The sequence below is a fragment of the Staurois parvus genome, unplaced genomic scaffold, assembly GCF_062004578.1.
Source record: "Staurois parvus isolate SC_StPar_1 unplaced genomic scaffold, SC_StPar_1.0 ptg000882l, whole genome shotgun sequence".
Taxonomy (NCBI): domain Eukaryota; kingdom Metazoa; phylum Chordata; class Amphibia; order Anura; family Ranidae; genus Staurois; species Staurois parvus.
The window spans coordinates 2,414,814-2,703,171 of record NW_028318678.1 but is presented as its reverse complement, the minus strand read 5'-3'; the positions used below and the strand labels follow the sequence as shown (position 1 = coordinate 2,703,171).

Sequence of the window (288,358 nt, the reverse complement as noted above, 5' to 3'; positions counted from 1 at the left end):
GTGGAGGAGTCAGGTAATTGTTTGGGGACAGAAGAGGAACAATAAGTGGTGGGATGCTTTTTTTTTTATCTTAATGCGGGGAACCTTCCGTCCGGCCATTGTATATAAACGGCCGGACGGTGGCAGTGCAGGGTCGGGTGGCCATTTATAAACGGGCGTCCCACCCCCTGCTTGTGCGCGCTCCCTGGGAGCGCGCAGCACCACGATCCGGTGCCTGCTGTGTCCTCCGGACACAGTGGAACACCGATCATTGTACAGGATCTCTGTGCGAGGACCCGATCATGTGATCACTGATTGGCCAATCAGTGATCACGTGAAGAGTAGTAAACAAGATGTCACTTCTGACATCATTGCTTACTTCGTGTAAAATCTGTGAATGATCACAGAGGTCACATGGTACAAGGCTATTCACAACAGCCCTGTACCATGTAACAAGCTGGGACCAATCACAGCTCACACAGTATTTCTCAATGGCTGCAAGAATGCAGCCAGAGAGAAGGAGAAATTACTGCTTTTACAGCCTTTATAGGTGTAAAAGCAATCAGTGTAAAAAAAAAAAAAAAATTTCATAACCCCCCACAAGTAGTACACTGTCACCATGGTGACACTACTGCTAGGGTGACAGTATGTAAAAAAAACATAAATAGTAATATAAAAAAATAAAATAAAAATAAAAAAAAATTTTAAAAATTATAATTTTTGGTTATAAACTAATTTGGGTTATTTTTTTTTTTTTTACTAAAAAGATAACTGAATAAATTTTGGTCAAGATTTATGAAGAAAGATTATTTGTTTAAAAAATTTTATAAGAAAAACACTTTTTTTCAAAAGTTTTGGACATTTTCATTTATATAGCAAAAAAAAAAAAATCCCAGTGGTGAATAAATACCACCAAAATAAAGTTTTATCTGTCTCAAAAAAATGCTAAAAAAACATATGGTGTTGCATGACCGCGCAATTGTCATTCAAAGTGTGATAGCGCTGAAAGCTGAAAATTGTCCTGGACAGGAAGGGGGTAAAAGCGTCCGGACCAGGGACGGACTGACCATTTGGAAACTAGGGCACTGCCCAGGGTCAGTAGGGGGCCCCATGAGATGCCCCTGGTACCTTTTTCATAGGCGTTTTTGAGTTTGGGCAAGGACACAGGGTCCCCATGATCCCCTATTGCCCGGGGGCCCCATGAGTTGTCAGTCCATGAGATGCCCCTGGTACCTTTTTCATAGGCTTTTTTGAGTTTGGGCAAGGAAACAGGGGCCCCATGCTCCCCTATTGCCCGGGGGCCCCATGAGTTGTCAGTCCATGAGATGCCCCTGGTACCTTTTTCATAGGCTTTTTTGAGTTTGGGCAAGGACACAGGGGCCCCATGCTCCCCTATTGCCCGGGGGCCCCATGACTTGTCAGTCCGCCCCTGGTCCGGACTTGAAGTGGTTAAAAACAATTTAGACTTTAGAACCACTTTAACTGCCCAGTTGGTGTCTAAAGCTCCCAGAGCCAAGAGGATGCTACAGTCATCCTTCATTTCAGGCCAATTTTATGTCCTAAAAACCACTAATAAAATTTCACACGGGTTTGATGGCCGTTCCATTAACACTATGATTGATAAAATTCAGTGTCCCTTTCATACCCCATTTACCCGTAAAAGTAAAGTTGAGGATAAGGTCAGTCAAGCTTCTCCTACACGCGGTAACAAGCTGTCCTTTAATGTTCGGGACAAAGGACTTCGGATAATGAGAATCGGTACAAAATGCTTCTGGAAATAATACCGCGCTCCTGTTGCTTCTCTCTTCTAGTTATTAAGCTTGTAATTGGATGCGAAGCTCCTGGTTTGAAGGCCATGTAAAGATGAAGAGGGGGCCACGACTGCCTCAGCATTCAAGATGTGTGTTATATAAAGACCTCACTGACTCCATGTAATCAACTAGATGCTGAATTATTGTTTTCAATGAATTCTCTCCAAAAATAATTATTGAGATCCTCTGGAAAAATAAGTAATAAAATAAAATGTGTTAAGCAGTTATGGACGCGGCTTACTTGTAAAATCTTTCCTTTTTTTTGCAAGCAGTCCTCCTTTCTGCTTTATTTTGAAGCCCTGAAACTGCCATTATCTTTTTTTTATTATTATTAATATTTTTTATTAGATTTTATTTCAATACATACAAAACAACAATATGCAATTTAGCAAAATATGCACAATCCAACTAAACGTCATTAACCCTCGTTCCAACCCCCCTTATCCCTCCCAATATTTACCCCTGTCCAGTTAGATCTTTCCATTTCTATCTTAACCTGTCTACTAATCACAATCAAAGCCCTATATTCGCTCTTCATATTGTAACTTTCCAATTGTTCAGTTTCAGTTTTTCAACTGTACAACCGGGGGCCCCCATTATTTCAAGATATTTTTCAGACGTTTTATAAACGTATCACCTGCTCCATTCTTTTCTATGTTTTTCCATTTTATCTTCATCTATATGGTATAACTCATCCATCTTATTTATATACTCAATCCTCTCCATCCAATCTCTCATTGTTGGGGGGACCCGTGCCTTCCAAAATTTGGGGATTAAACCTTTTGCAGCACTGATTAGATGGTATAACAGACTGTTTTTATATTGTTTTACTGATACCTCTGTTCTATAAAATAGGCATACCCAAGGATCTTTTTGAATAGTTTTTCCCAAAATCTCCTGTATATATTGGATTACCTCTTGCCAATACCTCTGAACAGGGGCGTACTGACAACTCATGGGGCCCCTGGGCAATAGGGGATTATGGGGCCCCTGTGTCCTTGCCCAAACTCAAAAAAGCCTATGAAAAAGGTACCAGGGGCATCTCATGGGGCCCCCTACTAACCTCGGGCCCTCGGGCAGTGCCCGAGTTTCCAAATGGTCAGTCCGCCCCTGCCCCTGAATTTTTGAGCACTCCCACCAAATATGAGTCATAGTACCTCTTTCCCCACAACCCCTCCAACATAGTGGTGACCAGTGACGTCCCTAGGCAGGTGCGGGGGGTGCGCTCCGCACTGGGTGACACCTACCGCACAGGGTGACACCGAACCTGCTCCACAAAAGGTAAGTTGTAAAGCAAGCTGACGATCCCCACAAGATGGATCGGATCTGCAGATTGGGGAGCATAATGGATCAGAGTCTGATCCATTATGCTCCCCAATCCACAGATCCAAGCCATCCTGCGGGGATCGTCAGCATGCAACCTATACAGGGTAACAATGGACCCGCTCCACAAAAAGGTAAGTTGTAAAGCAAGCCGACAATCCCCGCAGGATGGATCGGATCTGCGGATTGAACATAATGGATCGGAGTCCGATCCATTATGCTCCCCAATCTGCAGATCCGGGAGATTGGGGAGCATAATGGATCAGACTCTGATCCATTATGCTCAATCTGCAGATCCTATCCATCCTGTGGGGATCGTAAGCATGCAAACTATACAGGGTGACACCGGACCCGCTCCACGAAAAGGTAAGTTGTAAAGCAAGCCGACAATCCCCGCAGGATGGATCAGATCTGCGGATTGAGCATATTGGATCGGAGTCCGATCTATTATGCTCCCCAATCCGCAGATCCGATCCATTCTGCGGGGATCGTCGGAGGGGGTGTCACCAAGTGACACCAACCCTCGGGACACCCCAGGTGAGCCACACTCGGTGTACAATACCATCTAGTTAAACATTTATAGTTCAATTCTACTGTGTTCATATTTACCACACCATTCATCAACTTAAACATTTTATACTTCTGTTGCTCATTCATTTTTGTATCCAATTCTCTTTCCCATCTCTCTAAGAATAACGGAGGTTCCAACCTCATCCATTCAATGAGAATCTTATATATTCTGGACGTTACATGTTTGTGACCTGTCCCATGACTCAACATTTTTTCAAATGGAAGCATATCCTCCGGCATCCTTAGTGGTTGGGGGAGTGTTGAGACAAAGTGTCCTAATTGATAATATCTGAATTCATCTAGTGTATAAAAGAAATCTTTTTTACTCCTTAATTCCTGAAATTTACATAGCTTCCCCTTATCTACTATATCACTTATTCGTGCATTTCTATTTCTAAACCATTTCCCAGAAATATTATCATTCCCTGGTGGAAACAAGGCCGTGTCCACCAGGGCTTTCAACAGTGAATTATACTCCCAACCAGGGGCGTACTGACAACTCCCTGGGGCCCCTGGGCAATAGGGGATCATGGGGCCCCTGTGTCCTTGCCCAAACTCAAAAAAGCCTATGAAAAAGGTACCAGGGGAATCTCATAGGGCCCCCTACTGACCCCAGGCCCTCGGGCAGCGCCCAAGTTTCCAAATGGTCAGTCCGCCCCTGCTCCCAACCCATTTACTTCTGCAACCCATCCCATATTCTCAACACCTCTCTAGTAAGTACACTAGTATTTTCATCTAATTCTCGAAACTTTCGTGGAATCCAAATAATCCTTTCTAACTGCACATTGCTTAATATACCTTCCATTTTAACCCAGCTTTTTGCATCTGAGTTATATGTCCAATCTACCAACCATGATAATAACACCGACATATAATACTTCCTCATATTTGGCAAATTTATTCCTCCTTTCTCTTTGTTGTTGCATAGAGTCTCATAACTAATTGATTTCTTATTAGCCCAAATAAACCTCAATATCATTTTTCTTATTAATCTAAAAAAACATCCTGGTAAATATATTGGGAGCATTTGAAACTTTTACAGGATTTTTGGAACTCTCACCATCTTAACCAGATTCCCGCCATGGTCCCCCCAAAAGGTGACTCTCTATGCAAGGCCAAGGGCCAATTATCTACGAAAGAGACAGGAGGTTACGTACAGAATATGGAACCAGTGATCCAGGTGCGGATGGTGTTGGGGAGTTGCTATGGATAACAGCAAGATGTTTTTCATTAATATTGTTCTGTGCCTGCTATACGTATAATGTGATGTGTGAGGTGGGACCGGACGGTCAGAAGATTAAGGTGTGGGTGGTCTCAGAGGTTAAGTGAAAGTACTAACATCATATACTCTCCTAAAGTTACCCGGGACTGTGTACGGGGCTTCCATAGATTCGATAATATCACTTGTGAGCAGTAAACGGACAAATAATAATTAGCTCAATTAATATGAGGAGTAGATCCGCCAAGGGAGGAGGGGTAAAGACCCCGCAGCTGAACCCGAACATGAGTACAATTAACCACCTTCCGCCCGCCCTATAGTACAATGACGGGCGCAAGGTGGTTCTCTCGTTCTGATAGGACGTCATATAACGTCCTACCATTCTCACTGCGCATGCGCGGCTCAGGGAGCGCGCAGCGCGGTGATCGCCAGTCCGCTGTGTCCCCCGGACACAGTGGATCACGAAAAGAGCCGAAGATGTCGGCTCGGTCATGTGATCAGCTGTGTCCAATCACAGCTGATCAGATGTAAACACGGAAATACCAGTTATCGGCATTTCTCTCCTCTCGACCTGTCACGCTGACAGCTTGAGAGGAGAGGAGAGGAGAGCCGGTAGTCGGCTTTCCGCGGAGGGGACATGTACACTGATCATCAGGGCACTGATGATCAGTGTGCCCTGATGATTAGTGTGGCCCCAGAAGTGCCACCTGTCAGTGCTCATCAGTGCCAGTGCCCATCAGTGCCACGTGCCAGTGCCCATCAGTGCCACATCAATGCCACATATCAGTGCATACCAGTTCACATCAATGCCACATATCAGTGCCCATCTGAGCTGCCTTTCAATGTCACCCATCAGTGCCATTCAGTGCCACCTATCAATGCCAATCACTGCCACCTATCAGTGCTGCCAATCAGTGCCACCTATCAGTGCCAGTCAGTGCCGCCTATTAGTGCCAGTCAGTGCCGCCTATCAGTGCCAGTCAGTGCCGCCTAACAGTGCCAGTCCGTGCTGCCTAACAGTGCCAGTCAGTGCCGCCTATCAGTGCCAGTCAGTGCTGCCTATCAGTGCCGCCTATCAGTGCCATATATCAGTGTCATGTATCAGTGTCATGTATCAGTGCTGCCTTTCAATGCCCATCAGTGCAACCTACCAGTGCCTCCCCATCAGTGCCCATCAGTGCCACCTATCAGTGCCCATCAGTGCAGCCTATCAGTGTCCATCAGTGCAGCCTCATTAGCGCACATCAGTGAAGGAGAAAAATCACTTATTTACAAAATTGTATAACAAAACTAAGAAAAAACATTTTTTTTCAAAATTTTCAGTGGTTTTTGGTTTGTTTAAGAAAAAACAAAAATCCCCGAGGTGATTAAATACCACCAAAAGAAAGCTCTATCTGTCTCAAAAAAATGATAAAAATTTCATATGGGTTGCATGACCGCGCAATTGTCATTCAAAGTGTGACAGCGCTGAAAGCTGGAAATTGGCCTGGGCAGGAAGGGGGTATAAGTGCCCTGTAGGCTAGTGGTTAAGAAATACATGCCAATACAGGAAAAAAGTCCAGAGAAACAAGGCTCTGAGAAACAACAGGAAGGAAGGAGATTGTATGAGGCGGAGCATAACTAGACTGTCATTCAGGATGCAGGATGGAAACTCGACTAATGAATCCATAAATACTGACAATTTAATAGAGCAAAATATGGTGGATCAACAGGGAGCTATATCTCAAATTCCCACAAAAACTGAGATGGTGGAAATGTTCGCAAAACTGGAACTTTGCATGAAAAATTAAATGGCGGTGATTCACAACGATCTGGAACAAATGTTAGCAAGAGTGGAAGAACTAGAAGGGAAAATGGAAACTCAGGCCCAGCAGATTAGCAAATTGGAACTGCAGGTAAAAGAGATGAAAAGGGAACAGAAGAAACTATTATATAAATTAGAGGATCAAAAGAATAGAGAGAGTTCTCATTCAGCCGGTGGCAGCGGACCTGACAGCAGCTCATTCACCAGCTTCTCCCGCTTCAGGAAAACCCTGAAACCAACCAGAAAAATAGAAGATGAAATTGCCGCACTCATTGATAATGGCTCTGGTATGTGCAAAGCCAGCTTTGCTGGAAATGATGCTCCCCACGCTGTCTTCTCCTTAATCTTTGGTCGCCCAAAACATCAGGGTGTCATGGTTGGCATGGGACAGAAGGACATGGCATTGTAATCAACTGGAACAATATGGAGAAGATCTGGCACCACACCTTCTACAACGAGCTACGTGTTGCCCTTGAAGAACACCCAGTCCTGCTCATAGAGAGTCTGGCCATGACCTGATAGACTACTTCATGAAGATCCTCACCGAGAGAGGCTACAGCTTCACCACCACAGCCGAAACAGAAATCGTGCGTGACATCAAGGAGAAGTTGTGCTACGTGGCCCTGGACTTCCCTGGGGAAGATCTATGAGCTTCCCGACGGTCAGGTCATCACCATCAGAAACGGGAGGTTCAGGTGTCCAGAGGCCCTCTTCCAGCCATCCTTCCTGAGTATGGAATCATGCGGCATTCACGAAACCACATTCAACTCAATCATGAAGTGCGACGTAGGTATCCGTAAGGACCTGTATGCCAACACTGTGCTGTCTGGAGGTAGCACCATGTACCCTGGCATTGCTGACAGAATGCAGAAGGAAATCACTGCCCTGGCCCCTGGCACAATGAAAATCAAGATCATTGCACCACCCGAGCGCAAGTACTCCGTCTGGATCAGTGGCTCCATCTTGACCTCCCTCTCCACCTTCCAACAGATGTGGATCAGCAAGCAGGAATACGATGAATCTGGCCCATCCATCGTCCACCACAAATGCTTTTAAATGGACTGCTAGCAGATGCATTGCATTTGCTGCATGAGTTGTTCAAAGTGTTAAAAAAAAATATTTGCTTCGGCGAATGTGTACGCCTCATGCTAGCCTTGTGAAACTGGAATAGAGCCAACTTCCAAATGAACTTGCCCTTGGAATGTGAGACACTCTGAAGTTGCCTGTCGATGGGGATTTTTCTTTTTGTAATGCAAGACTTGGAACTGTCTCTCCCACTATTCCTGTGGTGTCAGTGCTAGCATATACCCTGTACACACCTCGGATATAAACTCCGCTTTGCATTCCGTCTTGGGTGTCTCCTTTAAGCTAAACGTCTAAGAATGCATTTCTGTGAAAGGCTGCCAATCTGCGACAGTATTGTGAATGACACTTCTCTGGGGGGTCCTGGGGAGGTCGAGGTGGGAGATGTGTACGGGGTATCTGAGGTTTAGGCTTCCAGATAACCAATTTTAGCTCTTAATCTTCCAGAATTTCATGTCTGAGGCTGGTAGGAGTTCATGAAGGAATCATCATTTCTGTTTTTTTGCCACTTTTTTCTAGTATGGTTGGAAAAATCGGCATCCAGGCCTTAGATCCAGGTTTTTGTTTTCTCTTAGCCCAGTTTGTATTCCGAGCATTGAACATGGGTCTGAAGAAGTTACAACTTATTGCAGTTACACCTGTAAATTTATGCATCCGAGTTAATTTATGTAAATATTTTTGTATGTTGCCTTAATGTTCTCACATGACAAGTAGAAGAACCAAAGTTTGTAAGTCATCCTGAAGTTGAAAAAATTGTAACTCCCAGAAAACACTTCATTGTGTAAGGAAAATAAAGTGCTGCAGTAAATAGAGAAATAAAAAATAGAATAGAGAGAGAAGAGATAATCTGAGGATACGGGGCCTACCCGAAGTCCCAGGGGAAGAGGACTTGAGAGAAAAAATAAAGAGTGTGTTCAATCCATTGACTGGAAAATCAGATACAGATCTGCTGAAAATAGAGAGAGTACATAGAATTAGTCATCCAATAGGAATTACATCAGAATTCCCAAGAGATGTGATTGTCCGTTTTCATTATCATGAGGACAGAGGGAAAATATGGAAAAAATTGCCAGAGAGACCTGAAATAAAATTTGGGGATGCAAAGGTGCAAGTCTCTGCGGATGTAGCCACCGAGACTCTGTCCAGAAAAAGAACATTGAAACCGCTATTGGATCAGATGAGGGAGAAAAAAGTTTGGTAAAATTGGAGGTTCCCAGTATGCCTGATTGGGTGGAAAGATGGGAAATCGTCCAGGCTAAGATTCCCAGAAGATTTAAGAAACTTTTGTGAAAAACTAGAACTGCAGGGTATGGAAATTGTGGGATGGTCAGAAGGGTCTAATGAGAGACCGGAATTAAGAAATGAAAATTGGCAGCAAGTAAATAATAGGAGAAGATAATGAGAAAGGGGACTAGGGAAGGGGGGGGGGGGGAGGAAAGGGACGAGGAGGGGGAAATCAAATTCATAAGGGCTTATATGTGAAAAATGGGGACTTGCTCCCTTGTACCCACTAAATAAATATGCCCCCCCTTTTTTTTCTTTTTTTTTCTCATCCCTCCCTTTCCTCCTGGTGCCAGCCCTCTCCGCTGTCTCCTTATAGGGTTTCCATCAGGGGACCAGAGTAAAAGATTTTAGACAGGACTGGACGTCTGGAGGCCTAGTAGGATAAGATATTAAAATCCCCTATGTCGGGAAAAGGGGATCAGGCTGCATGTTCAGAGTCATACACTAAATTAGGAATCGTTAGTGGGGTAAACCTGTGTCAGATTCCAGGACAGTGTATAGGCCAGGGAGTTTTTAGGGGTAAGATGGGAGGGGGAGGGGGGTGGTAGCGGAGGTGGTACAGGAGGGATGGGAGGAGATGGGATTGGGTAGCTGTCCAGGACATGAATATTCTTTGCAGGTCTACAGGTAAATGGAGGAGAGGTGGAGAAGAGAAGTAGAAAAAGATATGAGCTTGATTAATATTATGACCTATAATGTGAAAGGTTTAAACTCTTCAACTAAAAAACTGCCATTATCTGACCTCTGTAGGTATCTCAAATCTACCTGTTAGGGTTCCTTGAACTCTAATTTTCTTATGTACTGTATGTTTTCTAAACTACTGCCTTAGTAACTACTGCCTACCAGTGTATGAAACATGATACTACCAGAGAAGCAAAAGGAAGAGATTACAGATATGACTTTGACTTATTCTTGCTCTGCCCCCTTGCTTTCAAGATATTTAGATAAATAGATAGGCAGAGGATAGATAGATTTCATAGTGATCACTAGACATGTGCGATTTGATGTCAATGACCTTCAAGCAATGTCTTCGACAGACTGCCCCTGCTGGAGACAGCCCCTAGGGACTCCCTTACAGGACTGGACCCAGGACCCCCTATCTCTCTCCTCCAGGCCTCAGACCATTTATGGACTCTCTAGCCACCTACTGGTCACACCTCTCCAGGGATTGGCTGGGTCACCATAAATATTCAAGCTACCCCTCTGTCTTATCAGCAGCCTGTGAAACATTGAGCAGACCAGAGTAATCAACCTCTGCTAGACCACTAAATTTGCCTAGCACACTAACTAGGAGGGTGAGACAGATAGGTAGATAGATAGGTAGATAGATAGATAGATAGATAGATAGATAGATAGATAGATACTTAGAGATAGATAGATAGATAGATAGATAGATAGATAGATAGATAGATAGATACAGGGGCGGACTGACAACTCATGGGGCCCCGGGCAATAGGGGATCATGGGGCCCCTGTGTCCTTGCCCAAACTCAAAAAAGCCTATGAAAAATGTACCAGGGGCATCTCATGGGGCCCCCTACTGACCCCGGGCCCTCGGGCAGTGCCTGAGTTTTCAAATGGTCAGTCTGCCCCTGGATAGATAGATAGATAGATAGATAGATAGATCGATAGATAGATATGGATAGATAGATAGATAGATAGATAGATAGATAGATAGATAGAGATATATAGATAGATAGATAGATAGATAGATAGATAGATAGATAGATAGATAGATAGATAGATAGATAGATAGATAGATAGATAGATAGGCTTTATAGTGATCGCCCCCAAATCACACACATGTATACCTTTATTTACATACAGTATGAGACAATGACATATTTCATGCTCTGGGAGTAAGCGGCTACTCCAGGCATGTTTCATGACGAGGCAGGTTGAGACACAGAGAATAAGGGCTCATTCACACCAGAAACTGCAAGTCTACTGCACGTTTTTCATGCACTTTTGCATGCATTTGTGCAAATGTTTATGCTTACATGCAGTTGACACACTATTTTCTATCCGCATTTGTCCTGTGAGGTCACTTTCTTTCTTTGACCTTTTACATGCTCTGCAATACGTTGTGGCGAATTTACGCAAAATTACATGCAATTGCGCACATTTTTGTGGGTTTGCAGTGTGAAAAATGGGACATGTTGTACTTTGTGCACTGCACTGTAAATGGTGTGAAATATGCCCATAGGATAACCTGGATTTTGGACTGTTTATGCCACAGGTGTCAAACTGGTGGCCCTCCAGCTGTTGCCAAACTACAAGTTCCATGAGGCATTGCAAGATGGACAGCTACAAGCATGACTTCCAAAGGTGGAGGCATGATAGGACATTTAGTTTGGCAACAGCTGGAGGGCCACTAGTTTGACACCTGTGGTCTATGCAGTTATTACATAGTTAGTCTGGCTGAAAAAAGACAAACGTCCATCCAATTCAACCATAGAAAAAAAAAATGTTAGTATCCAGTTATATTCTGTGTATCTAAGAAAGAATCCAGGACTTTTTTAAAGAAATCCACTGAGCTGACCAGAACCAACTCTTGAGGGGGTCTATTCCACATTCTCACAGCTCTCATTGTGAAGTAACTTTTCTGTATCTGGAGATTAAATCTCTTTTCCTCCAACGTAAAGAGTGCCAACTTGTCCTCTGTGCTGACCTCAGGGTGAATGACTCCACACCGAGCAGGGGCGGACTGACAACTCATGGGGCCCCCGGGCAATAGGGGATCATGGGCCCCTGTGTCCTTGCCCAAACTCAAAAAAGCCTATGAAAAAGGTACCAGGGGCATCTCATGGGGCCCCCTACTGACCCCGGGCCCTCGGGCAGTGCCCGAGTTTCCAAATGGTCAGTCCGCCCCTGATACCGAGTTCACTATATGAACTATATGAAATGTACTAAGGTCAAAAATGCGTCCAACTGCATCTGGTGTGAATGGGCCCTATTAGTTAGCCTGGACAATGTTGTCACACTCTCCATAACCAGGGCTCAGCAAATCCGGAGACTGATTGCAGAGAAAAATAAATGACTTTGCAGACTGACTACATCCTGTAAGCGATTGAAAAAAAATATTTTCGATTCAACAAGCAGAGTTCCCCTTTACAAATCAGTATGGACAAGCTGCTTCTTTGACACTGATCTCCATTTTCTCTGATTTGCTCTTATCCGTGTGAAATATGGCACAGTCACCTTACCTCAAATCTCAAGCAGTTGTAATTATCTTAATGAATAATTACTTTCGATTTTATTTAAAAAATGATTTTTCGAGTAAAGAAGAGGAAATTGATCATCACAGCACCTTGAGCAGCAATGACTTTAGCATTTCACCATGGCAACCCTTCGGAAGATTGCACTGCTTCTTGAGAATGGAAAGTGAATGAAAATATAAATTATGGCAAGCTGTGAAAAAATATCTATTATATTTGCAGCTATATTTAAAGTCGAAAAAAATCCACTTTAAAAAAAAGCTAGCATTGAAATGTTGTTTTTTTTTAATTTTTGGGTTTTTTTTTACTGTTCTGCCTGTCTTGGGATAATGTATGTGTATTATCTATAAGGTCAGACAGACCGCCCCCAACATCTAAGCTAGCTAGGAGGCAGACAACTGCTTTAATGATGGTTGCTTGTCCCAGCTTGGAGCACTTCCATAGACAAGCAGCAACAAGAGGAATGTAGAGGCACAGGAGGCCAACACGCCTTGTCTTCCTCTGCGTTCCTCTTGCCACCACTTGTCTCGACTCTTCCCCGAGATAAGCAGTGGCCATTATTAAGAGGTTGTCTCCTTTCTAGCTTTGTTATCATACGCTGAGTGTGAGGGGGTGCCAAATCCAACCCCATAGGGTTAGGAAGCACCGAGCAACATGGGACAAAGTACTACATGTACTTTGTCCCATGGGGGACAGAACAGAATAAATGCAATGGTTGTTCTCCTTAAGTACCTGAATCAGTTTTGGTGTTAGCTTCACAGACTAGGTGAGGGGTGGCAGAACTGGAGGCCTGTTTGTAGGCAGGTGCAGTCTTTAGTCTCTACTGCAGGTGGCACTCGACCGTAGCGGCAATACAGATGGGAGAGCAAGTTGGGAGAGATTCAATTGGATGCCCTGGTCCCATGTGACCCTGGTGGCCACCTTGGGTCGGGCAGAGTCTATCTAAGAGCACTAACTCTCCAGCGCCTCAAAGGGCTCAATGCCAAGAAGAAGCCAGGGAATCAGAGGTGTAGATGGCCCATGGATAAAATCCAGGTGATGCAGCCCTCCTCAGATTGGGAGACCAACGAAACTGGAAAAAAAGCACACAGGTGGAGCAAACACCTAGCGCTTTATCCAAGGTTTATTAAAATGTTTTAAAAAGACAAAAAACATACAAAATATGTACACGAAAAGCCTGTAAAGCCACAGGGATGTCCCTAAATAATAGCAGAGTGTCCAACTGGTGGTGCGGTTGGCCCACTGACGCGTTTCGGGGATGTGTCCCTTTCCTCGGAGCTGAGTTCACCACCAGTCAGACACTTTGCCATAATTTTGGGCCATCCCTGTGGCTTTACAGGCTTTTCATGGAGACTACAGACTGCACCTGCCTACAAACAGGCCTCAGCTCTGAGGAAAGGGACAACGCATCAGAGGCCGACCGCACCACTAGTCAAACATGGAGACTACAGACTGCACCTGCCTACAAACAGGCCTCAGCTCTGAGGAAAGGGACACATCCCGGAAACGCATCAGAGGCCGACCGCACCACCAGTCAAACACTCTGCCATCATTTTGGGCCATCCCTGTGGCTTTACAGGCTTTTCATATACATATTTTGTGAGTATGTTTTCAGTCTTTTTAAAACATTTTAATAAAACCTTGGATAATGCGCTAGGTGTTTGCACCACCTGTGTGCTTTTTTCCAGAGTCTATCGAAGACTCTGACCTTGGAATTTGGTATGAATGGCTCAGGTAGGGACAGGTTCTCTGTCTGTCAGAGACAGTGCTAGTGGTACGGAAGGGTTCTGGTGGAGTAGGGAGAAAGCAGGGACTGTCTACCTTCTCAGGAAGCTTCCCCTTTGAGTTGGACCAGCCAGGCCATACTCCACTCCTTGTGGTGTACAAGGCACTATTCCTTCCACCGACACCAATAATGGGATACTATTCTCCCCACTGACACAAAAGATGAGGAACTAATTCTCCCACTGACACCGATGATGAAGCACTAATTGTAATGTAATATTTTCTACTCCCCCTGGCCACCAAGCCTATGGCATTGTTCACTGCCACTGGCCACAGTCCGACCCCCCTGAATTTTGAAGGACAGCACTCTAGCCCTTTGTTTCGAAAACTTTCGACCCCTACTATAGACCCAACAGGAAGTGAGAAGAAATTTTTCAAAAGTGAGAAAAACTCTCTCTAAGATTTCACTTATTCCTGTTCTTGTGACAACTCCAAATTTTGGATTTTCCTCCACTTTCAGTTGTACTAACAGTGGTCGTACAAATAGAAAAATCAAATCTATGCCCTCTAAGATTTCTTCTTATTCCTGTTCTTGTGACAACTCCAAATTTTGGATTTTCCTCCACTTTCAGTTGTACTGACTGTTGGATATGTGTTAGAGAAGACACTGGTAGCTTGTGATGAGGCAGAACACTGTTTTACTTGTGTGGCTTAAGTTGCAAACATACAACACATTTCAGCAGACATCTTGGTTTTTGAAGAGAGAGAAGAGTAAAAGAGAGAACCAACAAATCTAACAGAGACACAAACCGTATAAAAACCAGGCAAGGTGTACTAACCCATGCAAACCCATCCAAGCAAAATATTCACGTTTGTACCTTTATAATCAAAATATTAGACCCACATGCCCTTTAAGTGCCATTTTTGAGGTTTGACGCTTCCAGTGACAGACACATTTTCCCTTCTTTTGTAGCTCACTTGTAAAAGAAATCAAGATTTGTAGTTTTAATACAAAAGACCTATTTTATGCAACATTGCTTCATTAGAATTCATGTCATCTAAAAATGTGCTGAAAATCACATGCAAATGACAGATTTGCACAGTGGAAGGGTCTGGTTGTGAATCTAGCCAAATTATCATATGAATGAGGGAAGGGAATATTTTGTAGAATATGGGTCTAAAAAGCTCTGTTTCGACACACAACTGAGGATTTTTTCTAGAAATCTAGAGAATGCCTACGGTTATTGAATATGTTCCTTGCTGCAGGAGAGTAGCAACATAAAATATTTAATAGTGAAGATGTTAAAAGACCAGAAACATTCCATTCAATTCAAGTTTGCCAAAAGAGTGGCCATGGATACTAAGATATTTTGCGGAGACTGACAGACAGGAAGATAGTTTGATATCTAGATCCTAGAGTGGCAGTACTTGGTATGATCCTTATTCGATGCTGATAATGACACTCGCAGCACTTTTCCATTTCTTTTCTTACAGTTGGGAAGGATTTTACCGTGGTAAAAAGCATACAAGTGCATACTCGCAAACTGAAGCAGATATAAAATAGAGAGCCAGTGATAACAGGGAACCCAAGATGTAGTTAACTGATGCATTTTGGGAGACGCACTTCCTTCTTCAGAGATTAAATATTCAACCTCGAATATTTTAGTTCTGAAGAAGGGAGTGCATCTCCCAAAACGCAGACTGAACCATAGCCATTCTGCACATGCTCAGCTTAGTGTGTATTGCTAGTGAGGGTTTTTTTTTGTCTTGGGAGAGTGCATGTGATCAATACAGGGTCAATCAGCACTGTCCAGACAGAGGTCAGGGGTTTTGCATCCTCCTAGAGCAGAAAGAAAATTCCTACAACCAGTGCTCTGCTGGACACTGATAGAAGTCATACGAGGTATTCAGCAGTTTATATTTACTAAAATAATTGCATTTCCATGTTTTGTGTACCGTGGGAGACCAGATATAGCGAATTCAGGGTCCTGAGTTTAGTAACAGTTTAAAACTGATGAGTAAATGTGTGATGGGGCTCATTTAGGCTCATAGTTGAAAACTCATGGACAGCTGGTGATTTTCCTGGACTTTGAAGACCTCAAAAAAAGATACAAAGCTGGAACATCATCAGATGTCTACACTGGAAGACATGCATGGTAGCTGGCTAGTGGAAAGTACGTCAGTATTCTGAATTCCAAGTCAGGATATTGGCTTTTTAAGCCAGACAAAGTCCATGCTTACAACATTTAGCACACTGCTGAAATTGGATGGAGATGAGAACGTCAACCTAAATAAAGACATTCTGAACTACAAGAGACACCAGAACCAAAAACCAAAAATACAAATCCCAATCCAACCATCAAAATCTCTCATGATGCTTGAAATCATGAGTGTAGCTTGATCAGGGGCGGACTGACAACTCATGGGGCCCCCAGGCAATAGGGGATCATGGGGCCCCTGTGTCCTTGCTGAAACTCAAAAAAGCCTATGAAAAAGGTACCAAGGGCATCTCATGGGGCCGCCTACTGACCCCGAGCCCTCGGGCAGTGCCCGAGTTTCCAAATGGTCAGTCCACCCCTGAGCTTGATATTATTGGGTTATTTGTAGCCCCTCTAGTTACATCTTTAGGGTGGTTTCACACTGATCTGCTGCGCTTTGGCTGTAGAACAAGTTACCCATGGTTCTCATGTGGGTTTTCCATAGACTTCTATTATGTCCTGTCGTTTTGGTGGGTTTTCTAAAAGAGCACCCAAAATTTTGCATGCAGTGTGGCAGTGTGAAAGCACCCTTAGGCCGGCCATACATGGGTCACTTTCCGAACAATTTTTAGTTCGAAAATCAAACCTAAGAATAATCAACCGATTTTCGCTCTGTTAATGGGGCAATGGCACCGGCCGATTTTCGTGGTTTCTCCTCATTTCATTTATGATAAATGTTGGAAAATTCATGAAAAACAACTGATTTTCGAAATCATTGGTGGCACCATTGGATAACAGAACGAACAACATTTATGATCGAAAAATCATTTGGAATTCGACTCATATAAGGCCTGCTTTAGATACAAAAAATACAATTTCCCTGGGTTCATCCAATACAAAAACATCCAGGGCAGCACAGTGGCTAAATGGTTAGCACTTCCGCCTGGCAGTACTAGGGTCCAGGGGCGGACTGACAACTCATGGGGCCCCCGGGCAATAGGGGATCAGGGGGCCTCTGTGTCCTTGTCCAAACTCAAAAAAGCCTATGAAAAAGGTACCAGGGGCATCTGATGGGGCCCCCTACTGACCCTGGGCCCTCGGGCAGTGCCCGAATTTCCAAATGGTCAGTCCGCCCCTGCTAGGGTCATTGGTTCAAATCCCAACCATGGCACCACCTGCCTGGAGTTTGCATGTCCTCCCTGTGACTGTGTGGGTACTCCAGTTTCCTCCTACACTCAAAAGACATGCTGGTAGGTTAATTGGCTCCTGTCTAATTTGTCCCTAGTATGTGTATGTATGGATGTGAGTTAGGGACTTTAGATTGTACACCCCTTGAGGGTTAGGGACCTTAGATTGTACACCCCTTGAGGGTTAGGGACTGGTGTGAATGTACAATATATATGTAAAGCGCTGCATAGATTGACAGTGCTATATAAGTACCTGAAATAAATAATAAATGAACAAATAAATAAATGAATAAAAACACTGCCTATACGAAAACCTGTACCCAGAGTTGATCCAGAGGAAGACAAAAAGCCTGATGAAGCACGGTCCAATATGCTCCAAGAGAAGGAAAAAAAATCTTACCGGATTCCCTAAAGCAATTGGATATTCCCATCAACACTCTGGTGCTACTACGGATCTCCTAATCACAACGGCTTTCCTATTCTATGTTTTCTTTTTTTTTGGTCAAAAACATTAAACAATATCTAAAGCCTTTATTATGTGGAAAGACATGGCAGGTATGTGGTGGCATAGCTACTAATCAATACATTCCCCTGCCATGTATTGTCTCTATGGTACTAGATGAGTTCCTAAAGTAAAGGCGCTTTGTAGTTCTGTCCCTGTTTGTACTGTATGTGCTGTAGGTCTGCCTGGGAGCTCTGAGATCCTTTCATAGATGTAATAAGGGAAGTTATTTTCTTCTAGTAAAAGAGAGCGAGACTGACAGCTGCTGAATAAAACTGTCATGTAAAGAAAAAGATGACGGTAGACATAATCCATTCACTGCATATAAGGCATTTACTTATACCAAATGTTTTTGTTTAACTTTTCTTTCTTTACAAAAAAAGAAAACGTTTTTAAAAAGTATTCTTTCACTTTTTTAGTCACAAGTAAATTACATTTGTAGCACTACCCCCTTAGGAGATTCTCCCAGAGGAGTCCCGAGGTAGGTGCAGGGGGGTGCTGCCCGCAACCTGTGACACCAAACGCACAGGGTGACACCGGACCCGCTGCACAAAAAGGTAAGTTGTAAAGATCGGATCGGATCTGAAGATTGAGCATAATGGATCAGACTCTGATCCATTAGCTCCCCAATCTGCAGATCCAATCCATCCTGCAGGCATGCAACCTATACGGGGTGACACCGGACCCGCTCCACGAAAAGGTAAGTTGTAAAGAAAGCCGACGATCCCCGCAGGATGGATCCGATCCATCCTGCGGGGATCGTCGGATTTCTTTACAACTTACCTTTTCGTGGAGCAGGTCCGGTGTCACCTAATATAGGTTGCATGCCGACGATCTCCGCAAGATGGATTGGATCTGCGGATTGGGGAGCATAAAGGATCTGACTCCGATCCATTATGCTCAATTCGCAGATCCGAACCATCCTGCGGGGATTGTCGGCTTTCTTTACAACATACCTTTTCGTGGAGCGGGTCCGGTGTCAACCCATATAGGTTGCAATGCCGACGATCCCCGCAGGATAGATGGGATCTGCGGATTGGATAGTATCTCACAAGCACTGCAAATACATATTTCAATAAATATATATATATACTGTATGTTTAAATGCATTTTTATTACAAAATGTATGAAAAATATTTTTAAAAATAATATTTTTTATATGTAAAAAAAAAGTCTGAAGCATATATTTAAAAAATATATATTTTTAAAAATATTTTTTTTTATATATACCCCGCTGATGGGGAATCCAGCTCTCCCAAACCATTTCTTTTTGGCTGATTGAATTGGATCGGATGTCGGCGGGTGTAAACAGACACATATCCGTTTACATCCGCTGCTCCATAGAAGAGAATAGAGGTTCCGATCTGGTCTGCCTGAAGAACGGGCAGGCGGACCGGAACGGAAAGACTGTGTGAAAGGGGCATAATATTTTTCATATATTTTGTAATAAAAATGCATTTCAACATGCAATATATATATATATATATATATATATATATATATACTGAAATATGTATTTGCAGTGCTTGTGAGCTACTATGGTGTATTGAAACTAATGTTATAATATTAACCAATAAATAATATTCTTGTGGTTCGCTTACACGATACACATACCCATATTCATGTGTAGCTCTAATCAATATTATATACAATTGTGTCGCGCTCCACTAATAATCACAATTATTTTAATGACCTTATGTGACTAAATATATAAATCATATATTGATTTTCAAATTACCAAATTATAATATAGAAAAATTGCCATAAACCGTAAAAAGTGCAGTGTAAAATTACTCTGATTTGAAAATATATAATATATAAAATCATCACGAAGTGGACTTTTGATTATAATTATATTTATTTTGATTAATACTTATTTAATTTGATTATATTCAATCTGATCACTTTAAATGATATATTTTCAAATCAAAATAATTTTACACTGCACTTTTTACGGTTTATGGCATTTTTTATTATAATTTGGTAATTTATAAATCAATATATGATTTATATATTTAGTCACATAAGGTCATTAATATAATTGTGATTATTAGTGGAGCGCGACACAATTGTATATAATATTATTTATTGAAATATATTTTGAAATATATTGAATATGGCCAAAATTGTAGCATTTAAAATATATGGCAATATATTTGGGAAGAATATTTTTAAAATATATTTAAAATATATTTTTCTTTCATATGGGAAAGCCCTTCTTCCAGGGATGAAGGAGCATGTGACTCACTTCACGTGACAACAGTGGGCCAAACAGTGCTATCACACGGGGATTCTATAGTCCTGCGTAAGGTTGTATGACATCAGCAGGGGCGGACTGACAACTCATGGGGCCCCTGGGCAATAGGCAATCATGGGGCCCCTGTGTCCTTGCCCAAACTCAAAAAAACCTATGAAAAAGGTACCAGGGGCATCTCATTGTTCTGTTAGTCGATCCTGCTCAGATGCTCACACACTGTAGTTAGTAGGAGACATTTTATTAGGTGCTCATAGCTGCCATTAAACATGTGTCTGCTTAGAACTACAACCAAAGAGAGGCAATAACACAGTTGTACCAGTATCTAAGTAGTGAGACCCCTAGAGGCCATACACAGCATATAACATATATATATATATATTTTTTTTTTAAGTCCGCAAATGTGCAAACTAGAACAAAAAACCCGTAAGTGTTTCACAAAAAAGTGCAAGTGCAAAAACACCACACAAAAAGTGCACTTAGGGGTGTGCTTTGTCCTACCCCCGAAGGGGTTGGACCACTACCCTAATCCCCCGGGGCACAAAGCTCCTGACATCGACAAGGTTCCCGTTTGGTCCTCCTGGCTAAAAGGCCTGGTGGACCACCTTTCCTTATGTCCAGCCGAAGCCGGACATCCAGTACTTGGTCGGGGGGCTCTCCCGAAGAGAAAACCCCCCAGGGACAGGGGAGGAAGGAACCAATCCTCCCCCTAGACTTCAGGGCAGGCCTGAGGACCCACACCCTCCATCCTGTGAAAAAAACACACACATAAGTAAAAGTGACAAACGTGGGGTGAGAAAAAAAAAATAAATAAATAATTAAAGAATCTATAAAAATAATAAAAAAGTGTTGTGCCCAAATTGTGCACAGACCAGGCCCTGAGGCCTGTAGCAAAAAAATTGCCCAGGACTTGGCCAAAAGGCCCGGTCCTAGAGGCGCAGTGCAAAAAGTGTTTTAAACGCGGTGACCATGTGCTCATTCACAACGTGGGGTCCCACACCCAAGTGCTACTCAGAGCACCCCTGAGGCGACTACTCAGGGGGCACCATGTTTGCGGACTTTCTACCTCCTCAGCCCCTGGCCAGACCAAGGTAGATCCGTCCAAATCAGGAGGTACTGGGTCTTATTGCTACACTCATGGGGCCCCCTACTGACCCCGGGCCCTCGGGCAGTGCCTGAGTTTCCAAATGGTCAGTCCGCCCCTGGACGTCAGTGACTCACAGTGAGAGCTGTGAAAATGTGGAATAGACTCCCTCAAAAGTTGGTTCTGGCCAGCTTAGTGGATTGCTGTAGGAAAGTCCTGGATTCTTTCTTGGATACACAGAATATAACTGGATACTAACATTTATAGGTAAAGTTGATCCAAGGAATATCCGATTGCCTCTCGGGGGATCAGGAAGGAATTTTTTCCCCAGCAGGAGCAAATTGGATCGTGCTTTGCTGGGTTTTTATTTGCCTTCCTCTGGATCAACTGTGAGTGTAGGATTATAACTTTTTTTTTTTAATGGTTGAACTGGATGGACTTTTGTCATTTTTCAGCCAGACTAACTATGTGACTCGTAGTTTACATAAACCTTTCCTTTTCTTTTGCAAATGAACGCATCTGCGGGAGTGCAAATAGAAGGGAGGGGCTAAACTGAAGTGAACCTGTTGATTTCCCTTTGCGTGAGATAATCACCCTTTTAAATAGGTAGCAAATGTTGATGCACGCAGGCAGGGGCGGACTGACCATTTGAGCACTTGGGCACTGCCCGAGGGCCCGGGGTCAGTAGGGGGCCCCATGAGATGCCCCTGGTACCTTTTTTATAGGCTTTTTTGAGTGTGGGCAAGGACACAGGGGCCCCATGATCCCCTATTGCCCGGGGGCCCCATGAGTTGTCAGTCCGCCCCTGCACGCAGGTATATTTTTAAACCTTAATTACATAAGTATGTAATGGATATTTTTGTTTCTAAATGTACAGCACATAATTATTGAGTCCTTTTAATTTACTTCCCCTTCAATTCTCAAATGAATTGAAAATATTCCCTTCTTAGTACAATACCTCCCATATAGACTTCACTCTGTCCCATCAGCCTTTCCTCCAGAATGGTGGCGGAGGAATAAAGAGCTCACAATGGTAATATTCAGCCATAGAAAGGACATAATTATGTGCCGGTGTTTAACTAAATCTGTATTCCGAAATGGACAGAGCTTCCTTTCTCCCTGTTAATAGCATTTTACCATTCGGATAATAATAATTTTGTCTAAAACATTTTTCTCCCTACAGGATATGGAAGCTTGTAAGCTAGAGAATAAAGAGGAGAAAAGAAGTGCATTGAGAGGAATTTAATACGCTTTTGGTGTATTTAAAGTGAACCAGGGCTTTGCGCATTGAGGGTTTTATAATGGCGGCCCCTGCAGCATCTTCTATTTACCTTTCCTTTGCTGGGGGGTGAGGAGATCTTCTCTTTATCTGTGTGGCAAAATTGGGAACCATTAAGCCGGCCATAGATGGGTCGCATCTCGGCTGGTTCAGCAGAGACCGGTCAAGATTCGATCCATCTATGGGCTGGTTGTATTGAAGTCAATCCATCGATTGACTAAAGTAATCCAGCCTGTGAGATTTTTGGCATGCAATCACTGCCGATCACATCAGTGACCATTGTTTTCTCTCGGCAAGGAAGTCTCCCCGCCGGCAGAACACAATAGCGCTGCGGGAGAGATTCCCCCTTCAACACTGACTGTGCTGATGGGGGAATGGAGCAATTTTCTTCCATGGGTGGAAGGAAAAAAAATTGCATAATCTATGGCTTGACCAAAAAGATTTAGTTTTGTGATCCTCTGGGCCTAGTTGGACTTCTTGGACATCTTTTTTTTCCATGCATATTACTGTATGTCCCTATAATAACAAATCACCCATCAGTTTTGCATAAGACAGTGCTTCCACTAGGCAAACTAGGCAACTGCCTAGGGCACACTGCCACCTAGGGGCGCCTGGGCGCAGTACAGGTAGGCACTCTGTGTGGGACACTGCCAGGTCATGAATGATCATTCAGCCGAGAGGAGGGGCAGCAGAGGGGAGGAAGAAAGGACAGAGGAAGATGCCGGGTGTCTGGGGCCAGTGTAGCAGCTTATCTGCTGCTCCTTCCAGTGTTCCTCTCAGACTCAGTCTCTTACTGCAAGCCAGCTGGCAGATTCTGATCACTGAGGAGTTCCAGACCTTCTCTTCCCATTCATCAGCACAGACGGAGCTGCGCCTGCAGAGGAAGGTAATGTCTGACTCTGATGTCCCATGTCTGTGTGAGTGTGACCCGGCTGGCTGGCCATCTATCACATGTGCAATGTGTCAGTGAGTGATGACATCATCACAGTCCCACAGCCTGCTCTTCTAGTGCCTGCTGATCTGTGTCAGTGTTGGTGGTGGTGTGTTGTGTCGAATCTGTCACTTTGTGGGATCACTCAGTTCAGATGTTCTCTCTTTGTGTGTGGGGGCTGGGCTGCCTGCTGTCGCATCGTTTTACCTCCCCCCATTGCCTGCAAAATTCCAGCCTGGGATCTGTTAGAGTGTGGATCCATCATCCTCCACTCACTGCAGCTTTCACCCTGTCACTGCCAGTCACAGATACAGTCCATCCATGACACTGATTTTGTCTTTAATATTGGTGCTGGTGGCATCTTATGGCACTTATTTTTGCAAATTAAAAGGAATTTAGCAGTTTCATGTTTTGTTGATTTAATATTTTCTACTGTTTTTAACCGGTTACATGCTACCCTATTGCAGAAATACAGCTACAGGGCGGCACGGGTGCGCAAAATCACGTATATATATGTTATTGTGCAGTTTCGGGTAGGGGGTACACGTGCGCCGCCATTCGCGGCCTCGGCTGTCAATTACTGGGTCCTGGCCGGTGATTACTCGCCGGCACCCGGTGATCGCTGAGTATCTCCGACGGGGGAGAGACCTGTATGTAAACAATATAGATCTCTCCCCTGTCAGCTCCTGCACACTGCTTTGTATGGCTCTGCATAGGACAGCCATACAAGGCAGTGTGCTTACAGTGAAACACACACACAACCAACGTTGTGAAACACACCCAGCACACAGTTAACACTTTGATCGCCCCACATGTTAACCCCTTCCTGCCCAGTGCCATTAGTACGGTGTCAGTACTTTTTATCAGCATTGATCACTGTATTGGTGTCACTGGGGCTGTCAGTGACACCAAGTCAGTTTCCCCCAGTGTCAGAATACCCACCGCAGTCCCGCTATAAGTTGCTGATCGCTGCCTTTACTAGTATAAAAATTTTTTTTACAGTATATACACCGCCATTTGTAAACGCTATAGCTTTCACGTAAACCAATCAATTTACATGTATTGGGATTTTTTCTTTAGCAAAGACATGGAGCAGAACACATTTTGGCCTAAATTCATGATGAAATTTGATTTTTAACAATTTTTTATTGGACATGTTTAATAGAAAAAAGTCAAAAATATAGTTTTTTTTCTCAAAATTGTCAGTCTTTTCTTGTTTATAGCGCAAAAAAACCCCCAAAAAACTGCACAGGTGATCAAATACCACCAAAAGAAAGCTCTATTTGTGGGAAAAAAAGGCGTAAATTTGATTTGGGTGCAGCATTGCATGACCGCGCAATCGTCAGTTACAGTAACGTAGTGCCGTATCGCAAAAAATGGCCGGGTCAGGAAGAGGGGGAAATCCTCAAGTGGTTGGTGCTGGTGGCATCTTATGGCACCTATTTGGGGGGGGGGACTGGGTTATAAATGTAGCTGGTCTTGCCTAGGGCAGGGGTAGGCAACCTGCGGCTCTCCAGCTGTTGTGGAACTACATTTCCCATGAGGCATTGCAAAGATTACAAAACTGACAGTTACAGCTATGACTTGCAGAGGCATGATGGAACTTGTAGTCCTGCGGCTCTCAGGTTGCCTACCCCTGGCCTAGGGCGCAAAATACTCTAGCACTGGCCCTGGGCCTTCTTTGTATGTATTATCAGTTATATAACTTCTGAGGAGGTTTAGATGACTAAAAGCTAACCAAAAAATTCTACTTCAATGCTCAATCATGTGTGCGATTAATTCCGAATGCTAGTTCTTCAACTCCTGTCCTGTATATAGGCTGAGGAAGGATGTTCCATTGAAGAGCACAGGATCTCTAGAGCCTCTTCTATAGAACATTATCCTCTCCACGCTCGCACCTTCAGCACTTTCACTGCTCAATATTCACACAGCGTCTCCTTTTAGCATTTGCTTTATGTTTTTTAACCTCGCAAGAAATAAAAAAAAAACTTTAAAATAACTTTGTATTAAATAATGCATGTCCTTTCAACCTTCTATAAACACGCATTGACTTCGATCTGTACATGTCATTTTTTTTATAGTCTGTTCTATATTTCTTTCATTGGTTATGTGCTAATGGTTAATTTAAAGGGCAACGTCAGCCGGGTGAGTGCACCAGTAACACATGCACAGAAAACGCCTTGCAGCGCTGGAATCCTTTATTATTATTATTATTATACAGGATTTATATGGCGCCAACAGTTTGCTCAGCGCTTTACAATATAAAGGGAGACAATACAGCAACAATACAGTTCAATACAAGAGGGATAGGAGGGCCCTGATCCTGGGAGCTTACAATCTAAGATGGAGGGGCTGGTGGTAGAAACTGTGGGGGATGGACTAGTAGGAGGAGAAGACGTTTCCACTATTAGCTGAAGGAGGGATAGGCTTCCCTGAAGAGATAGGTTTTCAGAGATCACCGAAAAGTGAACAGAGTAGGTGATAGTCTGATAAATTGGGGTAGAGAGTTTCAGAGGATGGGGGAGGCTCTGGAAAAGTCCTGGAGACGAGCATGGGAGGAGGAGACAAGGGAGCTAGAGAGCAGGAGGTCATGGGAGGAGCGGAGAGGACGGTCTGGGTGATATTTGGAGACAAGATCGGTGATGTAATTTGGGAGTTATGAATGGATTTATATGTTATTGTTAATGTTTTGAATTTTATTTGTTGGGCAATGGGAAGCCAGTGGAGGGATTGGCAGAGAGGGATGGAGGACACTGAGTGGAGGCCAGTGGAGGGATTGGCAGAGAGGGGTGGAGGACACTGAGTGGAGGCCAGTGGAGGGATTGGCAGAGAGGGATGGAGGACATTGAGTGGAGGCCAGTGGAGGGATTGGCAGAGAGGGGTGGAGGACACTGAGTGGAGGCCAGTGGAGGGATTGGCAGACAGGGATGGAAGACACTGAGTGGAAGCCAGTGGAGGGATTGGCAGAGAGGGATGGAGGACACTGAGAGGAGACCAGTGGAGGGATTGGCAGAGAGGGATGGAGGACACTGAGTGGAGGCCAGTGGAGGGATTGGCAGAAAGGGATGGAGGACACTGAGTGGAGGCCAGTGGAGGGATTGGCAGAGAGAGATAGAGGACACTGAGTGGAAGCCAGTGGAGGGATTGGCAGAGAGGGATGGAGGACACTGAGTGGAAGCCAGTGGAGGGATTGGCAGAGAGGGGTAGCAGATACAGAACGGTTAGTAAGGTGGATGAGTCTGGCAGCAACATTCATGATAGACTGAAGAGGGGATAGCCTGAGATGAGGTATGCCAATGAGGAGGGAGTTACAATAGTCAAGGTGAGATATAACCAGGGAGTGAATAAGTTGCTTAGTGGTTTCCGAGGTTAGGAACGGGCGTATCTTGGAGATGTTCCAAAGGTGAAGTCTACAAGATTTGGACAGTTATTGGATTTGGGGCTACATGGACAGATGGGAGTCCAGGATTACCCCTAGTACCCTAGCATGAGGGTTGTGTTATTGGTCTTGATGGAGAAGTCAGGGTGGGGGGTACTAAGAGCTCAGTTTTGGAAAGATTGAGTTTGAGGAAGTGGAGTAACATCCATGCCGATATGTCACTTAGTAGGTTAGTAATGCGAGAGGAGACTGAAGGGGTGAGGTGAGGGGTAGAAAGATAGATTTGTGTGTCATCAGCATAGAAATAGTACTTGAAGCCATGGGAGTTTATCAAGTGACCAAGGGAGGAGGTGTAGATGGAGAAGAGAAGGGGTCCAAGGACAGAACCTCGAGGGACCCCTACAGAACGAGGGAGTGGAGAGGAGGAGATAGTTGGTATGGTGCAATATATTCAATTTTTGTAGTTGGTTTTAGCTACACTTTAAAAATTGGGTTGGTTATTATGGAAGACACACGTATATGTGAATCGCAGTCAGCGGAGATCCCAGAAGAGTTAACGCCTCATTCTATGGCACAAAAAACAATGTCAGGTTACATAAAGCTCAGTTATGCCGTATGATCTCTATGAAGGTCAGGCTATTGATCAGTTGAAGTTAATAGAGAAAGCACCTTTCACTACTTTTGCTGTCATACGGCACAGGCGCTGCTCTTCATACTGACATTATCTTCCCATTTACTAAGAAATAATTAGGAGATTTGCAGAACTCTGTCATACCTGATTGAATGTTTGCAAAAAAAAAGAAACCGGAGCAATTAAACTGTACAAATGAAGGTAATTGCCAAAATCATTTTATTTAACTTTTTTTTAATTCCATTATTGTAGCAGTGTGAGACTCACTTATATAACCAATGACTTTGTAAAGTATATTGTCTATTGTGTAGCAAGTTAAATAAAAAATGTCATGTCACCCAGCAGTACAAAACCTGACATAAGCGCAACTTAATGCAGCGGATATAACGATTGACTTTAACCCCTCGCCTACCGGGCACTTATACCCTCTTCCTGCCCAGGCCAATTTTCAGCTTTCAGCGCTGTCACACTTTGAATGACAATTGCGCGGTCATGCAACACTGCAACCATCTGAAATTTTGATCATTTTTGCCACACACATAGAGCTTTCTTTTGGTGGTATTTAATCACCGCTGGGTTTTTTATTTTTACACTTTGTTTCTTGTATAAAATTTTGCAAACAGGTAATTTTTCTCCTTCGCTGAGGGGCACTGATGAGGTGGCACGGATAGGCAGCACTGATGGGCACTGATGGGGTGGCACGGATAGGCAGCACTGATGGGCACTGATGAGGTGGCACGGATAGGCAGCACTGATGGGCACTGATGGGCAGCACTGATGGGCACTGATGAAGTGGCACAGATAGGCAGCACTGATGGGTACTGATAGGCTGCAATGATGAGGTGGCACTGGGGAGGTGGCACTGGTGGGCATTGATGAGGAGGCACTGATGATGCTGTGCTGATATGCAGCAATGATGGTCACTGATGGGTGACACTGATAGGTGGAGCTGACTGTCGGAACTGACTGGCAGCACTGAATGATGGCACTGACTGGCTGCACTGCAGGGCATTGATGGGCGCAACTGCTGGGCAGAACCGATGGGTGGCACTGCTGGGGGGCACTGGTGGGATGCACTGCTGGGGGCACTGATGGGTGGCACTGCTGGGTGGCTCGGTGACAGCTGCCAGTGTATCGGCAGTACTTTCCTCACACTGTGACAGCAATAACCAGCAACTGTATTTACTCCGTGATCTGCTGTGTCCTTGGACACAGCTGATCACGTGATAAAAGGCCTCTGTGGTTGGTCTTTTACCTAATCATGTGATGAGCTGTGTCCATGGGACACAGCAATCACTGAGATCGCTGGGTGCGCGCCCCTGGGGGGCGCTCAGCAGAGCGCGGTCTGGGAGGACATCATATGACACCCTCCCAGAACGCAATAACCGCACTGTGGCCGGCATTCGGCTATAGCTCAGTTACCAAGTGGTTAATGAATGACTTAAGCTCGGTTCACACTGCCACATCTTGGGAACCGTCCTATGAGACCCCAAGTCGCATGACATGTGAAATCCCATGTTAGTCAATGAGAGCTGTCTTAATTAGCACCACTGAAGTCGCTCCAACTTTAAAAAAGGTTCCTGTACTACTTCAAAGTGACTTCTATCCGACCTGTGCCCATAGACTTTAATGGAAGTTGCCTCCAAGTCGGATCCTCATCTATATTGATGTGATTTGGCTCTGACATTACAGTAAGATTACCCAGGCATTCCCTGAAAGTGGCTTCAAAGTAGTTCTCAAGTCGCTTGGCAAAGTCGCACTGCAAGTCGCACAACTTTCAGGTAGCAGTAGTGTGAACCGAGACTAAGGCTAGGTTCACACCTATGCAGGTTGCGTTTGACCCGTTTCTGCACTGCAATTTGCGTTGCATTTTTGTACCTGCGTTCTTGACACTTTTTGCCACGTTTTTGATGCGCTTTGCTTTCTTTTACAGTACAATTACAATACAATTAAATACAGAAGGAATAGGAACACCCTGCTCATGGAGCTTACAATCCAAAGGGAGGAGGAGGTCAAAAAATAATACTGTAGCTGCAGGAGATGACCTGATGGAGGTGACTCAAGTACAGTTCTTGGGTGGAGGTGAGGTAGGCTTCTCTAAATAAATGAGTTTTCAAGGATCACCTAAAGGTGGACAGGGTAGAAGCTGACTGGACATACTGGGTTAGGGAGGTCCAGAGGATTGGAGAGGCTCTGGAGAAGTCCTGGAGGTGAGCGTGGGAGGAGGTAACAAGGGAACTGGAGAGCAGGAAGTCTTGGAAGGAGTAGAGAGGCCGGTTTGGGCAATATCTGCAGATGAAGTTAATGATGTAGCTGGGGGCGATGTTGTGGATGGCTTTGTACGTTGTGGTTAGTGTTCTTTTAAATTGGCTTTTAAAATTTACAAATGCAACAATATAGAAATTGGATGAAAGGTTTAGCACTGGGAAACACTTTTTGGAAGATAAAAAGTTAATTTTATATACAATTATATAGATCAGACCAAAATGAGGGACAAATGAGGAGGAAAGAGGGACAGAGGGATTTTTTTCCAAATCAGGGACAGTCATTCTGAATGCCACCGCAACGCACCCAAACTTGCTGAGCGAAGTGTGTTGTGGTGTGCCGAAAATACAGCATGCAAGGTTTTGGCCTGTTGGGCAACCTAATTAAAAGAATGGGCTACCCCATTATAACATGTTATAATGTGACAACTGGCCAGGCTGGTGTAAATGGGCCCTATCTATCTATCTATCTATCTATCTATCTATCTATCTATCTATCTATCTATCTATCTATTCATAGGTACCATAGGTACCAGGGGCATCTCATGGGGCCCCCTACTGACCAAGGGCCTTTGGGCAGTGCCCGAGTTTCCAAATGGTCAGTCTGCCCCTGCTGGTGTAGTAAAACATGGTGTCACCCCCCCCCCCTCCCCCTTCCCCAATGCAAAAACGTTTTGTACCAGACCAGCCAGGCAGCTAGCATTTTAGAAGTTTAGCAGGGGCAGCCTCCTCCGCCATTTCTCTCAGTACAGATTTTCTTTAGGAGCTGCTCAAAATAGAATGGTATAGGAAGCTTAAATGTTTTTATTCCTTGACCAAACTTGGTGACATGTTTCATTATTTTCCATTTGTGAGATAAAATGCCTAAAGTTCCATCATCTTCACCGACATCTGATGAGACGGCTCGGCGCGACTTTTGCATTCCAATGTTTTCATTGTTGGAGTGGAAAACATGGCTTGTGTTGGTCCGAGCTTGACAAAGGTTAGAATTAATGAGCACAGTTATTCTTTGCACAAGGAAATTGTAACCTGGTGGTGCCCACCTTTAAATTAATTGCAATTTACTCATCCAGGCAGGCGGACCTCCTCGAAGGGCAGTATGAGACTATATGTCAGAAAAACATGTTGTTTTAGAGCTTGTTTTGCCAGTTTATTGTACAATGTGGCCTGAGGTTATATGGTACACGTTGAAATTTAGTATGCTGTCCTTACCTACATTCACCCCTGGGTCACATATATGCGGGCCACGTTTTGAGAGATATGAGATCCCATTCATTTGAATGGACTCCCGTGCCCCGTGACACGCAGGGAATAAGTCCCTGCACTTCTTCTGAAAATGCACCCCGCACGGGAACCTCGGTTCCCAGTACGGTTGTGTTTTCCAGTGCAGGCGGCGTGCCATTAGAACTAATGGCACCCACCTGCGGGTCCGCATTCCTCTGTGCGGGTGGTGCGGCTGCACGGATTTTCGTGAGGATCCGCACCACCTGCACAGATGTGAACCTAGACTAGCCAAGGGGCAAGAACAGCACCATGCTACGAAGGTGAAGGTGGAAAGCAGTGCTTCTCCACAAGGGTGCCATTTGGGTTCCCTCAAGGTTCCACATGTAAGGGACCCAGTTTGTGTTTAGCACTTCCCATGGAAAATATACCAAAGCAAAAAAAAAATGTTAAAAAAATCTGTTTGGCAGGGAGCAATTATTTTAATCTCTTCATGCCTGCCACACGCAAATGTGCGGCCTCCTGGCGTCTGGGTCTTGATGCTGAGCGGCCACACATTTGCATGCAATTAACAAAAAGATATGTGCTGAGAGCAGCACACACAATATCGGTACTCACGGAAAGGTCCCGATCTCCTCTTTCGATCGGGACCTTTCCCGATCATGTGACCGCTGTGATGGCGAATCACGGCGGCCACATGACCTTAAAATCCCACCCCTTCTCCCGGCTTCTGAAACCCTTAAAAGGAAAGCGCCGGCGCCAAGAGGTTAATAATGCTTTTACTGACGCCCTATAGCAGGAATACTGCTACAGGGTGACAGGAGTGCACAAAATCATGTACTGTATGTATATATATATATATATATATATGTGATTTTGCATTTCCACTATTTACGGCCATGGCTGTCAATCACCGGGTCATGGATGGTGATTACTTACCGGCACCCAGTGATCGCCTAGTAATATCGACAGGGGGAGAGAACTGTATGTAAACATACAGAGCCATGCAAAGCAGTGTACTTACAGTGAAAATAGAGAAGAGAGACAACAGCGCCACTCTAAGTGTAGACAGTTAAAATCAGGCAGATTTAATGGTAATATTGCACTCATATAGATAGGTAACAGGTAGGCATACCAAGTGATGGAGGTCTAGTGGGAGCATCAGGTCCTTTGGCCGCGCTCTTACCGAAGGAGTAAACATGCTCTGAATTCACGCCATCTTGGAAACCCAGTCCATGTGGTGACATCATCCCTGCGCCCCTCTGCTACTCCGCGAACCCTGGACACCACCAGAGCGCCAGGAAAACACAGAGAGCGTGGCCAAAAGACCTGATGCTTCCACTGGACCTCCATCACTTGACATGCCTACCTGTTACCTATCTATGTGAGTGCAATTTTACCATTAAATCTGCCTGATTTTAACCGTCTACACTTAGAGTGGCGCTGTTATCTCTCTTCTCTACCTGCATTAGGAGTATCTACAAGCTCTTACAGCCGGCTGCCTCCTCAGACAAGTCCATACTACTACAAGCCCCCCACTACAGATGGACTTGGACACCACCTCCACATGGACCTTCTACTAACCCCCATTGCTGATGGTCCATCCCCAAACGCACACAGGGTAGATGCGTCTTAGCGCTCCCTCCCCCCACTCACCTCTGCTTACAGTGAAACACACACAGACAACACTGCACACAGTTAACCCTTTGATCGCCCCCATGTAACCCCTTCCTGCCCAGTGCATTAGTACAGTGTCAGTGCTTTATATTAGCACTGATCACTGTATTGGTGTCACTGGGGATGTCAGTGACACCAAATCAGTTCCCCCCCAGTGTCAGAATGCGCACTGCAGTCCCGCTATAAGTCGCTGATCGCCATCATTACTAGTAAAAAAAATATACCGCCATATGTAAATGCTATAATTTTCATGTAAACCAATTAATTTACACGTATTGGGAATTTTGTTTTTTAGCAAAGACATGGAGCAGAATACATTTTGACCTAAATTTATGACGACATTTGATTTTTAAATTTGTTTTACTGGATATGTTTAATAGCAAAAAGTCATAAATATATTTTCTTCCAAATTTTTGGTCTTTTTTTTGTTTATAGCACAAAAAAAAAAAAATGCACGAGGGATCAAATACCAGCGAAGGAAAGCTCTATTTGTGGGAAAAAAGGACGTAAATTTCATTTGGGTGCAGCGTTGCATGACTGTGCAATTGTCAGTTAAAGTAACACAGAGCCATATCGCAAAAAATGGCCTGGTCAGGAAGGGGGGTAAATGCTCTGGAGGGCAAGTGGTCAACTATCAGCAGTTTCCTTATCTACAAGCTAGCGGAAATTTTAATAAATTTGTAGCAACCATAGTGACACGCGCTTTATTGAAAAGCTGCCACTATGTTTACGTTTTTATCCGTGGTTGCGCCGGCGTCTCATTGTGAACAATAGACATTCTTAGCTTCTTCATATAAAAAAGAATCAACATGGGAAAATCCAACACTCGTACATGTAATTTATCATACAAAAATCAAACACCAAGACCAACAATTATTTTTATGCATTGAAAAAAGAACAAACTCAGCCGGCAATTCGCAGCCTCATACATAAATCATGATAAACTAACATACGGAGGCAGAGGTGGATAAATACTTTGCTTGGTAAAGTATATCTATTGGGTTCAATTAAAAAAAACCATTCTAATCCAGTAAAGCTACAATAGGACTCTACAGTGAACACTCGGCTACCTTCATAAAATGCCTTGGGCCCAATACAAATGAGTTGTGGCCGCAGGCAGACTTTCCTGTGTTACAAGGGGATGCACATCGTCATCCCGAGCCAATTGGGAGTCTGTAGAGCAAAGCTGGCGGAAGAGAAGGTTACAGCCAGTTTCCAGCAGGATGGTCAGCAGGCTCCTGCCAGTACACAGTATTAATACTCAATTATTTAAAATTCAGTTTATTTAGAATTCAGTCATGTATTTACTTCAATACAAATAGTCCCATGTGTTTCCATGTATATCAAACCAGTATATCTTCTGGAAGCTGCCCTGGTAGACAGATGGAGAGGTGGAGCCTTAGATCCCTGGTTTGGCTTAGGTGTCTCAATTGGGAGTTGAAGGTGTTCTTCATTGGGTAGCTCTCTAAGGCAGTGTTTCTCAACTTTAATAATAATAGAATAAAAAATAATATTAAAAATTCTTCCAAAACCTTCCATGCTCAACAGTAAAAAGGTTTATACTCACACACTAAGCCAGTGGTTCTCAACCTTCCTAATGCCGTGACCCTTTAATACAGTTCCTCATGTTGTGGTGACCACCAACCATAGAATTATTTACCCAGTAATTATAATTCATGAGTGTCGTTTTACCTCCAATACTGCTGCTTTCATCACAGTAGCTGCTTTCATCACAGTAGCTGCTTTTAACAGAGTAGCTGCTTTCAACACAGCAGCTGCTCTTTACACATCGGAAATATGTGTTTTCTGATGGTCTTAGGGGACCCCTGTGAAAGGGTCGCGACCCACAGGTTGAGAACCACTGCACTAAGGGCTTTATATCTAAAACATTTGTTGCACGAATGTCAGAAGCATTCATCCACACTGAGCTACATGTTACCGTAATTTCTGTAAGAGATGAATGCCTGTATCTTCACCTCCATCTAGTGGATAAAATATGGCATCGTTTTCCCATTGAGGGGTTTCACAAAGCTACAGCATTTTGGCCACTAGATGGAGCTGAAGATACAGGCATTAATCTCTCATACAAATTATGGTCACATGTCATTCAGCAAGCACGGATGTTCTTGACATTTATGCAACAAATGTTTTTTAAATAGACATCTTAAAGTATGAGAATGCGAAATATGTACTGAAACACTGGATGGGTCTGGATTGGGCTGGATGTTTTTGTGTGTGGATGGGAGCACTGGAGGGAGTTGAGACTCTGCAGCAGGCTTAGTGCTGGCTCACGTGTATAAATTAACCCGAGCCTAAAAAAATTATTTTAAAATTAATATATACTCCAGATAATTAATGCTGCTGTTCATAAGGTAAAACATAAAAATGTATATTACAGCGCAAGAATCAAACAAACAATAGTGATTGAATCAACAGTGATGAAACAATAATAATAAGTCCACCGTCCCAAATAAACGGTGATTCAGTGCCTGACCTCACAAATGCGCTTCTGGAAGAATGGTCAAACCTTCCCATTATTTATTTCAGGTACTTATATAGTGCTGTCAATTTACGCAGCACTTTACATATATTGTACATTCACATCAGTCCCTAACCCTCAAGGGGTGTACAATCTAAGGTCCCTAACCCTCAAGGGCGTACAATCTAAGGTCCTTAACCCTCAAGGGGCGTACAATCTAAGGTCCCTAACCCTCAAGGGGCGTACAATCTAAGGTCCCTAACCCTCAAGGGGCGTACAATCTAAGGTCCCTAACCCTCAAGGGGCGTACAATCTAAGGTCCCTAACCCTCAAGGGGCGTACAATCTAAGGTCCCTAACCCTCAAGGGGCGTACAATCTAAGGTCCCTAACCCTCAAGGGGTGTACAATCTAAAGTCCCTAAATTACATTCATACATACACATACTAGGGACAATTTAGACAGGAGCCAATTAACCTACCAGCATGTCTTTGGAGTGTGGGAGGAAACCGGAGTACCCGGAGGAAACCCATGCAGGCACAGGGAGAACATGCAAACTCCAGGCAGGAGGTGCTGTGGCTGGGATTCGAAACCAACGACCCTAGTACTGCCAGGCGGAAGTGCTAACCATTTAGCCACTGTGCTGCCCATAGACACCCTCCTAAACCTTGTGGACGGCCTTCCCAGAAGAGTTGAAGCTGTTATAGCTGCAAAGGGCGGGGCCAACTCAATATTGAACCCTACGGACTAAGACTGTCAAAGGGTTAATTGTGTACTGCTTTGTGCTGTTTTACAAGGAGAAGAGCAGCTTTCTATCTCCCTGCTTTGCATAGAGATGGAAAGCAGCACATCCCTGCTGACAGGAGAGAGATCTATGTTTATACACAGATCTCTCCCCTGTCAGCTTCTCCCACCGGTCACTGAGTCCTGGCCATGAATTGCTGGCCCGGACCTAGTGACTGACATCTTCGGGAGCCAATGACAGCACGGGTAGGGCTGCGCACATGCGCGCGCCCCCTACCTGGAAATGCAAAATCACGTGTTTCTATGTGATTTTCCACAGAGCAGCTGCCCTGTAGCAGTACATCTGCTATGAGGTGGTCTTTAACCACTTGCCTACCAGGCACTTATACCCCCTTCCTTACCAGGCCAATTTTCAGCTTTCAGCGCTGCCGCACTTTGATTGACAATTGCGCGGTCATGCAACATTGTACCCATATGAAATTTTGATCTTTTTTTTCTCACAAATAGAGCTTTCTTTTGGTGGTATTTACTCTCCGCTGGGCGCTTTACCTTTTTGCGCTATAAATAAAAAAGTGCAAAAAATTTGAAAAAAAAAAAAAAGTTTCTTTGTTTCTATTATAAAATTTTTCAAACAGGTATTTTTTCTCCTTCACTGATGTGCGTTGATGAGGCAGCACTGATGGGCACTGATAGGCGGCACTGATGGGCACTGATAGGCAGCACTAAAGGGCACTGATAGGCAGTACTAATGAGGTGGCACGGATAGGCGGCACTGATAGACAGCACTAATGAGGTGTCACGGATAGGCGGCACTAATATGCAGCACTGATAGGTGGCACTGATAGGTGACACTGATGATGGGTACTGATAGACGGCACTGACTGGCATCACTGCTGGGCACTGACTGGCGGCACTGACTGGCACAACCCCTGGGCACTGACTGGTGGCACTGACTGGAAGCACTGCTGGGCTGCACTGGTGGGTGGCACTGGTGGGTGGCACTGGTGGGCACAGGTGGGTGGGCACAGGTGGGTGGGCACAGGTGGGTGGCACTGCTGGGCACAGGTAGGTGGCACTTCTGGGCACAGGTGTGTGACACTGCAGAGTGGCACAGGTGGGTGCACTGCTGGGCACAGGTGGGTGATCTGCTGGGCACAGGTGGGCGGAGCTAGTGGGCGCACTGCTGGGCACAGGTGGGCGGAACTTGCGGGTGGCATTGCTGGGCACCGATCATCAGGGCACTGATCATCAGTGCCCTGATGATCGGTGCCGATCCCCGCTCTGACAACTGCCGGTTCTCGGCAGTACTTTCCTCACGATCTGACAGCGTGAGGAAAGTGCAGCCGAGAACTGGCACTTGCATTTCCCTGTGATCAGCGTGTCATTGGACACCGCTGATCACGTGGTAAAAGGCCGGTATGATTGGCCTTTTACCACATCACGTGATCAGCTGTGTCCGTAGGACACAGCGATCACGGAGATCGCCGGGTGCGCGCCCCCTGGGGCGCGCAGGAGAGCGCGTTCTGGGAGGACGTCATATGACGTCCACTCAGAACTGGCCGGCCGCAGTTTAGCCGTCATTCGGCTATCTGCGGTCGGCAACTAGTTAAATGGTTAATCTGAGCTACATGCTTTTACATACTATCTATATAATCGTTTCTATTTCATTTTACATATAATCCATATTGTTATTTCACCATTTGTATGTTTTTATCATTTATGAGATCTATATTGTACTCTTGGATGGATTGATTTATTCTCAGCCTCAATTTTTAGGATTTTTTTTCCATCACATTCACACAATCCTAATCAGGCTCTGACAAATCGGCTAGTGGAGAGCCTTACTGGGCTCATCGCAACTTTTTAAACTACGAATGACATTTTCCTGGGGGCGAGTGCAGATTAATACACATGTTTTCCTGTCACATTATCCACTTTGGCTTTCCTCCTATTTACAAAACTAATTGTCAGGAATGGACTTGCCAGTAATGGTGGGACTCATCTGCCTTGTGGGCTGCAGTACCAGGGCTGGCCAGCGGGTGCTCCCGGCAATCAGAGACTCAACCCTGCAGCCAGCCAAACACCTGAAGCTGATCATGCAGGTGTATTTAAGGGATGGCTAGACCTGCAGTCTCTGCCTTGGTGTGTGTTTTTCCTGGGCCCTGTATCTTGTTACCTGCATCCCTGTCCCTGTTCCTGTCTGACTGATTCGTTGCTGACCCTGCCTGATCCGGACCTCTGCTGACTTCTCCTGTTTCATCCCTGGCTTGTGACCCGGACCATTCTCTGCCTGACCCCCTGTATCTACCTGCCCGATTGTTATTGACCCGGCCTGCCTGACGATGCTTGCATTGTATGTACTGTTATCTGTGGGTGGTTTGGTTTGGTTTGTTTGCACTGTGTTATGTTTTAGTATTGCACTACGTTTATGTTTGTATTGTTAGTCTTTAATAAATTATATTGTTTATAACTTATCTGAAGCCTGCGTTTCCCTGCGTCAGTCACATACCTCTGGTCACACCTCGGAGCCCTGACACTAATTGACAATCTAATCCTTCTTTTATAGACCTGAGGAAGGAGGTCCTCTAGAACTCCCTAAAATGTGTTGGTTGTTATTTGTGTCTAACAAATCTTGTGATGAACAAACCATTTCTGAACAGTAGAAATAGTGTGGCGCTCTCCTTTGCACCAGGTCCTGCCCACATACTGACGTTTCAGATCAGGCTGACAAAGATGATGCCTGCACAGCCAGGCACACAGTTACTCTTTTTGGTTCAGTAATCATTCTAGAGGTAATAAATAGGAACTTGAGGGCACCTACTGTATCTTTCTTCTAAAGATCCTTAACACAGACCTTGTAGCAGCAAATGATGGGCTGTGCTACACAGGGACATAATGAACAATGTCCTATTTAAATAACGCTGACTCCATGGCCAGATCTGGGGGGGGGGGGGGTGATGGGGTGGGCTATGCTCTCCCAGATTTTAGTTGTGCCCCCCAAAGCCAAAACGATCTGTGTGGGGAAGAGGAGCTCTGCTGCCTGTGCCCAGGCTGTGTGCAGTGCAGGGATGGGAGAAGGAGCTCTGCTGAGTGACTCCTGTCCTCTGCCCTGTCAAAAGCGACCCCTGTCCTCTGCCCTGCCAAGAGTGACCCCTGTCCTCTGCCCTGCCAAAAGCGACCCCTGTCCTCCTCCCTGCAAAGAGTGACTCCTGTCCTCTGCCCTGCCAAAAGTGACCCCTGTCCTCTGCCCTGCCAAGAGTGACCCCTGTCCTCTGCCCTGTCAAACGTGACCCCTGTCCTCTGCCCTGCCAAGAGCGACCCCTGTCCTCTGCCCTGCCAAGAGCGACCCCTGTCCTCTGCCCTGCCAAGAGCGACCCCTGTCCTCTGCCCTGCCAAGAGCGACCCCTGTCCTCTGCCCTGCCAAGAGCGACCCCTGTCCTCTGCCCTGTGAAGAGCGACCCCTGTCCTCTGCCCTGCCAAGAGCGACCCCTGTCCTCTGCCCTGCCAAAAGCGACCCCTGTCCTCTGCCCTGCAAAGAGTGACTCCTGTCCTCTGCCCTGCCAAAAGGGACCCCTGTCCTCTGCCCTGCCAAGAGTGACCCCTGTCCTCTGCCATGCCAAAAGCGACCCCTGTCCTCTGCCCTGCCAAAAGCGACCCCTGTCCTCTGCCTTGCCAAAAGCGACCCCTGTCCTCTGCCCTGCCAAAAGCGACCCCTGTCCTCTGCCCTGCCAAAAGCGACCCCTGTCCTCTGCCCTGTCAAAAGCGACCCCTGTCCTCTGCCCTGCCAAGAGCGACCCCTGTCCTCTGCCCTGCCAAGAGCGACCCCTGTCCTCTGCCCTGCCAAGAGCGACCCCTGTCCTCTGCCCTGCCAAGAGCGACCCCTGTCCTCTGCCCTGCCAAGAGCGACCCCTGTCCTCTGCCCTGCCAAGAGCGACCCCTGTCCTCTACCCTGCCAAAAGTGACCCCTGTCCTCTGCCCTGCAAAGAGTGACCCCTGTCCTCTGCCCTACCAAAAGTGACCCCTGTCCTCTGCCCTGCCAAGAGCGACCCCTGTCCTCTGCCCTGCCAAAAGTGACCCCTGTCCTCTGCCCTACCAAAAGTGACCCCTGTCCTCTGCCCTACCAAAAGTGACCCCTGTCCTCTGCCCTGCCAAGAGTGACCCCTGTCCTCTGCCATGCCAAAAGCGACCCCTGTCCTCTGCCCTGCCTATAGCGACCCCTGTCCTCTACCCTGCCAAAAGCGACCCCTGTCCTCTGCCCTGTCAAAAGCGACCCCTGTCCTCTGCCCTGCCAAGAGCGACCCCTGTCCTCTGCCCTGCCAAGAGCGACCCCTGTCCTCTGCCCTGCCAAGAGCGACCCCTGTCCTCTGCCCTGCCAAGAGCGACCCCTGTCCTCTGCCCTGCCAAAAGCGACCCCTGTCCTCTGCCCTGCCAAAAGCGACCCCTGTCCTCTGCCCTGCCAAAAGCGACCCCTGTCCTCTGCCCTGCCAAAAGCGACCCCTGTCCTCTGCCCTGCCAAGAGCGACCCCTGTCCTCTGCCCTGCCAAGAGCGACCCCTGTCCTCTGCCCTGCCAAGAGCGACCCCTGTCCTCTGCCCTGCCAAGAGCGACCCCTGTCCTCTGCCCTGCCAAAAGCGACCCCTGTCCTCTGCCCTGCCAAAAGCGACCCCTGTCCTCTGCCCTGTCAAAAGCTACCCCTGTCCTCTGTCCTGCCCGTTGTGACTCCTGTCCTCTACCCTGCCAGTTGTGACCCCTGTCCTCTGCCCTGCTGACCCCTGTCCTCTGCCCTGCTGACCCCTGTACACTGCCCTGCTAGCTTCTGCCCTTCTGACATTTTTTATTACACTCACACATTGGACATGCTAGATTCGGCCCTTCTGGGATCTCACACAACGGTCTGTACTCACTAATGTCCTTGGATGTTTCGATGCCTCCTTCCATTATCTTCCAGATACCTCTCCCGTGAAGACCTCAGACCAGCTCCCCAAAAAAGAAGTCCCTCAGTCATCTCCAGCAAGATTCAGCAAAATAGGCCACCCACATAGCATAGCTGGAACCTCAAAAGGCAGTAGAAGTACAGCTGGACTGCCCAGAGGGGCAGCAGCTCTTCTGGCTGAGATCTTCTCCAGGATAAGGACCCTGTAGCTCCAGGCTTCAGGCTATTTATGCTCCCTCTCAGCCAGCATCTGTGCACCCTCCCCCAGGGTTTGGCAGGGCCCACATAACCTAGAACCTATCTAAGAAGTTGCTTCACCAATGTATTGTGATAATGCACATTCATACGTGTTTTACCACGTTAATGCTATATTATTTATTTGAAATGGTGGGTGCCCCAAATTGATTGTACAGTAGCTGATAGCAAACCTGCGGTACAGAGCACCACAACACACATAGTATTGGACAAAATGCTGCAGGTGCCTTTTTTATGGGTTAAGCCTTGCTTCCAGCCCATTGAAGGTAAGTGGGTTGATTTAACAATGCGTGCTTTAATGTACAAAGCTATGCTACTTTAACACACGGGAGAGAGCACAATTCATAGGGTCAATAGGCCTTTGTATTTGTGTCCTCTTTTAGATATATCAACAGCCTTTATTTGCTTATTTCCCATTGGGGTTTCCCCGCATTATTCTTTTATCTGATCGGAAGGTGACCCCTACTATGGGTCCGCTGTGTTATGATGATTTATGACAGCTAATCCATAATTCACATAACCCCGTTTCTGTATATTCCTGGTTATGGGAGCTGCAGTATAGAATCCAGAAGATGGAATCCACATGCAGTCTTATTAAAGCTTAACTCTGGACATATAGAAAAAACTCAAAAGTCATGCCGCTCCTTAATAATTAATACAGTATGCATTTTTCTTAATGCAAGCAGTCTGAAATTGATCTGGTATCAGCCTCTTGTGGTTTCTTTATAAGGCTAGGTTCACATCTGTGTGGGTGATCGCCACTGTTCCCACAGCCCCAACCACCCACACAGAAAAATGCAGGGGATGTGTGCAAGTGCCATTAAACCTAATGGCACGCCACATGCACTGGAAAGCACACTGCAGTTCCCGTGCGGGCTGCAATTCCAAAAATGGAGCAGAGACCTTTCTCCTGCGTTTCAGGAGGTACAGCAGCCCATTCAACATTCAAATGGAAACCACACTGTACTTACAGTTCCCGTGTGGGCTGCGTCTCCAAAAATGTAGCAGAGACCTTTCTCCTGCATTTTAGGTGGCAGAGTAGCCCATTCAAATGGAAACCACACTGCACTGACAGTTCCCGTGCGGGCTGCAATTCCAAAAATGGAGCAGAGACCTTTCTCCTGCGTTTCAGGAGGTACAGCAGCCCATTCAACATTCAAATGGAAACCACACTATACTTACAGTTCCCGTGTGGGCTGCGTCTCCAAAAATGGAGCAGAGACTTTTCTCCTGCAGAGCAGCCTATTCAAATGGAAACCACACTGTACTTACAGTTCCCGTGTGGGCTGCGACTCCAAAAATGGAGCAGAGACCTTTCTCCTGCATTTTAGGTGGCAGAGCAGCCCATTCAAATGGAAACCACACTGTACTTACAGTTCCCGTGTGGGCTGCGACTCCAAAAATGGAGTAGAGACCTTACTCCTGCATTTCAGGAGGTAGAGCAGCCCATTTAAATTAATCGGCTGCCGTGATTGAGCAAAATGTGGCTCGCAGAGCCGCATCAGTGTAAACCTAGCATAACAGAGTGTAAGACAAAAGAGCAATTAGTTCATGTGCTGACAAGAAGCATGCTGATAGGAGGAGAAAGCAGAATGACAGAGAGATAATCTCATCACTGTGCTGCTACTCCTTTTACTGTCCAGTCACTGGCTGGGAGGACAACCTGGCTTTAGAGGAAATGGGTTGAATTATACTGGCAATCAGACTTCGAACAACTAGTAGCAGAAAAAAAAAATACTGAAGTGAAGATCTTTGGATTGAAGCTGAATATTGCAGCAAACACAGTTTTTTTTTATATTACGTTTAGCTATCCATTTTTAGTAGTGGTCCTATAAGGGGAGAAAAAGAAGCTCAGTTTGAGTACTCAGAGATTCTTACCCATGCAGGGTGAGGGGTTCCAGGGTGATCTAAAAGAGTGGGAAAGCTAATTTGTAGCTGCCTAGGATTATTAAAGTGGTTGTGAAGGCTCAAGGTTGTTTACCTTAATGCATTCTATGCATGAAGGTAACAAAAAGCTTCAGCGTGCATCATTGCCCCCAGCCCCCCTAAAACTTACCTGAGCCCCATCTCAATCCAGCGATATGCACAAGAGCCTCGGCTCCACCGGGTCTCTCCCTCCTCATTTGGTCATTGGCTCCCGCTACTGTCAATCACAGACAATGAGCTAATAAGGAGAGGACAGGGGGCGGGGACGAGCCATGCTCTGTGTGTGAATGGAAACACAGAGCAGCATCTTGGGAGAGAGCCTGCTCGAGTGCCCCTATAGCCAGCAGTAGGCAGGAGGGAGGGGTCAGGAGTGAAAAGAGAAGGATCAGTGCTGCTTGGTGTAAAAAGTGCCTTTCAATTTCACTTTAAGTCTGGGACCTGGAATTTGGAGGCTCAAAAAGATTTTGGGAGAGAAAGAGCCTTGAACTCTGATTACAGGTAGTTCGGTCCTGTAACGATTACCTTGTGTGCAGGAGAGGGCAAGATGCTGTCAGCAGGTGTCTGTGAGGTGTTGTGTGGAAGAGGACCAGAGCTAAAGCTCTGAGGAAGGGGGTTCATCTCCCGAAACGCGTCAGCTAATCCCTATTAAGGGCACAGCATTGTACTGACTGTCATTGCGGACTACATATTCTGCTTTTTATTTTCCTTTGGTTTGTGAGTATACATCTATTTGTTTACACAATAAATACGTAGTGTACCACGGCAATGCACGATGAGAGTGCACCCTTGTCTGCTTTTGTCTATCAGTGTCCAGATTTCCCGATCTTTGAAGCGCAGCACCTCGCCGTTTGGCATTCTGAATTCCTTTTAGTCTACATGAAGATTTGAGCGCTGGTTTCATTTGTTTGCCTTTGGATTGTTAGTGGTATTATAACAAAGTGGAAGAAGCTGGGAACAACCTCAACTCGGCCACCAAGTGGTAGGCAATGTAAAATGGCAGAGCGGGGTCAATGCATGCTGAAGCGCACAGTGCGCAGAAGTCACCAACTGTCTGCAGAGTCAATAGCTAAAGACCTCCAAACTTGGTGTGGCCTTCAGATGAGCAACACAACAGTGTGTAGAGAGCTTCATGGAATGGGTTTCCATGGCTGAGCAGCTGCATCCAAGCCTTCCATCACCAAGTGTTATGCAAAGCGTCGGATGCAGTGGTGTAAAGCACGCCACCAGTGGATTCTAGAGCAGTGGAGACGTGTTCTTTGGAGTGACCAATCATGCTTCTCTGTCTGGCAATCTGACGGACGTGTCTGGGTTTGGCGGTTGCCAGGAGAATGGTACTGGCGTGACTGCATTGTGCAAAACGTAAAGTTTGGGGGAGGGGGGATTATGGTGTGAGGTTGTTTCTCAAGGGTTGGGCTTGGCCCCTTAGTTCCAGTGAAGGGAACTCTTAAGGCATCAGCATACCAAGAGATTTTGGACAATTTCATGCTCCCAACTTTGTGGGAAGAGTTTGGGGATGGCCCCTTCCTGTTCCAACATGACTGCACACCAGTGCACAAAGCAAGGTCCATAAAGACATGGATGAGCGTCGAGGAACTTGACTGGCTTGCACACTCCTAAACCTTGTGGACATCCTTCCTTGAAGAGTTGAAGTTGCAAATGGTATTGAACCCTACGGACTAAGACTCAGATGCCATTAAATTTCATGTACATGTAAAGGCAGGCCGACCAATACTTTTGGCAATATAATGTATGTATGTATACAAAATGTGTGTATATATATGTATATATATATATATACACATTCTGCGCTGTGCTCTTGCAGTCATTTTTACAGGATGACCACGCCTAGGGAGAGTAGCAACAGTGCTAAACTTTCTCCATTTGTAGACAGTCTGTCTTACCGTGGACACACGAACATCAAGGCTTTTGGAGATACTTTTGTAACCCTTTCCAGCTTCATGCAAGTCAACAATTCTTGATCATAGGTCTTCTGAGAGCTCTTTTCTGCGAGGCATGGTTCACATCAGACAGTGCTTCTTGAAACCAGTAAATCCAAAACAGGTGTGTGTTTTTTAAGGGCAGGACAGCTGTCAGCAACACATCCAATATCATCACACTGATTGGAGTCAAGGTTGGCTCACTCCTGGCTCCAATTAGCTCTGGGAGAAGTCATTAAGCTAGGGCCTCACATACTTTTTCCTCCCTGCACTGTGAATGTTTACATGTTATGTGCAATTAAACCATGGCAACATCTAATGTTTGTGTAGTATTATGTTCAGCAGACTCTGTTCTTCTATTGTTGTGACTTAGATGACGTTCAGAACACATTTTATGCCCAATTCATGTAAGGGGTTCACATACTTTTTCTTGCAACTGTAGGTATGGGTGTCCCTTCCCAATTATAAGGTCACGTTGGTAATGTAGAAGTTCATTGGCTGTATCTGGGACTATGTAACTGTACTATTGTCCCCGAGGCGGTGTAGTAGCGGCTGGGGGCCTTTTCATTGGGTGTCAGATTCAGCCGAGTTTGTGATGTGAGTAAAGGTGCCTTCGAAGACCTTGGACCCGGTTGGGATCATTACTGTCAGTTATTATTTGAGTGTACTGTAAGAAGTGTTATGTTAGAGTTATGTTAAATATATGGCTGCTATGGCCGGTTTTACACCAAAAGAGAGTCGTGTGTATATTTAGGTGGAGAAGGTTGAAGGGTGGTGGTGGTTTTTTATGGATTAGGGTTAAGTATTAGCCTCGATATTCTGCATGTCCATCAGTCATGCCCTTCATGGACAAAGCATGTGTTTGCTTATGGCAGTGATGTCTCAAATACACTTCCGACCAGGGGCGGACTGACCACTTGGAAACTCGGGCACTGCCCAAGAGCCCGGGGTCAGTAGGGGGCCCCATGAGATGCCCCTGGTACTTTTTTCATAGGCTTTTTTGAGTTTGGGCAAGGACACAGGGGCCCCATGATCCCTTATTGCCTGGGGGCCCCATGAGTTGTCAGTCCGCCCCTGCTTCTGACCTAATGCAATTGGCATCTAAATATATGTATCTCGCAAAACACATTTAGCCTCTTAGTCATCACAGGTAAAGCAAAAAAAAAAAAAAAAAGACTCCTCAAAGGCATTTTCCTAGAAATTCAGCCATCATTTTCTTTAATTAGTGTTTGTCTTCTGATATTTACTGTTGAATAAATTATGAAATCCTGCTAAACAGCAATACCAGACACTATGTAAGCATATAGAATTCTTGTCTATCGGCCCGTACCAGCCTTATCTCATGTCACCCAGCGGTGCACCTGACACCGACAATTTATGGCGGATAGCGAGCTGGCCCGGATGAGCAATCACGCACAATAGGCGCCCAGGCAATTTTGTTGCTAGCGCCTATCTGTATTAGGTCAGGCTGGAATAGACGACATGGGTAAATGGAGCTTGTTTAGTTAACAATGCAAATTCGGCTGTGTATTCAATGTTTACTTATTTTAATTTCGATTCTTCCTGCTTCTTCAAAGAGAACAAAAACATAAGAAAACACTTTAAGTTTGCAAATCCTTCATCTCCAAGGAGACCTACCCCATGTAGGATCAAAGTGACTGGTGGCGTAGAGTGTCATTTAACCACTTCAAGTCCGGACACTTTCTCCCCCTTCCTGCCCAGGCCAATTTTCAGCTTTCAGTGCTATCACACTTTGAATGACAATTGCGCGGTCATGCAACACTGTACCCATATGAATTTTTTAGCATTTTTTTTTAAACAGATAAAAGTTTATTTTGGTGGTATTTATTCACCACTAAATGAAAGTCCAAACATTTTGAAAAAAATAACCCAAATTAGTTTATAACCAAAAATGATAATTTTTCAAAATAGTTTGGACATTTTTATTCTTTTTTATATATTTTTTTTAAACATACTGTCACCAGGCAGTACAGTGTCACCATAGTGACACTGTACTACTTGTGGGGGGTGATGAAGATTTTGTTTTCAGCCATAAAGGCTGTAAAAGCAATCATTTCTCCTTCTCTCTGGCTGCAGAAATACTGTGAGAGCTGTGATTGGTCACAGCTTGTCACATGGTACAAGGCTGTTGTGAATAGCCCTGTACCATGTGATCTCTGTGATCATTCAGATTTCACACATAGTAAGCAATGATGTCAGGAAGTGACATCTTGCTTACTACTCTTCATGTGATCACTGATTGGCCAATCAGTAATCACATGAATCAGGACCTTACACAGAGGGATACCTGTCAAAGGTAGTACAGTGGTGTCAGCAGGGGTTGTGCTTTGGCCAAGACTCAGAAGTGACCAGAGAAACCAAAATGCCCAATGACTCTTAAGGGGTAGCGCTACATGTGTATGTTGTGTTATATATGTATGTGTATGCATGTTGTATGCAGTGTGTTTTTATGTATATACTGTAGGTGGTCCTACTGAGCTATCTATAAAAAGGTGGGGTAAAAAGAATCTCAGAGGGTACTCTACAATGGGCTGTACACAATTCGGACTCCTAAACCATCTAAATTACACACACCTTAATCCCACATTCTGTACAGTACACACCTGACCCAGGGGCGGACTGACAACTAATGGGGCCCCCGGGCAATAGGGGATCATGGGGCCCCTGTGTCCTTGCCCAAACTAAAAAAAACCTATGAAAAAGGTGCAGTGCCCGAGTTTACAAATGGTCAGTCCGCCCCTGACCTGACCCCTGCGCTATGTATGTTATCCACACTAGATCCCTGCACTATGTACATTACAAACCCCTGACACCTTCAATGTGTACATTACTCACCCCAGACCCCTGCACTACCACCCCAGATCCCTGCACTATATATGTTACCCAACCCCCTGGACTATGTGTGTTACCTACTCCAGCCCCCTGCACTATGTATGCTACCCATTCCAGACCCCTGCACTATGTATGTTACCCGTTCCAGACCCCTGCTCAATGTATGTTACCCATTCCAGACCCCTGCACTATGTATGTTACCCGTTCCAGACCCCTGCTCTATGTATGTTACCCATTCCAGACCCCTGCATGATGTATGTTACCCGTTCCAGACCCCTGCACTATGTATGTTACCAATTCCGGACCCCTGCACTATTTACATTTCTCACCCGAGATCCCTGCACTATTTACGTTTCTCACCCGAGATCCCTGCACTATGTACGTTTCTCACCCGAGATCCCTGCACTATGTACGTTTCTCACCCGAGATCCCTGCACTATGTACGTTTCTCACCCGAGATCCCTGCACTATGTACGTTTCTCACCCGAGATCCCTGCACTATGTACGTTTCTCACCCGAGATCCCTGCACTATGTACGTTTCTCACCCGAGATCCCTGCACTATGTACGTTTCTCACCCGAGATCCCTGCACAATGTACGTTTCTCACCCGAGGTCCCTGCACTATGTACGTTTCTCACCCGAGATCCCTGCACTATGTACGTTTCTCACCCGAGATCCCTGCACTATGTACGTTTCTCACCCGAGATCCCTGCACTATGTACGTTTCTCACCCGAGATCCCTGCACTATGTATGTTTCTCACCCGAGATCCCTGCACAATGTACATTTCTCACCCGAGATCCCTGCACTATGTACGTTTCTCATCCGAGATCCCTGCACTATTTACGTTTCTCACCCGAGATCCCTGCACTATGTACGTTTCTCACCCGAGATCCCTGCACTATGTACGTTTCTCACCCGAGATCCCTGCACTATGTACGTTTCTCACCCGAGATCCCTGCACTATTTACGTTTCTCACCCGAGATCCCTGCACTATGTACGTTTCTCACCCGAGATCCCTGCACTATGTACGTTTCTCACCCGAGATCCCTGCACTATTTACGTTTCTCACCCGAGATCCCTGCACAATGTACGTTTCTCACCCGAGATCCCTGCACAATGTACCTTACATCTGACTTCGGCATTCTTTACATGGGCTCAAGTTTAAAGCCCCTCTCATAGTTAATGCAATTTTGCCACACCCACCATTTACCTCCACACACTATAGGTGTCACTAATATCCCCACCCCCGAAGTGGCCCCCTGCACTACCCCCATTCCCAGGAATTGGTATGACCATACGTCAGACACCCTTCCCTTTTGAGATGACCCGCATATGGTGGAGTCTGTTGGTTTCAGTTGATCAAACTGGAATGGAGAGGTTGGGGAGGAAAGCACATTCACTGTGCGGCACTACAAAGCTGGAGGCCAGACCTGTAATGAGCAACTATTTTTTTTTAAGTTTTGCAAACTTCATTTTAGGGAGAAATGAGTCGTTTTAATACCCTACCTGAAGATGAGAAAATTTTAGAACAAGCTAATCTTGTGTACAGCTGCATCAAAAAGCTTTTTAAAAACACTATAAAATCCCTTTAGGTATATATAATTGGGGTTGTGTAGACAACACACCTGGATAATTGAGGAGGGATTAAAGGTCTCGGGCTGGGATTTTATTTCGATGTGTCCTGGCCCGACTCCGGTCTCCTCTGAAGATCTGAAGCCACTATTGATGTCTTTGACAGATCAGTGGTGAAGAATGTAATTACCATAGCAATGAGCGCTAGCCAGTCAAAAATATATTTCTCTGACACTCCACGGTTTCTGTTAAAAGACAAACACACAGAGGATGCCAATTTTATAAAGAAAGGAGGATGTAGTATCTGAGGTTTCCCACATGAAAGAAAAATATATTTTAAATATATAAAATATTCTTCCCAAATATATTGACATATATTTGAAATACTACAATTTTGGGCGTATTCAATATATATATACTGTATGATGAAATACGTTTTATATATTACAAAATGAATGAAAAATATTTACATTTTTTTAAAATATATTCTTCAGATTTTTTTTTAACCACTTGAGCTCCAGAGGATTTACCCCCCTTAATGACCACGCCTCTTTTTGCTACTCGGCGCTGCACTAATTCAACTGATAATTGCGCGGTCATGCAATGCTGCACCCAAACGAAATTTACGTCCTTTTTTCCACACAAATAGAGCTTTCTTTCGGTGGTATTTGATCATCTGTGCGCTTTTTATTTTTTACGCTATAAACAAAAAAAGGCCAACAATTTTGAAGAAAAACAATATTTTTTACTTTCAGCTATAAAAAATATATAGTAAACTCAAAGTTGGTTATAAATTTAGGCCAAAATGTATTCTGCTACATGTTTTTGGTAAAACAAAACCCAATAAGTGTATATTGATTGCTTTGTGTGGAAGTTATAGCGTCTACAAACTATGGTATAGATACTGCAATTTACTCCATTTTTCTGCTATACAGCGCGGCGCTAGTTTAACAGACAATTGCGCGGTCATGCAATATGGTACATAAATGAAATTTACATCCTTTTTTCCCCCACAAATTGAGCTTTCTTTTGGTGGTATTTGATCGCCTGTGCGGTTTTTATTTTTTGCGCTATAAAAAAAAAGGCTGACAATTTTGAGGGAAAAAAATACAATATTTTGGACTTTTTGCTATAAAACATGTCCAGTAAAAAAAAAATGCAAAAATCAAATTTAGTCATAAATTTCTGCCAAAATGCATTCTGCGACATGTCTTTGCTAAAAAAAACAAACAATACGTGTAAATTAATTGGTTTATGTGAAAGTTATAGCGTTTACAAATGGCGGGAAAGATACTGGGATTTTTAGGTTTTTTTTTATACTAATAATGGCGGCGATCAGCGAATTATGGCGGCAATCAGCGACTTATGGCAGTGACCAGCGACTTATGGCGGGACTGCGGCGGACATTCTGACATTGGGGGGTACTGACTTGGGGTCACTGACATCCCCAAAAACACTAATACAGTGATCAGTGCACAAAGAAAAACACTGACACTGTACTAATGGCAATGGGGAGGAAGGGAATAACTTTATTTTGCAGGGAAAGGGTTATAGGAGTGAGGGGAGTGTTTTACTAGGGGGCGGGGGTGTGTACTGGGCGGGACAAGGCTGATCGAGAGAGAGAAACTCTTCTGTCCCGATCAGCTTGTCCTTGAGCTGACAAGGAAGTGACAGACAGCACAGCTACTGCAGCTGTGCTCTCTGTCACTGTTTACCGCCGATCGCCGGGACATAGCTGCTAAGGACCGGCTGTGACCCGGCTACTTACATCCGCAGCCGTGATCAGCGGGACAGATAGGGCGGTGGCGCACCTCGTGTGCGCCCCCTATTTGTTTACAAAACACACGTTTTAAAACGTGGTTTTGCCTGCCAGTGCCGCCCTGCCGCCGTATTTCTACAGTGGCTGGGGGGCAAGTGGTTAACATATAAAAAAGTGATTTTAACATATTTTTACATATATTTGTAAATGCATACCAAAAATGTAGATTAAATGTGTTTTTAAAGATCTAAAGTATATTTGAAAGTGTATTTTTAAAAATATTTTTCATATATTTTGTAATATATAAAAAAATGCATTTCAAACATACAGTGTGTATGTGTTAGTATGTATATGTATATATATATATATATACACACACAGTTGCATTGGGAACACGACACATTCTATTCCATATCAAAACATGAAGAAAAATATATCAAATTTGTGTTGTTCCTCTAAAACAAATTGAAGAAAAGTGAATATTAGACGGTTCAATAAAATCGCAGTGTTTGTATTCTTCTTTACAAACTCAAACATTCACTATATAAACTGAGAAATGTTTGAAGATTTTGCTTTCCTTTGAATGACTTCATGAATATTTAGTTGTAGTCGCACTGTTTCTGAGAACTGCTGTACATCTGTGTTGCATGGAGTCACCCAACTTCTGGCACCTGTGATCAGGTATTCCAGCCCAGGATGATTGGACCACATTCCACAGTTCTTCTCTATTTCTTGGTTTTGCCTCAGAAACGGCATTTTTGATGTCACCTCACAAGTTTTCTATTGGATTAAGATCCGGGGATTGGGCTGGCCACTCCATAACGTCAATCTTGTTGGTCTGGAACCAAGATGTTGCACGTTTACTGGTGTGTTTGGGGTCATCGTCTTGTTGGAACACCCATTTCAAGGGCATTTTCTCTTCAGCATTAGGCAGCATGACCTCTTCAAGTATTCTGATGTATTCAGACTGATCCATGATCCCTGGTATGCGATAAATAGGCCCAACACCGTAGTATGAGAAACATCCCCATATCATGATGCTTGCACCGCCATGCTTCACAGTCTTCACAGTGTACTGTGGCTTCAATTTAGTGTTTGGGGGTCGTCTGACAAACTGTCTGTGGCCAATAGACCTAAAAAGAACAATCTTACTTTCATCAGTCCACAAAATGTTGGGCCATTTCTCTTTAGGCCAGTCAATGTGCTCTTTGGCAAATTGTAACCTCTTCAGCACACGTCTTTTTTCCAACAGTGGGACTTTGCGGGGGCTTCTTGCAGATAGCTTGGCTTCACATAGGCGTCTTCTAATTGTAACAGTCCTCACAGGGAACTTTACACCTTCTTTCATCTTCCTGGAGCTGATTGTTGGCTGAGTCCTTGCCATTTTGGCTATTCTTCTATCCATTCGAATGGTAGTTTTTCGCTTTCTTCCACGTCTTTTAGGTTTTGGTTGCCATTTCAAAGCATTTGCGATCATTTTAGCTGAGCAGCCTATCATTTTCTGCACTTCTTATACGTTTTCCCCTCTCCAATCAACTTTTTAATCAAGGTACGCTGTTCTTCTGAACAATGTCTGGAACGACCCATTTTCCTCAGAATTTCAGAGAGAAATGCACTGTAACCAGCATGTACAACATTTGCTGCCTTCCTTCCTTAAATAAGGGCAATAATTGCCACCTGTTTTTCAAAGAATGAATGACCTCACTAATAGAACTCCACACTGCTATTATTTTGAACATGACCCTTTCAATTAGTGATTGAATTACACAGAATCAGCAGCATGCATGTCATGATTGTTGGGTCTGTTGGATTTCTATTACTCTACTACACCTGCTAGGAAATTATTTGCCATGTAGAAATATCATTTCTACCAAAAACAGTGATTGATCCGGTTAGTGATGTCTGACTGCTAGTATTTTGAACACAACTGTATATATTGAATATGGGCAAAATTTTAGTATTTCAAATAAATGCCAATATATTTGGGAGGAATATTTTTAAAATATATTTAAGATCTATTTTCTTCCATGTGGGTATTGGCTAAGAATTGGGTGCTGGAAGACCAATTTGCACCTATCAATGTGTGGGCTTCCCCACGCAACAGAAGTCGATTGCTTAGTTAACTTAAAGCTGAACCATAGGCACAAAAACTTTTATTGAAATATTTTCTTTAGTAGCCACAAAGGAAATAAATCCACTTTGTGTGCACCAAATGCCTTTTGCAAACCTAAATATTACCTTGTAAAATTAGCAATGCTGTACATAGTCTTTGCAGAGATCAACACGCCCACCCACTGCAGAAAGGGGGGAAGGTAGAAGACCACTTGCCCTGCACAAGAAGAGAGAGCAGCAGTGACCGGTCTTTAGGGGACACATGCTAGGGTGGCACATGTTGGCGTTCTTTCAATAAGTGGCGTCCCTTAATTAAGTGGCATTTCTGAACATCTGTTCTCTATCCCTTCACAGGTAAACTATGCATCTATGCTGCTGCTGCTTCACATCCACCGACAACTGAATACTGACTGATTACTTGATGTCTTTATGGTAAACTATGGCTCTATGCAGTTTGTGGTGTGAAAAGTTCTCTCTGCTAGCTGTGTGCCTATTATTAAAGCGGAGCTCCACCCAAAAGGGGAAGTTCTGCTTTAACATGGAAGACAAATATATTTGAAATATATTTTAAAAATATTCTTCCCAAATATATTGACATATATTTGAAATGCTACAATTTTGTCCATATTCAATATATTTCAATAAATAAATTGTAGCATTTCAAATATATGTCAATATATTTGGGAAGAATATTTTTAAAATATATTTTTCTTCCATATGGGAAGTCTTTGTCCCCCGCTCCCCATTAAGGATTGACACCTTTGGGGAGCGGGTACCTGTCAACTTCAGCTTCTGATCACCTTAGGCTAGTGGTTCTCAACCTGTGGGTCGTGACCCCTTTGGGGGTCGAACGACCCTTTCACAGGGGTCACCTAAGACCATCGGAAAACACATATATTATACTGTGTTGAAAGCAGCTACTGTGTAGAAAGCAGCTACTGTGTAGAAAGCAGCTACTGTGTAGAAAGCAGCTACTGTGTTGAAAGCAGCTACTGTGTTGAAAGCAGCTACTGTGTAGAAAGCAGCTACTGTGTAGAAAGCAGCTACTGTGTAGAAAGCAGCTACTGTGTAGAAAGCAGCTACTGTGTAGAAAGCAGCTACTGTGTAGAAAGCAGCTACTCTGTTGAAAGCAGCTACTGTGTAGAAAGCAGCAGTATTGGAGGTAAAACGACACTTGAATTATAATTACTGGGTAAATAATTTTATGGTTGGGGGTCACCACAACATGAGGAACTGTATTAAAGGGTCGCGGCATTAGGAAGGTTGAGAACCACTGCCTTAGGCGATCGCAGCAGAAGTTGTCCTCCTCCCTCCCCGTAGTCTTCTGGGACACTTGACAGGTCCCACAAGACTACGTGGCCATTTACAAAGCGCAGCGCTTCTCGCGCATGTGCAGTGGGCACCCGGTTGTGAAGCTGCAAGCTTTCAGAGTTGGGTGCGCACACTGAAGATGCCGGCGCCAGGGAGAAAAGACGGCTGGTCACACCAGCCATGGTGAGGACACCGCTGGACTGAGGGACAGGTAAGTGACTGTATTTTAAAAGTCAGCAGCTACAGTTTTTGTAGCTGCTGACTTTTTTTTCAGCTGGAACTCCACTTTCACTCCTGATTAATTGGCAAATTCCACACTCACCACAGTACCATACATGCTAGGGGCCCCATGAGATGCCCCTGGTACCTTTCATAGGCTTTTTTGAGTTTGGGCAAGGACACAGGTGCCCCATGATCCCCTATTGCCCGGGGGCCCCATGAGTTGTCAGTCCGCCTCTGCTAGAGGAACACATGTTGGGGGTCTTTCAATAAACTCTTTAATGAAGTGGCACCTCTGCTCTTGCACTTCAGTGATAGCACGAAGCGAGCAAACTACTTTGCAAAACACCAAACAGGCTGCAAGTGACCTCCTTTCCCCATTCAGCTCTCCTTCCTTTCTGTAACATGCACTCTTTCCTTTTCAGTTTTGTCCTCTCTTTAAACTCTGTTTCCTTCACCCCTCTTCTCCCCCCTCCCCCAGCCTGTACATATCACCCTCACCTCAGTCCTCATTGCTGTACTTATCATTTCCTCCTGATTCTAATCCCACATGCTTATGAACCCCCCAGAATGTCCCTTCCTATAAATCGCACTCTCATATTACCTTTCTCACCCTTTTGCTTCGCCTAACCTCTGGAAATATATCCCCAAACCCTGGGCCTCCATGAGTTACCGGCCCCAAAGCACCCATCACCTTGCACCCTCTGCCAGCAGCTTCAATCCCCACAATTTATTTTCCATTCGTCTTCTTCCCGGCACCAGTCCACCCTTCTCGTGTGCCCTCTGGAATGCTAGCTCTCTCGGCAACAACCTCCCCTCTGCTCATGACCTCTTTGTCACTAACTCTACTTGCTGTTACCAAAACCTGACTTCATAAGTTTCTCCGACTTCCTTCTCACATAGTGGCCTTCTCTGGACTCATTCCCCCAGACCCAGTGGCCGGAAGGGAGGTGGAGTGGGAATCCTTCTAGCCCCACAGATCACCTTTCAGGTTCTTCACTCTCTTCCACTGCTCGTTTGAAGATAACTGTATACATCTATTTTCTCTAATTTCTTTAGGAATTGGTGTGATCTACCGCCCCCCTGGACTGGTATTAATTTTCCTTGAGGAATTCTCTGCCTGGCTACCCTACTGTCTCTCTTCTGAAATTCCCACCATCATTCTTGGTGACTTCAACATTCCAATTTTCCTTGAGGACCTCTCTGCCTGGCTACCCTACTGTCTCTCTTCTGAAATTCCCACAATCATTATTGATGACTTCAACATCCCTGTTAATGTTAACACTCCTGATCCTTCTAAATTTCTCAATCAACCTCCTCAGGACCTGAAGCAATGGATACATGCTTCTACTCAGGGGTGGACTGACCATTCGGGCGCTCAGGCACTGCCCGAGGGTCAGGGGTCAGTAGGGGGCCCCATGAGATGCCCCTGGTACCTTACATAGGCTTCTTTGGGTGTGGTTTGAGTGTGGGTGAGGACACAGGGGCCCCATGATCTCCTATTGCCCGGGGGCCCCATGAGTTGTCAGTCCGCCTCTGCTTCTACTCACTCTGTTGGTAACACCAATGGCTTAGTGTTCTTCTACCTGTGGAACCTCTCCAACAATCCTTTTCCTCTCCCTGATCACCATCTTATTGGCTTTGCTGTCTCTCCATCTTCCACCACCTCTCCCAAGAACCGCCTAACAGTTACCTGTCGAAACCTTCACCGCTTTAACCCTTTCTTCTCTATTCTGCTACTGACCACCTCTGTGAAAAACTATCACCCCCTCTCCTGCCCCAATCTCCTGACCTCTGCCCTGGACGAGCTTACCTCTTTCACCACACAAAGAATCAGGTCCCGACCCCTACAACCCTGGCAAACAGATGACACCAGAAATCTCAAACATAGCTGCGCTCTTGAGCATCTGTGACATAAGACTAAGTCTCAGAATGACTTCAACAAATATAAACCTTCCTTCCAAAAATACAATTCCTGCCTCCGCACTGCCAAGCTGACCTATTTTTATCATTCCTATTAACAACTTCTCATCCCCTCACTGTCAACTCTTCTCTACTTTCTAACTCTCTACTTCGTACTCCACTGCCTCCACCCACTCACTCTGCAGACTGCAGACATGATGCGGGACATGGTCAGAGACTGCAGATATGATACAGGAGATGATCAGAGACTGCAGACATGATACAAGAGATGGTCAGAGACTGCAGGCATGATACAGGAGATGGTCAGAGACTGCAGGCATGATACAGGAGATGGTCAGAGACTGCAGGCATGATACAGGAGATGGTCAGAGACTGCAGGCATGATACAGGAGATGGTCAGAGACTGCAGGCATGATACAGGAGATGGTCAGAGACTGCAGGCATGATACAGGAGATGGTCAGAGACTGCAGGCATGATAAAGGAGATGGTCAGAGACTGCAGGCATGATAAAGGAGATGGTCAGAGACTGCAGACATGACACAGGAGATGGTCAGAGACTGCAGACATGACACTGGAGATGGTCAGAGACTGCAGACATGACACAGGAGATGGTCACCGTTTTTCACAGTAAATATATTTCTAAAGGTGTTATTGACATGAGATTTTCACCACATGCCGGTAACAACCCGTGCAATCCATACATACAGAGAAAACAATACAAATAAGTTCAGAAATTAAGTTATGTGTAATAAAAGGGAATGACACAGGGAAAAAGTATTGAACACTTGAAGAAAGGGAGGTGCAAAAAGACATGGAAAGCAAACACACCAGTTGCCACCTGTGTGCAGACCTCATCTTCGTGCATCAGCTGTGGACCACCAACAAGCACTCCTACAGGCGACCTGTGCCACTTTGGGCCTGACTCCTGCTGTCCCACTCTCAGAGTCTGGAACATAGCCACAAGGGAAGCCCTCTCTCCATTGGCCATGGTACTCATCAAGTACCTGATAGTGCCACACAAGAAACATCTCATGATGGGTAAAAGCAAAGAGCTCTCTCAATACCTTCGCAGAGCACTGTTGGGGCCATAATCTGGAAGTGGAAAGAACATCATTTCACCATAAACCGGCCACAACCAGGTGCTCTTTGAAAGATATCTGACAGAGGAGTAAAAAGAATTATCAGAAGAGTTGTCCAAGAGCGAAGGACCACTTGTGGAGAGCTTCAGAAAGACCTGGAATTAGCAGGTACAATTGGTTCAAAGAAAACAATAAGTAATGCACTCACCCACCATGGCCTGTATGCACGCTCACCATGCAAGACTTAATTGCTGAAAAAAAAAGCATGTTGAAGCTCGTTTATTGTTTGCTGCACAACATTTAGACAAGCCTGTGAAATACTGGGAGGATATAGCCTGGTCAGATGAGACCAAAATGGCACTCTTTGGGTGCCATAATACACACCATGTTTGTAGGTCAAACAGCACTGCACATCACCCCAAAAACACCATACCAACTGTGAAGCATGGAGGTGGGAACATCATGGTATGGGGCTGTTTTTCAGCACTGGCAAACTTCATGTCATTGAAGGAAGGATGAATGGAAAAATGTTCCAAGACATTCATGAAAAAAAATCTGTTGCCATCTACCAGGATGATGAAGATGAAACGCGGGTGGACATTTCAGCAAGAGAATGATCCCAAACACAAAGCCAAGGAAACTCTCAATTGGTTTCAAAGAAAGAAAATAAAGCTTATAGAATGGCCCAGCCAATCACCTGATTTGAATCCAATAGAAAATCTATGGAAATAACTAAAGATCAGAGTTCATAGAAGAGGCCCACGGAAACTTCAAAATTTCAAGACTGTGTGGAAAAATGGGCCAAAATCACACCTGAGCAATGCCTGCCACTAGTTTCTCCATACTGGAGGCATCTTGAAGCTGTCCTTACCAACAGAGGATTTTGTATAAAGTGTTAAATACATTTCAGTTAGCGTGTTTGATACTCTTTCCCTGTGTCAATCCACTTTATTACACATGGCTTAATTTCTAAACATATTTGTTTTGGTTTGTATGGTATGTATGGATTGCACGGGTTGTTAAAAACATGTGGTGAAAAATTCATGTCAATAGCACACTTACCGTATATACTCGAGTATAAGCCGAGTTTTTCAGCACATTTTTTGTGCTGAAAAACGGCCCCCTCGGCTTACACTCGAGTCAGCGTCTGCAGATGGCTCCCCCCCCCCTTCCAACAGAAGGGAAACTACGGTAAGTACAGGGGTGGGCAGGGGGCTGCTGTCTCTTACCTGGCTCCGGTCCCACGACGATCCGGTCCAGGAAGCACGGCTGCTCCTTCATTCGGTTCGTCCACTGGACGTTCGCGCGGCTGCTCGGCTCCGCCTTCTCACCGGTGATTGGCCGCCAGAACTGTAGCTCAGGAAAGGCACACAGGCGGCCAATCACCGGCGAGGAGGCGGAGCTGAGCGGCCCCCTGAAAATCGAGTGGAGATGCAGGTAAGTGTGCCATGCTTAGGTGATGCTGCAACCACATATGCTGGCTGCAGCAGCACCATACTGGAACAGGGGTCAGCAAGTGTCAGTGGGAGGAATAGTGCCCCATCATTGGTGTCACTGATACCAATGATGGGGCATTATTCCTCCCACTGACACCAACGATGGGGCACTTTTCCTCCCCCCCACTGACACCAACGATTGGGCACTATTCCACCCCCCCCCCCACTGACACCAATGATGGGGCACTATTCCACCCCCCACTGACACCAATCATGGAGCACTATTCCACCCCCCACTGACACCAATCATGGGATACTATTCCTCCCCCCCACTGACACCAACGATGGGGCACTTTTCCTCCACCCCCCCCACTGACACCAACGATGGGGCACTTTTCCTCCACCCCCCCACTGACACCAATCATGGGATACTATTCCTCCCCCCCACTGACACCAATGATGGGGCACTTTTCCTCCCCCCTACTGACACCACCGATGGGGCACTATTCCTCCCACTGACACCAATGATGGGGCACTATTCCTCCCACTGACACCAATGATGGGGCACTATTCCTCCCACTGACACCAATGATGGGGCACTATTCCTCCCACTGATACCAATGATGGGGCACTATTCCTCCCACTGATACCAATGATGGGGCACTATTCCTCCCACTGATACCAATGATGGGGCACTATTCCTCCCACTGACACCAATGATGGGGCACTATTCCTCCCACTGACACCAATGATGAGGCACGATTCTTCCCACTGGTGTTCCCACCCTCGGCTTATACTCGAGTCAATAGTTTTTCCCAGTTTTTTGTGGTAAAATTAGGTACCTCGGCTTATATTCGGGTCGGCTTATACTCGAGTATATACGGTAGAAATATTTACTGAGAAAAATGGTGACGTGTTCAATACTTATTTTACCCGCTGTATATAGTTGACCTGAAAGTGATTTTCTTTTTTTCTTCAAAATCCTGTACACAGCAATAGCTCAGAATGTGTACTAAATGAAAATATACCTTTGTATCTGTTTATTTCACCAATGTTGACCTTTTTGTTGTGTTTTACAGGAACTATCAAAAATCATTTCTGTGGTGAACACAATATTGAGCCATGGAGGTCCGTCATTTAAAATCTTTCATTTGTGTCTCATTGATTATAAGGGAAAAAAGCATATTCTGACTTATTCAATAGACAGGCCATACCTGTAGAAAATGGAATCTGATCGATTGGTTCTGCTCTGGGTGGATGGATGAACGGGGAGAAGTGCTTCACAATGTCACTTTCTTCCACTTACTCATCTTCAATATTACCACTACTGCTATAATGCGTACCAGGGGTCTCCAAAGGGCCACGTCCAGCCCACTACAAGATTTTATTCAGCTTGTAGCAACATTGATGTGATGGGGGCATGTGATGTACTAGAGGGACTCTGATGGAAGGTTGGGCACTGATGAGACAGGGGGCTTCTGATGCAAAAAGGGGGACTCTGATGTGAAGTGGGAGACTCTGATGTGAAGTGGGAGACTCTGATGTGAAAAGGTACTTCTGTGGTGAAAAGGTACTTCTGTGGTGAAAAGGGGGACTCTTATGATGTAAAAGGGTGGACTTTGATGTGAAAGAGGACCCTAATGTGAAATGGGGGACTCTGATGTAAATGGGGGTTTCTGATGTGAAAGGAAGGTCTCCCGTGTTTAATGGGACTATTGATGTGAAAGGCGGGACTCTGATGTTCATTGGGGACTATTGATGTAAAAGAGAGGCTCTGATGTGGAGGGGGGATTCTGATATGAAAGGGGGGACTCTGATGTGAAATTATATCTTGGAACGTCTTTATTCCGTTATGAAATCGTATTCTGCCCAGGGGCGGACTGACCATGTGGAAACTCGGGCACTGCCCGAGGGTCGGGGTCAGTAGGGGGCCCCATGAGATGCACCTGGTACCCTGGTACCTTTTTTTCATAGGCTTTTTTGAGTTTGGGCAAGGACACAGGGGCCCCATGATCCCCTATTGCCCGGGGGCCCCATGAGTTGTCAGTCCGCCTCTGATTCTGCCTGTGAATATTTGCCTGTCTGTGAAGTATACAGTGTGCCCTCACGGTGACAAGATTGGAGACCTCTGATCTAAAAGGCTCCAAAGGAATGTATAGTTTGTTCACATTTTATTACCTGTAAACCTGAACAAGATCTTCCAGCTGTACATTTTATAATCAATTTGTATTAATGATTAAAAATCCCTTTCTTCAACATATAGTTTGTATTTATATATTTACATGAGGACAACCTTCTTTGTATACATACTTTACATACTTTGGGATCTGTTTGTTTTTTTCACCCAGAACTTAGAAAAATGTTAATCCTGGGTGAAAGTTGTGTGAATCTTCAAAACGTATAATCAGAGCCTTACTTTGTCTCCGATTCCTGCTTTTCAGTGCTACAGAATGATTGTGCTTTACGCAAGTCAATGGCGTTCCGTATGTCCGTTTTTCATTTGTCCGTTTTAGTATGAAAAACGGACACCCATATATTTCTATGGACTAGCGGATGTAATTGGATGATCATCTGTTTACATCCGATAATATCCGCATTCTTTAACATCCATTTTTTTGTTTTTTTTTGGGGGGGGGGGGGGTGTTTTTTAGCGAAAAATAAGCCTATTTTTCTTCTGTTTAAAAAAAGTAATGGACAAAAAACGGATGAAAATGGATGAAAAACTGCCGTAAACTGATAAAAATGGATGAAAAACTGCCGTAAACTGATAAAAAAAAAAGGATGAAAATCTGATGTGAACTGATGAAAAACTGATGTAAATTGATTGAAAACTGCCATAAACTAATGAAAAACTGATGTAAATTGATTGAAAACTGCCATAAACTAATGAAAAACTGATGTAAATTGATTGAAAACTGCCATAAACTAATGAAAAACTGATGTAAATTGATTGAAAACTGCCATAAACTAATGAAAAACTGATGTAAATTGATTGAAAACTGCCATAAACTAATGAAAAGCTGCCGTAAACTGATGAAAAACTGATGTCAATGGATGAAAAACTGATGTCAATGGATGAAAAACTGATGTCAATGGATGAAAAACTGATGTCAATGGATGAAAAACTGATGTCAATGGATGAAAAACTGATGTCAATGGATGAAAAACTGATGTCAATGGATGGGAAACTGATGTCAATGGATGGGAAACTGATGTCAATGGATGGGAAACTGATGTCAATGGATGGGAAACTGATGGGAAACTGATTGATGGGAAACTGATGGGAAACTGATGGGAAACTGATGGGAAACTGAAAAAAAAGTGACTGAACTGATGAAAAAAACCAGACCGCCTGTGCGATAGGGACCTAAGGCGCCTAGGTATAAAACGTTCGCTGTGCGGTTATGACAAACTTCCTGAACAAAAATAGCTGTATTTTCTCTAATATATGTAGTTTCTATATCTTCAGCACCACCTAGTGGCCGTAATGTGTTTTTTTCCTGATCCAGGTATTTATGGAAAGAAACACTTTATGGCCACTAGGTGGTGCTGAATTAATGGAAACTACATACATTAAAGAAAATACGGCGACTTTCATTCCAAATAGGCAGATGTTTGTCACACAGCAAAACATTTTATATATTTTTATAGATAGACCCCTATGAAACAACTGCCACATTTAAAACACAATGCACTCCCTGAGTGGCTGATATCTTATCTCAACAGTTGCTAAGTGAGGTAGAATGATTGTAGTGAGTAATCGACTCTGCACCTGTTGGATAATCTTTGGATCTCTTACATTTAGTACAGTAATAGAAATGCATAAGAGCTAGCATGTAAAATCAATCAAACGGGCAGCACAGTGGCTAAATGGTTAGTATTTCTGCCTGGCAGTACTGGGATTGTTGGTTTTTCATGCTCCCAACCAGGGGCAGAATGACAACCCATGGGGCCCCCGGGCAATAGGGGATCATGGGGCCCCTGTGTCCTTGCCCAAACTCAAAAAAGCCTGTGAAAAAGGTACCAGGGGCATCTCATGGGGCCCCCTACTGACCCCGGGCCCTCAGGCAGTGCCCGAGTTTCCAAATGGTCAATCCGCCCCTGCTCCCAACTTTGTGGGAAGAGTTTGGAGATGGTCCCTTCCTGTTCCAACATGACTGCGCACCAGCACACAAAGCAAGGTCTATAAAGACATGGAGGAGCCAGTTTGGGGTGGAGGAACTTGACTGGTCTGCACAGAGTCCTGACCTCAACCCCATAGAACACCTTTGGGATGAATTAGAGTGGAGACTGTGAGCCAGGCCTCCTCCCCCGACATCAGTGCCTGACCTGACAAATGTGCTTCTGGAAGAATGGTCAAACCTTCCCATAGACACCCTCCTATACCTTGTGGATGGCCTTCCCAGAAGAGTTGGAGCTGTTATAGCTGCAAAGGGCGGGACCAACTCAATATTGAACCCTACAGACTAAAGGCTGGCCATACACTATACAATTTTCTTACAATTTTTTGTCCATTTTCTGTCCAATTTCCTTTAGATTTACCTATGTAGTGCAAGAGCCTGACTAATTGGATACAACTAAAAGTGTTGTTTAGGTTTGACCTCATATTACATGGTTTATGGTAAATCTAAACCAAAATTCTCAAGAAAATTGTATAATGTATGGGCAGCCTAAGACTGGGATGCCATTAAAGTTCATGTGCGTGTAAAGGCAGGCCGACCAATACTTTTAGCAATATATTGTATATCTGAAAGTTGATCAGTACTGATGGGCAATCTAATTTTCTGAGGGCCAAAAATGTCAGGACAGTACAGATATTCCCCAAAAGACCCATTTTTTAAAAGTACGCAGTCCGAGGTATTTAGTAAGTGGTATGGCGAGTTTTTTGAAGTTGTAATTATTTGTCATCATTTTTTGGAAAATAAAGAAATTAACATTTTTAAAAAAGTTTTACATACTGTCACCGGTGCAGTACAGCGTCGTCACATAACTGGTGCGGTGGTGATCAGGGACACTGACTGGTGACAGCACAACAAAAATTTTGTTTCAATTTTTCCATTTTTTTATTACCACTTTTTTTTATTACAATTACCTTTTTTTTTAATTACCTTTTTTTAAGATATCTTTAGATAACACACTGTTGACCAGTGCAATATAATGTTACCATAGTAACATAGTACTACTCTGGAGAAGTGAGCAGTATTTATTTATTTTTTTTTTTACACGTTATGATTAATGATGAGCTGCGTGTTCGAGTCAAACGTAAGCGAGAACACAAACGGTAAGAGCGTTCGGTGGGCTGTTCGCTCACCGCGCCTCACAATGCATTGTGATTGGCCAAAGCATTGCACCTGACCACAGGCCAGGTGCAATGCTTTAACCAATCACAGGGCATGACGACATCACAAGGGCGGGGTGATTCCGCCCCCTTGTGATGTCATCACACTATTTAAGAACTGTCATCGTGGCCCAGCTGTCAGATGGCGAGAGCCAGCGTCGCGGGCAAAGTGGATTTTTTTTTCTTTTTTTGGGTCGACAGTGGCGGCAAACATCGTGATTGACATTGGATCTACTTCGGGGGACTTTTTTTAATTTTTATTTTTAAGAAAGGACTTGTCAAAGACTGTCTCCTGTCTTTTTTTTACACTACACTTTTTTTTGTGATTGAGAAGCGGTACCATGTGGGTAGCAGTACCATGTGATTGGTCACAGCGGTCACACGGTACGGGTAACAGGAACAAATCTCACCACAGAGACACTCCGGGTACGTGCGAGGCGTAATCCGGAAGGACTTCACATGACACCCACCCGGATTGATGAGAGTCCCGCTCAGCTATTGGCCAGGCGGGAACTGGTTAAACATGGGTGCAAAAAATGCGAAATGCCTCTGGCAGCAGAAGGGTAAAGTGTTTTATTATTGAAATGCATTTTTTTCTTTGGCCCTTAGGAGGCGCTAGAAGTGCGGTATAAAACAGATACAAAGCAATAGGACATTCAAGTGAAAGAAAACACAGATTTTGACAGCTTGAAATGCTGATTGCTTAAAGAGACACCCATGTCTGGTAATCGCCAATGCCAAAATGGAGCACCCTGACCTTAGTACAGAGGCTTGGTATTGACCCGTAAAGCTGAATACAGACAATTGTTTGGCATCCCACTATGGTAAGATGAAAATGGACTGCAGCTTCTGTGAGGGTCTTCTCTAAGAAGTCTTAATATAGTTTTATGAATGAAGAGTTCCAGGTACAACATTTTTACATTATTACATTGGTACAGCTTGGACCAATGTAAACATACCATGCCTTTGGAATCCCTCTAGAAGCTGGAAATCACTGTGGTAGGCACCACTGATCTGCACTAGCTGTCAGGTCCCATGCCGATTGGCTGCCCTGTTGAGAACACAGGAGCTCATCTGCTCAGCATGAGCGCCAATCAGAGAATGTGTTGCATTTTTGCAATTGCTATAAAAAGCATTCTATGATTGGACGAGGTGGGATGGTGATGTCTCACTCTCCATCGCACCTAATCAAAGAATGCTTTGCAATAAAAAATTATCTGAAAAACTCCCACGTCGATCAGTCAACCTTCTGTGTTCAGAATGTAGCAGGTCGACTGCTCAGAACGTGACCTGAAAGCTAGTGGAGATCAGTGGAGTAGTGGTGATTTCCAGCTTCTAGAGCAGGGTTTCTCAACAAGGGTTCCATGACACCCCAAGGTTTCTCCAGAGGTTGTTAGGGGTTCCTTGAGCAATGAGCAATTCCTGCCCCTCAGATAAGTTCCTACTGACACTAATGATCTTTGTAGCTCTCTAATCAGAGAATGCTTTGCAATACAAAGTTCTCTGAAAAACTCCCATGCAGGGGCAGACTGACCATTCAAGCACTCGGGCACTGCCCGAGGGCCCAGGGTCAGTAGGGGGCCCCATGAGATGCCCCTTGTACCTTTCATTGGCTTTTTCATAGGCTTTTTCGGGTGTGGGCGAGGACACAGGGGCCCCATGATCCCTTATTGCCCGGGGGCCCCATGAGCTGTCAGTCCGCCCCTGCTCCCATGTCGATCAGTCAAGCTCCTGTGTTCAGAATGCAGCAGGTCAACTGCTCAGAACGCGACCCGGAATCTAGTGGAGATCAATGGAGGAGTGATGTCTACTACAGTAATTTCCAGCTTCTAGAGCAGGGTTTCTCAACAAGGGTTCCAAGACACCCCAAGGTTTCTCCAGAGGTTGTTAGGGGTTCCTTGAGCAATGAGCAATTCCTGCCCCTCAGATAAGTTCCTACTGACACTAATGATCTTTGTAGCTCTCTAATCAGAGAATGCTTTGCAATACAAAATTCTCTGAAAAACTCCCATGTTGATCAGTCAAGCTCCTGTGTTCAGAATGCAGCAGGTCAACTGCTCAGAACGCGACCCGGAATCTAGTGGAGATCAGTGGAGGAGTGGTGTCTACTACAGTAATTTCCAGCTTCTAGAACAGGGTTTCTCAACAAGGGTTCCATGACACCCTAAGGTTTCTCCAAAGGTTGTTAGGGGTTCCTTGAGCAATGAGCAATTCTTGCCCCTCAGATAAGTTCCTACTGACACTAATGATCTTTGTAGCTCTCTGTAAGGGAGTAATTCTTCCCAGTAACCATAATTTTAAGGAGCATTTTTTCCAAGAATCCTTCACACTAATGTATCATGAGTTGTAGATATAGCATAGCAATTTATAGTAAGGGTTCCCTGAGATTGGAAAGTTATTTCAAGGGTTCTTCTTTGTTGAAAAGGTTGAGAAAGGCTGCCCTAGAGGGATCCCACAGGTGTGGTATATGCATAGTTACATAACTTAATTGGTCCAAACTGGACCAATGTACTATGTATAAAATACCATGCCTTCTTTAACATATGAAGGGCTGTCCTCAGGAGTAATGTGTAACTGTTTTGTAGTAGAATCACTACAAGTGGTGAGTGGGATAAGGTCAATCCATTCTAGGACCTTCATATATAGATAGCGTGTCATGTTTAAAGGTCACGGTCTTGCACCATTACAATGTACTGCAAAGATTGTCAACTGGGTCAATGACCTTTTATCATTCTTGTAACTATATATATATATATATATATATTTTTTTATATATACATACTGTACATATAGTATATGCATATCAAATTTCTAAATTCACCAACTAGTGCAATTACTTGAAATCTGTTTTGTATTTAGTTGCCAGATGAAAGCTGAAATCAGACTTGCAAAAGGAATGTCTGCTCTGCAAATTGATGAGTAGAAGAGTAAGGCTGGCCATACGCTATACAATTATCTTAGTTTTCTGCCCAATTTCCTTTAGATTTACCTTCAGGTGCCTGCCTAATTAGATACAATTGAAAGTGTTGTATAGGTTTGACCTCATATTATTTGGTTTTTGGTAAATCTAAAGCAAAAATCTTCAGGAAAATTGTATAATGTATACCATTTTGTACATTATACAATTTTCTTGAGAATTTTGCTTTAGATTTACCAAAAACCATATAATAGGAGGTCAAACCTATACAACACTTTCAATTGTATCTAATTAAGCAGTCCCTTGCACTACATAGTTGAAGGTAAATCTAAAGGAAATTGGGCAGAAAACTGTATAGTTTATGGCCAGCCTTAGCAATGCAGGTGAGCTAGAAAGAGAGAGAATAGCTTAGGCTGGCCATATATTATACAATTTTCTTGAGAATTTGACTTTAGATTTACCAAAAACCATGTAATAGGAGGTCAAATCTAAATAACACTTTCAACTGTATCGAATTAGGCAGGCCCTTGAACTACATAGTTGAAGGTAAATCTAAAGGAAATTGGACAGAAAATTGTATAGTGTATGGCCAGCCTTAGTGTGAGGGCTGGTCATGTGTCGGTAATCAAGGATATTATGCTTAACTAATCCCTACCCCCAGGGCACAGTGGTATAACGTGGAGGTGGGGGGGGGGGTGTTAATTTCCCTTTCTAGTATGGGGCACCCAGAACACATCTCCTGCGGTCTGCCTGACAATTTGCCATATTTACCCTGGGCACTGGATGACCTTGTCTTGGCACTGCCTACCCCCTAGCACCCCCCAAAAGTCCTATACTCCCCTGTACATTTCCTGCAAGATCCATGTTTTGTGGCCCCTGTGGAAAAGGCTTCTGGTTGGTCTCCAACTCTTTCAGTACATGCATGGAAAAACCTATTCCTATGAAAAAACCATCTGTGGTTTAAACACTTTCAAGAAGCTTGATCTGTAGGAAAGAATGGAGTATGAGGTTGGCTGGTAGAATTGTAGCAATGGCTGTGCAGTTCCCCATAAGTTGTACAGTGGGGATCTAGCAGGAGGATTAAAAGACATTGGAAAGGTGGGGTGCAGGTCCATAAACACAATTTGATGAGTTTGGTGTGAAAAAAATTACCCTGACCTCAAGTCTACTAAGCACCTTAAGATGGAACACCAAATGCAAACTTGGCCTTCTCCTCCGACATCATTCCTGGCAGTGGATACAAAGCTCTCGAATATCTGGAGTCATCCAGTGCTTGGTCTTCTTGTCGGACATCATACCTGGCAGTGGATACAAAGCTCTCGAATGTCTGGAGTCATCCAGTGCTTGGTCTTCTCGTCGGACATCATACCTGGCAGTGGATACAAAGCTCTCGAACGTCTGGAGTCATCCAGTGCTTGGTCTTCTCCTCCGACATCATTTGTCACGATCTGGGTCAGGTTCAGAGACCAGTTGCTACAGCAGTTGTAAGGCTTACCTGAAACCAGCAGGATTGGTACACCAGCAGCCCACCCTGGGAATGACGCAGGCTCACCTGAGGTGCGGGGTCTAAGCATCCATCGGTCTTCCCCAGAGCTCCTAATGGTGGAGATGGATTTGGCTGCGTGTGAATACCAGGTCGCAGATCTCAGGATCACCCCACCAGGGAATGAGTAGGCTGGAAACCAATAACAGATCAAACAGTTCAGGGATCAAACAGAAGCGGAGTCAGTCACAAGCCAAGGGTCGGTCACCAATGGTAGTAGATAGGATGAGGCAGAATCGTACTCAGTAGCAAGCCAAAGGTCGGTAACGTGGATGAAGACGGCAGCAGGAACAGTAAGCGGGATATTGGCTGGTAAGGCACAATAATCTGGCAACCAGGAAGTGCAGAGACATGGCTTTTATAGGAAGTTCATGGGAGGAGCAAGGAGTTCAAGGTTCAAGACAAAACAGGGAAAAGGCAGGATCATCCAAAGAATTGTCAAGGGAGCTGTCCAGCATTCCAGGTGGCTCAGTGAGAAGAAACACAGTCTCCCACCACAGAAGGCCCAGGTTCGATTCCAGGCTCTGACATCATTCCTGGCAGTGGATACAAAGCTCTCTGAATGTCTGGAGTCATCCAGTGCTTGGTCTTCTCCTCCGACATCATTCCTGGCAGTGGATACAAAGCTCTCGAACGTTTGGAGTCAACCGGTGCTTGGTCTTCTCGTCAGACATCATTCCTGGCAGTGGATACAAAGCTCTCGAATTTCTGGAGTCATCCAGTGCTTGGTCTTCTCATCGGACATCATACCTGGCAGTGGATACAAAGCTCTCAACTGTCTGGAGTCATCCTGTGCTTGGTCTTCTCGCCAGACATCATACCTGGCAGTGGATACAAAGCTCTTGAACGTCTGGAGTCATCCAATGCTTGGTCTTCTCGTCGGACATCATTCCTGGCAGTGGATACAAAGCTCTTGAACTTCTGGAGTCATCCAGTGCTTGGTCTTCTTGTTGGACATCATTCCTGGCAGTGGATACAAAGCTCTCAAACATCTGGAGTCATCCAGAGCTTGGTCTTCTCATTGGATATCATACCTGGCAGTGGATACAAAGCACTCGAATTTCTGGAGTCATCCAGTGCTTGGTCTTCTCTTAAGCCCAAGTCTCTCCTAGTCAACAACATAAAATTCCATCACCATGTTTGTAATCAGTTAATAGTATTAATGCCTTCTTCTCTTCATGCACGTTTCTAGTGATTTTACAGCTTCCGGAAGTCCTGGGGGGATATTTGAAGACCGGGAAATTTCCTATTTGGCATACTTGTTCCATTATCACTGATTACTGATTATCTCCTTGTTAACTCAATGAGCAGGTGCGTCATTAAGATACTCTACTTCCTATTTCACTAAACACTGTTTTTTTCAAGCACGTCACACTTCTTATTTAAAGAATGTGTTTTAAAAAACCTCAGCACCTTTAACTTCTCCATGCAAATCAAGCATATATGTGGTATATACCTTTTTATACTTTGCTAGTCGTAAAGTGCTAGTCGTACTTAGTCACATTTTACTGGATTTGGTCTACATTGCTGAAAACGTTTTGCTGAGTATCAAAGCAGCTTCTTCAGTTCTAATGAGGGTAGGGAACATACCCAGATGTGACAGCCACAGGGGCGGACTGATTTGGAAACTCGGACACTGCCCGAAGGCCCGGGGTCAGTAGGGGGCCCCATGAGATGCCCCTGGTACCTTTTTCATAGGCTTTTTTGAGTTTGGACACGGACACAGGGGCCCTATGATCCCCTATTGCCCGGGGGCCCCATGAGTTGTCATTCCGCCCCTGGACAGCCACAAAGGTAACTCGGTCGCCTTAATCCAATCACCACAGAGTGTGTCAATGTGGATGCTGATGTTTTGGGGCAGGGTCACTTTAAGGCTGTTGAATTAACCAAATGTACAAACAAACTGCCAGATACTTTTTAATTACAATATAATATTTATCATCACAGGGTGATAAAGGCATTTATTTCTTAAAACAAAAGTTACTCGAGAACAGTAACCAATCTTCTATCTAACCAGCAGGATGCGCTCTCTCCAACCCACATGTGTCAAACACAAGGCCTGCGGGCCGAATCCAGCCCGCTAGGCCATTTCATGTGGCCCTTGCATCTCTTCTGCAGCTGCAGCACCTCCCTCGTCTTTGCCCTCTCCACCTTCTCTCACTTCACCATAGAGAGGAGCACAGAACTCCCCCAGATCCTGTGCTTCTCCATGCAGCCGCAGAGAGGCTTGTCTCTGTCCCCTGTCTCAGCAGTCAGCAGAGAGGAGGACAGAACTCCTCCTACAGATCCTGTGTCTCTCTATGCAGCTGCAGCACCCCCTCGTCTCTGCCTCCCCTGATTTTAGAAGCCAGTAGATTCTGGCAGCTGACTCCAGCACTCCTTTGGACCTCCTCCAGATCCTGCACTTTTTGCTTCCCAGCTATGCCCCCAGCTTCTTCCCAGCAGCACAAGGTAAGGGGGATGCACTGTGATGTAAGGGAGATGGGGGACTCTTGACTTCTGATAGTGCGGGGAGGCGGGGGTGCTCTGGACAACTGGCAACCATAATGCTGATGTGGCTCGCAATGAAATTGAGTTTGACACCCCTGCTCTAACCCTTTTGGACATTTTTTTATTTAACTCTTTACAACCAGTCATAAAAAGGCAGCTGTTAGTGGAACTCAATAGCTCAAGCTCACGCAAAAGAGAATGACTTATCCCTTATTGGGCACCTCCATCCAAAGCTACAGTTGTATGGAGCAAGTGAGAAAAATAGAAGTGCTGGTGTCTCTTTAGCTAACTCATGGTGCTCTAGGAATCCTTTCTCATGTGTAAACTATATACATATATATTAATAAAAATATATAAAACAATAAAAAGTAATATTTAAACTTTCTAAACGTAAATTAGATGCAAGTATTGGACTCAAACATAAGTTTAAGCAAGAATAGCCCTTATAGAAAAGTAATAGCTTTGGAAAAAAATGATTTGTATATGTATAGTGTTTAATGACAGTCACATGACTGCCAATACCTTGCATGGCCCTCTTTCCCTCTACACAGTGGGCTGGGAGTTGGGAAGAACATGTCTTTACTCTCACCCTGGAGGCACTGGTCTGAGTTGACAATGCCCCTGGGATGGCTGCAGGTAAAGCAAAGGGCCAACAATGCTGCTGCAAATTGAGGAGAGCAATGCCGGCCCTACATGGGAAATCCTGGATTACCACAAGCACTGGTAGGATAAACAGGTTAAAAAACAAATTTTGGTGGTGAGCATCAGTTCCACCAAAAAAAAGTCCTAAAACCACACTGTAGCTTGAGAAGGGCACAGTAAGGCACCATCATTGTGCCTGATTACGGAGTAGGAAGCAGAGCCTGCATATGTAATGAGCGAATATGGCCACCCCTGTGTACGTGTAAAATTACAAATCATATGCAACAACAAGAATTTACATCGATGCACTCTGATAAAATGATTTACATTGCGCTTGTTCCCATTTATATCTATAAAACATGTTAAAAATAGAAGTCGTAGGCTGTGTCTCCTTTATCCTGCCATCAGAAATTTTTTTTTTTTTTTCTAAATGAAAACAAGCACTTAAAAATATCTTGTCTTGTAGAACATTCATCAAGGCCTCTTGTGTTCATTTCCAAATTAAATATAATTAACTTGATGTAATTATGAATGCATTTAGAGTTCATGCTTGATGCCTTTGTTTCAGGAGATATTTCGGAGTTGGTTGGAAATGGCATTGTGTGACATGGCGTGCATGCAATTTTTAGGCGTTCCTAAGGAACAACCACGAGGTTAGTTCTTTCTGAGCTTTTATTTGGATTCCCATAATTCATTTCCAAAGAACGATGGCTCTTTGCGGCACTCAAATATGACTTTTCTTCTCGCTCTGCTGGTAAAAGAAAATGTTCTTTAGATTAAAGAATGGACATAATTGAAGTCTAGGGGTTGTGTTTTAACAAGGCAGACAAGCAATTTGCCTGTTTTGTTTCTCATGGTTATTTTAGCTGCTGTCAATAGCATTCGAAAAAAAGAAAAACAATCTTTCCTTTAGATTGGAACTCCAAAATTTCGCCATGAGGACAGCGTACACTTGCATGACCCAACTATAAATACAGGTCAATATATGCAACTGTGAAAAAGTTTTAGGCAGGTGTGAAAAAATGAGGTAAATTAAAAATGCTTTTGGAAATAGATTGTTCTTACCAGGGCCAGGACAAGGGGTGGGCAGGAGGGACAGCTGCCCTGGGTGCAGCAGTAGGGGGAGGCACCTCCTCATCACACGCATACCCCAGATAAGTGGCTCCAATATACACACACTCCACCCCATCCACCCACAGCTGACGCAAAAACACACCATGTATGCACAACTACCTACTGTCTGCTAGAAAGGAAGCGATTGGCCACACATGTGCAGTGCACACCCCGTGCCAACAATGGACAGCCAAAGCTAAGCGATTGGCCACACATGTGCAGTGCACACCCCGTGCCGACAATGGGCAGCAAAAGCTAAGCGATTGGCCACACAAGTGCAATGCACACCCCGTGCCAACAATGGGCAGCCAAAGCTAAGCGATTGGCCACACAAGTGCAGTGCGCACCCCGTGCCAACAATGGGCAGCCAAAGCTAAGCGATTGGCCACACAAGTGCAATGCACACCCCGTGCCAACAATGTGCAGCCAAAGCTAAGCGATTGGCCACACAAGTGCAGTGCACACCCCGTGCCAACAATGGGCAGCCAAAGCTAAGCAATTGTCCACACAAGTGCAGTGCACACCCCTTGCCAACAATGGGCAGCCAAAGCTAAGCAATTGATCACACAAGTGCAGTGCACACCCCGTGCCAACAATGGGCAGCCAAAGCTAAGCGATTGGCCACACAAGTGCAGTGCACACCCCGTGCCAACAATGGGCAGCCAAAGCTAGGGGGCAGAAAAGCAAGGGGTGCAACATGCATTAGCAGAGGGGGAGAGGTGCAGCTCTGCATCCTTGCCCTGGGCACTGGATGAACCTTTCCCAACACTGGTTCTTTATAACATTGACTGTATGTTTGGAGTCGTTGTCCTGCTGCAGAATAAATTTGGGGCTAATCACAGGCCTCCCTGATTGTATGTCATGATGGATAAGTATCTGTCAGTATTTCTCAGCGTAGAGGACACCATTAATAACATTGAGGACACCATTGATAACATTGAGGACACCATTAATAACATTGAGGACACCATTGATCCTGACCAAAACTCCAACTCCATTTGCGGAAATGCAGACCCAAATTTGCAAGTAACCTCCACCATGCTTCACTGTTGCCTGCAGACACTCATTATTATACCAGACCTAACAAACTGCTTCCTGATACAGCCAAATTTTTCACATTTTGACTCATTCATCCAGAGCACCTGCTACCATTTTTCTTTTTCCAGTTCCTATGTTTTCATGCATAGTTGAGTTTCTTAGTCTTGTTTCCAGGTCGGCGGTATGGCTTTTTGGCTGCAACTCTTCCATGAAGACCACTTCTGGCCAGTCTTCTCCAGACCATAGATGGCTGTAGGCAAAGAAGCCCAGGACGTAGAGAATGGGAAGGTGACCTAAATATTTATTATCTCCCAAACCATACGGCCAAACAAGAACCTTAGGGATTGGCTGGGTCAGATACTTATCCATACCTCAGTAATTGACCTTCCAACTTTAAAGTGGTTGTAATTGCTGAAGTTTTTTTTTTTATAACCTTAATGCATTGTATTAAGGTAAAAACACCTTTTATGTGCAGCAACCCCCCAGCCAGGGGCGGACTGACAACTCATGGGGCCCCCAGGCAATAGGGGATCATGGGGCCCCTGTGTCCTTGCCTAAACTCAAAAAAGCCTATGAAAAAGGTACCAGGTGCATCTCATGGGGCCCCCTACTGACCCCGGGCCCTCGGGCAGTGCCCAAGTTTCCAAACGGTCAGTCCGCCCCTGCCCCCAGCTCTCCCAAATATATGCCTAAACCCATTCTTGATCCATGACTGTGCCCGAGAGTAGCGATGCAGCTCTCTTTCTCCCGCACTCACTGCACACTGCCATTGGCTCATGCTGCTGTCAATCAAATCCAGTGACAAGGAAGTGGTGGTGGGGCCAAGCCGCACTGTGTGTGTCTATGGACACAGCAGCCTGGCTCAGGATCAAGCCCACAAGTGTGCCACCATAGGAAGCATCTTGCTATGGTGGCACATAGAGAAGAGGAGGAGCCGAGAAGTGGAGGATTGGCGATGCTCTGTGCAAAAGAACTCCACAGAGCAGGTAAGTATGATATGTTTGTTGTTTAAAAAAAAATAAACCACCTTAATTATTGGAACCTTCTTCACAGTAACAGGCAGAAGCACTCAACCTGTTGAGCTTAGGGAAGACTGTGCACCTTGCAAAGTGCAGAGGCTCCAGAGCTTAGTAAATGAGGTGAAGCTTTACTTTGCAAAGAATATCCAATCACATCACAGACTATCCCCGCTTCAGTCTATCCTGAACTCAGCGGCCAGACTTATCCACCTTACCAACTGCTCCGTATCTGCCACCCCCCTCTGTCATTCCCACTGGCTTCTGATTGCCCAACACATTAAATTCAAACTACTAACATTGACGTACAAAGCCATTCATAACGCTGCCCCAAACTACCTCACCGACCTGATATCCAAATACCACCTGACGCGTACTCTTCGCTCCTCACAAGACCTCCTACTCTCTAGCTCCCTAGTCTCCTCCTCCCATGCCCGACTCCAGGACTTCTCCAGGACTTCCCCCATCCTCTGGAACTCACTGCCCCAATCCATCAGACTGTCACCTACCCTCCTCACCTTTAGGGGCACCCTGAAAACCCATCTCTTCAGGGAAGTCTACCCCGTCTCACCTAACAGCCGATCTCCTCCACTCCTCCTACCACTCCATCCCCCACAGCCACTTTCTCCTGTGCCACTATCCCCTCTCTCCTAGATTGTAAGCTCCAAGGAGCAGGGCCCTCGAACCCCTCGTGTAATGTTACTGTATTGTCTCATGTACTGTCCCCCACTACAATGTACAGCGCTGAGCAAACTTTTTGGCGCTATATAAACACTGTATAATAATAATAATAATAATAATAACATGCACGGAAAATTTAAAAAAAACGGCATTTTTGCATGCACGTGATTGGGTGATGGAAGTCAGCAGAGCTTCTGCTCATTTACTAAGCACTGGCACAACGGCTCTTGCAAAGTGGACAGTCTATTTGCCTTTCGTAAATCAACCCCTACATTTGCCCTGTGATTGTCACAGTCTGGCATGTAGCTGCAGACTTTACAATGACAATCTAACAAAACGTTGTTGCTTGGATTGATCAATCGGGGATTTCAGTGGCTCTCCATTAATGGCTCTTGAAATCAGAAAAGACAAACCGCAGTGTCACCCTTTGACCCCGAGTGGTTTGCCATCGAAAGAGACATTGTGACGTCATTGTGAGTTTAGTTTGGCGGACAAAGAGAGGTCACGTTTGTTCAGCCTGAAGTTCAATATTTGGAGCTGCCAAAGAATGGATTTTTCAGGTTTTACGCACAAAAGATGGCTTTAATGATTAACTCCTTCCCTCTCACCAGATGGACGTGCTGTCACTGAAAGCTTAACCGTTGCCTGGACGTCTTATTTTATTTCTTTTATTAAACTAAAATAATCTAGAAATCCATAGAAACTAGCTATAGTCTCCCTTTCATACTTACTGTGCAGGTTACTGAAAGTGTATCGAAACCCAAAAACATAATATATTGCAGCTTATCAGTCCCTAGATGTAGCGGCTAAATTAGTTTTCTTTTTTTCCATTTATTTTTGCCTGGTGTGTAAATAACACACTTCCTGTTGGGTGGCTAGGCTCACTCCTCAACTGTATCTATGGAGGGAACCATGGTTGCCACCCATGCTGGGCTACAAATACCTTCACCTTTATTTCACATGGGGGTGGGGCAGGGGCGGACTGACAACTCATGGGACCCCCGGGCAATAGGGGATCATGGGGGCCCTGTGTCCTTGCCCAAACTCAAAAAAGCCTATTAAAAAGGTACCAGGGGCATCTCATGGGGCCCCCTACTGACCCCGGGCCCTCAGGCAGTGCCCGAGTTTCCAAATGGTCAGTCCGCCCCTGGGGTGGGGAGATCAGTAATGTTGTGTAGCTACATATCCACGTACTGAGCTGCATGTCCTACACATGCTCAGTCTTGTGGTGACAGAGCACCTTCACTCCTTAACTGGCATAGTTTAGTCCCCTAGACCAGGGGTCTCCAGACATTTCAGTACAGGGGCCACATTGTATAGTTTATATAAATTTGTGGACCAAAAAAAAAAATTAGTTTTATAAATTAACAAATAAAATTTAAATGAATTAATAAGTTTTACTTTTAGTTTTTTTTGTAATCCATGTTATACAGTGTTGTATGATTTAAAATAACAGAGAAAAACAATTTCAGTAAAAAAAATAAAGAAATTCCAAATAAACTTGAGCCCATAGGAGTCCCCTCTGACATCAGGATCCCCATTAACGTACCCGCTTACAACAGAGTGAACCCTTACATCAGGATCCCCATAAAAGTCCTTCTTATATCAGATTGAACCCTTAAATTAGGGTCCCCTTAAAACTCCTCCTAACATTAGAAACCCCCTCACATCAGGATCCCCGTAAAAGTTCTCCTTACATTAGAGTGAACCCTTACAACAGGGTCCCTGTAAAAGTCCTCCTTACATTAGAGTGAACCCTTACATCAGGATCCCCATAAAAGTCCTTCTTACATCAGATTGAACCCTTATATTAGGGTCCCCTTAAAACTCCTCCTAACATTAGAAACCCCCTCACATCAGGATCCCCGTAAAAGTCCTCCTTACATCAGAGTGAACCCTTAAATCACGATCCCTGTAAAAGTCCTCTTTATATCAGAGTGAACCCTTACAACAGGGTCCCTATAAAAGTCCTCCTTATATCTGAGTCCCCCTCATATCAGGGTCCACATCAAAGTACCCGCTTACAACAGAGTGAACCCTTACATCAGGGTCCCCATAAAAGTCCTTTTTACATCAGATTGAACCCTTATATTAGGGTCCCCTTAAAACTCCTCCTAACATTAGAAACCCCCTCACATCAGGATCCCCGTAAAGGTCCTCCTTACATCAGAGTGAACCCTTACAACAGAGTTTTTATAAAAGTCCTCCTTACATCTGAGTCCCCCTCACATCAGGGTCCACATCAAATTCCCCGCTTACAACAGAGTGAACCCTTACATCAGGGTCTCCATAAAACTCCTCCTAACATTAGAAACCCCCTCACATCAGGATCCCCGTAAAAGTCCTCCTTACATCAGAGTGAACCCTTACAACAGGGTCCCTATAAAAGTCCTCCTTATATCTGAGTCCCCCTCATATCAGGGTCCACATCAAAGTACCCGCTTACAACAGAGTGAACCCTTACATCAGGGTCCCCATAAAAGTCCTTCTTACATTAGATTGCACCCTTACATCAGGATCCCTGTAAAAGGCCTCCTTACATCAGAGTGAACCCTTACAACAGGGTTCCTATAAAAGTCCTCCTTACATCTGAGTCCCCCTCACCTCAGGGTCCACATCAAATTCCCCTCTTACAACAGAGTGAACCCTTACATCAGGGTCCCCATAAAACTCCTCCTAACATTAGAAACCCCCTCACATCAGGATCCCCGTAAAAGTCCTTCTTACATCAGAGTGAACCCTTACATCACGATCCCTGTAAAAGTCCTCTTTATATCAGAGTGAACCCTTACAACAGGGTCCCTATAAAAGTCCTCCTTATATCTGAGTCCCCCTCATATCAGGGTCCACATCAAAGTACCCGCTTACAACAGAGTGAACCCTTACATCAGGGTCCCCATAAAAGTCCTCCTTACATCAGAGTGAACCCTTACATCAGGGTCCCCATAAAAGTTCTCTTTACATCAGAGACCCCCTCACATCAGGGTCCCCATCAAAGTTCCCCCCTTACATCAGAGTCAACCCTTACATCAGGGTCCACATAAAAGTCCTGCTTACATCATAATCCCACCTTGGTCCCATGGTCCTTTTGGTCATGGACCCCAATATCAACTTCACCCAGCATATGTTTTGTTTCCTGAAGACATTCCCACTCTGAAGTTAGGAGAAAGATGAGTTCACATGTTAATGAGGAGGGCACATTTCTTAGTTGTGAACAGAAAAACAGCAGAGAAAAGAGTTGAGATTAGGAGCATCTCATACCTTAGGGGTCCACCAAAGTCCTGCATCCCATGATGTGAGTAGTCCCATAAGTCCTGCACCTCTCCTTCCTTGCTTTTCCCAAAAGGGCAAGCTCCTAGAAGCTAGATCCCTAAAGATTACATCTTTGCCCTGGTCCTTGCATTGCTTCCAGCGACCAACCCATACCAGACGGGTCCTGCCAGACTATTTTATACAGAGCCCTCTATCCAAGATGCCCCACACTGGCAGAGGCAGGGTTGGCACTTCCTAGCTATCTATGGTACACCCCAATCACTACTCTGGGGACCTCTACTGGCTACCTAGGCACTTACACTGCATACTCTCACTACAGGGTTTTCAACCCTGACTATGGCACTATCTAAAGGCCAATTTGGAGAACTATATTGGGCACCTCTATGCTCCTACCCTACACTAGAGGAGCTCAGCTATGAGGAAAAATTAGAGGAACTGAATGTATTCTTTCTTGAGAAGAGGAGATTAAGGGGGGATATGATCTCCATGTATAATACATAAGGGGGGATATGATCTCCATGTATAATACATAAGGGGGGATATGATCTCCATGTATAATATATAAGGGGGGATATGATCTCCATGTATAATACATAAGGGGGGATATGATCTCCATGTATAATACATAAGGGGGGATATGATCTCCATGTATAATACATGAGGGGGGATATGATCTCCATGTATAATACATAAGGGGGGATATGATCTCCATGTATAATACATAAGGGGGGATATGATCTCCATGTATAATACATAAGGGGGGATATGATCTCCATGTATAATATATAAGGGGGGATATGATCTCCATGTATAATACATAAGGGGGGATATGCTCTCCATGTATAATACATAAGGGGGGATATGATCACCATGTATAATACATAAGGGGGGATATGATCTCCATGTATAATACATAAGGGGGGGTATGATCTCCATGTATAATACATAAGGGGGGATATGATCTCCATGTATAATACATAAGGGGGGATATGATCTCCATGTATAATACATAAGGGGGGATATGATCTCCATGTATAATACATAAGGGGGATATGATCTCCATGTATAATACATTAGGGGGGATATGATCTCCGTGTATAATACATCAGTGGTTCATATAGTGAACTCGGTGTAGAGTTATTCACCCTGAGGTCATCACAGAGGACAAGGGGGCACTCTTTACGTCTGGAGGAAAAGAAATGTAATCTCCAAACACGGAAAGGTTTCTTCACAGTGAGAGCTGTGAAAATGTGGAATAGACCCCCTCAAGAGTTGGTTCTGGCCAGCTCCGTGGATTGCTTCAAAAAAGTCCTGGATTATTTCTTAGATACACAGAACATAACTGGATATAACATTTATAGGTAAAGTTGATCCAGGGAATGTCCGATTGCCTCTCGGGGGATCAGGAAGGACTTTTTATCCCCTGCAGGAGCAAATTGGATCGTGTTTTGCTGGGTTTTTTTGCCTTCCTTTGGATCAACTGTGGGTGTAGGATTATAACTATTTTTTTTCTATGGTTGAACTGGATGGACTTTTGTCTTTTTTCAGCCAGACTAACTATGTAACTATGTAACAAAATTGAAGTTAGCCAATTGTGAATCAATTTTCTCATCGCCTGTGATAGTAAATGGTAAAAGTATAATACTGTATATGTTTATGATCGAAGGACTTTCATAGATATGGAACCTCCAGCAATTGCCAGAGACTGATTTGGGGAATCGATCTGACACATTAATGGAGTCAACAATTATTTCTTTCCCCAATAATTTGATGTTTGCCTCACTGGGATTTTTTTGGTTCGATTTGTGGACGAAAGCAGTGCCAGAAGTAGAACAGAACTGGGAGCACTGAATAGAAATTGAGCCGCTTCATGCTGATTCAAAGCTGCCCCCAAAGCCCGCAATCTGATATTCTGGAATATGGATTTGATTCTATGTCTTTCTTACTGAAAGAAAGGTTCTAATTGAGACATTGGGGAAACCATTTAAATCCATTCTTCTGGTGGGAAGACCTTTCTGACCTGAGGTAAGAGAGGGATGGAGGAAGGTTTGAGCCCCTTCATGTTGGAGAGCAGGTGTAAAAAGTAGGGGAAGGTGCTAAAGCAAGAGAAGAGGGGTGTTTTTTTCTGTTTTTGGGGAATGTTTGACTTTTATGCCTGATATGCTTAATTTGATGCTTTTGAAAAGGTCTAAAAGGCAATTGATGCTTAAAAAAACAGGACTCCTACCTGCCTCTTTAAAGTCCATTGAAATGGACTATGAAATTAAAGGGTAACTCCCAAAAAAACAGCAAATAAAAAAAGTAATAATAATATAGCATATATTTACAATTGACAGACAAGTCACAGTATATTTTTATTTAATATGATTAATAAAAAAAAGTATGAGTGCCCCTAGAGCAAGCACATTGGTGGTCATTAGGAAGAATATTCCTTACATTGGGGGTCAGTGGGAAGAATTGTTCTTACATTGGAGATCAGTGGAAGGAATTCCCCTTACATTGGTGGCCAGTGGGAAGAATGCCCCTTACATTGGTGATCAGTGGGAAGAATGTTCCTTACATTGGTGATCAGTGGGAAGAATGTCCCTTACATTGGTGGTCAGTGGGAAGAATGCTCCTTACATTGGTGGTCAGTGAGAAGAATGCTCCTTACATTGGTGGTCAGTGGGAAGAATACCCCTTACATTGGTGGTCAGTGGGAAGAATGGTCCTTACATTGCTGATCAGTAGGAAGAATACCCCTTACATTGGTGGTCAGTGGGAAGAATGTTCCTTACATTGGTGGTTGGGGGGAAGAATGTCCCTTACATTGGTGGTCAGTGGGAAGAATGCTCCTTACATTGGTGATTAGTGGGAAGAATGCTCCTTACTTTGGTGGTCATGGGGAAGAATGCTCCTTACATTGTTAGTCAGTGGGAGGAATGCTCCTTACTATGGTGATCAGTGAGAAGAATGCTCCTTACATTGGTGGTCAGTGGGAAGAATGCTCCTTAATTTGATGGTCAGTGGGAAGAATGCTCCTTAATTTGATGGTCAGTGGGAAGAATGCTCCTTACATTGGTGGTCAGTGGGAAGAATGCTCCTTACAATGGTGATCAGTGGGAAGAATGCTCCTTACATTGGTGATGAGTGGGAAGAATGCTCCTTACATTGGTGATCAGTGGGAAGAATGTCCCTCACATTGGTGGTCAGTGGGAAGAATTTCCCTTAAACTGGTGGTCAGTGGGAAGAATACCCCTTACATTGGTGATCAGTGGGAAGAATGCCCCTTATATTGGTGGTCAGTGGGAAGAATGCTCCTTACATTGGTGATCAGTGGGAAGAATGCCCCTTACATTGGTGATCAGTGGGAAGAATGCCCCTTACATTGGTGATCAGTGGGAAGAATGCTCCTTACATTGGTGATCAGTGGGAATAATGTTCCTTACATTGGTGGTCAGTGGGAAGAATGCCCCTTACATTGGTGGTCAGTGGGAAGAATGCCCCTTACATTGGTGATCAGTGGGAAGAATGCTCCTTACATTGGTGATCAGTGGGAATAATGCTCCTTACATTGGTAGTCAGTGGGAAGAATGCTCCTTACATTGGTGGTCAGTAGAAATAACGCCCTCCTTACAGATAGGTAAAAGATTATAGGTGTCAATAGATACTTGAGATGATTTCAGAGGGGCTGAAATTGCTTATCTTCCAAGCAGCCCCAAGCATACTCTGGGGAACCTTGGTAGAGAAAGGCTATACTAGATGGTGCTCCAGATAGAACATAAAAATAAAAAAAAATGATTTTATGTAAACCCTATAAAAGCTAAAAATATTTGTAAATACTAAAATATACAGCAGTAATTACACATCAGCCAATCTGAATGCACCATTTGACATCTTAGAGGAGTCAGGAAAGATGATCTTATTGTTTGCTGCAAGTTTCTTCTTGTTTCACACAACATTGTACTGGATGAGCCTGTAATATACTGTACAGTGGGTATAGAAAAGAATCGCCCCCCCCCCCCCTTTAGAATAATCAAATTTTGTAGCTTTGCAGCCTGAAATAAAGACAGACACAGTTTTTGTTTTATCCGGCTGTATTTTTTTCAGTGAAACTTATAAGTGATTGATATAACACCAACATGTCAAAATAAAATGAAAACATTCAAAAACAGAATCACTTATGTTGGAAAAAGTATCACCCCCTCCTAAAAATGACTTTTAAACTCAATCAGGTGTAGCACACAATACCATCTGATTTTCAGCTGTGATCAGCTGTAGTCATTTTGATTAGCTCAGCATGACAAGAGCTTTCCTGGAGCATTTCAGTCCCTGGTAGTGCAACTGAAGCAAACAATCAACTATGGGTGGCAAGGCACCCATAAAGTTGTGGAAAGGCACTAGACAGGAGATGGATACAAAAACTTTCAAAGGCTTTATCAATGCCAAAAAGCACAGTGAAGTCTATTATTAAGGACTCTCCCTGGATCCAGATGCCACTCCAAACTGGATGAAAGAGCCAGGAGGAAACTGTTGCAGTTGCAAGAATTTATGACAAAGAGTGGTCATTGTGTGCATGTGACATCAATATCACCAATTCTCCACAAATGTGGTTTTCATGGGAGAGTTGCAAGAAAAAATCCAGTTCTAAAGAGAGGCCACATGCAGTCACCACTGAGCTTTGCAAAAATGCACCATGAAAATTCTGAGGCCTCATGGAAAAAGGTGTTCTGGTCAGATGAGACTAAATTTGAATGGTTTGGCCTCAACACTAATCTATATGTCTGAAAGAAATCCAACACAACTCATCATCCAAATCCCACCATTCCTACAGTAAAGCATGGAGGTGGTAATATCCTGTTATGGGGGTTTCTCTGCAGCCAGGACTGGAGCAATTGTCAGGATAGAAAGAAAAATGGAGGGGGCAACATACCATCAAATTCTTGAGGAACATCTGCTGCCCTCTGCCAGAAAGTAGTCAATGGGAAGAAGGTTTACCTTCCAACATGGCAATGACCCAAAGCACACAGCAAAAAGTAGCCTACAGTGTTTGAAGGAGAAAAAGGTGAATGTCTTTGCATGGTCTAGTCAGAGCCCAGACTTCAACCCCATTGAAAATCTGTGCAATGACTTGAAGACTGCTGTCCACATACGGTCAACATCAAATTGAAGTGAACTTGAGCAGTTCTGCAAAAAAGAGTGGGCAAATATTACAAAGTCTAGATGTGCAAAGTTAGTAGAGACAACAGACTAGGCTGGAATTACAGCAAAAAGTGGTTCAACAAAATACTGACACAAGCGGGTGATCCTTTCTCCAACTCTGATTCTGATTTTGAATTTTTTAAAATATTTTTCTGCCATGTTGATGTTATATCTTTCACTTGGATGTGTTTTATCCAGCTTGTAAATACAGATGGATAAAACAAAAACGGTGTCTGTCTTCATTTCAGGCTGCAAAGCAACAAAATGTGTTTGTTTTAAAGGGGGGGGGCGATTCTTCTCTGTACCCACTGTAAGCTCATATTAGCCCATAACAGCCAGAAGACATTCCTGTCCTCTTGTCCATGTTCTTCTTCCCAGCACAGCTGAAATCTCAGAAGCACAGTGCACATCATGAATTTATTTAATGAAAGAAAATGAGGAGTCACGGTTCAACTGTTTGGTAATCTTGCTTTTTATCACTTTATTTGCAGCTCTCAAAAATCCTATTAGCTGCACTCTGAGAATAATGCTTTCTGATCTGTTAAATATTTATCACCTTATAAAACAGTGAAGAGCAGATAAGAAGAACATTGCATGGAACAGTAAAGCCTTCATAGAAGAGAAGGCTTTACTGGTCTACGCGCTGATTTGGTTAGAGGGTTTTGTGGAGGTTTTTTGGAGGATTACTTTAGTTCAGGGGTCTCCAAACTTTTCAGTACAGAAGCCAAATCGTACATTCCACCAATGATCACAGGACATAAGAAAAACAGTGCACATTGAGGATACACCACTGACTGAGAGCCATCACTTCAAGACCCCTGATTTAGCCCTTTCTCACCATACCCCGTATGGTCAGACTGTCCCATTGGGTCCCACTCTGTAGATGCCATGGTCTCCATACCCTGCACTGATGATGGGCAAAAATTCAGAAACAGCTGTATTCAGGCCTATCATGAAGTCTAGGGGGAGGATGGGTGGCCATTAGGTTCCTTCCTTCCCCACCTTGAGAGGTGGTCACTCTTCTCCTCCCGCTAGCTGTCACAATTTTTGTAGCACCCCTCCAGTTAGCTAGGGGGTGCTAGCTAGTTTTTTTTAGGTTAGGAAGACTGAATAGCAGCCTGGGCATGAGTCAGCCTGGGTGTGAGTCAGCCAAGGAAAATTCAGGTCAGGGTTGAGAGCTCTGAAGGTCAATTTACTGATCTCTCCCTCTGATCTAGAGACTTGGAGAAGTCTCTAGAACTCAGTGGGTGCGGGTGAAGAGGGGCTTACCTCGCACACTTAAAGGACTCTGGCCAAACCCCAAACAGGATCCTTGGCATGGGGCCAGGGCAGCTTTTAAGTGTGAGAAAGCCTGCTCAGCAGCAGGATAGTTCAGGTGGAAGATGACGTGAGAGGCTGGGATGCAGGAGGGGGTCCAGTGGGAAGAGGCCTACCTCCAGGCTGAAGGGGAAAAGAGTTTCAACCTTTTCAACCTCAGACCAGCAGAAGGCCATAAGGCAGCTACCAATCTAACAAGCTCACAGGAGAGGAAGAGTGAGTACTCTTACACCCACAGGGCTGGATAAGGGGAGAGGGCATTCTGGTGGGACACTTGACTAGCCCATATCTGGGACTGTTTGATCTAAGGAGACAGATTCTGGGTCCCCTTTCCCAGGGTTCCACCCAGTATGGCTGGATGAGGAAAGGATTCATCTGGGGTCTGGGGTGGTACATCAGAAGAGGCTGGAGAGTTCCTTGGGAAAAAAAACCTTTTTGCTGTTTAGAGACTTGTACATAGTTGCTAAGGAGTTGTCCTCAGTTGCAGTCCCCTTGGGCATTCCATACACCCCTCAATCCCATCCACATTCAATACCCCTGATAAAACGTAAAAAAAAAACAAGCTCAAGGACTGTTTACTGTCTCCAGAATGCAAGTCTGTATTGCCTGGCTGTGCAGAACTATAGGGTGACCCAAATCTTCAGCAACCCCTAAGGGGGTAGTGCTACAATTTTAAAAAAGTGGCTGTTTGGGGCTCCACCCACCAGGCTACGTCATTAAATCACAGTATTCTGTGAATGGGAAAAAAACAAGTTCCTACAGCCTTTGCGGCTATCAGCTTGTATTTCAAAATGAACTACCACGGTGCTGTTATTTATTTATTTCAGGTACTTATATAGCACCGCCAATTTACGTAGGGCTTTACATATATATTGTACATTCACATCAGTCCCTAACCCTCAAGGGGCGTACAATCTAAGGTCCCTAACCCTCAATGGGTGTACAATCTAAGGTCCCTAACTCACATTCATACATACACATACTAGGGACAATTTAGACAGGAGCCAATTAACCTACCAGCATGTCTTTGGAGTGTGGGAGGAAACCGGAGTACCCGGAGGAAACCCATGCAGGCACAGGGAGAACATGCAAACTCCAGGCAGGTGGTGCTGTGGAACCAACGACCCTAGTACTGCCAGGCGGAAGTGCTAACCATTTAGCCACTGTGCTGCCGCTGTTGAATGCTGATGTAGTTCATTGGCTCTTCCTGTCAGAGTGTATCCGTCTCCCTGTACAAGGTACAAGCACACAGATAGACATGACAGGTCTTCAGGATTCCTGCATGGCTCCTGCTGATTGCTGGTGCAATACTTTACAGGCTCCCAAACAAAAAATAGTAAATGCACATTTTTTTGCCTTTTTTATCCTTTAAAGGGTAATTCCATTTTCGTGGGAAAAAAATAGCAAAAAAAAAAAAAATAGCATATACAATTGCGACTCATATTGTAATTGACTGTTATTAACCCCTTCCAGCCTGGCCTATAGAAGATTGATGGCCGGGCGGGACACTCGCCGTTGTGACTGGGCGTCATATGACGTCCTGTCTAAACGAGCCACTCACGCGGCCACGGGGCCACGCAATGGTGCGATCTGTTACCAGCTGTGTCTAAGGGACACAGCCAATGACATATCACTACACCGAACCGTTGCCAGTGTCATGTGACCGCTGTGACCAATCACAGCAGATCACATGTTAATTGTATACAATGGACAGCTTCCTATCATGCCATCCATTGTATACAATTATGTTGTTAGCTGTGATTGGTCAAGGCAGTCACATGATACAGACAGGGCCAATCAAAGCCCATCTGTATCATGTGATCAGCTTTGCCCAGTCACAGTTAACAATGTAATTATATACAATGGATGGCTTCCTTTCATGCCACCCATTGTATACAATTATGTTGTTAGCTGTGACTAGTCAAAGCTGATCACATGATACAAACAGGGCCAATCACAGCCCATCTGTATCATGTGATCAGCTTTGCCCGATCACAGTTAACAATGTAATTGTATACAATGGATGGCTTCCTGTCATGCCACCCATTGTATACAATTATGTTGTTAGCTGTGACTGGTCAAAGCTGATCACATGATACAAACAGGGCCAATCACAGCCCATCTGTATCATGTGATCAGCTTTGCCCAATCAAAGCTAATCACAAAAGACTGAATGAATCAGTTTCATTCAGTAACATTGATTGGAAATTAGCGATCATGTGTTGGAAAAAAAAATCCTGATCACTTGCCCAGAGTAGTTCAATGTTACTATGGTAACATTGTATTGATTTGGTCACAGTGTGCTGAAAAATAAAATAGTAAAAAAATAATAATAATAAAAAATAAAAAGGATAATAGAGACATTTGAAAAAAAATACAAATTCAATTATTATTATTATTTTCACCAAAGAAATGTAGCAGAATACATTTTGACCTAAATTTTTCTCATTTCCCTAAATAATTGATGTAAATAACAGTCGGCATAATTCTCATGTTATCAACTATTAAGAGTACAATTCACATTTTATTGAACAAACCTCCTAATGATAACAGGATTTTTGTTCCAAATTATTCCGCACAGGAAGTTTCAAAACACTTTATAGGTTGTAAAGAACTGAAAATTGTCATTTGTTGTGTTTGCAGCATATTTACTGAAATCAAAAGCTATTTCAATCAAACTTTTAACAACATTTTAACTTTGTAAACATTTTAACAGGTCACGTTACATTGTAACATAGGCCCCCTTATTTGATAGCAGCTTCACAAGTCTTGCATCCATTGAACTTGGGAGTTTTTGGACAGTTTCTGCTTGAATTTGCAAGATGTCAGAATAGCCTCCCAGAGCTGCTGTTTGGATGTAAACTGCCTCCCACCCTCATAGATCTTTTGCTTGAGGATGCTCCAAAGGTTCTCAATAGGATTGAGGTCAGGGGAGGATGGAGGCCACACCATGACTTTCTCTCCTTTTATCCCCATAACACCCATTGATGCCGAGGTATTCTTTGCAGCATGAGATGGTGCATTGTCATGCATGAAGATGATTTTATTACGGAAAGCATAGTTCTTCCTTCTGTACCAGGGAAGAAAGTGGTCAGTCATAAACTCCACATACTTTGCAGAGGTCATCTTTACACTTCGGGGCCCCTAAAGGGGCCGAGCAGCTCTGTTCCCATGATTCCGGCCTAAAACATGACTCCACCACTGCCTTGCTGACGTCGCAGCCTTGTTGGAACAGGGTGGCCATCCACCAACCATCCACTACTCCATCCATCTGGACCATCCAGGGTTGCACGGCCCTCATCAGTGAACATGACTGTTTGAAAATTAGTCTTCATGTATTTTTCTGCCCAATGTAGCTGTTTCTGCTTGTGAGCATTGGTTAGTGGTGGCCAAATAGAAGGTTTATGCACAGTTGCAAGACTCTGCAGGACTCTACACCTTGATATCCGTGGGACTCCAGAGGCACCAGCAGCTTCAAATATCTGTTTGCTGCTATGTTATGGTATTTTAGCAGCTGCTCTCTTGATCCGATGCATGGATCTGGCAGAAATCTTCCTCAAGATTCCTTCCTTAAGGCCCAGAAGAATGGAATAAGGACATGAGAGGACTCAAAGGAAACCTATAACCCAACGGATCTATATTTGGACTTTGCTTTATATCAATTATAACATTTCATTTCTTCCAATCATAGAGGCAGAACATCACATGTGATCTGTGAGGGAGGTCTGCAAGCAAATGCAGCCTGCCTGGAAATGCCCACTGGTCAAGACTGACAGCCATCAAAGCATTTTTGATATTTGCATAACTCCACCCAGGAGCCAGCCCACTGCTTGTATCAGCTGTGAGGGCTCTTGAGCGGAGTGCTGAGGCAGGGTGCTGTGATGCTTTCATGGACCTATGGACAGCACCCTACTGACTCCTCCCACCAGCCATGATTTGCCTGCATTGCATAGAGATGCTCAGAGACCCAGTGATGATTTCATTGGATCTAGAGCCAGAGAAGGCATAATATTAGCAGATTACACTACAGCTTTAAACATTGAACTATTTTTTTTTTTTACCATCCCTAGTCATGAAGTCTTACAAAGCTCATTATTTATAGATTTTGAGCAGTAAATAGGGATAATCAATATTTATACCTTTAAATACACTTGAAGGCATGTAGCTAAAGCTGTTATTTATGAACAATGTTAACAAGCCTTTAGGGCCAGCAGGTAACCTTGGTTAAGATACGCAGCCAGGCTGAATGGAGGAGTCCTGCAGGTCTGAGATGGCTACTAAGACTGAGAAGTCATTGGGTCAATAGGCTGCATGGAATTAATTCCACATTGATCCCTGGAGTGTTAGAAATCCATTTTATTCTCCCAAGAAAACATTGCATGCGTGTTTATGTATAGAATACAGAATGCAGAGGCTGTACATGTCCCAACACACCTTACTTACCTCCCCCCCCTCCCAGATACAAGAAACTCAATAAGGATCTACAAAGAGCTAGGAGTTAGAGCCCACAGCAGGCGAGATTAGTTCTGTATCACCATCTACTGGCCAGAGGGTGTAATGCAACAGATGGGATTTAAAGGATAAGTTCGCCTTTTGGACAAAAATAATAAATGCACATTTTTTTGCAGGTAAAAAATGTGCAGTTATTATTTTTGGCCAAAGGAACCGGGAAAGCATTCCACCAGCGATCAGTAGATTGCTGATGCCATGCAGGTCTCCTGCAGACCTTATGTAAAAACCCCCACGGCCATAGGCCTGGTCCTGGGAATGGTATATCTGCCAGCGCCTAACCATTGATAGGGGAGATGCATCCAAAAACAATACACTACAGAAAAACCCACAAAGAAGGATATAGCACCTCAAAGGCAGCATTTATTGTAGACGTAATAAATGTAAAAAATTACATATCATACATATATATTCAATGCATGTACCCTGACCCAATCCACCCCTCCACCTCTCCACCCCCCCTCCCCGCACTCCCCCCCCAAAACCCCATTACCACCCCGATGGGCCCCCACTCCACTCCAGAGCGCCTGGGGTATGCTCCACCCACCCCTCCCGTATGTCCCTAAATCCTCCTGTCCTGCGAAGATGGAACAAGGTCCCTCTGTAGCAATGCCAATTGTTAAAGAAGCAATGCAATGTGGATATCTAGCCCGACTCCAGTGTATAATAGAGCAATGAGTCCCAATGTGGATACGCTGGATATTACCCCACTGAAGGAGGAAGGAGCGGAGGGAGGGGCAGCCGCAACCCCACCAAGTGTGAGTCAATGCAATGTAATCAACCACTAATGTTTGATGTGCCGCTATGCTCTCCAAACCTCAGTGGTGTCTCCGAAACCTTCCAAGCTGGCCACCTGACAGGTGACAAACAGGTCCAGCCTACCGACTTCCCGAGGTGAACGTAGCCTCTACTAGATCCTGCAGATCTGTCAGAATATCTGCTTGCCGTACAGGATGTACAGGATGAGCGGGATATATACGGAATGTACGGGATGAACGGAATGTAAGGGATGAACAGGATATATACGGGATGAATGGGATATATATACGGGATGAACTGGATATATACGGGATGTACGGGATGAACGGGATATATACGGAATGAACAGGATATATACAGGATGAACAGGATATATACGGGATGAACGGGATATGTATGGGATGAACAGGATATATACGGGATGAACGTGATATATACGGGATGAACGGGATATATACAGGATGAACTGGATATATTCAGAATGTACGAGATGAACGGGATACATACAGGATGAACGGGATATATACGGGATGAACAGGATGAGCGGGATATATACGAGATGAACAGGATATATAGGGGATGAATGGGATATATACGGGATGAACAGGATATATAGGGGATGAACGGGATATATACGGGATGAACGGGGTATATACAGGATGAACGGGATATGTACGGGATGAACGGGATATATACAGGATGAACGGGATATGTACGGGATGAACGGGATATATACAGGATGAACGGGATATGTACGGGATGAACGGGATATATACAGGATAAACAGGATATATAGGGGATGAATGGAATATATACGGGATGAACAGGATATATAGGGGATGAACGGGATATATACGGGATGAACGGGGTATATACAGGATGAACGGGATATGTACGGGATATATACAGGATGAAAGGGATATATACAGGATGAATGTGATATATACAGGATGTACAGGATGAATGGGATATATATGGGATGAATGGGATATATATGGGATGTATGGGATATATACGAGATTTACCGCATACACGAAATGAACGGGATATATATGGGATGAATGGGATATATATGGGATGTACGGGATGAGTGGGATATATATGGGAATGTGCGGGATATATATGGAATGAACAGGATATATACAGGATGAACGGGAAATATATGGGATGTACGGGATGAACGGAATATATACGGAATGAACGGGATATATACAGGATGTGCAGGATGAACGGGATAAATACGGGATGAACGGGATATATACAGGATGTGCAGGATGAACGGGATATATACGGGATGTGCAGGATGAACGGGATATATACGGGATGAACAGGATATATACGGGATGTGCAGGATGAACGAGATATATACGGGATGTGCAGGATAAACGGGATATATACGGGATGAGCGGGATATACTGTATATGGGATGTATGGGATATGTATGGAATGAACAGGATATATACAGGATGTACGGCATGAACAGGATATATACAGGATGAACGGGATATATACAGGATGTATGGGATGAGCGGGATATATACGGATGTGCAGGATGAACGGGAAATATATGGGATGTATGGGATGAATGGGATATATACGGGATGAACAGGATATATACAGGATGTGCAGGATGAACGGGATATATACGGGATGTAAAGGATGAACGGAATATATACAGGATGAACGGGATATATACAGGATGTGCAGGATGAACGGGATATATACGGGATGTACAGGATGAACGGGATATATATACGGGATGAACGGGATATATACGGGATGTATGGGATGAACAGGTTATATACGGGATGAATGGTCAAGCAGATATACTGCCAGGAAGCTTCATTGGTGTATTTAGGTTTTGTGCTGCCCTAGGCAACACAAAAATTGTCTGCCCCCACAGACACCGACCAACACCCCGGCGCTCCACAGCATCGTGGAAGTTTATTGAAAACTACAAGCTGACAGCCGTTAAAGCTACCAGGACTTGTAGGCACTCATTCACAGAACTCTGTGAATGAGTGATGCAGCCCTGGATGGATCAGGGAGATTCTCATTGGACTGTGCCAGCACAGAGAATTGCTCTGATCTGACCCAGAAACCCTGCAGAGAATAGAGAGGGATGAGAGGGGATTTCAAATCCCAGACTGCTGGACCAGCTACATGGGCACTAACAGCTCAGCAGAGGAAAGTACAAACTTACCGGGGGTAACCCCATAACCCAGAAACTTGTGGGGGTTAGGGTGGTGTATGGTGTTATTTCACCTTTTCATTTAAAAATCAAAGAAACCTTTCAGAAACTTGTTGGCCAAACAGCGGCTATATCCAATTGCTCTGTTCAGGCTGTCAGAATACAATATCCGGTACTTCATATTCATCCACTTGCACTGTTAGGCTGAACTAAAAAATCTCTCAGTATATGGCCAGCTTTAAAGTGAAATTCTGCTCAGTTTAGGAACTATGTGACAGATGGAGGGATAAATGGATGATTGAATGGATGGGTGGGGATGGATGGAGGAATGGATGAATAAATGATGGATGGATGGATGGATGATAGATGACTGGTGAATGGATGAATGAAGGGATAGATAGATGGATGGGGATGGATGAGTGGATAGATAGATGGAGGAATGGATGGATAAATGATGGGTGTATGGATGAATGGAGGGATGGACATGGATGGGTGGAGGAATGAATGGATGGATGGATGGATGGATGGATGGGAATGGATGGATAAATAGATGATTGGTGGATGGATAGGTGGATGGATGATTGATGATAGATGATTGGTGAATGGATGAATGAAAGGATGGATGGATGGGGTTGAATGATAAATGTCTGGAAGCATGGGTGGGAATGGATGGATGAATAGCTGATGGATAGATGTATGGATGGATGGGCACCATATGCAATAAGTAGGACTCCACAAAAAAATTAAATTGAGAGAGCATGGGATCAAAATATCTTAAAAATGTACAGCCTTTATACAGTAGATAGGTTTTAAGTGTTTCTGTACGTATCACTAATTAACATTTGGATGAAATTGTGGTCAGTTTGGGAATAATGTTACAAGTAGATGGATGAATGGATGGGTGGGAGGGTAGGTGGATGAATGGATGAGTGGATAGGAGGATGCATGGATCAGGAGAGGGATGGATGGATGGGTGGATGAATGGATGGATGGGAGGGTGAGTGTCAGTATGGATGGATGGACGGAGGTGTGGATTGGTGGGTGGATGAATGGATGGATGGGCAAGTGAGTGTCAGTATGGATGGATGGATGGAGGTGTGGATGGATGAATATGTGGATGGGTGGATGAATGGATGGATGGGTGGGTGAGTGCCAGTAGGGACGGATGGATGGAGGTGTTGATGGGTGGGAGGATGAATGGATGGATGGGTGGGTGAGTGAGTGTCAGGATGGATGGATGGAGGTGTGAATGGATGGGTGGATGAATGGATGGATGGATGGATGGGCGGGTGAGTGTCAGTATGGACAGAGGGATGGAGGTGTGGATGGGTGGGAGGATGAATGGATGGATGGGTGGGTGAGTGTCAGGATGGATGGATGGATAGAGGTGTGAATGGGTGGATGAATGGATGGATGGATGGGCGGGTGAGTGTCAGTATGGACTGATGGATGGAGGTGTGGATGGATGGGTGGATGAATGGATGGATGGGCAGGTGAATGCCAGTAGGGACAGATGGATGGAGGTGTGAATGAGTGGGTGGGTGGATGGGCGGGTGAGTGTCAGTATGGACTGATGGATGGAGGTGTGGATGAGTGGGTGGATGAATGGATGGATGGGCGGGTGTCAGTATGGACGGAGGGATGGAGGTGTGGATGGATGGGTGGATGAATGGATGGATGGGCGGGTGAGTTTCAGTATGGATGGGTGGGTGGATGGATGGGTGGATAAATGATAGATGGGCACAACAGAGAATGAGATAGGTAGAAAGATAGAAAGGACTCCACAGAAAATGAAATGTGCACAAGAGCAAAAGACAGACTGAGATGTTAAATCTAGAACAAGGATTGTATGGATTCCTATATACTATGTATACTGTATATGACACGTACTATAAATAACTCCCTATTTATAGAAGACAGGACACCCGAGGCCGGCACATGACATACACTATCTTTACCACCTGAATGCATCCAATCTAAACACATCAATTAGTGGGATTCATTAGGAAGACCCCGTCCCCCTCCTGTACACTTCCAGCACCCATCATGGAGGGGTCACTCATGATTCTAAGTGATGGCTGATGATGTTACAGAATGTTTCTGAGGGATAATAAATGTGTGTATCATACCTCCGTGGAATTAGTCAGTCTCCATAGAATTAGATCATTTGAAATATAAATAAATATTGGTATCATGGTGAAACATACTGGCAGGGTTGTACAGGGGGTAGAGGACGAAGCATGCGCTGCCCATGGTAATTGGGTCCAAGCTGTCTTTATTTTAGTACCATTCAGGAACTGGAAGAAAGCATTTGAGTGGATCTTGCAGAAATGTGAATACTTTTACCAGTGTACGATAATGTCTTCCACGCAGGGGCGGACTAACCATTTGGAAACTCGGGCACTGCCCGAGGGCCCGGGGTCAAGAGGGGGCCCCATGAGATGCCCCTGGTACCTTTTTCATAGGCTTTGTTTGAGTTTGGGCAAGGACACAGGGGCCCCATGATCCCCTATTGCCCGGGGGCCCCATGAGTTGTCAGTCCACCCCTGGTTCCACGTGTCCTTTCTAATTCTGTATCTATATGTTGGGCACCCATATTTGTTCATTACATAGGCAGCCTCTGCTTCCTACACTTCAGCGCTACAACAAGGGTTGTGCTTTTACCGTTCATTTCCAAATGCATGTCCATTGCACATAATGCGCTCCCTATGTGACTGATATCTGAACAGTTTTATCTAAATGCAAGAACAAATATGTCATACGTTGCAGCTCACCATTCCTCAGATGTGGTGGTTGCATTAGTTTTAATTTTTCTGGCCTTTTTTGCCTTTATTGTCAGCTGGTGATCTTGTCAGTAACACATTGCTTGTCCTAGAATGAGAACGCTCACTTGCTGTACTATACATTGTCACCCTAGGGCAGGACTACAGAACACCTCCTTATTTCCCCTTCCAAGGGGTTTTGTAGTCCACAGAAATAACTGGGAACCATTTTACTGATAAGAATGCAGCACAGACAGAGAACACAAACAATTATCAGCTGATGAGATATCTGGCAGGATCTACAGGTGTTTTTTTGCTGTTATTGATCAGATATACCAAAATTCCTTCATTGATATTTTAAAGTATTGTAGTTTGTTGCCATTCCATGAACATTTACTTGGCGTAACATCATCTTTTATATTTTACCAAACATTGGGAATTATATTGTGCTTTTGTGTCATTCAAAATTAAATTCAAATATATTTGTTTCCAAAAACTGCAACAATTGCAACACCGTTATATTCTCGGGTCTCTGCTTAAAAGGAAAAAGAAAATAGAAAATAATATATATCCATGCAGTGTGTGCTATAGATTGCCCGTTCCATGCAGAGTGTGCTGTAAATTGCCCGTTCCATGCACAGTGTGGTGTAGATTGCCTGTTACATGCAGAATGTGGTATAATTTGCCCGTTCCATGCAGTGTGGTGTAGATTGCCCGTTCCATGCAGAATGTGGTGTAGATTGCCCATTCCATGCAGAGTGTGGTGCAAATTGCTGGTTCCATGCAGAGTGTGGTGTAGATTGCCTGTTCCATGCAGAGTGTGGTGTAGATTTCCCTTTCCATGCACATTGTGGTGTACATTACCTGTTCCGTGAAAAGTGTGGTGTAGATTGGCCATTCCATGCAGAGTGTGGTGTAGATTGGCCATTCCATGCAGAGTGTGGTGTTGATTGCCCGTTACATGCAGAGTGTGGTGTAGATTGGCCTTTCCATACAGAATGTGGTGTGGATTGCCCATTCCATGCACAGTGTGGTGTAAATTGCCTGTTCCATGCAGAGTGTGGTGTAGATTGCCGTTCCATGCATAGTGTTGTGTAGATTACCCGTTCCATGCACAGTGTGGTGTAAATTGTCTGTTCCATGCAAAGTGTGGTACAGATTGCCTGTTCCATGCACAGTGTGGTGTAGATTGTCAGTTCCATACAGAGTTTGGTGTAGATTACCCGTTCCATGCAGAGTGTGGTGTAGTTTGCACGATCCATGCACAATGTGGTGTAGATTGCCCGTTCCATGCACAATGTGGTGTAGATTGCCCGTTCCATGCAAAGTGTTGTGTAGATTGCCTGTACCATGCAGAGAGTGGTGTAGATTGCCCTTTCCATGCAGAGTGTGGTATAGATTGCCCTTTCCATGCACAGTGTGGTATAGATTGCCCGTTCTATGCAAAGTGTGGTGTAGATTGCTCATTCCATGCACAGTGTAGTGTAGATTTCCTGTTCCATGCAGAGTGTGGTGAAAATTGCCTGTTCCTAGCACAATGTGGTGTAGATTGGCCATTCCATGCAGAGTGTGGTGTAGATTGCCCATTCCATGCGCAGTGTGGTGTAAATTGCCCGTTCCATGCAGACTATGGTGTAGATTACCCGTTCCATGCACAATGTGGTGTAAAGTGCCCGTTCCATGCACAATGTGGTGTAAATTGCCCGTTCCATGCACAATGTGGTGTAGAATGCCCGTTCCATGCAGTGTGGTGTAGATTGCCCGTTCCATGCAGAGTGTGGTGTAGTTTTCCCGTTCCATGCACAGTTTGATGTAGATTGCCCATTCCATGCAGAGTGAGGTGGATTTTGCACGTTCCATTTAGAGTGTGGTGTAGATTGCCTGTTCCATGCACAGTGTGGTGTAGATTGCCCGTTCCATGCACAATGTGGTGTAGATTGCCCATTCCATGCAGAGTGTGGTGTAAACTGCCCATTCCATGCACAGTGTGGTGTAGATTGCCCATTCCATGTAAAGTGTGGTGTAGATTGCCCGTTCCATGCAGAGTGTGGTGTAGATTGCCCGTTCCATGCAGAGTGTGGTGTAGATTGCCCATTCCATGCACAGTGTGGTGTAGATTGCCCATTCCATGCACAGTGTGGTGTAGATTGCCTGTTCCATGTAAAGTGTGGTGTAGATTGCCCGTTCCATGCAGAGTGTGGTGTAGATTGCCTGTTCTCTGCAGTGTGTTGTGATTGGCAAACACATGTGCATTGTACTGTAGATTGGCCATTGTGTACACAGTATGGTAAAGATTGCCTGGCACATGTGCAGTGTGGTGTAGATTGCCTGAACATGCAAAAGTATGATATAGATTGTCCACTACATATGCAGTATGATGTAGATTGCCCAGCACACCTCACCTGAGGGAGAAAAGCGAATGCTAGTTATTTTGTATATAAAAAAAGTATATATATATATATGCACAAAATAACTGTTGCTTTCGCTTTTCTCATGTATGTATACAGTATATATATATTTATGAACATTTTTGCACAAAATAACTTGCTTTTGTTTTTTTTATGTGTTTATAATAATAATAATAATAATAATATATATATAGTACAAAATAACTTGCTTTTGTCTTTCTCATGCATTTATAATATATATTTTATATATATATATATACAGTATGTGTATGTATGTATATGTATATATATATATATATTTTTTTTGTACAAAATAACTTGCTTTTGCTTTTCTCATGTATTTATACAGTATATATATATATATATATATATATATATATATTTATATATGTAAAGATTTATTTGCGAAAGTGGTAAAAGGAAGAGGAAGGCAGAATATTAGATACAGAAGAGCGACGGTGTACTTTAACAAAACGCAGAGCAGCAGGTAAGAACGTCAAAGTCCCATTCAAGTTGACTTTAAACCTGGCAATGATTTGCATTCACCAACATTGGGGGGGGGGGGGGGAGATTTACTACAACCGAAGCGCTCAGAATCTGGGGTGCAGCCAGTCAGCTTCTGACTTCAACTTTTTCAATGGAGCTTTGAAAATAAAAGCTGGAAGCTGATTGGTTCCTGTGCAGAGCTGCCCCAGATTTTAGTAAATAACCCCCCCAGTATGGTGTACTTTTAGCCTGAGCAGATATTGGGTCTGTGTGGTATTGCCACCCACCTCTCCTCTCCCCCCTGACTGATTGGATTAGCAGGGACCTGACACACAGACTATCTAATGGAAATCCATAATCCACCTTCCCAGCTCTGTGTGGCCGGATCAGTCTCACTCTTGGCTTGACACAGGACGGACAGAGCTGAGCCAGGGAGTACTGCTGTGCATGCATGGTGTGTGTATGGGGGGGTGGGGGGGACATGAAACATTTCATATTCACATCACACAGAGAACTGACACCTATATCACCGCCTGCTAAGGAAGCAGCCACCGTTGGGATGTCAGCAGAGGAGCAGCGCACCTGGACTGCTGCGGGGAGGTGCATGAAATTCTATCGGAGCTGTTAAAGGTTTACAAAAAACAAAAAGAAGAAAGGAGGCAGCTTGTTGCCTCTGCCACACTCTTGTGGTCACGGACAATGTGAAGGCTGCTTTGTTTTCACAGAAGGCAATGACAGTCACTTCAGACTATGGGACCGGATTATAAAGCAGCCTCCAGGACTTGAATAGGGATCAGTCCTTCGCTGTCGGGCTCGGTGATCACAGGTGCGAGGCACCAATTCCCGGACTGAACGCAGGTCGGGCGCTCACCGTTCTCTCTGCACATAAAAGGCACAGCTATGGGAAAGTTACAGGACGCCACGGAGGAAGGAAAGCAGCCAGGTAAGCCAGGATCACAGAGGGGATTATTCTGTTAGAAACGTGACATTTCAGGGCAATTCTTAAACATCTCAATCTCAATTTTGATTCGGGAACTCTTTTATTACATGCATGCTTTTAATGCTACAAGTTTCAATTATCACTTATTTATTTATTTCAGGTACTTATATAGCACCATCAATTTACTCAGCGCTTTACATATATATTGTACATTCACATCAGTCCCTAACCCTCAAGGGGTGTACAATCTAAGGTCCCTAACCCTCAAGGGGTGTACAGTCTAAGGTCCCTAACCCTCAAGGGGCGTACAATCTAAGGTCCCTAACCCTCAAGGGGTGTACAATCTAAGGTCCCTAACCCTCAAGGGGTGTACAATCTAAGGTCCCTAACCCTCAAGGGGCGTACAATCTAAGGTCCCTAACCCTCAAGGGGCGTACAATCTAAGGTCCCTAACTCTTAAGGGGCGTACAATCTAAGGTCCCTAACCCTCAAGGGGTGTACAATCTAAGGTCCCTAACCCTCAAGGGGCGTACAATCTAAGGTCCCTAACTCTTAAGGGGCGTACAATCTAAGGTCTCTAACCCTCAAGGGGTGTACAATCTAAGGTCCCTAACCCTCAAGGGGCGTACAATCTAAGGTCTCTAACCCTCAAGGGGCGTACAATCTAAGGTCCCTAACCCTTAAGGGGTGTACAATCTAAGGTCCCTAACCCTCAAGGGGTGTACAATCTAAGGTCCCTAACTCACATACACATACTAGGGACAATTTAGACAGGAGCCAAGTAACCTACCAGCAGGTCTTTGGAGTGTCAGAGGAAACTGGAGTACCAGGAGGAAACCCACGCAGGCACAGGGAGAATATGCAAACTCCAGGCAGTTGGTGCCGTGGTTGGGATTTGAGCCAATGACCCTAGTACTGCCAGGCGGAAGTGCTAACCACTTAGCCACTGTGCTGCCCTTGTATATGACATACTGATTTTTCAGGAGCAATGAAAGATGCAATTGTAGGATTTCCGTGCAGAAGTCTAGGAATCTGGAGGAAATTTTAGGAAGATCTAGAAAAAAAAATTGCAATATGGAAAGAGGGTGCTGATAACCCAGCCCCCCCCCCCCCCCCCCTTTAGGATAGGTAAGCCTGGGGTCAGGTTATAGTCTGGCACAATAGTCGTGTGTTTGGCTTTTTTGGTATGGCAGTGCAAAGGGAAGGGAAGGTGTGCAAAGGGCAGGGAGGGTATGCAAAGGGAAGGGAAGGTGTGCAAAGGGCAGGAAGGGTATGCAAAGGAAAGGGAAGGTGCGCAAAGGGAAGGGAAGGTGTGTGCAAAGGGAAGGGAAGGTGTGCAAAGGGCAGAGAGGGTGTGCAAAGGGCAGGCAGGGTGTGCAAAGGGCAGGGAGGGTGTGCAAAGGGCAAGGAGGGTGTGCAAAGGGCAGGGAGGTTGTGCAAAGGGCAGGGAGGGTGTGCAAAGGGAAGGGAAGGTGTGCAAAGGGAAGGGAAGGTGTGCAAAGGGCAGGAAGGGTATGCAAAGGAAAGGGAAGGTGCGCAAAGGGAAGGGAAGGTGTGTGCAAAGGGAAGGGAAGGTGTGCAAAGGGCAGAGAGGGTGTGCAAAGGGCAGGCAGGGTGTGCAAAGGGCAGGGAGGGTGTGCAAAGGGCAAGGAGGGTGTGCAAAGGGCAGGGAGGTTGTGCAAAGGGCAGGGAGGGTGTGCAAAGGGAAGGGAAGGTGTGCAAAGGGCAGGGAAGGTGTGCAAAGGAAAGGGAGGGTATGCAAAGTGTAGGGAGGGTATGCAAAGGGAAGGGAAGGTGTGCAAAGGGCAGGGAGGGTGTGCAAAGGGTAGGGAGGGTGTGCAAAGGGAAGGGAGGGTGTGCAAAGGCAAGGGAGAATATGCACAGGGAAGGGAATGTGTGTACAAAGGGAAGGGAAGGTGTGCAAAGGGCAGGGAGGGTGTGCAAAGGGCAAAGGGCAGGGAGGGTATGCACAGGGAAGGGAAGATGTGTGCAAAGGGAAGGAAAGGTGTGCAAAGGACAGGAAGGGTATGCAAAGGGTAGGGAGGGTGTGCAAAGGAAAGGGAAACAAATGGAAATCCTTTTGCAAACCTCGTTGCACATCTGGGTTCAATGACATTAGAGCAATTTGTTATATTGTGAAGGGCTGTCAATGTACTACATGGGCTACAAAATAGCGAAATGCGTGCTATTGTGTTGCAGGGCGCTGTGTGTGCACCTGACTGTACAGAGCGTTGGAGGTGCTATTCACATGGAATGGCAATGTACATGGAGCAGGTGCATTGGCACGCAATGTAGCAGTGCTCATTGATGCTCGTGTTTTAGGGTGCATTGCCACAATGGATCAGCGTGAATGGGCACTCAAATGTCAGGCTGGAGGCTGTGAACATCAGCACTGCTCTTTGCACAGCCTATTGAATAAATCAGATACAGCCTCATTCCATGCATCGCTCCTATTCCTATTGGTACCAATACACACAGCAACCAATCAGAATCTGATCTGACCTCGGCAGACTGCTGTGGGTTACTGTATTTAAGAATGAACAGTTAGGAATGAGAACTCTGAATTAGGATGAAAGAATTATAATTTTAGTAGTTTTATATGAATTCTGCCAAACACATAGTCAGTAGGTGTGCAGCTCAGGAACTACAAGACCCAGCATGACAATGCAGTGACAGTGCAGAGTGCAGTAATCCTAAAAGTAGGTTATTGTACAAGTCAGACAGTCATAGGGTGTCAGTGCATGCTGGTACTTGTAGTTCTCCAAGTGGAAGGCAGGCTTTGCCGACACTTATTTCTACATTAGTTACAGAGCTAGGATTAGATGGCTGGAGACTAAAAGTCCCAGCAAACCTGAGAGTCAAGTCCCAGAGATCCTGGGACTTGTAGTCTTCCATTAAAGGGAAAGACAAAAAGATGGCAAAATGTATTTTATTAAAGCAGCCCGTTATGGATTCATGTGACCCTTCAGTTGTGGAACTACAAGTCTCATAAAGGAAGCCAGATGACATTTGATGGTGGAATCTACAAGTCCTGGAGTAGCTCAACAACAGATATAGAATGTGGCTACACCAGTAAGGTCCACTGGGACTTGTAGTACCACAATATCTAAACACGCTGGTAGCCTGTTGCAAAGGGTCAATGAGTAGACCTCCCAGCATTGCTATACGGCTGGATTCACACCAATACAAAATCAATGGAAACGCATCAAAACGCATGCCAACAAATGTTAATGTGCATTGTGTTTTTAAGCATGTTGCAATGCACTTTGTATTGAGGGTACCGTAGACCTTGGTGTCCTGGAGCATTGAGATAACACATTCATTAACTTTCATTTTTTCATGCATTAACCCCTTGCCGCCCACAAAAAACATATGTTCGGGGGGCAAAAGGGTGGGCTTTAATGCTCACATGCTGCACATATGCGTCATGGGGCAGCCCACGTTTCTGTGCTGAGAGCAGGCTCACTGCACGATCCCAGCACAGAGACTGAGCTGTGAAAGACAGCTCTTGTTCCAGATAATGATCAGTAGCCGGCAGGACCGGCTCCTGATCATGTGACCACTGTGACAGCCAATCACAGTGGTCATGTGAGCGACCGATTTTTCCATGTTTTCCAGTGTTTAGAACTTTTTACAAGGAAAGCCAGTGCGGGCAAGAAAGGGCTAACAAATGTTAGGGAAGCCAGTTCAAAGGAACATGCTTGCCATGCACCAAAATGTCCAAGAAAACAGACATGCATCATTCGGCAACTGAAATCATGCATTTTGGTGCACTGCAACTCTAGTGCGTTGGAGCTGCATTGCATCCGTGCTTTGGGCTGCCATTCAAAATGAATGGCACTGCAACATGCTAATGTAGGTAGAGGGCACGGAAATATATTTTGACCCCCAACATCAACACTGTTGACTCAACAGGCATTATAACACACATTGAGGTGCCTCATGACTTGAATCCAGCCTGTATCTCGATCAACCAAATTTAAGTAGTAGAAGGAGCCCGTCTAAATAATCCACTCTTGTATCTTAATAGGTAGGCTCTAGTGGACATAGTTGTTGGTAGATCTCAAAAAGATTGTCTAGTTAGATTGTAAAATGTTTGACCATCTTAATCTTCAGAGGCAAAGGTGTGAATCCAGCCTCAATCTAGGTCTACCAAAACTGGTAGTAGAAGGAGCCCACCTAAATAATCTACTCTTGTATCTCATCAGGTAGGCTGTAGTAGGATATAATTGTTGGTAGATCTCAAAAAGATTGTCTAGTTAGATTGTAAAATGTTTGGCCATCTTAATCTTCAGAGGGAAAGATGTGAATCCAGCCTCAATCTAGGTCTACCAAAACTGGTAGCAGAAGGAGCCCACCTAAATAATCCCCTATTGTATTTTATTAGGTAGGCTCTAGTGGACATAGTTGTTGGTAGATCTCAAAAAGATTGTCTAGTTAGATTGTAAAATGTTTGACCATCTTAATCTTCAGAGGCAAAGGTGTGAATCCAGCCTCAATCTAGGTCTACCAAAACTGGTAGTAGAAGGAGCCCTTCTAAATAATCTACTCTTGTATCTCATCAGGTAGGCTGTAGTAGGATATAATTGTTGGTAAATCTCAAAAAGATTATCTAGTTAGATTGTAAAATGTTTGGCCATCTTAATCTTCAGAAGGAAAGGTGTGAATCCAGCCTCAATCTAGGTCTACAAAAACTGCATAGTAGAAGGAGCCCACCTAAATAATCCACTCTTGTATCTTATCAGGTAGGCTTTAGTGGACATAGTTGTTGGTAGATCTCAAAAAGATTGTTTAGTTAGATTGCAAAATGTTTGAACATCTTAATCTTCAGAGGCAAAGGTGTGAATCCAGCCTCAATCTAGGTCTACCAAAACTGCATAGTAGAAGGAGCCCACCTAAATAATCTATTCTTTTATCTTATCAGGTAGGCTCTAGTGGACATAGTTGTTGGTAGATCTCAAAAAGATTGTCTAGTTAGATTGCAAAATGTTTGACCATCTTAATCTTCAAAGGCAAAGGTGTGAATCCAGCCTTAATCTAGGTCTACCAAAACTGCATAGTAGAAGGAGCCGCCCAACTAAATAATCTACTCTTTTATTTCATCAGGTAGGCTCTGGTGGACATAGTTTTTGGTAGATCTCAAAAAGATTGTCTAGTTAGATTGCAAAATGTTTGGCCATATTAATCTTCAGAGGCAAAGGTGTTAATCCAGCCTCAATCTAGTTCTACTAAAACTGGTAGTAGAAGGAGCCCACCTAAATAATCTCTTGTATCTCATCAGGTAGGCTGTAGTAGGATATAATTGTTGGTAGATCTCAAAGAGATTGTAAGGTATATAGGTTTTTACAAGGCATGCTGACACTTGTAGTTGTACAACGTGAACCTGCACCGTCTCAGCATTACAGATCAAGTCCAGTTGAATGTGACCAACCACTATGAGGTGGGCCCAGGGGTGGACTGACCATTTGGAAACTCGAGGGCCCGGGTCAGTAGGGGGTTCCATGAGATGCCTCTGGTACCTTTTTCATAGGCTTTTTTGAGTTTGGGCAAGGACACAGGGGCCCCATGATCCCCTATTGCCCGGGGGCCCCATGAGTTGTCAGTCCACCCCTGGGTGGACCTGCACCTTCTGCTCCTCAATATCTCTGACAGTCATATTGCCTACAACTCCTCCATATATACGTGTATAAACTCTTCCATGTTGATGGATATAATACATTGTGAGAAAATGTTATTGCATAGATTTTGAAGGAGTCCTTTCCCTTTTTTTTCTGTTGGTGTGATTTTAACCCTTGTGAGATTCAACCCCTTGTTGGAGAGTGCCTCATCTGCAGCCTGATTTCTGTTGGCAGCAAGGGGTTAAATGGCATAGGATCTCACATGTGGCTGAGCCCTAATTTAGTTTTATCGCTCTGATCGATGCGTGCGTTAGGGAATAAATTCTACCCTTATCTTTATTCGGAGAACTATATTTGTCAGGGAAGTTGATGATGATAAGCCTTTTATTGTTCCCACATCATGAAGACAAATTGGCGATTGGATGATTATAGTTTATTTATGTCGCTTGTCGTTGGGGCTCATGTATCTGCTTTTTTAATCTTTCGTTCTATCTTTTTTTTTTTGTTGCCTGATTGGCTGCCCCTGAGAGTCTTTTATCATGTTAATTATGATCTGTCTGGATGAGAAAGCTGTGGATGGGGGGATTGATATTGGTTAGACATGGACAGGAATAGGGAGGCATCCGCAACGCAGACATTCTACTCCGAAATGTGTACTGTGTGGTTATGTGTGTGTATGTGTGATTTGTATACTGTGTATAAATATGTGTTTGTGTTTTTATATATTTGTGTGATTTGTATATTATGTATAAATGTGTGTATGTGTTTTATATACATGTGTGATTTGTGCATTATGTATAAATGTGTGTATGTGTTTTATATACATGTGTGATTTGTGCATTATGTATAAATGTGTGTATGTGTTTTATATACATGTATGATTTGTGCATTATGTATAAATGTGTGTATGTGTTTTATATACATGTGTGATTTGTGCATTATGTATAAATGTGTGTTTGTGTTTTATATACATGTATGATTTGTATATTATGTATAAAATGTGTGTTTGTGTTTTATATATTTGTGTGATTTGTGCATTTTGTATAAATGTGTGTTTTTGTTCTATATACATGTGTGATTTGTATATTATGTATAAATGTGTGTTTGTGTTTTAGGTATATGTGTGTTTGTGCTTTATATACATATGTGTGCTTAAGTATATGTGTGCTTTGTGTATTCTGTATAAATGTGTGTTTGTGTTTTTATATATATATATATATATATATATATATATATATATATATGTGTGTGTACACTATGTATATGTGTGATTTGTGATATATATATATATACTGTATATGCTTGTTGGTGATTAGTGCTTTATGCATATGTGTGATTAGTGCACTATGTATATATGTGATCCCCATGCTGCATCTGTCCAATGGTAGGTACAAAGGTGGACCAGGTTGCATCGGTAACCTGGAGCTCCTAGATGAAGCCGTATCCTAGAACTGGATGTGTATGTGCCTTGTACTGTCTCACAATCCTTTCTCCATGTTGAACTCAATGTCAGATTTAAATAGATGAATAAGTTTCAGGAGCGGACTTCTTCTGACAATGCTTCTTGCCTGGCTGCACTGCTGCTCTAATGGCTTGTTTTCAATATATGGGGTTAAACCCCATGGTCAGAAATGTTAAAGAGGAGCTCTAGACGGTCAATGCAGAAGTGGGTACCTGTCAAAATTAGTTATCTGCTCCCCCAAAAGTGTCAATTCCTTACCAGGATGGGGGGGGGAGGCCTCAAAGCGATACTTCTCCTTTTGGGTGGAGCTCCGCTTTAACATCAGCCTTCTGCAGCACATAGATATGAGAGAACGACCACACTATCTGGTTATTCTCAGATGGATCCAGAGATGATCTCATCATTGTGGTGGCGGGATCCTAAGATAAGAGCCCTAGAGGTGTCTGCCTGTGCCAAAAAAGTGAGCCAGTACAGCATTTTGACTTATGAAAAAGCACTGCCAACTTGTGTTCCACTATACAATGAGGCTCCCTCAGGGGCCGGCAGATACAGTCTCATTGGACAGGGGAATGGTGGCAGTACCTTAGACATGAAGTCACAGAAAGTCAGTCCACAGCAATGTATTAAAAACTAAATCAGAGGGGAGCACAGAGGTAGTTTTTTCCCTAGCTAAGGACTCATGCACAGCTGTCAAATGCCCTTTTACAGGTGTTTGGCATTTTTTTTCTGCTCCAAAACACCTCTCTATGTGGCCTATGTGTCCATGTAAACATAGACATTTACAGGTGTTTCTGAACTCATCAAAATTGTGTTCAGAAGAGGAGTGTTTGGGCAGAAAAAAATGCCCAACTTGCCTAAAATTACATAAACGTGTCCAAAGATGCCTAAACAGTAGGTGCGTTTAGCGACTAAGAGTTCATTCATTTTAATGGACAGAATAAATTAATATTCTGGCCAATGAAATGAATGAACGCCCAAATGCTTGACGTGCCTGAATGCATGTTATATGCATTTGAAAAGGCCTATGAATAGTCATAGAAGGCATTGTGTGGCATTTCCCCTCACTGCCTATATTGTCCGACACCCGCCAAATAGAGAGGAAGCAGGGAGATTTTCTCTCACTTCCTGTTTTGTTTGACACCAGCCAAATAGAGAGGAAGCAGGGAGCATTCCTTTCACTCCTGCTATGTCTGGTGCCCTTTAAACAACCGGGAAATGGGAGATATTCTATCATAAGGAAGATTTATCTGGAAAATACACCCAAATTCCCTTCACTTCCCTTTGACTGCCCCAAGACTGGGCTTCTCTTTCCTTTTCCTCCTTCTGCTGCACCCTGTGCTACTGGAATTTCCAGTCCCATACAATGCTTGGCTTGATAGAGGCTGTCTCCTAGGGACTACACCCCCCACAGGTGGTGTTGGTGATGACTCAGGACTCTGTAGTGGTGAGCTCTTATTGAACCAGTAATGCCAATTTCCTCTAGCTTTCTGGATCTCTTCAGCTATGACCTCCATGTAAATCTGTCATCATCACCTTACTTCGCTCTGACTGCTCCAAGTCTTGGGGTTTTCTTTATTTTTCGTCTTTCTGCTGCACCCTGTTCTCCTGGGACTTGCCCTCCTATACAGTACTTGGCTTGATAGAGGTTGGGGACTACATCCCTCATAGTTCCAAGCATCTCCAAGAAGTCTTTTTCTTTCCCAATATGAGACAACTATAACAGAATGCCAACAGTAATAATCAATAACAGATAAATACATTTGTACAACACCACAAACAATGAGAAAACCAAGTGTCTCTGTACCTGAACCCTGGATATAGGGAGTCCTAACTAAAGGAGCAGTAATGGAAGCTAAAAGGTCCTTCAGTCTCTCCAAACCTCTCCCAATGGTCAGTGTAGTCTTGACCATTGGGCTCAGGAGTTCTGTGCTGGAGGGTTCAGGTCTCAGTATGTCCCAAAGCACAGGGTGCAGGTTATCAAACTATGTCACAGGTTATGGTAACGCTGTCCTTTTAAAAGGTAGGTGGGGAAGCTGTGACTCATGGTCTCGCACCACTATTCGGTCTGTTATTAGGTCTCCTCCTGATCTCTGGCACCCGAGACCAGTGGTACGAATTTTTTTGGAGTTGGTATTGACCAAAAATGTCTTTACTTTTGACAAGAAAGGTAAGAGGTATTGCCATGGGTGCTACATGTGCCCCCTCCTGTGCCTGTCTCCATTTGGGATTATGGAACAGGGAACATGTCTACACTAATCCAGTCTTTGAAAGACATATTTTGTGGGCTCGATATATTGAAGATGTGCTAGTGGCATCTGGCATGGAGGTTTACAGTTGGACAATTTGAGTCATTTACTTTTGACAAGAAAGGTAAGAGGCATTGCCATGGGTACTACATGTGCCCCCTCCTGTGCCTGTCTCCATTTGGGATTATGGAAAAGGGAACATGTCTACACTAATCCAGTCTTTGAAAGACATATTTTGTGGGCTCGATATATTGCAGATATGCTAGTGGCATCTGGCATGGAGGTTTACAGTTGGACAATTTGAGTCATTCATAACGGAGCTCAACATTAATAATAAAAACACTATTTAAAGTTGACCTGTAAGAAATTGAATTTTTAGATCTGAAATTACATAAAGTTGGTACTACAGTGGAAATACGGAGGTACTGGAAACCACTGCTGGGATTACCCTCCTCCACGCCACCAGCCATCATCCTTAGCTCCTAATCAGTAGCATTCCCACTCATGAGCAGAGATAGATGTACTGTAGATAGATGGATTTAGGGTATGAGGTTACCCTAACTCGATTCTAAAAAGAAGTAAGGGAAAAATATTGGCCAGGGGAGATTCTGGACAAGAACAGGGAACCCCAAAATCCAGCTCAACAGGCAAACATGAGAAGGACGGGAGTGGTAACTACCTACGGAACCCATCGGACTAAACTCCAGTAGGTTCTGGAAAAACACTGGCATATCCTTTTACTAGATAAAAGGTTTTTATTATCGTCCCATATGGTACTTGGCATGAGAGATGCTGTCTCCTGGGACTACATCCCCCACAGTCCCAAACGGCTGCAAGCAGTCTATTCTCTTATTGTCCCAGGCACTGGATGTGGTTTCAGTCAGCCACAGCTGCAAGTATAGCACCCAAATATCTGTGTCCTCTCACCCTCCTCTCTCTCTCCCCCGCGAAGCTGCTCCTCGCACCTTTCTGGAGCTGGGAGAGGGAATGACAGCTGAAGGTGTATGTCAGCCCAAGCCACACTGTGGGACGGAACAGTGCCGCTTCCTGGGCTACATCTTTTCTGTCGGACACTTTAGTAGAAAGTGGGGTAATTTCCCCTCATTTCCTGTACTGTCAGACGCCCATTAAATAGACAGGAAGTGGGGAAATATTCCCTTATTTCCTGTTTTATCAGATGTTCAATAATTTTGCAGAAATTGGGGAGATTTTCTCTCAATTTCTGTTTTGCCTTACTCCTAAATAGACAGGAAGTACACAAATATTCCCTCATTTCCTGTTCTGTTAGATGCCTTTTAAATAGGCAGAAAATATAGAGACTTTTCCTCATTTCCTGTTCTGTCAGATGACCAATAATTAAGACGACTTCTCTCTAGTGAGAATAGCCATAGATGTATTGAAATTTGGCCAATCCTTCCTGAACCGGTTGAATTTCGAGCCATGTTTGGCCAGCTTTTGTCAGAATGTTTATTTTTCTAATCATTAGTGGGGTCAAATCTCGATCTCAACCACAAAATCTGAAGAAGCAGAATGGGAAAGTTTTTCTAGAATGTTTGAATTTCAAACAGTGTATGTGGCTTTTGTTCAGTACAGTCCATTCATTTCAAAATCGAATGTTAAAAATAAATGAAATCTTGAACTACTTTCAAACAACATTTGACTGTTCTGTGAAATTTTGTACAAATTTTCCTATATATTTCTGTTTGAAATTTTACTAGTGCATACCCAGCGCAACCTTTGCCCGCTCAACCCATGATGAAACCATGGAAAAGTTTGGATGTTATTTGACGCCTTCATACACAATTGACCCATCTGAGTGCTGGAATGTCCCTAAAATGTCAAAAGTTGAAGCTCCAAGAGTTAACCCTGAGCCAATCAGCAGCTCCATCTCCCTCTGAATCTGTGCCAGTATCTGTACAGGACAAACCTCTTATCTGGGTTAATAATTCATGCTGCCTTGAATAATGAGATGAACTTTCCTTGGCTGAGAGCAAAGCAAATATTGGGGGATTGCTGGAGCTGGGTCAGTAGACGTTGGAGAAGCGGCAGGCGGTGTGTGTGGCAGTGGTGGAGGGGGGGTCTCTTGTATTATTTCAGCACTTGGACAGTAGCCTGGTAACACGGAATCTCAGTCAATGGGAACCTGCAGGGAATGGAGTCAATGTCTCTAGTAACTAAGCATCAACTGTCGCACCCCTTCACTACCAGAAGAAGGTGTCTCATTACATGCTTCTAGATTGACTTCGGTCTTCGGCAAGGTCTGGTCTGGCAGCTTAGTTCGAACATCAACTCACGTATTAGGAGAATGAAATACAGTTTTTGCTTCCTTTCCACAGGAATGCCTCTGCTTTGTAATGAAGGCATTCTCAGACAGATCAAAAGATGTCACTGTGGTGGCGGGCTGTTGGGGTTGACGCTTCAACGGGCTACTGAATGGTACTGAATTTACTGGGACAAACATGCCGTGACCAGAGCAACATCATTCCTAGAGTCCACACTTATAGATCTTTTCATTTCACATGATACAGTGTGAAAGGGGGCGATGAATGGCCTTCAAAATGCACTGCGTCTTATGTTTTAGTAACATTTGAAATAAAACCTCACTTTAGATTCAAATATTTTGGGTTTGGGGCATTTTGCAAGAGTAGTGAAGCACCCTCCTAACCCCCAGAAGCATGTGAGGGGACCTCCCCTGGCAGGGTGGTCTAGCTTTGGGCTAGTCCTTGGCTGACAATCGGGGATGTGTAAAAATTGGGTTCCAGTCACTTTAATGCCTTTTTAAGGATTTATACCACAAGGAGAGAGGAGTAGGGACTTCTCTTCCTTAGCACTTCTGTACTAGTAGAGAGCCATTAAGTTGAAATATACTTATCTTCTCCATAAGTCTCATCATCCATACCTTCTCCATAAGTAACTGCTGGGATCCTTCAGAAGAGTCTCCAGGCTGTCCATGAGTTCCTTGTTCCCAAAGTCACCTCTGGTACTCCATCCCAGGTATTCCCTGCTACCTTCCAGACACTCATCCTCTGTGATGCTCCTTGCATTCAGGGTTTCCACTATCTTAGTGGACAAGCAGGCGTCCAGTGGCACACTCCCAAGCTATGCAGCAGACACATGCAAAGGTCTAACTGGATCAAAATGCCCTACACACACACACACAAACCCTCCTCAGGCCATAGCCAAAGGGAACAAGAGCCCCACAAGGTCAGCCCCCAAATATTTATGCCCCCCCCAGCATGCACCACTGGCAATAAACCTTCTTGTGATTGGCCAGAGAGAACATAAATATTCATAACTCAGTATTACTGTAGCCCCTCACTCTTTTGCTAGGATCACACCGTATGTTCATTGGTTGGAGTGGATTCGAAAAATTTACTAGTTGTTCCAAAAGATAACTATATATTTCATATATATTATTGAATCAGATAGATGTGAACCCACCAAGTCAGTTCCCCCCAGTGTCATAATGCCCGCCACAGTCCCGCAGGTCCGCTATAAGTCGCTGATCGCCGCCATTACTAGTGGAAAAAAAAATTCCAGTATCTATACCGCCATTTGTAGACGCTAAAACTTTCACGTAAACCAATTCATTTACACGTATTGGGATTTTTTTTAGCAAAGACATGGAGCAGAATACATTTTGGCCTAAATTTGATTTTTAGAATTTTTTTTACTGGACACGTTTAATAGCAAAACATCGAAAATATTTTTTTTCTCAATATTGTCAGTCATTTTTTTGTTTATAGCGCAAAAAATAAAAAACGCACAGGAGATCAAGTACCACTGAAAGAAAGCTCTATTTGTGGAAAAAAAGGACGTAAATTTCATTTGGGTGCAGCGTTGCATGACCGCGCAATTGAAATAACGCAGAGCCGTATCGCAAATAATGGCCTGGTCAGGAAGGGGGGTAAATCCTCTGGAGGGCAAGTGGTTAGTCTTGTCTAATTTAAATTTAGTAAATATTTGTGTCCCTTTTTGTAAATAACGCATTAAGGGTTGGTCCACATCACGTGTAGCGTTCCTGTGAAATTTCAGCTCATTCCCATGTGATTTATTACAGTTACTTATATAGCGCCGTCAATTTACGCAGCACTTTACATATATATTGTACATTCACATCAGTCCCTAACCCTCAAGGGGCGTACAATCTAAGGTCCCTATCCCTCAAGGGGCGTACAATCTAAGGTCCCTAACCCTCAAGGGGCATACAATCTAAGGTCCCTAACCCTCAAGGGGCGTACAATCTAAGGTCCCTAACTCACATTCATACATATAAAATTTAGACAGCATGTCTTTGGAGTGTAGGAGGAAACCCATGCAGGCACAGCATGCAATCTCCAGGTGGTTGGTGCCACGGTTGGGATTCAAACCAAAGACCCTAGTGCTGTCAGGTGGAAGTCCTAACCATTTAGCCACTGTGCGATGCAATTTTGCAGCCCATTCATTTGTAATGTGTTGGTCCTGGCCCTAATATACCTGGGAACTTGCCAGATCTTGGCCAAGGATGCCAGCTTTGTGCTTACATTACATTGCTGGCTTGTTAATGGACAGGTTCAGATCTGCTGCTTTAGGCTGATTGACGGTAGTAGCAACCCCATCGGCAGCAAGTGCCAGCCCAACAACAATGCTTTACTTATCTCCCTTCTATTGAGCATTCCCTCGGCACCCTCAGCTCTGACAATCAAGTAAGTAAATAGTTCTGGTACCTGCCAGGCTGGCATGGGCTGCTGGAACTCAAGGCTGCCAGCCATAGAGTCAATAGCAGGTGCTTCTGGAATGGGCAGTGTGTAAGAGGAGCAGTCCTTGTCCCGCTCCTGTCCTTTTGCTAGAACACTATCCATCCTGAACCCTCTGCCATATGGTGCCCACTCCACACCTAAGACCTCCACATGACCTTCCCAGCTGTCGACCTTTGTATCCCAAGGAAGGAATGTCCACACATGAATAAGGTTGCCACACTTTACTGATGGTACTCATAACAGTCACATCAAAACGACATACATTCTGGAGTCACTTGACAATACAGAGTCAATCACATTTAGTGGGTGGTCTGCAGTAGTCACGTGAAAGCATTTGTAGCACTTTGAGCAACCATCTCTTTCTAACAGTCTCTCCTTCCACCTCGGGGGTCATTAGTACTCACAGGACTGTTCTCACTGTAGTCGCCTCCTCCACGGGTACAACTCTCCCAGGACCCTCCAGGTTAATTGCCTTATCAGGGAAGTCTTGGTCTGGCCTAAAAGGTCTTTGGCAACTGGTCCTAGATCCCACTTCCATAAGAGCCAGAAAGTCTACAGCTGGCTCTCCTGGGTGCAGATCTACTTCTTTCCGGCCCCCTGCCCTCTCCAAGGCCTCCTCAAGTTGGTTACATCTGTGATGATGTGGGGTGTTTAGCTCCCATGCCCCAACTTCTACTAAGGTTCCTCCCAACGTGGTTTACACTGACACTGACATCCATGACACCACTGCAGGAGCGCTCTAACTTAAAAGGGACCTAACACCTGATGACACTATTTTCTGTAACCAGATATTCTTCTGGCACAGAGCCACCTATTGGCAGACTAGCTAGCTGCACCTGCCTAGAAATGGAAAGAAGAGTTTACTGTGTGCAGAGAATGGGAACTTCAAATGGGAAGGTGCTCAGGTAAATAACACTACTAAACACCAATGCTGGGGGTCATTATAATATGGTGCTGGGGTTATTGCCTGGCATTATTGCCTGGCCTTGTGGGTTATTATTGTCTGGTGCTGGGGGTTATGCCTGTGCAGTGCTTGGGTCCTGGAGGTTATTATGGGCAGTGCTGGAGGTTATTGCTTGCCCTAACACTTGCAAGGGGTTATTTCCTGCCCTGACAATGCAGGGAGTTATTTCTTGCCCTGATGCTTGCAGGGGGTTATTGCTTGCCCTGACATTGCAGGGAGTTATTTCTTGCACTGACACTTGCAGGGGGATATTGCTTGTCCTGACACTTGCAAGGGGTTCTTGCTTACCCTGACATTACAGGGAGTTATTTCCTGCCTTGACACTTGCAAGGGGTTCTTGCTTGCCCTGATATTACAGGGAGTTATTTCCTGCCTTGACACTTGCAAGGGGGTCTTGCTTGCTCTGACATTGCAGGGAGTTATTTCCTGCCCTGACACTGGCAGGGGGTTATTGCTTGCCCTGACACTTGCATGGGGTTATTGCTTGCCTTGACATTGCAGGGATTTATCTCTTTCTCTGACACTTGCAGGGAGATATTGCATGCCCTGACATTGCAGGGTTATTTCTTGCCCCGACACTTGCAAGGGGTTATTGCCTGCCCTGACACTGCAAGGAGTTATTTCTTGGCCTGACACTTGCCGGGGGGGGGGGGGGGGGTTATTGCTTTCCCTGACATTTCAGGGAGTTATTTCTTGCACTGACACTGGCAGTTGGATATTGCTTGTCCTGACTCTTGCAGGGGGTTATTACTTGCCCTGACATTGCAGGGAGTTATTTCTTGCACTGACACTTGCAGGGGGTTATTGCTTGCCCTGACACTTGCAGGGGGTTATTGATTGTTGACATTGCAGGTAGTTATTTCTTGCCCTGACATTTGCAGGGGGTTATTGCTTGCCCTGATACTTGCAGGGGGTTATTGCTTTCCCGGACACTTGCAGGGGGTTATTGCTTGCTCTGACATTGCAGAAAGTTATTTCTTGCCCCGACACTTGCAAGGGGTTATTGCCTGTCCTGACACTGCAGGGAGTTATTTCTTGGCCTGACACTTGCAGGGGGTTATTGCCTGCCCTGACACTGCAAGGCGTTATTTCTTGACCTGACACTTGCAGGGGGTTATTGCTTGCCCTGACATTGCAGAAAGTTATTTCTTGCCCTGACACTTGCAGGGGGATATTGCTTGCCCTGACACTTGCAGGGGGTTCTTGCTTGCCCTGACATTACAGTGAGTTATATCCTGCCCTGACACTGCAAGGAGTTATTTCTTGGCCTGACACTTGCAGGGGGTTATTGCCTGCCCAGACATTGCAGGGTTATTTCTTGCCCTTACACTTGCAGGGGGTTATTGCCTGCCCTGACACTGCAGGGAATTATTTCTTGGCCTGACACTTGCAGGGTGTTATTGCCTGCCCAGACATTGCAGGGAGTTATTTCTTGCCCTGACACTTGCAGGGGGTTATTGCCGGCCCTGGTATTACAGGGGATTATTTCTGGCCCTGACATTGCAAAAAGTTTTGCCCTGACACTTGCAGGGGGTTATTGCTGAGGGTTATCCGGGGACTCCACCCCTCATTTGCTCTGAGTTCAGGTTAGTGCCCAATGTTATCAGCCATATCAGACTAAAAGAATGACTAATTGAAAGCTGTTTGCAATGTCTTCTATTAAGATCACAATATACAAATGCATTTGTGTGAGGAAAATGACGGAACAGCAAATGGCCATACCCATGGCTGCTACCATGAAAATGCAAAACAGCCCCAGACTCCTCCGCATCTCCTGCTTATCCCCTCATTCATGAGTCTGGAAATGGCTCAACGCATTTATCACATCAATATTGTGCTTTTAACTTTTAAGTGTCAGAAAAAAGCTAACATTTATAGCGGGATCAGGTGTGTGTCCGGCCTTTATCCTCCTTTTGATGTAATCTAGTAAAAGAAACCGCCGCGGTAGATTTAAGTATTTCCTGAGATAATTGCAGGTTTAACTCTGGACCAATAACAAGCCCCTGCAGACCGTATGATAGAACTGCCGTCACGTCTATAGATTTTCCTGGAAAATCAATGTGACCGACTGATGATCCTCCTCTTCATCCATAGAAATGGAACAAACGTTTTCCTGTGCTTTACGCTGGCTGGGTCACAGGGAATATCGGTCACTGATCCCCGGTTGGAATGCGGTCTTCCAGTGGGATATCTGTCTATATTTCCTCTCTCAGGGTAACTGAAGGCAGACATAAAAGTGAACCTGGCATCAGATAAAGTGCATCACTTCCTTGTATCTACTGTATGACCTCTCATAGAGATCACAGTGCTTCCTCTGACAATGCCTTCAAATGCTTTTCTCTCCGGAAATACGGAGCCATCTATGTTCAGGCATCATTCATGTTCACCATCCAGTTTCTGTCGACTCATAGATGGCACAGTCATGGTGCATGTGTAATTATTATTATTATACAGTATTTATATAGCGCCAAAGGGTTTGCTCAGCGCTGTACAAAGGCAGGGGGACAAGACATGAGACAAGACAGAGACAGTGCGATACACGAGGGGTTCGAGGGCCCTACTCTTTCGAGCTTACAATCTAGGAGGGAGGGGAAAGTAGTACAGGAGGAAGTGGCTGTGGGGGATGAGGTGGTGGGAGGAGTGGAGGTCAGATGTTAGGTGAGGGTGGGGTAGGCTTCCCTGAAGAGGTGGGTCTTCAGGGTGCGCCTGAAGGTGGTGAGGGTGGGTGACGGTCTGATGGATTGGGGTAGGGAATTCCAGAGGATGGGGGAAGTCCTGGAGAAGACTTGCAGTCGGCGTGGGAGGAGGAGATCAAGGAGCTAGAGAGTAGGAGGTCCTGGGAGGAGCAAAGGGCACGGGTAGGGTAGTATTTGGGTATCAGGTCAGTTAAGTAGGTTGGGGCAGCATTGTGGATGGCTTTGTAGGTCAGGGTTAGTAGTTTGAATTTGATGTGTTGGGCAATCAGGAGCCAGTGAAGTGATTGGCAGAGGGGGGTTGCGGATGTGGAGCGGTTAGTGAGGTGGATGAGTCTCGCCGCCGAGTTCATGATCGACTGGAGTGGGGTTAGCGTTCGTTTGGGTAGGCAGTAGTGCAGTAGTCCAGGCGTGAGATGATGAGGGAGTGCACGAGTAGTTTGGTAGAGTCTGGGGTGAGGAATGTACGTATCCTGGAGATGTTGCGGAGGTGGAGCCTGCATGATCTTGAGAGCACTTGGGCGTGGGGTAGGAAGGAGAGGTGGGAGTCCAGGGTGACACCCAGGACCTTTGCAAGTGGGGTGGGAGTGATGGTGGCGTGGTTATTAGTGATGGAGAGGATGGGGGGTGGGGGGAAGACCAGGAGCTCAGTTTTGGACAGGTTAAGTTTGAGGAAATGGAGCGACATCCAGTCTGATATGTCGTTTAATTCTTGGCTTTGTTCACATACAGGGGCGGACTGACAACTCATGGGGCCCCCGGGCAATAGGGGATCATGGGGCCCCTGTGTCCTTGCCCAAACTCAAAAAAGCCTATGAAAAAGGTACCAGGGGCATCTCATAGGGCCCCCTACTGACCCCAGGCCCTCGGGCAGTGCCAGAGTTTCCAAATGGTCAGTCCGCCCCTGTTCACATATGTCTACCACAGATCAGCCCCTGCTGCAGCATTGTAGACTGTTCATAACAAAAGAGGGTCCTGTGCGATTTTTGTGGTGGCATCCTATTCATAATAAATGGGTTGTCTTAAAGCGGTAGTAAAGCTGGGCATGTTAAAAAAGAAAGAGAAAAAAAAAGAAAAAGCAAGGTAAAGGCATAATGTGTTACTTACCAGCGCATTATGAAATACTTTAGTATGAAGCGCTCCAAAGGTGTGCTGTCACCACTGACAGGGCTTCCATATTCACCCAGTCTTCCTTCCTGGGTTTGCATGCCACGATGACGTCATTTTCGCACATTCACACGAGAGTCAAGGGCACAGAACTCAGCTCTGAAAGAATGGCACGGGATGCCGTTCCTTCAGAGCGTATGCACCGGTGGTGTCACTGATTGCTCTCTGTGTGAATATCTCCTAAACACCACAAGCTCAGAAGATATTCACTGTACCTACAGGTATGTTTTATTATAGGCTCACCCAGTGGTTTTCCCGAGGCAGATGCGGGGGGGTGCATGCCGCACTGGGTGACACCTACCGCACGGGCTGACACTGGATCCGCTCCATGAAAAGGTAAGTTGTAAAGCAGTTTGACGATCTCCGCAGGATGGATCAGATATGCGGATTGGGGAGCATAATGGATTGGACTCGGAAAGCTGCAATTAATTATGATTTGGGTTTTTTTACCACTCGAAGTGTGAGTGTTCCCTGATACTTCTCAACTGCTCCTGATTCCTTCCTGCTGCCAGCAGCCAACTACGGCTGCAACATCAGTCAGTAATGCTGAAAAGACTCCGTGATTGCTGCCTCGGCTTATCCAGCATCAGTCTCTCCATAAGCATGTGGTATTGCACCCAAACATTGCATGCAACATCTGAACCAGTGCTCTGTTTGCATGGTGCCAAATGAGCTGTTCAGCAGTTGGGGGTGCTTGGAAAATATTTTTTTTTAAATCTCATGAGCCATATGGCACATTCCAAAAAACATGGCTGTAATTCTATCAGCAGCCAGTAGATGTCAGTGTTGTGCACACAGAAGAAGCCTGGCACATGCTGTAAGTCTGTGCACATATATACATATATATACACATAGACACACATACACATATATACACGTAGACACACATACACATATATAAACATAGACACACATACACATATATACACGTAGACACACATACACATATATACACGTAGACACACATACACATATATAAACATAGACACACATACACATATATACACGTAGACACACATACACATATATACACGTAGACACACATACACATATATACACATAGACACACATACACATATATACACGTAGACACACATACACATATATACACGTAGACACACATACACATATATACACGTAGACACACATACACATATATACACGTAGACACACATACACATATATACACATAGACACACATACACATATATACACATAGACACACATACACATATATACACGTAGACACACATACACATATATACACGTAGACACACATACACATATATACACGTAGACACACATACACATATATACACGTAGACACACATACACATATATACACGTAGACACACATACACATATATACACGTAGACACACATACACATATATACACATAGACACACATACACATATATACACGTAGACACACATACACATATATACACGTAGACACACATACACATATATACACATAGACACACATACACATATATACACGTAGACACACATACACATATATACACGTAGACACACATACACATATATACACATAGACACACATACACATATATACACGTAGACACACATACACATATATACACATAGACACACATACACATATATACACATAGACACACATACACATATATACACATATATACACATATATACACATAGACACACATACACATATATACACATAGACACACATAGACACACATACACATATATACACGTAGACACACATACACATATATACACATAGACACACATACACATATATACACATAGACACACATACACATATATACACATAGACACACATACACATATATACACATAGACACACATACACATATATACACATATATACACATATATACACATAGACACACATACACATATATACACATAGACACACGTAGACACACATACACATATATACACATAGACACACATACACATATATACACGTAGACACACATACACATATATACACGTAGACACACATACACATATATACACGTAGACACACATACACATATATACACATAGACACACATACACATATATACACGTAGACACACATACACATATATACACGTAGACACACATACACATATATACACGTAGACACACATACACACATACCGCATTTCCGGTTTCTATTCCGTACGTCTGACGTCACTTCCGGTGAGTGGAGCGCACGCTGAGCGGTGCGTTCCAGCGGACATCTTTTGGGATCTGTATATGCGGTGTCTCTGTAGAGCTTCTGCTGTAACCTGGAGCTGTGATGTGAGATTCCGTGGGAGGTTGCCTTGCATCTACTGTTCATCTGAAAGAAGCTGGTCCTAATAAATATGCCTTTTTAAAGTGAATTTAATGTGAGTGGCCTTAATCCTTGATTTCACTTATGAATGGTGTTTTACAATATTACACTATCTGAGATTTTTTTCTCCCTGGTCGGATGGTGGAGTCTATACTGGAGAGGAGGATTCCTATAGAGTGGATACGAAAGAGGGTTTAGGATCCCATAAATTCCTAAGAGGCGTTTTATTCACCTATATCTGGTGAGTGCATTTGATATTGGTCTTCACGGGTGGAAGGTGGAAGTTCCTTTATAATAGAAGAAGAATTTGAAAAATATTTCTTTTTGCACAAATATTTTTTGATATTTTTTGAACTTTGGTTTATCTTGATGGACTTCACTATTGATCAATTTTTCATTTATGTTTGCACTTTGTATATTGATTTTATTTAGAGGTCTATGTTTGCGCTGTTTTTCTCTATATTTACACATACACATATATACACGTAGACACACATACACATATATACACGTAGACACACATACACATATATACACATAGACACACATACACATATATACACATAGACACACATACACATATATACACATAGACACACATACACATATATACACATAGACACACATACACATATATACACATAGACACACATACACATATATACACATAGACACACATACACATATATACACATAGACATACATACACATATGTACACATAGACACACATACACATATATACACATAGACACACATACACATATGTACACATAGACACACATACACATATATACACATAGACACACATACACATATATACACATAGACACACATACACATATGTACACATAGACATACATACACATATATACACATAGACACACATACACATATATACACATAGACACACATACACATATAGACACACATACACATAGACACACATACACATATATACACATATATACACATAGACATATATACACATATATACACATAGACACACATACACATATATACACATAGACACACATATACATACATACACTAGTACACATAGACACACCTACAAATATAAATATATATACTAGTACACATAGACACACATACACATATATACACTTATACACATAGACACACATATACATACATACACTAGTACACATAGACACACCTACACATATATACACATAGACACACGTACACATATACATATATACACTTGTACACATAGACACACATATACATACATACACATGTACACATAGACACACATATACATATATACACTTGTACACATAGCACATGTACACATATACACACGTGCAGATGTACACATGTATGCATATAAACATAGACACATATACACATGTAAATATATACACACGTGCACATGTACACATGTATACATATACACAAGTACACATATACACAAGTACACATATACATATACACACATACACACGTGCACATGTATACTTATACACATGTACACATAGACACACATACAAGAATATAAGTGCAGCGCTAAAATAGTCCTGAGGCAACCTGACACCTCTCCGGCAGCTGCATGGGCGGGAAACGCAAGACACAGGTCGCTCCACCGTCGCCCCTGGTACCCCCCCCCCCCCGGTGCCATGACGTCAGCACCCACCAAGTGAGCATTTAAATCCCCCAAAGCTCCCCCTGGTGACTATCCCAATATATTGAAGAGGCTGCACCCGTGTCCTTAAAGTGGACCTCTGGTTGAATTTCCACCCTGACGATATCCATTCTTCCTGGGCTAACTCCAATTCCATCCTGAGAGGGATCCCCTGGCAGACCACCATTTAGTTATATACTGCGCAATACCTTTGCGCGTCCGGTGAGTGCGCATTCTATCCATGTCCTGCCTCTCACCAAATTTGAGAAAGTGATGAATTTGGGAATATTGATGTCACTTTGAGCTCTTTATATATTATTACGGACTTTAATCTTATGCATGAGTTCTATGGTATATACAAATCAGGACTATTTTAGTGCTACACTTATATACTTATATGTCTTTTTGAAGGTTTTATGGTTTCCTTTATGGTGCATAGCTGCTTTTTTATGTTAAGCACTCGCTGAATCTTTTATCTTTCCACATACACATATACATATATACACTTGTACACATAGCACATAGACACATGTAAACATATACACATATACACATGTACACATAGACACACATACACATATACATATATTTATTTATTTCAGGTACTTGTATAGCGCCGTCAATTTACGCAACACTTTACATATATATTGTACATTCACATCAGTCCCTAACCCTCAAGGGGTGTACAATCTAAGGTCCCTAACCCTCAAGGGGTGTACAATCTAAGGTCCCTAACCCTCAAGGGGTGTACAATCTAAGGTATATACACTTGTACACATAGCACATATACACATGTACACATATACACATGTACACACGTGCACATAGACACACATGCACATATATGTACATATATACACTTGTACACATAGCACATATACAAGTACAAATAGACACGTACACATATACATTATACAAAGGAAAAATGAAATTATATTTTGAAATTCTTTTAGGTAGACATATTTCCCATTCTTTAGGCTGCCCTAAACCAGTGATTCTCCACATTAGTGAGACCGGGGTTCAGTACATTCTGTACCCCAGTAGTACATGAAATCAAACATTTATACACTTACAAATGCAATAAAATCAACCAGTGAGAGCCGAATTCCTCAGCATTTTTAGATCAACATGGGAAACAGTTTACAGTGGACAGTGCCGTTTCCAGACAGTCTTTTAGCTTGTAGAAGGAAGGTGGAGAAGGGGGTGAAGAACTGGGGAGTGTCTTGCCATCCTAGACTATGGGGCTGTGTGTTTCTATTGATGCACACAGTGTGGGGAGACACAACTCTAGTCACTGCATGCAAGGGTGGCTCCATAGAATGCTGCAAGAGATAGAAGCCACCCTAAAACAGAAAACCTGGAACAGAGGATATGGCACCAACATAAACTGGAAGAAAGGCAAGAATTGAAAGATAAAGAGGATGCAAGTGATTACATCAGCTGGTAAAAGTGCTTAAAAAAATAAGGGTTTAACATCACTTTAATAAACATGGGTGAAAAGCAGTGTATGCAAATGTGTATGTTGCTTCTGCAATATACAGCAGCACCTTCTAGTGGTGACACGCTGCCATAGCGCTTCTTTCTGCTTCTGCAATATACAGCAGCGCCTTCTAGTGGTGACACGCTGCCATAGCGCTTCTTTCTGCTTCTGCAATATACAGCAGCGCCTTCTAGTGGTCACACGCTGCCATAAGGCTACGTTCTGCTTCTGTAATATACAGCAGCGCCTTCTAGTGGTCACACACTGCAGTATTGTTTTATATATATATATATATATATATATATATATACAGTCATGGCCGAAATTGTTGGCACCCTTGATATTTTTCCTGAAAATCAAGTATTTCACACAAAAAAGGTATTGCATTAACACATGTTTTGCTATACACATGTTTATTCCCTTTGTATGTATTGGAACAAATATAAAACAGAGGCAGAAAAGCAAATATGACATAATGTCACACAAAACCCCAAAAATGGGCTGGACAAAAGTATTGGCACCCTTAACTTAATATTTGGTTGCACACCCTTTGGAAAACATAACTGAAATCAGTCGCTTCCTATAACCATCAATAAGCTTCTGACACCTCTCACCCGGAATTTTGGACCACTCTTCCTTTGCAAACAGCTCCAGGTCTCTCTTATTGGAAGGACACCTTTTCCCAACAGCAATTTTAAGATCTCTCCACAGGTGTTCAATGGGATTTAGATCTGGGCTCATTGCTGGCCACTTCAGAACTCTCCAGCGCTTCTTTGCCATCCATTTCTGAGTGCTTTTTGACGTATGTTTGGGGTCATTGTCCTGCTGGAAGACCCAGGATCTTGGACGCAAACCCAGCTTTCTGACACTGGGCCCTACAGTGCGACCCAAAATCCTTTGGTAATCCTCAGATTTCATGATGCCTTGCACACAGTCAAGGCACCCAGTGCCAGAGGCAGCAAAACAACCCCAAAACATCATTGAACCTCCACCATATTTTACCGTAGGTACTGTGTTTTGTTCTTTGTAGGCCTCATTCCGTTTTCGGTAAACAGTAGAATGATGTGCTTTACCGAAAAGCTCTATCTTGGTCTCATCTGTCCACAAGACGTTTTCCCAGAAGGCTTTTGGCTTACTCAAGTACATTTTGGCAAACTGTAGTCTTGCTTTTTTATGTCTCTGTGTCAGCAGTGGGGTCCTCCTGGGTCTCCTGCCATAGCGTTTCATTTCATTTAAATGTCGACGGATAGTTCGCGCTGACACTGATGCTCCCTGAGCCTGCAGGACAGCTTGAATGTCTTTGGAACATGTTTGGGGCTGCTTATCCACCATCCGGACTATTCTGCGTTGCAATCTTTCATCAATTTTCCTCATCCGTCCACGACCAGGGAGATTAGCTACAGTGCCATGGGTTGCAAACTTCTTGATAATGTTGCGCACTGTGGACAAAGGCAAATCTAGTTCTCTGGAGATGGACTTGTAACCTTGAGATTGTTGATATTTTGCCACAATTTTGGTTCTCAGGTCCTCAGACAGTTCTCGTCTCCTCTTTCTGTTGTCCATGCTTAGTGTGGCACAGACAGACACACAATGCAAAGGTTAAGTGAACGTCTCTCCTTTTTATCTGCTTTCAGGTGTGATTTCTATATTGCCCACACCTGTTACTTGCCCCAGGTGAGTTTACAGGAGCATCACATGCTTGTAACATTCTTATTTATCCGCAGTTGTGAAAGGGTGCCAATACTTTTGTCCAGCCCATTTTTGGAGGTTTGTGTGACATTATGTCGAATTTGCTTTCTTTCCTCCCTTTTTTTGTTTTGTCCCAATACACACAAAGGGAATAAACATGTGTATAGCAAAACATGTGTTAATGCAATACGTTTCGTGAGAAATACATGATTTCCTGGAGAAATATCAAGGGTGCCAACAATTTCGGCCATGACTGTATATATATATATATATATATATAAAATTATTTTTTAAATATATTGAATATGGCCAAAATTGTAGCATTTCAAATATATGTCAATACATTTGGGAAGAATAGTTTTAAAATATATTTTTCTTCCACGTGGGTAGGGACTTCTTTTCTGCGTTGATCGCATTGAAATGAATGGGCTGACCTACATGCAATGCATAGGGACGTGAATAAACCGCACACGTGTACAGTAGTGTGCAGGGGTGGACTGACAACTCATGGGGCCCCCGAGCAATAGGGGATCATGAGGCCCCTGTGTCCTTGCCCAAACTCAAAAAAGGCTATGAAAAAGGTACCAGGGGCATCTCATGGGGCCCCTTACTGACCCCAGGCCCTCGGGCAATGCCCAAGTTTCCAAATGGTCAGTTCGCCCCTGGTAGTGTGAACCAAGCCGTAGACCATTTGGAAACTCAGGCACTGCCCGAGGGCCCAGGGTCAGTAGGGGGCCCCATGAGATGCTCCCGGTACCTTTTTCATAGGCTTTTTTGAGTTTGAGCAAGGACACAGGGGCCCCATGATCCCCTATTGCCCGGGGCCCCATGAGTTGTCAGTCCGCCCTTGCCGTAGGGTATCATATTAGTAATTATAAAAGCATGAATACATGTAATGATGAGAAGTTTGATCATATCGGCTTTGAATTCCATGCTGGATGCGTACTTTAGCCTGCCGTGCGGTGCAGCATGCCTTTCACTGCAAAGTTTCATTAGACTGACTGTTCCCGGTTGTACTTTATTTGAACTTTGCTCGGTGTCTCTGCTTCCATAAAGTGTTCCTCCCGTCCCATCTAACTGGCCTTCCGTTGCTCACCTTTGAACCCTGGATGGCGAAGTGCGGTGAAGCGTACTCGTACATTCCGGACTCTTCATACCTCACAATTATTCCATTTGAAAGCGTTTCCTGGAGATATTTATAGACTCTATTACAGATCCCATTATCACTTCATCATGGCTAAATGGACAAAGCGCAGCACAGGCAGTTCAATTACTGGATCCTCCTCAACACGTCTAAACACCCCATTTAGGGTCAACCTGCGGAGAGAATGATGGGGGACATGCATAAGAGTCACCAGATCTCCTACTAATCATATCCAGTGCTGAGAATGACCAGCTCATTGATAAAGCCGACTCCCCCGGTGTCACTGCTCACCTATACCAGAGCACCCCCAACAAGGAAGAAGTCTCAATACCAGGGGCGGACTGATCATTTTGGAACTCGGGCACTGCCCGAGGGCCCGGGGTCAGAAGGGGGCCCCATGAGATGCCTCTGGAACCTTTTTCATAGGCTTTTTGGGTGCGGTGTGAGTGTGGGCAAGGACACAGGGGCCCCATGGTCCCCTATTGCCCGGGGGCCCCATGAGTTGTCAGTCCGCCCCTGTTCAATACAATGCAATGGTCATAGAGTCCAGAATGGGTTTTTTTTAACCACTTGCCCTCCAGAGGATTCCCCCCCCCCCCTGACCAGGCCATTTTTTGCGTTACAGTGCTGCATTACTTTAACTGACAATTGCGCAGTCATGCAACGCTGCACCCAAATGACATTTATGTTCTTTTTTCCCCACGAGTTGAGCTTTCTTTCGATGGTATTTGATCACCTGTGCGTTTATTATTTTTTTCACTGTAAAATTTTAAGAAAAAAACATTATTTTGGACTTTTTGCTATTAAAGCGGAGTTCCACTCACCCTGTCAAAAAATAACAGTCAGCAGCTACAGAAACTGTAATTTCTGACTTTTAAAAAACAGCCACTTACCAGTCCCACGCTCCCGCTTTGCCCCGGCCACAGCCGGTTTCACTGGCCGTCCTGTATTCCAGGAGGCCGGTATCTTCAGTGCGGGCACCCGGCTGTGACAGCTTGCGGCTTCCCAGCCGGGTACCCACTGCGCATGCGCGAGTAGTGCTGCACTTTGTGAATGGTCCTGTAGTCTTCTGGGACCTGTCACGTGTCCCAAAAGACTACAGGGAGGGAGGGAGGGAGGACACCTTCCGTTTCCGATCGCCTAGGCCAGGGGTGGGCAACTGTGACCCTCCAGCTGTTGTAGAACTACAAGCCCCATGATGCATTGCAAAACTGACAGTTACACTCATGTCTCCCAAAGGCAGAGGCATGATGGGACTTGTAGTTCACCAATGGCTGGAGGGCCACAGTTGCCCACCCCTGGCCTAGGCTATTGGACCGGAAGTGGGAGCGGGTACCTGTCAAATTTGGGTACCCACCCCCCAAAGGTGCCAATACTTAATGGGGAGCGGGGGAGCAGTCCTTAAAGTGGAACTTCCCCTTTTGGGTGGAGCTCCGCTTTAAACATGTCCAGTAAAAAAATGTGAAACAATCAAATTTCGTCATAAATTTAGGCCAAAATGTACAGTATTTTGCTCCATGTCTTTGTTAAAAAAAAAAATCCCAATACGTGTAAATTAATTGGTTACGTGAAAGTTATAGCGTTTACAAATGGCCGTATATATACTGGGATTTTTTTTTCTTTCTTTTCCTACTAGTAATCAGCGACCTATAGCGGGACTGCGGCAGACATTCTGAGGCTGGGAGGAACTGACTTGGTGTCACTGACATCCCCAGTGACACTAATACAGTGATCAGTGCTGAAAAAAAAGCACTGACACTACTATTGGCACTGGGCAGTAAGGGGTTAACATGTGGGGCGATCAAAGGGTTAACTGTGTGCTGGTTTACAGTGCGTGAGCTTTCAACTGTAAGCACACTGCTTTGCATGGCTCAGCTACGCAGAGCAGTGTGCAGGAGCTGACAGGGGAGAGATTTGTATTGTTTACATACAGTTCTCTCCCCCCCCCCCCCGTCAGCAATGCTCGGCGATCACCGGGTGCCAACAAGTAATCACTGCCCGGGACCCGGTGATTGACAGCTGAGGCAGCAAATAGCATTCCCTACCCATAAATGCAAAATCATGCATATATACGTGATTTTGCGCACCTCTGCAGCCCTGTAGCAGAGCGGTGGGAAAGCGGCAAAACTAAATAAGGCAAAGTTCGATATCAAATATAAATCTTTCATGTAAGCCAGCAAAATTATAGAAATTATAGACATATATATATATATACTGGGATTTTTTTCCTTTTTTTTCCTACTAGTAATGGCGGCAATCAGCAACCTATAGCGGGACTGCGTCAGACATTCTGAGGCTGGGGGGGAACTGACTTGGTGTCACTGACATCCCCAGTGACACCAATACAGTGCTCAGTGCTGAAAAAAAAGCACGGACACTACTAATGGCACTGGGCAGGAAGGGGTTAATGTGAGGAGCGATCAAAGGGTTAACTATGTGCTGGGGGTGTTTTACTAGGGGGGGGGGTGTTCTGCACTGTAAGCAGGAGCGGACTGACCATTTGGAAACTCGGCCACTGTCCGAGGGCCCGGGGTCAATAGGGGGCCCCATGAGATGCCCCTGGTACCTTTTTCATAGGCTTTTTTGAGTTTGGGCAAGGACACCGGGGCCCCATGATCCCCTATTGCCCGGGGGCCCCATGAGTTGTCAGTCCGCCCCTGCTTAGAAGCCATGATTTTGTTGCTGTCTGTGTCCTCACTGGTCAGATTCCACCCTCTGTCCTTTTCCTGGTGGCAACAGTCACAGGATTGGAAGTGATGGGGAATCTTACATGTGCCACTGGAACAAGAAGTGGTGGGCAATCCCACAGGTGTCACCAGAGCAGGAAGTGATGGGGAATTCCACATGTGCCACTGGAACAGGAAGTGATGGGGAATCCCGCATGTGCCACCTGAACAGGAAGTGATGGGGAGTGCCACATGTGCCACCACAAGTAATGGGGAATCCCACATGTGCCACCGGAACAGGAAGTGATGGGGAATGCCACATGTGCCACCAGAGCAGGAAGTGATGGGGAATGCAACATGTGCCACCACAAGTAATGGGGAATCCCACATGTGCCACCGGAACAGGAAGTGATGGGAAATCTCACATGTGTCACCAGAACAGGAAGTGATGGGGAATGCCACATGTGCCACCAGAAGTAATTGGGAATCCCACATGTGCCACCGGAACAGGAAGTGATGGGGAATTTCACATGTGCCACCAGAACAGGAAGTAATGGGGAAATCCACATGTGCCACCGGTGCAGGAAGTGATGGGGAATCCCACATGTGCCACTGGAACAGGAAGGGATGGGGAATCCCACATGTGCCACCGGAAAAGAAAGTGATGGGGAATCCCACATGTGCCACTGGAACAGAAAGTGATGGGGAATCCCACATGTGCCACTGGAACAGGAAGGGATGGGGAATCCCACAGGTGCCACTGGAACAGGAAGTGAAGGAAAATCTTTGCAGAGGGGACACAGACTGAAAAAGCAACATGAAAGATGTTCTAATTGTTCCCTTCCATAGTTACACAGTCAGGTTAAAAGACAACTTTTATAACACCTTTACTTCGCCTCATGGTGGCCTTTTAAGTGGGTTGTAAAGCCCAGGAGGCGACACAACTTCCTTATCATGTGACTGTTGTGATTGGCCATCCTGCTGACTCCCAATCAGAAGCCTTAGTCCATGGAAATCGCAATGACATCCTGACTTGCAGTGAAGTCGCATGATTTCAAAGTCAGGATCGGTGTGACCGGGGTGTAAAAGTATATTCTATGTATCTGAAATAACAACAACACAGAAAAAGTCATGCAAGAACGACTTTAGAAATCATACAAATCGCACACGTTATGACACTGACATTCACATTCATTAGATGTGACCTGAAATCGCACCGGTATGACCGGGAACTAGATGGAAGATAGACACCTATTATCACCGAAGCCCACTTCCAAGCACAAGAGACTGTTTATTTGTTATCACAAAGGATAAAAAAAGACTGGAAAAAAAAAGAAAACTAATGCAGCCACCACATCTAAGGACTTGCAAGCTGCAATCTATTACATTTCTGTAATTTGATTTAGATCCTTTAAACACGAGTGTGGCTGGACTTTAAACAACAATATTACTCTAAGCTGTAGATTTGGCGCCATAATCAGCACCGTCTGCGAAGATCTGCTATGAAGATCTACGTAACGATTCTCGCCGCGTGCGTTCAAGGTTTTGTCTCACAAAGTCTCAGCCATCTGCTTGTGTGGGGCCACGTCCTCTGCACGGAGCTAATGTGTACACCTGGATCACAATCCCACGCACTCAATTAACAGGACGAACGGACGGACACTTCCCGCCGCTCAGGTATGGACAGGAGTGTCTCCAGGAATCCTGATGAGTCACAAGAATATACAGAATGACGTGGCAGGAGATGCCGTAGGCTGTGTGTCACCGGTGAGCCTGGCAGCAGCAATTAGCGCAGACGCACGGAATGAAATCAGATGATTCTCGCTGGCCATTCGCAAACGTTGCTATGTAACTGATGTCAGCGCCGTGTAATCCAGACCAACTTACCCCTTGTGGAGATAATAGAAAGGCTTAACGTGTAAGAAAGAAGCAGTCGCTGTAGCCATGACATCTTTACATAGCGGCACTCGTTAATCGATACAAAGGATACAGAAAATACATCAGAATGAAAGTGAAGGCAGAAAAATAATTCACAGCTGAAAGCTGAAATGTTAGGGGTGTATTTAAAAAAAAAATGCATCTGACCAGTGAAATTGCATGTGCTGTGCGAATGTGGACAACATCGAATGTTATTAGGCTTTGCTTTTCTCCAGGTCGAATCTGTGAATCAGTGAAATACCACAATATGGCCAGTAGATGGAGCTGATCATAGGGAATAAATGCTTTTATACTACAGGTGTACCTCGGTTTACAAATGCCTCGGTTAGCGTAATTTTCGGTTTACGAATGAAAATCCATTGAAAATCATGCCTCGGTTTACAAATTTTTTTCGTAAAATGAACGGATTAATTGGTTTTCAATGCATTTACAGATTTTTTTTTTTCATTATGTCCCTGTACAGTATTTATGCCTTTAAAGTGCACTTTATATAGAGTTTTGAACAGATAAAACTTTTTTTTTAAACTTTTTTATGACCTCTGGAATGGATTTATTGGTTTTCAATGCATTTACAAATTCATTTTTAATCATATCCCTGTATAGTATTTATGCCTTTAAAGTGCACTTCATAAAGAGTTTTGAACAGACTTACTTTTTTATGACCTCCGGAACTGATTATTTGATTTTTAATGCATTTACAAATAAATTTTTAATTATGTCCCTGTAAAGTATTTATGCCATTAAAGTACACTTTATATAGAGTTTTGAACAGATGAGACTTTTTTTTACTTTTTTCTGACCTCCGAAACAGTTTAATTTGTTTTCAATGCATTTACAAATTTTTTTTTAATCATGTCCCTTTATAATGCATTTTATAAAGAGTTTTGAACAGATAAAATACTTTTTTACTTTTTTTCTGACCTCTGGATCGGATTATTTGGTTTTCAGTGCATTCCTATGAGAAACTGCTTTTCGGTTTACGAATTTTTCACAATATGAAAAGTCCTGCAGAATGCATTAAATTCGTAAATCGAAGTACGCCTGTATGAGTCATGGTTGTCTGCTCCAAGGAGAGGATCTGCCAAGAGGAGTGGGCCAAAATCCCTCCTGAGATGTGTGCAAACCTGGTGGCCAACTCCAGGAAACGTCTGACCTCTGTGATTGCCAACAAGGGATTTGCCACAAAGTACTAAGTCATGTTTTGTGAAGGGGATCAAATACTTATTTCCCTCATGAACATGTATATCAGTCATCATTTGTTAGACATGCATTTCTTTTAAATTTTGTGTTGCTATTCTGTCTCTCAGTGTTACAATACACCGAACATTCGATTTTTAGACTGATCATTTTTTTGTGAGTGGGCAAACATTCAAAATCAGCAGGGGATCAAATACTTATTTCCTTCACTGTTTGTTTGTGTATGTACAATTGCAAGAAAAAGTATGTGAACCCCTTGGGATTACATGGAGTTTTGCAAGAATTGGGCATAAAATGTGCTCTGAACGTCATCTAAGTCACAACAATAGAAGAACACAGTCTGCTGAACATAATACTACACAAACATTAGATGTTGCCATGGTTTAATTGCACATAACTTGTAAACATTCACAGTGCAGGGAGGAAAAAGTATGTGAGGCCCTAGCTTAATGACTTCTCCCAGAGCTAATTGGAGCACGGAGTGAGCCAACCTTGACTCCAATCAGTGTGATGATATTGGATGTGTTGCTGACAGCTGTCCTGCCCTTAAAAAACACACACCTGTTTGGGTTTACTGGTTTCAAGAAGCACTGTCTGATGTGAACCATGCCTCGCAGAAAAGAGCTCTCAGAAGACCTACGATCAAGAATTGTTGACTTGCATGAAGCTGGAAAGGGTGACAAAAGTATCTCCAAAAGCCTTGATGTTCATGTGTCCACGGTAAGACAGACTGTCTACAAATGGAGAACGTTTAGCACTGTTGCTACTCTCCCTAGGCGTGGTCGTCCTGTAAAAATGACTGCAAGAGCACAGCGCAGAATGCTGCATGAGGTAAAGAAGAATCCCAGAGTGTCAGCTAAAGACCTACAGAAATCTCTGGCACATGCTAACATTTTTGTTGACACATCTACAATAAGGAAAACATTAAACAAGAATGGAGTACATGGGAGGACACCACGGAGGAAGCCATTGTTGTCCAAAAATAATATTGCAGCACGTTTGAAGTTTGCAAAAGAGCACCTGGATGTTCCACAGCACTACTGGCAAAATATACTGTGGACAGATGAAACCAAAATTGAGTTGTTTGGGAAGAACACACAACACTATGTGTAGAGAAAAAAAGGCACAGCACACCAACATCAAAACCTCATCCCCATTGTAAAACATGGTGGAGGGAGCATCATGGTTTGGGGCTGCTTTGCTGCCTCAGGGCCTGGACGGATTGTTGTCATTGTTGGGAAAATGAATTCCAGAGTTTCTCAAGACATTTTGCAGGAAAACGTACGACCATCTGTCCACCAACTGAAGCTCCGCAGAGGATGGTTGATGCAACAGGACAATGACCCAAAGCATACAAGTCATTCAACAAAACAATGGCTGCAACAGCACAGAATACACCTTCTGGAGTGGCCCAGTCAGAGTCCTGACCTCAACCCGATTGAAATGCTGTGGCATGACCTTAAGAGAGTGATTCACACCAGACATCCCAAGAATATTGCTACCCTGAAACAGTTTTGTGAAGAGGAGTGGTCCAAAATGACTCCAGATCGTTGTGCAGGTCTGATCTGCAACTACAGGAAACATTTGGTTGAGGTTATTGCTGCCAAAGGAGGGTCAACCAGTTATTAAGTCCAAAGGTTCACATACTTTATACTCCCTGCACTGTGAATGTTTACATGTTATGTGCAATTAAACCATGGCAACATCTAATGTTTGTGTAGTATTATGTTCAGCAGACTGTGTTCTTCTATTGTTGTGACTTAGATGACGTTCAGAGCACATTTTATGCCCAATTCATGCAAAACTCCACGTAATCCCAAGGGGTTCACATACTTTTTCTTGCAACTGTATGTATATATATATATATATACAGTGGGGATCGAAAGTTTGGACACCCCAGCTACAAATTTGTATTAATGTGCATAAAGAAGCCAAGGAAAGATGGAAAAATCTCCAAAAGGCATCAAATTACAGATTAGACATTCTTATAATATGTCAACAAAAGTTAGATTTTATTTCCATCATTTACACTTTCAAAATAACAGAAAACAAAAAAATGGCGTCTGCAAAAGTTTGGGCACCCTGCAGAATTTATAGCATGCACTGCCTCCTTTGCAAAGCTGAGACCTGCCAGTGTCATGGATTGTTCTCAATCATCATCTGGGAAGACCAGGTGATGTCAATCTCAAAGGTTTTAAATGCCCAGACTCATCTGACCTTGCCCCAACAATCAGCACCATGGGTTCTTCTAAGCAGTTGTCTAGAAAACTGAAACTGAAAATAGTTGAGGCTCACAAAGCTGGAGAAGGCTATAAGAAGATAGCAAAGCGTTTTCAGATGTCAATATCCTCTGTTCGGAATGTAATTAAGAAATGGCAGTCATCAGGAACAGTGGAAGTTAAAGCAAGATCTGGAAGACCAAGAAAAATATCAGACAGAACAGCTCGCAGGACTGTGAGAATAACTATTCATAACCCACGTTTGACTGCACGATCCCTCCAGAAAGATCTGGCAGACACTGGAGTTGTGGTACACTATTCCACTATAAAGAGATACTTGTACAAATATGGTCTTCATGGAAGAGTCATCAGAAGAAAACCTCTTCTACGTCCTCACTACAAAAATCATCGTTTGAACTTTGCAAATGAACATATAGACAAGCCTGATGCACTTTGGAAACAAGTTCTGTGGACTGATGAGGTTAAAATTGAACTTTTTGGCTGGAATGAGCAAAGGTACGTTTGGAGAAGGGGCACAGAATTTAATGAAAAGAACCTCTGTCCAACTGTTAAGCATGGGGTTGGATCAATCATGCTTTGGGGTTGTGTTGCAGCCAGTGGCACAGGGAACATCTCACGAGTAGAAAGAAAAATGGGTTCAATAAAATTTCAGCAAATTTTGGCTGGTAACTTGATGCCATCTGTGAAAAAGCTGAAGTTAAAGAGAGGATGGCTTCTACAAATGGATAATGATCCTAAGCTCACCTCGAAATCCACGGGGGATTACATCAAGAAGCGTAAACTGAAGGTTTTGCCATGGCCTTCACAATCTCCTGACCTCAACATAATTGAAAATCTATGGATAGACCTTAAAAGAGCAGTGCGTGACAGACAGCCCAGAAATCTCAAAGAACTGGAAGACTTTTGTAAGGAAGAATGGGCAAAGATACCTCAAACAAGAATTGAAAGACTCTTGGCTGGCTACAAAAAGCGTTTACAAGCTGTGATACTTGCCAAAGGGGGCAGTACAAGATATTAACTCTGCAGGGTGCCAAACGTTTTGCAGACGCCATTTTTTTGTTTTCTGTTATTTTGAAAGTGTAAATAATTCAAATAAAATCTAACTTTTGTTGACATATTATAAGAATGTCTAATCTGTAATTTGATGCCTTTTGGAGATTTTTCCATCTTTCCTTGGCTTCTTTATGCACATTAATACAAATTTTTAGCTGGGGTGCCCAAACTTTCAATCCCCACTGTATATATATATATATATATATATATATATAACATGTATATGTAATGGGCGGTACAGTGGCTCAGTGGTTAGCACTTCTGCCATGCAGTAATTGGGTCATGGGTTCAATTTCCAACCATGGCACCTTCTGCATGGAGTTTGCATGTTCTCCCTGTGCCTGCATGGGTTTCCTCCCACACTCCAAAGACATGCTGGTAGGTTAATTGGCTCCTGTCTAAATTGTCCTAGTTTCATCCCTGGCCATGCGGGATCTCCTGCATGGTAGGGGTTGGGGAAAGACCTGACAACCTACCCTATAAAATAATTGCTAAGAGAATTCATGGAAGAAGTTGCTTGCAAGTGGCGGTCCATGCAATCACGAAGGGTCGGATACGACTGAATGGAGAGATATTATTATTATACAGTATTTATAAAGCGCCAATAGTTCGCTCAGCGCTGTACATTACAAAGGGGGACAGAACATGTGACAGAACAATACCAATACAATGCAAAACATGAGGGGATCGAGGGCCCTGCTCCTTGGAGCTTACAATCTAGGAGGGAGGGGATGGTGGTACAGGAGGAGATAGCTGTGGGGGATGGGGTGGTAGGAAGAGTGGAGGAGATCGGCAGGTTAGCAGGGGGTGGGGTAGGCTTCCCTGAAGAGATGGGTTTTCAGGATGCGCCTAAAGGAGAGGAGAGTAGGTGATAGTCTGATGGATTGGGGCAGGGAGTTCCAGAGGATGGGTGACACCCTGGAGAAGTCCTGGAGGCGGGCATGGGAGGAGGAGACCAGGGAACTAGAGAGAAGGAGGTCTTGTGAGGAGCGGAGTGTGCGTGTTGGGTGGTACTTGGATATTAGGTCGGTGATGTAGTTCGGGGCAGTATGGTGGACAGCTTTGTACGTCAGTGATAGGATTTTGAATTTGATCCGTTGCGCAATCGGAAGCCAGTGGAGGGATTGGCAGAGGGGGGTGGCGGAGATGGAGCGGTTGGAAAGGTGAATGAGTCTGGCAGCCGTATTCAGGATGGACTGAAGCGGGGATAGCCAGCGGCGAGGCAGGCCAGTAAGGAGGGAGTTGCAGTAGTCGAGTCGTGATATGATGAGGGAGTGGATGAGCTGTTTAGTGGTTTCTGGGTTAGGAACGCGCGGATGTTGGCGATGTTGCGGAGGTGGAGTCTGCATGATATATGTAAAGTGCTGTGTACGTTGATGATGCTATGTAAGTACCTGAAATAAATAAAATAAAATTTACTCTAGAACAAATTCTTTGTGGAAGACAAGTTAATTTTCTGTGGATAAAGGCAGCCAAGAAAAAAAAAAAGAAAATAAAGACTGAAAATTTGCAAGTGACATTTCCCAGTAAACAATAGTCAGAGAAGTTGGCTAATCATTCTTCCGTTGATACAAGACATGACACATGGTATTGCTCTGTCCATGGAGAGCTCACTAAACAGGCATTGGCTTTGGCAATAAACCGTTGGCGCATACGGATCGGGAAAATGCTCTCGCTGAAGGCGTGAGGCAGGAGCCTCTCAAGGTGCCCTTGACAAATCAAAGTCTATTGGTGTAATTGTGTTCTCTCGCGTGTCCTCTTTTTAAAATGTCACTCATAATGTTATAACTCGCTAGGAACATGTATGAATTTATTTTCCAGAATTGCTTTTACACGGTGCTGAGCCAGGCTGGAGTTCAATCAGGTGTCATGTGCATTGGATGCCAGGGAAATAAATGTGAGCTAATCAGGTGTAGCACACCCTCTAAGAAGCCATTGGTGAACTCAGTAACTTTCCTTCAGTTAAAGTGCACACAGCCAAGCACACAGCATTTCCTCCATTTTTTCTCTGGCTCAAAGGAACGGTCCAGGGGTGTCTTTTTGCGGGTTTTATTGTAAGAATGAACTTGGATAGGGTATAGGTAGCATGGGATACCCCAGAGCTGATGAACTGCACACTTTGAGGATTCTTCTCTATCTTGCTGAGCTGCACAAAAATGTCCCACAGAATCTATGTTGTCAGGTAACTAGGACTTTCCCAAAAGACCAAAAGCTGCAAAAAGTCACTAACTTCCAGCACCGGGGTCATTTACTGACACGGCCACAGGATCATCAGTTGCCTCATTCTGATATCCACCAAGCACTCTCCAGCGAGGAAGGTATAGACTCACACAATCCTATGACAACTTCCCCCCAACTTTCTTCTGGCACTCTCCTGAGAGCTTCTCCAGACCCAAATGATCTCCAGGACAAAACTTTGCAAATAGTCCCCCAGCTAAGGCTCCATCTGGGACCTTGACGTCTAGATGACATCTCTAGCAGTCCTGCCTCTGGGGCAGAGCCCTACACAGGGGTCTCCTTCAGCAAGACCGGACCCAGGAACTGCTGCCCCTGGCCTCCAACTATTTATGGGCTCTCCAACCACGTAGTGGGCACACCGCTCCAAGGATTGGCTGTATTCCCATAAATATTCAGGTTGTTTTCTCTGTTCTTCCTCCTGCTATAATTCTAGGATCTCCTGGACTACAGGAGAAAGCATTCAGAGCAGCAGCCTGAACTGAGCAGGTCCACTGAGCAGACCTGAACAATCAACCCCTGCTCCACTGATTACAGAAGAGCCAACTAAATTTGTCCAACAATCTACACTAATCCAGGAGGGTGCTAAAATTACTTACTCATCTTGGTGGGTGCAGCATCGGTCTGATGCTTCATCTGTCTCCTGCCCCCTCTAAGACTGAAAAGGGAGCGATCAAAGACCACTGATCGCTCAGTTCTCGGTTTTCAGTGAACAGAAAGCCAGCTGACTGTCAGTTATCGGCTTTCTGCTCTGTCCCTCCAGCACTCACTGGACATTAAAGTCAGGATCCCTCCAGAGCCTGGACTGGTTGAGTGATGTCCAGAGGTGGACTGACCATTTTGAAACTCGGGCACTGCCCGTGGGCCCAGGGTCAGTAGGGGGCCCCATGAGATGCCCCTCGTACCTTTCATAGGGTTTTTTGGGAGTGGTTTGAGTGTGGGCAAGGACACAGAGGCCCCATGATCCCCTATTGTCCAGGGGCCCCATGAGTTGTCAGTCCGCCCTTGGTGATGTCCACAGCGGGCTTTATCCAGTGTTGGCTGAATACAGGTCAGAGGAGTGCAGAACTAAGTGAGCTTTGACCTTACTGATAGGATCATTATAAATCCACCTATTTGAGCCCAAATTGTTCTTCATGTACGTTATTTAACAATTTGCCGTGTTTTAACCTTGCCTTTTGTGTACTAGCAGTGGATGCTTTGGTAATCACTATTTGTGTTTTTGTCTTTCAGAGCAACATACATACTTGGATGTAATCATTTTCCTATCCTAAGAATGGCTCGTTACAACATGACAATGGACCCTATTTCTCTACCGATTGCTTCTGTCCTGGAGCCTGGGACACAGGAGCCCAATCTGACGTCATACCGAAATTTCACTGATAATGCAACACTGGTGGAGCCTTCAATTTCACGGATGAGCTCTGTCCTTATCTCGATTATTTATTTGCTTGTTTGTGCCATTGGGCTCAGTGGTAACACCTTAGTCATTTATGTTGTCCTCCGTTATGCCAAGATGAAGACTGTGACCAACATCTACATCTTGAACCTGGCAGTGGCTGATGTCCTATTTATGTTGGGACTGCCTTTTCTTGCCACTCAAAATGCCATCTCCTACTGGCCCTTTGGTACTTTCCTTTGCAGACTGGTGATGACAGTGGACGGTATAAACCAATTCACCAGCATCTTCTGCCTAACCGTCATGAGCATTGACCGTTACTTGGCTGTGGTTCACCCCATTAGGTCTACCAAATGGAGGAGACCTCGAGTGGCGAAACTCATCAGTTTCACGGTTTGGACTGTTTCCTTTTTAGTTGTCCTACCAGTCATCATCTTCTCGGATGTCCAGCAAGATTTGAACACCTGCAACATAAACTGGCCAGAACCAGTTAACATTTGGTCAACTGCATTTATCATCTACACATCGGTGCTGGGCTTTTTTGGACCTCTGCTGGTAATTTGCCTTTGCTATCTTCTAATTGTCATTAAGGTGAAGTCTACTGGACTTCGCGTAGGCTCCACCAGGCGTAGAAGATCAGAGCGCAAAGTAACACGAATGGTGGTCATCATCGTGGCCGTGTTTGTCTTCTGTTGGCTTCCGTTCTACATCCTCAACATCGTCAACCTAACTTTTATAGTGCCGGAGGAGCCAGCGTACGTTGGGGTGTATTTCTTTGTGGTCGTGTTGTCCTATGCCAACAGCTGCGCCAACCCAATCCTTTATGGTTTTCTTTCAGACAATTTCAAGCAGAGCTTTCAGAAGGTCCTCTGCCTTCGCAAAAGCAATGGCATCAAGGATGCAGACCAGACAGAGAACCGGCAAGAAAAGAGCAGTCGAATACAGGAGACCATGCTTACGTCTCGCAACTCAGAGTTCAATGGGCATATGCAAACCAGCAAAGTCTGAATGTAATCCTTCTTGTGGTGTGTAACAGCCACAGGGAATCTGAGGCAAATCCGTTCACCTGTTTATGAATTGGGCATTGGATTCCTGATGAGGTCTGCTTAAAATTGGATGAGCTCAGCAACCTTTAAGGGATTCTATTGTATTTATAAAAATGTAACTTCTGGCTCCATCATCTGACAATGACGTCCATCTCTCATGTTCTATGCATTATCCAACCATCCCCCTCCACCCCAGAACAATGTGCCCACAGAGGTTCATTGAGAACCACTTGACAGTCAATTCACGTGAAGTTATTTCTGAGGGCAATTACCACCGCAACACAAAGTATCTGGCTTATGGTCAGATTTGAACATCCGTGAAGTGGATGCTGCATCGTGATGTAAACACACTTTGCATTTCCATACTAATGTGTGCGCTACGTATGTCTAAATCTTGCCGGGCCCTAATCACTATTCATGCCAGAGGGACAGGTAATGCACAATGCAGGATGGTATGTAGTGTTATAACGTATTGCTCTCACTTCATGTGAGCTTTCCCCGGGGCACACATTACCAAATGGAAGCCGGAGTTTCCTCTATGTATTATTATATAAAATTATTAATTTTTCACCAAAAAAAACATTGTAAAATTATTTTTAAGTCAAATTTGAACATCATATGAGCTTTCCCCGGGGCACACATTACCAAATGGAAGCTGGAGTTTCCTCTAAGTATTATTGTATAAAATTATTAATTTTTCACCAAAAAAAACCATTGTAAAATTATTTTTAAGTGAAATTTAAACATCATATGAGCTTTCCCCGGGGCACACATTACCAAATGGAAGCCGGGGTTTCCTCTATGTATTATTATATAAAATTATTATTTTTTCAGCAAAAAAAAAAAAAACATTGTAAAATTATTTTTAAGTTGAATTTAAACATCATATGAGCTTTCCCCAGGGCACACATTACCAAATGGAAGCCGGAGTTTCCTCTATGTATTATTAATCTTTATATAAATTATTATTTTTTCACCAAAAAAAAAACATTGTAAAATTATTTTTAAGTCAAATTTGAAAATCATATGAGCTTTCCCCAGGGCACACATTACCAAATGGAAGCCGGAGTTTCCTCTATGTAATATTATATAAAATTATTATTTTTTCACCAAAAAAAACCATTGTAAAATTATTATTAAATCAAATTTAAACATCATATGAGCTTCCCCCAGGGCACACATTACCAAATGGAAGCCGGAGTTTCTTCTATGTATCATTATAAAAAATTATTATTTTTTCACCAAAAAAAACCATTGTAAAATTATTTTTAAGTCAAACTTAAACATCATATGAGCTTTCCCCAGGGAACACATTACCAAATGGAAGCCGGAGTTTCCTCTATGTATTATTATATAAAATTATTATTTTTTCACCAAAAAAAAACATTGTAAAATTATTTTTAAGTCAAATTTAAACATCATATGAGCTTTCCCCGGGGCACACATTACCAAATGGAAGCCGGAGTTTCCTCTATATATTATTATTTTTTATATAAGATTATTATTTTTTCACCAAAAAAAAAACATTGTAAAATTATTTTTAAGTCAAATTTAAATATTTGAGTGGTTCAAGGTTCATTGTAGCCTTATTCTCCTATTTTTGAATAGTTAGTGGAACTTTCTAAAACAGTACAAGAGAGCGCACTGGCATTACAAAATACAAACACAAGGGTAAGAAACAGGGGCGGACTGACAACTCATGGGGCCCCCAGGCAATAGGGGATCATGGGGCCCCTGTGTCCTTGCCCAAACTCAAAAAAGCCTATGAAAAAGGTACCAGGGGCATCTCATGGGGCCCCCTACTGACCCCGGGTCCTCGGGCAGTGCCCGAGTTTCCAAATGGTCAGTCCGCCCCTGGTAAGAAAGCATGTATTACATGGGCTAGTTGTATCAAATCACATATTTTGGCTCTCATGTTTGCAGTTCCATTTCACCAAATGGACCACCATGTGCGTCTTGCCAGTGCGTTTCAAGTGGCAGGCCGTCCTCCTTAGAGATACTCAAGTCCAAGAAAGGATACTGTGGGGGGGAAGGTGTCAATTCACTAAGAGTTAAATTCCGTACAAATTTTAGCTTACTAAAAAAACTCATCCGGTTTGTATCTCAGAAGTAGTCCATTCACTAAAAAACTCGCCATTATAATGAATTAGATACATTTTTTGATTTTGCGATATTTAGCACTTAATTTAGTACTATTTTGGCAGTTATTTCTCTTTTTTTGCATAGGCTATAACACTAGAGTGAAATTATTGAAGAGACACTAAGGGGTCTTGGATGGATGTTGAATGTCACATATTCCTTCAGGCTGGATGAATTTTTCTCATATTTTCTGTAGTAAACTAAATCCTCTGATTTTTAGCGCCATCTAGTGTCTAAAATGTGTCATATTTTCAAATTAAGGAAATTTTGAAAACTATACCGAGTTCTGCCACTAGATGGAGCTGGCGATCATAGGAATTCATCTATTACAGAAAATACAGGGGAAAATTCGTTCAGCCTGCACAAACGTGTGTGACATTCGTCTAACGAATGTTTTAGAAATAGACCATTAAAAACTGTAAAGCTATGAATGTATGCTTAGTCTGCCTTTATTTACAGAAGTATCTTCCTGTGGTGAGATGTTACAATATATTCACATTCCTGAGCTTACAAAATTGCATCCTCACATTGTTTTCACTAACTGGCCACTGCAGAGTTCCCCTGATTGTTATCTTCTACATTCCTAAGATATCGAATGCCTGTGGCATGAGATAAATAACTATTTTTGTTTAGTGAATTGACTTTAGAGAGGCTTTGAAAAATTCTCACATTCAGTAATTTTATATATATATAATTATATTTTTTTATTTTTGTAAGTGCTTACATTCTCACATTCAGTATTTGTTTTTTTTTTTTTCATGAATGGGCTCTTAAATTATCTTATGTGATCATTTATGCAAGTAGGTCATGTGACACTAATATTGCATGCAGGAAATGTTAGTACATTGACCCCACTTTGTTAACAAAAATATTATATATATGTGGGTGTGTGTATATATATATATATATATATATATATATATATATATATATATTTTTTTTTTTTTTGCAAGCGCTTACATGATCTTAGAAAATTTGGGTTGGAAAAACAGCAGTACAGTGGTCTTCCCATGAATGGCTGTGCAGGGGGGCATGTCAGCAGAAATATGATCATTGGAAGTCAGGCAGGCTGTTCCCCCAGCACAGCCAGATAACTGACCACACGGTGATGGAAGTGTTCTTGTGCCTAGCGTGGTCAGTTCGAAATAGGAGAGCAGGGGATATTGGCAGGATCACCAGGTATTTCACACAAAGGTAGAAATACAAAGAGAACAGGATCATTTTTAACACAAGTATGCGGTACAACAGACACATTAGGAACAATTATAGGTAAAGTTGATCCAAGGAATATCCGATTGCCTCTCGGGGGATCAGGAAGACATTTTTTTCCCCGCAGGAGCAAATTGGATCTTGCTTTGCTGGTTTTTTTTTGCCTTCTTCTGGATCAACTGTGGGTGTAGGATTATAACTTTTATTTTTAATGGTTGAACCCGGATGGACTTTTGTCTTTTTTTCAGCCAGACTAACTATGTAACTATGTGATATGAAATGTTAGGGTAACACATTCGTTATCATCAGCTCCATCTAGTGGACAATGTATGGCATATTTTCTCATTGAGGCATTTTAGAAATTATACTGCAGTTTGGCCACTAGTTGGAGCCGATGATACGAGAATTAAAATATCCGAAAGCATAAGGTGATATTTTGTTCGGCTTGCATGAGTGACTCTAAAAATTTTTATAAATCGACCCCTACAGAGTCACAATCTCCACCCTACGGCAGCTCCTTACATGAAGGCCAGGTAGAACAAAGAATGTCTGTTTAGTAATATAGGTAGTTTGTCACTGCTGGAAAAAGAGTTTTCTTTGTTGTCATCAACTTCCTCGTAAACCTGTTATTTTAGAAAAAAAAAATCACATTTTTGGAGTGGTCCACATGATTACTAACTGCTGGAATTGTCAACGTTTGCAGATGATTGTGTAAGATACGGGAGATAACAAGAGAAGGAGCAAAGAATGAGGATTTTAGGTTGACATGGAACCCTTTATATTTCATTACATACACTTTCTTTCTATTGGTCCTGCAGTTTTCATAGGACATTTTATTCTCTTGCCTTATGGATGATAGCAAAGGAATATTTTTTTGTACTGTCAACGTTTTAAAGCTCTGTGGAGGTCAGGGACTGATGTGAATGTACAGTATGTAAAGCGCTGAGTACATTGTTGGCGCCATATCAGGGGCGGACTGACAACTCATGGGGCCCCCGGGCAATAGGGGATCATGGGGGCCCCTGTGTCCTTGCCCAAACTCAAAAAAGCCTATGAAAAAGGTACCCCCTACTGACTCCGGGCCCTCGAGAAGTCCGCCCCTGTGCCATATAAATACCTGTAATAAATAAATGAAATGGGATTATTGTTTGCACTGTGCACAGAACCTATGGCTCGTCTGGTGATGAGATGGTCAGGATCAGGGGCGGACTGACCATTTGGGCACGGCCCGAGGGCCCAGGGTCAGTAGGGGGCCCTATGGGATGCCCCTGGTACCTTTCATTGGCTTTTTCATATAGGCTTTTTTTGGGGTGGGCGAGGACATAGGGGTCCTATTATCCCCTATTGCCTGGGGGCCCCATGAGTTGTCAGTCTGCCCCTGGTCAGGATTTGCTGTCATAGGCCACAAGAACCAACCACATTCAAAGGGTATGTTCACCTTTTCATGAAAAATGAAAATGTGAACTGATCCTGAATATCCCGGCCATCCCGCTGAACCCAGCGACAGTGATGTCCCGTGCTGCCGGTGTAGCGCTCCGTAAACTCTACACCACAAAACACAGCCCCAGAGCAAGCGGCCATCACAATGCTTGCATTGGCCAGTGCTGACCAATGAGAAGCTCTTCTTTCTTCTGGAACATCTTACTGGAAGAAGAAGAAGAAGATGTGTTTCTCATTGGTCAACACGGTCACATGACTGCGTTTGCCATTGTGTGCATTATGATGGATACTCACTACAGGGCTGTGTATTGCGACGTATGCACCGCTTGGGGCATCATGGGAGTCAATTCACAAAGAGTTGAATAACGACTGAAAAAATCCGGTAAAACATAAAATGCTGGCAATTAAAAATTTTGAAAAAAAACCCAGCGTGGGGTCCCCCCCCAACCATACCAAGCCCTTCGGGTCTGGTATGGATTATAAGGAAAACCTACACCAAAATTTAAACAAAAGGGCCCTTAGTTCTGGTATAGAATTTTTGGGGGACCCCATGGCAATGTTTATAAAAAAAAAAAAAAATGTCGGTGTCCCCTCCAAAGCCATACCAGACCTAAGGGTCCAGTATGGATTTGAGGGGGACCAAGTCATTTTTTAAAACATTTTGGCATGGGGCTCCCCTTAAAACCCATACCAGACATGAAGGGCCTGGTATGGATTGGGGGAGAACCCCATGCTGTGTCTGAAAAAATACTGCCTGTGATACCACTAGCAAAACCCTGGTGATAAATATTGCATCTTTTTCTACTTTCTGTTCCATTTGTGAATTGGACTTGAACAGCTTACCGCATGTTTTTTTACAATATTTACCGGCACATTTTTTCATTCTGCGTTTAATACCACATAATCTTTTTATTTTGTGAATTGGACATTTTTTTAATCGCATGCGATCATTTCTGCAAATGAGTCACATGACCATGTTATCACAAGATTATCAGTAATCTTTAGTGAATTGACCCCCGTGTCTGCTATGTGCAGTGGGGTCCGGAGGGACGGTCAGGATATTCAGAGTTAAAGAACTTACTCTTTAAGTTTTCTAAAACCAGTTGACTAATGATGACCTCTCATGTATTGCCATAGGCTACTACGCTTTTTTTTTTCTTTGCTTTATTGAATATCTGTGTGGTTTAGGAACATGGATTAAAAAGATTTTATTATAATTCGTGTTTCTTGGACCACCGCTTAATCTCAGGAATGCTCCGATGTTTAAATAGCCCAAGAGCAAAAAAATATGTTTGTGCTGTCTCTTTTCGAGCCACTAGAGGTCTTGGTTTTCTAAAAAAGTTTGGTCATCTGCATAACGCAGTGAAAAGTTTTCTGGATGGAACATGTACTGTAGGATCAGGGGTCTCCAAACTGCGGCCCAAGGGCTGGATGTCGCAAACAATGGGGCACTATTTCTTCCACTGATAACGCTTAGTCCTCATGCACACGGGACGTTTTTACAGCGGTTGTTTTTGCGTTTGACATTTTTTTTTCTACAACCAGTAAACCCCCCAGCATGTTATCCTATGTGTCCATGCACACATAGACTGAAATCAACATTTTTTGGCAGGGACGTTTTTTGGCTGGAAAAAACCCAGGACTAGTGGGTTTCTAGAGGAATTTTTCAGCTGTAAAAACGCTCTAACACTAAACAAAAGTGGTAAAACGTAGTAAACTTTTGGAATTTTTTTGACCAAAAAATATGTTTTTCTTTTGGTAAAAAAAAAAAATACGGTAAAAAACAAAAATGCGCGAAAACGCTGCTAAATGCTAATGCAAAAACCCCCAAAAAGCTGAAAAACTCAAATTTTTAACGTGACTTTACCCAGCTAACGTTACCAGCATTATCAAAACGTCAAGTGTGCATGAGGGCTTATGGGGTACTATTCCTGCCATTAATACCAATGATGGGGTACTATTCCTCCCATTAATGCCAATGATGGGGTACTATTCCTCCCATTAATACCAATGATGGGGTACTGTTCCTCCCATTAATACCAATGATGGGGCACTATTCCTCCCATTAATACCAATGATGGGATTCTATTCCTCCCATTAATACCAATGATGGGGCACTATTCCTCCCATTAATACCAATGATGGGGTACTATTCCTCCCATTAATGCCAATGATGGGGTACTATTCATCCCATTAATACCAATGATGGGGTTCTATTCCTCCCATTAATACCAATGATGGGGCGCTATTCCTCCCATTAATACCAATGATGGGGTACTATTCCTCCCATTAATACCAATGATGGGGTACTATTCCTCCCATTAATACCAATGATGGGGTACTATTCCTCCCATTAATACCAATGATGGGGTACTGTTCCTCCCATTAATACCAATGATGGGACACTATTCCTCCCATTAATACCAATGATGGGGTTCTATTCCTCCCATTAATACCAATGATGGGGCGCTATTCCTCCCATTAATACCAATGATGGGACACTATTCCTCCCATTAATACCAATGATGGAGTACTATTCCTCCCATTAATATCAATGATGGGGTGCTTTTTCTCCCATTAATATCAATGATGGGGTACCATTCCTCCCATTAATACCAATGATGGGGCACTATTCCTCTCATTAATACCAATGATGGGACACTTTTCCTCCCATTAATACCAATGATGGGGTACTGTTCCTCCCATTAATACCAGTGAAGGGGTACTATTCCTCCCATTAATACCAATGATGGGGTACTATTCCTCCCATTAATACCAATGATGGGGAACTATTCCTCCCATTAATACCAACGATGGGGTACTATTCCTCCCATTAATACCAATGATGGGGTACTATTCTTCCCATTAATACTAATGATGGGGCATTACTCTTCCTCCTACTGACCACCATCCCTGAGGCCATGTTTATTCTCACTGATGCTGGGTCTGAAGGACCATAAACTGGCCCTTTGTTTGAAAAGTTTGGAGACCCCCCAGCTGTAGATGCTTTATACTGTAGTAGAATGCTGCTGGTAGGAAAACAAGTGTATAGTTGAAGCATGTTTAAAATAGATGAAAACAAAAATACATGCATTAATGCAGTTATATATTGATTAAAAATTGCAAAATATATTTTATTCAATGTGCAGAAGTATCTAAATGTGTTTTATTACTAACCCCCTGCCATGCAAACTGTGTGGGGGAGGGTCAGTATACAATAAACCAATAAGAATCTACTGCATGCACAAGGGCAAAAAGAGCAGGGGGATGGGCTAATCACTGTGCTGCTACTCCTTAGTGGCATACACTAACAACAACTGATGTGGCTTAGAAATATACCCCCTGTCGCAACTCAGGAACTATGCCCCCAAACGTGACCCATTCAGTGCTGATGTAAATGAACCCATAGGACAGGGGTGTCAAACTCAGTTTCATTGCTGGCTGCATCAGCATTATGGTTGCCCTCCAACACCAATTGTATTGGTAAGACTAGATGTCCAGAGCACCCTACCCCTCTTACTTCAGATTATAAGAGTCCCCGCACCATCAGAAGTCAAGAGTCCCCCACCCTCCCTTACATCACAGTGCACTCCCCCTTACCTTGTGCTGCTGCCGGGAAGAAGCTGAGGTCAGCGCTGAGGAGCAGAAACTGCAGAGTTTGGAGGAGGACCAGAGGAGAGTTGGCGTCAATATTGACCCCATATGTGACCAATTCAATGCTAATGTAAATGTGCCCATAGGACAGGGGTGTCAAACTCAGTTTCATCGCTGGTTGCATCAGTATTATGGTTGCCCTCCAACACCAATATTATTGGTAAGACCAGAGCTGCTGCCGGGAAGACGCCGGGGTCAGAGCTGGGAAGCAGAAAGTGCAGAGCCTGGAGGAGGACCAGAGGAGGGTTGGAGTCAATTACCAGAGTCTGGTGAATGCTGAGACCAGGGGAGGCAAAGATGATGGGGTGCTGAGGCGCAGGATCTGGTGGAGGAGTTCTGTCCCTCTCTCTACATCTGACTACTGAAACAAGGTGGGGGCAGTGATGAGGGGGTGCCGCAGCTGCAGAAGAGGTGCGAGCCACATGTAATGGCTTGGTGGGCAGGTTTTAGCCCCCCGGGCCTTGTGTTTGACACATGTAACATAGGAGGAGGGATAAGGATACATGCACACAGCCACAAAGGGACAGAAAAGCATGCATCAGCATCCAGAACCTCTTGAGAAACTTCCCTGGGACCCACAGCTGCTGCATACATTCATACATAGACAATACTTACAAGTTGAGGCTGTACATGGGTGCTTGTGTAGAACATATGTCCAAAACACAGACTGTATGCCATGTGCATGAGTCCTGTGACTAAGTGTTAGGATCTGGTCAGGATCTGGTTACATTAGATTAGGGTTCTTCCAGAGGTTGCTAGGAATTCCTTTTGCTGTGGCTGACTGACCTCCCATCCGGTGGTGCCTGCATAGTTCCAGGGCCAATGCTTCCTTTCAAAGCCAGCACTATTGCCCATAGTCACCTTCTGACCACCACTGTATGGGTTGCCTTCAGGGGCGGACTGACAACTCATGGGGCCCCCGGGCAATAGGGGATCATGGGGCCCCTGTGTCCTTGCCCAAACTCAAAAAAGCCTATGAAAAAGGTAAAAGGGACATCTCATGGGGCCCCGTACTGACCCCTGGCCCTCGGCAGTGCCCGAGTTTTCAAATGGTCAGTCCGCCCCTGGTTGCCTTCTTTCTACTGACCACCAAAGTAAGGGACATTTTCCCCATTGACTCCTCCTGATGGAATGGTTCCTTGAGACCTTAAAATTTTTTTAGGGGTTCCTTTGTGGTAAAAAGGTTGAGAAAGACTGATAGGGAGTCGTTTTAATGCTTAGGTTAAAAGTTAAGTTTAGTGTTAAAGGTTAATTTCAAGGGGCAAGTTAGGTTAAGAGGAGGGACAGGTTAGGTGTTAAGGTTTGATAGGTAACAAATGAGGAAGGGATCTTGGGTAAGAATTTTGAAATTTGTGTTTGTTGTTGGCACCGAAATGTGATAGGATGTTGAGGATTGGGCCTCTAAAAGTAATATACTAATGTTCCCAGTGGCAGTACTTCCACCTTAGTTTTTCATGAAGCCTAAAAAAAATAGAAGCCTCAACACACTATCAGCAATTTTTGCGGTTTGATGTCTCGGCCAACAGTGCTCATATTCTTTTTAGAGGCTTCCATTAGTGGAAATTTACTCATAGGTAAACATCAAGGACATTTGTCTATTACTTACTTTTTGCAAGTATCCCCAGAGAATTGTACAATTTATGAAAGCCCTTGACTTCTAGATGTGAAGATTAGGCTATATCTGCAGCGATGGAGTGTGTCCAAGTAAGCGGATTCAACAAAGATGTTTCTGAAAACCACTTATGTGGCCTTTGGCCCTTTTCTCAGCTTGGTACGGAAATAAATTAAGAAAAGGAAGTCTCGGGTCATAGAAATATACCAAATGTCTTCTCTAGTCAGGAACATAATCTGAAGTCCTTTTATGACCTCTTGCAGAAAAGCATTGCTCTGACAACTAAACTGTGAAAAGCCGACACCCAATTTAAAAGATTACTGGTGTATCAGTGCGCATTCCTTAGCAGGCATTGTCTCTAAAGGTTGCTCAACAAAAAATTGTTCCTCACTTAAAGGGATCAATGCATCTCTTGCCATTTTCCACCACTAGGAGACAGGCTATTAATTCAGCATAATGTCAAGCCCTTCCACTGATAGCTCCCTTCAGTGATGGCCAATAGTAGATTTTTTTTAGCAGAGCAAAAGGATGTAGACTGAAGCCAGGAGGCTGCAGTCCATGGTCGGGTGAATAAATTGACTGTGAAAGTGTTCAAAAGCAGAGCTGTTGATGTTGCCCACTGCATTCACCCAGATTCCAGAATGGAAGAGAAAATCTGACTGGTTGCTTTTGCTTACAGGATCCCAGGTTTAAAACATTCTAGACCAGTCATTCTCAACTAGAGATCTCTAGAAATCTGGGGTTCCTCCAGAGGCTGCTGGAGGTCCCTTAAACGTAATCCATGGTTTAAAACATTCTAGGGCTGAACCAGTCATTCTCAGCAAGGGTTGTCTGGAACTCTAGGGTTTCTCCAGAGGCTGCTGAAGATCCCTTAAATTATGATCCATGGTTTAAAACATTCTAGAGCTGAACCAGTCATTCTCTGCAAGGGTTGTCTGGAACTCTAGGGTTTCTCCAGAGGCTGCTGGAGGTCCCTTAAAATATGATCCACAGTTTAAAACATTCTAGGGCTGGACCAGTCAGTCTCAGCTAGGGTTGTCTGACACTCTAGGGTTTCTCCAGAGGCTGCTGGAGATCCCTTAAACTATGATCCACAGTTTAAAACATTCTAGATCTGGACCAGTCATTCTCAGCTAGGGTTGTCTGGAACTCTAGGGTTTTTCTAGAGGCTGCTGGAGGTCCCTTAAATTATGATCCACAGTTTAAAACATTCTAGAGCTGGACCAGTCATTCTCAGCTAGGGTTGTCTGGAACTCTTGGGTTTCTCCAGGGGCTGCTGGAGGTCCCTTAAATTATGATCCACAGTTTAAAACATTCTAGGGCTGGACCAGTCATTCTCAGTTGGGTTGTCTGGAACTCTAGGGTTTCTCTAGAGGCTGCTGGAGGTCCCTTAAACTATGATCCATGGTATAAAACATTCTAGAGCTGGACCAGTCATTCTCAGCTAGGGTTGTCTGGAACTCTAGGGTTTCTCTAGAGGCTGCTGGAGGTCCCTTAAATTATGATCCACAGTTCAAAACATTCTAGGGCTGGACCAGTCATTCTCAGCTAGGGTTGTCTGGAACTCTTGGGTTTCTCCAGGGGCTGCTGGAGGACCCTTAAACTATGATCTTTGGTTTAAAACATTATAGGGCTGGAATAGTCATTCTCAGCTAGGGTTTTCTGGAACTCTTGGGTTTCTCCAGGGGCTGCTGGAGGTCCCTTAAACTATGATCCATGGTTTAAAACATTATAGGGTTGGACCAGATATTCTCAACTAGGGTTGTCTGGAACTTTAGGGTTCTTCCAGAAGCTACTGGAAGTCCCTTAAACTGTTACTACTTGACCTTCCTTACCACTGACCACCATTATAAAGGGCATTTTTCCCAATGACCCCCAATGAATTTCTTTTAGCAGGGTTTCCCTGAGACCTGTAAATAGTTCCAAAGGTTCCTCTAGTTTAAAAAGTTAAGAAAAGCTTGGCTAGACTTCTAGAAATATGTATTTTTCTTCTTACTACTTTCTCATAGGGCTCGCTGTTTAATGTGACTTATATAGAAGCAAATAGTTTTCATATTTTTGAAATTACATAAATGTTTTAAAAGCTACTCTTTCATTTGTAAATAATATCATTTTTTTTACCTATGGCATCATTTTAGACCCTTTACTTAAGGGACATTGGGTGACGCCCACAGTTTATTTATGGGAACGGTGGGTAGTGGGTTCCTTGGGCCAGGTGTCTCTGAAATGTTGGAACATGTATGGTCTAGGGTACAAAATAAGAGTTGTCACTATTCAGCTTAATCTGTGTAGTTTGCTGATTTTATGGAAACACACAGGGCTAGGGTAGGTCCTTGAAGAGAACCACCCATGGTTGGGCTTATACAAGAATCTGAAGTCTATGACTGTTGGGAATTTGCAGGCTTGCTTTTGAGATGTTGCCAATTTTCATTTATTTAGCTTTATGTCTGAAGCAGAGTATCAGGGAACCACCTGTATATTCCTCTTTTACAAACAGTCTATACTGTATTTAAAAACCAAAGAAAAGAAAATGGGAATAAAAGTAGGGTTTTTACCAATATTAACCAAATTTCATCGTTAGTTCTTTGGGAGAGTGAAACAAAAAAAAATGCAGAAAATACCACATTAGGATCACTAGATGTCATAGAGGAGCATATTTCATAATACTACCCCAAACTACATCACCGAGCTGGTATCCAAATACCACCCAAAACGTACTCTCCGCTCCTCACAAGACCTCCTACTGTCTAGTTCCCTGGTCTCCTCCTCCCATGCCCGTCTCCAGGACTTCTCCAGGGCTTCCCCCATCCTCTGGAATTCCCTACCCCAATCCATCAGACTATCACCTACTCTCCTCACCTTTAGGCGCACTCTGAAAATCTATCTCTTCAGGGAAGCCTACCCCGCCCTCAGTTAATTACTGAACTCCTCCACTCTTCCTACCACTCCATCCCTCCCTCCTAGATTGTAAGCTCCAAGGAGCAGGGCCCTCAAACCCCTCGTGTATTGAATCGTATTATTACTGTACTGTCTCGTGTACTGTCTCCCATTATAATGTACAGCGCTGAGCAAACTGTTGGCGCTATATAAATCCTGCATAATAATAATAATATTTGTTTCCTATGATAGCCAGCATCATCTAGTGGCCATATAGCATTATTTCCGCATTCGCACATTCGAAGCGCAGAGAATATAGCCTGAGAACATTCAGTTTTGTCCCACTCTCACAGAAAGATTTTCCTTGTCGCTTCAATAGACGGTGTGAATTTTTTCGACACCTCTTAGTATAAAAAAAAAAGATTTATTTTGTGTGAAGATAAAAAAAAAGGTTTATCATTTTCAATTGACAGTTATTAAAAATGTAGAAAAAAAATGTATTGGCCTATCTATGAACTGCATTCTTTTGAAACCCCTCACGGAAGTGCTGCCGTCCCTCTGGCATGGAAGTGGTTAGCTTTCGCGCCTTGGATCGAGTAACTCATCAAAAGAAAAGGTTAAACTGTGTAATGTCACTGGGGCACTTTTATTGTCTGCTATTGAGTAAACAGGAAACTATTGATCTGAATGTCTGTATATACAGCAACCATCACAAAGAGTTTCACTTGTGAAATGAGGCGTAATGTATATATTATTTATTGGTGTGGAAAGGCAAACGTGAATGCATAATTTCAAGCATCTCAATAAAGCTGAAGTTGTTTTTGTATTTTATTACTCCTGCTGTGTTCATTATGTTCACATTTCGAGTGCATGATGGCTGTTGTATTGTGCTTGTTGCTGTTCTTAAAGAGGATAGTCACCGACTGACATCATTGTGCTGTGTGCATCCATTGAAGGACGAATATAGCGTATTCTGGTAAATGGGTATTACCTGAATGATAGTATTCAGTTCATGAATTCCTTTTTTTTATATTACATGCATTTTATTACTTGTATTCACAATTCCATGCAGTCCAAGCTGTCCAGGAAGCGGAGGGACAAACCGACGAGAGAGATGGCGTGTTGTGACGGGGAAGAGACAGCCATTTAAAGTGGAGTAATACCTTTTGGTACAAATGGTGCAAAGTGGCTGGATTCATTTAACCACTTCCAGTCCGGACACTTTCACCCTCTTCCTGTCCAGGCCAATTTTCAGCTTTCAGCGCTATCACACTTTGAATGACAATTGTGCGGTCATGCAACACTGTAGCCATATGAATTTTTTAGCATTTGTTTGAGACAGATAAAGCTTTATTTTGGTGGTATTTATTCACCATTGGGTTTTTTATTTTTTTTTGCTATGTAAATTAAAAAGTCCAAAAATTTTGAAAAAAAGTGTTTTTCTTATAAAATTTTGCAAATAAAGTATTTCATCATAAATCTTGGCCAAAAAAAAAAATAACACAAATTTGTTTATAACCAAAAATTATACTTTTTAAAACAATTTGTTTACATTTTTATTTTATTTTTTATATTATTATTTATGTTTTTTTTTTTTTTTAACATACTGTCACCATAGTGACACTGTACTACTTGTGGGGGGTGATGAAGATTTTTTTTTCTTTTTTTTACACTGATTGCTTTTACACCCATAAAAGCTGTAAAAGCAATCATTTCTCCTTGTCTCTGACTGCATTCCTGCAGCCATTGAGAAATACTGTGAGAGCTGTGCTTGGTCACAGCTTATCACATGGTACAAGGCTGTTGTGAATAGCCTTGTACCATGTGATCTCTGTGATCATTCACCGATTTCACACGTAGTAAGCAATGATGTCAGAAGTGACATCTTGCTTACGCCTATTTATGTGATCACTGATTGCCAATCAGTGATCACATGATCGGGACCTCACACAGAGGTCCTATACAGCGATCTGTGGACAGAGCGGGCACCGATCGCTGTGCCACGCGCTCCCATGGTGCTATGGTAATGGTTTGGAAATGTCAACCCTCTTCAGCAGTGCTTCCATCTGACCCATGTAGATAAATGGCCGGACAGGAGTGCTGCCAAAGTGGGTGGTTAAAAAAGTTATTTTAGGTCTGAAAATGAGTTTAAACCCCCAAGCAGTGTATATTTTCTGAAAGCAGAGACCCTGGATAATAAAATGGTGCCAGCTTTACCTTTTTAGTTATACAATATTAATGCAATGGTTTATCAAACACAAATTTTCAGTAAAAATTAATTTTTAGGGCAATATATTACCCAATTTTTTTTTATGTAAAAGATGAAGTTGTGGAGAGTAAGTGGATACCAAACATGTCAAGCCTTACAGTTGTGCACGCCTGTAAAATGACAATGAACTTCGGTAAACAGAATTTTCCAAAGGTCACGCTTTAAAAGCCCCTACAGGCAGGGAAATGTGGTGGTGGGGGGTGCACACATGGGGGAAATGTGGTGGTGGTGGGGGGGTGCTCATGTGGGGGAAATGTGGTGGTGGTGGGGGTGTTCACGTGGGTGAATATACCAGGACTGCGTGAAAGCATGCTCTATAGCCACCTGATTGCTTCCACCTGACAGCAGACAGTCAGCTTGTTGGATTTTGGGTAGATTTTGCCATGCGTCTGAATCTCCATGGCCTCTGAAACCCAATCTGCATTTGGTTCATGCTCCAGAGGCTACTAACAAGCAGTGAGGATGCCTCTTCACTGCCTTTTTTAACCCCCTTTTTACCAAAAAATGTGCCACAACTGAAGTATGCCATATGCCAGTGGCAGCGAAAAGGTTAAAAGATAGTGGCTTTGGCTGTAATATCTGTCTTCAATTCAGAGCTGTCTGCTGCAGTGCATCTTTTTCAAAGCTAGATGTCCTCAGTCAGACAGCCAGCATCATTCAACCCAATTCCTCTGGACAGTGAAAGGAGAAGCAGCCAAGTGAGCTCATCTCTCCGGCACTCTGTTCTCTCCTCCTATCAGCGTGCTCCTTGTCAGCACATGAATTGATTTGCTCCTCATGATGCTTCTACCTCTTACCCTTAGCTCTACTGTACAAAGACTACAAGAGGCTGATAGCATGTTACACTGAGGTACTTACATGGCTTGATTTTCCACGAAAAAAAAAACTGTTGCTGATGTAATAATGAATACAGAGCGACAGTAATTGCTTGCTGAATTGCTTGGATTTATACTTTCATTTTAAATTTTGTATGGAATGTGCCGTTCTTTTTTTCCTTCCTTTCAACTCTACAATTAGTAAAATTTGAGGTCACAAAATATTCAGCTTGAAATCCTCAAAAACAAGTTATAATGGATGTAAGTGAATTTCAAGAAACTTTTGTTTTTGCATTTGTCAGTTTATTTTCCCATAAGAATGTTTTTATGGTTTTATGGAAATATATTCACTTTTTACATTCTTGTGCCAGAGCAACGCCTGATCGGTTCCTGTTCATGCTTCGCATGGTTTTCCCACCACGGGTCCCGCACCATTGCCTCTAATGGATGGGATCAGTAATAAAGCATGACAAAGAGACGGGATTCTTTTTTTTTATATTTTCCTGTATAATAGACTGGTTTATGATGCCCTTTTCTTTCTACACACATCCTCTTCCACTGGGATTTCCTTGTGGAATACACGCCGCTTCTTATCACACAATCTGTGCTCAGCTGGGTCATGTGACAACCCCCACTCTGCATACCGCTTTACTGATCCTTTATTCCAAAAAAAAATAAAAACAAATTTTTTATATATATGTGAAACATTATTATTATTATTATTTAGTATATCATTGAGCCCATAGGGAGAAAAACGCTATAACATTATTATTGTTATTATTTTATATATTATTGAGTCTCTAGGGAGCAAAAAACAATAGAAATATTATTATTATTATTATTATTACTAGTAGTAGTATTGTTGCTAATTTTGTATATATTATTGAGTCTATAGGGAGAAAAAAAACTATAGAAATATTATTATTGTTATTATTACTAGTAGTAGTATTGTTGTTAATATTTTATATATTATTAAGTCTCTCGGGAGAAAAAACGATAGAAATATTATTATTATTACTACTATTGTTATTATCAGTATTAGTAGTAGTAGTAGTATTGTTGTTAATATTTTATATATTATTGAGTCTATAGGGAGGAAAAAACTATAGAAATAGTATTATTATTATTATTATTACTAGTAGTAGTATTGTTAATATTTTATATATTATTGAGTCTATAGGGAGAAAAAAAACTATAGAAATATTATTATTATTATTATTAGTAGTAGTAGTATTGTTGTTAATATTTTATATATTATTGAGTCTCTAGGGAGAAAACAAAACTATAGAAATATTATTTTTATTATTATTATTAGTAGTAGTAGTAGTAGTAATACTAGAAGTAGTAGAGATGTGCTGATCACATGCACTCTCCCAAGACAAAAAAAAACCTCTCTAGCAATATCCATCAAACTGAGCATGCACAGAGTGACTCCACATGATATGTCTTATCAGGAGATAGAAGGGGGCTACTGGAAGAAGGGGAGGATCAGAGAAGTCAGGATCAAACAGAATTTTTACACAATGCAGAGGACTAACCCCTTAGGTTCCACAGTGAGTATAACAAGCATGCTTTACTGCATATTATTATTATTATTATACAGTATTTATAAAGCGCCAATAGTTCACTCAGCGCTGTACATTACAAAGGGGGACAGAACATGTGACAGAACAATAACAATACAATGCAAAACATGAGGGGATCGAGGGCCCTGCTCTTTCGAGCTTACAATCTAGGAGGGAGGGGATGGTGGCACAGGAGGAAATAGCTGAGGGGGATGGAGTGGTAGGAAGAGTGGAGGAGGTCGGCAGGTTAGCAGGGGGTGGGGTAGGCTTCCCTGAAGAGATGGGTTTTCAGGGTGCGCCTAAAGGAGAGGAGAGTAGGTGATAATTTGATGGGTTGGGGCAGGGAGTTCCAGAGGATGGGTGATACCCTGGAGAAGTCCTGGAGGAGGGCATGGGAGGAGGAGACCAGGGAACTAGAGAGAAGGAGGTCTTGTGAGGAGCGGAGTGTGCGTGCTGGGCGGTACTTGGATATTAGGTCAGTGATGTAATTTGGGGCAGTATGGTGGACGGCTTTGTACGTCAGTGTTAGGATTTTGAATTTGATCCGTTGCGTCTGTATATTTTTATAACAAAAACTAAGAAAAAAAAATTTTTTTTCAAAATTTTCAGTGGTTTTTGGTTTGTTTAAGAAAAAATAAAAAACCCAGAGGTGATTAAATGGCCTTCTAGAATGGCCAATCCCACAAGTATCCTTCTAGAATGGCCTTCTAGAATGGCCAATCCCACAGGTATCCTTCTAGAATGGTCTTCTATAATAGCCAATCCCACAGGTATCCTTCTAGAATGAAAAAAGAAAAAAAGCCATTCAAATTGATATGAAAACCGTATCTCAGCAATATCTCCGACTCACTTATATAAGTGTGGATTATAAACCTAGTAATACTAGAAAACAAAAACTGGCAGTTGACTAGTGCAGAGCTGCCTGGAAAGTGGTTAATTAAATCCTACGTGGAGTAATATATCACTACAAAGGTGAATGCGATTGTGTATTTATTTGATCACTTAGATCTTGAAAAAGGTTGACATTGACAGGGTGAATATATTGCAATCATGTTAAAATCAAAGAGTTAAAATAAATAAAAGTTCTGCATCATCAAAAATGGCTGTATAGGCAGAAATGATCAAATGAGGCAGTATGGGTTTCCTTCTGTATTCATCTGTTGTAGAGTTCCATACTGTATGGCCTAGTAAATTCGTTTTCTCCTTTGGCTGTCCCCTTATGAATATCACAGTGAAAATGGATGAAGTCCTAGGAATTAGATAATGGATTATGATGAATACACAGGAAACAAAGGCTAATCATCTGGACATAAACATAGCAGGATGCACATGTTTTGAATTAATCAGGTAGTAAATATACCTCTCTTTACCTTAACAATAAATGTGCCATGGTATAAATATGGTGGATATGTGACTTCCTGGATAACCAGCATAGATGGAAATGCGTCCACAATAAGAAGTGACTCTAAAAGTGAAATAAATATAAAGTAATAAGAAAAAAATATATAGATACCAGTAGTACTAAAGTGTCATACAAACAACTAATGTGAATTACCCTGTGGAAGACCAGAAAAAATTCTCACTGTTGATGTGAAAAAACATGGATGTATTAGTGAAGTAGTAATAGTCCAGAGTAGATACCATAGAATTCCAGTAGATGTCATTCAAACATCAATGGTTCCTTTTAAATGTGCCCCTATAGGGGTTCCAAAAATTACTCTTTTTGAAGAGTTAATGCGGCTCCTATGAAGAGTTAGTTTGGCTCCTATAGAGGTGTGTGAGACCAGTGTCCCATACCACTAACTGTGTAACACACGCTATAACATACACCTATTGAGTCCAAAAATTCCCCTTTAATCTAGGGCTCAAAACAACTTAGTTATTGCATAGCATATATCTCCCATTAAAACATTGCGGTCCGAAGTGACTCAGCTTAACGCTCTATTACTTGCCACCGGTGGAAGTGAACTGAGTCACTTGAATCGCCGAAAAAATCTCCTCAGAGTAATTGCCTTGTAGTTATCTATATCGCCTCATGCTTCTAGAACAGCCTTCTAGAATGGCCAACCCCACAGGTATCCTTCTAGAATGGCCAATCCCACAGGTATCCTTCTAGAATGGCCTTCTACAATGCCCAATCCCACAGGTATCCTTCTATAATGGCCTTCTACAATGCCCAATCCCACAGGTATCCTTCTAGAATGGCCTTCTACAATGCCCAATCCCACAGGTATCCTTCTAGAATGGCCTTCTACAATGCCCAATCCCACAGGTATCCTTTTAGAATGGCCTTCTACAATGCCCAATCCCACAGGTATCCTTCTAGAAAGGCCTTCGACAATGGCCAATCCCACAGGTATCCTTCTAGAATGGCCAATCCCACAGGTATCCTTCTAGAATGGCCTTCTACAATGGCCAATGCCACAGGTATCCTTCTAGAATGGCCAATCCCACAGGTATCCTTCTAGAACGGCCTTCTACAATGGCCAATCCCACAGGTGTCCTTCTAGAATAGCCAATCCCACAGGTATCCTTCTAGAATGGCCTTCTACAATGGCTAATCCCACAGGTATCCTTCTAGAATGGCCAATCCCACAGGTATCCTTCTAGAATGGCCTTCTACAATGGCCAATCCCACAGGTATCTTTCTAAAATGGTCTTCTACAATGCCCAATCCCACAGGTATCCTTCTAGAATGGCCTTTTAGAATGGCCAATCCCACAGGTATTGTATATACTTACATTGGTCCAAGGTGGACCAATGTAACTATGTAAAAGTATTCCATATCCATAAGCCAGTCTGACTACATCCCCTGTCAAAATATGAAGGTTCCATTGGACATTAATAAAAAATATGAAACTAGTCCTTTACTGTATGTGAACAGTCCACGGATGGTCTAAGGAACACAGAAGGGTTTCGTAAAATCTGAAAAATACAGTTATACAGCATTTCACATGTAAAGGTCATATAGTTTTCATAAACACTGGTAAACAAGTCCCCTGGAATGTGTCTTTTTAAATTTCAGGCTGGTGAGAATTGTATTTTTAGTCCGGAGGGGAAGTGACTTTACTAAAGCTATAAGTCATTGAAAAGAATGTTCTATAGGATCTGGACATTTTCACATCCTCTGTATGAGCACGCCGATTACTGTATTACCATTCTCAGGGGAGGCGATCCAGTATACAAGATACAGCTGCTGATGTCTAATATGTTGAGGGAGTATCAAAGCAATGCGATGACAAGGTAAGAGGAGAGTCATACTGCGCTTTTTAGTTTAACCACTTCCAGTCCGGACACTTTCACCCCCTTTCCAGTCCGAACACTTTCACCCCCTTCCAGTCCAGACATTTTCACCCCCTTCCAGTCCGGACACTTTCCCCTCTTCCAGTCCGGACACTTTCCCCCCCTTCCAGTCCGGACACTTTCACCTTCTTCCAGTCCGGACACTTTCCCCCCCTTCCAGTCCAGACACTTTCCCCCCCTTCCAGTCCGGACACTTTCACCCCCTTCCAGTCCAGGCCAATTTTCAGCTTTCAGCGCTATCACACTTTGAATGATAATTGCGCGGTCATGCAACACTGTACCCATATGAATTTTTTAGCATTTTTTTGAGACAGAAAAAACTTTATTTTGGTGGTATTTATTCACTACTGGGATTTTTATTTTTTGCTATATAAATGAAAAAGTCCAAACATTTTGAAAAAAAAGTGTCAAATTTTGCAAATATATAATCGTTCTTCATAAATCTTGGTCAAAATGTATTCAGCTATCTTTTTAGCAAAAAAAAAAAATAACTCAAATTAGTTTATAACCAAAAATTATAATTTTTCATATATTTGTTTACATTTTTATTTTATTTTTTTATATTATTATTTATGTTTTTTTTTAACATACTGTCATCCTAGCAGTACAGTGTCACCATAGTGACACTGTACCTCTTGTGGGGGGTGATGAAGATTTTTTTTTTTTTACACTGATTGCTTTTACACCCATAAAGGCTGTAAAAACAATAATTTCTCTCTCTCTCTGTCTGCATTCCTGCTGCCATTGGTCACAGCTTGTCACACCGTACAAGGCTGTTGTGAATAGCCTTGTACCATGTGACCTCTGTGATCATTCACAAATTTCACTAGTAGTAAGCAATGATGTCAGAAGTGACATCTTGCTTACTACTATTCATGTGATCACTGATTGGCCAATCAGTGATCACATGATTGGGACCTCACACAGAGGTCCCGTAAAGCGATCGGTGTTCCACTGTGTCCTTTGGACACAGTGGGCACAGGATTGTGGTGCCGCACGCTCCCAGGGAGCACACACAGGCAGTTTATGTACATGGGCCAGACGGGAAGTGGTTAAACAAGCCCTGTTATTGTGAACAGGGGCGGACTGACAACTCATGGGGCCCCCCGGGCAATAGGGGATCATGGGGCCCCTGTGTCCTTGCCCAAACTCAAAAAAGCCTATGAAAAAGGTACCAGGGGCATCTCATGTGGCCCCCTACTGACCCCGGGCCCTCGGGCAGTGCCCGAGTTTTCAAATGGTCAGTCCGCCCCTGGACTTCACCGACCCCAGGATGTATCTGTCACCAATCAGCCGGAGGTCTGAATATTCAACTTCCCGGCTCCGGCCATGTGCGTGGACACCGCAGTCCCGGCAGTTTGTCAGGACTGGTGATGGAAGGTGGCCCAGGGCCCTGGCGGGGTGATCAGACAGACAGAGGAGTCTGTAGGTGAGGAGGACTTACCAGATGATGAGAGGGAAGATGCAGCAGAGGAGAATGTCACATGCCGGGGACACCGACACTGCAGCCTCACATTGTACTGTCACCGATCACCGGACCCTCTGTCCAGATCAGCTGGAGGATGGTCCCTCCGGTTTGAGCTCCATCCTCTCCACTCTTTGCTCCCCGCTGTCTCCTCTCTCCACAGTCCTCTAGCTGGGTAGGTAACTGCTTACCCCTCCCTGCAGTCAGAGGCATGTGCGATCCTATAGGCTCTACTCCTTTTCGAGCATTTGGCCCCTATGTGCACCATTATCAGATGCTCTGCTGCTGGGGGACTTGGCTAGTGTGCCGACATAGAGGGCTCTGCGTGCCCGCTGCAGCACACATGCCATAGGTTCGCCACCACTGCCCCTGACTGTTCTTTGAACCAAAGGAGTGACTGTGTGCCTAGCTGCAGGGCAACTTCAGGAAAAGACCTAAGGGACCTTTAATACTACTGGCTCCTAAAGTGGTACCGCTACATCAGGGTAACAGTCAAATAAAGCTTTAGAAGGAATGGGTAGTAAGACAAGACAATGACCACTTATTTGCATTCTAAAATGGCCAAGCTAAAGTCCAAACCTCAACCCAAGTGAGATGCTGTGGCATGACCTGAAATGAGTTGCTAATGTAGGGAATCCAAGAAATACCAGTTGATTAAAACTGTTTAGTAAAGAGGAATGTTCTCCTAAATAAAGTCTAATATGCAGCCACTGGAAAGGCCTGATTATGGTTGTTGCTGCTTAAAGAGTTTTTACTTCTAAATCCAAGGGTTTGCATATACTTTCCAGTCTGCGCTGTGAATATTTAAACAGTAAAGACATGAAAGAGTGATTTTTTATTACATTTTGCATATCATATTTGTCCATTATTGATGATTGAGCTGATGATCAGAATACATTGTTGGAGTGATCTCTATTCTGCCTCCAGCCGGGAATATATTATGCCTGTCCTCCCTGCAATATCAAATTGACCACTAGATGGAGGCTGTAATAAATTTACTGTTTTACAGAAAGCAGAGACTGTTTAGATAAGAGTTAATATAAAATTCCAAAATTCTGAGAGAATGCTTATTGGGAGATCAGACTCCATATTAGACACTAACCCCCGGTGCACACCTATGCGACCGTGGGGGCCGCGTTTTGCTCGGGCACGAGAGCCCATTCATTTATTCTATTTATCACAGTGAGAGCTGTGAGAATGTGGAATAGACTCCCTCAAAAGTTGGTTCTGGCCAGCTCAGTGAATTGCTGTAGCCTCCCTATCGGTCTGATTATGTCCATATTTCTGTGCTCAAAGCGGTACATTTTTTTGCATGGAAATATGTAGTTTTTTTTATTGTAGGCTGTAATTTTTAGGAACTCACTGAAATCTGTCCGAACAAGAGTCTAGTAAACATCCCGGGTAGGATAAAATTTAAAACATGAAATCATAAATTATAATTTAATAAAAAATCATAAAAACTATAATATAATAATAATAAATGTAATTCAATAATATAATCAAACCAAAAACACTGAAATTTGAAATATAGCGCCAAGTTCGCACATCACTGAGCAAAGTCGCAGAATCGTTTTCAGTGTCTGATGAGGAATTTCCCCCACGAATCATTATCACTCAATTCTGAAAGTGGTTCTAATTTACTATCGCTGTTCTCTAGCCGGTCTGAAACCGCTTTTGACCTAAAGGGACGCTTTTTGGACGCCATGGACATTCCCAGGGGCGGACTGACCATTTGGAAACTCGGGCACTGCCCGAGGGCCCGGGGTCAGTAGGGGGCCCCATGAGATGCCCCTGGTACCTTTTTCATAGGCTTTTTTGAGACACAGGGGCCCCATGATCCCCTATTGCCCGGGGGCCCCATGAGTTGTCAGTCCGCCCCTGGACGTTCCTCAGTTTCCAGGCAGAAAGAACAGTAAAAATACAGGCAGGGCGCAGGACAAAGCACTTGGGACAAAATGTATGTGAAATGGTTTGATACAGGAATGTTATACTATGTGATTTTAGTGTATTGAGTGAATGTCGCATTTTGACATTTTTAAATTTCCCGCCGGTTCCGTCCCCCCGTACGTCCCGACGTCGCAGAGAACGGAACCCAGAAGATGGATGCCGGCATCGGCCGAAGGACATTGCCAGGGACACTGCAGGAGGGACATCGCGGGAGCGCTTGTGGTGCTGAAACTTTACCCCAAGCTACACTCGGGAATACCACCAGGGAGGTTAAAAAAGTCCTGGATTGTTTCTTGGATACGCAGAATATAACTGGATACTAACATTTATAGGTAAAGTTGATCCAGGGAATATGCGATTGCCTCTCGGGGGATCAGGAAGGAATTTTTTACCCTGCAGGAGCAAATTGGATCATGCTTTGCTGGGTTTTTTTGCCTTCCTCTGGATCAACTGTGGGTATAGGATCATAAATTTTTTTTTTTTTAATGGTTGAACTGGATGGACTTTTGTCTATTTTCAGCCAGACTAACTATGTAACTATATATATATATATATATATATATATATAAAATGAAGAGTGAAATTCTGCCCAAAAAAGGTGAACTTCGCCTTTAAGGGGAGGGTCCATGACATCCTGAACCCACAGTATGTGATCACCCCCAAGGCTGAGGACATCTTGTGGTGGTAAAAGGTACCGCAGGGGGACAGCATCACATCAAGAGTTAATTTTTTTCTATGAAACACCTCTCAGGGATAATTGCACAAGCTCTGCATTATGTCCCAGATTTTTCCCTCCTTGAACACGATTGTTGATGTCAGCGAACACCTGACCAACACACTTGTTAGACAGCCTCATGTATATTTTTATTAGTAGAAAATTGTGTTTCATTATTATTTCCCACCACCTCCGTCCTGCATGCAATTCACTGATTACGGATAGAAGAAAATCAATTTAGCACGGTTACGATGCGAGGGGCTCACTAACTAACCGGCTGACCTTCCTGCCCAACCTGAGCTCTGTGCTGTGGAGGAATAACGAGCTGCATCGTTATTTTATCACAGCCGTGTTTAACATTTTGAGATTAATGCCAAATACTTGCATTCCCATGATTAACCTCAATAATCAGAGTATATCTTATCGCTTATTACCTGATACTGCTTCTTTCTGGATGGAAAATTGTTATGTCTTACACGAGGAGAGCGGCTGATCACTGGGTCTCATTTATCAGTGTCTGTGAGAAAATACCAGTCTCAGACAATCAGCGTTGTGTACAGCAACCAATCGGTTCTTCCATTCCGTAAACCAACACAGTAAAGGAACGTGGAAGGAAACAGCTGATTGGCTGCTATAAATAACAAACCGCTCACAAGGTGCCTCTGCAAAGTCTGAACCTACATTATCCTTTGAGTACTCCCACTGGTATATACTGTAGACCAGCCTTTCTCAACCAGGGTGCCCAGGCAGGGGCGTCCCTATGGTTGGTGTCACCCGGTGCGGTAACACTTGGTGACACTACCTCGGACGATCCCTGCAGAATGGATCGGATCTGCGGATTGAGCATAATGGATTGGACTCCGATCCATTATGCTCCCCAATCCGCAAATCTGATCCATCCTGCGGGGATCGTCGGCTTTCTTTACAACTTACCTTTTTGTGGAGCGGGTCCGGTGTCACCCCGTATAGGTTGCATGTCGACGATCCCCGCAGGATGGTTCGGATCCACGGATTGAGCATAATCGATCGGAGTCCGATCCATTATGCTCCCCAATCCGCAGATATGATCCATCCTGCGGGGATCGTCAGCTTGCTTTACAACTTACCTTTTCGTGGAGCGGGTTCGGTGTCACCCCATGCGGTAGGTGTCACCCGATGCGGTGCACACCTCCCGCACCTGCCTCGGGACACCACTATGCCCAGGCACCCTGGGGTGCCTTGAGGTTTCTTCAAGGGTGCTTTGGCAAAATGTCTCAAAACTGCCCCAAACTTGCCTACAAGCCAGCAGGTGGAACAAGCCCGCCTTTTAGTTACACAAAGTCACAGGTTTTCATTGTGCACCATTACCACCTTCTAGCCGCCGGGGTCCTGACAACCAATGACATCATCAGTTGATAAGGAGGATGTCAGTTGCCTGCACAGCATCCTAGTTTGACCCTCCCCACCCCTCTCCATCAGTGCTGGGGTCACATTAGCTCAGTGATGGAGAAAAACTGAGGGAGAGGAGAAACATGGGAATACTAGTCAGTACCAGTGTGCAAAAGTGTATTTGCTTTGGAAGAATAAATCACCTCTAATGTTGGGTGTCCTACATGTGTGGGTGTTGCTGAGGTATATAAAACTATTAGAATACATTTAGAATGGGGTGCCTCAAGACTGTCCATAATTTTAAAGGGTGCCTCGAGACTGTCCATAATTTTAAAGGGTGCATCGGGACTGCCCATAATTTTAAAGGGTGCATCGGGACTGCCCATAATTTTAAAGGGTGCCTTGACTGAAAGAAGGTTGAAAAACACTGCTGTAGACACGTGCGATTCGTTTCCTTATGAATCAAAATTCAGACAATATTTTAGTTATTCAGAGATTCAGAAGTATCTGAATTTCCAAATCACAATAACAATAGATTTGAACGAATCCGAAATAAATTGTAATGAAACGAATTATCCGAATTCGAAATTGAAAATGAATTTAAATTTGAAATGGAAACATATTGCAATAAATACATTATGGTATAAAAGTTAAATAAGGTGATGATTCCTACTTAGGTTGCTTTATAGAATAAAATAGAAAAAACAGACTACAATAAAACAGAATAGAAAAGAATAGAATAGAATAAAGCAGAATACAATACTGTAAAATATAATAGAACAAAACAGAATAGAATATATTAATAGAATAGATGAGAACAAAATAAAGTAGAATGGAATAGAAAAGAATAGAACAGAATAAAATTTAAAAAATAGAATAGAACACATATATTTTAATTTTGAATTAGAATTTTGAAACTCGAATTTTGAATTGAAATTTCGAATCGTTTTTAAAATAATGAATATACAAAATTAATTCTAAAAACAAAATCTTCTAATATAACGAATATGACTAAACAAAATTATTAACTTAAAGGAATCTGAAACTAAACAAAACACATTACAAATACATAACGTCGCGTACATCTCTAATATACTGTAGGTTGCACAGACTGGCCCATTTTTTTTTTCACTCTCTTAAAGGATATTTCCACTTTCTCTGAAAAATTTAGCAAAAAAATTAAAATAAAATAATAATAATAATAAAGCATATACACTTGTTACACAACCCATGTTGCAATTTAATTTTACATTTCAATCTGCAGCCATTGTTGATTTTTGTAAAATTCAATGCAATATGGCAACCATTGTTATACAGAACACCCCCAGAAATGTTATTTTCTGCTTGAGTGACTGGCTCATTGATTTTCCCAGAGGTCTACACTAAGATACAAGTCATGTTTTAGATATCCCCTGCAATAGGAATTACGGTTTTGGTGAGATACTCCCAAGGGTTAATACTTCTAAAGTGATGCAAACCCTGCAGATTGCACCAGCTGATTATGAACAGACCCTCCCATTCAGAGTCAGTGAGCAAATGACATGGTTAAACAAATGTAGCAAGTAAATGAATAAACCTCCCAGTAATGCTATAATTAGGCTGCAGCTAGAGGGAGCTCCAGTGATTTATAGCGCAACTTCAGGAGACTAATACCAACAAGCTCACATCCAACTCAGAATGAGCAAGTGAGCACATGTGGTTTCTGTTCTCCTCTTGATACAGGTTAGTCACACTTGGTTTATGCTATCTTTGTTCAGTTTTGTGTGTGTTCTGACATTCACTTTCTCTGTTTAGCATCCTATATGTTAGTAATGGTAATTCTGTAATACAAATTGATGCGATTTTACATGTGGCCTGCACTGCCACTATAAAAGAAATTATTTGTATATGGTGATTCATTTCTGCTTACCGCATTAATCTTGGAATGCAAGTGAGCAACGCATGTTTTGTGCTCTCCTCTTGATACAGATAAAAATCTTCAGTTTTTTTTTCCTTGTTCCCATTAATACTTTATTTAGATGACATTTTATAAGATTGTGTGCCATTGCAAAATTCCTCTTTTGCAAAAGTATCTCTGAATACAATAACCTCCTACTGTCTCAAAGCCTCCTGCTTGGATCATGTAAATTTTAGCTACTTGTTAATGTCACATATTCAATTATCTTTCAATTTTCAAGCCGATGCTTGCATGAGGATGAGGCCTCTTCTCAATGCATTTCCTACATTTTAAATCTTCTTTAGAAATTTAAAAGGAGGAAGTAGATTTACAAAATAATTTTCTCTCCTTGTTGGCACAGACTATTGCTACTTTCACACTGATACATTGTTGAAGCGCTTTTGTGTTAAAAAAAAGCGCGTGAAAAGCTCAAGAATAATGTTTCCCTATGTATGTCAATGTATGTCTATGTATGTCTTCACATTGGGGCGTTGCGCTTCCTTTGCGGTGTAAGAATTCCTGTTTTCAGCATTCTCGGAGCATGTTTGTTCAGTTAGCCTCCCTAGCGGTCTGATTATGTCCATATTTCTGTGCTCAAAGCGGTACATTTTTTTGCATGGAAATACGTATTTTTTTTATTGTAGGCCTGTAATTTTTAGGAATAACTCACTGAAATCTGTCCGAACAAGAGTCTAGTAAACATCCCGGGTAGGATAAAATTTGAAACACAAAATCATAAATTAAAATTTAATAAATAATCATAAAAAATACTAATAATATAATAATAATAATAATAATAAATTTAATTAAATATTATAATCAAACCAAAAACACTGAAATTTGAAATAAAGCTCCAAGTTCGCACATCACTGAGCAAAGTCGCAGAATCGTTTTCAGTGTCTGAAGACGAATTTCCCCTACGAATCATTATCACTCAATTCTGCAAGTGGTTCTGATTTACTATCGCTGTTCTCTAGCCGGTCTAAAACCGCTTTTGACCTAAAGGGACGCTTTTTGGACGCCATGGACGTTTCTAAGTTTCCAGGCAGAAAGAACAGTAAAAATGCAGGCAGGGCGCCGGACAAAGCACTCGGGACAAAATGTATGTGAAATGGTTTGATACAGGAATGGAATACTATGTGATTTTAGTGTATTGAGTGAATGTCACTTTTTTACATTTTCAAATTTTCCGCCAGTTCCATCCCCCGTATGTCCCGACATTGCAGGGAACGGAACCCAGAAGACAGATTCTGGCAGGACATTACAGGGGACACTGCAGGGGGGACATCACGGGAGCGCAGGACAAGGTAAGAGCAGAACAGATCCCAGAGCAACGCCGCTTGAGAAGCCCGAGTGTAGCTCGGGGTTACCGCTTTTGGTACTGAGACTTTACCCCGAGCTACACTCGGGAATACCGCCGGGGAGGTTAAAAAAACTGCCTCAAAAACATCTCTTCCCATTGAAATCAATGGGAAACATCTGAAGGAACGCCTGAAAAACGCCTCTGAGAAGCATTTTTGATGCAGTTTTTAAGTCGGCGTCCTTTAAAAAATGCTCAGAAAGTGTGCCAAAAATACGGCAAAAGCACATGCATTTTTTTAAGTGTTTTTTGCAGTAGATCAGTGTGAAAGTAGCCTTAATATCTGGAAAGTGATACATCCCTTTGTGAATACTGACTTAAAAATGGAAAGATAATTGAAAATGTGAAATGAAGCAGAAACAATTTCTAAGAGCCGGACAGAAGGTTTCACACAGCTGGAGGTATTTTTTTAAATTACAGATTCTTTTGTCTAACGAAAAAGTAGTTTTATAATGATTCATAATCTTGTGAAATGTAATCCAAATAATGTTTTCATGGGAACAAGTATAAGAGTGTAGATTTTTGAAAAATTATTTTTGGCAATATACTCACAAATATTGTACAGTAGTTGCACTTATTGAATGGTATTTTTTTTTATAATTACTAATATATCATGACCCACAATAAATGCGTAGTGGCCCCCTGCTCAGGCTAACTAGGTCTGATGAATTGGATGCCACTGACTAGTGAGGGTGCAAGATGGGAAAAGGTTCATCCAGGCCCATAGCACACTGTAGAAATAGAAAGAGATACCCGACCGCCGCACACCTCGCCTGACCCATGTGGTTAGCTGGTAAAAGCAGCCTCAGCTCAATTCATCCAAGCCTTGCCCCAACATGTTTTTCCCCACGCTGGGGTTTAAACAGTTGGGGAATCTCTTCCTATTTTTACATCGTACTAATATATTATGTTGGGTTTTTTTAGAAGTGCTAACACCTCCAGGTGAGTGGGAACACCAAAAACCCCAAGGTTGAGGGGTAGGAAGTCAATCTTGATTTTGGACTTTAATGGCTCCATTCCATTACTGGGAGTGAGGTAGCAGAGATACGCAGAACAGGTGGAGAGGGCATCAGCTCTGCATGTCCCTCCTAAATGCAACATGTGAAGTAGTGGTGTATATTAACATCTTGAAAGTTCATTATTATTATTATTATTCAGTATTTATATAGCGCCAATAGTTCGCTCAGCACGTACATTACAACGGGGGACAATACCTGAGACAGTACAATGACAATACAGTGTGATACACGAGGGGTTCGAGGGCCCTGCTCCTTGGAGCTTACAATCCAGGAGGGAGGGGATAGTGGTACGGGAGGAAAAGCTGTGGGGGATGGAGTGGTGTTTAGAGAAGAGGAGATCGGCAGTTAGCAGTTATTAGAGTTCAGTCACCTGTTCAAGTAAAGGTACCCCATGTGTAAGTGCAGTGACCCATCTCTGGTGACTGGCGTAGCCCAAAAGAAAAAACTCTGGGGGCCTCCCATGTGATCCAGACTTGGCGCCCAAAGAGGAAGGGAAACATGGAGGAAGCATCACCCACCTGCCCACACAGCCAAACAGGCCTTGTGTTTTTCCATTTTTTCAGCACTGCAGGCCATAGCCAGCAGAGCTGATCAGTGTATTCTAATGGAGGGAAATGTCAGAATACAACAGCTCAGTGGGAGGATTTCCCTGTCTACATTGAATGTGTTGATGGAGGAATTAAATCCGTTTTTTTTTCATTCAATCCACTGGTTGCGCAAAAAAAAAAAACTGATTAATGTATTGGCTGCTTTGGTTACCCTTTACTTCCAATCTCTCCTGTATAGCATTAGTAGTACATTGATTAGTTTTATATGTAGCCTGTAATTGTCCTTTGGCTTTCCCTAGCTAGTCTACTAACAGACAATGAAATGGTAATTGCACACAAGGTATACTTCTATACTCACTTTTCGGACCTCTTTCATAATTTTGTGTAGCACCCCCTGACACACCAGAGGCATGGTAGCACCTCCAGAGGCATCAAACTGAGAAAGATTTTGGTGGTCACTTTTTCATTTTTCAAGATTTTTTGTAGAACAGTCAGAGAGATGAGGGTTAGGGAACCCAGATACCCTTCAGATGACTTGCAGACTCTGCAGATCCAGATCCATGTCCAGCTTCACTGAGAAAGATTTTGGGGGTCACTTTTTCATTTTTCAAGATTTATTGTAGAACAGTCAAGGAGATGAGGGTTAGGGAACCCAGATCTCATTCAGATGACTTACAGACTCTGCAGATCCAGATCCAGATCCATGTCCAGCTTCACTGTGCCAGAATCTTTAAATTGACCCAGCAACTCTGTAAACAGCATCCTAGCTGGTTCACAAACTTCTCTGTCTCTGTTTTCTAGGCTCAGTGCTTCAAGAAATGGCACTAGGCCCTGTGAGAAGCCATCCTTCTTCCTGGCTTTCTTCAGCAAGATTCCTTCCCTGGGCCTCCTCCTTGGCACAGCTTCCTCCATCACCAGGCATCACCAGGCAGGAGAGCTTAAAGTGATTCTATAGGCTTAAATAAAAAAATAAAAATAAATACCAAACATGTCTATACTTACCTGCTGTGTGCAGTGGTTTTGCACAGAACAGTCTGAATCCTCCTCTTTTTGGGTCCCCTACCAGCGTTCCTGGCTCCGCCCTCCCATCGGGTGCCCCCACAGCAAGCAGCTTGCTATGGGGCACCTGAGCATGTGCACTCCCCAGCCGATGCTCCATGTGTCCATTCACACATGGAGCCATGGCTCATCCCCACCCCCTCTCTCTTCTCATTGGCTCACTGGCTGTGATTGGATGACTGTCTTAGCAAATGAGGAGAGGGAGTCCTGGGGTAGCCGAATCTCCAGTGCACATTGCTGGATCAAGAGGGGTTTAGGTGAGTATTATTGGGGGCTGGGGGGGATGCTGCACAGAGAAGGTATTTTACCTTCAGACATAGAATGTATGAAGGTACAAAACCTTGAGCCTTTACAACCACTTCAAGGCTGCCAGTTCTATACCCACATCAGGGGCGGACTGACCATTTGGAAACTGCCTGAGGTCCCGGGGTCAGTAAGGGGCCCCATGAAATGCCCCTGGTACCTTTTTCATAGGCTTTTTTGAGTTTGGGCAAGGACACAGGGGCCCCATGATCCCCTATTGCCCGGGGGCCCCATGAGTTGTCAGTCCGCCCCTGACCCACATTCAGCACATGGTAGGCCCCACACAGGCTATGAAGCATAATTGCAGAGCTCGTTCCAGCAGCACCTCCCCAAGGCCTTAGCCCAGGGGAAGAGAGAGATCATAGTGTAGAAGTGGAAAAACCCAGATACTCCTGCACTTGGGGATGGACTCTATATCATTGAGACCACATAACGAAATTCTTGGGATATGCACGCCTTGCTGCCCTCAAAGAACCGGGGAGTCCAAAAGTACTGAATAGAGAAAAACAAACAGAGGGTGCACCGGCCTAGTGCATTACCTTAAAAGTATGTTTATTAAATGTTAAAAAAATTATATTCTACTCACAATAGTCAATAAATATCCCTCCTAGATTGTAAGCTCCAAGGATCAGGGCCCTCCTATCCCTCTTGTATTGAACTGTATTGTTGCTGTATTGTCTCCCGTTATATTGTAAAGCGCTGAGCAAATTGTTGGTGCGATATAAATCCTGTATAATAATAATAATAATAAATATAAGGCACATCATGAAGGAACCACTCTGTCCAATTTGCACTACGTTTCTGTCTTATGATGAGAATTATGGACATCCAAAAGGCTGACGCGTTTCGAGGACTAGCCTCTTCCTCAGAGCTCAGAGAAGAGAGAGATCACAAGACCTGTCCCAAATATTTATATCATCCCCCAGCATGCATCAATGGCCATGAACCTCCTACTAGGCTGGCTGTATCCCCACATTCAGCACATGTTAAGCCCCACACAGACTATGGTCCCTAATAGCAGAGCTCCTTACAGCAGCACCTCCCTAGGCCTCAGCATGAGATCATATGTCAGTAATAAAGGAAAAATAAAAAAAAGGGGTTCAAAAATCAACTCGCCAGCCAGCTTACCAACAACCAAATAACCTGTCTAACAGTATGCGTTAAAAACAGGGGTGTAGTTAGCACACATTTGCAAATACATACGTAAGCCACAGAGCCACGTCATGGCACCCTGATATTCTGTGGTCCTAACTCTACAAATTTGAGAGTCCCCATAGTAGAGGCAAATGCATTTAACGGATAGACCAAGGGCAGGTGCACATAAAGGGAGCCCACCACTCTTAAAGGCACAGGAGTGCAAAGAACACCCAGCATATAGCACAATGGCAGCCAGGGCGCCCAATGCACTCACTCACCTTAAAAACAACAGTAAAATAAAACATGGCACCCGCCCCAGTCTATAACTGGCTTATGAAGCAAGGACTACATGAACCGGGCAACGCATGTCAGTAATAAAGGAAAAATTAAAAAAAGGGGTTAAAAAATCAACTTGCCAGCCAGCTTGCCAACAACCAAATTAACCTGTCTAACAGTATGCGTTAAAAACAGGGGTTTAGTTAGCACACATTTGCAAATACATACGTAAGCCAGAGACACGTCACGGCAATCTTATCATATGGCCTGCCCTAAATATATACAGTATATCCTCCACCTGTATGCACCAGTGGCCCTGAACCTCCTATTTGCCTCACTGAAGGAAATATGAATATTCGTAACCCAGTCCTGTTATGAAATCTTCTACTATAGCCAGTGGTACCAGCAGGGGCGGACTGACCATTTGGAAACTCGGGCACTGCCCGAGGGCCTGGGGTCAGTAGGGGGCCCCATGAGATGCCCCTGGTACCTTTTTCATAGGCTTTTTTGAGTTTGGGCAAGGACACAGGGGCCCCATGATCCCCTATTGCCCGGGGGCCCCATGAGTTGTCAGTCCGCCCCTGGGTACCAGTAACATCTACAAGCAGCAGTGAAAAATCACAACCTAACTTAGACTCAGGGAAAGACCAAGTGAAAAACTATGCAACCAACGTGGGCTACGTGCCACCCAGTCACAAATGTTAACACTTACATTGAAGCCCTTGAAGTGCATTGCATTAAGGCTGTCTATTTTCTTAGAATGCATATGTGTGTAATGTTTTGCAGTGAAGTGCAGTTGGGTTTGATTATAATGCATAGGTATATTGGGGTGCCATTAAGGCAACACACATATATAGCCCCTTACCAAAATGTAAAGGTGTAGTGCCAGCTCTAAAAGCTTTAGCGTCTCTATATAAAGCGCCATTTATTCCTAACTACATCTGCGGGATTCAATGTTAATTATTCTTTTGCTTTACCCATTCTAATCTACTATTAAAAATAGACAATATTCAAGGCTGAAAGAAATGAATGGTGCTGGGGGCATACGAGAGTCATCTAAGCACTAACTAGCTTTTCCTGACCCGTGTGAAGTCAGGGTGAATGTACCTGCTGTGTTATCTCCTGATTCTTCCACTGAATACCATCTGTTCCCTGCCCGACAAAGCAGCTCGTGTCCTTTGGGGAAATAATTCATCACATTAATGAATTAGCAGGCTAAGTACCGGTCCCGTGGGTACAACCAATCCCTGTGATCAGTAAAGGTTCTGTTTGATCTGGGCTGACTTTTCCGCTAATTGATCCCCTCAGCTGCCCCGGAACACAGGTGACGTCTGTTATAATTTGTAACATTGTCGCCAGTGGGAAAATATTCGGAACTTTCATCCCTTTCTTCTTGTTAACAAAACTGGCTAAGAGGATTAAAGGGAATTGGTGAGCATACAAATATGGGAGTTATCACCACAGCCACGCTCTTTTAAAAGTGGATGGTTCACTGCTGTCATCCTGCTGCTGACTTCAATGGTGGGTCGCCAACATGGAAGAATGGAAGAAAGGGGTCTAACGTTTTTAAAATGTGGGTGGCTTGGCCAAGTGTCCATATCAGGGGCGGACTGACCATTTGGAGGGCCCGGGGTCAGTAGGGGGCCCCATGAGATGCCCCTGGTACCTTTTTCATAGGCTTTTTTGAGTTTGGGCAAGGACACAGGGGCCCCATGATCCCCTATTGCCCGGGAGCCCCATGAGTTGTCAGTCCGCCCCTGGTCCATATAAATATTCAAAACTTGTTTCTTCACCTTAACTCAATTAATAAATCAAAACATAAAATTAAATAAATAAATTAAATAAATAAAGGGATTCCCTTCAGAAGAAGTCCGGAAGTGACGAAACGTGTCAGTAGACATGACATCTGATGTAATTGCGCAAAACCGGAAGTGGCGGCGCAGCCATTCTGTTGACTGGAAAAACGTGTTTTTTTTTAACTTAGGAAGCTGCTGTGGCTGGATCATGGGAATCTATCACTGAATGTTCAAAGTCCCTAATGTAAGATGCTGCATTAAATGTTTTAATACATATTATATCATGCTACATGGGTCTTTTCTACCTTTTATGAGGATGATGGTGCATTGAAGGTTTACCCTACATACAGCTATTGAGAGCTTGGAAGTGACTGCTATAACATCTGATTATCCCTTAAGGCTTGATATTACTCCATGAGGGTAATTGTATGCATTCTTGCCATTTAGAGGTGGTCATTTAATTTGTTATTTTATGTTTATTTGATTTAAATTTTTATTTTATTTTCTGTTATTTATTATTTAATATTGATTTGGTTTATTTATTTATTTCATTTATTTTATTTGGTAAATTTTCTATTAAAAAAATAAATTTTTTTATTTTTATTATTTAATTTTTATTTTTTCATTTTTGAGTGTACACGATTTGTCACTATATATTAGTTTATTTATAGTGTACACAGAGTGATTTTGAATGATACTAATAAGGACTAATAAGGACTCGCTCCACCAGACACCTTTCCCACCCCTGTAGTAACGTGTCCTTTGGGGCTCTTCTCCATGATCCGAACCTTCTACACCTTGTACTCCATACGCGTGTGGAGTACAAGGTGTAGAAGGTTCGGATCATGGAGAAGAGCCCCAAAAGACACGTTACTACAGGGGTGGGAAAGGTGTCTGGTGGAGCGAGTCATTAAGGTCACCTGGCAGGGGGTCTTCATGAGGAATTTGAGGAGTACCTCTTTGCAGAGTCCTTATTAGAAATTCAAGCACCCACCTGAGAGGAGGAAGAATTTTGCTCTGCACCCTTGAAGAAAGGAAAGGCCAACCCACAGTGACCAGATCTATCTCTTCTTGACCGAGGATCCATGAGCTTTTGATATATACTGCTTATATATATCCGCCTTCTGGTGCGTGCGCATTTCTGCTACTTCCTCACGGATCACCATTGTGGATTTTCATCTGTCACCTGGCACATTTATATGAACTGGACTTACAGTGGACAATTTTAGATTTATTAGCGCTGCACTTTTATTCATATCATTCTGTATACACACCTGACCATAAGACGCACCTAGGTTTTAGAGGTGAAAAACAAGAGAAAAAAAATATTCTGAACCAATGGACTGCAGACACAGTACAGGGGATGACCAGAGACTGCGGACACAGCACAGGAGATGACCAGAGACTGCGAACACAGTACAGGAGATGACCAGAGACTGCGAACACAGTACAGGAGATGACCAGAGACTGCGACACAGTGCAGGAGATGACCAGAGACTGCGGACACAGTGCAGGAGATGACCAGAGACTGCGGACATAGTACAGGAGATGACCAGAGACTGCGGACAGTACAGGAGATGACCACAGACTGCGGACATAGTACAGGAGATGACCAGAGACTGCGGACATAGTACAGGAGATGACCAGAGACTGCAGACACAGTACAGGAGATGACCAGAGACTGCGGACACAGTGCAGGAGATGACCAGAGACTGCGGACACAGTGCAGGAGATGACCAGAGACTGCGGACAGTACAGGAGATGACCACAGACTGCGGACATAGTACAGGAGATGACCAGAGACTGCGGACATAGTACAGGAGATGACCAGAGACTGCAGACACAGTACAGGAGATGACCAGAGACTGCGGACACAGTGCAGGAGATGACCAGAGACTGCGGACACAGTGCAGGAGATGACCAGAGACTGCGGACACAGTGCAGGGGATGACCAGAGACTGCGGACACAGTGCAGGAGATGACCAGAGACTGCGGACACAGTGCAGGAGATGACCAGAGACTGCGGACAGTACAGGGAATGACCAGAGACTGCGCACAGTACAGGGAATGAGCAGAGACTGCAGACAGTGCAGGGAATGAGCAGAGACTGCAGACAGTACAGGGGATGACCAGAGACTGCAGACAGTGAAGTGAATGACCAGAGACTGCAGACAGTGAAGGGAATGACCAGAGACTGCAGACAGTGAAGGGAATGACTAGAGACTGCAGACAGTGAAGGGAATGACCAGAGACTGCAGACAGTGAAGGGAATGACCAGAGACTGCAGACAGTGAAGGGAATGACCAGAGACTGCAGACAGTGCAGGGAATGACCAGAGACTGCAGACAGTGAAGGGAATGACCAGAGACTGCAGACAGTGAAGGGAATGACCAGAGACTGCAGACAGTGCAGGGAATGACCAGAGACTGCAGACAGTGAAGGGAATGACCAGAGACTGCAGACAGTGAAGGGAATGACCAGAGACTGCAGACAGTGAAGGGAATGACCAGAGACTGCAGACAGTGCAGGGAATGACCAGAGACTGCAGACAGTGAAGGGAATGACCAGAGACTGTGGACCTTTGGGGAGGGAGGGGGAGCGGGTACCTGAATTTGACAGGTACCCGCTCCTACTCCCGCTGAGTTGTCCTTCCCTCTTCTTCCCGGGCCAGCTTCTGTGACAGCCGGGTGCGCTCTGCGCACGTGCGAGAAGCGCTGCGCTTTGTGAATGGCCTGGCGCCTTCTGGGACCTGTCATGTGTCCCAGAAGACACCGGATCATTCACAAAGCGCAGCACATGCGCAGTGGGCACCCGGCTGTCACAGAAGCTGGCCCGGGAAGACTGTGCAGCGCTGGAGCGAGGAACAGGTAAGGCCCTGCAGGAGACAACAGCTGAGCGGCCGGCCCGGTATTCTGACATGGTGGCCGCAAAAATACCGGACCGGCCGCTTTGTATTCGCTCCATAAGACGCACTGACATTTCCCCCCCTTTTTTGGGGGGAAAAAAGTGCGTCTTATGGAGCGAAAAATACGGTAAGTATTTATCGGTTACTTAGAGTGCATAGCTGCTTTTTAGGATCAGCGCTTACTTTTTTCATTTTCTATTTTAGTAACCTGCAAGCATATAAAAATTGATGAGGATGGTAAGATTTTTTTTTATATATTTGCAATGTGGGGTTTACTATTGTGACAGTGTGGCGATCTGTCATGATGTTGAAAGATTATTTCACCCGGGATTCTCAACAAGGCAAGTTGAGGGGCTCCAGGGTAAGTGTTTGATATAGAGGAAAGTGGCTTTTCACTTTCCTCATTTGTTTGTAAGGTCCATTTTGGGACCTGGAGCCTGGAGATTTCAAAGCGATTTGGGAAGGATGAAATCTCCAATCCTGGGACCAGGTTTTGGGAATGGCCAGGATACTGATTGCTCAGGTGTGCATGGCTCTCTTCTAGAGTCAGGACCAGGGTTCTGGGCTCCACCCCGGCAGACAGGAGTCAGGAGGGCTCCACCCTGGCAGACAGGAGGTCTCTGCCTTGGAGTCAGGAGGGCTTCACCAAGGGGAGGTGGAAGCCAGAGTAGCTGTGTGCTAGTGGCTAGCTGTGTGCAAAACTCCATTTTGGAAAGAGTCTGCAGGAGACAGACATACAACTGTGTACAAGCCAGGAGGCTGAATATTGTTTCATGTGTGTGATGGTGGATACCCCTGAGTGGAAAACTTAATGGAACTTTTTCTTTAAATAAAAGTGGGCTAGAAAGGCCTTAGAAAAAGAAAGCGAGTTGCTGTGTGCGTTTAAAAAAGCTCTACCATTTGAAGCGAGTTCCCACACTATTTATGTTTTTGCTAATATCCCTCCTCAAGACTCCATGTTCTTGTACAATTAGCACATTTTAGGGGTAAGTATAGGGATGATCTACCATTGTTCTTTGATTTCAACAATGTAATGGACGTATTAACCCTTTGAGGACCAAGGGACGTATTTGTCCCATGTTTTTAATTGCCTGTATCATCTGATGGTCCTCAAAGGGTTAAATGATAGACTTGGGGCTAAATCGAGTGCTGTTAGGCAACAACCTACTTTTTTGGCAACACCAGCAAGAGATGGGCTTGATAGATATTTGGAGATTCCAGCATCCTAATATAAACTAATATACTTATTATTGCCATACCAATGGGTCATTTTTGAGAAGAGACCAAGCACTGGGTAATGTAGCATTTCTCGCTGTTGTACCACCAGCGTGCCATTTAATTAAGGTATGCCTGATCACTCTCCTATCCTGAGTCAGTCTTTTTTGAGAAACTTTCCAGGTATGGGAATGTAGGAACTAAATCCTCTCTGGATCTTCCTTTTTTCACCAGTCATACATTTCCAATGTTCAGCCCACACTAATGTTAACTGGAACACTTTCTTTCAAGGCTTGCCTCTGGGGGATCTTCAAAGGTTCTATAATGTAAAAAGCCTTCAAGACAATGGGAGCTGTAGTGGATATCTGTTGTTGAAATGGCAGAAGAAGAGTACCAATTGAACCTGACCTCTGCTTTTTAAGCTGCACAACGGGATGCTCAAGACCCCCTGAGTTGTTCTTTTTTTTTCTCTGTACGTTGAAAAAAAAAAAATGGAAAATGTAAGGGACCCTGTTCTTTTCAAATAAATATTCTCTGATCAAGAAAAACTTCACTGATAGCGATGGTATTTGAACAGGTTGTAAAGTGTGTGGCTTAAAGCGCCCACATAAAGAGCAAGGGTCCTTTTCTGTAGAATGCTGATGGGGACAGGCTTTTTACTTAGGCCATGGGTGCTTTCTACAGAAAAACATACTGAAAGACATTGCGCATGTTTTTGTTTTGATACACCTATAATGTATTTAGCTGATTTAAAATGAAAGCTCATTTAGCACTACCCCCAAAGGAGCCGCTTGGTAATTTGGATTCTCTGTTCTGCACCTCGACTCCAAGAAATGTATAAGGTGTTTTATTATTCTATTACCTTATAGAAAATAAAGACTCATAGACTTGGATGTTTTGGGTTTCCAGCTGCCTATTTTGTTTAAAAGTTGGGTCCTCTGTTCTACGCTTTGACTCCAAGAACAACCTCAGCCCCTCTGACACACCTGGTTGAATGAAAGTCAATGCAAGCATGAGTATAGATACCTTTAACTCAGCTGTGAGTTAGTACCAGGAAATCGACACAAGACTGTTTAGTTCTAAATGAACTCTGTGTATTTATATGGGTTAGAATGAATGATAGTTTGAACATAAATGGACACATAGAAGGTAGGTTCCGACACAATCTAGACAATGTAATCACTATCCAAAGTAACTTAGAATAGAGTTCTGTATCCCTAGACTGGAATCGACACATAAATCAGCAAAGCCAGCAATAAACAGTGTATATCAGCATTAACTGCAATGTGAATAATAATATTATAACTAGTCTAGAGTGCACTCTAGGAGAATGGCTGGGTGGAATGCAGGGGCGGACTGACAACTCAGGGGCCCCCGGGCAATAGGGGATCATGGGGCCCCTGTGTCCTTGCCCAAACTCAAAAAAGCCTATGAAAAAGGTACCTGGGGCATCTCATGGGGCTCCCTACTGACCCCGACCCTCGGGCAGTGTCCGAGTTTCCAAATGGTCTCCTAAAAGGTACTTCTTAACATTAGCAATAGGTAAAGTCTATGTGTATTAGATGCAAAGGGACAACTTTTCAGCTGGCTAGCGTTGAGGCTCAGTTGTACTGTTGATCCACATAAGACTAGTCCCAATACAGCCTTCAGGCAGCAATAATGCTACTACATGGCTGTATGGTTAATTCTTAAATGGCTCAGTCTCTATAGTAGCAGATAGTAAATCCTCACAGCTGCAGCTCACCAGTCTCAGTGATATAGTAGCTCACTATCTGGTCACAAACAGAGATTAAGCCACTCTCTGCTCTGAACCTAGGTGACCCTGGCTGTCGATACACCTGGACTGAGCACTCCTGCCCAGGTCGCCATTATGCAGCAGTGGTGGTGCACCCTAGATAATGATGTGCACTCTCTGATCTCGCTCATGGCAAGAGGAAGTTGAGTCCTGTACAGCCTAAGAAAATGCAGATTTTTCACCTCCTCCTGGCAATCTTCCTCTTGGAAATGCAGTTCAAAAGCTCTTGATTTCAGTAGAGTCTCCCTCATCTGGACTACAGTTCCCACAGTGCAGGGCTGCCTGTCTATTGAACTCTTCCTGCTCAGCAGCTCCCTCTTCTTGCTGATATAGCTGTTAACCAGGTCAGCACCGCAAGGTAGCAGCTACAGACAGCAGCTGTAGCCAGTGTTTCTCTCACTCTCCATTCTTAGCCAAGCACCTAGCTATGCTCATTTGGGCTTCAAAATTACAAGCACCTGGTGTTGCCCGTGTTTTAGATTCTGTGTCAATTGTACACCTTATTCCTTTTGAAAGGGGCCTTTCCATGAAATATAAATCACACCAGCTGAAGTTTTAAATAAGTTTCTAGGCAGGTGAACAGCATAGCCACTGCTGCACCTGAGGAGCAGTGCTTTTGCTCCAGTGGTGGGCAAAGTGAGCCTCCAATCTAGTGATTGCTAAATCACTTGCTGGTTATTTGGATGAAGTAAACAAGGGAATCACATGATCACTGTTTACTACTGGTTCTAGGGGGGAACCTGGCAAAGGAGTGAAATCGAAAATGTTCGCCATGCCATGAACTCAGGAGGCCATCCTGAGAAAATCTGTGTCTAAATGAACACAGTGTAATCTTGAGATTTTGGTGGCCATATGGGACACAGATGGGATATATGTATCCCCTTCTGCATCACTGGAGAGCATCTGGCAGTGTGGGGAATCAGAGATAAGGACAGGAGCTTACCCGTTAGTGAGAGTTAGAGCTTAGAATCATGGACTGGTTCCAAGTGAGGTAGGACAGAGCATATTTTGGTTAACAGCTTTGGAGAAGGGGACCGTGAAGGAGAGATGGTCACTGGCTGCACACCTGTGTCCTGACAGTTGAAGGTAGACCACCAAGCAGCTGGGCTCAAGAAAGCACCCTTCACCTAGGGAGTCACACCCCAGGAAATTCAGCCTGTAGAGCCACTTAACCTCCTTAGCGGTTTTCCCAAGTGTAGCTCGGGGTAAAATTTCAGTACCAAGAGTGGTAACCCCGAGCTACACTCGGGCTTACCATGCGGCGTTGCTCAGGGGGTCCCTGCAGCACTTACCTTGTTCTTCACTCCCGCGATGTGTCCCCTGCAGCGTCCCCGGCCATCTCCTCTGGCCGATGCTGGCATCCGGCTTCCGTGTTCCAGTCCCTGTGACGACTCAGGACGTACGGGCGCCGGAACCGGCGGGAAATTTGACATTTTTAAAAAATGTAATTTTTGCTGTCATTGCTGTTTCAATGCATTTCACATATATTTTGTCCCTACTGCTTTGTCCTGTCCCGTCTGCATTTTGACTGTTCTTTCTGCCTGGAAACTTAGAAAAGTCCATGGCGTCCAAAAAGTGTTCCTTTACATCAAAAGCGGTTTTAGAACAGCGATAGTAAATCAGAACCACTTGCAGAATTGAGTGATAATGATTCGTGGGGAAATTCGTCATCAGACACTGAAATCGATTTTGCGACTTTGCTCAGCGATGTGCGAATTTGCCTCTGTATTTCAAATTTCGGTGTTTTTGGTTTGATTATATTATTTAATTAAATTTATTATTATTATATTATTATTTTTTATGATTATTTCTTAAATTATAATTTATGATTTCGTGTTTCAAGTTTTATCATACCCGGGATGTTTACTAGACTCTTGTTCGGACAGATTTCAGTGAGTTATTCCTAAAAATTACAGCCTACAATAAAAAACTACATATTTCCATGCAAAAAAATGGTACCGCTTTCAGCACAAAAAATCGGAAAGAATCATACCGCCGAGGAGGTTAAGGAAACATGCCTTGTGCAACCTCCTGTATACAAGCCTTGAAATATCGCAAGTAAGTAAGTAGAGGGCTCAGTATTGTGGCTACAATATATGCATAGATTGCTCTAGTTCAGTCCACACTAAACAATGTGGATGATGGAATCTCCCTATGCCAGATATTGTATCCAGGGGCGGACTGACCATTCAGAAACTCGGGCACTGCCCGAGGGCTTGGGGTCAGTAAGGGGCCCCATGAGATGCCCCTGGTACCTTTCATAGGCTTTTTTGGGTGTGGTTTGAGTGTGAGCGAGGACACAGGGGCCCCATGATCCCCTATTGCCCGGGGGCCCCATGAGTCATCAGTCCGCCCCTGATTGTATCCAAACATCCAGCTCATTGGATTTTTTATTTCAAAAGTTACTTGAGATATTTTGCATACAAAAAAATTCAAAACAATATTAGAACAACACAGGGTCACCAACTGATAAACCCAAGACAAGGGAGAAATACAAAGCATAGAAGAAGTGCATGACCCTTAAGAGTACCTATCTCTCCAGGTGGACAGGCCATGCCCGAACAGCTCGGACCAAAACCTGAAAGGTGATTTGATGGGAAGGGAAAAAAAGGGGGAATGGGGAAATATCCAACTGTCCCAACTCCTCCAGATTCACAGCCATCTGACCCCCCGTCATAGCCCCGAAAATATGCCAATGTACCTCAACCAAGTACTAAGCGGAGAGGTGCAGTGCTCACCCTGCATTGCGCTAACAATTATTTATTTATTTATTTCAGGTACTTATATAGCGTTGTCAATTTATGCAGCACTTTACATATATATTGTACATTCACATCAGTCACTAACCCTCAAGGGGTGTACAATCTAAGGTCCTCTCAATGTTCCTCTACAATGTTCCTCTCTCCTCGCCTCTCCATTCCACAGGCCAGAAGCAGGTTGGCAAATTTCTACCCAAGGTCTTTGTTTTCTGAAGTGAAATTTATTGAGGTGGGTGGTTCCATCAGGGCTCGAATTGTAGCCGATTCATTTGGAATTGTCCAAAATTCAAACCATGCATGACCAGTTTATCTCTAACATAATCCCTGAACAAATGACTGAACATTCCAATTAATAAATTATGTAGTTTTTGCATCGTTGAACAAGCAAAAGGATCACACAGATGTTCTTTTTGTGAGCAGAAAATCTTTCTCTTGCAGTGTCGGAATAAAGACAAACCATACTGAGTGATGTTTGAGCAGACAGTACACTTACCTATGCTGTTCTTTGAAGCAGCCGATCCTCCTCACACTTTATATGAAATGAAGTAGAAGAAATCTTGTCGGCACAAGTTTTCCACAGGGGGAATTTCCCTGAGAGAAGCCAGCTGGGGATTCACCAAAAAACAACAGAAGACACGCATGTCTTTCAGACAGAATATACAGACAATAAGAAATAATTAGCCTGGTTGGACTTGACCTAGGCTATCGGTCTCTACTCCACATGCATAAATCTGGCTATAGCTGGCATTTGCCCAACTCTCCTTGACGCCTTTCCTCCTGGCAGCAGTGTTTTGGCAGAAAAAACTTTTGACACTTGCAAACGTGTGTAATGCACAGAGGCGGACTGACCATTTGGAAACTTGGGCACTGCCCGAGGGCCCGGGGTCAGTAGGGGACCCCATGGGATGCCCCTGGTACCTTTTTCATAGGCTTTTTTGAGTTTGGGCAAGGACACAGGAGCCCCATGAGTTGTCAGTCCGCCCCTGGTAATGCATTTAGGCACATCAAACGCTTGAGCATTAAGTCATTTAATTGGCCAGAATAATAATTTATTCTGGCCACTGAAATGAACTAACGCTCAAGCGCTAAATGTGCCTACCGTTCAAATGCGTTTAGACGTGTTTACGCGCATCACATTTTTTTTATGCCAAAGCGCTGCTGCTCTTGGAGGTGATGGCAGTGTTTTTTCCTCCCTTTAAATACCCCTGCCACTATAATCGCTAGACACCCCCTAGGAACAGCATTGCCAGTGTGGATGAGGCCTTAGATTTTAGTTTCAAAGTTTGAGCATTAAGTCATTTCATTGGCCAGAATAATAATTTATTCTGGCCACTGAAATGAACTAACGCTCAAGAGCTAAATCTGCCTACCGTTAAAATGCGCTTAGACATGTTTACACGCTTCAAATTTTTTTTCTGCCAAAGCACTGCTGCTCTTGGAAGAGATGGCAGTGTTTGTTCCTGCCTTTAAATGCCCCTGCCACTATAAACATTAGACACCCCTAGGAACAGCATTACCAGTGTGGATGAGACCTTAGATTTTAGTTTGAAAGTTTGTACGACAATTGTGGAAAGTCATTCATCAGAACAGTGTTTCTTGCCATCATTGAGTCACCTAATTTTGTTCAAAAGCCCTTCTGGACCTGCTACCTGAATGGAATTCCAAATGTATTAAACAGGTTTTATTACAACGTGCACAATTTTTCCCCAACTAAAACCACATTCGTCATTAGAATTTTGTTCATTCAAGAAAAAAAGTTTCCATCCTCCTCCAAATATTCTCATCACTAGGGTCGAAAACGAAACATTGGAAAATCAAATGAACGTTACAAAAATTTAAATTTTCAAAGAAACTACTTGCGTATAGCCAGTTTAACCTGTTACTGGTCCTCTTTAGGACCCCAATTTCCTCAACGCTCTGTCTTCCACTACTGATTCTTGCTTTCAGGTCTGATGGATCTATATAAATAAATTAGTCAATACACAAAACCACAATGGATTTGTGAAATGTCGAGAACACCAAAATCATCACTATGGTCGAAAACAAACCATTAGAAAATCAAATGAACGTTAAAAAAATGAAAATTTTCAATGAAACTACTTGTGTATGGCCAGTTTAACCTGTTACTGGTCCTCTTTAGGACCCCAATTTCCTCAACGCTCTGTCTTCCACTACTGATTCTTGCTTTCAGGTCTGATGGATCTATATAAATAAATTAGTCAATACACAAAACCACAATGGATTTGTGAAATGTTGAGAACACCAATATCATTTCTATGGTCGAAAACGAACCATTAGAAAATCAAATGAACGTTAAAAAAATGAAAATTTTCAATGAAACTACTTGTGTATGGCCAGTTTAACCTGTTACTGGTCCTCTTTAGGACCCCAGTTTCCTCATTGCTCTGTCTTCCACAACTGATTCTTGCTTTCAGGTCTGATAGATCTATATAAATGGTCAAAAACAAACCATTAGAAAGTCAAATGAACATTACAAAAATGAACATTTTCAAAGAAACTCTACTTGTGTATAGCCAGTTTAACCTGTTACTGGTCCTCTTTAGGACCCCAATTTCCTCATTTTTTCCCAATTTTTTTTTTTTAATTTAAATATATTGAATATGGCCAAAATTGTAGCATTTCAAATATATATCAATACATTTGGGAAGAATATTTTTAAAATATATTTCAAATATATTTTTCTTCCATATGGGAGGTATTGATTATCTCTTGCAGAGATCACAGCACTCCCTCAGACGATGGCTTGATCTGCTTTTCTCTCCAGAAGGACAGAGTCGTCTGCGTTCTGGCATCATCCAGGGTTACCTTCTACTCAGTGGTCTGAGGTGCCAGCTCAGTTCAGAACCTGCACAGTCCTTGTTCACAAATGACACATTTCAGCCTCAGCTTACTCCAAAGTTACAACGTACAGTCTGGGAGATTACTGGGGGAGAAGAGAATGAGAAATTGCTACTTTGTGCCTGAAGCACACTGATGATATCTGTTCAGCCTAGGCAAATTCAACTGATTGCTCATTTGGCAATTTAATGATAAAAGGAAGGATTATTTTGATTGTTTGATCTATACCATGCCATGTCTGGAATTTATTCATGTAGACTTGAAAAGTTACCGAAAAGCCCATTTAAACCTATTTTAATTTAATTCTGTACAGGACACAGCTTCCTTTTTGGCTCTGAGAGAGACTGGAGAGTGCACATCCCTATCCAGTGTGCACCATCATTGCTGCATGTCGGTGGCCTGAGTGGGATCTGGAGTGCTGAGTTCAGGAGTGCCGACAGCCAGAGTCACCTGGGTGCAGAACAGAGAGTGGACTGATCACTGTGTGTGACCGGATGGTGAGCTGTATTATATCTCTGACTCTGCTGAAATGCTGCTGTGGAGATTTACTATATGATCTAGAGCAGTGGTTCTTAACCTTTTTGGAGGTACTAAACCCCACCAGTTTCATATGCGCATTCACCGAACCCTTCTTAATTGGAAAAATAAAATATGATTTTTAAAATTCAAAACATAGGTATATATTTATACATAGGTGCACAAAATGAACAAAACCATTAAGAACAAAGAACAAAACCATTAAAACATGATTTTCACACAAAAACAAAATAATGAATATTTACCGCAAATCAGTGTGACTTCTGCTGTTGTCTTTCAGAGGCCAGTTCAGAAATGCGCGGCATTACCTTGGCAAGTGCCACTCTCATGTCATTTTTGCAACAAAGTCTGTTCCTTTTCTTCGTCTTTATGTCCAGCATCCTCGAAAAGGATTGCTCGCAAAGATATGTTGTAACAAACGGTATGAAAATTCATCCCCCATAGTAATTCATCCCCCATATAGTAATTCATCCCCCATATAGTAATTCATCCCCCATAGTAATTCATCCCTCATAGTAATTCATCCCCCATATAGTAATTCATCCCCCATATAGTAATTCATCCCCCATAGTAATTCATCCCCCCATATAGTAATTCATCCCCCATATAGTAATTCATCCCCCCTATAGTAATTCCTTCCCCATATAGTAATTCATCCCCCATATAGTAATTCATCCCCCATAGTAATTCATCCCCCATATAGTAATTCATCCCCCATAGTAATACATCCCCCATATAGTAATTCATCCCCCATATAGTAATTCATCCCCCATATAGTAATACATCCCCCATATAGTAATTCATCCCCCATAGTAATTCATCCTCCATAGTAATACATCCCCCATATAGTAATTCATCCCCCATATAATAATTCATCCCCCATATAGTAATTCATCCCCCATATAGTAATTCATCCCCCATAGTAATACATCCCCCATATAGTAATTCATCCCCCATATAATAATTCATCCCCCATATAGTAATTCATGCCCCATAGTAATACATCCCCCATATAGTAATTCATCCCCCATATAGTAATTCATCCCCCGTATAGTAATACATCCCCCATATAGTAATACATCCCCCATATAGTAATTCATCCCCCATATAATAATTCATCCCCCATATAGTAATTCATCCCCCATATAGTAATTCATCCCCCCTATAGTAATTCATTCCCCATATTAATTCATCCCCCATATTAAGTCCCCCCTGTGTCAATTCACTTACCTTTGCTCCGCGCGTTCCTCTCGCTGTATTCCCGCACCGTTCCGGTCTTCAGGGCGGACTGTGAGAGGAGCCTAGCTCCTCTCACGTTCGTCACGCTGCCCCGCCTACACACATCCTGACAGCCAATCACTGGCTATCAGGATGTGAGTGGCAGCGAGACTGGCCAATCATTGCATTTGAGTCCCTGCCGCCCGAGAGGAGGGAGGGGAGCGGGCGCCCGGCACACAAGAGCCGCGGCTTGCCAACCACTGGGCATGTCATCACAAATCATATGAGTCGGGTGTGGGTCACCTCCGCCGAACCCCCGAGACTGACTCACCGAACCCCTGGGGTTCGATCGAACCCAGGTTAGGAACCACTGATCTAGAGAGACCAAACCCTTTAGGAACTGGCCATACAGCCATCTAGTAGCCTTATTGCTGCCCACAGACTTGATTGGGACTATTCTCATGCGCACCAATGGTACAACTGGGCCCCAATGCTAGCTGGCTGAAGAGTTAGGACTAAAGACTGTCCCTTTACAGCTGCTACACACAGAGCTTCACCTATGACTTATGCTAAGAGGTACTTCTCAAGGAACATTGCAGCATACCCTAGCCATTCTCCTAGAGTGCATTGTAAACTAGTTATATTAATATTATTCACATTACAATTAATGCTGATATGCACTGTTTATTTTTGGTGTTGTTGATTTATGTGTCTCCAAGGAGCAGGGCCCTCAAACCCCTCGTGTATTGTATTGTTACTGTACTGGTTCATGTACTGTCTCCCATTATAATGTACAGCGGTGAGCAAACCGTTGGTGCTATATAAATACTGTATAATAATAATAATAATAATAATAATAATGTGTAAATTTTAGTTTAGTGGTACAGAACTCCATGAACTCTATTATAAGCTACTTTGGCATAGTGATTATACTGTCTAGGGGACTGTGTCTGAACCTACCTTCTGTATACTCATTTATGCTCAAGCCACCATTCATTTGAACCCTTACCAATACATTGAGTTCATTTATCACCAAATGGTCTTGTGTCTATTTCCTCTTTTTTCCTAATTCACAGCAGAGATAAAGGTATCTACGAAATTTATAATAAGTGTCCGTGAAAAAAAAAATATATATATAAGTCCTTATTCCCATCAAAACCAATAAAAAATCAATCAAAAATCTTCCAAATGTGCTTCCACCTATCCACCACGTGAGAAATAATGTTAACCGCACTCACCAGATGGAGGTGAGTAGTGAGCCTTATAGGATATAAGGGATCCTATAGCCCCTCCAAAGGAACTCAAATCTCCTTCTTCGCCCTGCTATGGTATAGCCCTCATCTCCACTCTATTCCTCCATGGATTCCTCAATGGTGTGCAGAGAAAAAAACTACATAGTGTAATACTGCCACTCCATATAAAATATAAAGATAGAATAAGGCCACCCACATGTTTAAATAAAATTAAAAGCCTTGTTTATTAGCCTCAATGAGTTCAAGATAACAAATTTTCAGAATGTAGATATAGGGATCTCACGCTTCTATAGTCACTGCAGAGGATGAACAGCCTTCCACCTCCAAGATGGCCGCTTGAACCGCATAAGCCGGCGTGCGTTCCAAACACTGGAAGTGACGTTAACCAGAATGACGGCGGACCGGAAGTGCGTCAACGCGTTTCGCCCCACCCACAGGGCGTTCTCAAGACAAACTTCCGGTCCGCCGTCATTCCGGTGTTTGGAACGCACGCCGGCTTATGCGGTTCAAGCGGCCATCTTGGAGGTGGAAGGCTGTTCATCCTCTGCAGTGACTATAGAAGCATGCGATCCCTATATCTACATTATGAAAATTTGTTATCTTGAAGCCATTGAGGCTATTAAACAAGGCTTTTAATTTTATTTAAACATGTGGGTGGCCTTATTCTATCTTTATATTTTATATGGAGTGGCAGTATTACACTATGTAGTTTTTTTCTCTGCACACCATTGAGGAATCCATGGAGGAATAGAGGGGAGATGAGGGCTATACCATAGCAGGGTGAAGAAGGAGATTTGAGTTCCTTTGGAGGGGTTATAGGATCCCTTATATCCTATAAGGCTCACTACTCACCTCCATCTGGTGAGTGTGGTCAACATTATTTCTCACGTGGTGGATAGGTGGAAGCACATTTGGAAGATTTTTGATTGATTTTTTTATTGGTTTTGATGGGAATAAGGATTTATATATATATATATATTTTTTTTTTTTTTCACGGACACTTATTATAAATTTAGTGTTTATCTATTTGTGTTATTTTAATTTTAGATTTTGCTTTGTTTTTGTGTTGTTTATTATTGGTGTTTTTTCACTGGTGCACAGCTGCATAATCATTTAGTTTTTTCTTTTTTGGCGCTGGGATATATACTTAAAGGTATCTACTGTATACCTGTTCTGTCTCTCCAATCTAAGCATTGAAAGTGTGATCTCTGTAACTTACAGTTGTGATGAGATAGCGATAACTCCAATCTTAGTTGAATAACACAGGCAGTGACTCGACCCAGATGACACCTTGTAGACCTTGTGAAGTTTACTCCACAAACTGAAAGAATCTTACAACAATGAACATCAGATAGGTCAAAAGATCATAATGTGATCTACTTCATGACATGAGGACTGAAGCTGAAATGCATTACTGGGAAAAGGGGAGGGCTGTCTATACAGCAAAAACTAAACCAAAGGAAAGGAAGGAGCAGAGACAAAATACAAAGAACACTTAAAGGTATACGACAGTCATGGGAGATATGACAATACCCATGTTATTATAAGTGCTTGCAGTGACTTTCATTCAGCTAGGTGTGTCAGAAGGGCTGAGGGTGTCGTTGGAGTCGAGGCGCAGAATAAAGAGCCCAAATGACCAAACGACTCCTTCAGGGGTAGCTCTACAAAGCATTACTCAGCCCAGCAAGGGGAGCATAAAGAAAGTGTAAGTCAGAACCTTATGTTGTCTGCTACTAATCTGCATTATTATTATTTGTACTAATGCCAAGTCTTTGTAATAGTGCATACTGCTTAGTTAATTGGTTAATTGTTTTTTAATTTAAATACAAAAGCAATTAAATTTATCCAGCTAGTCAAAAGCCCTCAAAGGATGCTCAAGCCTTTAATTAACTCATCTTGGAAGCTGGGCCATAGACAAAGCATGCATGTAGTTTTAGATAATATCTAGATAATGTCATGTAATTTCTGTGTTTCCAGCCGTGACCTTAACTTAATTTGTAGGTTGGTTTTCTCATGTGGAGGAAATAAAAGGGGACTAATGATTCGCAGCATATTACAGGAATATATATTCCACTCTTGTTCAGCAGTCTATAGACCTTAGTGAAATAATTGGTTAGCACAGATCGTCTTGTGCCATAGAAAGACAGACACTCGTTCATGTAGTGCTGAGATCTCTTATCTTGTATATGTCGCTGTGGACTGTAAAGTGCTGGAATTGAAGTTATTGTTAGGTTTTAAAGCAAAGTTCTGAGCATTTCACCACCCACTTCCCTCCAACCTATTAAAAAAAAATAAAAAAAATTGTATACATACCTTTTTCCTTCTAGATGGTCCAATGATGTCATTGCAGCTTCCACTCTCTACTTTGCTGGCGGCGGAAGGGTGTCCATTCTTCTTGGACTAAGCACCACTCACCTAATGTCAGTCTGTATATGCAATAAAGCATGCTTGTTATACTCACTGTGGAACCTAAGGGGTTAATCCTCTGCATTGTGTACAAATGCTGTGTGATCCTGACTTCTCTGATCCTCCCCTTTTTCCAGTGTCCCCCTCTTATCTCCTGATAAGACACATCATGTGGAATCACTCTACACATGCTCAGTTTGGTGTGTATTTGCTAGAGAGGTTTCTTGGGGGAGTGCATGTGATTAGCACTGTCCAGACAGAGGTCAGGGGTCCTGCATCCTCCTAGAGCAGAAAGAAAACTCCTCCTACAAGCTTTAACTAGTGCTTTGCTGGAAACTGATATAAGTCACAAGACTACTCCAACTGCTGATGAGAAAAGACATTTAGCAGTTTATATTTACTATAATAATTGCACTTCCATGTTCTGTGTACTGTGGGAGACCAGATATAGTGAATGCAGGGTCCGGGGAGACCAGATATAGTGAATGCAGGGACCAGGGAGAGTGGATATAGTGAATGCAGGGTCCTGGGAGACCAGATATAGTGAATGCAGTAGTCCGGGGGGACCAGATATAGTGAATGCAGGGTCCTGAGAGACCAGATATAGTGAATGCAGGGTCCGAGGAGAGCGGATATAGTGAATGCAGGGTCCGGGGAGACCAGATATAGTGAATGCAGAGTCTGGGGAGACCAGATATAGTGAATGCAGGGTCCGGGGAGACCAGATATAGTGAATGCAGGGTCCAGGGAGACCAGATATAGTGAATGCAGGGTCCGGGGAGACCCGATATAGTGAATACAGGGTCCAGGGAGACCAGATATAGTGAATGGAGGGTTCGGGGAGACCAGATATAGTGAATGCAGGGTCCGGGGAGACCAGATATAGTGAATGCAGGGTCCGGGGAGACCAGATATAGGGAATGCAGGGTCCTGGGAGACCAGATATAGTGAATGCAGGGTCCGGGGAGACCAGATATAGTGAATGCAGGGTCCGGGGAGACCGGATATAGTGAATGCAGGGTCCGGGGAGACCGGATATAGTGAATGCAGGGTCCAGGCTTTAGTAACACTTTAACTGTGTGCCTAACAGCGTGCAATGTGTGTAAAATGTGCCACTTTTTACTGACAGATGTGACTGTTTTTTCTCCCTACTTTGCAGCAGGTCTCAGCCATAAATCATTGTTCGGAAGCTGCTGACCAACTTGTGCTGTACCAAATCACAGCACAGATTAGGCTAGTTGACATCTAATTTAGCCCTTCCTCTGTGCCCTCATCATTTTAGCAAGCTTTATTTCCCTTCTAGACCAGATATAGTGAATGCAGGGTCCGGGAAGACCAGATATAGTGAATGCACGGTCCGGCGAGACCGGATATAGTGAATGCAGGGTCCGGGGAGACCAGATATCGTGAATGCAGGGTCCGGGGAGACTGGATATAGTGAATGCAGGGTCCGGGGAGACCAGATATAGTGAATGCAGGGTCCGGGGAGACCAGATATAGTGAATGCACGGTCCAGGGAGACCGGATATAGTGAATGCAGGGTGCGGGGAGACCAGATATAGTGAATGCAGGGTCTGGGGAGACCAGATATAGTGAATGCAGGGTCCAGGGGGAGGGCGGATATAGTGAATGCAGGGTCCGGGGAGACCAGATATAGGGAATGCAAGGTCCGGGGAGACCAGATATTGTGAATGCAGGGTGCGGGGAGACCAGACATAGTGAATGCAGGGTGATGGGAGACCAGATATAGTGAATGCAGGGTCTGGGGAGACCAGATATAGTGAATGCAGGGTCCTGGGTTTAGTAACACTTGTGGGCCCCCTAGGGGACTCACAGCAAATGGGCAGAATAACATGCCCAAGAGGTCTGCTGGCACTGGACTGAAGAGTAAGCCAGGGACAGCACTGGAGAATAGAGAGGGTAAGTAGAATTTGAAAATTTATTTTTGCACAGGAAAGGGGGGACTAAAATTTAAAAAGTAGCTGAAGTTCCACTTTAAGGTCATCTGACCCTTATGAAGTATAAAGGTAGGCTGACCCTTGTTGTGCTGCGCAACCTCCTTCTCATTCTCCAGTGTGGGTGGGTTACTGTCAGGAAAACTGAGTTCGTGTTCCTGCCCAAAAAATGGTGTATGTACATGGAATGGCTTGCAGACCTATGCACAGATTTAGGGTCATGTGCACATCAGCATGTTTGCACACAGTCATGTGCGTAGAATGGATTCTTGCCATCCAGTGGTCTATTTAAAGCACTGCAAGGCTCAAGATTATTGCTGACCTGTGACCAGACCCTGCCTGTTACTGTGTTATACCGGTTTGCTTTCTGATTTGGATTGATCTTGATCCTTCTGGTACCTGAACTTTGGCTTGTTTCTTGACTCCATATCTTGCGTATACTTTTGGCTCTTTGTGATAGTGACCTCAACCTGGCTCCTGTTTATGCTCTAGAACAGGCATCACTAAATGGTGGATCGTGGTCCAGATCCGAGCTAAGTCAATGTCCCATTCACACCCGCCGTGGTCACGTCATTTAGGAGCCAGTTCTTTCCTTCAGCCACTGCTAGCACTGTCTTGTTTGCAGAGCTGACATGGGGAAGCAGCACAGCGATGGACAGAGGGCAGGAGGCACAAAAGGTCTAGAGCTGACATGTGGAGGCAGCACAGCGATGGACAGAGGGCAGGAGACACAAAAGGTCTAGAGCTGACATGTGGAGGCAGCACAGCGATGGACAGAGGGCAGGAGGCACGGAAGGTCTAGAGCTGACATGGGGAGGCAGCAAAGCAATGGACAGAGGGTGGGAGGCACAGAAGGTCTAGAACTGACATGGGGAGGCAGCACAGCGATGGAAAGAGGGCGGGAGGCACGGAAGGTCTAGAGCTGACATGGGGAGGCAGCACAGCAATGGACAGAGGGCGGGAGGCACAGAAGGTCTAGAACTGACATGGGGAGGCAGCACAGCGATGGACAGAGGGCAGGAGGCACAGAAGGTCTAGAGCTGACATGGGGATGGGGAGGCAGCACAACAATGGACAGAGGGTGGAAGCTGGCTCAGTTAACTGATTGATTGATATGACCACCCTGCATCCTAGCAACCAGTCAGTCAACTGGAGCGGCTCCTGCCCTCCGTCCATCGCTGTGCTGCCCTTCCGATGTCAGCTCAAGATCTGATGTGCCTCCCACCCTCCAATCTGTGTAAGGTACGACAGTGAAGTAGGCTCTGTCTCTGCTATGATGGACGGGGCAAGTTGGGGTGATGTGAAGGGGGTCCTAAAGGAATTCCTACAGTAATGTGAAGTGAATGATATGAAGGGGGGGGTCTACAAAAGGGGTAAGGACAGGAATGTGAAGGTATGCTGGGGACTGCAATGTGAAGGAGGGGTGCTATAAAGGGGGGTGAGGACAGGAATGTGAAAGTGGGCTGGGGACTGCAATCTGCAGGAGGGGTGCTATAAAGAGGGTGAGGACAGGAATGTGAAGGTGGGCTGGGGAATGCAATGTGAAGGAGGGGTGATATAAAGGGAGGCTGGGTTCTGCAATTCGAAGTAAGGAGGGTGATATACAGGGGAGTCGAGGACAAGAATGTGAAGGGGGGCTGAGAACTGTATTGTGAAGCGATGGATAATGTGCAGGAGTGACTGAGAACACTGATGTAATACCAGGATTGCGATGTGAAGGATCTGAGTCTAGGTTCACATTATTGTATACTGCGTTCTGTGTGTAGGTGGCCCATTTATTTCAGTGGGCTGCCTTAAATGCAGAAATGCAGAAAAAGAAGTCCCTGACCCTTTTTGAAACTGCTCCATACCGAGCTGCACGGTACTGTGGCCCCATACAGTTTGGCAGTCGCAAAAACGCACCGCGTTTGGCAATGTACAGAGGTGCCATTAAAAAAACAAACGTGATTTGGACCTCTGCTGGAAGAAAGTTTCACTTACTGTACCTTCGTGAATTGTAATTCAATACTTCTGTACCTACTTCTGCCTGCCCGATCACATTCATGCTTTCTGCTTCTGCAAGCTCTGTGATGACATCTGGCATGAGTTTCTGCTCTTCAGCTTCTGCTTCACTACAAGATCTGGTTCTTCTGCTGGCCAGGGCCATTCCATATCCTGCCACAACCTGTCATCAATCTCAGGGGGAAAAGCAGGACAGGAGGTGTAAGAGAAAGCCCTCTCGTCAGTCCAGCTGTTACCAGGTATGTAACAGTCACACCATAGTCTTGGCCAGGGGCGGACTGACAACTCATGGGGCCCCCAGGCAATAGGGGATCATGGGGCCCCTGTGTCCTTGCCCAAACTCAAAAAAGCCTATGAAAAAGGTACCAGGGGCATCTCATGGGGCCCCCTACTGACCACGGGCCCTCAGGCAGTGCCCGAGTTTCCAAATGGTCAGTCCACCCCTGGTCTTGGCATCCATGCCAAGGCTATGGAGATTCAACTATTTACACATAGTTACCAAGCAGTAAAAGAGCTTTGAAACAAGCCATTATTCACCTCTCTAGCTGCTTGTAATATAAACGAATTCATCCTTGAAGATAAAAATGAAGGCACTAAAATCAGGTTTTATTTGGTTTCTAGCAGTTTAGAAGTACCTGGCATTTGTGTTCGTTAGAGAGTTTTCAGGCTGCCAAGGATCTACTGCAATAGAAAAAAAAAGGGAGGGGAGGTAGGATTTCAGTGCTTCTGTTGTGAACTTTGAAAATTAATTTCTCCACAATGCCTATACCTACAGTGATAAATAGTGTTTTAAGTGCTTTTACAGCTTGTTCAAAACATGTAAATACTTTAGTTTAGTCTAAGCACAGATTTACTTTAAAGTGAATCTAAAGCATTTTTATAGAGTGTGAAAGGGTCTGTTCCTGTTGGGGAGATTTACCCCTCCATTTGTACGGGTGACCACTATAACCAGGACTGAAAATCAGAGAAAATTATATATTCTGGGTTGTTAGTAGAAATGAGATTTGGATTCAGGTTGAAAGTGAGTTTGAACCCCAGCCCGACCTATTTGTGGTATAGCGAACCGCTGAACAAACCTTCCAAATGTGGTACTTACTTGCCCAAATGAATCCCATGCTGCTAGAATGTAAACAAAGCAGGTGGCGATCTGGGGTGATGTAATTGACCAAATCAGCTGGAATGCAGGAGAATGCAGTTTTGACACCTCCAGCACTGAATGAATGTAATGACAAGGGGTGCTGGGGTGTGCTGGAGGGTCTTTTGATGCTGTATGCTGGGGGATTTATTGTCACTGGGGGATCTATTGTTGAGGGAGGAGGTCTATTGTTGCTGGCAGTGGATCTATTGTTGCCGGGGGTCTTATGTGAGGGGGGGGGTCAATTGTTGCTGGTAGGCATCTACTGTTGAGGGAGAGGTCTATTGTTGCTTGATGATTTTAGATCTGTTGTTGCTGTTGGAGATCTATGGTCTCGCTGCGATGGTATTTTTTTGTGGGGGTCCATTGTTGCTGAGGAGCTATTGTTGCTGGCTGCAGGGGATCTGTTTTATTGGTTTTCTTCATTGACAAACTCCATACAAAATGATACTTGGCTCTGTATTCTCTAAAAGGAACAGTACTGGGAAGTGGGTAGGGGGTGGAATCAAGGGAGGGTGCTTGGAGGTGGGTAGGCACAGAAACAAGGGTTGACTCAGAAGAGGGGAGCTCATGCACCTATTCTCTGAGAAAAAAAGCCCTGGTTGTGACCATACTTGGTCAACACCATCACCCAGCATCCCTGGGGCTGTTGTTTACATTACAGGCTGATGATGGATATACACTGCTAGATGATTGGCTGATGTTACATTTATTTACATTTTTATACTTTTGCCAGAATACTTTTTCACAATGTTGGTGTCTTTATTTTATTTAACTCTTTGTATGGATGGGCAAGGGTTACCTTACTCTTGTACTTCTCCAGGAAGGGGCAATTATCTTTAGTCGATCTTTGAAAACTCACTTATTCAGGGAAGCCTACCTCACCTCCACCTCCATCTCCATCTCCACATCCATCTCCACCTCCATCTTCATCTCCAGCTCCATCTCCACCTAAGAACTTTACCTGTGTCACCACCATTAGTCATCTCTTGCAACTATCACCTTTTGTACCACTTCCCCCTTCCTTTAGATTGTAAGTTCCATGAGCAGGGCTCTCCTATTCCTTCTATATTGAACTGTATTGTAAATGTACTGTATACTGTACAGTGCTGCGCAAACTGTTCACGCTACTTAAATTCTGTATAGTACTCATAATTATCTGCAGACCCCATAAATGTAAAGGAAGCTTCCAGATCCCTATAAGTCTCCCTCACAATCCCCCCCTTGCAAGGATGGAGACTTTACTGCCTACCCTTGCAGGGTACCCTTTCAATGTTAAAAGGCGTGTGGCCTACTCTGGTTCAGGAATAGGAAGAACACTTTCTTTCTAGGCCACCCAAGCCAAGGATAAGGTTCAGGTTTGAATTTTAAGTGGAACCCATGCCATTTTTTCTTGAAGGGAAAAATCAGGAAACAAATGGTGAAGGTTTCCCCTCCAAATTACAACAAGACCCCTATGCAGACTTGCGGCCAGGAAATGGAGAGCAGCAAACATGGGGCCATCCATTCCGTACCATACTGGGCCACATGCCTATTAACACTGGGGAGTACCTTGCAAGGGAGGTCCCCATATTATGGGCTACAATTTTCAAAGCTCAACTCATGCAAATCTAAATCATGGGAATGTGGTTGTGATATTGATTACTCTTTCCTTTAATGTTTTGAAGAACTGTCATACTTAGCTTCCTTCCACTTATTTTTGAAAGCGGCACCTTTTCGACATCATACGTTATGTTCTCATTCTCGCTGGCTTTGTTCCTTGTCAGAAGCTGCACTGATAATCCAGTGAAACACGTCAACTGTCATCCGGATGGATCCACACCAGGGGCTGACTGACCATTTGGAAACTCGGGCGCTGCCCGAGGGCCCCGGGTCAGTAGAGGGCCCCATGAGATGCCCCTGGTACCTTTTTCAAAGGCTTTTTTGAGTTTGGGCAAGGACACAGGGGCCCCATGATCCCCTATTGCCCGGGGGCCCCATGAGTTGTCAGTCCTCCCCTGATCCACACCCTATTTTTTACTGTCGTGTTATATATTCTGCTTGTACAATAAGGATTGATTATAATTAGAGGAGGTTTTGTACAATGGGTATATTCTCAGTGAAAGGTCTCCTGTGACTGCTGTCTTCGGGGAGGGATTGTTTACTCTTCCCGTATGGACAGGAGAGATGGATTTGTTATTTCATTAGTTAAGTGTGAGAAGTTCATTAGAAATGTAAGGCTGGATTGCAGTCAAATATAAAGACACAAATTAATGCAGTTTTTTTTTCAGTGCAAGCAGTGTAAGTACCTGAGTTTGACCTGATGTCAGCTCCTTGTAGTCCGTGTACTGCAGAGCTCAGACAAGGAGAGGGAGAAAAGCTGTAAATGCCAAGCACAATGAGGTTCCAGGGGATATGTAGATAACCACAGTATAGGCAGCCATAATGATCTGAGGAAGGGGCCAGTCCCTGAAACATGTTACCACGATGAGCAGCTTCTCTCCTTTGGTTTGAGTGCTCCTCTTGGCTTCCAGTTTGCCCTAACCAGCCCTTGTTCAGGTGGTCTCTTGCCAGGTGTATGACATTACAACCGGATCTGGGACACGTGACACTTCCAGCAGATGCGCCATCTTAGTGATCTTGGAGGCTGCCATTCACACACTCCTCCCATTGTCCTGAGGCTCCTTGGGCTGAGAAACCTACTCTTGGGTCCAGGGTCATGTGTTATCCTCCAGCTTCTGGGAATATGCGTTTCTCCTCTCCACTGGCTTGGTGATGTATCAATCTTGGCATTCCCACGTCATGCTTTTAAAGCCATCAATAAATTGATTTTCAATTTTATCTGATCCTGAGCTTGTGATTCTATTGACTTCCATAGGATTCGGAGTGCGCCTTTATTTATAAAGAGAGGGAGAAGCAGCACAGGAAGCCAATTGAGTACGTTGCAGTGTGCAAGGCACATGCTGATTGGAGGGGTGGGGAGAATGACTGAAAAATTAGCCTGTCCATCTGCAGCTTCTCCCTTCCGGTTAAGTTCACATCAGTGCAGATTGCGGGTGATGCATTTTCCGGGTGCATTTTTCACAACCATTTTTGGTTCCTTTTTTTTTTTTTTTTAATTTTTTTTTTAATGCATTTTACGTTTTGTGCTTTGTGTGACTTTAGCCGGTTGTTAAGAAGCAGGCAAATGTCAGCGTCCTTAACAACCACCAAACAACATGGTTGTTAAGGAGCAGTTGACAAGTCATGAATAAGTGCTAACAGCGTGAAACGCACTGCGGAAATAGTGGATGCAGTTTTCAAGTGTGTAGCCCTTTGGATCCCATTGCATTTTTTCCACATTGTTAAAATTCTTACTCTAGCATTTGCAGTTTACATCTTTCAATGCTGCACTGTCAGTGCTTCTTTCCTAAACTTCAGGTCTTCAAAGGAAAGAATTAACAGAGGACAGTGCAATTACTGGTAACTCCCAAGGGCCACAGTCCACCCCCCTAAAGTCTGAAAGACAGTAAACTGGAGCATTGTGTGGAAAGTTTGGAGACCCCTACTCTATAGCACAGGCTCCAGCATCTCCAATAGATTTTACTCTGCATCATGAGATCCAACTAATTTTGGATCTGGGGCTTCAAAAATCTATATGATGTCACTGGTGTCACACATTCATAATGTTATTTACAATCCTACAGTGCCTTGAAAACGTATTTATACCCCTTGAAATTTTCCACATTTTGTCATTTTACAACGAAAAATGTAAATGTATTTTATTGGGATTTTATGTGATAGACCAACACAAAGTGGCACATAATTGTGAAGTGGAAGGAAAATGATAAATGGTTTGCAAAATTGTTTACAAATAAATATGTGAAAAGTGTGGCGTGCATTTGTATTCAGCCCCCCGGAGTCAATACTTTGTAGGACCCCCTTTGGCTGCAATTACAGCTGCAAGTCTTTTTGGGGATGTCTCTACCAGCTTTGCACATCTAGAGAGGGACATTTTTGACCATTCTTTATTGCAGAATAGCTCAAGCTCTGTCAGATTGGATGGAGAGCGTCTGGGAACAGCAATTTTCAAGTCTTGCCACAGATTCTCAGTTGGATTTAGGTCTGGACTTTGACTGGACCATTCTAACACATGAATATGCTTTGATCCAAACCATTCCATTGTAGCTTTGGCTGTATGTTTTGGGTCGTTCCTGCTGGAAGGTAAACCTCTGCCCCAATCTCAAGTTTTTTACAGACTCTAACAGGTTTTCTTCTAAATTTGCCCTGTATTTGGCTTCATCCATTGTCCCATCAACTCTGACCAGCTTCCCTGTCCCTGCTGAAGCAAAGCATTACCACAACATGATGCTTCCACCACCATGTTTCACGGTGGGGATGGTGTGTTCAGGGTGATGTGCAGTGTTAGTATTCCATCACACATAGCATTTTGCTTTTAGACCAAAACGTTCAATTTTGATCTCATCTGACCAGAGCACCTTCTTCCACATGTTTGCTGTGTCCCCCACATGGCTTCTCTCAAACTGCAAATGGGACTTCTTATGGCTTTCTTTCAACAATGGCTTTCTTCTTGCCACTCTTCCATAAAGCCAGCTTTGTGGAGCACACCTAATAGTTGTCCTGTGGACAGATTCTCTCACCTGAGCTGTGGATCTCTGCAGCTCCTCCAGAGTTACCTCTGGCTGCTTCTCTGATTAATGCTCTCCTTTCCCGGCCTGTCGTTTTAGGTGGACAGCCATGTCTTGGTAGGTTTGCAGTTGTGCCATACTCTTTCTATTTTCACATGATGGATTGAACAGTGCTCCATGAGATGTTCGAAGCTTGGGATATTTTTTTATAACCTAACCCTGCTTTACACTCCCACAACTTTTTCCCTGACCTGTCAGGTGTGTTTTTTGGCCTTCATGATGCTGTTTGTTCCCTGATGTTCTCTAACAAACCTCTGAGGGCTTCACAGAACATCTGTATTTATACTGAGAATAAATTACACACAGGTGGACTCAATTTACTAATTAGGTGACTTCTGAAGGCAATTGGTTCCATTAGGTTTCAGTTAGGGGTATCAGAGTAAAGGGGGCTGAACAGGAGCGGACTGAAAACTCATGGTGCCCCCGGGCAATAGGAGATCATGGGGCCCCTGTGTCCTCGCCCACACTCAAACCACACCCAAAAAAGCCTATGAAATGTACCAGGGGCATCTCATGGGGCCCCCTACTGACCCCGGGCTCTCGGGCAGTGCCCGAGTTCTTGAATGGTCAGTCCACCCCTGGGGCTGAATACAAATGCATTCCATAGTTTTCACATATTTATTTGTAAAAAAGTTTGAAAACCATTTATCATTTTCCTTCCACTTCACAATTATGTGCCACTTTGTGTTCTATCACATAAAATCCCAATAAAATACATTTATGTTTTTGGTTGTAACATGACAAAATGTGGAAAATGTCAATGGGTATGAATAGGTTTTCAAGGCACTGTATATGTGACATAAAGAAAAAGCTAGGCCTAGACAGACCTATTGCTACCAACAGATGTATGCACTGTGCTGATGTGTCAGAATATCAGACATATCACAGCCCACGTTGCAAATAAAGCTGTAAACACTATTGATTCCTAGTATACAAGGCACAAGCAAAAATTGCAATCCTATGTAAAAAGCACAATACAATGTGCAGCAAAAATACACATCGATCCGTCTCAATGTGTACGTGATCTACATTTTCTAGTGCGAATGAGACTTTGGAACTTTTCAGCAGCCAGCTGCCCTCTGTCCTCATTTTAAAGTTTAATGTCTCACTGCAGCCTACTTTTGAGACATAAAATAGAACAAATCAGAAATAACTGGTGTATGTGCGAAACAAAATATTTGATTTCTTCAGTGAGTCATGTATCTGGGGTTTGCTGCTGAGATAACCTTTTCCCTCTAAACAAAAAAAATACTTTGGTGGGACATGTGTGTTTATAAAGATCAGAAATGTTTCATTATATGCACCTATACTCCAAGTCGTAATGCATTCCAGAGCCTCCCGTTGTGACCATGAAAAGCAAACTTTCAGAGGAAATTGTAAAGTATTAAGAATGCTGAGGCTGGGCTTTCTCATTTCTAAACTTCAATTTATCTTTTCTTTTTCTTTTTTTAGTAGCTGCTCACGTGCATCTGCTTAAAGTGAACCTTCAGTGTACTCTTAGGGGCAGCATATTTTAAAATAGAAAAGAACAGGAGGGAAGGGAGGGAAAGGCAAGAGGAGAGGAGATGAATGAGAAGGAAATAGAAGAGATGAGAGAGACAGAATATTGAATACAAGAGAAAGGAAGAATAAAAAAGAGAAGAAAAGTGAGGAGATGAGAGGAGAGAAGGGGGAAGGTTTGTCTAGTGGAGACAGGATATTGAATATAAGAGAAAGGAAGAATAGAAGAGAGAAGAGAAAGAAGAGAATAGTCAGATGGAATATTGAAGATATGAGAAAGGAAGAATAAAAAAGAAGAGAAGAAAAGGGGGGAGATGAAGAGAAAAGGGAAGAGATGGGGAGAGGAGAGAGAAGGAGAGAAGAGGGGTAGTGACCAGTGATTGTAAACTGTTCATTCTCTCCACTGCACAGATGAAGAGTCTTGTTGCTGTTTCCGATTGCATTTTCATGCTTGAGGACTTCAGGACCCTGTGAGAACTCTGTAATGGGAAATGAACAGATGGGATGGCATGAGAAGAGAAGAGGGAATGGAAGGGAAATGAGAAGGAAATGGAAGAGAATAGACAGATGGAATGTTGAAGATAAGAGAAAGGAAGAATAAAAAAGAGAAGAGAATAGAGAAGAAAAGGGGGGAGATGAAGAGAAAAGGGAAGAGATGGGGAGATGAGAGGAGCGGAGAGAGAAGATGGGTAGTGACCAGTGATTGTAAACTGTTCATTCTCTCCACTGCACAGCTAAAGAGTCTTGTTGCTGTCCAGATTGTATTGTCATGCTTGAGGACTTCAGGTCCCTGTGGGAAATGAATAGATGGGATGGGATGAGAAGAGGCAGATGGAATATTGAAGATAAGAGAAAGGAAGAATAAAACAGAGAAGAATAGAGAAGAAAAGGGGGGAGATGAAGAGAAAAGGGAAGAGATGGGGAGATGAGAGGAGAGGAGAGAGAAGGAGAGAAGAGGGGTAGTGGCCAGTGATTGTTAGCTGTTTGTTCTCTCCACTGCACAGCTGAAGGGTCTTGTTGCTGTCTCAGATTGTATTGTCATGCTTGAGGACTTCAGGACCCTGTGAGACTCTGTGATGTGAAAGAAATAGATGAGATGCGAAAAGAAGAGAAGAGATGAAAAAGATATGGACAAGAGACAAGAAAAGGAGAGTGGAGGAGAACAGAAGAGGAAATGGAAGAGAAGAAATAGACAGAAAATTGAAAGAGAAGGAAAGAATAGAGAAGAAAAGAAAAGGGAAGAGATGAGAAGATGAGAGGAAAGGAAAGAGGAAGAGAAAAGAAAAGGATATTTGTCTAGTGGTAGTGATCAGTGATTGTAAGTTGTTTTTTCTCCACTGAACAGTCAAAGGGTCTTGTTGCTGTCTCAAATTGTATTGTCATGCTTGAGGACTTCAGGACCCTGTGAGGACTCTGTAATGGGAAATGAATAGGTTAGATGCAAATGGAAGAGAAAAAATTAAAAAGAGTTGGGAAGAGACAAGAAGAGCTGAAAAGGTACGGGAATAGGAGAGGAGAAGAGAAGGGAAGAAAAGAGGAGGGGAGGGGTGAGGAGGAGAGGAGAAGGGAGGGGAGAGGAGAGGATATGAGAAGGAAAGGCATTAAGGGAAGGGAGAATAAAGAAGAGAAGGAAAGAAAAAGAAACAGATAAGATATTGGAAAAGAAGAAGAGAGAAGGTGAGGAGGAGGAGAAGGAGGGGGGGGGGAGAGGGGAAGAGAAGAGGAAAAAAATCCCCACAATGGTGTCATAGAAATCAAAAACTTAATACAACTATGTACACATCCCAAATATCCAAAACTAAAAAATGGCTGCAGTTGGGCTTTACTGTACAGGTGTGGGTGCTGAATGAACCACTAATGATGGCTATTCTCCTTGTCTTCAGTAATAGTGCATACAGCAGAAAGGCTGGAACCAAATGTTACACTGACCTGAGACTGTGGGGACAGATCTCAAAATACAAGGAATAGCAGGCAATGGTAAGGTATTATATTTGCAAATCTGGTATTCCTGGATATAATAAAGAGCCAATGGGGGTAGCAAAGCTTAATTGAACAAGCTGAAGTTAGAAGCTGATTGGCTCCCGTGGCTACTGAATGTGTTTTAAGTTACAGTTGATCTTTAGGATAATGAAGAACAAGAAGCTCCCTGTGACCGTGTTGCTTCTCATGCACAGAGCCAGTTTCCTTTCCACAAATCCACCGTGGCTAAATTTTGTGCATGAGTATAAAATGTTATAGTGATCCTTAAGTGCCAGGTCCTTGCGGGGCGCCAGTTTGACACCTGTGCATTAAGGCATGTAAACGTAGTGAAGATAACTTGCTGAAGTTCAAACCGAGCATCAGAATGGGGAAGAAAGGGGATTTAAGTGCCTTTGAACGTGACATGGTTGTTGGTGCCAGATGGGCTGGTCTGAGTATTTCAAAAACTGCTGATCTACTGTATTAACCGCATACCGCCCAGCCACTGTACATATACGGTGGCAGGGCGGCACTCACAGGCAAAACCACGTTTTAAAACGTGTGTTTTGTAAACAAATAGAGGGCGCGCGCGAGGCGCGCTGCCGCCCTATTTGTCCTGTGGATCACCGCCGCAGATGTCAGTTGCCAGGTCACAGCCGCTCATTAGCGGCTATGTCCCGGCGATCGGCGGTAAACTGTGACAGACAGCACAGCTGCAGTAGCTGTGCTGTCTGTCACTTCCCTGTCAGCTCGAGGATGAGCTGATCGAGAAAGAATAGTTTCACTTTCTCGATCAGCCTTGTCCCGTCCAGTACACACCCCCGCCCCCTAGTAAAACACTCCCCTCACTCCTATAACCCTTCCCTGCAAAATAAAGTTAACCCCTTCCTCCCCAGTGCCATTAGTACAGTGTCAGTGTTTTTTTTTTTTGCACTGATCACTGTATTAGTGTTTTTGGGGATGTCAGTGACCCCAAGTCAGTACCCCCCAATGTCAGAATGTCCGCCGCAGTCCCGCCATAAGTCGCTGGTCGCTGCCATAAGTCCCTGATCGCCGCCATTATTCTCTGATCGCCGCCATTATTAGTATAAAAAAACCCTAAAAATCCCAGTATCTTTCCCGCCATTTGTAAACGCTATAACTTTCACGTAAACCAATTAATTTACACATATTGGGTTTTTTTTTTAGCAAAGACATGTCGCAGAATGCATTTTGGCAGAAATTTATGACTAAATTTGATTTTTGCATTTTTTTTTACTGGACATGTTTTATAGCAAAAAGTCCAAAATATTGTTTTTTTTCCCTCAAAATTGTCAGCCTTTTTTTTTTATAGCGCAAAAAATAAAAACCGCACAGGCGATCAAATACCACCGTAAGAAAGCTCAATTTGTGGGAAAAAAAGGATGTAAATTTCATTTATGTACCATATTGCATGACCGCGCAATTGTCCGTTAAACTAGCGCAGCGCTGTATAGCAGAAAAATGGTGTAAATTGCAGTATCTATACCATAGTTTGTAGACGCTATAACTTTCACACAAAGCAATCAATATACACTTATTGGGATTTTTTTTACCAAAAACATGGAGCAGAATACATTTTGGCCTAAATTTATAACCAACTTTGAGTTTACTATATATTTTTTATAGCTGAAAGTAAAAAATATTGTTTTTCTTCAAAATTGTTGGCGTTTTTTTGTTTATAGCATGAAAAATAAAAAGCGCACAGGTGATCAAATTACACCGAAAGAAAGCTCTATTTGTGTGAAAAAAAGGACGTAAATTTAATCTGGGTGCAGCATTGCATGACCGCGCAATTATCAGTTGAATTAGTGCAGCGTCAAGTAGCAAAAAGAGGCCTGGTCATTAAGGGGGGTAAATCCTCTGGAGGGCAAGTGGTTAATGCATTGAGTTGCTGCCATGTGATTGGCTGAGTAACAATTTGTGTTACCAAGCAATTGAACAGGTGTACCTAATAAAGAGGCCGATGAGTAGAATGTAATGAAAATCCCACTGCAAATTGCAAGAAATCGTTGAAAATCTTCACAAGTAGCAATAAATTCTTCGGAAATTGCACCTGAATTCATACTGAAATTGCACACAAATTGCACGATTTTAAATTGCAGCAATGTGACCGGTGACCTAAGTCCATTCTGCAACACTGCGTCCTTGTTACAGAATCCGTTTTATAGCAGGTGTCCTCTTGGTGATTTAATCTCCGTGGTTTCTCTCCAGGGACCATTCCTATATTTGTGGCAGGCAGTCTGAGATGCCAGAAAAAGTTATAGATAAAAGAGAAGCTCCGATTAGTGGAAAGTGAGAAGCGTGGAGAGCAGCAGCTAAAGAGAGATGGATGCATAACAACATGATAGGGGACAGGCATGAGGAGGAACCAGCTCCACCATCACCGGGCCCATCCATCACCGCCTGTCATCTGAAACTGAATCAGCCTGGGATGGAGGCCGCTGTACAAATACCAGAATCCCATCCATCACAGCCAGACCCACAACAATCACAGACTGCGCTGGACTTTCCTTTGATGAGATTGGTTTCTCTTTGTACCCACTGCAAGATGTATTCCCGTAATTAGACAAACGAGCTACGTAGCATACAAGAACGCCAAATAATCATTCCAAAAATATTATTTATTTAAACATGACAGATGAAACAAATGTCATTCTTGTGTAGGAGTTGAGAAGACAAAAAATTTAAATACTTAAATACTTTTAAAGGACAGTTCCCTTTTTTTAAATTTTTTTTAGACTGGAGGGGGGAGGCTTAGAAATCTGTGTCCACAAAGGGCAGGTCTTGTTTGGTGACAGGTGTCAATGGGTCTGATTATAGAGAAAAAGTGTCCTTGTGACCTCCTAACTCCTGTGTTGGGATCAGGAGCGGACTGACAACCCATGGGGCCCCCGGGCAATAGGGGATCATGGGGCCCCTGTGTCCTTGCCCAAACTCAAAAAGCCTATGAAAAAGGTACCAGGGGCATCTCATGGGGCCCCCTACTGACCCCGGGCCCTCGGGCAGTGCCCGAGTTTCCAAATGGTCAGTCCGTCCCTGGTTGGGATAAGCCTGAACAATGCCTAGGACAGCGCTTGGTTTCTGGCAGGATCAACAGGTGCCTAATCAGGGGCGGACTGACAACTCATGGGGCCCCCGGGCAATAGGGGATCATGGGGCCCCTGTCTCCTCGCCCCATGCTCAAACCACACCCAAAAAAGCCTGTGAAAGGTACCAGGGGCATCTCATGGGGCCCCCTACTGACCCCGGGCCCTCGGGCAGTGCCCAAGTTCCCAAATGGTCAGTCCGCCCCTGTTTCTAACAGATATTGCAATGGTATATTTAGCAGACTAAAAGGCAGCAAATAAAAAAAATGACCATTATTAGGGTTTACATACCTTTTATAGATTAAAGTGACACTGCATGAAACAAATGTCATTCTTGTGTAGGAGCTGATAAGACAAAAAATTTAAATACTTTTAAAGGACAGTTCCCTTTTTTTTTTTTAGACTGGGGGAGGGGGGAGGCTTAGAAATCTGTGTCCACAATGGAGAGGTCTTGTTTGGTGACAGGTGTTAATGGGTCTGATTATAGAGAAAAAGTGTCCTTGTGACCTCCTACAGTGAGGAACAGAAGTATTTGAACACCCTGCGATTTTGAAAGTTCTCCCACTTAGAAATCATGGAGGGGTCTGAAATTCACATGACTAGTGCACCCGAGATAGGTTCATCCAGACCCCACTACACCACCATTACCCTTTACCCTTCCATACCAATCCCCTTTACGTACTAACTTACAGAAAACACAACACCAATTTTGGAGTAAAATGGCCAGCACGGCCTTTTATTAACAAATCAAGTTTAAACACATCAACCATTCCTTATAACAGAAAACATAAAGAGTTGTCGTTGGTCTTTGAAGGCACCCCCAAAACGATCCGAAATGCACCTGCGGACAACCATATACACTAGGCCTCCAGCCGCAACCAACCAGCTCGGAGACAACCATACCGTCCGCAGTGCAGCACCACCACCTTCCAGTTAAACCTCGGTTAACTGGGAATGTTCCCGGGCACACCATACCAACGATGGGTCCCACACCATTTTGTACCTCCAAGATAAGAACCGCCTCCAAAGACCAACCACCGCCCAGGAACCAAATTAACCCCCCCCCCCAGGAGGAACACAACATTCACCAAACAGGGCGGGCGGGAGGGAAGCTCTCTCTCCCACGTCCAGCTCCCAACTGACGCCCCTCCCCAGAACACCCCACCCTAAAGTGCAGGAGACCCCACCTACACTCTCCTCTACCAACCAGATCCCCCAGCTATCCTTTACCAACTCTAAACAATCATTAACCCTTACACGTCTTCCTTCCCACTCTAGGCCTAGTCATGCCTGCCCTTCGCTAATTCTTTTCTTCTTTTATCGCTGCGGGCATTTCTTTGTAGGTGCATTCCCACTCTGAGAGACAGAATTTAAAAAAAAAAAAATTCACATGAAAAGTCACCCTGCCTTAGCTCCAGGAACCTCTAACAAACTCTGGAGCAACCCCAGGATTCCATGGAACCCTGGTTGAGAATGGCTGAGATAGAGAATGAGTCGTGTGCACGGTCAGAGGACTTCAGAAAAAAAGTAAGTGTATTAAAAAAAAACATAAATTACTGGGGATGGGGGTAAAAGTCTCCTGTGTGTGTCTGTGCTGGGGGGGGGGGATGACCACCTGGTGGAGTCTGAGCTCAAAGTTGGGCTTTTGAATACATATGTTTTCTTCAGTGAAAACGGATGAATTTTTGAACACTACACCAGCATTCCGCTCCACGTCATTTCAGCACAGAAGGTCCTAGCTCATTAGTGTGGTCTTCTGCTGTCACCGTAACTAACCATTTCCTTTGCCCCCTACAGGCACCCTGTGGCTAAACAACACAGCGCTGAGGTCATGGCATTAAGTCCTAACATATCGAGCAGTGTGGGCTAGAAAAGGAGAGGGGAAAAATTCCTGCAAGAATGTATGAGGCTTGCTATGATCTGAATGTACCTATATTTAGTGGTAGAACCTTACAGAAGTCACATTGCATTACCTAGGCCAGACATATGAACTCAATTTTATGTTTTATGTACAAAGCAAAAAAAAGAAAATCTGTTTCCGCTTTCTCCTATTAATTCCAGGCAGGGATCTAATTATCCAGCCTCCCCTCGTACAGGGTCCCACCATGCCTGTGTTCAGTGGGTATTTGGATTGTGGGGGGGGGGTGACATCAATACATCCGTTCCGAGCTGCACCTTCTTCGACAACATATGGAATGTATCATTTATTGGCCGGGCTGATGTGAAATCTGCTTCAGTCTCTAATCAAAAACAGCTTGTAGAGGTTCTCAAGCACGCCTCCTGCCGCAAGGCACTTCGCTGTTCCTCTTTATTAATTCTGAGACCTCCACCCACCCACCCATATTTCTTCTCCTGTAGTAGAAGGGAACTTTTAAAGCTGCAGTTGAATCTGCCTGGTTCCTCCGCCTTCCATCAACATGCTAATGAAATTTTTAAATACAACCTTTCTGTTTACTTTATATATCTTATTGTAGACCATGCAATGTCACCACAGGGTCTCTGTGCTTCTCTATGCAATGCAGGCACATCCTGGCTGGTGAGAGGGGCTGCCAGGGTGCTGGACATAGCTTCCTGAAAACATCACAGCACCCTACCACACTACTTCTCTAAAGAGCCCTTACACCTGATGCAAGCAGTGGGCTGGCTCTTGGGGGGGGTTATGCAAATATCGAAATGTCTTGATGGGCAAGTGTCAGTCTGGAGGAGTGGGCTTTCCTAGGTAGACAGTATTTGCATACTCCCATGCAGGGGCGGACTGACAACTCATGGGGCCCCCGGGCAATAGGGGATCATGGGGCCCCTGTGTCCTTGCCCAAACTCAAAAAAGCCTATGAAAAAGGTACCAGGGGCATATCATGGGGCCCCCTACTGACCCCGAGCCCTCGGGCAGTGCCTGAGTTTCCAAATGGTCAGTCCGCCCCTGCTCCCATGTGTGATATTGGAATTATAAAAACTCTGTTTAATCAGTTGTTGACCAGCCCACAGTAAAAATACTACGGGCTGACGGCTCTCCTGCTCTGGATCACGTACGTGTATGTGATCTGGCTCTTCGATAGGGGGCGCACACACTCCCTGCTATGCTGCCATTTACTCCAGCACATTCCGATCAGCAGATCCCATCCAATAATTATGGCTTGGACCCACTGATTGGCAAAGCGAATGACAAAAGAGAGCTCTGTGTTGGTAAACCATGCAGAGCTCTCTACTGACAGCAGCTATGTGCCATTTTTTTTCTCCCTGCAAGACAGGGAGTAAAAACTGGCACGTTGCTCAGTGAAAACACTACACAGTGAACACATTATACACTGTTAGGCACACAGTTAACCCTTTGATAGCTCCAAAATGTTAACCCCTTCCCACCCAGTGTCATTAGTACAGTTACAGTGTATATTATTAGTAGTGATCACTGTATTAGTGTCACTGGTGATGTTGGTGTCATTTAGTCAGTTCACACCCAGCATCAGTCAGTGTCAGATTGCCCGCCACATAACTATAAGTTACTGATCACCGCCATCACTAGTATTAAAAATAAATAAAAGTTCCAGTATATATCCCATAATTTGTAGATGCTGTAACTTTCATGCAAACCAATCAATATACACTTATTAGGATTTTTTTTTTACCAAAGACGTAGCAGAATACAGTTTGGCCAAAATTTATGAAGGTATTTGGCTTTTTATTTTTTTTTAATTGGATATGTTTTATAGCAGAAAGTAGAAAATATTGCGTTTTTGTGAATAAAATGATACATTTTGTTTGCATACAACATTGTATGACCGCACAATTACCAGTTAAAGTATTGCAGTGCTGAACAGCAAAAAAATGGCCTGGTTAAGAAGAGGGTAAATTCTTCTGGAGCTTAAGTGGTTAAGAATGTTCCAATGCAGTCCTGGGCCCCAACGTCTGCCACCAACAGGTATACCACTGTCCAGTGGGAAGGGATAAGGAGGAGTGTATACATCCCATATTTAGGGCCCCCCCATAAGTCAGGGCCTAGGAGGTGTGAACCCTTGAGCCAGGGTTTGAGTACCCTTTGAAATTGGGTTAGATAATATCCAGTTTGTAAATTATTACTGCAACTACTATTTGCCATTGTTCACTATTACCATCACAATCATTTGCTCTGTCCTTCAGGCTTTAGGGGGGCGGGACTGTGGCCAGTGGGAGTAGAAAACGTCTTGGCATTAGTGGCAGCTAACCACTGCCCCATCATTGGCTTTAAGAGGCGAAATAATGTCCCATGGTTGATATCAGTGGAAGGAATAGTGTCCCATGGTTGGTATCAGTGGGAGGAATAGTGCCCCATCATTGGTATCAGTGGGAGGAATAGTGCCCCATGGTTGGTATCAGTGGGAGGAATAGTGCCCCATGGTTTGTATTAGTGGGAGGATTAGTGCCCCATGGTTGATATCAGTGGGAGGAATCGTGCCCCATGGTTGATATCAGTGGGAGGAATAGTGCCCCATGGTTGGTATCAGAGGGAGGAATCGTGCCCCATGGTTGGTATCAGTGGGAGGAATAGTGCCCCATGGTTGTTATCAGTGGGAGGAATAGTGCCTCATGGTCGGTATCAGTGGGAGGAATAGTGTCCCATGGTTGCTATCAGTGGGAGGAATAGTGCCCCAAGGTTGGTATCAATGGGTGGATTAGTGCCTGATCGACGGTGTCCTTGGGAGGGATCAGGGGCGGACTGACCATTTGGAAACTTGGGCACTGCCTGAGGGCCCAGGGTCAGTAGGGGCCCATGAGATGCCCCTGGTACCTTTTTCATAGGCTTCTTTGAATTTGGGCAAGGACACAGGGGCCCCATGATCCCCTATTGCCCGGGGGCCCCATGAGTTTTAAGTCTGCCCCTGGAGGGATAGTGCCCCATCATTGGTCTTAGCAGGAAGAATTGTGACCCATAGATGGTATCAATGGGAGGAATAGTGCCCCATGGTTGGTATAAATGGGTGGATTAGTGCCCCATTGATGGTGTCAGTGGGAGGAATAGTGCCCCATTATTGGTCTTAGTAGGAAGAATAGTTGCCCATCGATGATATCAGTGGGAGAAATAGTGCCTCATCATTAGTGTTACCTGGAGGAATAGAGTCTCAAGGGCCGGGTAGAGACAACAAAGAGCTGGTTTATACCAACAGTTACATGTGATTGGGGCCAGCCGTAGATGCAGAAGGTTTTCTGTCCATGGCTGGTAAGTTTGACTGCATACAAACTGGATGCAGCAAATTGTTCAGTTTATAGGTGGCCATAGCATGTAGTGATATTGGGTCCAGAGGTGAAGTTCAGCAGCATTAGAATACCAGACTGAGTTAAATATATGATCCATTGCCTGGCAATCAAGACAACTGTATAGTGTTGATCTGTGCTGGCTGCGCTCATTTGTCAGGTCTGTGAACAGCAGAATCTATTGCAGACTCAGCCACATAAGAGAATTGTTATCACTAAATTCTATTCTCATTCCCCACAAGCCTGTAATCCTGGTTCTCTTCTCATTGGCAAGCTTATGTGAACATTGAATTAATAAAAAGGAACATTATTAATACAGCCGGTCGGATTAATGCTGTTTATTACTTGTATTATTATTAAATCATTCTGAAATGAGAGTTGTCCTCGAGAGGCACACCATGATATGTTAGGGGAATATTCCATACATATTAAATGTAACTGCTGACTGCAGATTAACTGTGCTTGAGACTGCAACCACTATACACAACTGAATATTTATTCCTAAATCATTATAACTGTGCAGGCTTAGTGAAGAAATATTCATAATTTTCACCTTATTTGGCTCTGATTTTTATTATCTGAGTCGGATTCTTTATCTTGGGCAACCTTTCTCAAGCAGGCTTCCATGGAACCGTAGGGTTCCTCCACAGGTTGGTTCCTTGAGCAGTGAGAAATGTTTTACTCTCAGATAAGCAACCACATGAAACCAATGGTCTTTTTTAGCTATTTATAAGGGGGGACTTTTCCCACTGACCACTAATGTAAGAAGCATTCTACTCAATTATGACCAATGTGAGGTCCTCTCACTGGCCACCGATGTAAGGAATACCAATGATCTTTGAAGCTATCTGTAAAGGAGGATTCTTCCCAATTACCATAAGTGTAGAGGACATTCATCCTACTGACCATCACACTGATGTATGGTCAGGGGCGGACTGACCATTCGAACACTCGGGCACTGCCCAAGGGCCTGGGGTCAGTAGGGGGCCCCATGAAATGCCCCTGGTACCTTTTATAGGCTCTTTTGGGTGTGCTTTGAGTGTGGGCAAGGACACAGGGGCCCCATGATCCCTTATTGCCCGGGGGCCTCATGAGTTGTCAGTCCGCCCCTGTGTATGGTGATCTGTAGTAATTATTCGCAGGAGTTTTTTAAGCCCGGAAAGTTATTTCAAGGGTGCCACCTTGAGAAAGACTGATCTTGAGAGTCCCAGTTGATGATGGCCTACTGAAGTCTATAGGGATGAGCTTGGGTTTGGTCTGAATCATTGTTGAACTCAGGCATGTTTAGATCCATGTCCCCTTGTATATGTGTGGCTGTGGGGCAGGAAATTACTCCGCCATTTATAATTGGCAGTGCGCAGTGACAGTTACCTGGCAAGATGGCTGAGGTGGGTTTGGACTAGGATCTGAGCTCATCCCTCATCGGAACCCAGAAGTTAGTTGTCATTGCTGGACCAATAAGCTGTGGGCAGGAGATTCCCTGCCATCCAGTCAATGACATTGACTTAATATGGCCATGTGCCTATATTAAGTCAATGATGTCAGAAGCATCCGTGCCCTTTGTGTATGGGAATCTCCCATCTGCAGTTCATTGGCCCAGAATTGACATCTAACTTCTGGGTTTGGAAGAACTTAGGCTTGGAACACACCCAAGCTAATTACTAGAGAAACTTGACCTCACATACTGTCTTCCAGCTTCTGAATGTGCAAAACAGAAATAAAAAATAACAGAGCATGGTGGACATTTCCAGTCCATACTCTAGGGTAGACGTAAACTTTAAAGAAGAAATTCAGGTATTGATATTTTATGCATAGTTACATTGGAGCAGCTTGGATCAATGTAACTATGTAAATACCATACCTGGCCAATGCCCCTAGAAGCTGAAAATCATTGAAGTAGACACTGCTACTCCAGTGATCTTCACTTGCTTGCTTTTACTGGCTGGATGCATTCTGAAAACCATAAGTTGGCAGCTCAGCATGGGCACCATTTTTTTTTTTTTTTTTTTGAGGGGTTGGAAGGAGCTCCACCTGTCTCCATCCTGTAGGTGCTGGACACTCATACCAATTAGATGCAAGTATTAAGGCTGCCAAAAGTGGCTTGAATTGTCAACAACTCTAGCTTGACAAAAATAAAATCGATTTTTCAATCCACGTTTGTCAAAAGGCGTAGGGTGAAAAAATTGTGGGCCATACAGTGACTACATCCAATCAGATACAGTCACTGTTCGGGTATACTGGTCCCAAAATAAACCTTATTGCAACAGAAATTTACAGACATAATAAAGTGGATTTAGATACACAGTAGTCGAGCATTTGTCAAAGTATAAATCAGGAGCATCGTCAATTAAGAATTGCAAACCCGGGTGCATGGATTCATCATCCCCTGTAACCAACCCCAAACCCCATGGATTCCTCGTCCCCTGTAACCAACCCCAAACCCCATGGATTCATCATCCATTGTATCCAACCCCAAACCCCATGGATTTATCATCCCCTGTAACCAACCCCAAACCCCATGGATTCATCATCCCTTGTAACCAACCCCAAACCCCATGGATTCCTCATCCCCTGTAACCAACCACAAATCCCATGGATTCATCATCCCCTGTAACCAGGCCTAAACCCCATGGATTCATCATCCCCTGTAACCAACCCCAAACCCCATGGATTCATCATCCCCTGTAACCAACCCCAAACCCCATGGATTCATCATCCCCTGTAACCAACCCCAAACGCCATGGATTCATCATCCCCTGTAACCAACCCCAAACCCCATGGATTCATCATCCCCTATGACCAACCCCATGGATTCATCATCCCCTGTAACCAGGCCCAAACCCCATGGATTCATCATCCCCTGTAACCATCCCCAAACCCCATGGATTCATCATCCCCTGTAACCATCCCCAAACCCCATGGATTCATCATCCCCTGTAACCAACCACAGCCCCATGGATTCATCATCCCTTGTAACCAACCCCAAACCCCATGGATTCCTCATCCCCTGTAACCAACCCCAAACCCCATGGATTCATCATCCCCTTTATCCAACCCCAAACCCCATGGATTCATCATCCCCTGTAACCAACCCCAAACCCCATGGATTCATCATTCCCTGTAACCAACCCCAAATCCCATGGATTCATCATCCCCTGTAACCAGGCCTAAACCCCATGGATTCATCATCCCCTGTAACCAACCCCAAACCCCATGGATTCATCATCCCCTGTAACCAACCCCAAACCCCATGGATTCATCATCCCCTGTAACCAACCCCAAACGCCATGGATTCATCATCCCCTGTAACCAACCCCAAACCCCATGGATTCATCATCCCCTATGACCAACCCCATGGATTCATCATCCCCTGTAACCAGGCCCAAACCCCATGGATTCATCATCCCCTGTAACCATCCCCAAACCCCATGGATTCATCATCCCCTGTAACCATCCCCAAACCCCATGGATTCATCATCCCCTGTAACCAACCACAGCCCCATGGATTCATCATCCCCTGTAACCAAACCCAAACCCAATGGATTAATCATCCCATGTAACCAACCCCAAACCCCATGGATTCATCATCCCCTGTAACCAACCCCAAACCCCATGGATTCATCATCCCCTGTGACCAACCCCAAACCCCATGGATTCATCATCCCCTGTAACCATCCCCAAACCCCATGGATTCATCATCCCCTGTAACCATCCCCAAACCCCATGGATTCATCATCCCCTGTAACCAACCACAGCCCCATGGATTCATCATCCCCTGTAACCAAACCCAAACCCAATGGATTAATCATCCCATGTAACCAACCCCAAACCCCATGGATTCATCATCCCCTGTAACCAACCCCAAACCCCATGGATTCATCATCCCCTGTGACCAACCCCAAACCCCATGGATTCATCATCCCCTGTAACCAGTACCAAACCCCATGGATTCATCATCCCCTGTAAACATCCCCAAACCCCATGGATTCATCATCCCCTGTAACCAACCCCAGCCCCATGGATTCATCATCCCCTGTAACCAAACCCAAACCCCATGGATTCATCATCCCCTGTAACCAACCCCAAACCCCATGGATTCATCATTCCCTGTAACCAACCCCAAATCCCATGGATTCATCATCCCCTGTAACCAGGCCTAAACCCCATGGATTCATCATCCCCTGTAACCAACCCCAAACCCCATGGATTCATCATCCACTGTAACCAACCCCAAACCCCATGGATTCATCATCCCCTGTAACCAACCCCAAACGCCATGGATTCATCATCCCCTGTAACCAACCCCAAACCCCATGGATTCATCATCCCCTGTGACCAACCCCATGGATTCATCATCCCCTGTAACCAGGCCCAAACCCCATGGATTCATCATCTCCTGTAACCATCCCCAAACCCCATGGATTCATCATCCCCTGTAACCATCCCCAAACCCCATGGATTCATCATCTCCTGTAACCAGGCCTAAACCCCATGGATTCATCATCCCCTGTAACCAACCCCAAAACACAAATCCATCACATCACGGGTTAACGCTGCTAACTACATTCAAAGCATCTGAATGTGTGATGTTAACTGGGACAATCTGATTTGTTAATAACCAGATATGGGTACAGAAAAAAAATCCCATTGCCGCTCTATGAAACTGCCAATTAAATAATGGCTTATGACCTTTTCTGCATTCCTCTGCCTTCCCCTCCACTCACATGTTGAAAGGTAACATGGCGATGGCTTTTGCGCAAACCCTGCCATTATACTGTTGGGATGTTATAAGCCGGGAGAGCAGAAAGAGGCTTGTGTTAGAATGATTGCACGGGTAAGAGCTCTCGTCCATAATAAACATGCATTTGTGGAAAATAAAATAGCACTGTTTAGTAAGGGAATGCATAAACTGGCCATCTGGGGTGTAATTATGTTTGCTACAATGAATAGAGCTTCCCCATAAATATATAACAAATAGAAAGATATATTCCTCCTCCATGCCGCAGGTTCTATTTCTGTATTACACAAAAAAGTAATGGAAATTTTATAGGTCTACAATGCATTGCCAATTTAACAGGCAAGTTGTTTAAGCTGCCTTCCAGGAAAACATTTAAATTCACATGTAAAACATATACAGTCGTGTGAAAAAGTAAGTACACCCCATGGAAATGTTTATATTTTTAAAACATATTTGAACAGGCAAACAGTGCCTACAGAAGCTTTTCTCAATGTTTTTTGACATGCAGGAACCCTTCAAATAACTTTCCTGTTCCCAGGGAACCCTAAGAATAATTATAGCATGATCAGTTAGAAATATGCTCCTTATTGGTGGTCAGTGTAAGGAATGTTTCTTACATTGGTGGTCAGTGGAAGGAATGCTTCTTACATTGGTGGTCAGTGGAAGGAATGCTTCTTACATTGGTAGTCAGTGTAAGGAATATTTCTTACATTCGTGGTCAGTGGAAGGAATGTTTCTTACATTGGTGGTCAGTGGAAGGAATGTTTCTTACATTTGTGGTCAGTGGAAGGAATGTTTCTTACATTGGTGGTCAGTGGAAGGAATGCTTCTTACATTCATGGTCAGTGGAAGGAATGTTTCTTAAATTAGTGTTCAGTGGAAGGAATGTTTCTTACATTGGTGGTCAGTGGAAGGAACGTTTCTTACATTCGTGGTCAGTGGAAGGAATGTTTCTTACATTGGTGGTCAGTGGAAGGAATGTTTTGTAAGAATAGTGACCAGTGGAAAGAATATTCCTTATATTGATGGTCGTTTGGAAAATGCTCCATACATTGGCGGCCAGTGGGAAGAATGTTCCTTATATTGGTGGTGAGTTGCAAAAATGTTCCTTACATTGATGGCCAGTGGGAAGTACAGTATGTTCCTTATATTGGTGATCAGTGGGAAAATGTTCCCTACATTGGTAGTTATTGGAAAGAATACTCCTCACATGGGTGGTTAATGAGAAGAATGCTCCTTACATATATGGTCAGCGGGAAGAATGTTCCTTATATTGATGGTCATTGGGAAGATTGCTTCTTATGTTGGTGGTAAGTGGGAAGAATGCTCCTTACATTGGTGGTCAGTGAGAAGAATGCTCCTTACATTGGTGGTCAGTGGGAAGAATGCTCCATACATAGGAGGTCATTGGGAAGAATGCTCCTTACATTGGTGGTCAGTGAGAAGAATGCTCCTTACATTGGTGGTCAGTGGGAAGAATGCTCCTTACTAGAGATGAGCGAATCGAAGTATCCGAAGTGGAATTCGAGTCGAATATCGGAAAAATTTCGATTCGTGCCGAATCCGAAAAACAGCCTAATTCGGACGCGCGAATCGAAATTTTTCCGAAAATGGCGGCTGACATGTGCGGCGACGGAGCGGGGATGTCGGGGAAGGCGCGCAGACAAGGCGCGCTGCCCCATAATGCATTCCTCAACGACATGTGATCGCATCAGCCAATCAGCAGCCAGCCAGCCAGCACTGTGTAATGGTCGAGGTATATATAGCGGCCATTTTGGAAATCTTCATTTGCCTGCAGTCATTGAACAGAGGCAGACCGCTCTGTACTAGGGACAGGGACAGAGTTAGGGCCACAGAAACGAGAATTGGGGACAGAGAGAAGTTACTTAGGGACAGAGAACCATTACTCAGGGACACAGACTTGTTAATGAGGGCCACAGAATCGTTATTTAGGGACAAAGAAACGCTAGTTAGGGCCACAGAATTCATACTCAGGGACAGACAGAATTGTTACTCAGTGCCAGAGAATTGTTACTTAGGGCCACAGAAACGTTATTAGGGCCACAGAATTTTTACTCAGGGACAGACAGAATTGTTACTGAGTGCCAGAGAATTGTTACTCAGGGACAGACAGAATTGTTACTGAGTGCCAGAGAATTCTTACTCAGGGCCACAGAATTCATTCTCAGGGACAGACAGAATTGTTACTCAGGGACAGACAGAATTGTTACTGAGTGCCAGAGAATTGTTACTCAGGGACAGACAGAATTGTTACTGAGTGCCAGAGAATTGTTACTCAGGGACAGACAGAATTGTTACTGAGTGCCAGAGAATTGTTACTCAGGGACAGACAGAATTGTTACTGAGTGCCAGAGAATTGTTACTCAGGGACAGACAGAATTGTTACTGAGTGCCAGAGAATTGTTACTCGCACAGACACAAAATTGTTACTTGCACAGACACAGAATTGTTACTCGCACAGACACAGAATTGTTACTCAGGGCCACAGAATTCATACTCAGGGACAGACAGAATTGTTACTGAGTGCCAGAGAATTGTTACTCAGGGACAGACAGAATTGTTACTGAGTGCCAGAGAATTGTTACTCAGGGACAGACAGAATTGTTACTGAGTGCCAGAGAATTGTTACTCGCACAGACACAAAATTGTTACTTGCACAGACACAGAATTGTTACTCGCACAGACACAGAATTGTTACTCAGGGCCACAGAATTCATACTCAGGGACAGACAGAATTGTTACTGAGTGCCAGAGAATTGTTACTCAGGGACAGACAGAATTGTTACTGAGTGCCAGAGAATTGTTACTCAGGGACAGACAGAATTGTTACTGAGTGCCAGAGAATTGTTACTCAGGGACAGACAGAATTGTTACTGAGTGCCAGAGAATTGTTACTCAGGGACAGACAGAATTGTTACTGAGTGCCAGAGAATTGTTACTCGCACAGACACAAAATTGTTACTTGCACAGACACAGAATTGTTACTCGCACAGACACAGAATTGTTACTCAGGGCCACAGAATTCATACTCAGGGATAGACAGAATTGTTACTGAGTGCCAGAGAATTGTTACTCAGGGACAGACAGAATTGTTACTGAGTGCCAGAGAATTGTTACTCAGGGACAGACAGAATTGTTACTGAGTGCCAGAGAATTGTTACTCGCACAGACACAAAATTGTTACTTGCACAGACACAGAATTGTTACTCGCACAGACACAGAATTGTTACTCAGGGCCACAGAATTCATACTCAGGGACAGACAGAATTGTTACTGAGTGCCAGAGAATTGTTACTTAGGGACAGACAGAATTGTTACTGAGTGCCAGAGAATTGTTACTCAGGGACAGACAGAATTGTTACTGAGTGCCAGAGAATTGTTACTCGCACAGACACAAAATTGTTACTTGCACAGACACAGAATTGTTACTCGCACAGACACAGAATTGTTACTCAGGGCCACAGAATTCATACTCAGGGACAGACAGAATTGTTACTGAGTGCCAGAGAATTGTTACTCAGGGACAGACAGAATTGTTACTGAGTGCCAGAGAATTGTTACTCAGGGACAGACAGAATTGTTACTGAGTGCCAGAGAATTGTTACTCAGGGACAGACAGAATTGTTACTGAGTGCCAGAGAATTGTTACTCGCACAGACACAAAATTGTTACTTGCACAGACACAGAATTGTTACTCGCACAGACACAGAATTGTTACTCAGGGCCACAGAATTCATACTCAGGGACAGACAGAATTGTTACTGAGTGCCAGAGAATTGTTACTCAGGGACAGACAGAATTGTTACTGAGTGCCAGAGAATTGTTACTCAGGGACAGACAGAATTGTTACTGAGTGCCAGAGAATTGTTACTCAGGGACAGACAGAATTGTTACTGAGTGCCAGAGAATTGTTACTCAGGGACAGACAGAATTGTTACTGAGTGCCAGAGAATTGTTACTCGCACAGACACAAAATTGTTACTTGCACAGACACAGAATTGTTACTCGCACAGACACAGAATTGTTACTCAGGGCCACAGAATTCATACTCAGGGACAGACAGAATTGTTACTGAGTGCCAGAGAATTGTTACTCAGGGACAGACAGAATTGTTACTGAGTGCCAGAGAATTGTTACTCAGGGACAGACAGAATTGTTACTGAGTGCCAGAGAATTGTTACTCGCACAGACACAAAATTGTTACTTGCACAGACACAGAATTGTTACTCGCACAGACACAGAATTGTTACTGAGTGCCAGAGAATTGTTACTCAGGGACAGACAGAATTGTTACTGAGTGCCAGAGAATTGTTACTCAGGGACAGACAGAATTGTTACTGAGTGCCAGAGAATTGTTACTCAGGGACAGACAGAATTGTTACTGAGTGCCAGAGAATTGTTACTCGCACAGACACAAAATTGTTACTTGCACAGACACAGAATTGTTACTCGCACAGACACAGAATTGTTACTCAGGGCCACAGAATTCATACTCAGGGACAGACAGAATTGTTACTGAGTGCCAGAGAATTGTTACTCAGGGACAGACAGAATTGTTACTGAGTGCCAGAGAATTGTTACTCGCACAGACACAAAATTGTTACTTGCACAGACACAGAATTGTTACTCGCACAGACACAGAATTGTTACTCAGGGCCACAGAATTCATACTCAGGGACAGACAGAATTGTTACTGAGTGCCAGAGAATTGTTACTCAGGGACAGACAGAATTGTTACTGAGTGCCAGAGAATTGTTACTCGCACAGACACAAAATTGTTACTTGCACAGACACAGAATTGTTACTCGCACAGACACAGAATTGTTACTCAGGGCCACAGAATTCATACTCAGGGACAGACAGAATTGTTACTGAGTGCCAGAGAATTGTTACTCAGGGACAGACAGAATTGTTACTGAGTGCCAGAGAATTGTTACTCAGGGACAGACAGAATTGTTACTGAGTGCCAGAGAATTGTTACTCGCACAGACACAAAATTGTTACTTGCACAGACACAGAATTGTTACTCGCACAGACACAGAATTGTTACTCAGGGCCACAGAATTCATACTCAGGGACAGACAGAATTGTTACTGAGTGCCAGAGAATTGTTACTCAGGGACACCTAATCGTTGAATTAAATAGTATGTCAGACAACATGCAGAGGAGTGGCAGAGGAGGCAATGTTTTAGGAGCGAGCAGACGTGGCAGCAGAGGAAGGGGTCGAGGCAGCAGTATTCGCAGCCAGAGGCCAGTGCTCCCGGTGTCATCCAGCGGTCGTGTCTCCACCGACAACCCTGCCGTCATTGATTGGTTGGCTCGGTCGTCTTCCTCTTCCCAGGTCACCTCTGACACCTACAGCCAACGGTCGGTGGGTACGTCAGACACAACCGTTAGTTGGCATGGCCCGGGACCAAGCCCACTGAAATCACGTGTCCTCTACCTGCCCCTGTCCTTTGCTGTTCCCTCACCAAGCGAAGTATCGCATGCTGTGGGCTCAGCCCCACTGTACAGTGAGGAAGAGCTAACAGAGGGCGGTCAGGAACGGGGGGAGACATCGGCCTTTTCAGCAGCCAAGCGAACAAGTACTGGCGAGGAGAGTGGCTCGGTAGCCGGTCTAGAGACAGGTCTGTCTCCTGACCCAGACGCAGCCGAGGGGGCTAGTAGTGAGGCGGAGACCCTACTTGATGATGAGGAGGTTGATCGCACTTGGCAGCCTCGTCGTCATCAGGCAATTTCTTCCGCATCATCAGGAGAAGAGGGTGGCAGCTTGGCAGCGAGCAAAACAGTCGGTGGGTTGCCCAGGAGACAGCAGCAGGGTCGCATCAGTGTCAGTGGAGCCAAACGTCCACGGAGTAGAGCACCAGCTCCACTGCAGCCTACCACCACGGCCAGTAGTGGTGCCGGTGCGCACGGAGGAAGTAGCAGTCAGCCAGTGAAGAGTAGCGGGGGCAAAGTTTCCTACTCGGTGGTGTGGCAATTTTTCCTCAAGCCGCCCGAGGAAGTAAACGTAGCCGTATGTCGACTATGTGGCCAGAAATGCAAGCGTGGCCAGGGGGCCCATGTTGGGACTACAGCGTTGCGTCAGCATATGCAGCGTCACCATTCGGTGGCCTGGGAAAACCGTGATAAACATACGGCGGTTCTGCCTGCCCCAGCCCCCGCTCCATCACCCGCTCCGTTACTTGCTCCGTCACCCGACGTCGTCAATCGCCCTCTATCAGCCAGTCAAGGCTCCAACACCTCTGCTGAGGGGAGTTGTCGCTCATTGGCATCTTCCGCTCGTTCAGATGCTCCTTCTCCTGCTACTCCTCTTCTCGGATTCCGTCAACAGTCTTTCTTGGAATCCGTATCCAAGAGACAACAGTTTGCGAGCACGCACCCGACGGTGCAAAAGCTGAACGTCCTCCTGTCCAAGTTGCTGGTGCTGCAGTCCCTCCCTTTCCAACTGGTGGACTCAGCACCTTTCCGAGAAATGATGGCTTGTGCCGCGCCGCGGTGGAGAGTGCCAAGCCGTCATTTCTTTGCCCAAAAGGCAGTGCCAGCCCTGCATTCACATGTAGAAGAGATGGTGGGCCAGTCTTTGAGCATGTCGGTCTCTGCCAAAGTGCACGGCAGCGCCGACGTGTGGAGCTGTAACTACGGTCAGGGACAGTACATGTCATTTACGGCCCACTGGGTGAACGTGGTGCTGGCACAGCCGCACCAGCAACTTGGACAGGTCACGACGCTTTTGCCTCCACGTTTGCACGTCCTTGGTCCAGCAAGCATGTCCGCCTCTACCACCTCTTTTTCCGCCGTGTCCTCAGCCGCCACCCCCGTGCCAAGTCCCATTACCCGACCGGCATATCACATGTGCAGGGCGCAACGGTGTCACGCTGTGCTGCACCTGGTATGCCTTGGCGAACGTAGTCACACAGGGGAGGAACTGCTGAGTGTAATGAACAGAGAAATCGACAGATGGCTGTCTCCGCGCAAACTAAAAATCGGAACCATGTTGACTGACAACGGAAAGAACATGGTGTCTGCTCTGCGTCAAGGAAGGTTGTGCCATGCGCCATGCATGGCTCACGTGTTCAATCTGGTTGTCAAGCGGTTCCTAAAATCCACCATCCCACTGCAAGACATCCTTAAAATGTCACGTAAACTGTGCATGCATTTCAGCCATTCCTACACCGCAAAGAACACCCTCATTGAGCTGCAGCGGCAGAACGGAATTCCACAGCATCGCCTGATCTGCGACGTTGCAACAAGGTGGAATTCAACCCTACACATGTTAGACCGCCTTTACGAGCAGCGAAAGGCCATCACCGATTTCCTGATGTTACAAGCGGATAAAGGTACTCCCCTGTGTAACTTAGATGTCAGCCATTGGCAGCTCATGCGTGACACCTGCCGCTTGCTCAGGCCCTTTGAGGAGGCCACGCTATTCGTGAGTCGGCAGGACTATGGGATGAACGACGTCATTCCTCTGTTGCACGTCCTGGAACAAATGCTGTTAACAATGGCTGGTCAGGGTGCGGTAGACGTGGCGCACAGATCTCAACGCCACATGACCCCTGTGGGGGCAGGACAGGAAGAAGAGGAGGAGGTAGAGGAGGACATTTGTGCTCAGGAATTATTGAGTGAAATGGGTGGTTTTTCCACTCAGCGGACAGGAGTGGAGGAGCAGGAGCATCTGGTAGAGGAGGAGGAGGAGGAGACAGAGGACCCAGACGCACCGTGGCAGTATGCTGTGGAGATGGAGGCAGGGAGTCCCTCGCATTCCTTGGCACAAATGGCCCATAGCATGCTCGGTTGCTTGCGTAGCGACAGCCGAATAATAACCATCAGACAGAGGGATGACTTTTGGCTGTCCACCTTGTTGGACCCTCGCTACCGGTCCAAAATGGTGGCCTTTTTCACACCTGCTGAGAGGGAGGCCAAAATTACGTACTATAAAAACCACCTATGTAGTCAGTTGGTCTCTGCCTTTGTGCGCCAACGTCCATCCTCAGACACTGTGGGCCCTGTGCGCTCGCGTTCCGCTGGCATGGCAGCAGGGGAGGGGTGGGGTGGTAGGAGCAGTGGCAGCTCCACCAGCAGTGGCTGCCTCAGTCTGCAGTCGATGATGAGTAGCTTTCTTCACCAGCGCAGTGAGGAAACTACTAACCAGCCGCAGCAGCAGCAGCAGCATCAGGTGGACCTGGAGCAGGAGCTCAAACAACAGGCTTGGGCCTACTTGGACAGCACCCTGCCAACCGAGGTAGACAATCCCCTTGACTACTGGGCAACGAAACTTGACCTTTGGCCCCAACTAGCTGAATTTGCCCTTGAAAGGCTGTCATGCCCGGCCAGTAGCGTGGCATCGGAGCGCGTGTTTAGTGCGGCAGGAGGTATTGTAACTCCGCGGAGGACACGACTGTCCACCCAAAGTGTGGAGAGACTCACGTTTGTGAAAATGAATCAGGCGTGGATTAGTCTGGATTTCAAACCACCAGTTCCTGACACAACTGACTAAATCCGCCATGAATCATGCCTCAAACATGTGCCACTTTGAGGTCTCCTCACACTGCTGGTGTGTTGAATTTTTTGACATAGGGTGCTGGCAGATTATGGGCCTCCTATAGCTGCTGCCAGGCCCCTAATCTGCCATAGGCCCCTATATACCGCTTCCTCATGCTGCTGCCAGGTCCAGAGTCTCTCATGGGTCCCTGTACGGCCTCCCATTGCTGCTGTCTCCATCGCCACACTCTGCCATGTGCCACTTTCAGGTCTCCTCACACACTGCTGGTGTGTAGAATTTTTTGACATAGGGTGCTGGCAGATTATGGGCCTCCCATAGCTGCTGCCAGGCCCCTAATCTGCCATGGGCCCCTATATACCGCCTCCTCATGCTGCTGCCAGGTCCACAGTGTCTCATGCCATGTGCCACTTTCAGGTCTCCTCACACTGCTGGTGTGTTGAATTTTTTGACATAGGGTGCTGGCAGATTATGGGCCTCCTATAGCTGCTGCCAGGCCCCTAATCTGCCATGGGCCCCTATATACCGCCTCCTCATGCTGCTGCCAAGTCCAGAGTCTCTCATGGGTCCCTGTACGGCCTCCCATTGCTGCTGTCTCCATCGCCACACTCTGCTGCCATGTGCCACTTTCAGGTCTCTTCACACTGCTGGTGTGTTAAATTTTTTGACATAGGGTGCAGGCAGATTACGGGCCTCACATAGCTGCTGCCAGGCCCCTAATCTGCCATGGGCCCCTATATACCGCCTCCTCATGCTGCTGCCAAGTCTAGAGTCTGTCATGGGTCCCTGTACGGCCTCCCATTGCTGCTGTCTCCATCGCCACACTCTGCCATGTGCCACTTTCAGGTCTCTTCACACTGCTGGTGTGTTTAATTTTTTGACATAGGGTGCAGGCAGATTACGGGCCTCACATAGCTGCTGCCAGGCCCCTAATCTGCCATGGGCCCCTATATACCGCCTCCTCATGCTGCTGCCAAGTCTAGAGTCTGTCATGGGTCCCTGTACGGCCTCCCATTGCTGCTGTCTCCATCGCCACACTCTGCTGCCATGTGCCACTTTCAGGTCTCTTCACACTGCTGGTGTGTTAAATTTTTTGACATAGGGTGCAGGCAGATTACGGGCCTCACATAGCTGCTGCCAGGCCCCTAATCTGCCATGGGCCCCTATATACCGCCTCCTCATGCTGCTGCCAAGTCTAGAGTCTGTCATGGGTCCCTGTACGGCCTCCCATTGCTGCTGTCTCCATCGCCACACTCTGCTGCCATGTGCCACTTTCAGGTCTCTTCACACTGCTGGTGTGTTAAATTTTTTGACATAGGGTGCAGGCAGATTACGGGCCTCACATAGCTGCTGCCAGGCCCCTAATCTGCCATGGGCCCCTATATACCGCCTCCTCATGCTGCTGCCAAGTCTAGAGTCTCTCATGGGTCCCTGTACGGCCTCCCATTGCTGCTGTCTCCATCGCCACACTCTGCCATGTGCCACTTTCAGGTCTCTTCACACTGCTGGTGTGTTTAATTTTTTGACATAGGGTGCAGGCAGATTACGGGCCTCACATAGCTGCTGCCAGGCCCCTAATCTGCCATGGGCCCCTATATACCGCCTCCTCATGCTGCTGCCAAGTCTAGAGTCTGTCATGGGTCCCTGTACGGCCTCCCATTGCTGCTGTCTCCATCGCCACACTCTGCTGCCATGTGCCACTTTCAGGTCTCTTCACACTGCTGGTGTGTTAAATTTTTTGACATAGGGTGCAGGCAGATTACGGGCCTCACATAGCTGCTGCCAGGCCCCTAATCTGCCATGGGCCCCTATATACCGCCTCCTCATGCTGCTGCCAAGTCTAGAGTCTCTCATGGGTCCCTGTACGGCCTCCCATTGCTGCTGTCTCCATCGCCACACTCTGCTGCCATGTGCCACTTTCAGGTCTCTTCACACTGCTGGTGTGTTTAATTTTTTGACATAGGGTGCAGGCAGATTACGGGCCTCACATAGCTGCTGCCAGGCCCCTAATCTGCCATGGGCCCCTATATACCGCCTCCTCATGCTGCTGCCAAGTCTAGAGTCTGTCATGGGTCCCTGTACGGCCTCCCATTGCTGCTGTCTCCATCGCCACACTCTGCTGCCATGTGCCACTTTCAGGTCTCTTCACACTGCTGGTGTGTTAAATTTTTTGACATAGGGTGCAGGCAGATTACGGGCCTCACATAGCTGCTGCCAGGCCCCTAATCTGCCATGGGCCCCTATATACCGCCTCCTCATGCTGCTGCCAAGTCTAGAGTCTCTCATGGGTCCCTGTACGGCCTCCCATTGCTGCTGTCTCCATCGCCACACTCTGCTGCCATGTGCCACTTTCAGGTCTCTTCACACTGCTGGTGTGTTTAATTTTTTGACATAGGGTGCAGGCAGATTACGGGCCTCACATAGCTGCTGCCAGGCCCCTAATCTGCCATGGGCCCCTATATACCGCCTCCTCATGCTGCTGCCAAGTCTAGAGTCTCTCATGGGTCCCTGTACGGCCTCCCATTGCTGCTGTCTCCATCGCCACACTCTGCTGCCATGTGCCACTTTCAGGTCTCTTCACACTGCTGGTGTGTTAAATTTTTTGACATAGGGTGCAGGCAGATTACGGGCCTCACATAGCTGCTGCCAGGCCCCTAATCTGCCATGGGCCCCTATATACCGCCTCCTCATGCTGCTGCCAAGTCTAGAGTCTCTCATGGGTCCCTGTACGGCCTCCCATTGCTGCTGTCTCCATCGCCACACTCTGCTGCCATGTGCCACTTTCAGGTCTCTTCACACTGCTGGTGTGTTTAATTTTTTGACATAGGGTGCAGGCAGATTACGGGCCTCACATAGCTGCTGCCAGGCCCCTAATCTGCCATGGGCCCCTATATACCGCCTCCTCATGCTGCTGCCAAGTCTAGAGTCTGTCATGGGTCCCTGTACGGCCTCCCATTGCTGCTGTCTCCATCGCCACACTCTGCTGCCATGTGCCACTTTCAGGTCTCTTCACACTGCTGGTGTGTTACATTTTTTGACATAGGGTGCAGGCAGATTACGGGCCTCACATAGCTGCTGCCAGGCCCCTAATCTGCCATGGGCCCCTATATACCGCCTCCTCATGCTGCTGCCAAGTCTAGAGTCTCTCATGGGTCCCTGTACGGCCTCCCATTGCTGCTGTCTCCATCGCCACACTCTGCCATGTGCCACTTTCAGGTCTCTTCACACTGCTGGTGTGTTTAATTTTTTGACATAGGGTGCAGGCAGATTACGGGCCTCACATAGCTGCTGCCAGGCCCCTAATCTGCCATGAGCCCCTATATACCGCCTCCTCATGCTGCTGCCAAGTCTAGAGTCTCTCATGGGTCCCTGTACGGCCTCCCATTGCTGCTGTCTCCATCGCCACACTCTGCCATGTGCCACTTTCAGGTCTCTTCACACTGCTGGTGTGTTTAATTTTTTGACATAGGGTGCAGGCAGATTACGGGCCTCACATAGCTGCTGCCAGGCCCCTAATCTGCCATGGGCCCCTATATACCGCCTCCTCATGCTGCTGCCAAGTCTAGAGTCTCTCATGGGTCCCTGTACGGCCTCCCATTGCTGCTGTCTCCATCGCCACACTCTGCTGCCATGTGCCACTTTCAGGTCTCTTCACACTGCTGGTGTGTTAAATTTTTTGACATAGGGTGCAGGCAGATTACGGGCCTCACATAGCTGCTGCCAGGCCCCTAATCTGCCATGGGCCCCTATATACCGCCTCCTCATGCTGCTGCCAAGTCTAGAGTCTGTCATGGGTCCCTGTACGGCCTCCCATTGCTGCTGTCTCCATCGCCACACTCTGCTGCCATGTGCCACTTTCAGGTCTCTTCACACTGCTGGTGTGTTAAATTTTTTGACATAGGGTGCAGGCAGATTACGGGCCTCACATAGCTGCTGCCAGGCCCCTAATCTGCCATGGGCCCCTATATACCGCCTCCTCATGCTGCTGCCAAGTCTAGAGTCTGTCATGGGTCCCTGTACGGCCTCCCATTGCTGCTGTCTCCATCGCCACACTCTGCTGCCATGTGCCACTTTCAGGTCTCTTCACACTGCTGGTGTGTTAAATTTTTTGACATAGGGTGCAGGCAGATTACGGGCCTCACATAGCTGCTGCCAGGCCCCTAATCTGCCATGGGCCCCTATATACCGCCTCCTCATGCTGCTGCCAAGTCTAGAGTCTGTCATGGGTCCCTGTACGGCCTCCCATTGCTGCTGTCTCCATCGCCACACTCTGCTGCCATGTGCCACTTTCAGGTCTCTTCACACTGCTGGTGTGTTAAATTTTTTGACATAGGGTGCAGGCAGATTACGGGCCTCACATAGCTGCTGCCAGGCCCCTAATCTGCCATGGGCCCCTATATACCGCCTCCTCATGCTGCTGCCAAGTCTAGAGTCTGTCATGGGTCCCTGTACGGCCTCCCATTGCTGCTGTCTCCATCGCCACACTCTGCTGCCATGTGCCACTTTCAGGTCTCTTCACACTGCTGGTGTGTTAAATTTTTTGACATAGGGTGCAGGCAGATTACGGGCCTCACATAGCTGCTGCCAGGCCCCTAATCTGCCATGGGCCCCTATATACCGTCTCCTCATGCTGCTGCCAAGTCTAGAGTCTCTCATGGGTCCCTGTACGGCCTCCCATTGCTGCTGTCTCCATCGCCACACTCTGCTGCCATGTGCCACTTTCAGGTCTCTTCACACTGCTGGTGTGTTTAATTTTTTGACATAGGGTGCAGGCAGATTACGGGCCTCACATAGCTGCTGCCAGGCCCCTAATCTGCCATGGGCCCCTATATACCGCCTCCTCATGCTGCTGCCAAGTCTAGAGTCTGTCATGGGTCCCTGTACGGCCTCCCATTGCTGCTGTCTCCATCGCCACACTCTGCTGCCATGTGCCACTTTCAGGTCTCTTCACACTGCTGGTGTGTTAAATTTTTTGACATAGGGTGCAGGCAGATTACGGGCCTCACATAGCTGCTGCCAGGCCCCTAATCTGCCATGGGCCCCTATATACCGCCTCCTCATGCTGCTGCCAAGTCTAGAGTCTCTCATGGGTCCCTGTACGGCCTCCCATTGCTGCTGTCTCCATCGCCACACTCTGCCATGTGCCACTTTCAGGTCTCTTCACACTGCTGGTGTGTTTAATTTTTTGACATAGGGTGCAGGCAGATTACGGGCCTCACATAGCTGCTGCCAGGCCCCTAATCTGCCATGGGCCCCTATATACCGCCTCCTCATGCTGCTGCCAAGTCTAGAGTCTCTCATGGGTCCCTGTACGGCCTCCCATTGCTGCTGTCTCCATCGCCACACTCTGCCATGTGCCACTTTCAGGTCTCTTCACACTGCTGGTGTGTTTAATTTTTTGACATAGGGTGCAGGCAGATTACGGGCCTCACATAGCTGCTGCCAGGCCCCTAATCTGCCATGGGCCCCTATATACCGCCTCCTCATGCTGCTGCCAAGTCTAGAGTCTGTCATGGGTCCCTGTACGGCCTCCCATTGCTGCTGTCTCCATCGCCACACTCTGCTGCCATGTGCCACTTTCAGGTCTCTTCACACTGCTGGTGTGTTAAATTTTTTGACATAGGGTGCAGGCAGATTACGGGCCTCACATAGCTGCTGCCAGGCCCCTAATCTGCCATGGGCCCCTATATACCGCCTCCTCATGCTGCTGCCAAGTCCAGAGTCTGTCATGGGTCCCTGTACGGCCTCCCATTGCTGCTGTCTCCATCGCCACACTCTGCTGCCATGTGCCACTTTCAGGTCTCTTCACACTGCTGGTGTGTTAAATTTTTTGACATAGGGTGCAGGCAGATTACGGGCCTCACATAGCTGCTGCCAGGCCCCTAATCTGCCATGGGCCCCTATATACCGCCTCCTCATGCTGCTGCCAAGTCTAGAGTCTCTCATGGGTCCCTGTACGGCCTCCCATTGCTGCTGTCTCCATCGCCACACTCTGCCATGTGCCACTTTCAGGTCTCTTCACACTGCTGGTGTGTTTAATTTTTTGACATAGGGTGCAGGCAGATTACGGGCCTCACATAGCTGCTGCCAGGCCCCTAATCTGCCATGGGCCCCTATATACCGCCTCCTCATGCTGCTGCCAAGTCCAGAGTCTGTCATGGGTCCCTGTACGGCCTCCCATTGCTGCTGTCTCCATCGCCACACTCTGCTGCCATGTGCCACTTTCAGGTCTCTTCACACTGCTGGTGTGTTAAATTTTTTGACATAGGGTGCAGGCAGATTACGGGCCTCACATAGCTGCTGCCAGGCCCCTAATCTGCCATGGGCCCCTATATACCGCCTCCTCATGCTGCTGCCAAGTCCAGAGTCTGTCATGGGTCCCTGTACGGCCTCCCATTGCTGCTGTCTCCATCGCCACACTCTGCTGCCATGTGCCACTTTCAGGTCTCTTCACACTGCTGGTGTGTTAAATTTTTTGACATAGGGTGCAGGCAGATTACGGGCCTCACATAGCTGCTGCCAGGCCCCTAATCTGCCATGGGCCCCTATATACCGCCTCCTCATGCTGCTGCCAAGTCCAGAGTCTGTCATGGGTCCCTGTACGGCCTCCCATTGCTGCTGTCTCCATCGCCACACTCTGCTGCCATGTGCCACTTTCAGGTCTCTTCACACTGCTGGTGTGTTAAATTTTTTGACATAGGGTGCAGGCAGATTACGGGCCTCACATAGCTGCTGCCAGGCCCCTAATCTGCCATGGGCCCCTATATACCGCCTCCTCATGCTGCTGCCAAGTCTAGAGTCTCTCATGGGTCCCTGTACGGCCTCCCATTGCTGCTGTCTCCATCGCCACACTCTGCCATGTGCCACTTTCAGGTCTCTTCACACTGCTGGTGTGTTTAATTTTTTGACATAGGGTGCAGGCAGATTACGGGCCTCACATAGCTGCTGCCAGGCCCCTAATCTGCCATGGGCCCCTATATACCGCCTCCTCATGCTGCTGCCAAGTCCAGAGTCTGTCATGGGTCCCTGTACGGCCTCCCATTGCTGCTGTCTCCATCGCCACACTCTGCTGCCATGTGCCACTTTCAGGTCTCTTCACACTGCTGGTGTGTTAAATTTTTTGACATAGGGTGCAGGCAGATTACGGGCCTCACATAGCTGCTGCCAGGCCCCTAATCTGCCATGGGCCCCTATATACCGCCTCCTCATGCTGCTGCCAAGTCCAGAGTCTGTCATGGGTCCCTGTACGGCCTCCCATTGCTGCTGTCTCCATCGCCACACTCTGCTGCCATGTGCCACTTTCAGGTCTCTTCACACTGCTGGTGTGTTAAATTTTTTGACATAGGGTGCAGGCAGATTACGGGCCTCACATAGCTGCTGCCAGGCCCCTAATCTGCCATGGGCCCCTATATACCGCCTCCTCATGCTGCTGCCAAGTCTAGAGTCTCTCATGGGTCCCTGTACGGCCTCCCATTGCTGCTGTCTCCATCGCCACACTCTGCCATGTGCCACTTTCAGGTCTCTTCACACTGCTGGTGTGTTTAATTTTTTGACATAGGGTGCAGGCAGATTACGGGCCTCACATAGCTGCTGCCAGGCCCCTAATCTGCCATGGGCCCCTATATACCGCCTCCTCATGCTGCTGCCAAGTCTAGAGTCTGTCATGGGTCCCTGTACGGCCTCCCATTGCTGCTGTCTCCATCGCCACACTCTGCCATGTGCCACTTTCAGGTCTCTTCACACTGCTGGTGTGTTTAATTTTTTGACATAGGGTGCAGGCAGATTACGGGCCTCACATAGCTGCTGCCAGGCCCCTAATCTGCCATGGGCCCCTATATACCGCCTCCTCATGCTGCTGCCAAGTCCAGAGTCTCTCATGGGTCCCTGTACGGCCTCCCATTGCTGCTGTCTCCATCGCCACACTCTGCTGCCATGTGCCACTTTCAGGTCTCTTCACACTGCTGGTGTGTTAAATTTTTTGACATAGGGTGCAGGCAGATTACGGGCCTCACATAGCTGCTGCCAGGCCCCTAATCTGCCATGGGCCCCTATATACCGCCTCCTCATGCTGCTGCCAAGTCTAGAGTCTCTCATGGGTCCCTGTACGGCCTCCCATTGCTGCTGTCTCCATCGCCACACTCTGCTGCCATGTGCCACTTTCAGGTCTCTTCACACTGCTGGTGTGTTTAATTTTTTGACATAGGGTGCAGGCAGATTACGGGCCTCACATAGCTGCTGCCAGGCCCCTAATCTTCCATGGGCCCCTATATACCGCCTCCTCATGCTGCTGCCAAGTCCAGAGTCTGTCATGGGTCCCTGTACGGCCTCCCATTGCTGCTGTCTCCATCGCCACACTCTGCTGCCATGTGCCACTTTCAGGTCTCTTCACACTGCTGGTGTGTTAAATTTTTTGACATAGGGTGCTGGCAGATTACGGGCCTCCCATTGCTGCTGCCAGACATGTAATCTGCCATGGGCCCCCGTACCGACTCCTCATGCTGTGACGTTGCAACAAGGTGTAATTCAACCCTACATATGTTAGACCGCCTTTACGAACAGCTAAAGGCCATCACAGATTTCCTGATGTTAAAAGCGGATAAAGGTACTCCCTGTGTAACTTAGATGTCAGCCATTGTCAGCTCATGTGTGACACCTGCGCTTGCTCAGGCCCTTTGAGGAGGCCACGCTATTCGTGAGTCGGCAGGACTATGGGATGAATGAGGTCAAATCGGCCATGGGCCCCCGTACCGCCTGTTCACGCTGATGCTGGTCCCACAGTGTGACCTGGGTCCCTGTACGGCCTCCCATTGCTTCCACTCTGCCATGTGCCACTTTGAAATCTCCTCACACTCCTGCGGTTGTCCATTTTGTCATAGGTTGCTGGCAGATTACAGGCCTTCCATAGGTGCCACCAAGCCCCATATCGGCCATGGGCCCCCGTACCGCCTGGTCACGCTGCTGCTGGGCCCACAGTGTGACCTGGGTCCCTGTACCGCCTCCCATTGCTCCCACTCTGCCATGTGCCACTTTCAGGTCTCCTCACGCTCCTGCTGGTTTCCATTTTGTCATAGGTTGCTGTATGGCCTCCCATTGCTGCTGCCTCCACCGCCACACTGTGGCTCCAAACACTGGTTTTGGCCCCGTGACTGGCCAAAGGAGTGAAGTGTGCAGTGATTCTAAGATCGACGGCACTCATCTGCATGTCATACTGACAGACAGTATTATTTCTCTTCCCCAGCAGACTCCAAGGGCATTTAAATTAAAGGTACAGTGTTCTGCACTAATATTAAGTCTCTCTGAAGCCTAGAAACACCCTTTTTTAAGTTAAATTCACAGCGAATTTATTCGACTCGAATCGAATATTGTCCACGAATTCGCCGAATCAGTCGAATCGAATTTTTCATTTCTTCGCTCATCTCTACTCCTTACGTTGGTGATCAGTGGGAGGAATGCTCCTTACATTGGTGATCAGTGGGAAGAATGCTCCTTACATTGGTGGTCAGTGGGAAGAATGTTCCTTACATTGGTGGTCAGTGGGAAGAATACTCCTTACATTGGTGATCAGTGGGAAGAATGCTCCTTACATTGGTATTCAGTGGGGGGAATGATCCCTATATTGGTGGTCATTGGAAGGAATGTGCCTTACATTGGTGGTGAGTGAGAAAAGTGTTCTTTACATTAGTAGCCAGTGGGTAAAATATATATAGGTAGTCAGTGGGAGGAATGCAACTTCCCCCTTACAGATAACTAAAATGATCATTGGCGTCAGTGATTACTTATTTGAGAGGGAGAAATGACTCATTGCTCAAAGAACTCCTAGCAATCTGTGGAAGAATCCTAGGGTTCCATGGAACCTGGTTAAGAAAGGTCTACAGATATACTGTAGGTAATATACTTTAATAAAAACACTATGAAAAATTGCCTTTTCATTCATTTATTTAACAACAATATCAATAGATGATAAAATGTACTGTGGAAAAGTAAGTGCACCCTTGGCCTCAGAATCTGGCACTGCCCTTCTAAAGGGAAATGACTTATTAGTGTTTTCCTTAACTGCCCACCAGTTTTTATATTGAATATTTGGCCACTTCTCTGTGCAAAACTCTCTGCACAATGTTTGTGGATTCCTTACATAAACTGCTCATTTTAAATCCTAGCACAACATTTTCATTGGATTCAAATCATAGCATTGAGTAGGCCAGTCCAGAACCCTCTATTTATTCTTTCTGAGCCATTCCTTTGTGAATTTTTTTAGTGTACTTCATCATGTAAAAGGTCATTTTCTGGTTTAACTTCAACTTTTAGACATATGGCCTTGCATTCTCATTAAGCATGCTTTGATAGAATGCAGAATTCATAGTTTACTTGATGGCTGCAAGCTGCTCAAGCCTCAAAGCAGCAAAGAAACCTCAAACTATATTATTTTCACCACCTTGCATTACAGTTTTTATGAGATTCTTGTCCTGAAATGCTGCATTCAAACTGGACCAAACATGTCTACTCTAACTAAGGCCAAGCTACTGTATCTTTGATTCTTCAGTCCATAGCACATCATTTCAGAAGACCTGGACTTCCCCTATATGTTCAATGGCAAACTGTAATCTTGCTGTAACGCTCTTTTTGGACAGCAAAGGCATTTTTCCTGGCACACCTTCCATGCAAGTTAAATTGGTGCAATTTCTTTCTAATTGTAGATGCGCAGGGGCGGACTGACCATTCAAGCACTCAGGCACTGTCCGAGGGCCCAGGGTCAGTAGGGGGCCCCATAAAATGCCCTTGGTACCTTTTATAGGCTTTTTTGGGTGTATTTTCAGTGTGGGCAAGGACACAGGGGCCCCATGATCCCCAATTGCCCGGGGGCCCCATGAGTTGTCAGTCCGCCTCTGAGGATGCGTGCACATTGACACCATTTGAGGTACCTGCAGATCCTAAAGTATAATTTTTGTGTTCTTTTAGGATCAAATGGTCAGCTCCTGGGCTGCGTTACCTGGACTGGGCAAATTAGCAATTACATAAAATTTACGTCACTTGAAGATTATTTTCCTTCCAGTGGAATGATTGATTTCCAATAATTTGGCAATATTGTTATATCCCTTGCCAGACCCATAAGCATCCACAACTGTCTTTCTAAGATCCTTAGAGAGCTGTCTTGGTCTTGGTATAATGATACCATACACATACAATAGCAAGGAGAATGCCAGACCCTAGATTTCTGAGGTTTAAAAGACAGGTTCCTCCTACGTTACTTCTTAAGGAGTTTGTAATTGGCACCTATCCTGGTATATTTAAAACCCTTTCTGGCTTCCTTTTCAGCCTAAGGGGGGTGGTTGGTGGTTGCTTCTCTCCATATCGGGATTTAATGCCTACCCTACACATTGTTGGCCAAACACCATTCCCTGACATCTACGTGCCATCCCACGCTGGTTTCACTCGCAGGGAGATGATGGAGCACAGAACTCCCTCCCCCCTTTTATCTCCGTATATCTCTGCCCTGTTTTTGATATTTTGGCTCCCATTGGGCCTTTTCTTTACAGTTTGGACCCTGAATCCCCGAGCTTTAGTTGTTTTTTTTTTTTTTACTTCTTGTTCCCACCAAATCAGAGTAATGAGGAACTTCATACTGTTAAAACCTCCACATTGTGCAACTCATTACCACAACCCTACTGCTTAGGTTTCCAGTTTGAAGGTTTTGATTCCAATAAACTCTCTACATGACTCGCATGTATTATGTCTTTGGAGCTCACAAGGCATTGAGCCCAAGTAGATTTTGGTTCAACTGTCATTCTGTGTGTTTCTATAGACATCATTGCTAAATTGTACTGGAAAAACACGACTCCATCAGTCTTTGTTAGAGATAGGTGTTGATGATGCTCCTGCAAGACTTTTTTTATATTGTTTTAGAATGCCTTGTGTGCTATGCACAATGTTTAAATAAAGAATTAAAAAAATGTGGCTCATCCTCTCTTTTTTTACTGACCCCCCCATTCCATCCGCAAGTGTAAATGAGACTTAAAGTGTTACTAAACCCAGGACCCTGATTTCACTATATCTGGTCTCCCTGGACCCTGAATTCACTATATCTGGTCTCCCCGGACCCTGCATTCACTATATCTGGTCTCCCCGGACCCTGAATTCACTATATCTGGTCTCCCCGGACCCTGCATTCACTATATCTGGTCTCCCCGAGCCCTGCATTCACTATATCTGGTCTCCCAGGACCCTGCATTCACTATATCTTGTCTCCCTGGACCCTGCATTCACTATATCTGGTCTCCCCGGACTCTGCATTCACTATATCCGGTCTCCCCGGACCCTGCATTCACTATATCTGGTCTCCCAGGACCCTGCATTCACTATATCTTGTCTCCCTGGACCCTGCATTCACTATATCTGGTCTCCCCGGACCCTGCATTCACTATATCTGGTCTCACACAGTACATAGAACATTGAAATGGAAATATTTTAGTAAATATAAACTGCTGAATACCTTTTCTCATCAGCAGTCTAGTGACTTCTATCAGTGTTCAGCAAAGCACATGTTAAAACTTGTAGGAGGAGTTTTCATTCTAGGACCCCTGGCCTCTGTTTGGACAGTGCTGCGTGGCCCGTGCTGATCACATGCAGTCTCCTGGAAAAAAAACAAACCTCTCTAGCAATAGACACAAAACTGAGCATGTGCAGAGTGACTTCTCTCTTATCAGGGGATAAGACGGGGGCCCAAAAAGTCAGGATCAAACAGCCTTTTTACACAATGCAGAGGATTAACCCCTTAGGTTCCACAGTGAGTATAACAAGCACGCTTTACTGCATCTACAGACTGATTGTACTGTTGTGGGTTTAGTAACACTTTAATAGTGTTTTATTTTATTTCTATTGAACAGAATATATTATAATTATTATATTCAATAGAATATCAAGGTAATATCTGTAAAAGATGATGTTTGATTGGTTGCTAACAGGGGCGGACTGACCATTTGGAAACTCGGGCACTGCCCGAGGGCCCGTGGTCAGTAGGGGGCCCCATGAGATGCCCCTGGTACCTTTTTCATAGGCTTTTTTGAGTTTGGGCAAGGACACAGGGGCCCTATGATCCCCTATTGCCCGGGGGCCCCATGAGTTGTCAGTCCGCCCCTGGTTGCTAATGTCTACTGCATTCTTTTGATTATAAAAACAAAAATTTTAAAGAAAATCCATTAGCAATTCATCACTGGCGCTCTGGTAAAGTCTATTTTCAGCCAAAATAAATATTGTCTATTTTTAGGTTGAACTTTCTCTTGTCATAGATGGGGGACAAAGTTGGGGCCCCAGCCTCTCCTCCTGTCTGACCCTGACAACTTGTGTCTGACCCTCTTCCCAGCTTTCCCCTCTGATGGTTCAGTCTGAGCAGCTGCGATAACACCAAGTTTGCTGCTTCATCAGTTATCCTTCACTGTGAGGACTATCACATCAAAAGAGCCTCCGCTGGAACCGAGCGAAATTGAATTAATGCACAATAGGCTATAATCAAATTTCAGTTTTTGAAATAAGATCTAAACCGGCACTAAAATCTCATAAAAGCTTTAATATGGTAAAATGATTCAGAGCTAAGACAACCCTACTGGGCTCCGTTATTAGCCCTTTCCCTGCTGGAGCTTCTATTAAATGTTTTATTTATTACCCATATTTATATACCGCAGTACTTTACATATACTGTACATCAGGGGCGTCCCTAGGGTTGGTGTCACCCGGTGCGATAACACTTGGTGACACCCCCTCCGACGATCCCCGCAGGATGGATCGGATCTGCGGATTGAGCATAATGGATCGGACTCCGATCCATTATGCTCCCCAATCCGCAGATCCGATCCATCCTGAGGGGATCGTTGGCTTTCTTTACAACTTACCTTTTCATGGAGCGGGTCCGGTGTCACTCCGTATAGATTGCATGCCGACGATCCCCGCAGGATGGTTTGGATCTGCGGATTGAGCATAATGGATCGGAGTCTGATACATTATGCTCCCCAGTCCTCAGATCCGATCCATCTTGCGGGGATCATCGGCAAGCAATCTATGATTGGACACCGCTGATCACATGGTAAAGGGCTGCTGTTATTGGCCTTTTACTCCAATTTGTGATCAGCTGTGTCTGATGGTCACAGAGCGCCGATGCATGCCCCAAGGGCACACAGGGAGTGGGGTTCTGGAAAGAATGTCCATGGACACCCTCCCAGAACTAGACGACCACGCTTTAGCCATCTTTCGGCTATAGTGCACTTGGCAAGCGGTTAATGTCTTCATCTGGGGCCATGATGACCTAACAAGTGTATATCAGTGGAGAGGCTGCAAATATAGACTATGCTACTTATCTTGGGGGACAACAATAGCAAAAATGGGTTTATTTTCTAACTTGCTTGATGGCTTTAGGTAGGAATACCAAGAGCCACAGTTGTGTGGGATATTCTTTTTATATCAGACAGGTAAGGTAATGCTCATGCTTATGACCCTACCTATTCCCACACCCCCTCCCCCACATCTCCGTAGTTTATGCTTTGAATTTAGGTCCACTTTACAAGATCACTGGACAGCAAAGTGGAATGGGAATGTTAAAAGCTTTTCTGAAGATATCAGCGTAGGTAAACCTTTCATTTTGTGGAGAGTGATAGACTGTAGAGCAATTCGGGGCGGGGGTGGGGGAGTAGGTACAGCAAGGCATCTGTACAATGTAAAATTTAAAAGCATTACGGGTGAAAACTTTGTATCCACCTCCTCACTGGAGCGGCAATTTATTGTAGATTTCCTTAACTACAAAATCCTGAGCAATTCTTCTGGCAGTTGTAGCTGCAAACTTTCTTGGTCTACCTGACCTTGGCTTGGTATCAAGAGATCCCCGAACTTTCCACTTCTTAATAAGCGATTGCACAATACTGACTGGCATAAACAAGGCTTTGGATATCTCTTTATATCCTTTTCCATCTTTATAAAGTTCCATTACCTTGTTACGCAGGTCTTTTGTCAGTTTTTTTTCTGCTCCCCATGGCTCAGTATATAGATTGCTCGGTGCATCCATGTGAGAGCTAACAAACTTACTTACTGGACACTAATTGCAATTTAAAAAGTCACAGATGTGGGAAATTAACCTTTAATTGCCATTTTAACCCGTGTGTGTCACCTTGTGTGTGCGTGTACCAAGGCCAAACATTCCAGGGTATATAAACTTTTGATCAGAGCTAAATGACAGTTTTTTGGCATTACCAGTCATATTTTCAATATAAATGTCAACATTTCACGATTTCTGCCAGGGTATGCAAACCTTTGAGCACAAATGTACATTGGTCCTGCTTAGACCAATGTAACTATGCATATATAACTATGCATATGCAGGGGCGGACTGACCATTCGGACACTCGGGCTCTGCCCGAGGGCCCGGGGTCAGTAGGGGGCCCCATGAGATGCCCCTAGTACCTTTCATGGGCTGTTTCTTAAGCTTTTTTGGGCGTGGGCAAGGACACAGAGGCCCCATGATCCCCTATTGCCCGGGGGCCCCATGAGTTGTCAGTCCATCCCTGTGCATATACATATTGCTATGGGTTCCTTGTGTTATGACTGATTTACCATACCTGCGGGGTCTCTCTAGAAACTGGAAATCACTGTAGTAGACACCACCCTCTCCGGTGATCTCCACTAGCTTCCAGTTCTCGTGCTGAGTGGATGCCCTGCTGCATTGTGAATACTGAAAGTCTGCCTATGGGTAAGGGCGCCATTTAGAAAATGTTTTGAATTGTCTCAATAAATGCAAAGCATTCTCTAATTGGACAAGGTGGAAAGTAAGATGTCCATACCCTGTCTCTCCACCTCATCCAATAAGAGAATGCTTTGCATGGCACCCTCTGAATGGCATCCATGCTGAGTAGCCAGCCTCCTGTATTCAAGGCAGTAGGGCAGAAGCTCGTCATGGATCCAGGTAGCTAGTGGAGATCACTGGAGTAGCAGTGTCTACCACAACAATTTACACCCATAGGTATGGCACATGCTTATGTTGGTCCAGTTTGGACCATAATAAATGCCATACCTGGAATGCTTCTTTAACTGTGTGAACTGCACAGTTTTAGCATTACATTTATTTTATTGCACTGCCCATTACATGGACATCTGCTCCTGTTGTGAATGAAACTACCCAACAACTAAAGATGGAAGAAGCTAGAATGAATGAATGATGGCAAAAAGCTTGCTGTTCTCCAAAAGAATTTAAAGAGAACCAGATACAATTGGCTTGTACAATAAAGTGAAATAAAACAGAGGCGGTAGACTTGATCAAATTACAGGTTGGTAATGGTTGTTGTCAATTATCTCAGTCACTCAGAAAACTCCAAGTGGGTGGACAATCCACATAAATTGTTGTGTGAGGAAAAAATCTGTACTGTAAATTGGGATCATCTTGGAAACAGATAGAAACGGAACACTGTGTACATTTTCAGATAACAGCCCATGATCTTTTGAGTGGAGAACAGCGAGAAGGCAATAGGTTCCATCTTTCTAAAGGGTCATCATTCAAGACTAAGACTCTTACTAAGGGATAAAGAGGAGGAACTGCTGTTAAATCTGAAAAGAAATGACTCTAATGATGGGGAATTATTTGGCCTGCTAAATACGTCGATTACCTTCTTTCCAATGGTTGTGACTTTACTGTCAAGAATAAAGAACCCTTCAAGAATAAAGGATATATGGACTCTTGAACTGATTGTTTGGTGCTTGGTTCTTTTTGTTCAATTGGGCTTATGTAAAATAAGCATCTAAATCAGAAATGCTCAACCACAGTTACCTGAAACCCTAGAGTTCCTCCAGAGATTGCTACAGGTTCCTTGTGTTATGACTGATTTACCTCCTATTTTATGGTACCTGCCTAATTGCAGGATCAACTCCACTTGGCAAAGCTATCAGCATGACACCAATGATCTTTTCTGCTGTTTGAATGGGTGGCATTCTGACTACCATTGTAAGGGTTTATTTCATCCTACTGATCACCAAATGGGGATAAGACAATTCAACACATTTATACGATTTATTAACCCCCCTGGCGGTATTCCCGAGCTCGGGGTAAAGTTTCAGTACCAAAAGCGGTAACCCCGAACTACACTCGGAAATACCCTGCAGCGTTGCTCAGGGATTCCCTCCAGCACTTACCTTGTCCTGCACTCCTGCGATGTCCCCCCTGCAGTGTCCCCGGCAATGTCCTCCGGCCGATGCTGGCATCCGTCTTCCGTTCCCTGCGAGCGTCGGGACGTACGGAGGACAGAACTGGCGGGAAATTCAAAAATTTTAAAAGCGACATTCACTCAATACACTAAAATCTCATAGTATAACATTACTGTATCCATCCTTTTCCCATACATTTTCTCCCGAGTGCTTTGTCCGGCGCCCTGTCTGCATTTTTACTGTTCTTTCTTCCTGGAAACTGAGAAATGTCCATGGCGTCCAAAAAGCGTCCCTTTAGGTCAAAAGCGGTTTTAGACCAGCTAGAGAACAGCGATAGTAAATTAGAACCACTTGCAGAATTGAATGATAATGATTCATGGGGGAAATTCATCATCAGACACTGAAAACGATTCTGCGACTTTTGGTCAGTGATGTGCGAACTTGGCGCTATATTTCACATTTCAGTGTTTTTGGTTTGATTATATGATTGAATTAAATTTATTATTATAGTATTATTTTTTTTATGATTATTTATTATATTATAATTTATGATTTTGTGTTTCAAATTTTTTCATACCCAGGATGTTTACTGGACTCTTGTTCAGACAGATTTCAGTGAGTTATTCCTAAGAATTACAGCCCAATGCACAGATACATTTTAAGTTATTGCAGTAGTGGTACTAAGAATTGATGATGACTATGTACTATATGCATTAACTATATATATATATATAGATATATTATTTCAGGTACTTATATAGCGCCATCAATTTACGCAGCACTTTACATATATATTGTACATTCACATCAGTCCCTAACCCTCAAGGGGTGTACAATCTAAGGTCCCTAACCCTCAAGGGGTGTACAATCTAAGGTCCCTAACTTACATTCATACATACACATACTAGGGCCAAGTTAGACAGGAGCCAATTAACCTAGCAGCATGTCTTTGGAGTGTGGGAGGAAACCGGAGTACCCGGAAGAAACCCATGCAGGCACAGGGAGAACATGCAAACTCCAGGCAGGTGGTACCGTGGCTGGGATTCGAACCAATGACCACAGTACGGCCGGGCGGAAGTGCTAACCATTTAGCCACTGTGCTGCTAGTGGATGCACTGCTACTCGCACTCGTGAAAATGCTCCTGATACCCTAAACCGATACTTTGCAGTGCAATTTGCATCAATGCAAAATGTGTGTATGCAAATTGCACTGCAAAGAATAGCATACGATTAAAACAGGGATGCGGTGGGGTTCCTGTTCAAATCACATGAGGTTTCCCCACTGCTCCTGTGTTCCAGGAGCTGTGCAGGACACCTCCCTGCACCAATCCCATAGTGTCACAGAAGGAAGAGCCATTTCACAGGTCTAGGGATTTGAAATCATTGTGGCTTTCTCTCCTTTCCATGCAGGGCTGACAGTACAGGCTAGATGTTTTTTGCTTGGTCAGCACCGTCACGGTGCTGACCAATCAGAAGTCGTCTAGCCCTTACTGTCATCCCTGCAAGGAGAGGAGAGAAAGCTGCAGGGATTTCAAATCCCTAGACTTGTGAAGCAGCTTTCTCTCCTCACCTTGAAGAGATGAGAGTACGGGTTAGACGGTTTCTGATTGGTCAGTACCGTGATGGTGCTGACCAATCAGAAGCCGTCTAGCACTTATTGTCATCCCTGCAAGGAGAGGAGAGAAAACTGCGGGGATTTCAAATACCTAGACCTGTGAGTAAGCTTTCTCTCCTCTCCTTGAAGAGATGAGAGTATGGGTTAGACGGCTTCTGATTGGTCAGCACCATGATGGTGCTGACCAATCAAAAGCCGTTTAGCCCATACTGTCATCCCTGCATGGAAAGGAGAGAAAGCCATGGGGATTTCAAATCCCCAGACCTGTGAAGCGACTTTTCCTTCTGTGACAGCATGGGACTGGGTTCACACAGGAGCAGTGGAGAAACCGCATGAGATTTAGACAAGAATCCCACCGCAATCCTGTTCAAATCGCATGTTATTCTTTGCGGTGCGATTTGGAAAGTATCGGCACTGGGTGTCAGTGAGTACTTGACCAAAAGTATTAGTACTCGTACTAAACGTACAAAAAAAAGGGTATCGGTGCATCCTATATATATGAAGTAAATATATTTATGTATATCCTGTATACTGTATTTGCCTGGAGGTGATCAGCCATATAACTATATAACACACACCTGTGTTTGTGCTTATCTGGATTATTGCAGGGAAAGCTTGGCTTTGTTTATTTGGGTGTGTGTTGGAGGTAGGCTTGTTTACTGAGGGCTGATTGCAGGAACAGATTCCATCTCCAAATGCTTCAATGTCCAACCAGGAACACATTCCAGGACTGTCACAGATGGACTTTGTATTTCCAGGCTGTGGTCTGACCCTGGGATTTCATTCCAATGCTTTTACTAAACACTGTCAGGGAGGCTATGGGGAAGGTGCAGCAAAATACAATTTCAGAATGTTTGTGTAGCTATCATGTCAAGGTTGGGGCAGGTAGGTCATGACTGCCAACCCTGCGGACAATGGTGCCTCCTTCACCCAGGAACCATGTAGCAGACTCAAGGATGGCTATGTAAAGGGAAGGCCATATGTAAAAAAATAACAATCCTCAAACACCTTCTGTTTGTTCTTCTGTCAGTTCTCCTCCAGTCAGCCCCCCCTGGGAGAGTATATCACTCCATGGGACCATCACAAAATTAGGCTATGCAAGCCATGTAGATCAACCACATCCATGAGTAAACTAACAGGCTTCATCTACAGTTCCTGCATCTTGACCACGACCCCCTCTGACTATAGCCTGATTGGGATTAGTTCTATAGGTGCTAAAAGTGAAGGAAATAAGTATTTGATCCCCTGCTGATTTTGAATGTTTGCCCACTCACAAAGACATGATCGGTCTAAAGATCGAATGTTCGGTGTATTGTAACACTGAGAGACAGAATAGCAACAAAAAATTCAAAAGAAATGCATGTCTAACAAATGATGACTGATTTGCATGTTCATGAGGGAAATAAGTATTTGATCTCCTTCACAAAACATGACTTAGTACTTGGTGGCAAATCCCTTGTTGGCAATCACAGAGGTCAGACATTCCCTGGAGTTGGCCCCCAGGTTTGCACACATCTCAGGAGGGATTTTGGCCCACTCCTCTTGGCAGATCCTCTCCAAGTCATTAAGGTTTGGTGGCTGACGTTTGGCAATTCAAACTTTCAGTTCCTTCCACAGATTTTTAATCGGATTAAGGTCTGGAGACTGGCTAGTCCACTCCGGGACCTTAATGTGCTTCTTCTTGAGCCACTCCTTTGTTGTCTTGGCCATGTGTTTTGGGTCATTGTCATGCTGGAACACCCATCCACGACCTATTTTCAATGCCCTGGCTGAGCAAAAAGTTTGATACACAGGCACATCCTAGGCTTTACTTCCTGATCCTATAGACAGAGTTTGCTGCTGGACGGCTGGATGTCTCACCTGGATCTTATTACACCACACGATGAGTCTTTTTAACTATTTATCTTGTAAGTGCAATTTATCTATTGTTCATTAATAAATTGTCAATACTGCACCTAGAGGCGCCTTCCTCTCTTTTTCATGTTTACTGCATTAGAGCCTTGCTTCCACTCTAAGAAGAGCTGCCCCAGTGTTACTGCTCCCATCCATCCATCCATCAATCCATCAATCCCTGGTATCCATCTGGCATCTTTATCCTACAGCTACAGAGGTTGGGCTCTAACAAACGCGCCCTATATAATATACATTTTCTAATCTGATCGTTAGTATACAGCTTTCAAGAGCCGATTTTTACAGATCATGCAAAATTATCCAAAGGGACAAGCCGGAAAATTTTTCTCTGATACCAGAACGAACGATTTTCCTTTAATCAGCACAGTATTCGTCTGTAAAAAAATCGAGTGACCAAGACTGTGCATACTCAGAAACGAAAGAATACATTACAATATAATACGATACAATACAGTACATCATTTCCAAAGTTGTATTCTGTTTTACAAGAATTTTCGTAACTTTAGTAACCTCTTCATTTTCTATATGAGACTAGCAGGCAAAAAAATAAAAGACCATTCATCCAATATTCTCATCGGGTGTATGAGGCTAAACCTCTTCCTGTCCACATTATAGCAGAATACTGCTACAGGGCGGCACGGGTGCGCAAAATCATGTATATATACATGATTTTGCCGTTCCGGGTAGGGGGCGTATGCGAGCTGCACGAGCGCCCTTACCCGTGCCGCCATTCGCAGCCTCGGTTGTCAATCCCCGGGTCCTGGAGGGTGATTACTTGCCGGCACCAGGTAATCACCAAGTATTACCGACAGGGGAGGGAATAGTATGTAAACAATACAGTTCTGTCCCGTCAGCTCCTGCACACTGCTTTGTATGGCTCTTCATAGCAGAGCCATACAAAGCAGTGTGCAGACAGTTGAAAACACACAGCACATAATGTGAAACAGCACACAGTTAACCCTTTGATCACACCTCATATTAACCCATTCCTGCCCAGTGCCATTAGTACAGTGTTAGTGCTTTTTATTCGCACTGATCACTGTAATGGTATCACTGGGGATGTCAGTGACACCAAGTCAGTTCCCCCAGTGTCAGAATGCCCGCCGCAGTCCCGCTATAAATCGCTGATCGCTGCCATCGCTGAAAAAAAAATTCCAGTATCTATACCGCCATTTGTAACCACTATAATTTTCACGTAAACCATGTAATTTACATGTATTTGGATTTTTATTAGCAAGACATGTCGCAGAATACATTTTGGCTTAAATTTATGATGAAATTTGATTTTTTAAATTTTGGATAGAGTGAAGAAGTTTTAGATCACCCGTCAGTTTTTTTTGCTGTCTGTGCAAGTTCTCTATTAGTCCTGTTTACTGCCGTCACCGAGAGTGAAAGTAAAAGAAAATTCCAATTTTTGAGTTGTCACCAGAACCTGAATAGAGAGGAAATCTTCCAATGGGGACAACCAGGGATTACCTCACTTTGGGGGGATTTTCTCTCGTTTCATGTTTTGGCTATGGGACAGGAAGTGAAGGTAAATCTCCCCAACGGGACACAGATGGCAAAAAAAAATAAAATACTTGAGAGTGGTTATAACCCTCCCTTTCTCTATCCAAAAGTTTTGCCTTAACTCTCTCACTACCCAGGACCCTTTTTCAGGCCCTTCCTGGCAATCATCTCCCATTTACTCTGCATTAAGTACCTTTTTTTGCCCTGTGTTATGTAACTGATAATACACATCTGGCCCTGTCACAACATTTCAACTTAATTAGCTGTGAAGAGGGTTGCAGATATCCCTCCTATATATACACACTGGAAAATATTATCACCAGGAATGTCAGGAATCCCACACAGCTTCATTTGTCAAACTAATCATTATGCAGGATCAAACGCAGACTTATCAAAGAGACACTTCAGTAGAGGAAAATTCATTTCAAGTCATTATGATGGCCACTGACTGCCCATAAACTCTTCTATTCTTCTATCCCAACCTGTGTTCTTTCCATACCAAAGCCTGTTTTGCCCCATAAGGTGTGACACCGTACTCCTTGGTTTCTTGACCAAGATTGCATGGAACCCTAGGGTTTTTCCAGAGGTTGCTAGGGTTCCTTGAGGTCCCTACAATTCCCTCTGAGGTTGCTAGGGGTTGCTTGAGGTCTCTAGGGTTCCTCCAGAGGTTGCTAGGGGTTGCTTGATATCCATAAGGTTTCTCCAGAGGTAGCTAGCAGTTCCTTGAGGTCCCTGGGTTCCTCCAGACATTGCTAGTAATTCTTTGAGGTCCCTAGGGTTCCTCCCGAACCAGTACACAGCTTCATTTGTCAAACTAATCATTACGCAGGATCAAACGCAGACTTATCAAAGAGACTCTTCAGTAAAGGAAAACTAATGTCAAGTCATTTCAGGTTGCTAGGGGTTGCTTGAGGTCCTTAGGGTTCCTCCAGACATTGCTAGGGGTTGCTTGATGTCCCTAGGGTTTTTCCAAAGGTTGCTAATGGTTCCTTGAGGTCCCTGGGTTCCTCCAGACGTTGCTAGTGATTCTTTGAGGTCCCTAGGGTTCCTCCAGAACTAGTACACAGCTTCATTTGTCAAACTAATCATTACGCAGGATCAAACGCAGACTTATCAAACAGACTCTTCAGTAAAGGAAAACTAATGTCAAGTCATTTCAGGTTGCTAGGGGTTGCTTGAGGTCCTTAGGGTTCCTCCAGACATTGCTAGGGGTTGCTTGATGTCCCTAGGGTTCTTCCAAAGGTTGCTAATGGTTCCTTGAGGTCCCTGGGTTCCTCCAGACGTTGCTAGTGATTCTTTGAGGTCCCTAGGGTTCCTCCAGAACTAGTACACAGCTTCATTTGTCAAACTAATCATTACGCAGGATCAAACGCAGACTTATCAAAGAGACTCTTCAGTAAAGGAAAACTAATGTCAAGTCATTTCAGGTTGCTAGGGGTTGCTTGAGGTCCTTAGGGTTCCTCCAGACGTTGCTAGGGGTTGCTTGATGTCCCTAGGGTTTTTCCAAAGGTTGCTAACGGTTCCTTGATGTCCCTTTGTTCCTCCAGACGTTGCTAGTGATTCTTTGAGGTCCCTAGGGTTCCTTCAGAACTAGTACACAGCTTCATTTGTCAAACTGAACATTATGCAGGATCAAATGCAGACTTATCAAAGAGACTCTTCGGTAAAGAAAAACTAATTTCAAGTAATTTCAGGTTGCTAGGGGTTGCTTGATGTCCCTAGGGTTTCTCCAGAGGTTGCTAGAGGTTACTTGAGGTCCCTAGGTTCCTCCAGATGTTGCTAGTGATTCTTTGAGGTCCCTAGGGTTCCTCCAGAGTTTGTTAGGTGTTCCTTAAAGTGCCTAAAGTTCCTCCCGAATTTGCTAGGGGTTCCTTGAGCAATGAGCAATCTCTGCCCCTCCGATAAGCTCCCACTAACACCACTGATTTTTTTTTTTTGCTATCTGCAATAAGGGAATTCTTCCCAATGACAACAAGTGTAAGGTGCATTCTTCCCACTGACCATCACACCAATGAATCATGAGTTATAGATTTAATAATTTTAAGGAGGGGTTTCCTGAGACCGGAAAGCTATTTCTAGGGTTCCTCTCTGTTGCAAAGGTTGGGAAAGGCTGTCGTATTCTGAGACTACAGTTATTCATCTGTGTGTTGTCATATATGTGTGAATTATTGTCCTAAAGTGTATCTAAAGCCCCCAATTTTTTTTGTTATAGAGTTGGAAAGGGGGTAGATCCCTTGTCAGGTGTTTATTGTTTTTTGTGTCCACGCTGGGGAGATTCACTCTGACCATTGGTCTTGGCGGCCATTGTCATTGAAGCAGAAAGTGGGGGCAAAACCTAAAATTCGTAGGTCAAGAACCAACACACAGGAAAAGTGTGTATATTCACAGCACCATAAAAAGTAAAATTCCCATTCATTCCATAAAACTGACACTTTATTCACAATATCAAAATTAAAACTTACACATTTGAATAAATAAGTGCACTAATAAAAGCAGATTCTAATACTTCATCATCCTGCTCCCATCATCATCTACCCCAGACATTTAACATGCTAGGAACGACCAAGCCAAGGTAATAGATGTTACAGCAATTGTTCCCCCAAGTCCTGGAGTCCTGGAGAGAGAGGGAGAGGAGGAACATCACTACTGTACGTGTTTCAAAGCCAAACAGAGTTACTTCATCAGGAGAACAGAATTGTCAGAATCTATCATTTAAAGAATATGTAAATCCAACATTTCATATTCCTGACCTGTGTCTGCTGTACCATGCACTTGTATGAAAAAGTCTCCTGTTTTCTTTTTATTGCTTCCTTTGTTTTAAATCCCTGGTGTTCTTGTCAGTCCCTTTGCTTTCCTATTAAAAACTAACCTCACTAGGCATGAGAGCACAGCATTGTCATTTTTCTGGCTGTGCTGGGAATTTAGTCTGCTCTCCTCCAATGATCAGACTTGTGCTAACTCGCCTTCCTCCAGTCATTCACTGGAAAGATTAGTGTATTGCTGTTTCTCCCTCTCCCCCCCCCACCTCTCTATGCAGCTGAGAACAAAGAAAACATGATCATTTAAAAAAAAAAGGGGGGGAAAGGTATTTATAGGCAAACCTTTGGAGCAACTCGCTTACACATGACAGTGTGGTATGCTGTGGGTTTTGGCTGTACGTTTGCTACAGTGGTCTGCCTCTTAGGGTGAGCAGCAGCTTGGGCAGGATGAGGCCTTGTTGGATGTTATGATGTTATTGCATTTGTACTACCACATACAAATGTTCTTTCAAGCTAGACAAGTGTGAAACGCGTTAGTGTTTCCCTCTGCTGTGTCTATAACATTGTGATTTTATAGAAGAAGTCTACAATAAAGGCGATTTTAGAAGAGAGGCCAACCAGATTTGTTTCTTCTCCCACATACGAATCTGGGTAACAATTTTGGCATATATATATATATATATATTGTTTTAAAACTTAATGTTTACAAAAATTAGATTTGTTATGTTAAATGGTAGATTCCGACAATGCAGTATTCCTGTTGAAGAGGCTCTGTTTAGCTGTGAAACGTGTAGAGAAGTGTCACTCCTCCTTTTCTCCTTTATCCAGGACTCACAAAAATTTACTTTTGGGAACAATTGTCTTAACATCTATTACTTTGGCTTGGTTATTGCTTGTATACTATGTGTCTGGGATAGATGGTAAAGGGAGCATGAGGATGAAGTATCAGAATCTTCTTTTTTTTTGTGCACTGATTTATTCATATGTGTACGTTTTCATTTTGATACTATGAATAAATATACAAATGGATATTGTAGCCTTGCTGAGAAAACATTACGGTTTATAGTTAGGATTCCCATTTAGCCCAAGTAATAAACATCTTCCTCCTTTATTTTCTTGATCTGCCTGTATTTGCTGTTTTTTTGTCCCGAAAAACCCCTCCTCTTCTAGAACCACCCAGAACATCTGCTGGGCATTTACATTGGATTTATATGGTTTATAATATGGTTTGAAGGCAATTAATAACAGTTATCGTGACTTGACTAATCCAACCCTACAGAGCGAGCCATGGAATCCGAGGCTTGTTTAGTCATTCTCAAGCTAATATCAACAACGAAACATGGATCTGTTATTGATTTCCTCCCATAGACCTTCCTGCTGTCAACTCCTTGTTACTTAGAAGACAAACAAGGGAACCAGCCACTGCTGGCCTACTGCCGGCCACTTCTTGAAAATGCTCATTGCCTGGTTCTTTTGCTGATCTAGTACCTTCTCAACGTTCAGTCCTTGAAAAACAGGAAGCCCATACAGAGAAAAATAGGTTGTATACAGGGCTGGGGAAGGGGGTAGGTGGCTGGGGAAAGAAGTACTTTATGTCAGAAGGAATGAGCAGAGACCTCAAGCAGAGGCATAAGTATTATTATTATTATTATACAGTATTTATAAAGCGCCAATAGTTCGCTCAGCAATGTACATTACAAAGGGGGACAGAACATGTGACAGAACAATACCAATACAATGCAAAACATGAGGGGATCGAGGGCCCTGCTCTTTCAAGCTTACAATCTAGGAGGTAGGGGATGGTGATACAGGAGGGGATAGCTGTGGGGGATGGAGTGGTAGGAAGAGTGGAGGAGGTCGGCAAGTTATCAGGGGGTGGGGTTGGCTTCCCTGAAGAGATGGGTTTTCAGGGTGTGCCTAAAGGAGAGGAGAGTAGGTGATAATCTGATGGATTGGGGCAGGGAGTTCCAGAGGATGGGTGACAGCCTGGAGAAGTCCTGGAGGCGGGCATGGGAGGAGGAGACCAGGGAACTAGAGAGAAGGAGGTCTTGTGAGGAGCGCAGTGTGCGTGCTGGGTGGTACTTGGATATTAGGTCAGTGATGTAGTACGGGGCAGTATGGTGGACAGCTTTGTACGTCAGTGTTAGGATTTTAAATTTGATCCGTTGCGCAATCGGAAGCCAGTGGAGGGATTGGCAGAGGGGGGTGGCGGAGATGGAGCGGTTGGAAAGGTGAATGAGTCTGGCAGCCGTATTCAGGATCGACTGAAGCGGGGATAGCCAGCGGCGAGGCAGGCCAGTGAGGAGGGAGTTGCAGTAGTCTAGTCGTGATATGATGAGGGAGTGGATGAGCTGTTTAGTGGTTTCTGGGGTTAAGTTATATCAGATGTTTACTGTTATCTATGACTCCACACTGTCCTTCATGAAGTTCCATTAGCTTGTCACTGTTGTCTATGGTCCCCCATTGTCCTTCATGAAGTTCCATCAGATGTTTACTGGTATCTATGACTCCCCATTGTCCTTAATGAAGTTCTATCAGATGTTTACTGTTGTCTATGATTCCCCTATTGTCCTTCATAAAGTTCCATCAGCTTGTTACTGTTGTCTATGATCCCCCATTTTCCTTCATGAAGTTCCATCAGATGTTTACTGTTGTCTAAAACTCTCCATTTTACTTCATGAAGTTCTATCAGCTTGTTGCTTCCTGACCCAACCATGCTTTCTGTCCCCCCAAAGGAAAAGGAAATCAGTGGTGAATCTCTCCAATGGGGCCACAAACATCAATAAAACCCAACAGAAGCCTGAACCCTTCCTCATTCTATTCATTATTAAAGAATACATTTTAGTTGGAGTTGCACTTTAAGCAGCAGGATTACCGTGTGACTTTTTACCATTATTTTATACTTCAAACCCGTAACTCTCTACTTTTCCTGCTCATTGCCAGACGAGGCTAGCAGTTTCATGGCTTAGGGGGAAAAACATTGTACTGCTTATGTGATTGATGGCTCCACAGGTCTGCAGATTTAATAGGGGAAGAGAACAGGCTGATAAGCTTTTATTTCTCTCTAAAAAGCATCTTAAAACTTACTTGATTGAGCCGAGAGGGAAAAGTGCAGCTCCACTTTTATTTTTTTCTGCCTAAATTGCCCGTCTTAGATTACAGCTCGGCTTTTATAAAGTAGGTGAGATTGAGAACTCCAACATGTCTGGTGCAGTAAGACCTCATTATATAATTTGGCCCCGGTGGTCTCTTTCCATTACCTAAGGGACGTACAATCAAGATTCAAACCTTCCAAATGCAAGTTTCCTTTATGTTGAAGAATCATTAAGACGTCCCTGGTCAATGCATTAGGCATAGTACAGTTTTCAAGGTCACATTTTAAAATTAGACAAATTAGACAGAGACAGACAGAGATTAACTGCTCAGACCTTAAATGGACCATTTCATCCCTTTGTATCAAGAGACTCACCATACACATTACAAACTCAAAGAGCAATCTCCCTTAAGTCTATCAATCTACCAAGTAGGTAGTGCAAGGGCCTCATTAGCTGGATACAGATTGATTGATGGATTAGTTCCTCATGTTACAAGGTTTTAGTAAATCTAAAATGATTGGGTGGCCGCATGGTGAGTTTAAATACTGCAGGGAAAAGCAACAGGTTCACTTTATAGGGTTAACAGTATGACCCCATAAAAGTAAGGCTGGTTTCCAAGTATGGCTATTTTGGCATAGTTACATTGGTTCAGATTGAAGCAATGTACAGTCATGGCCAAAAATATTGGCACCCCTGCATTTCTGTCAGAAAATGCACCACTTCGCCCAGACAATTGCTGCAATTACAAATGTTTAGGCATTCTCATGTTTATTTCTTTTGTTTGCATTGGTATGACACATAAATGTGGAGAAACAAGAAGCCAAATCTGACACGTTCGAATCCTTGGAAAAAAATAACTAAAATCAATGACTTTCTGTATCCATCAATGAGTTTCTTACACATCTCTACTGGAATTTTGGACCACTCTTTTTTTGCCACCTGCTCCAGGTCTCTCAGATTAGAAGGGTTCCTTTTCCCAACTGCTGTTCTGAGATCTCTCCACAGGTGCTCTATGGGATTGAGATCTGGACTCAATGCTGCCCAGTTCAGTACTCTCCAGCACTTTATCTTAAACCATTTCTGGGTGCTGTTTGACGTGTGCTTTGGGTCATTGTCCTGCTGTAAGAACCATGACCTCTGATGGAGACCCAACTTTCTGACACTGGGTCCTACATTGCACCCCAAATTTTTTTTGGTAGTCTTCAGATTTCATAAGGCCATGCACAAGGTCAAGACATTCAGTGCCTGAAGCAGCAAAGCAACCCTAAAACATCAGTGAACCTCCACCATGTTTGACTGTGGGGACTGTATTCTTTTCTTTAAAGGTCTCATTTCTTTTTCTGAAAATAGTAGAATGATGGGCTTTACCAAAAAGCTGTAATTTTGTTTCGTCTGGCCACAGTAAAGGATTTTGGCTTCCTCAGGTACGTTTTGGCAAACTATCAGGCTTTTTTATGTTTCTGTGTCAGCAATGGGGTCCTTCTGGGTCTCCTACCATAGCATCCCTTTCATTTACAAGGAGAAATAGTGCAAGCTGACACAGTTGTAACCTGTGCTTCAAGGTCAGCTGGAATTTGTCTGGCAGTTGATCGAGGTTCTTTAGCCACCATTCAAACAATCCTTCATTGTAATCTTTAATAAATTTTTCTCTTTCGTCCATGTCCAGAGAGATTAGCTACAGTGCCATGGGCTGTAAACTTCTTGACAATATTGCGCACAGTGGACACAGAAACATTGGGATCTCTGGAGATGGGCTTGTAGTCTTAACAGTCTCCATGCTTTTCCACAATTTGTGTTCTTAAATCCTCAGACAATTCTTTATGTTCTTTCTCTTCTCCATGCTCCATGTGGCACACAGAGACACACAACAGAAAGGTTGAGTACATTTTTCACCATTTTTACTGGTTGTCCATGTGATTTCTATATTACAGCACCTGTTAATTGATACAGGTGAGTTTAATTACAAGTTACAGGAGCGTCACAAACTTGGAATGCAATTATTTTTTACAATTTTGAGAAGGTGCCAATCATTTTGTCTAGTCAATTTTTGGAGTTTTGCGTGGAATGTGTCAAATTTGGCGTTTTTGTTTCTCCACTTTTTTGTGTCATACCAATACAAAAAAAAGAAATAAACACGAGAATGCCTAAACATTTGTAATTGCAACACTTTTCTTGGTAAAGTGATGCACTATCTGACAGAAATGCAGGGGTGCCAATATTTTTGGCCATGACTGTAAGTAAGTCACTGAAGTAGACACCATTGTTACAACAATCACAGCTAGTTTCCAGGTCTTGAGCCGAGCGGCTGTCCTGCTACTTAGTGAACACAGGAGGATGCTTGCTTGGCACAGGAGCTATTCAAGAACACTTTTTCACTTTCTCAGTGAATGCAAAGAGTTCTCTAATTGGACAAGGTGGAGCCGTGATGTTACGATCTTCATCTCATCCAATCAGAGAATGCTTTGCATTATTTGAGAAAACAAAAAAGTGCTCCCTGAAAGGCGCTCACGCTGGACCAATAGGGCAGCACAGTGGCTAAATGGTTAGCACTTCCGGCAGTACTAGGGTCGTTGGTTCGAATCCCAACCACGGCACCACCTGCCTGGAATTTGCATGTTCTCCCTGTGCCTGCATGGGTTTCCTCTGGGTACTCCGGTTTCCTCCAACACTCCAAAGACATGCTGGTAGGTTAATTGGCTCCTGTCTAAATTGGCCCTAGTATGTGTATGTATGAATGTGAGTTAGGGACCTTAGATTGTACACCCCTTGAGGGCTAGGGACTGATGTAAATGTACAATATATGTGTAAAGCGCTGCGTAAATGGATGGCGCTATATAAGTACCTGAAATAAATAAAAATAAATAACTATGCAAAGATATGCATACCTAAACCTCAGCTTTAAAGACTTGGTTTCTCCTATATCCAAAATGGTGACTGACTGATAATTGGACTGGGTTTTGTCATGGAGGAGATATGGCACCATTATAAAGAGTGTCCACATGATTTTCTGGAGATGTCACACTGCTACACAGTTGCTCGCACCAGCCAGAGCCACTGGGCTCTTCCTACTCATTCCAGCATGGTCTGCTATCAATCTTACCAATCTTCAAACTGGAACTGAAAAATCTTACTACAAAAGTCCTGATTCTTATATCAGTACAGGATTTTTGGGTGTGATGAGTGATGCCCTACTTTTACCCTTACCCTCCCTGTAACCCTAACACTACCTCTGTCTGTCCAGGTAACCCAAGCCCTCTAACACAGCAGTTTTTGTTTTATTCAACCAACGAGTTGTATGAAAAAAAAAACTTACAGATTTCCGCATCAACTTCAAACAATTCTGATGCAGGGATCCCTCCCTTTGTTCTATTGCATTCCTATGAGAATACACAGATCAGCGCTACAGCTATTGGCTGAAAGCGCTGATCCAAAGCTAGTTTACAGCATGACCATTCGACAGAAGCCAGTTGTTAGACTTGCTTCTGTTGAACAGACAGAGGTAGGTACACATGGATCAAAATTTGGCAGGTTCCAATTTGCGGTCCATGTATACCTTGCTTTGCCCTCACTATAAGCCAAAGGCTAACACTATCCATCTCTGTTTCCCTGTCCCTCACTGTAACTCTAACAGTGACACATGTAACTTTAAGACTCTCTGGAGCCAAAAACATCAACCTTCCTTATAACCGTAATGCTAACCCTAGTCCTCTCTCTAATTAAAACTAACACCATGGGGTTTATTTACTAAAGCTGGAGAGTGCAAAATCAGACTCCCTTCTGCATAGAAACCAATCAGCTTCCAGGTTTCATTGCCAAAGCTTCATTGAACAAGCTGAGGTTAGAAGCTGATTGGTTTCTATGCAGAAGGGAGTCTGATTTTGGACTCTCCAGCTTTAGTAAATAAACCCCCATCTGTCCATGTACCCTAAAACGTCCTGTAATCCTAACACTAACCCTGTAACCTCAACATGAACCCTCCATTTAACCCTTGCCATTACCCTCCACTAGCTGAACTTTGCCCTTGTTTGCCTACTCATCTCTCCTGCTCTTGGATCCTCCACCAAAGATCTTTGGTTTCCCAATTCCAAAATTTGTGCTTCATCTCAATCCTGTTGTGGAACTGGAAAAAAAGATAAAATACTGCCTGTATACTGAAAGTGGAAAAACCCATATACTCCTGCGCTTAGGGATGGGCTGTATATCATAAAGACCACATAACAAAAATCTTGAGATATGCACACATTGCCGCCCTCAAAGAACCGGGGAGTCCAAAAGTACTAATAGAGAAAAACAAAACAAAGGGCGCACCGGCCTAGTGCATTACCTTTAAAAGTGTATTTATTAAATATAAAAAGTATTCTACTCACAATAGCAAATAAATATAAGGCACATCATGAAGGGACCGCTCCGACCAATTTGCACTGCGTTTCTGTCTTATGATGAGAATTATGGACATCCAAAAGGCTGATGCGTTTCGAGGACTAGCCTCTTCCTCAGAGCCTCTTGTGAGCAGAATACTTTTTATATTTAATAAATACACTTTTAAAGGTAATGCACAGGGATGGTGCACCCTCAGTTTTGTTTTTCTCTATTACTGCTTGTATACCGCTGGCTTCATAGACGTTTCCAATTTTTATGTGACTCATTGAAGGATGAACAGCTATCTACCCACCTATTTATCCCAGAAATAACTTCCAGTCCTTCTATTCATGTACAGGATTCAACTGAAAAAACTAGTTTTTTTATGACCTTCCCTTCTCCTCCTTGTGGGTAAATACTTACTACTCCAGTGACCATTACTGTGTGCAGCCTTTTCCTCAAAGCAGCCTTAAAAGGGCCCTGCACCTTCTGTGCATCAATGCCATGGCCTGCATTCATTCATATGGATAGGTCCATTCCCCATTTGGAGTTATGGGCCCCTTTTCCCATCATTGTGGTTTTTTTGTGCTTAAATACTTATCACTCCAGCGTTCATTATTGTATGTCCCTACCCTTGATAGCCTGTTCTTCAAAACAGTTTCAGGAGGGCCGTGCACCTTCTGCGCATCAGCACTTTGGTCTGCATTCATTTTAATAGGTCTTTACCCCATTTGAAGGCAAGAGCTCTCCTCCTAATCATTGAGGATTGTTTGTGGGTAAATACTTATCACTCCAGAGATCATTACTGTGCGTCCTTTCCCTACACAGCCTTTTCTTCAAAACAGTACCAGCTGAGCCCTGCATCTTTTGAGCATCAGCACCATGGTTTTGATTCATTCCTATGGATAGGGCCAAACCCCATTTGGAGTCAGAGACCTCCTTCCTCCTCAATGTGGATTCTTTGTGGGTAAATACTTACCACTTCAGAGATCATCACTTTGCGACCCTGCGCCGTCCAGACTTTTCTTCAAAGCATCCCCAGCAGGGCCCTGCACTTTCTATGCATCAGCACCACAGTCTGCATACTTTCATGTGGATAAGGCCATACCTCATTTGGAGTTATGGGCCCCCCTAATTCTTCATTATGGATTCATTGTGGGTAACTACTTACCAGTCCAGCGATCATTACTGTGAGACCCTGCCCTGCACAGCCTTTTCTTTAAAACAGTTTCAGCAGGGTCATGCATCTTCTGCACATCAGCAGCACAGTCTGCATTCATTTCTATGGACACGTTCATACCCCATTTGGAGTTATGGGCCTCCTTTCCTCATCATTGTGGATTTGTTGTGGGTAAATACTTACCACTCTAGCAATCATCACTGTGCAACCCTGCTCTTCACATCCCTTTCTTCAAAACAGTCCTAGCTGGGACCTGCACCTTTTGTGCATTAGCACCGCAGTCATAATTCATTCCTATGGTCCATACATTATTTGGAGTTATGGGCCCCTCTCCTCTTCTTTGCGGTAAAATACTTATTACGCCAGCATTTATTACTGTGTGACCCTGCCCTTCTCAGCCTTTGTTTCAAAACAGTTCCAGCAGGGTCCTACATTTTTGCTGCATCAGTACCATGGTCTGCAGTCATAAATAGGTCCATACGCTAAGTGGAGATATGGGCCCCACCTGTCCTCACTGTGGATTCATTTTGGTAAATACTTACCACTCCAGTGATCATTACTGTACAACCATGCCTATGTACATTCCTATACAGTAGATAGGTCCATACCCCATTTGGAGTACCCCATAAAGCATAGTTGTCCTTTAGCAATCCAACTGATGGATTATATAAAGTCTGACAGCTGGATCATTAATGTCTTTAGACTTCAAGGGATACCAAGCCAAGACAGGCACGGAGCCATTAACATAGCTTTAAAGTCCACGGCAGTAAAACAAATGGCTGGAACATCACTTGACCCTCGAAACCCCCCCAGTCAGCAGCCAGACTAGTGCTGCCACCACCCAATGTTCCTATGCAGAAGCCCTTAGAATTATCTGATTACAGAAATTAGGAGGAGGGAATTTCTCAACCATGCCAAAGGCCTTTCACAGTTTTATTTAATTAACAGAACAAAAAAAAAGAACACATTTTTGCTTAGCTGAGCACAGAAACCCTTTAATCCTTCAGTTAAATGTCACCTCCTTCGCTTTAAATTGTATCAACTGTCAGCGCTAATCAGGATCATTGAGCGCTGAGACAACAGGGGCCTTGTAGGCGGACTGATAAATGCTTCTAGAGGTGCAAAAATGTCAGCAAATAATTACACAAACAGTTATTTATTCTGATCAATGGTGTGTTTAATAGGAGATTTTCTCTGCTTGGTCTGCACAATACAATGCCGCGCCATTATGCTGAGCTCCACGTTTTGCCTTGCTTGTGATTCGGGAGTAGAATGGAAAATATTTCCTGTGGGTAACTGCAAATACATTGTGCTTTCAATTAATGTTAGGACAGCTCTAGGGAAACACAGGATTCTATTATTACTGTGTAAAAAAATGCTATTCATTTGTACTTGTTTTTTAATGCACTAATGAACTCCAGGCAAAGAGCTAAACACAGATGAAATACATATAAGGAAGCTTTTTACCTGCCAAAGAATCTGTATTTCTAAACTTTACATTGCTCTGTCTGGCAGTGGAGGGGATGATGATTTTCTCTGCTGCAGTTTCACTTTCACTTACAGGCTGGATCCCCATCCCTAGCATGTACAGCCTTGCAACTCACAGTGCGCTGTGCTGCTGAACAGCCAGCAGCCAATCAGCACTGCCCACATTATGGCTGACATTGGCACCTGTCTGTATTTTGGTTGTATATTTGCACAACATACCTAAACCTAACAACATCGCAGGAAGTGCGTGTTTATAGCGCAGGTGCACGACGCTGCAAGTGGCCAGCGGGACAGGCATGGTCTGTAAATAATGAAAGAAAGTCTTGAATAGTAACCAATATTTTTGGTCACAACTGTAGATCTGTACCCTAACCAGGGGCGGACTGACAACTCATGGGGCCCCCGGGCAATAGGTGATCATGGGGCCCCTGTGTCCTTGCCCAAACTCAAAAAAGCCTATGAAAAAGGTACCAGGGGCATCTCATGGCGCCCCCTACTGACCCCGGGCCCTCGTGCAATGCCCAAGTTTCCAAATGGTCAGTCCGCCCCTGACCCTAACTCAAAGATGTATAATTTGCCGAAGCGAAGGATATCCTAACATACTATTCTGTTGCAGCCTCTTTAAGCCCAGGTACACACTGATGAGGTGCGGAATTCACAACATTTTCTGTGCAAATTCCGCACCGCATCTGAATCGCACCCCGTTCATGCGAACCACTGCAGGTGTGTATGTTAAGTTAACAACACCCCAAAATCAGTCCGCAACTGGGGCGGACTGAAAAATCATGGGGCCCCCGGGCAATAGGGGATCATGGGGCCCCTGTGTCCTTGACCAAACTCAAAAAAGCCTATGAAAAGGTACCAAGGGCCTCTCATGGGGCCCCCTACTGACCCCGAGCCCTCGGGCAGTGCCCAAGTTTCCAAATGGTCAGTCCGCCACTGGTCCTCAAAACGCGGGGCGGTGTACAGAATTGGATAGTATAGGTGTGAATATCCATGCAATCTGATTCTAGTGCGGACCCAAAAAAGGGTCCTGTACCTTTTTGCTGCGGTTGCGGTGTGATTTGAACCATACATAATGGTGGCTCAAATCGCACCGCACAGAATTCATAAGTGATTCGCACATGAATGTGGTGCGGTTCCTGTGCGAATCACATGCGATGTACCACACCGCATGAGTGTGAACCTAGCCTGAGGCTCAATTCCCGTACATTGCATTTTGAGGCAGCCCAATAATTCTAATGGGCTCCCCCATATAAATGAAATGCATAAATAGTGCAGGCGCGATTTCTAAAATCAACCCGCACGAAACCGCATTTTGGTGGCACAAATGCATGTGGGCTAGATGCATGGGGTGCCATTAAGAATTAAATGACAGCTTGTTTCTGTGTAGTGCGAGAAAATGCACGATTTTGCACATGTTCCCACACCACACCTGGAACAAGCCCTTAGACACTACCTGTCTACATGCCCTCGCTTCAGTGTCAGCTCCACATCATTGTCAATGGGCATAGCAGCTTATAGTCTCCATAAGGGGCACATATAACAGGGTGGCCATGCAGAAGCATGATCAGGAGATAGTTGTCACCCTATATCAGGATGAGCCTGAGCAACAACTTTTTTGGCAGAATCATCAACTATTATTGTAATGAAAGCTGAATATTGATACTTTTAAGTATGTGATTCTAGGTATTGGGTTTAGCTGTACTTCAAAGTGAAATTTCAGGCATCTATAAGTAAAAACACATGAACTTTTTGATGTGGTATCAGCTTCTTCTAGTCCCTGTACAGCTGAGCTCAGAATGGGGAAGAAGCACCACAAAGAGCCACTCAGATGTGTTGCAGTGCAAGGAGCATGCTGACATAAGGAGAGAGCAGAGTGACAGAAAAATGAGCTCATCAGTATACTGATTTTTTTTTCACTCTGCAGTCATGGGGTGGGGATCGGTATGTGGAGGAGACTTATAAGTGAAAGTGAAACTGCAGCCGAGAAAGATCACGTTCAGGTCAGAAATAAAAATCCGTGAACATGGAAAACAGCTCCAATAAGATCAGGGTGAGGTCAGAAATAAACATCTGTTACCATGTAAAAAATCTCCCATATATTTGCTTCTTGTGCGTATTTAGCTGTTGTGGAGTTCAGCTTTAAAGAGGCCCGCATGTGTAGGATTATCGAGCAAGCGGATCACTTTACATAAATCGTGAGTCTGAATCCAAGAATAATATCATAAAAAATAATAATAGCTTTATTTAAATTCTCCAACATACGAGTCAGGAAAGAACGTGACTAGACAAGCTTGTGAACAAGGAGAATTTGTATAAAAATAAAATGCGTGGTGATAATAGATAGGAATAAATGAGTAGCTTGCTGTCATTGTCTAGCCATAAACCACACCAGGGTAATAATTATTTACAGTAAACAGACTTTATGCTTTGTAACCTTAAGGCATGTCTAAAGAAAGCAGGAAAGCTTGTTTCATACATCGCATAATCTGCACAGGAACACAAAGCAACCAATGAGTACCCAACTGTGATTAGAGTTCACTTGAATGTACCTGGGTTTGGTCTGGGGTGGGTTCGCCAAACCTAACTGAAGTTAGGGGGATAAATCTGACCCCATGGAAGGAACGCAGTAACACATAGTAACCAACCAGAACCCAACTTTGTTTAAGTTTGAGCTGAATGTAGATGGGTTCGGTCTGGACGAGTTCACCAAATGCTTCTGAAGCTCAGGTGCTAAAACTGAACCCTATAGAAGTAACATAGTAACACAAAGTAACCAATAAGGACCCAGCTGTAATTAAAGTTGAGCTGAATGTACCTGGGTTTGGTCTGGGGTGGGTTCGCCAAACCTAACTGAAGTCAGCGGGATAAATCTGACCCCCATGGAAGTAGCGCAGTAACACAAAGTAAACAACCAGAGCCCAACTTTGTTTAAGTTTGAGCTGAATGTACCTGTGTTTGGTCTGGGGTGGGTTTTCCAAACCTGACTGAAGTCAGCGGGATAAATCTGACCCCCATGGAAGGAACGCAGTAACACATAGTAACCAACCAGAACCCAACTTTGTTTAGGTTTAAGCTGAATGTACCTGGGTCCGGTCGGGGTGAGTTTATCAAATGCTTCTGAAGCTCAGGTGCTAATACTGAACCCTATAGAAGTAACATAGTAACACAAAGTAACCAATAAGGACCCAACTGTGATTAGAGTTGAGCTGAATGTACCTGGGTTTGGTCTGGGGTGGGTTCACCAAACCTAACTGAAGTTAGGTGGATAAATCTGACCCCCATGGAAGTAATGTAGTAACACATAGTAACCAACCAGAGCCCAACTTTGTTGAAGTTTGAGCTGAATGTACCTGGGTCCGGTCGGGGTGAGTTCACTAAATGCTTCTGAAGCTCGGGTGCTAAAACTGAATCCTATAGAAGTAACATAGTAACACAAAGTAACCAATAAGGACCCAGCTTTGATTAGTACCTGGGTTTGGTTTGGGGTGGGCTCACCAAACCTAACTGAAGTTAGGGGGATAAATCTGACCCCCATGGAAGTAATGTAGTAACAAACAGTAACCAACCAGAGCCCAACTTTGTTTACATTTGAGCTGAATGTACCTGGGTTTTGTTTCAAGCTGAGTTCACTGAACACTTCTGAAATTTGAGTGCCAAATCCGTCTTGATTTGAGTCAAAGACATTTGAGGTACTTTCTTACAGTAAACTAAAATGCAATTGGTTGCTCTGTGTTCCTACACTATGAACATTATCAACCAGTATTCTCCAGACTGTGAAATGAAATAATCCAGGTAGGCTGCAGACATTTTATTTAGATATATTCAATACTCAGATCAGATCAAAAAATAATCAATGCAAATTTTGGCTTCGTTCAATTTCAAATGACTTTTTCCTTTGTTGGAAATAAAAACATAGCTGCGGAAGAGATTGAAGGATGTACTAAATGAGTAAGGAGTGCTATGTTCCCCTTGCTATTTTACATGGGCCAGCCAGGTCTGGGGCCCCCATATATTTTAAAGGGGGCTTTCAGATTACAATGAGCCCTCCTGCCCACAGACCAGGACAACCACCAAGCCAAGGTTGTGGGGAAGAGGTTCTTGTTCTTGTCAACATACAGGAAAGGGTTGTGGGGAAGAGGCCTTTGCTCTTGTCAACATAGGAACAATGGTTGTGGGAAAGAGGCCTTTGTCCTTGTCAACATAGGGACAAGGAGCTTTGCCAGGTAAGCCTCCACTAGCAAAAAATACCCTATCCAAGTTGAGGACATGTGACCTAATATGACTCAGTAGGAGGGGGGGCGCACACTTGTTCTCCTCCTTTCCTGGTCAGCAAGGCTACATGATTGACTTAGGGTCTATTAAGGATTTTGGGGAGCTCCATATTTTTTTATTTGTTTTTTTTTGCATGGGGCTCTCCCTTAAAATCCATACCAAACAACATTTTTATCTTTGTAAATGTCAGTTTTGCTGCAGTAGATTGTATACATAGTACAGATGTGCCACTTCATAGAGTCAAGCACATCCCCCAGGCAGGTTATGTAAAGGCATTTTGCATTTTTGATGTTGCACTTTTAGCATTATTCAAATCATTTCTCCCTGCCAAACAGAATTTTTAATGTTTTTTTAATTTTATTTTTGGTGTGGTACATGTTCTCCAGAGCAGCCCCCAGCCCCCCAAGCCATTTGTTCAACCACCCCTTGCCTATTAGCCTAGGAAATGGCCATCAATGGGTTTTTTTTTAACATTTGTCCTAAATTGACTGCATCCAAATTTCGGTAATGTTCAATGAACCCGCCCTGAACTGAACCCAGGCACATTTGGTTCATCACTACTTGCTATACACAATGCTGTTATACAGGCCAAAGCAGATGTGTACAAAGTCTCTAAGAAAACTGACCAAAACTGGAAAGCAATTACTTGTGTGTGAGGACTGTGATTGAATTAGGAGAATTAGATATACGTGTAAAGCATCACTGAAAGATTGATCGATCTGCAAATCTAAAAGAAAACTAAATGCTAGGACTAAGGCTATGTTCATAGTTGTGCGTTATGGGAAAGTGATCAAAATTGTGCGTTTTTTCTGCAACGCACAAAACCATGCAGCCCTTTTTCAGAAGCGTGGCAGTGTCATTAATCCTTAGTGGCACCCCCACACATCTTGCTAATGCATGCGCAAAATACCGCGAGGGAAAATCTACTAAAAGTGGTGTACTCAGAATCTGGTGCAGCTGTGCATGGCAGCCAATCAGTGTCTAACTTCAGTTTGTTTAATTAAGGTTTAGCAATAAAACCTGGAAGCTGATTGGTTTCTATGCAGAGCTGCACCAGATTTTGCATTCTTAATTTTAGTAAATAACCCCCCCATGTGTTTTTGTGACATTGTTTTTAAAAAGGGTCAGGCACTTCTACATGTTTCTCATGTATAGGACAGCCCACTGAAATGAATGGACTCCCCTGAACGTGATGAGTGGAAATGCGCAAAAATGCTCATGCCCTAGAGTGACAGCGTTCACTCATTGCACTTTAGCTATAGGGAATAGCATTGTCAACCTAGACTGTTATGCTAAATGGGCTACAAAACCCTCCCATTTTCCTTATCTCCATTACATAGAGGGGAGCTGTTCTATTGCTTATAATATTCTGTAGTCAGGGGCGGACTGACCATTTGGAAACTTGGGCACTGCCCGAGGGCCCAGGGTCAGTAGGGGGCCCCCATGAGATGCCCCTGGTACCCTTTTTTATAGGCTTTTTTGAGTTTGGGCAAGGACACAGGGGCCCCATGATCCCCCTGTTGCCTGGGGGCCCCATGAGTTGTCAGTCCGCCCCTGGTTCCAGGATATACACTCTCTCATTACCTCTACTAGACTTCTTACATTTGACGCTCTCAGATCCTCTCATGAGTGGGTGGAGTTGTCAGTCCACCCCTGGCTGTAGTATATAGTGTAAAGAAACACATCTAGAATTCAGAAATGTCTTCTTGTTACACTAGCCAAGACTGCAACTTCAGATCCATCTTGAGCAGTTACAAGTGCCATTAGCCACCAGTGCTATGAGTTTATTTTTGCATTAACATACCACATCCATCCATTTTTACATATGCTATGTATTGTTGCACTAACTTACCATTTTCATAATTATTTAAGGCAATGGATGCTTATTGATGCAAGCCAACAATTATTCTTGTTGACTTCCCGGTAAAAAAATCTAATGAAAAAGCAGGATGTTAAAATAATTTCCAGCTTTACTATACTGAAAAGGATAAATGACCACACACAGGAGCTACACTTCAGTGCATATGTGCCTAGCAGTTACAAGCAGTGGTGGCAACAATAGGCATAGCAGCCCATGAAGGTGCTACAGGGTCTAGGGTTGGAGAGGGGGTGGAAGTTGCTCTTAGAACATCTTCTACAGTCTACGCCAGTGGTCTTCTAAAGTGGTGCCTTTATCCGACCCTTGGGACACTATTCCTCATGATCATCCTTCCACTAAAATGATGGGGCCAGGGGCGGACTGACCATCTGGAAACACAGGCACTGCCTGAGGGCAGTAGGGGGCCCCATGAGATGCCCCTGGTACCTTTTTCATAGGCTTTTTTTTAGTTTAGGCAAGGACACAGGGGCCCCATGATCCCCTATTGCCCGGGGGCCCCATGAGTTGTCAGTCTGCCCCTGGATGGGGCGCATTGTTTATGCCCACTGACATCAGGGAATTTTCTACTCACACTGGTCACAATCTGGCCCGCCTGAAGGCTGGCCGCTTGTTTAGAGAGTTTGGAGACCCTTGGTCTATGCTTTTAGGTGGTGAGAGGGCTTAGAAACACTATTGTCATGTGATGATTAGGCCATGTGTTTCTGATATGACCAAAACTACTGGAAAATTAAAGTTATAGGTGAATTCCCTGTACTGCAGCCCTCACTAAAAAGCAGAAATTCACAACACTGGTACTGACTATGTTGGCAGTGTACTGACTATGTTGGCAGTTCTCCATCTGCCTGTCCTTGATTTAGTAGACAGAAAATGTAATAAGAGTACTACACTAATGCTCAAAGATTCCAAAAAGATTTGAATTACTTTATAATGGGGTGACATTAGATAAAACAGCCAACGTGTTTTAGCAGCCCGAGATCTACCCCTTCATTCGGGTCTTAAAAGCTGTTTGAGTTGGAATAGTGGGCCTCTGAACTACTTATCAGCAGAAAAAAATAGTTTGCTGGGATTTGTCCAGATACATGTCATTAATAGTTAATAGTAAGATGTTCTTTGGACTCTACAGCCATTGGTATTACATTACAATGGCTACCTCCAGGCTCTATACAGGGCACCTTGTGTCCTCTGGCTTATGAAAGCTGCCTAACCAGAGCAGATTTGGCCTCAGCTATAATGGACACCAACAAAGATCCAGTGCCTCATATCCAAATCATCTTGATTTAGGCATATTGTCACAGTTGATGATGCCAGGTACCACAGAGAGAGGTTGCCAATGGTCTCCAACTAAAGTTTGTTATGGGACTCTATGATCTGTTGTTACACCCATGGTTACAAGTATGGAGGCTCCAGAACAGTATTTTCCTTTTAGAATACGGCTGGGTTTTTAGCCAATGAGAACATTATAGATACATATAATACTTAGTGATGCTCTTCATTTCCCATCAAAAAGCATGGCATTCTTGTGGAAATGAGTAGAGTTATGCTCCAAGTACCTAATCAAAGTCATAAGAAGCAAAAAAAAGGTTAACAGGGAGATGATTTTTCTTCTTGTTTTTCTGATGAATTATTGGGCTGACTGTTACTGTCCTGAGTTTTTGTGCAGCACAAAACAGCTTTAAGTGTCTCTTTAAATTTTTGGGATAGAAATCCATAAAGGATTGGATAGAGACAACTTTTCAAGTAAGGTATGAGGCTAATAATGTAGTAAGACCCTTCATTTATTCCCAGATCACCAACAGTGGCTGACATCATTTCCAAGATGTGTGTTGGAAGCCAGAAGACAAAATACACAATTGTCAGGACTAAAATCATGATGATGTTCTCTTTGATGGCTCCAGAACCTGATTTGGTTGCCTTGTCTTGATTTCGCAACTGAACACCCGTTAGGATGAGAAAGATGCATATCAGCAACACAGGGAGCACAAAATCCAGCACCAGCCTGTAAGATATAAAGGTCAAGTTCCAGAAGGCAGAAGGGTTTGGCCAAATAATTTGGCAGTTGTAACTTTCATTCAGGTCAGCAAAAATAAAAAGAGGGATCCCAAGCAACAAACAGACAATCCACACAAGGATGCTGGTCACAACTGCCACTTTGGGTCCAGGTCTCTTTTTCAAAAACTCTGGGAAATACTGCTGAATGAAGACATTAATAGACATGATGGTCAGGAAGTAGACATTGGTAAATGGTGTTAATGCTGTTAAAGTCCAGAAAAGTCTGCACATGAATTTCCCCAAGGGCCAGTAAGTACTGGCAATTTCTGAGGCAAATAGCAGAAGGCATAACATGTGGAAGATATCACCTACAGCCAGACTGAACACATATATGTTGTTAGGAGTCCACATCTTTCGAAAACGCAGAATCACATAAAGGATCAAAGTATTCGCTATGAGGCCAAAGACAGAGACAAAAATGTAATGGATGAATGATAGGGACTGCTCTCTGGAGACATCAGTTTCGTTGAAATCGTTGAAGTCAAAAACCCCGTAGAAGCTTAAATTCTCATCTGGTATAATTTCTGTGGTGTAGTCCATCTTTTCTTTCTAAAGAAGAAAAAAAAATCACATTATTTTCCATAACTGTAGCATTTTTATAGCCAAATTACAATAAAGAAATTTTCAGTTTTGGGTATAGTGGGAAGCATTAGAAGATCTGTCAGGTTTGAAAGTGTCTCTCAAGCTAAACATTTTGTATGCGGTTAACCCGCACACCTACATAATTTTTTTTGTCTGTGTTATGGCTGGGAAGGTTTCATTCACTTCCTGTATTGGTGACTCAACAGGAGATAAGAGGAAATCTCTCCAAAGTAAGAGGAATGTTTTAGACAGCTGTTATCAGAATAGGTGTCACAATTGGAAGGATTGGAAAGAAATTTTTGAATTTCCATCACTTTCTATCATGGTGACAATGGCCACCAGAAAAACAGGGAAGGTGAGTTTAACCAGCAGGTAAAAAAAGACCGCAAAAATAGCCCTACAGAGGTGTAAACATTTTCCCCATGCTATTCAAAACTAAAAAAAAATGCTTTAAATGCTAGAAACTTCAGGTTCTAAAGGCTTTCTGTGTTCAATGAAGTAACATTACCTTCACGTTCTAACTGTCTGACACCAGTCATGTGAATAGGAAGTGTGGTAACTTTCTCCCATGGGAACACAATGATAGTAATGCCATCCTTGGTGTGAAAGGAGGAAAATGCTAAAAGCAATATGTATAAAATCCAGATTTCATTTAATTTTGACTGATATCATAATAAGACAATGTGTTTCAGGGATCGAAAAGGTTCCCTTCACCTAGGCTTGGCACTCTTAAATGAAGGTTCTACTGGACTTATACATTTAGAGGGTTCCTGATAGGTATGGCCACTTCTGATTTGTGGTAAGCCCTAAACAGCCTCTGGAGTGATCATATTAATTATCCTCAAGAAATGCTCCAATTTTATGAGTCCCGATCAACACAATTAGCTTTTTATGATATAAAAGTCTGTATAAAATTACATTTTAAAAGTTCTGCATTTGGCACTTTCCTCCTTGTATACCCAGTCCCTTACTTGAGCAAAGAGCCAACCTTCATCCATTACTCCTGTGAACTATGCATAAGGAGAATCATTCCCAACTGACTGCTTAAGGCCTGACTGAGAACACCAACTGCTTATAGAGAGCCAGCGCACCACTCTGTTCTTTTACTTCCCAAGTAATACAATTTAAATTTTCTGCACTCTAATGGAAATGTTTTATTATTTACAGCCTTTGTCATCAAAGGGGAGATTGCTTCTCATTTCCTGAACTGTCTGATACTCATCACTTAGAAGTGAGAAGAAACCCCCCAAATGGGGGACACAACAGTGAAAAAATTAACAAATCTATCCAAAACAAAAATAAGTGGCTGCTTTACGCTGAGCTTTTATTAATTACATCAGAATATCATAAAATAGGGAAGCCTGAAATAAATTAAATATTTTTTTTAAAATTAAAGCGGAACATAACTGTATCTGAACACCGCAAACCAAAAACACTCTTTCATTTATTTTTAATATTCAAAGTTGAGAAGTTCAATTTCAAATTCAAAGTTTCTGTTGAGAAATCACTGTTGAGAAAATACTCCCTAGCATTTCTAGCCAAAGCCATCTTAAGTAAGGGCAGATGATTCATGTAGCATTTACTTCCTGGAATCCATGTACCTTTAGCTCAGACATATGGGCAGGAAGGTGTGCTTAGCTAAGAAAACCCATCCTCTCATTGGATGATGGAAGGAAAACAAATGCCCATGAAGACTCCTGGGATATATGACGTCATTATGGCTTTGGTTGGAAACCAGGAAGCAAATGAAGAAATGTAAAAAAAAAAGCTTTTAAAAAAGTCAATATAATATACCTTCCTATCTATTTGCTAATACTAGCAGCATAAGGATTAAAAATTATTAATATTGATTGAAAGAGTTTAGTTCCACTTTAACATGTATCCAAATTAAAAAAAGTCTGGGCTTTAGATATATTTTAACTATATTATAACAATGGTGCTTATTTCCTTATATTTTTAGAAACTCTTCAATTATTTATTGTGTCCAAGGGCAAATATGCATATTTTACTTTGACCTATGAGAGGTCTCTAGTCAAATCTGAAGGAATTGAGTTATCTCTTTTTATTTTTAACCCTATAAGTTCATGTTTTTCTTGGGAATTTGATTTACAAACTGAAAAAAATAAATAATTTATTCAACGGAATAAATCAATTATAATTTACAAAGCAAAAAAATAATTATTTCTTTTCAACTGAATAAACAAACCATCATTGTTAAAAGCCGTAACCAGATCTGAGAAGCTTGAAAATGATAGATTGCCTCGGTTTTATGGTGGTAAAATTTCCAGACAAAAAAAATGAGTGGAAAGTCTTTACAAATAGCATACACCTTTCTGCAGACGAGGTTGTGTTGGGTTATCAACACCTTGGAAAAAAGTTAGAAAAATATTTGGCGAAATGACCCAGAAACAGTTTATAAAAAGCCAGAACTGATGTTTCCCATGAAAACAGTGGCAGAATAACCAATGACCTTTCATAGACATAGTTGTCGCCCTACTTTTTTTCAAAGATAGGCCAGTAATTTGGTGAATAGAGACCAAGACGAAGAGTATGGGTGGGACGTAGTTCTGCACTTAAAGTGTATGTTTAGGCAAAACTTTTTTAGTTTTGGATAGAGTAGGGAAGGGTAGGAACCCTATATTATTTTTTCTACGCTGTTGAGATTCACCCTACTTATTGCCCTCACCATTATCACAGAGACAGAAAGTAATGGAAAACCAAAGAGATGGTTGAAAATCTTAAAATGGAGACCAGTATTCCAGTAATAACTTTCTAAGGGGGTATTTCCCTAACTTTATAGAAACTTCCTCTCACTTTTTGTTGTGTTTCCAGGACATGAGTGAAGTAAAAGTTTACAAAAGGGATACAAATAAAAAAATAAACTGACAGGGGTCTTAACCCTTCCCAACTATAGACTATAAAAGTTTGCCTATACATTTTTCTTAGGACCCCTTTAGCAGTTTACTTAAAAGTAATCTCTTGGTAACCCACTTCCTCTCACATTGATACTTTCCTTCCCTACCTGAGTTAAAACTCGTGCAAGCTCTGTGTTGGTGCTTACACAAGGCTAATGAGCTGGCAATTGGCCACTAAGGTCCTGAGCACTTAGTATCGGGGGGAAGGCGTGAGGGTCAGATGCTCTCTCTTACTTGAAAGTACCTGGCACATCTAAGGCCTTCAGTAGGTGAATGGAGCTGGCAAGGTAAATATCAATGGTTAGAACAGGGTTTCTCAACCAGGATTCCATGGAACCTTAGGGTTCCTCCAAAAGTTGCTAGGGGTTCCTTGAGCATTGAGCAATTTTTGCCTCTCAGGTAAGTTCCCACTGACACCATTGATGTTTTTAGCTGCCTGTAAGGGGGTAATTCTTCCCAATGACCACAATGGTCATTCTAGATTTAGGTGTCCGTTTATGAACCAGCAATAATAGATCGCTGCTCAGTTCTCCTTCATTCTCGGAGAACACAGTTCTCCTGTGAATGCCGTTTATGAAGCATATGTAGATCAGTTCTCCAAACGAAGGGAGAACGGTCTACAAACGCTGGAAAACAGCTGCTTTTACTATAATCTCGCGAGATTACAGTAAAAGATCAGTTTACTAAGCAGAGGTAAATTATCTCTGCTTAGTTTGCGGTCCCTCCGATTCTCCAGCTCTGGGCTGGAGAATCTGGAAGGAGAACACAGATCTCCAGTGAAGGGCTGAACATGTTCTCCTGGGTGTCATAAACTGTGAATGACCAGAGAATAGCTGTGATCCTCTGAATCGCAGCTATTCTCTGTGTCATAAACGGACACCATAGTATCTAGTCACTAATGATCTACAGTATGGTCACTGTAGATATAGTAATTTTTTTCAGGAGTTCCCCCACAGTTATTTCAAGGGTTCCTCTGTTTGGAAAAGGCTAGGAAGGCTGGGTTATCAAGGGAACCTATCATTATGCCCTACAAGGGGCAAAGCGACTATTGTACTTTAATGCCAAGAGAGTCACCCCAAAAATCTAATCCGTGAAAGATTGCTGAGCCAACTTCCCAAAAATGCCATCAGGATGAATCTTAATGATTTCACACATGGTTAGCTATGATTTCATAAGAAAACACTGTGGGTATTTCAAAATTCTGCTTATTTATAAAGGCTTGTTTTATTTTTAAATTTCCACTCATGTGTACAGCACACTAATTTTTGGATTTTGTGAAAACATGGCAGAACTACTATGGCTCTGTACCAATGACATACTTTATATGATTATGTGTCAGATAAGCCTCTCCCTCTTCCTTCATGCAATTTCGATGGTTTTCTAGTAATTGTGATAAGATTAGATAAGATGAAGACTCTTCCATCCCCAGAGTTCAGGTTATATCCCAGTTTAGAACAATGACATTCCTGTTGTGTTGACACCAGGAAGAAGATGGCTAGATAGTGACAATGGGTTTCCTTATTGAGCGGCTCATGTTACGGTTTGTTCCTGTTCTTAATCCAAATTCCTGATCAATAGCACTATACAAAAACCATACATGGCAAAACATAAAACAGTGCTATGAGAGGCGGAAATCTGAAGTGCAAGTTAAGAACCTGCCTGGTACAGAATATGGGAGCTAAGGCAATCTGAGGGTTGGATGTCACATGACGTCTGACAGTTACTGCTCAATCTTACACACAGGCTTTTCATCTTCCACTTTCTGAGGGAGCAGTGAGTGCGGTCAGGCAGTTGACAGGCAGCATCTGTCAGATTTTAAATGACCTCTGACCCCTAAAACTCCAGCAAAAGTGAGGCTCAGACAAAATATTATAAATAAAGGGGCATTATAAATAAAGGGGCATTTTAATCTTTAATAAGCAAACATGCACATTAACATTAATCAAAGATTGAATATTCACATTTATATTTAACCTCAGTAGTATCCTGTCCTCAGGTGGTACTTCCTGACCAGCTCTTGGGGTTGGTAGGTCCAACACCCTTCAGCTTTATTTCTTGGTTACTGGTCAGTGAAACTGCTAATCATTCCTTTAGGCCAACAGTGATGGTAATGAGGGAAAGGTAATGGGTTAGGCTGGAGGTAGGAGGTAGGAGCTGGTTACTATCTGAATAATAGAGGGCCCTGGCCATTAGGATTCTGAGCGTGGCCTACAAGGTCTGCATGTTTTTAAGAAGGCACCTCTTTTTATATATGGTGGCAGTTTAGCTTAGATTAAATTAAACTTGTGCTTTGCCAAAGAAAAGTTAACTGAATTTGTGGTTTGCCAAGAAGATGATGGTGACCCACCAACTTAATATTTTAAGCTGCTCTTAATGTCCCCAAATTCCATTCTTCTTCCAGCAGCAAAGAGTAGAAGGAGTTTGCAAACTCCAAATTGTAACTTTGAGCTTACACAGGTATGAGAACTTTTATACGCCCCCATGTGCCCCGTCTATTGTCCCTTTGAAGCGGTGCAGTTGTCCTGTACCCTTAGCAGAAAAATACCCCCAAAGCAGAATGTTTCCACCACCATGTTTGACAGTTGGTATGGTGTTCTTGGGGTCATAGGCAGCATTCTTCCTCCTTCAAATACGGCGAATTGAGTTGATGCCAAAGAGCTCAATTTTGACCTCATCTGACCACAACACTTTCAAACAGTCCTCCTCTGCATCATGTAGATGTTCAATGGCAAACTTCAGACAAGCCTCGACATGTGCTTTCTTGAGCAGAGGGACCTTGCAGGCACTACAAAGGTTTCAATCCTTGTCGGCGTAGTGTGTTATCAATTGTTTTCTTGGTGACTGTGGTCCCAGCTGCCTGGAGATCATTGACAAGATCCTCACATTTAGTTCTGGGATGATTCCTCACTGTTCTTGTGATCATTGACACTTCACGAGGTGAGATCTTGCAAGGTGCACCAGACCTAGGGAGACTGACAGTTGTTTTGTGTTTCTTCCTATTGCGAATGATTGCACCAACTGTTGTCATCTTCTCACCAAGCTGCTTGGTGATAGTTTTGTAGCCCAGTCCAGCCTTGTGTAGGTCTACAATCTTGTTCCTGACATCCTTGGACAGCTCTTTGGTCTTTGCCATGGTGGAGAGTTTGTAATCTGATTTTTTGATTGCTCCTGTGGACAGGTGTCTTTTATACAGGTAACACAATGAGATTAGCAGCACTCCCTTTAAGAGACTGTTTCTAATCTCCGCTTGTTACCTGTATGAAAGACACCTGGTAGCCAGCAATCCTGCTGAATGATAGGGGATCAAATATTTATTTCCCTCATGAACATGCAAATTAGTGCATAATTTGTTAGACATGCATTTCTTTTGCATTTTTTGTTGCTATTCTGTCTCTCAGTGTTACAATACACCGAACATTCGATTTTTAGACTGATCATTTCTTTGTGAGTGGGCAAACATTCAAAATCAGGAGGGGAGCAAATACTTATTTCCTTCACTGTATGTGATCTCTTTGTTAGGAATTAGACATGTGAATTTCATTTAATTACAATTTGTATTTTGGACACAAATTTCATTTTCAAAGAGGTGCATGTATAGGAATCTCAGAATAGACATAGTAGAGAATGTCAATGAATCCAAAAAAGTTATAGTAAAATTAACGAATGCATTTGTTTCATTCGGATAATGTCACATGATGCGATAGTAGTTTGGACCCATTGGGAAATTAATTTAATTTTCAAATTTGTTTGATAATTCATATAACAAATGTATCCAAATTGGTTCTATTCATTAATTTGTATGCACATGATGCCAGTCTATACTGTCCGCTCATATTATCAGCTCATGCCATTTCTCTAGGTGGTTTGGACTAGTGTCCAAACATATTGCATCCATCCGATTCGCTAATACTTTATATTGAATATATAGCAATCTTCCAGAAAAACTGCAAAATCCACCCAGACCAATGAATATACGAAACAAATGCCAAAGATACAAAAAAATTCCAAAAACGAAGTGGTTCATGGTGAATCAAATTTTCTTAATAAACAAATGCATCCAAACCATTTCTGGCGTGCACATGTCGATTAGGAATCTTCATTTTGCTGTGCCTTTTGGACTTTTTTCAATTTTCAATATTTTACTGGCAGCGAGATTTCTTCACAGTAATTTGTCTCTCCACACTCTCCAACAATTCCATAATAGAGGTGTCACTATCTCTATGCATTTGTTTATTTTACATTATGTGGAATGCATTGCGGGAGTGTGATACCATCATTTGGTCTTGCAGAGGCCGTGGTGATTGAGCAGAACTTGAAATTCTGCTGAGGATATCACAACAGTTATGTCCCCCAGAGATAAAACAAACCAGCATATAATTCAGCTTGATAGCAAACACCAATCTGCAATAAAATGTTTGGCTGGAGATAATGTTTGGTTGGAGATGACCTTTAAAGTACTATAAATCTATTGTAGCTGAGAATCACATGGAAGAAAGTTCATGAAAGAGTCCATTTTCTTTTAAAAACTGTCACTAATGAAGGATTTTAATTCTGGCTTTATGAACCCTCTTCTGACCAGGAAAATATCTTCTGGCTGTTAGTGTCAGTAGGTTCTCTTTGATGGACATAATACAGTAGCCGATTATACTGTCTGTGCTATGCAAGAAAGTATTGTAATAACTCGGCTGGTCTGTCTCCAGTTACAATCTCCAAAGCAGAACTCTAGTGAAAGGGAACATATCTCAGGTTTACAGTGGAGATAAATTTAATAACACAAAACTGATAGCATCGTAAAGTTGTCTACTAAAAATGTTTTCAAAAATTGGTTACTGACTGTTACGCATGTGCACTGCAGGATGTTGGGAGTAAGAGCTGGATGCTGGGACAACATAGCGCATGAGCATATGCGCAGTTCATTGTATAGTTTGGGCATATTATTATTATACAGGATTTATATAGCGACAACAGTTTGCGCAGAGTTTTACAATATAAGGGAGACAGTGCAATTACAATACATTTCAGTACAGAAGGAATAGGAGGGCCCGGCTTGTGGAGCTTACAATCTAAAGGAAGGCGGAGGTGATACAAAACGTGCTAGCTGCGGGGGATGATCTGCTGGAGGTGATTCAAGTACAGTTCTTAGGTGGAGGTGGTGTAGGCTTCCCTGAAGAAGTGAGTTTTCAAGGATCGCCTAAAGGCAGACAGGGTGGGGGCTGACCGGACATGCTGCGGTAGGGAGTTCCAGAGGATGGGAGAGGCTCTGGAGAAGTCCTGGAGGTGAGCGTGGGAGGAGATGATGAGGGAGCTAGAGAGGAAGATATCTTGGGAGGAGCGGAGTGGGCGATTTGGGCATATGTGAGCTCTGATGAAGAAGGGGAACTCTTGAAAGATGTCAACATCTGCTACACATCATCAGGTACCATCTGTATCTGCCTAGGGCAGGGGTCTCCAAACCGTGGCCCGGAGGCTAGATGTGGCCCTTTGCCTGCTTTTATCCAGCCCTTGGGGCACTATTTCATCCACTGATGCCAACAACGGGGTATAGTTTCCTCCACTGACACCAATGAAGGGCACAATTCCTCCCAATGGCATTAATGATGGGTCACAATTCCTCTGAATGACACCAAAGATTTGGTTGAATGACACCAACAATGGGACATAATTCCGTCCACTGACACCAACGATGGAGCATTTTTTTCCAACCTATGTCGGGACCTTTTCTACTTTTTCTAATGGTCATAGTCCAGCCCCCCCTAAAGTAAACTGGCCCTTTGTTTAGAAAGTTTGGAGACCCCTGCTCTGGGGTAACAGACTGTGGATGTGGTTGAAATTTCTTTGTTGTATGTTAAGAGCCTAACATTCATCTGCATTTATGAGTAAAATTATTATTTACTTCTATCCTAATACATGGTATCATTGATAATGCACTCTGATAGTTCACCTTTTTATGATTTTTGTGATATATGTAAACAGTGCAAACATGTATGTTGTATATTTTGTATATTTTTCTTTAGTTAAGTTATTTTTCTCTGCTTCCAAGATTACATGGCCCTGAAGAAGCAAACAATGTGAAACGGGTTGTTCTCTTTGATAATATTTTGGAACAGAGTATGATAAACATTAATGCCTCTATAAAGGCTATGAGCCATGGACTGTTTTTAATGTTGTGATTTTAATTGTAATTTGGAATAAATTTTGTATTTTTATACATACATGTGTGTGTCCTACCTTGTACCAGTAAAGTCTCATATATGTTTTAATTTTTTTGAGCAAATTAAGCATTAAGGGATATGGTACACTTAAATGGCAGTCGTTATTTAGATTATGTGACATATGTAAAGCTGGCCATACACAGTGCAAACTTCAGGCGGTTCCCAATGAACCAGGTGAAATTCTCTTCATTGGTGGCCCTGAAAATTGAGGAGTTGGGCGGAAAACCGTTGGATGAACAGTAGCTGAAACCAATCCTATAAAGCCATTGTTTGGATTATATGACAGCTGTTGTCCACAGCAGTCTAAATATAAAAGTCCGGCAGGAGGTTTGTCCATCTACATGGAATGAGGAAATCTGTTTTTTTTTTTTGGTTCAGATCACAGACTCAAAGAAAAAAAAACATCTAACAGTACCTGGCCATCTTAAGATACTGAAAGTAACCTGTTGCTGCCTACATAACACATACAATATGTGCGGCAAGAAAAGGGTGAGCCTTACGCCCACATGCTGTACATATGGATGAATGAGCAAGCAAGGTTTCTCTGCTGTCAGCATGCTCACTTCACAACTCTCGGCCCCCACTAACGATCAGTATCCAGCGGGACCAGCTTCTGATCATGTAACCACTGTGACAGCCAATCTTAGTGGTTACATGATCACCAATCCTTGACACCACCTTACTGGGCGTAGAGACCTTGTTAAAGGGCCACCAGGGCTGGGTGGGAAGGGATTATTATCCATGTGCCATGTAATCCACAAGCCCATGCAAAGGAATGATTTCATCAATGGCAGACCAATAGCTGAAACCAGATGACTCCACACCAGGAGAAGATGGCAGCAGTGACGACAGAGTAAAATTTGGATGGCTGACCCCATATGACTAGAGGAGGACACACCAGGAGGATCATACACATACATTATGGCAAAAGCTCTAGGGACACCATGATGATTCAGTTCTGCATTAACTATAATACCTTAACACATACTAAAGCAAAAACTACTGAAACATTACACAGTTAGTCCAACAAATAATGGATTCTGAGCTCTTTACATCTGCAAATTGCAGTAATTTATAGGAAGCAAGCTTCCCCTGTTATCAGGAAATGAGAACAGTCAAGTCATTGTTGACTGGCTTCTATGAATTGGTGAGCATTGAACATTGATCTAGTGTCACATGATAGCGGTCTAAACAATCTGGCCACAGACTGATTTGTTTGCTTTTAATACAATTATATAACTCGTACAAGGTACCCTTAAGCTGGCTATACACTAGTAGAATGTGGTTGGAAATGTTTTGTTTGTTTGATTTTCTAATGGTTAGTGGGGTCAAACCGATGATTGTTTTAGATACTTGAAGGATGGAAAGTTTTTCTCGAAAAACCAATTTCTAACTGTGAACGTGGCTTTTGTTTGAGAAAAAAATGGTGCCTTTTGTCGTCTGCATGTTCTAGGAACAAAAGAATCCTATTTAATACGTCTGGGATTCCAGTCAAGTGGCAGGTCTGGACAAAATTTTAAGGGCCTTCCAACAAAGGTAGTTGACTCAAGGATGGTAAGAAAGAATGTTCCTAGGAATTATTTTTCAAGACTTCCATACTAATGTTCCATCAGAATTCTACTGGTGTATGGCCAGCTTAATGCTGGCGACCATAGCAGTTTGACCAGTGATATTGCAAATGTGCATTGTACCCATTCAGACCTCAATGGTCACCTTTTCAGAGCAGTGAAGGCTAAGAAAAGCCAATGCTAGTTGGCTACACTGGGCTTCTGCCTGATATTACCTGTTTTTCTTTTATTCTAGAACAATAGGGAACCCTGTGGACATTTTGGCTGGCCATAGAAGGATCAAATCTCAACCGGTTTAGCAGGGACCGGCCAAGATTCAATCCATCTATTGCAGCTGTCTCCAAACTGTGGCCCATGGGTCATAGGCCACCCTTTGCTTGGCTTGTTGGACCATTCCTCCCACTGATACGAGGCACCATTCCTCCCTACTGATACTAACTATGAGGCACCATACTTTCAACTGACTCCAACTGTGGGGCATAATTCCTCCTGCTCCCACTATTCAATGGTGGGGCACTCTTCCTTAAATTGAAACACCAACAACGAGGCATAATTTCTCCCAGTGACACCAATGATGGAGCACTATTCTTCCCATTGACACCATTTATAGGGAACTGTTTTATCTCTTTTTAACTCTCGCTGATGCCGAGACATTTTCTACCCCCACTAGCCATAGTCCGACCCCCATAAAACCTAAAGAATCAACTGGCCCTCAAATCCCTCTTGTATTGAACTGTATTGTTGCTGTTTTGTCTCCCGTTATATTGTAAAGCGCTGAGCAAACTGTTGGCGCTATATAAATCCTGTAAAATAATAATAATAATATACGAAGTTTGGAGACCCCTGATTTATGGGAAGGCTGATTGCATTGAAGTTGATCCATTGATGGACTGTAGAACAACCAGCCTATCAAATTTTTTTTCATGTGATCTCTGCCAGCAGCTATAGTCACAGCAGTGATCATTGAGTTCTATCAGCAGGGAAGGCTTCTTACCTGCTGAATACAATAACACAGCAGGAAGAATCGAGGGGGAATTGAGCAATTTTCATTCTTTACACTCCTGTTGGAAGGAAAGAAAATTGCATAATCTATGGGCTGCTTTACATTATCCTCTTTATCTGAGATTACAGTGATTTGAAAGATCCTATAAACCCTTAAAATACAAGTGCTCCCTTTTATATGAGCATCGTGATACTTTGGACTAGCAAAGAAGGAATGAATTAATCAAATTGTGGGCTTGTAATCAGGGGCGGACTGACAACTCATGGGGCCCCCGGACAATAGGGGATCATGGGGCCCCTATGTCCTTGCTCAAACTCAAAAAAGCCTATGAAAAAGGTACCAGGGGCATCTCATGGGGCCCCCTACTGACCCGGGGCCCTCAGGCAGTGCCCGAGTTTCCAAATGGTCAGTCCGTCCCTGCTTGTAATAAATCTGTTTTATAAAATATATTACTACTCCTGTTTTGAGATATATCATGTATTGGCAAGGACAATAGATCTTACCTGTAATGTGGAAATTACAAAAAGTTGTTGAAGTTCTTTATATATTATCTGGGAAAATATTTGTAATAATAATTGTCTATCATTGCCTTACATTTTCTTAATTTAATCAATTCTTAAAGTGTATGTAAACACTAACAATAAATTTCTGTTATTTTCTTCATTTTGGTCTGTTAAATATGTAATTGAAAGTGTTTTATTATATCTGTTCAACAAGTCCTAACAAAGCGTTATACAGTCCTAGCACACTCCCTATTCTAGGGTGACAACGCTGCTGAGTACGGTTGTCACCATAGGACGGGAAGTGTGTTTATGGCAGGATTACCAGGATAATATACAGGGAAACATATGAAAAAGAAAAACTAATCACATCTACGGAATAGTAGTCTGCATACCATACCACCGAAAGCATTTTTTTATATCTCTTCAACAAGTGCAAAAAAAAAAAAGAAAAAAGAGTCACTGTTAATGCAGCCAGAAATCTTGTGAGCTGATAACATCCTGTACTCTCTGAACTGTTAGCAGTTAGCATTGTCCCTTGCTATCTCTGTGGACTACTAAACACCTCCCCATGTTGTAGAAAAGAGAGGGAGGTGTTGTGTAGTCCTGACAAAATGTTATGTATTCCTACTACACTCCCTATCCTGGGGTGATAGCGCTGCTCAGAACAATTGTCATCCTAAAACAGGAAGTGCGTTAATGGCAGAATTAACAGGTTAAAATAAAAGCGGAAAAGTGTGAAAAAGGAAAATTAATGTAGCCACCATATCTAAGGACCAGTAAACTGCAATATGCAATACAATTATTTTTTTGTTCTTGGGTTCATATACGCTTGGATTATTGTCCTAATCACTCGTTGATGGGTTTGTAGTGTGTGGAGTGCAACTGAACCCAGGGAACAATTGGAAAATAAATAGGGGGAAATTTGTTAGAAAACTATCTATCAGTTGTAACTTTCACTGGGTCCAAGAAACCCAAATACAACTGAAAATTCCAAAAAACAATGGTATGGTTAACGTAATATTGTTACAAGAATTGGGATCTTTCTAAATTAAAATCATGTTGTTCTAAGTTAAGTTTATATTAAAAAAACCTGTTAATTCATAATCCATCCGTCATCTATCTATCTATCTATCTATCTATCTATCTATCTATCTATCTATCTATTCATATCTATCTATCTATCTATCTATCTATTCATATCTATCTATCTATCTATCTATCTATCTATCTATCTATCTATCTATCTATCTGTCTATCTATTCATATCTATCTATCTATCTATCTATCTATTCATATCTATCTATTCATATCTATCTATCTATCTATCTATCTATCTATCTATCTATCTATCTATTCATATCTATCTATCTATCTATCTATCTATCTATCTATCTATCTATCTATCTATCTATCTATCTATCTATTCATATCTATCTATCTATCTATCTATCTATCTATCTATCTATCTATTCATATCTATCTATCTATCTATCTATCTATCTATCTATCTATCTATCTATCCATCTATCTATCTATCTATTCATATCTATCTATCTATCTATCTATCTATCTATCTATCTATCTATCTATCTATCTATTCATATCTATCTATCTATCTATCTATCTATCTATCTATTCATATCTATCTATCTATCTATCTATCTATCTATCTATTCATATCTATCTATCTATCTATCTATCTATCTATCTATCTATCTATCTATCTATCTATCTATTCATATCTATCTATCTATCTATCTATCTATCTATCTATCTATCTATCTATCTATCTCTCCATTTTTTTAAGTTTATACAGTATATCTTCCCTCTCTTTCTAAAACTGTTCTCTATTTATACATCCTAATGCCATAGAATTTATTATCTATCTAATCTATCTATCTATCTATCTATCTATCTATCTATCTATCTATCTATCTATCTATCTAATCTTAGTATCTCTCTATCTATCTATCTATCTATCTATCTATCTATCTATCTATCTATCTATCTATCTATCTATCTATCTATTCATATCTATCTATCTATCTATCTATCTATCTATCTATCTATCTATCTATCTATCTATCTCTCCATTTTTTTAAGTTTATACAGTATATCTTCCCTCTCTTTCTAAAACTGTTCTCTATTTATACATCCTAATGCCATAGAATTTATTATCTATCTAATCTATCTATCTATCTATCTATCTATCTATCTATCTATCTATCTATCTATCTATCTATCTATCTATCTAATCTTAGTATCTCTCTATCTATCTATCTATCTATCTATCTATCTATCTATCTATCTATCTATCTCGATCTGACAATTAAATATTGATAGTTTACAGTCTATTTAGGGTTGCCCTGATTTTAAAAAGTGTTCCCCCCCTTGCAGACTTTGTCATGTAATGAAGCAACCCAAGCAAATAAGGACGATTGGACTTACATGACCCAGAAGCCTCCAATGAATAGAAGAATTGTCGTCCAATGAAGAAGGACCGTACACCTGGGATAATAGGATTGGTATCAGTCAGTAGAGAGAAGTCCAAGGCTCCTGTGCTTCTTCTTCAGTGCTCAGCAATCCCAGCCACTCCATTCAAATCTTGGAGGCTTTCTTCGAAATACTCTTCCCACAGCAGTGGTTGCCCCTCCTCAGTCAGAACTCAGGGGTCTGGGAGGGGTTGTAGGAAGGAGACATTCATTGGAGTGAAGTTTTGTTAGGGTCTGATTGTCAAAGCCCCTGGAGTGGAAGCAATAGTGTTAACCCTAGCAGTGTCTGTGCCTGCGGCAGGTAAAGGAGAAAGGCTTCGGAGATAAAGTAACATTCTAGGAGACCTGCCACTTCAAGTACTTCTTTGCATATTTCTTTGTTAGAATTTTCAAGCCATTTTTCCATTGCCTGAATTATTTTCCCATTTGTTCCCATTTGTTTTTTTTCTGATTCAAGTAAATTAGATGATTGCATGCAAGTGATTTCCTCAGGGGAAATATTCTTAAGGCTCCATTTACATCATGTGTTGAATAAAGTTACAGTAAATTAAAGTATATGTAGACCCTCACCTTGTAAAATAACTAATTCAGTTTAAAATAGAAATGAAGGGCAAAACCTTTGTGTGGAGATATATAAAAAAAATCATAAAGATTCCTTTTTCCTACTTTAGAAGTGATCACATACCCTCTAAGTTCCTTATGCAGCTGAGAAAATAGAACTGGGGGAGGAGAATTAGCAGCACACTGGTCATCCCAGAGAATGTCTGTGTGTGTTTGGGGGGGGGGGGGGGGTGGTGAGCAGAAGTCTGATCATTGGAGGAGAGCACATTGAGTTCCCAGTACAGCTAGAGAACTGACCATGCTGTGCTCTCATGTGTAGTGTGGTCAGTTTTTAATAGGAAAGCAGAGGGCAGGAACACCAGGGATTTCACACAAAGGAAGCAATACAAAGAAAACATGATACTATTTCATACATGTACATGGTACAACAGGAATATGAAGTTGGGTGTAAATACTCTTTAAAGTGGTTCTAAAGCCTTAAGGTTTTCCACCTTCTCTGCTGCAGGATGCCCCCCCCAGCCTCTCTTATACTTACCTGAGCCCGATCCGATCCAGTGATGTGCACGAGAGCAGCGTCTCTCGCTGCTATCTCCCTCCTCCATTGGCTTCTGCTACTGTCAATCAAATGCTTTACCCAGCCAGCAGGGCAGAACCGCCCACTCTGTGTCAATGGAAACAGACAGGGCAGCTGAGGAATGAGACCACATGGGTGCCCTCATGGAACAAGACTTTCCATGGGGCTACCCACTGAACAGGAAGAGCCAGGAGCATTGGCGGGGGACCCCAGAAGAGGAGGATCCGGGCTGTTCTGTGCAACACCACTGCACAGAGCAGGTAAGTATAATATAGTTGTTATTTTAGTACAAAAAAACCCACAAAGGTTTAATGTCCCTTTAAGGTAGCTCAGTCATGTTCAGTTGGCTGATAGTGTACCTTATT

General features: G+C 43.9%; 3 protein-coding genes and 2 long non-coding RNA genes across 5 annotated transcripts; 3 read left to right on the top strand and 2 right to left on the bottom strand.

Annotated features, from left to right (window-relative positions):
• The first annotated feature begins 7,215 nt into the window (after positions 1-7,215).
• Positions 7,216-7,822, top strand: LOC149442990 (actin, cytoplasmic 2-like). The gene is given in 2 exon segments (XM_089656005.1): positions 7,216-7,337; positions 7,339-7,822. Coding segments are annotated over 2 exon segments (525 nt in total). The 5' UTR covers positions 7,216-7,236; the 3' UTR covers positions 7,763-7,822.
• Positions 7,823-99,321: 91,499 nt separating this feature from the next.
• Positions 99,322-143,284, top strand: SSTR5 (somatostatin receptor 5). The gene is made up of 2 exons (XM_089656037.1): positions 99,322-99,769; positions 139,507-143,284. The coding sequence occupies exon 2, from the start codon at positions 139,550-139,552 to the stop codon at positions 140,678-140,680; it is 1,131 nt and encodes a 376-aa protein (XP_089512163.1). The 5' UTR covers positions 99,322-99,769; positions 139,507-139,549; the 3' UTR covers positions 140,681-143,284.
• A 15,987-nt stretch (positions 143,285-159,271) lies between these two features.
• Positions 159,272-185,821, bottom strand: LOC149442988 (uncharacterized). Its single transcript, XR_016306712.1, has 3 exons — positions 185,698-185,821; positions 159,669-159,763; positions 159,272-159,547 (listed from the first exon to the last, which is right to left on the bottom strand). It is a non-coding gene; the product is annotated as an uncharacterized LOC149442988 (long non-coding RNA).
• Positions 185,822-188,385: 2,564 nt separating this feature from the next.
• On the top strand, positions 188,386-287,410 carry LOC149442986 (uncharacterized). Its single transcript, XR_016306714.1, has 2 exons — positions 188,386-188,560; positions 286,764-287,410. It is a non-coding gene; the product is annotated as an uncharacterized LOC149442986 (long non-coding RNA).
• Positions 265,598-287,008, bottom strand: LOC149442987 (somatostatin receptor type 5-like). Its single transcript, XM_089656036.1, has 2 exons — positions 286,815-287,008; positions 265,598-272,132 (listed from the first exon to the last, which is right to left on the bottom strand). The coding sequence occupies exon 2, from the start codon at positions 272,121-272,123 to the stop codon at positions 271,116-271,118; it is 1,008 nt and encodes a 335-aa protein (XP_089512162.1). The 5' UTR covers positions 272,124-272,132; positions 286,815-287,008; the 3' UTR covers positions 265,598-271,115.
• Positions 287,411-288,358: the final 948 nt, after the last annotated feature.

Coding starts and splice junctions, on each gene's coding strand:
- SSTR5 (XM_089656037.1), top strand. CDS start 139,550: ATGGCTCGTTACAACATGACAATGGACCCTATTTCTCTACCGATTGCT.
- LOC149442987 (XM_089656036.1), bottom strand. CDS start 272,123: ATGGACTACACCACAGAAATTATACCAGATGAGAATTTAAGCTTCTAC.